The 288,358-nt window shown below is 39.5% G+C and overlaps 4 protein-coding genes across 8 annotated transcripts in view; all 4 read left to right on the top strand.

The window, feature by feature from the left end:
* Positions 1-22,103, top strand: part of SHROOM2 (shroom family member 2) — a 132,439-nt gene extending 110,336 nt beyond the window's left edge. For both annotated transcript variants that reach the window (XM_074907390.1, XM_074907381.1), the window contains 5 exons: positions 2,664-3,422; positions 7,064-7,615; positions 8,522-8,702; positions 13,045-13,317; positions 19,284-22,103. In XM_074907390.1, coding sequence (XP_074763491.1) covers positions 2,664-3,422; positions 7,064-7,615; positions 8,522-8,702; positions 13,045-13,317; positions 19,284-19,550 — 2,032 coding nt within the window. In that variant the 3' untranslated portion in view covers positions 19,551-22,103. The remainder of the gene's footprint in view (positions 1-2,663; positions 3,423-7,063; positions 7,616-8,521; positions 8,703-13,044; positions 13,318-19,283) is intronic.
* A 19,298-nt stretch (positions 22,104-41,401) lies between these two features.
* Positions 41,402-44,245, top strand: CLDN34 (claudin 34). Its single transcript, XM_074929989.1, has one exon. The coding sequence runs from the start codon at positions 41,505-41,507 to the stop codon at positions 42,147-42,149; it is 645 nt and encodes a 214-aa protein (XP_074786090.1). The 5' UTR covers positions 41,402-41,504; the 3' UTR covers positions 42,150-44,245.
* Positions 44,246-75,401: 31,156 nt separating this feature from the next.
* Positions 75,402-177,321, top strand: WWC3 (WWC family member 3). 4 transcript variants are annotated; one of them, XM_074907367.1, is made up of 23 exons: positions 75,402-75,909; positions 114,065-114,174; positions 118,889-119,092; positions 122,149-122,225; positions 124,597-124,676; positions 130,820-130,949; positions 136,095-136,244; positions 138,315-138,388; positions 147,477-147,719; positions 150,371-150,460; positions 151,571-152,145; positions 158,227-158,347; positions 159,120-159,194; positions 160,214-160,297; positions 162,928-163,120; positions 166,828-166,995; positions 167,665-167,816; positions 168,542-168,701; positions 169,845-170,009; positions 171,269-171,361; positions 172,374-172,604; positions 173,337-173,464; positions 174,867-177,321. In XM_074907367.1, exons 1-23 carry the CDS (start codon positions 75,701-75,703, stop codon positions 174,931-174,933), a joined length of 3,579 nt encoding a protein of 1,192 aa, XP_074763468.1. In that variant the 5' UTR covers positions 75,402-75,700; the 3' UTR covers positions 174,934-177,321. The 4 variants fall into 4 exon arrangements, with proteins under 4 accessions (XP_074763468.1, XP_074763459.1, XP_074763449.1 ...); XM_074907358.1 differs by having other exon boundaries at positions 75,624-75,909; positions 158,227-158,275; XM_074907348.1 differs by having other exon boundaries at positions 75,624-75,909; positions 166,828-166,977.
* A 3,450-nt stretch (positions 177,322-180,771) lies between these two features.
* On the top strand, positions 180,772-224,206 carry CLCN4 (chloride voltage-gated channel 4). Its single transcript, XM_074907326.1, has 12 exons — positions 180,772-180,862; positions 193,437-193,588; positions 193,926-194,025; positions 199,671-199,858; positions 205,204-205,326; positions 206,919-207,125; positions 207,218-207,298; positions 207,848-208,393; positions 210,667-210,853; positions 213,313-213,711; positions 218,197-218,413; positions 219,910-224,206. Exons 2-12 carry the CDS (start codon positions 193,445-193,447, stop codon positions 219,998-220,000), a joined length of 2,283 nt encoding a protein of 760 aa, XP_074763427.1. The 5' UTR covers positions 180,772-180,862; positions 193,437-193,444; the 3' UTR covers positions 220,001-224,206.
* Positions 224,207-288,358: the final 64,152 nt, after the last annotated feature.

Below are 288,358 nucleotides of genomic sequence, written 5' to 3'. Positions count from 1 at the left end.
ACTGAATGTAAACTAGCCTCAGCATTGAATGTAGCCACCTTCCCCCAGACCCATTTTCTGTTGCACTGCAAAATGTTTAATTTTGTGAAAGTGGTATAAAGTATGTAATTTCGGAATTTTATCTCCATGTTTGCAAATGTAGCATCTTTAAATTTCTCTGTGCTGCGATTCTTTATTTCCTTTTACTCTATTTTGGAAGGTGACAGGACTACTGAAGCATTCATTGCTTCTGAGCCAGGGTAATATTAAACAAATCTGGTTACATGCTTTGGATAGGTAAATGTGTCAGATCAGTGGTATACTCTGTCCTGTTTGCTTCTACCAGCACACCCAATCCTGATGTGCATGTGAAGTTCAGTGTATACTTTGCAAACTGGCTGAGGTAGTGCATGTAATTTATGTCTTTGTGACAATTTGTGCCATGCCCTTTAATCTTCCGTGCACCTAAGTGCAGCTGTTACACTGTCTTATGTTATGGCTTATGTATGTGAAGATAAATAGAGACCTGAAGAATTTTTTGGCACAGGTTAACTAGAAGAAAATTGTGCTCTACATGGGTTATCCAGACAATGAAAAACACTGATTTAAATACAGTATTTCATACTCAAGACCTGCAGTCTTCATTTGGTAAATATTTCCATTAAAATTAGTGGGAACTGTTTATAGGCCAGGTTCTGCTTACATTGAACTCACTAGGGAAAACCAGATGATTTTAGAGATGCCATGTAACCAAATCTGAATAGTGTTGGTCTTTCTGGCACTGCATCATTTTACTTAACAAAACTGTCCTTCCTCTAGCGTTAAAATAAGAGTCAATAAATACTGTTTTGTAAAACAGAACTGACAGAATTTATCAGATGACTTGAAGGTGTCTGAAACAGCTGCTCTTAGTTAAGAGCAATATGAGGAGATCTGAGTTTAAACAATATTCAGCTCCTCATTCATGTTAAATTGAAAATTTATCCATTAAAATTGTATTTTAAAATTTAACAGCTCACATAAGAGAGATTTTGTATGTGGCTTCAGGAATTAAATTGTGAAAAAGCCATCTTTCGGGAATGCAATGCTATTACTGACATGTAAAAATCAGTGTGAAGTACAATTATTAAAAATCCCATACATAATGCAGTTTAATGACAATGTCCAGATTTTTTTTAGAACTTTTTCTCTTTTTTTAGAACTTTTTTCCCTTAAGTGCTAAAATATCACAGATCCAAGGACTAAAAAATAATAGTTTTTAATGTAATTTGATTGTACAGGTGTCAAAGTAGAATACACATCTAATCCAGTTGTCTTCCCACAATACTTCATTTAAAATATTTGTTTTCATTAAAATACTCATGCAGTGTGTAATTGCTCCAATTTTTTTTCTTCTTTAATTTATAATGGACTTTATTACTTACATGTTTTTATCTCAAATTTAGTTTTCATACACACTGACGTTAACTGCCTATAGACTTATTCTCAAAACTGGTACAGTAATGTTAACCTGTTTATGTTGAAAGTTCAAGTTAACATCATTTTACAAATAGGCTGGGAAAGATGCCTCTTTCACAGTCCCCTCGAAAGAAAGCTTGGGCAGTGCATGTCTACAGGATTACTATTTCAAAATACAGAGACCAGTATTGTCAGTAGCATAAATTATATTAGCAGCTCTCTGAGGCCTTTTACTTCTCTGTTAATAGCTTCTTTTCTAAGCTTACAGTGTCTTTTCAGCCTCCTTTAAGCAGAGAGCAAATCTGTCTCCTCTCGGGGCTATAGAGGTACTTTTCTTTTTTTCCTGCCTGGTTTCTTTCCCAATTTGTCTTTATCTGGTGAGCAGAAATGAACTACATGTCTTTGTGGCAAGGCACAAGCTTGGAGCTGCGAAAGCCTGTTTCCTGACTAGAGAAAGAGAGAGTGTAAAATTGGAATAAATCCAAAAATATTTCTGTTTAAGATAAGGCCTTTTTGCCCATTGTTTGTCATATGTACTGACAGGGCAAAAGAAGTTCAAGTTTAAAATAAGCCCGACTGGAAAATACTATCCTTCCTACATTTCCTTTTCTGCCTTTTTTTCAGGAGGCACTCGTTTTCCCTTTCCCGTTTTTTCAGCTTTGGAAACATTTTGTTTGCACTCATTTCATTTTTCACCAGTTACAAAAAAATTCAACCTCCAGATTCATAATTAAAGTTCACAGTATTCAATTCACATTTAAAATGACACTGAAGTGTTAGTTTTGTACATAGAGAAGAAACTTGTTTTTCACACTTTGTTACTGACTCTGAAGGAAGAAGATAATTAAATTTTAGTATTAGGATTCCTCTTCTGGAAATGGTTTTTATTTTCCACGAACATTTGCACATTTGGCTGTGCCACATATATCATCACTTGAGGTGTGCTGTGCATTTAACTACGCCATGCACGCTGCAGCGCCTGGGGTTACCCGAAGGTTGTGCCGCATCCTGTGGTGCTCCATACCCTAATTTAGCCTGACATTATGCTTTGACTCATCATGTTAGATTAGGCACATTGTGTGTGCCCGTACAGTTACCATAGATTGGAGGAGTTGGTGTTAAATGTTGAATGTGATCTCGGTGTTCAAGCTTCCTGGATCAGTGCGGTGGCCTTGCACCGAAGGAGATAAATCAGCAGCGCACTAATGATGTGTTCTTCTCTCTAGGCAAGCTGACACAGGTCCCCTGAGGGAGAACCCGCAGGAGAAGAGGGATCAGCTGGACCAGAATTTAAGCCACAAGTGGAAGGCATCTGTCAGACCTTTGCATGCGCGAGAGCCTACGGTTCTGCCTCACGAGAGCCGTGGGAGGTCTGGGACATTGCCTAGTGATTACCGATACTCTCAGGAAAACGTGAAGGAGAAGAGCAAGGATCGCAGCCTGCCTCATCTCCCCTGCTCAGAGCCACAGACTTTGAATGAGAACCACTCCTGTCCTTCCCGGGGCAAAGGAGAGGAAAACCATAGGGTAGAGCCAGCACTGCTGAACAAGAAGCGTGGACCTGTTCCTCAGAGGCCGCCACCACCTAAAAGAGATAAATACAGGCGACCAGATAATTCTGCACCGTCACTCGGCAGCTCTTCTGAATCTCTGCAGGTAGCACCCAGCCGGCCCTTTTCATCCTCGTCCCCCAGCTCCACTGAAGTATTTGCCAGTCATTCCTCTCTCTGTCAGAGTCCTGCAGCCTTCAATGGAAAACTGAAGAGTGCTAATCCACAGCAGCTCCAGCAAGCATTATCCACAGAGAATGTTTGTCAGCACTTAGAAGAAAAAACACATCTTAGGTCTGAGTCTGTATTATCTTCCAAGTATCGATACCTTCAAAAACCTGGCATGGAGACATCAAGGTCCCCTTCTCCTCAGTTTGCACCACAGAAGCTCACTGATAAACCTCCTGTGTCCTTACAGGATGAGAACCCAGCCAGGTACTAGATGTAACCTCTTTACTATTTTATTAACACTTTTTGCCCTATTAGACCTTATTTATGTTTGAGTGTTCATTTTCTTTACTAAGAGCACATCCTTTGGTTTTATTAAGCATGAACCATCCCAGCACGTTCTGAAGAGACCTGACTTGTGTGAAATTCCAGTTGGTACCATTAAAGTCCTTCAGCTGATCTGTGGTTTCTTTTAGTTAACTGACGCTGCTCAGGTGTTACAGCTGGTAGTTAATAGAAAACGAAAGGGGTGGATTCAAATGGATTTTCCACTGTAAGTCTGAGTGAAATTAGAAGATCCCTGTTGTCATTTCCCCCACCCAAGTCTGTATATGAATATGAATCAGTGTGGGGACAAAGCAGTTGCAGGAAGGGAAGCTGTATCCTTTGTGAGAACATCTGTTTCGAAAGCGCACGCAGTAAGGTACACTACCAAATCATGGCTGTTTTCATGTTGCTTTTACGATGAAACGTGGCACTCCAGGGAGTCTGGGGGGGGGGGGCGGTCTGCAGCAGTGTTTGTATTGAGAGGGACTGAAGATTCAGCAGGAGAATGTCAGTCTTTTCCCAGGCTAGATAAACTAAGAATTAGACAAACCGACTGAAATTAATTGATTGCTGTATCTGTCATATGTTGCTAACATAATACAAGGTTATTCTCTCACAAGATAACAAACTCTTCCAGGAAGCTGAGGAATCATAATTTTCATAAATGTTTTAGCACTGTAATTCATGGTTAAATAATGAAAACAAAACCTCCGAGCTGAATGAATGTAGAAATTGCTTCTCTGAGCAAAAGTGTTTGTAATAGCTGTTCTCTACTGTAATGTAGATTGTTAAAATAGACTCAATCATGCCATTTTCCAATGTGCCTTAAGACACAGCAAACATGAATTTCTTTTTTTTCTAAATATGCCTTAATATTTTTCCTCTTGTAACCAGAGGAAAAAAAAATTACGTTTCATCATGCAGTGTTTGTAACATAAAGTGATAATACAGTTTACTATGAAAAGTGCAATATATCACATGAACCCTAGCATCTATGTGCAAAGGTAGATGACAATGACTTCCTTAATGTACTGCTTTCACTTCCTTAATGTATTGCTTTATAAATAGATACTGAGGATGTGTAGAAAGCTAATTGTATTTGTCCTTCCTTTTTACTCAGCTTTAATGTTGAAATGAGCACTGAGGTGTGCCTAATTATATGCTCATATCTAAATGATAATACACTTACCCTGCAAATCTTTTGTTAACATTCAAAATTCTTAAGCCCAGATAGCTCTTGTTTATGCACAATGTGTTGTCCTCGGTTAATAATTATATTACTTAATAAAACAGGTATGGCAAGAAAGGAAAGACATGTGAGCCATACCTCTGAACCTTCTATATGTTATTTATTTCATATAAGTACAATATCTTAATATGCAATTAATTAGATTTGGCTTATTACTTTTGTTGGCTCCCTGCATATGAGCTTTTGAACATGCCAGTTTGCATGCCGTGGGCAGCCAATGTTTGATGATATCAGCATCAACAGGATATCAACAGGATAAACTGAGTGAGTGCACAGGGTTTCCTGCAGTGTTTTAGGTAGAACAATGTAGTATGGGGAGATATTGGTGGTATGCAGGACCCAGCTATTTCCAAAGACGACTGTTCAGCAATAATAAAGATGAAAAGAGTGCATCAGTAGATAGCCAGTAAATATACACTCAGGTCAAGGAGTGACTGTGCTTATGGTTGGAGTAAAGCTTCATAATGGCCACAAGCAGAGTTGCTGCAGATCAAAATTTGATGCCACCGTTACACAAATGGAAAACCTTCCAAAATCAGGAGGATAGTGATTGCAGAAACAGAACTTCTGAAGCACCTGGTGTTGAACTGTCTTTGCTCTGATGGAAATCAGTTGACTTGATGATGCCCAAAGTATCTAGAAAATCCTTTACTAAGCTGAGAGGAATGTACTCAGAGTCTCAAAACAGATGCTGGGTATTTTAGGTGAAGAGTTGCAGTCATCTCACTTCTTCCAGTTGTCCTCCACACACTTACGCATGCTTCTTGTATTACACCAAATTCGAAAATGTGTACCTCTTCTCAGTCTGGAGGAGTGCAAAAGGTGTGGGCTTTATTTAAAAACAAACAAAAGAAAAGGTCAGTGGCAGGCCTCTGCCCATGTCTGCAGGCAGGGAGCTGGGGCTGAGTGGTGGACACAAGAGCAAGCTCTTTAAAATGACAGTTGCCTTGAATGAAAACACCCTGACCGAATGGGAGTAGTAGGAGTGTTCAGCATGGGCTGGAAAACCTGCCCCAGAAGTTGGATCAGTATGCCATAGCATGTCCACAAAGCACTTGGAAGTAAATACCTACTGGGAGGTTGCATATTTGTTCAGAAGCAAATATACCTTTAAAATATACGATACAACTTCTGAAAAATACAAAGTCAGATTTTGCTATTCCCTACAAAAGAAAAGTACAGCACAATAATGTTTATTTTTAAGGAAAGTGACACACCCACACTTAGAGGAAAAAGAGCTGTAGTATGTCTTGGTCACTTATCTGAAAGGCTGCAAGCTACCCAGCCAGATGAAAACAGATATTTTAGCTAGTAGGCAATGTTCCTTTCCTTGCTGTAGAGCTTCCAAACCCACATTATGACAATAATTTTAAATTTTCTGCAAACTCAAAACCACCAAACTAGACTTCAGTTTCTTACATGGTTTTACATACAGTACAGATGTTTCAGTAATGTTATTTAACATGTTATTGTCCAATTTAAAAATCTTAAATTAGCCTCCTCTTTAAATAGCTTGACTTAACTGAATGTCCAAGGTGGCCCTTTGTGCTATGCAGTACAGAATTTTTGCTATAAGCTTTCCTTAAAAGGAGCATCAGAATTGTGTGTTACCCTCTTCAGTGGCTACTTTTTCTTCTTTAAGAGCAAACTAGGATACTATGGTGAGATCTGTTTATTAAACTTCTGTATCTTGTGTGAAATTTTACAGATACAGATTATTCTTTTTTAAATCATGTACTCAAGTTTTGAATGATTTCCAGGTTTTCCATGTGTGATTATTTGTTATTCTTGTAGCTCAGCAAAGGCCTAGCCTGCAGGATGCTTCCATCTGGTTTGTTGTCTCTTCCCTTGGAAGACCTGGGAATTGATGTGAGGGCATCACAAACTCCCCAGGCATCTAAGCCGCCTGTCAGGCCAAAAACTGAGGCACTGTTGGATCTGTGTGAGGCAATGAGGTTGAGCTTGAGGCGTGTTTTCCTCCATATGTGTGGCAACAAAGGGATAAAAGACAGTTTGGCATCACTGTCTCAAATCTGGGGCCTGGCTGCTGAGATTGGACCCTCACATTCATGGAAACAAACAGAAGGCCTGTACCATCAGTATTGTGCAAGGCTGATATAGGATTACTTACAAATGACTAATACTATTTAAAATGTGTAGGCAGAAGAGAAAACATGTAGATTTAGGGTTTGAGATACAGTGCAAGGCACATTCCATTACCTAGATCTCTTATCTACTTTTTTTCATATTTGGGCTTCCCCTCTGATTTGCAGAAAAGCATTGAGATGTAGGGTTCATCCATTTCTAAAGATGAATTTTCCTTATTTTCCAGAATTGAAAGGGTTATAGACAACAATACTACAGTGAAAATGGTTCCCATCAAGATAGTTCATTCTGAGAGCAGCGCAGAGAAGGAGAGTCGGCAAAGTCTTGTCAGTACTATGGAGCCACCTGCTTTACCCAGTGGTTTGGAAAAGGACCAAATTAAAACACTCAGCACTTCTGAGCAATCCTATTCACGATTCTGTGCATACACCAGGCAAGGTATAGAGCCAGAGCCAGAAGCCAGAACCAAACCAGCTGACCCTCAACCAGCTGAAGAACCAGGGAGCAACTTGAAGGACAGCAGTGCTGCCACACCAGCAGTCAGCTATGTAAAGGCCAAAGAGAAGACCTTTGAAGACTGGAAGTCAGAGGAACTAGCCAGAGAGATTGTGGGAAGAGATAAATCTCTAGCAGACATACTAGATCCTAATGTGAAAATAAAAACAACAATGGATCTGATGGTTGGTATATTCCCTAAAGATGAACACCTCCTAGAAGAAGCTCAGCAACGCAGGAAGCTTCTGCCAAAAGTTCCTTCTCCAAAAATTTCAGAAGAGAAGTGAGTATTACTTTCTGTAGGCCAGTGGTTCGTTGTTCGCTGCTATCTCAAGTGTGTCAGTTTTCGGAGGGGACTGAAAGTGAGGCTCTTCCGACTGTTGAGGTTTGAGGCATTTCTAAGACTTTTCTGTTAGAATATTACTCAAGCATAATGCTGCCTCAATGCCATTAATGACAGAAAAAGAACAGTGTTACACAATACGAAAAGTTTCCCAAGACCTGTTTGAAAACTATTTGTGTGAGAACTTAAGGAATAATTAACTTCTCCCATTTCATAGTGGCTAAATATTTTATCCAGTCTAGTAACTGGATAGAGAAGGAACAATATTTTGGCCTTTTTTATGTAATGAAAATTTACAAAGACAACTTGAAGTGGGTATGAGATGTTTCCTGGAAGTGAATGAGAACAAAGATTTAAATTCCATTAAATTACATACATGTTGATGTTCTGTGGGTCTTTTATTTTCTTGTTATGAATTATCAAATTAAGTTTTAGCCTTCTTGAGAAGTTCGTGTGTAATTCCATAACCAAAAAGATAAATACTTACATTGTGGTATCTCACATTTGGTAGTCTGAAAGGATACCCTCAATGACACTGAGGTCTTTGTACTACGTAATAAAATGTAACTTTACATTTTGTTTCCAGATGAGGTATCTTAGGCCTGTTTTGCTCATTGTAATGGTGAGAGGTCTTCTGCACTATTTCAGCTTTAGCTTTTGGTGGGCATGTACTGAATTCATACAAATTTTTTTTACAACCAGTATTTATTTACCCTATTTATAAAGGTAATGGCTTTCTGTTGAACCCCCTGCTTACTTGGTGAAATGATGGCTCTAAAAGATTGTCCTTTCTTTTCAGTGATTAGGGTGTCAAGGCAGTTAATGAAAGTTTTGACTTTTTACTAGGAAAGAGGAGCAGAGCGTGCCGTCTGCCATCTCCCTGACAACCAATTCCACTTACTACAGCACATCTGCACCAAAGGCAGAGCTGCTGATTAAAATGAAGGACATGCAGGAGCAGCAGCAACAGCAGCAAAGCGAGGATGATTCTGAAGATGAGCTGGATCATGACTTGTCAGAAAAGAAGGTAAAAGACATTTCTGATAGTATAATGGAAGGATCTTGTTTGCATGCATTTCATTAACTGTGAATTTGCCAAGCAAACACTCCTAAATAAAAGGCCTTCTAGATGTAGGGGATCACTTGGAAAATCAGCTTGGGGTGTTTGGTTTCTTGGGGGGGGGGGGGCAGGGGGGGCAGGAGGGGCAGCATTAAGTGTCCAACTGTGAATTTAGAAATTTGATCTTAGGTGCTTTTTACAGCTCAATGAATGGTTTGGAAGGTCCAAAGGGAAGATGTTTTAGGGAGGTTATTTTCAAATACTATTTTCCATTTGAAAAATTATTTGGGAGATAGCTAATTGGCTTGGTGGATTCAGTGGAAGTTACTCATCACAAGGGAGGCAGTCTTCTCCAGTCTTGTTCATCCCCATCCTTCAGTGTTTTATTTCTGATCAGAGGTCAACATAATGGTATTAAATGGTATTAATAAATATCATTTATAAAGGTATTAAATTATAAAGATATTAAATTGGTGATATAATGACACTTCTGTGGTTTGAGAAAATGTCCTATGTTAAAATCATCACACTCATCTCATTAGCGATTTGGCACAAAATATTTTAATCATAGTTCCTAGTAGGTTAAGCTAGAGGAAATGGTCTGTTTGATCAATTAAAGTGATGTAGTTCAACTCTTTACCTAAGCCAGTAATGCAGAGGTACGCAAATCTTTTCTGTTAAAGTCAGCTCTCTGCTTAATAATCAGCTGCCAGAGTGCATTTGGTAATTCACTCCCAAATAAATGTCTTTTAGTTAAATATTAGGAATATATTTAGTCACTAAGATGCCACTGCATTTGAAGGAGCTGTAGTGTTTTCTGTTACCACTCTGGCCTTTTTTAATCTCCCTCAACCTTCCCTCCCTCCCTCTGCCCCCACTACATCACAGTGCAGTACAGCATGCACTGCCGGGGGTTTTGGGTCGTTGCAGCGCTAGAGTTACCCTTACCCTCTATCCAGATAGTCACTGAAACCAACAGCTGTACTACTTAGACAAATTAAGGATTTCACTGCATTTTGAGTAATTTGGTTTTATCTGGTGCCACACGTGATGGTCACATTCATCATTTTTGCTAGAATTAGTTTCCTTCTCATTAATTATGGATTATATGTACGGAGGGGGTGTTAAAATGAAACCTTCATTATTTGCGCACAAACTAAATACTAAAATTTTGATAAGCAAAATTGCCATTTATTTGTCTTGGTGTCTGTTAACAGGAAAGTCATGTTCACCCTTTATATACTCCTCCCTCCATTCCCCCAGCTCCAGCATACACCACTAATCATATGAGATAAGAAGTATTTCATGAAGAGCTTTTAGCAGAGATCCCCCATCTTCTTCTCAGAATATACATACTGTTGTAGCCACGCACACAGAGCTGCTTGCTTCTCTCCCTGCTCCTCCAGATGTGGTAGGATGCAAGCACTCAGTTCAGTGGGCTTTCATCTTGGATCTTGTCAGAAAACATATAAAACTCATAAGTGGGTCAAGGCGTCTTTATAAAACAGCCAGAATATATAACTTGGCCCAGCTTCACATATTTGGCAACAGTTTAACAAGGATCATTAAGGAACTGAACACTTTAATAGCACACTTTACGATGTCAATTATTTTAGAGGAGGCATACGCCCAGAACCTGTTCCTTGATTCCTAGAAAATGGTCAGTTCTGTTACGAGATATCTTAATTGCAGTCCACTGTGGAATGATTGTAATATTTGTCATTCACTGCTCTGCAAACCAGAAATGTGTGGTGCTTTTTAAATTTTGAAATAAGTATATGAAATTCCTATAGAGTCTTTTTTTTTTTTTTTTTTTTTTTTAATTTGAGACAATCCATGTATTCTCAGCTAGCAGGAATGGAATGTATGTGTCTTGTGTACTGAGTTTAATGAAGGTTTACCGCAATTATAAAATACCAAACTGATGTTGAAGATACTACAAGAGTGGTTTTGTAGTAAGGAAAAAATCTGTATGTGGCTGAATAGGAAGTGTCCCCTTTGCCTTTAGAAAAGTTTCAGCAGCTCCCCAAGAGTGTAAAAATAACGGAAGAACTCCAAGTTTCTTCTGCTTTTAGACCTGAACTTGATGTGAAATGGAGTGGTGAGCTGAGATCGGAGTAATTTATGCAAATCAAGCCAAGCAGTGAACCACCTGAGCAGCACTTTGCTGAGCTACTTGCTGTGTTGCTGGTCAGATCAGCAAGAATTGCTGGAGAAAGTTGAGGTTTTATTGGTTTCTTGTTTACTGGTATAGAATTCATAGCTATAAATTATTCATCTGCCTGTTTCAAGGTGTGATTGGAGCTCTTCTAGCTCAGTGGATACCAAACGTAATACAGATTTTCTGCTGGTTAACAAAAGCATGTAGTGAGCCCACAGTTGCTGCATTCGAAGGCTGCTTCATCGGGGTAGGAAGCAATCAGTAATCACAATCTAATTCTTAATAGATAGGGCAGTCTTAAAGAGAGACAAGTACTTAATGGCCTCCTCACCTGCAAAAGCAGCCTTTTAGAGACATCTAAATAGGATACCGGAGTGGTAAACGTTGTGCATACGTAAGGCTTTTTTTCATTAGAGGAAGTAGCAGCACAGCTGCAGAAGCTAAAAACTCAAGACTAACATAGAGCACAGCAGTATCCTGTTGTGTTTTGGATGGTAAAACAGCAGTGTTGTGCATGTGCATGTCATCTAAGAGAAATGAGAGCATAGCACTGTGACCTACATAATCCAAATCAAACTGCATTTATTTGCATTGAGAGAAGGGGAAAAAAAATCAAATCCTGCAGATTAATCAGTCAGTAAAGCAGGCATCTGTAGAACTGCTTACTACCTTAATCTTTTGGGCACCCAGACTAACAGATAACCCAAATCCAGATTAACCTGGCCTGAGTATATTAAATCAAAAAGGAGAAAACCAGCACGGGTAATCCATGTGTTGAATTTCTACTTTCAAAGAGGCTGTTAAATTTTCAGGGTGTAGTTGCTTTCTGTTAAGATGGGAGACTTTTTTCTTGTTCCCAAAATAAATTGGCAGTCACTGTTTGGTGGTATCTGAGAGCAGTAGCTGCTATCAGTGTCTTTCTCAGTAATCATGAAGGCTTGTAATCAGATTTGCATTTAGAAAGCAAAGTTTCTAGAGAATGTCATGAGTAATTAAAAAAAAAAAAAGGGAAGCAGTATTATGAAATAATGACTATTCTAGAGGATGTAATCTTCTTTCAGAAATTGCTCTGAGGTGTGTGTGTTTAGAGAATGCTTTGGGAATTTTTCATACCTGAAATTAGCTGAATACTAAATAGGCATCTGCATTTAAATGAATTAGGCATTTTTAGGGTGTGATTCATCTCATGTTAGGGTAAATGACTGACTAGCTGAACTGACTTCCACCCCTTGTGCACAACTGAAAGCTAATGGACACTTAAGAAACAAAACCTCTTGCCCAAACACAGGGAGGTAGCTGGGCAGCACAGATGGAACACAGGTCACTGAGGGAGGAGATCTGGGTCCTTGGTCTGTCTCTGCTGGTGATGCACCTGACATGCTTTTTCTAAACCAGGGCATGTGCATCTCAGTCAGTGGGGGATTATAAAGAAGCCCTGACAAACTGCAGATGAGGTGGTATCTTCTGCTGGCATAGGATGCTGGTTTGGTCCTTTGGCAGAGCTACTTCACACAGCTTCGCACAGAGCTGGTTTGTACAACATAGAAGTAGATTTTGTTCACTGTTCTGTGCCACAGGGATTGTGATTTCCCTACAGAAATGTTGTAAGGCACAGTTAATGTTAAGGTTTTCTGAGAGTGGAAAGAGTGCTATTGGAGGGATGCTAATATTATGCAGAAAGGAAGAAAAATCTAGACAGTGCCCTAGTTTTAACTGTGTCATGTGGAAAGCATGGGATTTTTTTCCTGGTACTAAGTGTAGCTCTTCAGAAAAGTAGTATGAACCTGATATTTAGAGAGAAAAGGATGCACTGTACTTTATGCCATTCCATAGCATGCTCTTAGGCTGTTCAAAGAAGAAGCAGGAATGCTTGCTGGGAGGGTGGAAGTCCTTCATCTTTTGCCACAAAGGCAAATTGCTTCAACACAGGTCTCAAGCAGAGCATCATAGACCTACATTCTAAACATTTGAATCCAGAGGTGTAGACCTTAGACACATATTTAGACATATATTTATTTGTAATGCACTCATTGTCAAAGCCACATGGGAGTTTCAACATAAAAAAATGCTGGATTTCCGACATGACTTTCAGAAGTGGGGGAAAATGCAGAAGTGCTAATAAGTTCTCATCCCCTTTACTTTCCACAGCAAGAACTTATTGACAGCATTAGTAGGAAGCTGCAGGTGCTGAGGGAAGCACGGGAGACACTTCTGGAAGACATCCAAGCAAACAATATACTGGGGGAGGAGGTAGAGGCCATTGTGAAAGAAGTCTGCAAACCAAATGAGTTCGACAAATTCAAGATGTTTATCGGCGACCTTGACAAAGTGGTGAACCTCCTGCTGTCCCTGTCAGGTCGTCTGGCCCGGGTAGAAAATGCTCTTAATAACCTGGATGAAAACACCTCTCCGGAAGAACGGGTGAGAAAGGCCATTAATCATATCATTGCATTTAGTACACCTGGTGTGGGGGTTTTTGCTTGGTTTTGTTTATCTAAATTGCATACCTCAAGATAAGGGATAGTGAGTGGATAAATCTCATAATGCCATTTTCTTTAGATTTCCTAAAACTTTTCTCTTTGCCTTGCTTTTGCTTGGAATACTAAAACTACAGTTGGCTTGCTGAGGAAAAAGTGGTGTTTTGGGGTACAACATACTAGAAAACAGACTTCTTAGCAAAAGTTTAGAGGAAGAGGGGAACTACTGATAAGAGCATAAAAAGGAGGCAAACAAAATTATTCTAACAATTCAGGATGGGAAGAGGAGTGTTACTTGGTGCTGTAATACAGAAAGTTTATCAACTTCTTTATACTCAGCAAGGATCTTGATAAAAATCTGTAAGGTTGTTACAAAGAAAATGTTTTTCTTTTACTACAGTTTCCTTCACAGTGCCCAGCAAGGAACAAGAGCAAGAAATGACAGAAGAACAAGTCTTAAAAAAAAAAAAAAAAAAAAAGGGTGGGGGGCAGAGGCAGGGGTGGCAGGAGGGGGAGGCATTGGAAAAAGAATTTTTCAATAGAAAAGATGTTTTACCCAAGCAGAATAGGCCAGTAGTGATGTGGAGGAATCCCAACAGATGTGGAAATTTCAGGAGTGTTCAAGGTGCTCTTTCCTTTTGGATCCCACCTCTGCTGCCAGCACTTTATTTCGCTTCAAATCCCATCAGGCTGGGAAAGAGATATGTAGTGATATAGATATGCACTGAAGGCGAGATGTAGACATGTACGAAATGTAAAGGCTAAAATAAATACAGAAAGTAGGGGTGCGGGGATGTGTCAAGTGAGTTTATCTTCTACAGTTAAACGAATGTGAAGTGGGATTTTTGGCTTGTAGCTGTGGACTGAAGTGCCAGCAGTCCACCTAAGTGTTGTAACAGAATTTTTTCCACAGGCTGTGGATTCATGTTGTGTTTCTTCAGCATGCTCCGATGTTTCACCATTAAGAACCAGTAAATGCTGGGACTAGTCTGAAGCTGTGTTTTTGGTGTTTGGCTCTAGCTGCTGCCAAACATACTTGTTTAATGGCTGTCCAGACCCCTCTCTGACTGGGGTGAAGGGAAGGTATTTGACAGCTTATTAGAGGGCAGATCAAAGCTTCTGAAATGTAAAGAAACTTAATACATCTTTAGACTTCTTTTTTCTAAATGTGGTTACAGTTGCCTAATGGGCTCAAAGGTGGAAGTGTGTGCTGGGAAAAGAAGCTACTGGATGATATGAGCATATAGGAAACACAGTTTGTGTGCTGTGATTAAAAATGCCTTATTGGCTAGGTGTGGAAAAGGAAGAAGGCGAGTAGGTGGTGTAGTAAGGCCAGTCAGAAATTGTCTGTGTGCTCTGCTGTCACTTAGTCTGACAGAAATCCAAACCCCTAGCATATTTTAATCCCCACTTATCTTCTCATGCACTGACACCAGTCTTGCCATAGTAACATCAGAAATAAATTATCAGATGGATCATCCCCAGGTACTTTGACTACAGATACAATGCATGTAGGGTTACACATGCATTTCTTTGAATTTAGATTGGTGTATGTGACTTTTGGTTGTCCTTTGGTATTTTGTAGGTCACATGATCATATTTGGTGTTCTGCTATGTACCATATAACCAAAACATGGGAGATTACTTCCATCCCTGGGGATCATATCCCTAGTGATCACTGATATTTTTTTTCTTTTTTTTTTTTTTTTTTTTGGTGAAGGTGATGTTGTCTAGGAAACATTACTCTCATAGTTTTCCACTTTCTAGGTACCACCAACAGCTCAGCAGACTTTCTAAACAAACAGTCTGTCAGCAGGCAAATAATCACTGCTGAATTAATATTCTGACTAATAGATGCTCTGTCATAGGTCTCTTTAGCCACAAGGAACACTATCAGTTATTTCAACTCTGGCTTCTGAAAGCGGCTTCATCTGAAATAGCTACCAGCCTCTTCATTCATAGATTCATAGAATGGTTTGGGTTAGAAGGGACATCTAGTTCCAACCCCCCTGCCATAGGCAGGGACACCTTCCACTAGACCAGGTTGCTCAAAGCCCCGTCCAACCTGGCCTTGAACACTTCCAGGGAGGAGACAGCCACAGCTTCTCTGGGCAACCCGTTCCAGTGCCTCATGACACTCACCATAAAAAATTCCTGAATTATATCTAATATAAATCTTCCTTCTTTCAGTTTAAAAACATTACCCCTCGTCCTGTCACTACATTCCCTGATAAAGAGTCCCTCTCCATCTTCTCTGTAGGCACCTTTAAGTACTGGAAGGCTGCTGTAAGGTCTCCCTGGAGAGGTGGCTTCTCTCCCTTCTCCAGGCTGAACAATGCCAACTTTCTCAGCCTGTCCTCACAGGGAAGGTGGTTCAGCCCTCTGATCATCTTCATTGCCCTTCTCTGGACTCTCCTGGGCAGGTCTGTGTCCTTATGTTGGGAGCCCCAGAGCTGGACACAGAACTCCAGGTGGGGTCTCAGGAAAGCAGAGTAGAGGGGAGGAATCACCTCCCTCAACCTGCTGGCCACACTTCTCTTGATCCAGCCAAGGATACAGTTGGCTTTCTGGGCTTCAAGTGCACATTGATGACTCACAGTCGGTTTTCCATCTACAAATACCTGCAAGTCCTTCTCCACAGGGCTGCTCTCAATCCACTCATCGTCCAGACTGTATTTGTGCTTGGGATTGCCTCGACCCACGTGCAGGACCTTGCACATGGCCTTGTTGAACTTTATGAAGATCACATGGGCCCACTTCTCAAGCCTGTCAAGGTCTCTCTGGATGTCATCCCTTCCCTCCAGCATTTTGACAGCACCACACATCTTGCTGTTGTTGGAAAACTTGCTGAGGGTGCACTCAGTCCCACTGTCCATGTCACCAACAGAGATGTTAAACAGGACTGGTCCCCATACTGACTCCTGAGGAACACCACTCATCAGTGCTCTCTACTCAGACATGAAGCCGTTGACCGCAACTCTTTGAGTGCAACCATCACCAGACTGCCACGACTTTTCAAATATGATGGGGAGTGGCTTAGCCACTTCATCTGCCAGTTCCCTCAGAATCCACAGATGCATCTCATCAGGTCGCATGGATTTGTGCACCTTCAGGTTCCTTAGATGGTTTTAAACCTGATCATCTCCTACACTGGCTGGTGCTTCCTTCTCCCAGTCTCTGCCTTTGCCATCTGCATCTTGGGCAGTGGTACTGGAGCACTTGCCAGGGAAGACTGAGGCAAAAAAGTCATCGAGTACCTTGGCCTTCTCAATATTTTGAGTAACCATGTGTCCCGTTTCCTTCCAGAGAGGGCCCATGTTTTCCCTAATATTTTTTTCACCAACATACCTTCAACACAGTGAGACCGGTGTCTTCTCATTACTTATCAATCAAAGCCAGAGTGTGTTGAGAAATCTAGAAACCTAAAGCACTGAACCAGTTGTCCACAGATGTGATCAGGTGCCTAGACCCACAAGACCTGTTATTGAAAGACTAGGGACAGGTAGCAGGGGTAGTAGCTTAGGAACTGAATTCTGGGAAGTCACATACATGGAGGAAGTTCCTTTTCATATGGCTGTGGTTCAAAACCGCAAAGAATTTTGGGAAAGACTCAATAGAAAGAGCCAAATATTGTTTGATCAGAGGAGTTTCAGATGGCCTGTGTTTGGCTGAGGCTTCAGAGGAATGCTAACTGCAAAAACCCCTTCTGCACTCTGCTTGGCTTTGGTTGGTTGAAGATAGTCAGATGAAACCATTTGACACCATTTATGCCTTTAGGCCTGGTGAGCCATTTACCCATTGCTCAAAGAACGTCCTCAAGAATGATATCTTGAGCCTGCTACAGTGTTTCACTTTGCCCTTCAAAATGGGCTTTTTGGTGTCAGTCATCTTTAACAGAGGTAAAAGCAAATTCAAGAGGTATCTCATTTGCATTCTTTCTTTCTGCATCCCACTTCTTTTAGGTATTCCCTGAGCCTCAACAAAGGCAGAGGTACTAAGGTGTCATGCAAATTTCATAACAAAAGTAGTGTTTACTTTCCTCAAACTGTCAGGTTACCCGTGTTCATCTGAAAGTCATGCCATAGGCTTTGGTAAGAAGAAATCATACAACTTAAATCCCAGAAATTGTTACGAAGGACTAAACATTTGATTTTCTTGTGTCTGTTGACAATGATAGCAAATTACTTGAAAAACAGCTTATTTCATCCCAAAGTTAGATGGGTAACTCTACAACTGAGCTGCCAGCTGGCTGATACATGCCCTCTTGTGTTCACCAAATTCTGTCTAATTCTGCTGCTGCTGTTCAGTGTACACACAAGCTGCAAGGCTGCCCTGGGGAGCAGTCTAGCTACACTCTTGAGTTTGGGCTTGGCTGCTAGTGAACTTGGTGAATTTAGGAGAACACTGCTTTCATCTCTTTGCAGCAGATAGTTCTGTTTGCAAGTTGCAGTGGGATTTTTTTTCTCTGGCATAAGCTCAAAGGAAGATTAAACCGTGATTTTTCTAATAATGTGTGATTTCTGTGACTTGTCTTCCATAGCTGTCTTGAATCCTGAGTTAATCTAGGCTGTGTATTTTAAGTACATTGAGAGCACAAATCTGAAAGCGTTTCACCCTCTGAGATTTGTGCTGTCTATAGAAAATGAGGCAGCACAGGATATGTGTGCAACTCCGACAGATTAAGTCTATTAAAGCTTGCTAGTCTGTATCCCCCTTTGTCTCATACTTCCATCTTGAAAAGACTCTATTTTGTAGTCTACAAAAACACTTCTCTGTAAATCCTTTAGACTTATTATAGCATGTGTGCTAACATACAGTCCAAATGAAAATGGGCACATTTACTTGAACAGACTGTGGTTTATTTGAAGAGACAGGTTCTCAAAGAAAATTAATCTCTGAAGCAAAGCTAAAAGTTATGGAGTGGTACTTCTTAGGGGTACTTTTTAATTAAGTTCAGGAGTCTGTACAAGAATTCTTGACAACAGTGTAGGCCAGCCATACTTTGTTGCTGGAAAAAGGCAATCACTCCCAGGCAGACATCTGAAATAGATCAGATTAATAATGCTCCTGTTTCTTTCAATATACTAGTGACGTAGTGTATAGCTGAGTGATTCAGGTGTGGCTGTCTACCATGTAGATGGATGAAGTTGGATGAGATGTACCTCACCCTTCATGCTTGTACATAGGTGTGAATGCAATATAGCTCCTGTCCTCTTTCTTTGTGTGTTTCTCCATTCAACCTCCCTTTTTCCTGTTTTGTCTCCTGTGAGGGCAGAAAGCTTAGAGCCCTTTTGGGAAGATAATGCTTTTTTTTTTTTTGCTTTTTTTTTTTTTTTTTTTTTTTTCTTCCCTCCTATTGTCCTACCCTAGCTCTTGCTCATGTCTTAAGACCACATGACTTCACATCTCATGGAGAAGCCACGAGGATTGCAGCAGAATTGCAAAATATCACAGTGTTGGGAGCTGCATAAGAACAAATCACTCTGTTAATTAGTCTATTTCTGGGTTCTCTAACCACAGCTGTTCCAGTATGGAAGTACAATGCAGTGTATTGAAGATGTAAGATGTTGCTGAGTGAAATCTTAATTTGGAGAACTTGGATGCTTCTCAAAGGCAACTGTATTTTATATAACTATTTTGAACTATTAAATAGTAGTCTTTGAAGCTCTTGCTATTGAGGCCAATAGAAATTAATGGTGCATCTTTCGTTGATTCACTACTTTTTTTCCCTTTATGTTAATGCATTTTATAAAAATAAACTTTAAGGAGCAATCTTATTCCACCTCTCCAAGTATTCAGAAAAGTCGTTGTCTTTGCAGATGAAACAGACTTAAGACTTAAACACTGAAGCTGTTGTCCCAACCTGGGGAACCCAGTGAATTTTTAACTGGTTTTTTTTTTCTTCCTAAGCGGACATTGGTAGAGAAGCAAAAGCTGTTGACCCAGCAACACGAAGATGCAAAGGAACTGAAGGAAAACCTGGATCGTCGAGAGCGCATTGTCTTTGACATTTTGGCAAACTACTTGAGCGAGGAGAACTTAGCAGACTATGAGCACTTTGTGAAAATGAAGTCAGCCCTCATCATTGAGCAGCGAGAACTTGAGGACAAGATCAAGCTGGGGGAAGAGCAACTGAAGTGTCTGACTGATAGCCTTCAACCTGAACGGCTCAAATAAGAGGACTGAGTTTGACCAAGGATGTGAAAAATGGGCAGGAAGGAAGGGATAGGGGAGTTTCCAAGTATACAAATGAGTACCTTGGCTTGTCTGAGTGTCCAGTAGAGAAATAAGTGCACAAGAGAAAAATAGCTCTCACAACAGCAATAATGCTCTCTTTCATTTTTTAGGATGATGTATTTAATTTTTTAGAACACATTTTTATTGTTGGACTCTACAGCTGTTTCTCATTGCTTAACTTACAGAAAACTCCACTGGAAAGGACAGACAACCTTTCTGCTCAGTAAGTTGGAAGTCTGTGGCAGTTGTGCATGCAAACACAATGTTTTTTAGCTTAGGTTGTATACTTTATGTTCAGATGCTGTACAGACTGCTGGGAAACCAACAGCAATTTATGAATGCACACAAATTTAGAAGCTCTAAATTTAGTGGCTTTTTATTTTTTTTAAGACACATTAAATAGGGGAAGCGTGCATCTTATAGCTAATATATTCAGATTGCTGAAATGTAGTGTCACTCTGATCCTGTGGCATCAGACACTTTTTTGTAATATTGTATATAGGATGGCACTTTCCCCTTGCAGAAAATAACTTTAAAATCAGCCTCAGTTAAACACTTCTTAAACCATCTTGCAAATCACCTAATGGCTACCTTGCTGAAGACTTTTTTGAAAATTATTTTGCAAGACATTTGTACACCCTCTTACTGCAATGCAAGTGATTTTCGTTACCAAGTTGTACTAGATTTAAGAAACAGTCTGGAAGTACTGTGCTGATTTTGTTCAAAACATTTCTCATTTAAATTATTTAGAAGGCTCATTTGCTGTTTCGTGTACTTTTTATGCATGTTTTTATTCTTCTTCCCCCAAACCCGCTACACTTTATGAAAATAAATGTAGGCTAAGGACACTGCTTCAATTTGTCTTCTGATTGCTCAACATTGTGATGTTAAGTTATACTGAAGTTGACCTACACAATGCTGTTCATTTTTTCCACTTTCTCAGACTACCAAATGCAATATAAACACTTTCTGCCATGTAAATACTATCCATTACTCGGAGCAACTCTTCTTTGTAACTGTGAGCGTAAGTGGGGTTGGTTTGTTTTTTCCATTGCACAATGATAAATGAGAGGATGCTAGTTCACAGTACCAGATTACTGGTTGTGTTCTCATAATACTGCCATCAAAACTTAAAACAGAGGATTTCCAGTACTTCTAAAAAGAGGCGCTAACTCATGTTTTAGCACAGCAATAGGTTACACTGACTTGCTCAGATGCCTACAGAGAAATTCTGTAGCATCTAAATGTCAAGTTCTATGTTAAGATAAAGTTCTGTGGACAAAGGAAAGTCTTGGATGACTTTGTGTATATGCCATTTACATTGTAGTAAGGAAAACATTTATCTCTCCATAGACAAACTGCCCAACAAGAATTCTTTTTCAAAGCTGATGTGAATGCCTCTCTGTAGCTCAGCAGGTTGAACATACAAGTACTTAAGTATTGAAAAGAGAGAGTAAAGAATTCTTTCCACTATTCCTGCAGTGGCAGCATTCACAAAAAGTCTTCTGTCTTTCTTACCTGAATCCTTTCTTATGCGAGGAGAGAACCGGAGAGGTGTTGATCAGCAGATTCCTTGCAAGTTGGGGAACTGGGGAGCAAAGATCTTCTGGAACCAGTTCCTTTACAGACAAGTGCAAACATTAAAAGGACTGTTCCCCCTCTTATAGTGCACTACTTTGTATACCTGGACCAAATCTTTAATGCAATTACGTTGTGTGTCAGTTGGGGTCGAATGGAGCTACCACTTTGAGACCTACAGCTGACCTTCGTTTCTTCCTCGTAGCTCAAAAATGTAGTCGTCTGGCATCTCACAGTTATATGCTGCTATGTTCCTAGGACAAGTGATCCCTTTGTCCTTAAAGTTCTCCCTTAACCGTAACAAACCCAAAACTAACCGATTCCCAAATAAATTATGCTTGTCTTTTAGCTTGGAGAAAAGTGTGCATTGTTTTATCTGTGGCATTTTAAAAAAATTACATATTGTGGTTACTCTGAAATGTGTATGTGAAATGTGAATAATAATATAATTACAATGTGTTTGTATACAGTACTTTGATTTAGATCTTTCTGATAAAAGGTAGCAATATTGTGAATGCTATATATATTATCCCTTTCACAGAACTGTTGTGTAGACACCATTCTCTCCTTTCCTTTTTTAAAACTGTTGAAAGTCTTTCATGCTGGAAACCTGAAGATGGTTGCCTCCCAATGTTATATGTAAATCTGTAAATAGCTATACTGTTGCTTTTTGAAAAAATCTGGTGCTACTGTTTTGCCTTTGGCATCCTGGGGATGGCTGTTTCTTCACCCTACGTTGTTCTCAATTTTAGATCTCTTTGTATAGTGAAAGATTTCCACTATGTTTCTCCAACTGTTTGGATCCTGCAGCCCAGAGTTAAAATGTACAGTTTTCCTGCCTGACACTTAACACTTACCTACTGACAAATGGTATTGCTTGACTTTGAGAAAATAAACTGTATATTTCAATGTAGAGTTAGTTTTTGTGTGCAGTTTTAACTGTCAAAGCCTACCGTTTTGCTGTGCAGTGTTAGCCACCTTGTGGTGCCCATGGTATGGTCTGAAGTAGCTTGCTGTCTTTTCACAGATTATTTAACATGTTGACTAATTGATCACTGTCAGGTTCCCAGTGTAAGTACCAGAAATGTGTTCATGTCTATGCAGTATTTTAAGTGTGTCAGTACCAGGGAACAGAAAGGGAGATGTGTTACGAGGTGGATACAATAAGTCCAGTCTCTCACAATTTAACAGAATATATACAAGAGGAGGAGTTAAGGTTTTTCTGCTTGGGCAATTACACTGTTTTGGCTTCATCCTGTGTTTAGAATGATACTTCATATGGAAATACCTAAAGTCAGTGGTTCTCAAGGGGTTTTGCAAGAACAGATCACTGAGAACTCTCCATCTCTAACAGACTTCCATAGAAACTGTTTCTTTTCAATTTAATGGGGGTTCTCAGATTAACTGCAGAATCTTCTGCCTTATTGGGAAACACTGTCAAGTCTGCACAGATTTGTAGTAGAGGTAACCAGAGATAATGTTTTATAGCTTCATAAATCATCCTGGAAATAATTACCTGGCAAGGTCTTTATCATAGAAACTGTCTGGGAAAAGGAAGTTAGAGAAGGGAAAATACTTGGGTATTTGTAGGATTTTTCTAAACTTCTAACAATGCTTTTCACCCTTCTCTCCCTCTGCATGTACATGGACCCACCTCTTTATGCCTGGTTTCCTGGGCACTTAGTATAATCCAGAGTGGCAGCTATAGGGGAATAACAGTCTAGTATTTGTGTATTGTTTGAACTGGAAAAAACCTGCTTTTCTTTAAACTGAAATTAGGCTCTTGATTTTCTGTTTTGGGGTATTTGAGACCCTCAGATTTCAAAGGAGTCACCATTTCAGTTTTAATTCCTAATCACATTATATTGGTTAATTTTGGTGTACTTAATTGTTTCAGTTTTTAAAGCTGAAGTAATCTGTTGGCAATCCAGTAGCTAGCAAGGCCTTATGATGGGTGCACATTAGAATAGTAACTCCTATTTTAATGGTGTCCAGTCATTCATTGCAGAAATTCATAGGTTTGTTCTAATTAAGGGCTTTTCAGTTGTAGGGTGGTTTTAGGGTATAAATTGTTTTTTCCACATACTTGGACGGAACCTGCCCACAAAGTAGATGTTATAACAAATAATAATTACAACTTTAAAGTACTGGACTATATATTGTCAGTTGTCAGCAGTGGTAAATCGGGCACCATATTCACTTACTGCAGTTCCAGTCTGTAACTTAACTAATCATAACAATCTACAAACTGTAGGATGGGTTACCCATGGCTCACCTCTGAAATCCTGGGTTTCATTCTCCCTACTTAACCTTTTAATAATGTTTCTGTGAGCAAAGTTGTTCCATTTGAAGTGGGTTGATTTAGTACATCTTGGGAGAAAATCTGAATTGAAATAAATTCAGTGCAGGTCAAATAGCAGAAGGTAATTTCTCTCAGACTACATTAGCACACCTATAAGCAGGGCAAATATCTTTTCAAGATGGGCTACACTTGGTACCTTTTTCTTGGTTGTAACCATGTGGGCAGATTGTTGTTTATCTTAGGCTGAGTTTTATTTTAGTCAAAGCAGTTGAGCCTTTCCTGAAAACAAGGCTAGTAAAATGCATATTTTTTAAAAAAATCCTTGCAACAGCTTCAGTTTGAGGTGCTTTGATATCTCTATCTTGGCAGTCTCCTAAATTTGGCTGGGGGAGATGGCCTTGCGACTAGGCCGTGCCTTCCGCTACTGCCAAACATGTCAGTGTTAATGAAGTCTGATATAAATCTAATTCTCACTTCCTCTAAACTCTTCTGGATGCAACAAACTGCTAACTGGTAAGGTTAACAAGAAATTTAGCTGCCAACTGTCCTTACCTATTGCCTGCTGCTGCTTTTGAAAACGTTGCCTGGTGCTGGCTGCTGCCATGGGTGGGATACTGAGAATATCTGGACTACTGATGCGGTGGTTTCTGGCACCACTTCTGAGATGAAGCAGGACAAGGAATTCTGTGTTACCTTCTGCTTGCCAGGTGTGAGTTGCAACCTAAAATATGATGATATCACTAGAGAACAATGACATTCCCACCACACATCAACTTTTTTTGAAATATTTTTATTTGGTATTTGTGATTGCCTGTCGTAACTTGGGAGAGATTTTAATTAAAGTAAGTAGATTTGTGACAGTGGAACTGAGGATGTACAAGGTGTTGAAAGGTACAGAAGAATAACCATACTTACTTTCAGTAACATAAATCTCCAGCAACATGGTGTCTAAATGAAGCCTGCATGCTACAAGTCACAGGTGAGAATACTCAAGAATTCTAGATCTGTATTCATATATTTTAATGAAGTTAGTGAAAGAGGCTTTTCTTAAGCACACACTATGTTGCAACTATGTCAACTAGACTTCCTTCATTCCAAGCAACTTCCGTAAGAGGAGCCAGTACTAGCTCTGAAAAAGCTGCGGTCTGACATGCGTTGCCAAGAGTAGTTAGTTTGCTGCTGTTGGTTGTGATAGCATCATTTGCCGGCCTTCTGATGGAGAGCATGTTCTGTAAACCAGGTAGCGGACGTATAGTTTCAAGAGTTTTACTGAGATTATTTTGGTAGAGCTGTGAGGTCTAAAAGCCTGAGAGGAATTAACAAAATCCTCCTGATGAAGATTGTTTCAAGCATTTAGTTTCAATATCTGTTTCACTTCTGTCTGCTCTTCATAAAGTGTTTGTTACTAATAAATTAGGCTTGTGTCTTTTCTAACAGCCTCAGAGAAAAATAAATACAATGAGCAATTGCAGACTAAGAATAAGCAATGGAAGATAAGATTATTTATCTCGGTATCTAAATATAAAAGCATGAGTCTTGCGAGTACCACTCTTAGCCACTCCCAAGAGTTAACAGCTTCAGCAGCTTTCACACACAGGCATGGTTCCTCCAAAGATAAAAAGAGAAATCAAGCTGTGATGATCGAAGTGGCCAACATTGACCTGAAAGGGGTGGAGCAGTCAAATTATTTTTATTAGCCATGGAATGATACAGATCTTAAGGAAGAGAAAACTAAGAAAGCCTGGAAGGATCAGTGCCCTGAAGGAAGAAAAACTAAACCAGCAGCAAAGTGCACCACGACTGTGAATTTCCTGCTTTTCTCTTCCTCCATATGTGATACAGCAAAACCATAATGTCTCTGTATGCTAGGGCAGGCATTTTCAATTACAGTAGTTTAAAGCAAACAAACAAAACACAAAGCATCTTTGAAATTTGTGGGGAACAACTCAATTTCAGAATCTCAGGTCTCACTGCGTGAGGAGATCATCATGCTGCTAAATACATTCAGTAATGCCCCTTTCTTGCCTCGGGAGACACTGGCACAGCTCTCTGCAACTAACAAGCACTCAGCATTGAGGAAGAAGACATCCTTTCTCTCTAGTCATCCTAAATTCTCTAAACAATGCAGCTAGCTAGGCATGCTGAGGTGCTTAAGTCACCCAGGCTGGGAGATGAGGGTGGCTTCTGTCCTGTACAGCACACTGCACATTCACCGAGTGGCTGACCTGGCTTGTTCTCTGGGGTTTTGCTTCCATACTTGCCACCTCTTAAGAGCTTGCTTTACCACGAGGCTTTTGGTTGCAGACAGAGCAATGTCCAGTTTCCGCTTAAACTGAATCAGCATGTGCTACCAGGAAAGCGCGGTTTGGAAAGCCAAAAGCAAAGCCCCAGCATCTGGGTATCAATAAGGAAAGGAGGATCTTGGGTTTCTGTTCCTAGGACTGCTTATATAGTGCATGGTAGACAATCAGGGACTTAGAAAACAGAAACAGTCCAGGGAGAAGGGTGACCAGAATCTGCCCCAGTGCCCTACCTACCCTCCAGATGCAGGTTCTAACATCAGGCTCTGAATCCAAGATTAAAGTGCTGGTTAATTGCAGTGTAAGTGCCAAAGGCTGTTGAGGATACAGCTACAGATGCGCCCTTTTCCTGTTTTTTTTCTAGTCTGAGATGCCTGGACAGTGATATTAATACAAGTATTGAAGTCCAGCTCTTCTTCCTCAGTGTGTATGGGGTGCTAGATCTGGATTACCATTTAGGTACACAGCTGGCAGCCTAAATTAGGAGCCTACTTGGCCTTCATTCCCTTTACAGGCAAGCTAAGGTTACTGAAATAGCTTCGTTCAACCCAGGTATCTCTCCCTTCCCCACCTCCTCCTCTTTCTCTAGGAAGACGAAGCTAATCTGGGCATTGAAATCAAAAGTGGGATTAATTCATGCCTTAGGTCTCTAAATCAGCATTAAATTCTAACAGCCTGGGTGTTGTGGTGCACGGCATTAATTGCAGGTCTGTTTGTTAAATGCCTGCACATATTGAATCTTGTTGATACAGATGATAATGTCTCTGGTGTTTGAGATCTAGTGATTCTTACAAAACTGTTCTCCAAATCCTCTGTGTGGTTGTATATATTTATAGTTTGAGAAGTAAACAAAATAGCTTTTCGGCCTATTTTTACTGCAGTGGGAAAAAAAAAGAACTAGGTGAGTGAACTCTGTTGTCACTGGTTTTGCAAAGGTGGAGTTATTTAGACCAGCATTTTTATGTGATGGGCAGTTCCACCACATGAATAAGAGAGATGATTACTAAAGAGGCACAGTGGTAATGGTCACCACTTGGCACATATATGTCAAACAATGAAGAGGAAAGTTATATAGAACAAGATTGGTAGTTTGGGTGTGTTCAAACATACTGTCATTTCATACGGTAACATGCAAAGCAATTAATCAAGGAGCAAGTGATGGAGATCACATAGCATATAGACCAGAAAACAATGACTCTCAAAAACTGTGTGCGGTCGTAGTGACTGAACAGCTCCTATAAACTCTGTGCTCCAGAGTTTTTAAAAAAGGCTGAAACAGTGCATTCGAAGGGAAGGGAAACATGTGGAAAGTAGTATCTTGCTATGCAATATTAATGAATTTTTTTAAAACTTCCTGAAATAGTGTATAATTCTACTATCTATACCCAATGCAAAGGCATTGAAAAACTGAAAAACATGAGAAAAGGCTCATCTGTATTATTAGAGAGTAGAAAGGCTAGCAACACTCAGATTTAAAGCTTCCTGTGTATATACTACCCAGCATCACATATAAAATTAGACTCATTTAGCGAAGAAAAGCCTATCAAAAAAACAGCAAACACAAGACAGACACATGAAAATAAAAATTAGGTGTAAATGTTCAAGGGTGGCAGGAGTACAGTACTGTTGTCATGAATGGTGGGGAAAGTGTGCAGTGTGAACATCAAGCGTTAGGTCTCTGGAAGTCAGGGATCTCAGAGTGAAAATTTTATGGTCACCGTAAATCCACCTTTCGTGTTTGAAGTTCTTGCATGGTCAGATACAAAGGTATGACTACTTCGGTAAATATTTAATTTGCCAACGGTTTTATAACTGGGGTCTTAAAAGAGCAGAAGTAATTATAAGATGTGGCTTTTTTAGACTGACAGGTTAGGAAAACAGGTGAGAGTTTGAAAGCCCTCAGCTTGCAAATGGGGCTTGAGTGCTCCAGGCAGCAGTTCTAGGACAATGTTTATTCTTCCGTTACAGACCTTCTCCACACAAGCACCTACAGGAATTGCTACAAACTTTTCTCCTTATACTAGTTTGATTAGTTACTAAGTTTGCTTTTGTTCTTCCTCATGTTTTCTGAGATAACGCATTGTATGTACACGACTTTCCTACCAGTGCTCCTCTACTGGCAAACTTAGCTGTCTGTAAAAGCATTTCCCTGGGTCAACATAAAGCTGATCTCTCTTCAACAGCTCCCTCCAGGTGGTTGCTTCCCTTTCTTGAAACTGTCCCCCACGTGTGCTGGAGCAGACACTGCAGGAGGATCAATGGCCTTTCATCTCCTTTGCCTTGTAATTTGTAAGGTGTCTGCGTAGGCTTTGAGGGCAAGCAGAAGCCGTTTCCCCCGGCACCCAGGTAAATGACAGACTAGCACAACAACAAAAAGTAGATCTGTCTTACCTTTGAGGCAGAGTTGCTGCAATAAAATGCTTTTGAAAAGCAGGTGCGCTTCACATATTTAAGGAATTTGTCCCGTCTGGAGCTTTTTACAGAACTGCATCCTTCTGCTCCCCACTGGCTCTCTGCTTGTTGTGAGAAGGTAGTTCATAAGAAATCTATTTTGCTTTCTGCATAATCCTATTTTATTTGGCTTCTGTCTCACCAGAACATTTGGATCTATTTCCAGCTGCATCAATTTTAGTAGGGTATTGGTCAGTTGAAAGATCACAGTCATTGTACAGCTATGATGATAACCAGGAAGGGGGGTAAAGACACAGAAACCCTTTTAGGGTGTCAGTAAAGATCCTGAAGATTTTTCTGTAGTAGAGGTCATAATCATGATCAGCTAATGAGCAACCAGTGATTCACATATTTCTCCCAAAGTAGTACTTTGATAGTGCCCCATGATTTGTGCAGTGAGTTGGTTTGTAAAGCTTTAAAACCCCCATGATATGCTACCAGCTAAAGGTTTCTATTGATCTTTTATTTTCATTCCCTTTAATGAAAATTTATATGAATTTGTTTTTCTTGTGACTTCTAACGACTGCTAAGAACAAGCTGCTATGGCAGTTCTAATGAAGTGAAAAAAGCCTAGTGTTCTAACACTGCGGTGCTCTCGCAGTGTAGAAATGCTGCCAAGGCGGAGCAAAACCTGAGTGTGACATGTTGATAACATCCTCCCATCAGGTGGTCTTTTCCACTAGCTCTAAAATGTCAAAGAGTCTAAGGAAAATGTCTTTGTTAAGCTCCGAATGACCTACTTTTGGGTATCTGGGAATAACCAGAAGCCAACCCAAACCACAAGAGTGCATCTAATTTTAGCAGCCCTTCATTTTGTGCATGTGAGCTTTTGTGTTCTGCATTTCCAGGGAAAAAAAAAAAAAACAACCAAAAACCAAAAAACAACTTATTTCATGCTGAGCCAAAGGCTTTTTTTTTTTTAAATCAGCCCCTTGTTGAGTCATGATCACAGTAAAATCATCCCTCTTGAAATTATTGAGCCCCTATAATTTTCATCTCAATTTTTCTTCAAAAACTAATACTGCGCCCATTCCAAAGGATCTACAGTTGCTGGTCTCTGAAGAAAGCATCTAAACAACCTATGCTGCTAATAATGTGGGCAGCTGTGTTTTGTGTGTTTCCATTTGCCCCTTGTTTTTAACTGACCAATAGTAAAAGGGTCAACTTCTTCATAAGAAGTTTCTGCAAATCTTCTACCTCAGTTATACGGGCAATCCAGGAACAGTTAAGGACAAAAAAGGAGTTGTCAGTGTGTCAGTGGAGTGTCTGAGGACACTACAGGTGATGTTGATGGTGGATAAAAGATCTTGGACATAATTTGCATAGAAGAAGCCCTAAACAAATATTTGACCGTTGATAGGGATATTAGTGCTGAGCAAGATTGTTTGGAAGGAGGCAAGTCCAGACATGGGTGAAGTACTGGCTCCCTAGCTCCCAATACCTAAATCAGACATTGAACACAGTCTCTCTTGCTAGGAGGGACAACATACAATGTTTCATGTATAATGTCAGAGTCCACTGGAGTGTTAGACTAAACCATGTGTTCAAATCTCACCCACGCTAGACAGAAAAAATACAAACAGAACTAAGACAGAGGATGGTAGGGACCAAGAATTTTGGACACTTATTTGGGACTTCACAAAATAAAAGAGAAATCATAGCCAGCAAAATGCAATGACATAATGGCAGTAGCACAACAAAACTATTACCAAGTTGTCTGTAGTCAAAGAACCTCCCAGCTGATGGGATCAACCATAAAAGTAAGCAGCACCCACTGGCAGCTATGAATGGGGTGAACGTAGTTTGGGATTGAGCTGAGTATCTGCTAATGTGTAGTGTTTCCCCATGTAGTCTGTTGAGCTTGGCAGCAGGTGCCTCTCTTTTGAGGTAAGCCTTGGGCAGTCTGACTGCTGCACCCTCTCAGCCTCAGCCAGGCTTGGCAGGACAAAGAGAGTGTTAACCACTCTAAAAGTAAAAGTCCAGCCCTTTGCCATGCTGTGACAAGAGCACTCCTGCCAAGTGCGCAGCACTTTGAGGGAAAGCACAGGCAGTTTCCCCCAGTGCCCAGGTAAATGACAGACTAGCACTAGGGTCGTGTTTAGGAACCCAGGGAGGATCCTGCTGTGGCCTGTCCATCCCACCCCTGCTGGCCAACTCCATCTGCAGAGTAACACGGAGCCTACCCACTGGGAGGGCTCCCAAACCACTTGCCTGGAAGCTTTCTTCCCCCTTCCTAAGGCATACAAAGTGAAGTGCAAAGGGTTTTAACCCTTTCAAAAGCCCATCTTGCTTTTTGATGTTTATTATTGTAACAGCTGTAGAGTTTATCTATGCAGGTGTTCAGTGAGCTGTTTATGGGACTAGCCTCAACAGTGGGGCAAAATTTGTGATGAGGTTATTGTGCACTCTCTGAAAATACATCCTTATCTCTTAAGTGTCCTGCCTTTCAATATCATTTAACATACTGTTGGCAATGTATCTGTGACCTATGTTTGAAGAGGCACAGGTAAAATGGGCAGTCACTGGGCTGTGAAGAACTTCGTCATGTGAGTTGTATTTTTTAGTAAAGTTGTTTGTCTCATCTCTGAATTTCCCAAGTTTCAATGTACAACTTAGTCTGGTCACAAAGGTATACAGTTAGGAAAGCTGTTTATGTAAATATTTTTCTCAGACTCAAGCTGTGGTTTTAAAGGCCCACACTTATGTTCAGTGTTGGATTTGGAGAGGTGTTGAACTGATGATCTGCTGAGGACAAATGGTGACAAAGAGTGAGGATGCAACTACTCTAATCCCCAGTTCACTCATCAGAGACTGGCAAGCTGCGTGCAAGGAGACTGCCGTGCCTCCTGGGAGAAGTAACCTTTGTCTCAAGACGAAAAGCAAGACAGTACTTGTACCCGAGCCTCTGAGCAGTTTACGGGGCTCTGTCTGTTGCCTATTTGGTACCACTTGTTGGTATCTTGCACAGCATCTTGATTTCAGGCTGGTTTTTTCAATGTGGCAAATGAAAGGAAAAATAACTTGAAACAAATATTTCCTGTTCTGTGGTATTTAACAATGAAATTGTAAACCACAGAAGGGACCGAGCTTGATCTAAAGGTCTTTGAAGTCAGCAGAACTATTCCAACTGATTTCAATGCACTTTGGGTCAAGGCCACAGGAGGAAGAAAGCAAATGTTTTCTGCCTGAAAAAGTATTAACCATTGGCATTCAAAGAACAATGTAGTCTGATGTGTAAAATATATTCCTTTAAATAAGGCATCAGAAACTTACTAATTTCCATCTGCTTCCTAATAATTTGTCACTAATACACTAAAAAGGAACATGTTTATAGAAGTCATAATCATATACAGAGCAGAAAAAACTCTTAATGCTGTCATTTGGTTCCTATCTTGCTTCCATTCCATTTTGTGTGTATTGTATTTCTCACTAATGTAACGCTGCTTATGCTGCTGATTACGTAAGCACTAAGCACTGTAGTTTTCCAGTTGAATTAAACTTCACTGCACTGATGGCGGTTGACAAAAATATCAAAATGATTATTTTTCTGTACAATTTAGTCTTTAAAACATGACAATTCTTTTTGTAAATGAGAAGAAATAGGTCAGAGATACAGAATTTGGGGGGGAAAGAAGAGTTGTTGTGGGAGTAGTGTAGGGGGTGCCACTCCTATCACACAGTCAGTCAAATAGACTGCATGCAGCAGCTTTGTAAGTAAAATCAGCAATAGGTTTGCCTGCAAATTTTGTCTCATGCAGTTATTAAATCCAAGAAAAGGAATTGATTGTCCAGCTGCCTACTGCCCAAGGATGTTGTCCTTCTGAATCAGCAGACCCATCATCATGTCAAAAGGTCATACTCAAGTCTAACACATGACAACAAGCCCATCAGGGTGAATACATGTCAGGGCCTTCTGGCACACAACAGCAAAGCCTGAGTAGCTGAGCTTGCCTGTGTGATAAACTAATACCATCTAATAGCTGTGACCAGCCAGAAAGGAGATCCCAGCCTGGTGAGCTGCCGAAGAAAGTAAGACTGAGTTGCCATAGCCAGACTGTATTTCCTGCACATGAAGCCAGTAAATCTGCGTCAGCTGGAAGATACAGCAAGAGAGGAGGGGAACTGGATTAAAGGTGACACAGAAAACTGAAGGATATGGATTAATGCCATTTTGCAGCCTTCTTTAGTGGTGGCAATGACCAGCCATACTGCATGTTACAGGTGAGAAAAATTGTTCAATGGGGGCTTCCAATTTCAGGATACTTCAGTGAAAGAAACTTCCTAATCTTTCAACATCAGACCTGGAAATGTCCTCCCACTGTAGGAGCCAGTGCATCATTTGGAGATTAGCAGAATTTATTCTAGGTTTCAAAGAGGAGTAACCAGAACAGAGTTAAGAACTCTCTTACCATTTGTAAGAACCATTGTTTACATTCACAGGAAAACCACAAAGCAAGGCAAACATAACATAATTTTAAAAAATGTGTTGGCTTTTTTTTAAAGCATCCAAGATAACAAACATGGTACTATTTGTACTAAAGTATGGGTACTGCCAACCACAGTACAACAAGAGACCAGTTCAGCTTGAGTTTAATCCTTGGAAAACCTCCTCCTTCTCCCCTATATTTCTTCCCACTGCAGAGCTGCACTAGTGGGAGTTGCCTAAACACAGGAGAAAAACTCTTACAAAGAAGAAAGAGTTATGAAATCACTTCATTCCCTTTCAGATGAGGATTCTGTGTCCTTCAGGCTGTCAAGCTGGGACATCGTTGTGGTCTCAGGCTGGAAAATCATGTAATCACAAAGGCAGGTATTCTGAAAGGGTGTCTTACAGAAAACTGAGTTTTCCATGGGAGTTATCTATAAACTTTGGTAAGTGTTTTAGAGCAATTAGAAAAAATGGCATATGGTAAAGCTTTCATATTTTTTATAATATGTTAATGATTAACTGCTCTGCAACTGATCCTAGATCTTTGTTGACTTAGTGGGAGAGTGACAAGGAACTGTGAGGTACCTATTTGGTAGCGTAACAAGTCTGACAATTTGCATGGGCATTTTTTTTCCACCTCCTTTCTGGAACTTGCTTCATCCAGCTGACACTGCTTCAAAGCCTTAGGCAACTCTCAGACTCACAGAAGTAAGTCTCCTTTTTTTTTAATATGACTTATTTTATGAAGTGCTGATAGAGAACAGATGGAGAAAGATTTAAATATTTATTTGTTTCCTATAAAGAATGTTTTCCCAACTGGGAATTGAAGAATTAGGTTTTCAAGCATTAAATCATAGGGCTATTGCTAAGAAGAGACCTTCTTAATTACTATGCTGTTGGGGTTTTTTGAACTCCCTTTCTGCTGCAAGACTTAGATTTGAACAAAGGATTTGGTTAGTAAACCACGTCCAGTATAGACCAATAAAGCTGCATCTAGGCAGGATTCAAATGTCAGTTTCAAAGTGCATGTGGTGCCTGGCAACATCTAAAGCAAAAATATTTGCTTAAAACATGAAATAAATGGAAATAAATTAATTCCTGCTTACACGAGCTGGGGAAATTAACTTTGTTCATATTTTATATAGGAAGAGCTTATCATGAACTTTCTCTTCAAGGTGGTTACAAGTTGCAGTAGAACTCCTAAAGCAAAGCTGTCTTGCAACAGGCAGACAGGCTGCACCTAGGGAGGCTCATACTTCGCTCTTCTATTGTTACATTTTTTAATGTATTTTATTTTAGCTGTACTATCATGTACAAAGAAACAAGCATTGTCTCTGATCCTTTCGGAAATCTCTCCTTTCAACCACCAAAGTCTATGCAGAAAATCTCAGCATCGGGTTGTGCTGGTCGTGTGCTCTCCAATTCCCTCTTCTGTAGGCAGCTCCTTATACGCTGTCAGCACAGGCAATGCTCACTCCTCTTGACCAGGTGCCTGTGCAGCATGTCCAGGCTGATGATCTGGGTGCTTCAGGTGTTCTTCATTCCTCCCACAGGCACCAGGCAGCATTGGCTCCTGTGGGAGGAATGCTGCCTTTTGGCTGGAAGGTGAATCCTTCTGGGCGACATCTTCTTGTGCTCCGAGACTGTATTCAGTGCCCCTCATCTTCCCAGTCATGCATGAGCTCTCTGGGACCTGGGTGTAGTTGCCTTAGTCAGACTTCTGACCCCTTAGCTCTCTTTTCTCTATGCCGGACACCCAGAGTAAGCAAGCCTTTGGGCTTCCCTCTGCTTTCTGAAGCTTCCTGAGAGAATCCTGTCTCAACACAGCCAATGTATCTGCCTTGGTTTTTCAGGGGCTGTCACTCCTGGCATGTCCCTAAACTGGCTCTAAATGGAGCTCACTTTAAGGCAGAGGCAAAACAATCTGTAGAAACTATGATAATATGGGGTCATTTGGGTTCTGGGTCAAGCTTACTGCCATCTCACTGCCTACAAGCCTGCAACATTTCCTTATTTAACAAGAGCTTAAGGTAGGCTCAAGCACAGAAAAATAAATGAGGACCTGAAAAGACAGTGAGAAATATACAGAAATTATCGGTTTCTCTTCACCCTAGAGCAAATCAAACAAAATCTTCTCCTGAAATAGGCAACACCTAATTTTACACACCTAAATTTCAATATATTCTTATTCGATAGAACAAAAGTGAAGATTGCTTTGGTTTACTTGTTTTCAAACACAATGAGAAAGTGGAAGCAGCAGAGTTCGTAACACTGGATATTGGCATTTGGGAGGAATGGGGCACATAAGGTGTGTTAAATCTGGAGATACTCTATAACGACTTTTAAGATTCTATGCCCTACATGTTTGTCTTTTCTAATTGAAAATGAGTGTGTTAGTGACAGCTGAAACCTAAACATGAGACATCGGTGTTCAAGCCCATGAATGACAGGCAGACTGTACTCAAGGAAGGGGTCACAAATGCAGCTAACTTTGTATCTAGGAAAACAGGAGCAAAAGAATTGCCACACTGTTTGTTTAAACATCTTTTGAAGAAGCTAGGAATAGACTGATTTAGCAGCCCCTGCTGGCAACTCCTGTGGCAGGGGCGACAGCAAGAAGATAACCTTAGAGAAAAAGCCACACTTCAACCAGAGCCGTGCTGAAACAGTGATTACAGAAGGATAGAAAACATTTCTGAAGTTCTCTTGTAGACACATCCGAATTCAAGGGTCTAGAGCATTAGTACAGTTGTTGACTATCATGTCAAGGACCATGCAATTTGTATAAGACTTCCACAATTTCACATTACAAGCCCCAGCCCCATTTCACACTTCCTTACAGCCTCTTTCTGTGTCTGAGATCTTAGGTTCCAGGTGCTGATTACTGGCCCAACCAGCTCTGCCTGGTGCCTCAGGTCCCAGAGGGGGAGAGATACTTCAGAGGAGATGCTCCTGCTGGGGAATGTATTACCTAGCACATACCAGCCTCTAAAGGACTTCTGTTAAATGGCAAGCTCCCTCCATGCTGCTGAAAGCCAGTGCTGTCTGGTCCTCAATCCGTTGTATGAAATGATTCATTTAAAGACAAGTCTTGTGGGTAATTGCATGGTTGGGGGCAATCTCTTATGCAACCCTACAAGTTGGACATCAGCCCCTGGCACAGGCTCTCACCCCATGAGGGAGTCAGACTCAGTAACCTGAAAGGCCCAATTATATTTAAATGCACTAATGAAGAAATTATGCCAGCCTTTTTTCCTTCATTTACTTGTAGGTTTTTTTAAATCTTTGTTTCAGGAGCTTAAGGCAGGTTGAGTTTTAGAAAGCAGATCTGAAACCCAGCTGATGCATACCGACTGCTGAATGTAATTAAAACAGCTTTTCAAAGGACCCAGTATTAATTCCAGAAGTGAAATGTATTTGGTGGCATTTAGGTTTCTCTGCTGTGAGTACGAATATCATAGCCACAGTCTTTTGTCACTAGCAACTACAGGAAGCAAAATAAGTGTTGACAAAATTTCAAGTGTAGCTCCATTTCTGTTTGCTCCTGCTGCTGAGAACTTCAGGAGGTGAGACTGTGGCCACAAAGAACTGACCTTTACCTCTTCAACTGCAGCATTTCATTTCAGTCTTTTTAAAGGTAGGCCTGATGCACAGATGACCCAAAAAACCCTCTACGAAGCCACTTGGCAGTTGAGAGAGCAGCTTGCTTCCATTTTTTCTCCTAGAAGCAAACTTGCATCTGTAGGAAAGTCAACACAGCTCCCAGGCATCCTCATCTGTTTCTTGTAACTAAGAGGGGGAAAGTCCTGTCTCATTCCATCCCTGAGGTATATGGCCAATGGCTCAACACGCTTTTCACAAACAGCTACTCACTGTGCAATGCTTGATTCGAATAAAAATAAGTAATAAAGACGAAAAGATCCTTCAAGTTTCTATATTTGGATGAATGCACTAGCATGTACCACCTTCTACCATTAGCGTCTGTCTTTTCTGTGCAAATCTCCAGAGTTTACATTTTGCTTTTACTCGGGTAGGGTGTCTAGCTAAAAATACATCCATGAGGGAAAGCCCTTCCAAATGAAAGAAATTAAAGATGTATAAAGAAAGAAAATGACAGTAAGGGACTATCATATGAGAAGCTTGTGGAAACAGGTCTCCTTTTTTAGCTAATGCTCCTAGACTTTGCAAAGACTGTGCCCAAAAGCTGCTAGAATGCTTGTTGGTATGGACTGAATCGATTTTAAATTAAAATATTAATGAAATCATGGGAGACCAAGAGATGGAACTGTAGCTTCCTCTTAACACATTTCTCTTGTTTCTTTGGGTGAAAAGGGTTTTTAGGCATGATTTTCATCCACTGGCGCACACACCAAATAGACCCAGCTTGTTCCTCATGGCAGGATTGCCTTTGTAGGCTACTTTCATCCCATGAAATAGCTGGCATGCAAACTTTGAGTGCTGAAATCTGCAGCCCTGTGTGAGCTTCTAAATCAAGAACTGCATGCCTGTAACACCAAATAATCATTCAGAACACAGCCTGTAGCTGACTGACTATGAGTTCATTTGCCATAGGAAATTTCATATAGTGATCATGTTACATCATTTTATTATTCAGACCATATAGGTAACCTTACTATACTGATTAAATTAATTCAAAATATTTTTATAAATACTAAAGCATGAAACCAGCCAATAGGTTATACCAATGCTGACTCCGCTAGCACAGACTGCCATATGAGCTGGGCTTTGAACTGTATTTAAAACAATATCGCTCTAAAAATGCAGGGACTGAACTTTCACATTTTTCTCTCGGAAAACTGGAAAGGACATTTGCACAGGGACCAACAGTTTTTATGAAAACAAATAATTTCTTCACTTTCTTATGTGATGGCAAGTTAGTGATGGATCAAATTCTTCCTTTCCAAAGGTGATGCCTCTCTCTTTGAAATCTACAGGAAAGGCCCTACTGGTCTCAGAGCCCAGTTGGGCACCTGCATCCCCTCCCACAGACGGAGCTTTGCACAGGGACCCCCAGCCCACAGGTGGCTCCCCGAGACCAGCTGCTGAGGCGGGAAGTCAGCCTCAGCTGTGGAAGGGGATTCTGAAGTCTGCCAGGGTGGTGGGGCCCTGCCATGCGCAGACCCCTGTCATTCATCTTGCTACGAGGTGTCTCAGTTTCTTAGTTCATCTCCCTTTCCCTTCCCCTCTCCCTCTCCCTCTCCCTCTCCCTTTCCCTTTCCCTTTCCCTCTCCCTCTCCCTCTCCCTTTCCCTTTCCCTTTCCCTTTCCCTTTCCCTTTCCCTTTCCCTTTCCCCTTCCCTTTCCCTCTCCCTCTTCTTCTCCCTCTCCCTCTCCCTCTCCCTCTCCCTCTCCCTCTCCCTCTCCCTCTCCCTCTCCCTTTCCCCTTCCCTTTCCCTCTCCCTCTTCTTCTCCCTCTCCCTCTCCCTCTCCCTCTCCCTCTCCCTCTCCCTCTCCCTCTCCCTCTCCCTCTCCCTTTCCCTTTCCCTTTCCCTTTCCCCTTCCCTCTCCCTCTCCCTCTTCTTCTCCCTCTCCCTCTCCCTCTCCCTCTCCCTCTCCCTCTCCCTCTCCCTCTCCCTTTCCCTTTCCCTTTCCCTTTCCCTTTCCCCCCGTCCTCGAGGTCTCACAGCAAGTGAGCCACCGAGATGGGCGAAATCCTGGAGGGAGACGCCCTCTGCAGCTCACTCATGGTGTTATTTGGCATCTGCAGGCGAAATGTCTCGGGTTTTTTGGAAATGCTTGCCACAGTAGTCCTGAAAAACGTTCTCTCGCTACATTTGGGGGAAAACGAGTTTCCCTGATGCCCTTTGCCCTTTGGCAAGCACACAGAGTGATCTTGGCTGGTGCCGCGGTGGGACCTCCTCGGTGGGACACCCGGTCCCACAGCGTGCCCAAGGTGCCAGGGATACTGTGACTTGTGTCAGAAAGCTCAGGCTTAAGGTTTGTGTCAGAAACCTGAGACAAATACAGTCTTATCCAAAGTCTTCCCTTGAAATCAGCGCCTCCGGCAAGGGATATGTATCTGTTCCCATTTGATAATACCATCAACACCTATAGTGTGTTTATTAAATATTCATAATGATAGAGACTGGAATCAGGAACTAGACCTTTGTTTTCACTTAGACATGTTTTCATATGGTAAGCAAATTCCTGTAACTGCTTCACCTTAATATCTTGTTCCTTATTTTCTTACTGAATATTAATACCAAGAGGTCATAAGTACAGGCTTCTGTCTATTCTTCCAAAACAGGCAAGTTTGAGAACTGTAATCCAGTTTCATAACTGATCTCAAAAGTACTTCTTTTCCACCTTGATTTTTCTCTAAGTCACTGATACAAGATTAGATCAAATAAGTTCCAGTGGGCAGGGTGTGGAGAAATGAGCCAAAATGAATCATTACCTACATAAGCAATTTTTTGTGTCTAGACACTTGGTCCCTCATGTAAAGCCCATGTTTGTTAGCTGGGTATTCTCCAATGTTTTCAGAATTTTTGTATAAGCCTTGAATTCTTTCATCCTGCATGTATGCTTGTTCTGTGTTTTTTGTGAATCTCATGGGAAAAAAACCCCAAACTTTTCCTATTTTTTAGTTTTATGATTCAATTCTGGACACCAATCTAAGTAGCTTAGCACAGGAAGGTTTGATAGAGGGCTCAGTAATCACAGGTACAATCTAATTTAATTCTGTGAGCAGATGAAGTGCATAAATGCAATCCATGCAGATATACACTGGTACCATAATCTGAACGGCTCTCAGTGACACAGATCGGCCTGCTTGCCTATCTTTTATGACCTTGATATCAGCAAGTTGTTTAAATGAATGTGTATGATGTATACAAAAAGTATTACAGAAATATGTGCTCTGCACAAAATGGTATTTTAATATGGTTCAGGCTTGGCCTCTGTGTGCTCAGCTGATTCAGACAGAAGCAGAAGGGGGTTAGCACAGGACTCCTTTGATTGTGCTCTTTTCTGTCTAGCATCTTCCCATCACTAGACATGTACAGAAACAACTTTATTTTGATATGGAACTGGGACAGAAGGAAAACCATTCATAATGTACTGTTGGGCTACTATGCTGTATGGCTAGTAACAACTGTTAATTAGTTAGGGAGTTTTATAATCAAATTGTAAACAAAGTAGCAGATTGAGAAAGCCTTTGTAAGTTGGTTTTGTTTTAAGTAGATAAAAACACAGTAGGAGTAGGCTATTCCAGAGCAATTTCCTCCACGCAGGAAAGGATTAAATGTACGTTTGCAATAATAGAAATTAATATGTCCCACAGGAAATCAGTCCTATCGGAGATACATAGATGAATTGGAAAGCCAAAATGATAAATTGCAGATGTTACTGTGTTTGGCTGGCATCATCAACCACTCTGTCCCATCCTCTTATCACTGCCATCAGCTTCAGGACTGAAGTAAATATATAGTAGGGACCAGTATAAAAAGATGGACGGTGTTTGCTTAAGACCACATTGTTACGAAGATATTTTTTATTTAAGATTTCCACAGATGGATTTTTGCAGCTAGGTTGTATCACCGATTGAATTTGTTAGTTTAAGATAAGTAAATAGAAATTTGCTTTAGTAACAAAACGTATTTGCAGATCTATCTTCTTATTATGCGAGTGGACTTGGTACAGTATTTCTTCAGTCTTGAATTCAATGGGAGCAAGATAAAAGATATTTTATATAACATATAAAGTACCCTAGAACCTCTCATATTTACATAATAAATTCAAGGCCACATCTTCTCTTATCACATATAATTCCTATAATTGTTCAGAAGGTTGTATGAAAGATGTGGGAAATTAACAGATTTTTTTAAAAAATTAGAATAAAGCCCTAATTTTCACTCAGAATGTACAGTCAACAAACAAACCTATAATCTTTTGCTAGGCTAAATGACTATAATCTTTTCCACCACAGTGTTAGGATGATTTGAACTGGAGAAGTTGGGCAGATTATGAACAAGTGTGATTTGTGAAGGTAAAACACTAAAGAAAACTTGGTTAAAGTTTGAGGGTGGGAAAGCAATGGCAGAACATCCAGACTCCAGCCCATGCACTAAGTGTTATATTTCTGATTAATTCAAGTATTTCTGCTAATGCATGCACGGTTAAATAATCTAAAAATGGTCAAAGTTCAGTGGTCATTATTAGACTTTATGGCCTGGATTTGTTCATGCCTCTAAACTACGGCATTTTCTAATGCTGGTCCCAGCAACTCTCAGTAAGGGCAGCACAAAAGCAGAATTCTGTTCAGGTTGGGCTGCTGCACTGAAAACACATCTGCTAGGGGAGAAGAACGTGACTTCTATGGCTGCTTCGTAGGATCTTTTGCAACAGCCAGGATCCCAAGGATTTTGTTAGGTTTAGTTGCTACTAGCTGGTAACACTAGGGCTCCTGATAACATGTAATGTATATAACAACATTTGAACATAACAGTTAATTACCAAGGAAGAAAATAACTTGGAAAAAGACATGAATTTTCCTTTTGTGAACGTAAAAAGGCTGTTGTAATAGGAGCTAATCAGAGACCCTTTCTTTTTCTTGTGATATAATGACATATACAGAACTAAAACCTAGATTTATCTATGAACATTAAACTTCAACAGTTCATTACATTTGGGGAAAGATGACTACCACCCTCCCTCTGTAAACATACTTTCTCCTGCTTTTTCTTTTTCACTACCTGGTTCGCCTATTCATTCAAATAATAATTGCCTTTGTAATCTTATACTGTTTTTCTTTCCAGTGCCTCTCTCTCTTCACACAGTAACCGTGTCTGCGACAGCATAGAAGACCTCCAGAGGATGAGTTCCCTGGTGAGCACCTCACACCTACAGCTAGCCGCCTTTGCTTTGGGTACGGTAGGCTGGATCCTCTGCACAATTTCAATGGGAATCGTGGAATGGAGAGTGTGGCATGTGGACAACACCACCATCATTTCCTCTGGCATTGCCTGGGTGGGGATTTGGAAAGTCTGCTTCATCAGTTATCTTCATGTCTCGCCTGGCTATGAAGAACAGTTCTGCCATAAATTCAGTGGCTATGACTCCTCCATCCCCAATGAAATTTATGCTGCCCAGGGTCTCCTGTTGGTTGCCATGTTCATGGGCTTGCTCGGATTGACTGCCACAATATTTGCTCTGAGAAATGTTTACATGGGGATCACTGACAAAACTCTCATTACGCGTTTCTTCCTGGTGGGTGGCTTCTTCTATGTATTTTCTAGTCTGTGCGTCCTGATTCCCGTGAGCTGGAATTTCTATTCTGTAACGCACAACCAGAGCATTGCTTTTCCTCCTTCTTACTACATGCCCTCCAGCCCAGCAGTGCAAGAAGCTGGTGCTGCCATTCCTATTGGGATTGTAGCTGTCATCCTCCTGCTGCTAAGTGGGACTTTTTCTCTCTCGTACAGATTTCCGGTGACTGTGAACACTATCATGAAATCCTGATAGGATAAATTCCTCCCATACTGTTTCAGAACAAGAGCAGTCAAGGGTTAAGGTCAGCAGCATGTGTGAGTTTATAATCAAGGAACTGCAGAATTTAGTCTATAGAACCACACTATTTTGTTATATGAACCAACTGAATTACCATCTTGTCACGTATGACCAGCAGTTCATCTTTGGCATAATTGCTGTTGAGCAGCAACTGTGATAGAAGTTTTGCTATTTGTCCTCTTTTGTAGATACAAACGTCACTGATTATTTTTTGTGTAAGATATTTACCACGCTCAAAGAGCTGGTGCTGAATGAACTGTTCTGTTAGAAAAAATGTGAAATAACACGTGTTAAATGTGAACTTGTTTCCTTGTTGGTACTAAACAATTTTATCCATTATTTAATTACATCTGTAACAAAGTATGTTTTGTGACAAGCCAAAACTTTTAATACCAATGGTATGAGTGTCATCATGGCTGTGTCAAATGAGTCTTCCCTGAATTGTCTTGCAAAGGTCTTGCCAGTTTCTCCTCTTCCTCTAGGGCACATAAAGAACTGTGTCTTTAATGCTTTTATTTTTCTTTCAAGCCATTTGCATTTTATGTTGCAACACATTTGCCTGCAGGCAAGGTGCGCTCCTAGTTTGTCAGGCACCCAAAATGTCTGCAAGTGTTTGATTCTTCATCAGATGATTCACCTGCTCCAAAAGTATTGCAAAAGATGGAAACAACTTCTAAAGTTATTACAAAACTGCTGTCAAAATCGGTGCTGTTAGTAACCAGGAATATTCAGTACAACGTTCAGGGTATGATTGATTTGACCTGATGTAGACAGCTATACCTAAACCAGTCACTTCAGGCTCCGTTTACAGTCAGTGTAGAGACAAAGACAGTCTTTTTCCAAAATAGATGCCTAGGATGGCTGGGAGATGTCATGCTCCCTAAAAACCTGTTTCTCTTAACCCACTGTAATGGCTGTAATAAATACAGTTGCTAACTCTGGTGTACACAAACAAACTTCACCTAAGCTAGATAAAGTTAGGTGAAATGAATCTGTCATTTAAATGGCATTTTGTATATCTGTGCTATTAAAAAAAAAAAAAAAAAGTCCCAAACACTGCAATAAGGGCAAATAAATAAATAAATAAATTAAGAGGTTGGGAAAAATGAGTAAACAGTGTTGACTAACTGTTTGCTCATTCAAAACAAAAGTCCTGAAAAGAAGTTCCTCAAAAAGTTATTACACTTTTAAAGAAATGCTGCAGGAATCTAAGTCATTTAGTTTTACTCTTTTAATTATCCTCCATTTTCTAAAATACTCATGGATTCAGAGAAAGAAGAAAAGAAAACGTAATGAAGATTTAATCATTCTTGAACATTACAAGAAAAGGTAAGATGCCAGCAAACCAGATCTTATTGCTTGTAGCTGCTATTACCTCAACTTGTCCTAGCAGTCCAATTTGTCCTCCACATCTTCCACAAGGTCTTGACTTTGCTGGACTGTCTATACAGCATGTCTACAGCACCTTCATTCCCTCTTCAGTCTTCCAGTCTCTTCTGAAAGAGCAGCTTGTAACATCATTGGTGGGCTTTTTTTGATCTGCTGCAAGGATTTATCTTTTGACTGTTTACAATGCTGTAAAGCACTTTCAAGTGGTGTTTCAATGAAGGCAAGTGATTTAATAGTTTGTTTATTATGTATTGTTTCTAGTTTGACTTCTACTATACATCCTTTACAAGGTTGGTAGGTTTCGTTTTAAAATGTACAAGTCAATAGAACTGTTACTGCTTCCCACAGGGCCTACAATGATAATAGATGTGATCTTATTGTAGTTGTAAAGAAAAAAAAAAATCTATCCATGTGTTTATGTCAGCATTTCCCCACTCTAATTAACCACCAATATTCCCTGGCAATGAATTTGAACTTTAACAGAAAATGACTGATTCTTCAACTTTTTTTGAGTTCATATATGAACACAGATATGTCAGTAACCCCAACTGTATTTGTTAGCTATATTCCCTAAATGATTGGGTTTGATTTACATTTATTCTTCTTGGCTAAAACAAAAAGGAACAAACCACATCAGACACATGTCAAGTTTCTGTGTTGCTGCCACAGCTATTTCCACCAGTGACTATGTTCATCTGTCCTGACGTGTGGCTAGGAAACACTGGTGGTCTGTCAAATGTAGGCTAGATGGTGAGGAAATTCCCCAGCTAAACACTGGAATAGATTACCTAAGGAGATGGGTGGGTTTTTAAAACAACATTTTATCAAAATCAAGTTTGGACAAATAGCGCCATGAAGACTATAGGTACGAGTGACCCTATCTGAGGACAGAGGGGTGGTCTAGATGGAGCTCTTGGCATCCTTCCCCACTGTACTTCTAGGTCTCTAATACAGGAGTCTATCGGTAGTCACATGGTCCAGATTATATGTTGATATACGATAAAACATAGTCTATGGTCAAATACCAGGCTATGTTAAAACTCCCAGACCTTCCCTGAAGAAAAGATAAGAGAAAAAAACTCTTAGCTCAAAACAAGAGACAGGCAAAGCTTCCACTGATTTCAATGGGATCGAGCCTGTCTAACCTTGATTCCTCAAGTCTGTGTGATTCATTAAATTTTAGTGAATGTTTGTGTTCATTAAGATTTTGGTATTGGTAGAAAATAAAGCTCCCATGTTTTTACTTCACCAGTGAGGAAACATAGTTTCTTTGTGCATATTTTCATGACATACTCGTTTTAGAATTTGAGAAGCTAAGTTACCTTTCAGTAAGACAGTTTGTTACCATGTCAGTTGTGCTTCTATAGCTATTTTTAGGGTTGTATGCAAAATCAGGCAGCTGAAATTATTTCAATTTAAAACCCAAAAATGCAAAACTTTTTTGGAAGGCTATTTTTAACTTAGATTGCTTTAGAGACCTACACTATAGCCTGGCTCCACAATCATTTGTAGTAGCACAGTTGAGGACAGGCAACAAGCTGTAATGCAGACAGGACCGAGTGGTCAGGACCTTGAGGTAGGGAGATAAGCAGCAAGAACCTCTTAAGCACATTTCCCCACTGAAGAGATCATATCGTGAAGCTCCATCTCCAGCTTCCGTGCAAACTGGGACCTGCTGCCTCCCCAGTGACAGCAGTGCTCGCCTTGTGGGCTCCACCCTGTCTAGGAATGTCTCCACACTGGGCTCCGTCTACACATAAACTAGCCTCACTTTATTTTTTCTGAGTTGATAATAAACAAGTATCTTGTGATTCACTCACATGTCTGAATTCACTGCTGGGGGAATGATCTGAATACCAAGACTCCCTTTGAGTTCTGCTGGGTATCTAGGCATAACGATAAAGCACACATCTTTGACCTCCATATAAAATGCTCTTTTGCATTAATCTATCACATGATGCATTTTGTTAGCCTTATTTACACATATCATCTACCTCACCTGTCCATTCATGGCCGCAGATCAAAATATGCATGAATATACATTCAGTATTCCTCTCAAATATGGATGCTCAAATAGTGGATGGAGCTAAAGAGTGCCTAATAGTAAAACAGGCCAGTAGTGCAAAGCCTACTGAGATTTTCTCCCTGGGTGAATATGCAATTTTGATCAGCATCATTTGTCTTCAGGTAAAGGAAGAGGGAGGAACTGCAGACATTGTACTGCAGAGTAGATCATCAAATTAGTCAGGTTAAGTCAGTAAACAGAATTTTTATTCAAGTCAGCAGTTTTAAATGAAGACAGCCTTAATTGCCAATTTAGCTGATTAAAAACAACACTAGGCTCAGAAAGAAATGTCTTTGTTGTCACATGGCTTATGGTATATTACAATGATGAGAGGGTGTTTTTCAGGAGAGAGCTATTTTTAGACCTTGGACCATTTTTCCCTTAGAATGGAAAAACTGAAATGTCACAGGCAATTTCCTGCTCTTTAGGCCATTAAAATACTTCAGGACAAAGAGTTTTTGCTTAAAAAATTTAAGTCTGGCTGGCATAGTGTTTAAAAGCAAATTGTTTTCTTAAAATAGGAAACCAGTGTACATTAAATTAAAGGTTCCCAGAAGAGACATGTTCTCTGTGAAAATATACCTTTTTCAAAATTGAACTGGGATTCCTTTCATTCTTACCAACATCTGTGTTGTCAGATCCAGTAATGGCTCATAAAAACATATTTTTCAACTGACACATTTCCTTTTCCACTACTCAAATAATTTACTCTATTTCCCTTGCTTGAGAGAGGTGAGATCGTTCAATAATCAGCACAGTGGTTTGGAGTGTATTGGCTCTCAGTTACTGTGTCAAAACCAACTATATACCGGTCAAGAAAATGTAAGTGAATCTCATCACAGAATTATAAAACCAATAAATACCAAGTCATAATTGGGAATGGGGTACAGTATGCAATGTTAAAACACAACTGACAGAACAACACATCACCCCCTTTCTCTTGGGATATATGTGGAAAAGACCAAGTACGAGGTTAATTCCAAGCATTATATTTTGAAGAAGCATATACACTCTGACTGTCCAGATTACTGCACAAGCAGGCTGATTTTCAGCAGCTGAATATGCAGACCCATTATGGTATAAATTGGGACAGATAAAAAAAACAGATCTCACTTTGAATTAACCTTGCCAAAATATTACCAGGTGCCTGAGATCAGCTGATGAGAACAATTTGTATCTGCCCACCCAGCCTGCCCGACATGGCCTCAGAAAAGACATTGCAAGTAGCAGAGAAAGCATAGGAGAAACTGAAAACTAGAGGCATTGCACCCACTATGCAGGTGTATCGCAGCTGTTGGCTGACTGAAATTGAGGGGGAAAAACCCCTAGTACGACAGAAGTGCTAAAAAACCCTGAAGGCTACAGAACTGGAAATGAAGCACCCACAGCATGGGGAAGAGATTGGAAATAACAGTGTTATTACTGAATAGCAGTTTGAAGGTATGGGAACAAAACTAGCCAATATGGAGATGTTCCATCTATCTCCAAAAGAACTGTGTAATATCCAGTAGCTAGGCATGGCCAATAAAAAGGACCAGATCTTGGGGTGACTTTGAAATAACTTAAAGCCAGATTTCTGGTGATTTGTCCATATAAAGTTGTGGCCATTCACTTATGGGACTTTCAAAAGTCCTGCTGAAAAGCTTAAGCTGTCCATATGCAACTTTCAGAATAATTGATTTCAGTGGACTTCACACCTGAGCTTTAGTATTCCAAATATATGTAAAAACTGATGCATAGTCTTTCTGTACGACAGCTTTCCATTTGTAAAATAAAGATAGTACAAACTCACAAAAAGATACAGTGATAAATACATTAAAGATTAATATGATGGGAGCCACAGAAGGCACTGAAATAGATCTGCTGAATCCCTGGGTTTTGTTTGTACTTGGAATCCGTACTCAGGGACACAGAAGTCCCTTGGGTGTGTGACACTGCCTTGCTGTTACTCACAGAGCTGAGGCAGAAGAGGAATGGTGTCACGCAAGGCGAAGGGGGGAAAAACTGGGACAGCAAGGAAAAAGGAAAAGAGAGAGAATGAAAAGGAAAAAGAGGAAGATTCTAGAATGCAGAGGGCCTGACTGACAAGTGATGCATCAAATGTGGAAAAAAAAGATAAACAAGAAAGCAGGAGTTCTATGCTTCAAAGGGAAGCCAAAATGAACGGAAGAAAGGCAGAAGAAAAGAGAAGTAGATGATACAGAAGGCAACAGTGCAAAAGAGCAAGGAAGGGGCCCACCATGTCCCCATCTAACCACGCCAGCTTCGGCTGAGTATTCCTTGGTGGCACTGACTCAGGTGGGAACCACATCCTTTTGCAGCACTGAGCACATCAGGGACCCAACAGAGAGCAGGCAGCAGCCACCTGTGCTGAACCCCGCTTGCCCAGGCCAAGCAGTAAAATAATTTGCTGTGCTTTTTTTCCCCCAGCATATCCATCCTGGCTGCATTTGCCTATGGCATGGCTGTGGCAGTTCACAGAGGTGTCTGGGCCATGTCCGGTTTGGTCCCACCTTCAGCTGGTCAGTATCAGGGATGCTGGGCTGGATGCTGGATGTCACCTCCTGTGCAGTGCCAAGAGTGGCTTTCCAGTGTCACCTCTGTCATCTCTTCCAGCACTGCTCAGGTGGGAACTGGGAAACTTGATCAGATGCTGCAGTCTCCAGGGACTTCTGAATAAAGGTCTGTTACAGAGTCAGACTCGGTGAAGACATTACCCCCTGGAAACCCTGGTTGCTCAGAAGGTTTTACTGGCTGCTATGGTTCTGGGAGCACTAAGAAAAACCTACAAGCTTTGCCCTAAGAAATATTTATAAGGGCTGTGCTCAAAATCTGTGTATCAGCTTTTTCTTAGCTGGGGGAATGTTGAAAATGTTCACTGGTGTATGTGTGTTAATCCCCGCGAGCTGCAATTTCTTTTCTGCAATGTGCAGCCACAGTGTCTCATTTCCCCTTCTCCCCACGCCAGCCCGGGGCACAGGAAGCTGGTGCTGCCGCTCCTACAGGGATTACAGCCCTTGTCCTGCTGCTTGTGAGTGAGACCCTTTCTCTTTAACATAAACACGCTATTATGCTGAATGCCAAGGCTCCTTCTGATAATACAGGCTTCAGATGCCTGCAAGAAATGTGTGGCAGGGCTACAAGATAAACATAGCAACCTAGTGACTTCATCTGCTCAAGGAGCTCTCAGCTGTGACTCTTCAGTGACATTCATAATTTGCTGTTTGAATTCAGGGGAACAGAAACAAACTATGTGACAAACGATTTTCACCAAAAGAATTATTTTTTATTAACTAACTCTAAAACACTCGCTCTTTCGGTCAGGTAGCTGAGTTCACTTCTGTGTTGCTGATGAGTGTTATTTCTAAAGTGACCTTCTGCACAGGTGGACTTTGTTTTTCAGAGGTATGTAAATTCAGTGTTCATTTAATTGAATTTTGCACATGTAACCAAATGATGCATCGATGGTGACTTTACCAAAAGACACCTAAATGATGCTTTTTTTTAATAACATCATTTCAGAACTGACCTACACACATAGATCATGCACAATATTTGCCCTGGTTAAGTGCAGCTTAGATATTATAACCTATGGTAGGAATAATATGGGATTGTTGGAATAACTGTACGTTTAATGTAAAGGTTTCAGACTAACTGTGTAATACCCCTCTGGCAGGAAGGTGCTCAGCACATGCCAGCTCATCCTATCTTTCTGTGAGCACAGACCACAAAAGCATCTCCCATGTACCTATCGATGTGACTAGTTGCAAGAGCATTAATACCTTACCTTCTTGCTGCTATTTCTCAGAAGTGTTTGTATCCACCTGGACATCTCTCTATAAGTAGCTTCATCTGCAGTGATAACCCAGGAATTCTGAGACTTAGATTTTGCAGCTATACATAGTAAATGTTGCTTGGTGTGCTAGTAGTCCAGAATTCCCAAATGGTCCTGGTGACATCCAAATCTGATGCAGTCACCAAAGTGGGTGGCAGTCTTCAATGCCTCCAGGGTCATTCTAGCTGCCATGCTCAGTCCAGGCCTCAGAAGCTGCTGCCAGGTACTGTTCTTTCTTTCAAAAGGCTGGTCGTCAACCCATTTGAAGAAAGCATCGACATCACCCATACTGTACGGCAGGAGTTTTGTCCACAAATTTCACAAGCTTTGACATGAACATTTAAACAGTAGTCATATGAAGATTGTTATTATCAGTCACAAAAACTTGCTTCTGACAAAAGCATTGCTTACTCCTCAGAGACCTAGCAGTGCTTCAGAAAAATCTGTTTCGCTAGTGAAACTTCATATTTACGGCAGCAAATACAAAGTACTCTGAAGTAGATATAACCAGAATAAAGCCTGAAAAGTGAGTCTTACAGGAGTCTGATCATGGTAGTCACAGGGACTTTAGAAAGTACTCCGCATCTTGCAGGATTGCTCTTTAATTTTAGTCTGAAAAGGCTAAGTTCTGATATGCAGTGTAACTGCTTGAGGCCATCCTGTCAAAACTTACTGGTTTAAACTGAAGAAAAACTAGATATTTTGAAGAAAACTAATAGAAGTCCGTATCACCTAAATTATCCCATTATTCTATTTGCAAAAGAATTTGTTGTTTCTAGAAAATCTGACAAGGAACTCCAATTCTTTTTAAATGATCTAAATTAAAACCGCCCTTATCATAATGGCCACTCCAGTGCCTTAAGAGATCTAAGATTGTTTCTTGTCTAAACAACCAGTGCAAACTGGAGATCAGGAGTGAGACAAAAGAGCACACAAACATAGAAGCAATGAAGGACAAACCATGGGAGGCATAGGAGAAGAGCAACACTGAACAGAAGAACTATTAAAAAAAGGTTGTGAGGGGTAAGGGAAAAGAAAGTTGAGTGAGTCACTGAGGACAAAACTGTAAGGCAGGAGATGCGAACAAAGAAGAGAGAAGCAATAATGGGAAGTGAGAGGAAGGTGATTTAACAAAGACAGGGAAGAGTAGGGGATAAAATCTGGTTGGAGGTTCAGAAAATACAGTTTTTGCCTGGGCAGAATTCAGCCTGAAATGGTCTTCCACTTCCGAATGAGAATGGACACTTTTACTTTAGGAATTGAGATTCAGAAAGAAAACAAGAAGAATAAATTACACAGAGAGATAATTTAGCTGGCCTGTAATTTCATGGTTAATTGAGGGTCTAGCACCCAAATCTGGAGAGTTTAGAGTACGTATGACAGATGTACTCTTGTTCTTGGAGAATGCAAATGACTGCAGATTTATATAACACATATAAAATAAATCTTGCAGCATACATGAGCCTTGGCAGCTCCTGTCCTTAGACTAATATTAATCTGCCTGAGCTTTCTTAGGAATTAACTTTTGGAGTTACGGGGGTTTGTAAATTGATGACCAACATCTTCATCCTGAGAAGGTATATCCATGTTAATCACTTCCATCTAATAGCTTTCTCCGTCCATTCACTGCAGTCTGATGAATTATGCTGCAACAGGAAGATTTAACCCCAAAACAAGTTTAATCCACTGTTTACACAAAATCTTAGAAATTGTGTTCAGTTACTGGAAAGCCAGCAGAGGAAGCCCACATTAATACAGCCTTTTACAAACACTCTCTGATGAATTCAGTGCTGGTGAATAAACAAAAAACGCAAAAAGTCCCAACGAAAAAGAGTTCTTTGTCTTTTAAAGCGGAAACAATTTACAACAGAGAGAATAGAAATGATAGGAGGAGCTTCTGCTTTCAAGCATTTACAAATCACAAACTTTTTTGTATCAGTCTGCTTTGGCAGATTGGTGTTGGTGACTGAAGTCTGGATTAGGAACCACAAAAATGCTGTTACCCAGCTCCTGTGGTAAATGATCTAATCTCTGTGCAATGCTAGACGCACAACTGTTGGGAGATGCATTCATGTCTGTGAAGTACTCAGAAAATTGTTTGCATTGCTCAGACAACACCTGGATAGCTAAACTAAGGATCAGTGATTTAATACCATTAAGAGTGAGTAGCAAGCAAGTAGCTACAGATACCAGCTTGGTTTTAGTTCAGGCTGCCTTTTTGCCAAATCATCACTGGAAAAAGATTATCAGCTGACATAAAAATGAAACCAATTATTATTAGTTGAGAAACTGTGTCTTGTCCTATAACAGACATACATGAATATTAAATATGCTTTAAAACTCTATTAACCTTAGTTCAGCCTTCTCAGAGTAACCAACTGGCAATACAATTATGAAAAAAAACCCATGTGATTTGTGATGACCGTGCTAGTTACTTGAATCCACTTTTCTGATCACTTGTCAAATAATACTTTTCTTATTTTGCATTAATTCTTTTTCTTCTTTTTCTATTATAGTTATTTCTGATGGCCTAAACGGTACTTCTTCAGAGTGAAAGGCTGGAAGGTTACTATTGAGAGAAATAACTGATTCAAGCCTGGGGACTCCTGCAGAAGGAAACTGTAAAACCTAAAAGGAGTTGATCTTGATTAGGAAACTCTCCACTCCCATGAAAGGCATGAAAACAAGTTTCCCTGTTATCAATATAAGCAAAATTCTTAAGAGAAAGATTCCTTTTAAAATAATTTGGTCAAGTGTTTTAAACCACAGATGCAATTGCATTGCTGTTGACCTGCAACATTCCCTTAATGGAATTCTACCTTCTTTAACAATTCCAATGTTGATTAAATAAGTTAGTTTAAAAGTTTCTGGTTAAATATCTAAATTAAAATCTTAGGACAGTAATTTGAGAACTTTTTATAGATGCAGCCCACAAGAGTGAAATCAAGCAATAATTCATCATTGCTACAAGGTCCTGAAATTACTCCTTTGGCTGAAGTGCTGGAGACCTGGGCTGGGATGAAGAATTAGTTGGTGCCAATTTCAGACAAAAGTTTGGATGCTCACATGTTAACATGCTCTAACATGTGAATTTTAGAAGCCCAGAAGCCTCAGTTTTTTTCAGCTTTGTTCCCAGTGTGGTAAATGAGAATAAAATTCAATATTTTTCTCCAATCGGATTTTAAAATAAAACCTACCTTCAATCCCTCTGCACAGAGAAAAATACCACACAGAGTTAAATGTCTGGAAACACCATTCCTCTGTTCCTTCTGCTGAAACTGGGTCACCCAGTGGCAAAAAAAAAAAAAAAAAAGCAAGCACAAGATTTTGGTCATACAGAAAAGTTTGGCTGCACAGCTAACCATAGAACCTGTCTTGTTGCTCAAGATAAGGAGGGCCTTGAACCCAGGTCACTCACTTTTAAAAGAAATGTGCTCTTATGATAGAAAACAGTGATTAATGTCCTTGCAGACATTTTTTGAAGTAGATGTCACTGCATGTTGTGAGGGGCTGGATCCACTTGATGAGTCAAATGTGCTCTGTCTGCAGCTGCTGGGTCCTAGGGTATTCCAGGGGTGTGGATGGATCATGTTTCTAGAGTCTAATGGAGCTTTAGCAGGAGTTACCTACCTGGCAGGGAAAGTCTTGGTCTCTTCCTCAATACAGAACTTCAGACATTATTAAAGTTTTGCAGGACACAAAAAGCACAACTTAGACTTCAGGTCATCCCAGAACTCAGGCCTTTCCCTCTGTAAATTCATACTCATCACATGCACTGGTTTTTTCAGGGAATGATTAGTTTTCTGTAAGGACAATATCACACCCAACAAAAATGTGACAACAGCTGATCACCTTCAGGTTAAAAATTTCCTGTCCGTGTCCATAATTTTTTATATAACGTAATTGGAATTGCTTTCCGTATGTTAGGGTGGCATTTGTGAATAGCATTAATACTTCCTATGGAATGGAAACTGTGGTATACTAAGGATGCTACTTTTAGCTCCTCTGTGGATGTTTTACGGTTCAGATTCTGGAAAGCCCCACATTATTTGAAAGAACTCTTCTAAAAGTTTTTGTCATTTGCTTTATAATTCTCCTGCCTACACAGAAATTAGTTCCAACCAAGACTGCTCTTACTGGCTGGTGCCATGGAGATAGCAATGATATGCTTGGGCCTCTTTGCTCTGTGGTATATCTCCAACAAAGAGTTTCAAAAATATATCTCATTTTATCTAGAGGGAGGAATCCTAAACACCATTCTTAGCAATGCTGGTTTAATGCCTGTAATCTTGAGTTCAATTAATAGTTAAAAATCAGGGCATTTCTTTTTCTCCTGAATTCAAATTCTCCAGACCAGGAGGTTTCCTCCTCAGGAAACTGCGGATGCTGTTTCTATTGATTTCACTTTTGCTGTTACGCCATTCTTAAATAGAGCCTTAAGGATCTTTGGCAGATTTTATAAGGTACATCCTACCAATAGAAAAAAAAATGTCTAAATTTGCACTCTTGCAAGCAACAAAAAAAGAAAATTCTTTCTGTCAACTCAGAACAACCCTGTCTTCCTTGCAGCTCTGGGTTATCAATTGATCCATGGTGACCAAAGAAAGTATTTGTCACCAGTAGTTGCTTTGGGACTGTTTGTGTGAAATATCTTGCAGTTTTAGAAGAACTTTTGCAAAAAAAACCTGAGACCAATGTCTCTCACATTGCTTGTTGGATATCTTCCATGGCAAAATTGTACATATGTAAGGGCTATCATGGGTCTTTCAGCAACTCCTGTAGAAATTTTTTATCTTTAGTTTGGCTAGCCAGTTTCAATTTGCATCTTTAAAACAGAAGTTTCATAAAATCTCTACAAATGGAATAACAAAGTGAAAGATAACTGTGCTTGCCATGGGATGTCACCTCATGTGTTATGAGGCTTTAAAAAGCTCTGGCCTCTTATCTGTTGCTTTCATTAAAGTTTTTTACATTACACACTTAAATATATCTACAGTGTGGGTAAGCAAATTTTGTCACTTGTAACACAGGTGTTGCACCTGTATAATTAGGAAGAGAAACCAGCTTTGGGTGTTCTCTATTGAGTGCTGTGTCTCCTATTGTCTCCTGTGGGATATTATCCTCTATCGAGACCACTCATTGCACTGACTTCACCAAATTCCAATCTGATACTTGTGGGCATGTTCTAACACTAAAAGACTGAGTGCCTTTACATCATTAAAGTTAATGGATGGTGATATTTTACAATTTAGACTCAGCATCTCATTAAATCGTCTTTGAAAATAATATATTGTTATTGACAGATATAAGCTATAGCGATGTGAGTTGTTTAGCTCTACAGTTGATATTTACTTTCAACTGCTGCCTTCTCGGTCAAATTATTCCTTTATTAAAATTTAAAAGGTCTTAAAAAGTGAAGGAAAGGGTAGGTGTTTGTTTTCTCGATAATGTTCATCAAGACTTTCTACCTCTTAATGTTCCACAGAGGGAAGCAAAACTTGCTGCATAAATTTATGGCACTGCATAAAAGTAAAACCTACATTTAAAAGTGCAAGAAATCAGTAGCAAGTGCTCTTTAAAAACAAGGACTGCAGATCTGAGAAATGTCATCAAGTGGACAAACTTGCCAAGACTGGGATGGAGAAATAGTCCACAACAGCCATGTCAAATATTTGCAGGTTTTTAGGCTAGCTTTACTTTCCATGGCTTAACTCATGTATATGTTCACAGCCACAACTTTGTGTTTATTTTCACCTTTCAGAATGTATGAGGATTAGAAAAAATGAATAATAATCTTTGTCTGTCTGGAAACGAATTGTCCTGGACTGGTTTTTTGCATTGCCACTAAGATGCTGCTGCTTCTTCAGGGCTGTCCCAAATGCATTGTGCAAGGGGACTGCAGAAGAGGGCACAAGGAACTGAATTAGGCTGCATGGCTGTGAGCCCATTGTACCTGCCTTACTTCTTCCTGCAGCTAAGTCACAACACTGGCCTTCATAGTAAGGGAAAAAAAGGTAGGTTTAGCACTCTGTTTTTGTGCCTTTAACTGAACTTGCAAGGGGAGATACACACCTGCCAATGATTTCCTAAGAAAACCGGCTGGTAGTCCAGCAGGTGGGCACCATGGTGCATGAATAATAACATACCCAGAACATGGCAAACATTATTGTAAACGTGCAGGTCAGTGCAAAGTCGCATAAGCTGCATATGACTAGCACCATTGTTTTGTATTGCAGAGAGGTTTTGGCAAGCGTGAACATGCTTCATTTTTGAGAAAGCTAAATGGGAAGTCACTCTAATATGCACCAAACAATACAGCCAATGTTTTCAGAAAGGCAGTGGGCATCGCCATTCTGTTGGTGAGGGCTGTTATGCCTTCAGAAGGGTTTCGTCCTCATGGGCAGCCATGGAAAGCAAAGATGTTGTGATCTCAACCGCATCTCCCACTCAGAGCACTTCAGAGCTCCCACGTAGCCCATCCACATCTGGTTCATGGACTGCGATGTTGTGGCTCCAGCTGATAGCCAGCCGGCGGTCTCAGCTGTGCCCTTCTGCATCTGGAAGTTTTGCACCTACTCCTGGTTATTTCACGTCCCAAGCGTAATGTGGTCCAAACATACTCTGGGGAAAAGCAGTTGTGATGACAAAGCTTGCCCATAGGTCATTACCTAGGCCTCCCTCCTCAGACAAAGGACTCCCAGAAGGGTCAGTTCATTTGCGATGTCCTTCCAGGACTGGAAGCTGATGGTGGCAGTAAATCCACAGTTCCTTCCTATGGCGCCTCTGTTTTGCCCAGTAACCAGACTGAGGGTCACAAAAAGGTGTGCACAGCCTGCATCATGCTTGTTTGTGAGCAAGCCGAAGCAGAAATCAGGCAGGAGTATCAGCAGCAACATAACTGAAGGTTGCTGTCACATACAAGCAATGATGGCAGGGGCAGCGAGCCGGTAACATCGCTTGTGAAGGACAGACCCATGGGGCATCCTAGGGTGGCCTGCTGAGGGGTCTACGGTGGAGAAAGCAAAGCTTTCCATCAAACAGCTTCAAATACAGTTAATAATTGGGATGTTCAGTCCAGGAAAAATGGACAGGTCTGAGAGAAAAGCCTATGGAAGGGATGTAGTGTAAATGCCAGGGGCTCTCAGGGTCCTCAGCACCCTTGGCTTCAATCAACTGCTCTCCTGCCGAGCGCTGTGCCTCGCTGCCGTGGGCTTGGCACTCCAACGCTGCACAGCGGTCTGGAGGCTTCTTGTGCCCTCCCTCCCCACTCAAAACAAAAGACACTGGAAACCGTCAGGCCGCTGCTGGAGAACCGGGGCAGCACAGACCCAAGGCAGCCGCGGGGGAGCCCCCCCGGGCCGCGCAGAGCCCTCGGGTGCGCAGCCGGCCGGCGGCAGGGGGCGCCCGAGCGCAGCGCCGGGCCCGGCCGCCCACGCCCAGGGCAGCCGCAGGCGGCAGCGGCCCCGCCCGCCGCCGGGCAGTCGGCAGGGGCAGACCCCGGCGCTTTACCCCAGCGCTCCTGCGAACGGGGCGGGAAGGTGATTTATGCGTTCTCAGCCACAGCCGTGGCAGGCATTTTACCAAAGCGCTGAACTTGGAGCACGCACCACGGAGGGCAAGTAAATGCCTTCGCCGTGGTCCCTCTCTGCCCGCTCGGGCCGGCAGCCCGGTATAGTCCGTCTGGGAAGGAAAACAGATCTTACCCCTGTACTCGGCACTGGTGAGGCCACACCTCGATTCCTGTGTTCAATTTTGGGCCCCTCACTACAAAAAGGACATTGAATGACTCGAGCGTGTCCAGAGAAGGGCAACGAAGCTGGTGCAGGCTCTGGAGCACAGGTCGTACGGGGAGCGGCTGAGGGAACTGGGGGTGTTTAGTCTGGAGAAGAGGAGGCTGAGGGGAGACCTCATCGCCCTCTACAGCTCCCTGAAAGGAGGCTGCAGAGAGCTGGGGATGAGCCTCTGTAACCAAGTAATAAGCAACAGAACAAGAGGGAATGGCCTCAAGTTGTGCCAGGGAAGGTTTAGACTGGATATTAGGAAGCATTTCTTTCCAGAATGGGTTGTTAAGTGTTGGAATGGGCTGCCCAGGGAGGTGGTGGAGTCCCCATCCCTGGAGGTGTTTAAGAGTAGAGTTGACATAGCGCTGAGGGATATGGTGTAGTTGGGAACTGTCAATGTTAGGTTAATGGTTGGACTGGATGATCTTCAAGGTCTTTTCCAACCTAGATCACTCTGTGATTCTGTGATTCTTCAGGCCAGCTGGAGAATGATCAAGGGAGACACAGGCCCAGGTAGGCACATGGACACACTCCCCACAGGCTTCAGCTGCCTGGACCACCCCTGGGTAACAAGAGGTCAAGCCTCTTCCCTCACAGTGAGAGCTTCATCTGGAAGTCCTACCCCAAACAATTCTCCTTGGAAGGCCACCTCTCTCCGCTGTCTAAAAACACAGCACTTCTCCAGACAGAGGACATTTCAAGGTGATTTATGGTAACCCCCTACCACACACCCTCGAAGAGGCGACGGTGAGGCAGCAGGTGAGCATGTGTCACTGGAGGGGACCAAGAGCAACTTTTTGAAATGTTTCTCAGGAGATGCATGGCCAAGGCACTGGAGAACTTGTTTTGATGCAACACAGATGTGATAAACCTTCTACAGCCTTTTAGCCCTTTTTTTCATAATTCAAATAATTTAATTAAGAACTTTTTTCCCATGTGCTGCTTCACTGAATTTTTGCAGCATATGGTGCCAGGTGTATTAGTTGTTTTCACTCAATAAAATGTTTTCTCAAAAATAATACATACTTTAACAAACTGTATTTTTTTCCCCTTTGAACACAGTGACATTTACACTCGATGCTCACAAAGTGTTTCTTGAGGCCAAATTTAGAATTTGCAGGGAGCGGATCTAAGATGCCCCTGCTTCCTTAATATTATTTTCTGACATATCAATACATTTTGTCCTATTTCACTGACTTTGAAGTCCTAGCACTTCTAGAAAATCAATTTCAGAAGTTCATCTGACTTCAGTTACACAGGACTGAGACCATGAAGCTTGTCGAACTGTGCAATACTGGCATGCTATACTGAGCTGGAGCCCTCCTAGGGTGCTTGCCTCTGTTCTCACACTGCATGATGCTGTGCTGGTGTAGTAGAAGGATGTTAGTGTTACTCGAAAAATGTATGTTCCCATATTACAAGAAAAGGTACTGCTAGATATATATCACAGGGCAGAATTAAATTTACATCTAATGTTTCCAAGGTTCTACTTTGTTACACTGAGAATGAAGCTTAGAGGCACAGGAACAGCACTGTACCATACTGCCAGTTCAGTTCTGGAAACTGCAGTTGAGTATGGCAGCATGATAGACCACTCTGCTGCAGCCTGGGCTGAGACAGTCACTTGCTTTATATTTTATTGATGTAGCCACAAAAGATATGTTTATTTTACAGCAACTCTCTTTTTTTAATGACTATACTACTGTGGCAAAAATAATTACAATTATTGTGAAAGACTTTCTTCTTTTTCAGTTTTTAAGGCAGAAAGACTATCTCTTTTTTTATGAAGACCTCTTCCTGCTGGAGAGGTTTTTCTCCTTTTTCTTTCATTTTCCTGGTGCTTAACATTGTTTGGTAAACTCCCTCCAGGGCACTGCCACATCTCTGACAGTTCAGGAAAGCATACATTACAAAAAACAGGTCCTGAGAAACACACTGTATATCACATGCCAAACTCTATCAAATGTTTCAGGTGGTTCACATTTTAATCTGGCCAATGAAGTCAATCTGGAGTACAGCCTGGACAGGCAGTGATGAGATGTCTGAATTCAGTTTCAAGGCAAACCATCAAATGACATTTCTTATGCCAGTAAAAGGAAACCAACCTGAGAAGCCTTCTGGTAAAGACTTCCTTCCTTTGGAGAATTTATAGAAAGGAAAAAAAAAAAAAAAAAAAAAAGAAGACCTTTTTATTTTAAAATAACTTGTGGTTTTCTCGCAGACATGACTAGAAAGAGCCTTGACCAGGTAGGAAACACCTGATTTTTTAATAATCCTCTCTACTTTTAAATCTATCATTAAGGTATGTGGGTAGCAGAATATGACACCCACTTTAAACTGTATGATAAACATTCAGAATGTGTCATGGTAGATGCCTCCCCCAACAAGAATGATTTATAGAAGTAAGTCTCACAGAACTAAGATAACACAATGGTGCAGAAATTTTATAACTATCAAAGACAGCTAGTAAGTTGCCCTTTGCTCTACTGTTGAAACATGCTACACGAGCTGGTGTCATTCCACAGTGACTTAAGGAAGCTGGGAGAGAAGGCTGTACACTGTACTCACACATTGGGCTGGGATTTTTCAAAAGATTTAAGGGGGATTGGTGCTCAACTGCTTTTGACCAGAAGCTTTTCTTTTCCTGTGACTAGAAGCTGGTATTGGACACCTAAATCTTTACGTTCCCTTCTATTCCAGCTTTCAGGTCTTTATCTAAATGAAAAACTGAAAATTCAGCTGGGGTGGAAAAGGGAAACTCCTTAGCAGGTAACATTGACAGGTAACGTAAGACAGAAGACAGAAGGCAAAAACTACCTATTCAAGAGTTATAATGCCAAAAAAATGAATAGTGCTACACCTGATTTAACTCAGATGCTATCATGACAGCTCTCATTTGGATAAGCTTTACCCATAAATCAACCTTCTAAAAAAGATCACGGAATCACAGAGTGATCTAGGTTGGAAAAGACCTTGAAGATCATCCAGTCCAACCATTAACCTAACACTGACAGTTCCCAACTACACCATATCCCTCAGTCCTATGTCAACTCTACTCTTAAACACCTCCAGGGATGGGGACTCCACCACCTCCCTGGGCAGCCCATTCCAACACTTAACAACCCATTCTGGAAAGAAATGCTTCCTAATATCCAGTCTAAACCTTCCCTGGAGCAACTTGAGGCCATTACCTCTTGTTCTATCACTTGTTACTTGGTTAAAGAGACTCATCCCCAGTTCTCTGCAGCCTCCTTTCAGGTAGCTGTAGAGGGCGATGAGGCCTTCTTTCAGCCTCCTTTTCTCTAGACTAAACAACCCCAGTTCCCTCAGCTGCTACTCAAGATCTACAAAGCTGGAAAGAAATTGCAATACTGTGCAGCAGGAGGGAGTGTTTGTACGTACATAGGTATGTGTTGTGCCCTGCCTAGTAGCATAAACATTTCTTCTGGCTCAAAATCTTCAGGCTTGGTCTGGTTCCTAAAATACATGGAGATGGAAAGAAGGAACTTAAAGTAACATGAATTCTGAGAAAAGTTTTTAGGCCTACATATAGGCATCTTTCACTAAATACAATGATACGAAAGATGACAAAACAGGTAATATGAAATACTGAATTAAAACAACAGACAGAACCACAAGACAGATAGAGCTTATATTTTTTCTCATAATTTTCAAATATGGTCGGTCACCAAAATGCATATGCCTTGTGAGTGAGCAGCTTCATGCATATGAACAAGTAAAGTTCCTGTTGAATAATTTGTAGGACTGTGACCAGTATGGCAAGCACATTCAAAAGATTGTATTGTCTTATAACCAGGAAATAAAAACCTACAATCAGTATTAGTAATGAAATTGGTTTGCTTTTAAATTGGCATGTGTATAATGCTAGTAATTAATGCATTTGTTTTTACTTCAGTGCTGCCATAAGAATCTGTTTGGCTATTTAGCTTTCATAAAGACTTCTGACTGTTTCCTTGTAATACAAGTGATTTCCTTTGAAAAGATAGCTGGTTTCTCTCATGGTTACTGTGCTGGCTTTTAATCTACAGTACTGGGAGCAGGCAAACTGGAGGCTGTGGTTTGTGAATCATACCTCTATCTCTGCCTCTGGCATCACTTGGGTAGGAATATGGAAAATCTGCTTCCCTCCAAAGAGATGTCTGTTGAATATAATGTAGTGTGCTGCCTTGATTTTCATGTCGGTTAAATATTCTTCCCTCTAGAAATGTATGTTGTTCAGATGCTCGTGTTCTGTGCACATTTTGTGGGAAGATTAGGAATACTTTTCCCCTTCTCCTCATGGAAGGTATTTATGGAAACATTTCTCAAAGACAAGTTGGAGGTGAACACGTGAGGCAGGAGGAATGTAATTACGTCTTTTTAGGCCTCTGCCTCTTGGTCTCTGTGAGCTGGAATTTCTATTCTGTTGTAAACAATGGAAGTATCTCCTTTCCTCCTCCTTTCCGCCTGCCCTCCATCCCAGCCAGGCAGGAAATCGGGTTTGCTCCTCCTCTAGGGACCCTGTATGGCTTCGCATTGCTTACATACAGGATCTTTCTCCTCTTTCTCCAATAACCTGTGAAGTCTTCTGTCAAGATAAATCCTGTGATTGCAACCATCTTAGCTATCAATCAATGAGGCACACTTGGTGCAGCAGGAAGCTCTTTGGCCTACGATCCTGTATGCCTAGGTAAAGTTTGAGTTAGCTGAGAACAAATAAAGCTGACGGTTGGAAGTCACAAACAGAAATCTGTTTTTTTTGCTAACTGGCTAACATTTGCAAGGATTTGGCAATGACTGCCAGCTGCTACAGCTTGCAATTGAGGTCACCTTCTCTTTGTATACAAACATTAGTCATTTACTAAAGAATGTAAAAAACAGGTGTTCAGTGTTCACTGGTAATCTGTTCTTTTAATGGGATGCTGTAAGATAGCACCTGACATAGAACAATTCCTTGTATGCTTGTTGTTATTAACATAAACACACTTGTACTGTTAGTTATGCAGTTCCATTGGTATGCATGGTACAGAAAAGATAAACAAAATGGCAGATGCCTATGCCAGATGAAATTACAATTAACTTAATGACAGACAAAAATAAAGGAAGTGTGGCAGGAAAATGTGAAAGAACATAAAAATCACTGCAAGCTACACTTGCTAACTTTATTTTTCTTTTTAAAGAGGCAGTTCTGCATTTTGCAGCTAATACGGGAAGTGAAGGTTGAAGCTACAAACTATTGAAGGGAAATCTGGCTTCCAGACATGGCTCTGAAAAGATTTTGAAATACAGGAGTGCTTTTCATACAGGATGAGAGAAGATACTGAAGACCAAGATATTTGCAGTGATTTGTGGAAAAAGGGAATTAAGCTATGTCCTGGAGGTGTGCCCTTCAGAAGAGCTTTAAATTTAACCTTCCTATCAGCTATATAACATAGCAGGACTTCTGATGCCATGGCCCTGTCTACACTCAAACCTGCACATTTGGTTGAACTGCCAGGAACAGATTTCATTAGATCATTTCAAATTTATGGATAGACAAGTCCAAAATTAAGAAAGCGTGTAAATAAAAGACATCTAAATGAGAATGTATTAATAAAAGGTATCCCTGCTTCTACAGTAACCTTTAAATTTCTCTAAATGGGGTACACAGAGACATTTGTGTTTAGCTGCTTTGGCAGAGCAAAGACTTACTAAATGAAAGTCAGGCCTCCCCGCTTTCAATGCACAGACCCGCCAAGTACCCACTGAGAGTGAGATTGACCGTCTGGTGCTGCCCCGCAGCTTGCAGCCCAGGTCCTGCTCTCACAGCCCTGGCAGAGCTGCCCTGTCTGGCTTTTGGTCCCCCACCTTGCTTGCGGGGCACAAGGCAAAGGGAGGGAAGGGAATCATGCAGAAGCGGGGAGTGTTGCCTTTCTGCGTGGTTCGGGTAGCAGGCTCTCACTAGTGGGTGCTTCATTCAGTGTGGCATCGCTGGAGGTGAGCCTGTTCACTTTGGTTAGGATATAACAGTTGTGTCAAGGAGTGATCTGTTCAAGTCGCATGTTTACATGATGTGAAACATGCACGCTTCACATATGTTGCCCATACCCTAACAACAGACTGTCCTTTCTCATGCTAATTGCAATGGGATGACGCAATTTATGTTGCCATTGAAAACTACAGCATAGCTCTAAACTAAAGATATCGGACTTTTTTTCTCACAGGTATAGTATAAGGGGGATGCTAAAAATGCGAATGAAGAAACTGCTAATTGTGTTAAATATAGGCTAGTATTTAAGAACGGTAGGATCCTCTTCTGAAGAAGGAGCTTGAAAAGTCAGTACAGACATGCATATGGGAAGTGTGGTACAGTATTAGTGTAATACGCAGTCAGCACACTGTCAGTCTAACTGCAGCCAGACTTTGTGCGAATATCATCAAATTGCGTTCTGAGGATCAGTAGCTTTGAAGATATTACTGAAGCACTTCTTCTCTTCAAGACAAATTACGCTGGGATGACATCCATTCAAAAAAACGATCATCCAAAGGAAAAGTAATCTCAATTTTCATTCACGTATGATAATCACAGCTACTACATTTTTAATATAGGACATAGACAACTACCTAAAAGTGGCAAATTTTTAAAAAGGTTAAGTTCTTCCAAAAGTGTGTGCAACGCTCAGCTGGGGGGTGAGCAACAAAGCAGCGCCTAACAAAGCTAAAACATTTTTCTATGCTTGTGACAGCATAATCTTCTTTTTGTCACAAATTGTCATAGCCTCCCAGCCAAAATTATTGGAATTTTTTCCATTGTGCATGAAGCATTTTTTCACAATAATTCCATCTATTCTTAGCAACATGTTCTTTGGTGTGAACTCTATCTATTGTTAGAAAGTGTTTTTGAGAAAATATGATTCTAATCTTGTGGCTTTTTGCCTTGATATCAAGAGAGTTACTACCAAATATGCAGTCATATCTTTTGTTAATAAAACCAAGTTACAGAATCTATTAATAGAACAGTAATAAATAATGGTGGTGTTGAGGGGAGGATTATATGTCATTTTACTTCTAATAAAATGATACTCCCAAAGGGTAATGATATTAGGAAAATTAGCTGCTATTAACCTAGTTCATATACAGTCTGTCTTGTAGAAAAAACCCCCATGCATTGGAATAACCTCTGTGGAAAGGAAAACGTCATTTATAAGTTTTTCCAGCCAAAAGGAAAATTCTACTATTTCAGCCCTAAAGCATACTCCTGACATATGCTTCAAAGGTCATATTTTGTACAGCATGGTCCTACAACTTCATCATAATGTTGACAGCCACAGCAAAGAAATAAACCAGTCAGAAATCTAACAAGAGAAAAGAGAATACCACCTGAAATGGTCACTGCTCATTTTCTAGACTTTCCTTTATTCTCACAGCAGAATATAGGACATCCTAAATACACTGACCAAAACTTGAGCAGACCTAGTGGTTATAGAAAAGTGCATATTAATAATGTATGCCAGCTGGATGGCAACAGGAATGTCCAATGGACTACCATAGCTTTCATGCACACAATTACACCATTCTGAATAGCACTGTAAATTAATGCGCTTTTTTCTTGGCTTTTTTTATTTATTTTTTTTTCCCCCTGTGGCCTCCCTATCGTTCTATCAGATCAGACAATGACATTAAATCAGTATAATCCATAATCTTCAATTCAGGCATAGATTAAAATTATGTCTCATCAGTCTTAAGGCACATCGCTCTACTGTTTGGTTTTGTGTTGGTTTGCTCTAGTTTAGTTTGGTTCGGTTTGGCTTTCGTGTTGATTCAATTCCATGAGACATCTAATGGCCTGAAGATTTGTTTTCTCCCAGTCATGTCAATGGTTGGCAGATGTGGTGCCTGAGACTAACAAACGAAGGAATAATTTAGTAGGCAGCTCGCCTCTTTAGGACAGCCAGGCCTGGAAGGTGGGCATTGCATCCCCCTTTCCATCTTTCAACTGGATGTCTGCAGGATGCTGGCAACTGCTGAAAGGAAAAAGCAGCAGTCCCTCAAGTTTCCCCCCCAGAAATTTCCCTCTGGCAATCCCAGTGTCAGAGCTTGTGAAGGAAACACACGTGGCCCTTGGACCTGCAGTTTCTAATGTCAGTGGCACCGGTCAATGCCATGGTGGTCATCCAGGAAGGTCTCTTCTGCTATATACTTGGTGTTGTTTTAAATCTTTTAACCTTGGTTTTGACAGAACTTTGCAGTTTTCACTTTTGCAACCCATAAGCTGGAAGTGTTTAGTGAATGAGGCAAGACATTATGCAAAGAGAAAAACCTGGTGATTAAATCAGCTGCCTCCTGCCCCAAAGAACTGAGTTGCAGCTCTGCCTTTGCCACAAAATTCTTCATTCTTTGTGACGATGGGCAGCCATTTGTAACAGATGTTACTAAAGGGCAGTAGCCTCATTATCTGCTTCAGGCGATTCGAAGTGTGTAACTTCGACATAAAACCCCAGAGCTTCCAAAGCAAGATGCCTACATTGCTGGTAGAGTCAACAGAGAGAAAAATACATTCACTTTTCTAGAGGGGAACAGAAGAGAAGCTCGCTACACTTGGAGCCAGACCAAATCTTCAGTGTTATATTGTCATGACACAAGGAGTAACTCAGCACGCATCTCCCCAGCAAACTGTTCTAGGAGCACTGACCTTGACAGAAGGATTCTTCTGTGCAGATGAGGCATGGGATCAAGTAATGAATAAAACCCTAGATTTTTAACTTTGTGCCAGGTTGCTGTGTTTAGTGACAGAAGCTCACTGCTGGGTACTGATTCAATATAGTGAGCTTAGCAGAGGCTTTGCCTTAGGCTGTATTATTGCTATACCAAGCATAGCAATATGTTTTTTACAATACTAGGCATTACAGAAACTTGCAGATTTTCCAATAGTAAAGGTAAAATAAAGGAAGAGGGGCTGATTTTTACAAGTTTAATTTTAAAGGACTGAGAGATCTTAGAATTAAATTTTAAAAGCCAGTTACAGGTTTTTGAACACTGGAAAAAAATCTAAGCAGCCAAAATGACCATTTAAACTTTCCTTAACATTATATGTGATCCATTGAGAATATTAATCCAGCTATATTTAAAAAATAATCTCTGGGGGTCAGTTTAAATGTAAACTAATGTAAACATAACAAGAACTTGAGGATATCTGAACTTTAAAAGTTCTCAGAGCACATAGGAGTCTTCTGCCTAGGTAGTTTTGGTGGGACGATGTTCACTAAGGGATAATGGAGGACAAAAAATACAAAGGGCAATTATCAAACTTATTCTGCCTATTTTTATTTTGTTGTTTTGAACATTAGAAAATAAAGAAATTAGAAATTCTTTGCATAAATCCTGCATCTAGCAATGATCTGTTACACCACTATAAAATACTGATTTCTGAGGGTGTTAACTGGCTTAAAAGAGCAATATCCATCCAGCTGGGTTGGCAGTGTCCAGAATAAATGAAAAAGAAAACAAAACAACAAAACAAAACAACAAAAAATACGTGAACAAATATCAATGGTTGCTATATATGAGGAACTATTCCTGTTATGAATGTAAGACTCCTATAACATTAATATAAGAGTACTATGTCTGTGTTTTTCTAATCTGGGCATACTGGGGAACTCTGTAAGGAAATCTGCTTTTCTGAACTGGTATAACCTTTGGGGCTTCTGAGATTCAGCACTTCAATGCACATCCACTGCACGTGAAACCACTGAATTGTATTTTTGCCTTCATTTCAAAAAGGACAGACTAGTGGGGACTATTATCCAACCCCGTTTTCTAATTTGTTGCTCACTCATCATGGTGAATGGGGGTTAATGATCACTTCAGCCCAATCTGAGTGAAATAAAGAAGACATTTCTTCCTCCATAAGGCTGGGAATATCTCACAAAACACGTCACAGCAAGGATGGAGGGGGGATATGATGCATCTGCATGGAGAAGACAGAATAATCACCGTTTCCTTTAGCACAACAGATAGGAAGCATCAACAGGTAATAGCACAAAGGTCCAAAACATAAGGTAATACTTCTCAAAGTGTATAGATAAAGATCTTTGCCATATATATTGTGGATGATAAAACAGTTAGCTTCATTCAGTAACAAAAATCCCTTGGGAGCTCTTGAATACAAGGATAACAGCTCTGGGCCAGAACATCCTGAGCTGGAAATCACTGGAGATTGGAAGATGGTTCTTGAAAAATGTCACTATGTGTGCGATTTGTCCTTATACTCAACTCCTCTGGGCAGCTGGTAGTGGTCACCGTTAGAAACACAGTGCTGGTGTGGATGGACTTTGGTTTGACTGGGTACAGTCATTCTCATGTTATAGAGGTTTTACAGCACATTTCCAGTATGCGAGTCACAACGCGCATTGCCAGTGTTATTCTCGTATTATTGAAATGGAGTGTATACTTACTGGAACACATGTGAACTGGTATGTTTCTTTAGATGGAAAAAAAAAAGGGGGTTGTGTTGTTTCTTTCCCTATGCAATACCACAGACAATATGTCTTTGGATGAAAATGAAAAATGAACTGTAATAACGTGCTTTTGTAAAACAAAATTGGACATACTCTGCACAGCAAACATCTTATGTTGGAATAAATATCTCTCCGGTGATGTCAATGTGAGAACAAGCACTACAGTCTTGTTGAAGTAATAGAGAGTGACTGAGCAAATGTGCTGGGGAATCCTGCAGAAAGCCTATATATGGTCATTTATCTAGAAAGTTCTCTATTTATGTTTTTCAGAAGCTTTATTCAGGAGAGTGAATACATTTGCCATCTTTCAAATGGACACAAGACACATACCAGTCTTCAGATTTTCCACCAAACACCCTGCCCAAGCGGTACGCCACACCAGCAGCAGGGAGGGGACTTCCTTGCCGTAGGGTGGCACAGGCCAGGAGGCAAAGAAACATGTCGTGCTGGGGGGCTGTTGTCACTGGGTGTACAAGAGCATGCTGGCATAAGAGGTTTCTTTGTAAAATCTAAGAGGACAAATGACTCTAAGTATCAAGGAAAAAGAAACTCAAAAGGTAGCTTTTTTCCTCCAAGTTTAATTTAACAAACATTTGAAAAATATCAAGCTAACTCCAACAAATGTTTTTTTGGAGAAGTTGCCTTACTGCAACTTGTTATGATGACACAAGTAACACAAAATTCTCATTGCAGTCACTGAAGTTGGTATAATATGGGGTAAATGTAGCACAATAAGCTTTAAATTGTAATCTCAGTCAGTTGAAATGCATTTTTGTATATTGGAGCTCATAGTTGTCTCTGCTCACATCTCCACAGGTTGTTCCTAGCACCCACCATCTCATCCTCCAGTCTTTGGGTCCTCTAGGTCAGCTCCACCCTCTCTTCCACCATCCAGTTTTATTTTGGGCACATGACAAGTCTGAGCTCAGTCTGAATCTGTTTCTCAACATTATTTTTTAATAAAAATTAATAGCAGCATGAATAATGAGGCAAAGGAATAATAACGTGCCAGTATACAATCACACTGCAAATGGTTTGAGCCATTAAAGGTTTCCAGGTCCTCTGGGGCCAATTGCAAAGACCTGGATGGAGGAGGAAAAAACAATTGTATTCTGCCAGGAGAAGCTGTTAAATTCCTGTGAGTGAATGTGGTCCTGACTTAATTACCACTTCCAAAAGCCTATTTATAGTTGTCTGGGAAAGCACTTAAGTGAAATAGGCTTAAGTTTGTAAATAGAATAAGTGGGTGAGTATTCACAGTAAAGACAGAGATGAGAGAAAGGGGACTGTGGAGTAACCACCCCCTACCCTCTCAAGCCCTGCAGTGGGATGTTAAGAGCAGAAGTTTTATAATGACTGAACTAGCTTGATGACTCATCGTATCCCTGCAGAGAATTTAAAAAACCTAAAATTTTAAATGTTGTGCAATTTATGCACAGCACTTCATGATAAGATTCAGACTTGAAAGTTGACTGGGACAGAATGTATCACAGGAAGGCACGTGAAAAATTTCTTGTGTCTCTGTGAGGAAAAAAAAAAAAAAAAAGTCATAATTATAAACACCCTAAATGTTTTTATAGATAAAATGCTGAATCTGGGTATTAAAATGGGTGACAAGCTGGGGTGTAGCATGAAGAATGGGATTTGTCTGGGGGAATATAGTCAGTGGGATTTCCTGAGTATGGGCACTTACACTGTTTGAAGCAAATACTACTGACAGCTGATAAATAAGTCAAGTGAAACGTTATGTTAGGAATGATAAAGAGAAATTCACATTGCCTTTATCCCAGGTCTTTCAGAGACAAATGAGTAGGTGCCATGAAATGAAGGATTAGAAAAGGATATGTAAACTGGACTTAAGCAGTCCCCTGCACACTCAGGGGAATCGATCTATATTTAAATCTATTGCTATAGTTATTTAATATCTAACTTCTCTATATTTCATAACTTTTCTGTTTGTAGCTAATATAGTCTTCTTAAGCTGTGAAGCCTAGAGGAGTATGATATCTTACTGTTTCTACATAATCTGGTTTCATTAAAATTTTCTATTCAATAATTCCACACATGTACTGTGTCTTAAATCAGTGTCATAAATGAAGAATTTTGGCATGCCACAGAATTTCAAATGTGCATTATAAAAGCGCATTATATACATATTTCAGTGTTTTATGGGCATAATGATATGAGAACAAATAGCTGTGTATACATTTCATTACAGTATCTAAGTGCTTGAATAACATTCATTCAAAAGGTAACCACAGCCTTAACACTTGAACTAAAAATACTGTAAGGTACTATTCTCTTCATGTGCCCAGATGTACTGTCCTCTTTGTCATCTTCCTTATGTGTCATCTATGCATACTATGTACTATAGCAATGCAATCCTTTATGATATTTCCCTACCAGGAAGTGAAGCACCAAACAATAGCTTGTTATTATTTATTTCCTTGGCTGATGTGGACTACTGACCCAAAGACAGTAACTACAGACCTTCCATGGTCCATTTAATTGGAATTACTATGAAGAAAAGAAGCAGGGGGAAAAAAATCAATGATTACAAAAGGCTTGTAGGATTACCTCTCCTTTTCTCAGATGGACTTGTTGCTGCAGAATGAGTAAATATTCCCCTATATAAATATGCCTCCTGATAAAACACTCTTGTTTGTGAAATCTTTCAGTTATTCTTCAGACTTATCCTCTGGTTTTTTTTTTTTTTCTCACTGATTTGGGATTTTCAGTCTATTTTCTGTGTGGAAATACCCTGCCTCAAGAAGAGTATTTTAGCAGATTTGCTTGGTGTGTAGAGAAAGACTTGCTCACTCCACGCGTACAGAGACACGGCTGGCTCCCACCCCGAAAGCCCTCGGGGTTTTACATTTCTTCTTTGCCTCCTGGCACCCTTTACACCTACAGCTGAGCCAGAGAATGATCATCAACAGATCCTCTATTCCTGGAGCCCTGCTCTTGGCTGCTGACAGCAAGCGTAGGTTGAACATTTGCTACTCTTCAGTTCCTCTGAAGTGGATGACTGTTGATCACCCTCCCTACTACATACCGTATCTCTCTGTCACCTATTATGCCACCCCTGAACCCCCCTGTAATCCATGGGGATTGGCACTTGTCCAGTTCCCCTTCCATACCACCTCAATTGCTACCCCTAAGGAAGGGAAAAAGTCCCACCTTATTCCACATACTTAAACCCAAGTGTCAGCTCTCTCCTTTGCCCAGTAACCCTCTGAAAGCACTTCAGATGCCACACCAGCCTGTGACTGCAAAAGCGGGGCAGCCAGCACGGTTTCCACCATGCTGGAGGATGCTTAAATCTCTGAACGGCAGCCCAAGGAGACCTTTCCCCTGAGTCAGATTTCTCAGCAGTAAAGCAATTCAACCAGATAACAGGTTTTCATATGCAGCGTGCAGATTTCTTTGGTGTGGAGGGATGAGCCTTACAAGATATCTTTCTGTGTGTATGTATGTGTACGTGTGTATGTACCTATGTCTGTGTCCTCCCTATCTTTACTCTCTAATTTACATTTATATTTATGTTTTTGCATACATGTGTATGTGTGGTGAACAGAAGAGACCTGAAGGGCAGAGTTAATGAGAAAATACAACCCAGTCTCTTAGGATTTTATTCTGTTGAGTATGGTAAAAGTAGCAAGCCCCGGTTTGCGGGACGAGCGTGACAGCTGGCCATCAGGACAGTGGTGGCAAAGGAGCCTTCACTCTGCCATTCCAAAAGACATCTGTGATCACAGAGAACTGACAATTCTTTGTGAGGTGTGAAGACAGTATAAATGGGAAATAAACTGCAAATCAGTGCTCACAACTAGAAGATGAGGATGGAGCTTTTATTATACACAATGATATAACAGTTCTAACTAGCTGCCACTTTCCAGCAACTGTGAGAAAGGAGTGCCAAAATGAGGTTGGGATTTTTATGCAGAATTAAGGGGTTTTCCTGTGGACAGTAGGAAAGTTGGAACTTGTTATCTACAACTTACAGTGGGAAATGTTATCTACATTTTCTATGGAAAATGTTGTGCTATCAGTTATGGACCTGGGTATAAAAGCATGTATAACAGAGAACATGTAGAATCCGTGATTACAGACACTGAAGATGGCAAGGGAGGGTACATGAAGAAAAGCTGCTTATGTAGTTTTGAGTTAATGGGAATAGGTGTGCCTGAGGAATGAGTGAATGTGTGAGCAATGTTTGTGGGTGGAAAAGAATGGAAGAAAAGGAAAGCAGGTGTGGAATGAAGGTGTGTGAAATACATGAGAATTGAGACGTGATTATGAATATATGTAGAAGATATGAGACAAGGGACTGATGTAAATTTATGTAGCTATACCTTTATATGAAATATGAGATATTGGCATTTGTGCGGACTGATTAAAATATATATACACTGCAAGCATTTAATTTCCTGTAGCAGACTTCTATCCCTTCTAAGTTGAAATCTTCCACGTTATTATCTGTTTCATACTATGCAGGGTGTCTGTGTTTGGTAGAGGGGTTTGCTTCTGCAACCCAAACCAGAGAGATGCTGTGTTGCACCAGTTTCTCCAACCCTCCCTTTCCCTTTATCCTCTTGAAGCATGACAGACATTGAAGAAGAAGGAAAATAAAAGGGAGGGAGCAGCAGGCTCAGGAGGGTTTCATTGCAGGGTGAGGATGGCACAAAATACATTGCAAATTAGTGCTTTGGCATGAAAACTACAGTGACCTTTTCAGGTTTTTCTTGCAACAACGTTTGTTACTCAAAAATAATCCTTGGCTCCTGAATGGTTCATTTCCTCCTGAGGAACAGGCAGAAGGATGAGGTAACATCCGAGGAAGGGTACCTTTCTGGCCTGAAAAATAATTGAGAGTTCCTGCCTGGCATCTTGGCATGAGCGTGCTGCAGACAGAGGGAGATTCTATTCTCATGAGGCAACTGCTAGCCCCATCATTTCCTACTGGTTACTGTAGGCAGATCCGTGCACTGGCTGGACTCTTGGAATCAGTTTTTTCAACAACTTTATACATGAGCATTCAATAAGCTTCAGCTCCTAACTGAAGCTAATGATTTTTCTAGATACAGCCAGCCTAAAACTTAGATCTGAAGTCTAGAATGTTGTTCAAGATTTAACCTGTCAGTTGCAGAAGCAGCTACAGTGCACCTGAAAATCTTGGACCTGTCCTTTACATAGTAACTGCATATGTATTCTCAACTGCATTTATAATGAATGCATGAGATCCAGGCCACACTGGACATACAGCTCACATTTTACATGGAACATATGCATCATAATTCTCTGAGAAACCACAGCCCAGCCAAGTCCTTTTCTGATTCTAACTTGGAGCAATTTGCCAAAGTTAAGACAAGAATTTATTCTAAGGCCTATGAGCTGAACAAGATGTACCACACTCAATCCCACTAACACTCAGTCTTGCCCACTGCTGTCCTGAGCTTTCTACCCCACCTTGAAATCTTTTAGCTGTCTCCATGGTCAGTCCCACACTGTTTCTGCAGCCTCCATCTACAGGTTCTTCACTGAAGCTTGGTCCTGTCTTGGGACTTCAGGGACTGATGAGGAGGAACCGGCACATGTTGGAGGGCGATGCTGCACGTATCATCAGCAGGGCTAATTAATCTTGGTGGATTATTATAGCAACCTGGCTCTACTGCTTCCAGGTATTATGAACTAGTCCGGTGTCTTGGCATGGTGCTGTGCTGTGCAGACACTGTGCTAAAGTAATTGCCGCAAGAACGTTAAAAGCAATGAAGGGAGAGTTGAGTTCTGGGGCACAGGACATCACAGTTTGGGTTTTTTAAACACAAAACAAGAGGACAGTTGTTTGGGTTTTTTTAAACAAGTAAATCCAATGTCCCAAAATATTGTTAATATAGACCTGGGCCATTTGAGAAGGCCTATCTCTGCTAAATAAAACCTCTGAAAATCTAGGAGACATACTCAAAATAACAGAAGCTGTCACCACTGAAAACTCTGCCCTCTTTGAAACATGCCTCAAAAACATCTGTAACACACAAGCAGCACCTTGCTCCCGGAGATACTGCTGAACTCTTGGGACCACATGAGACAGCCTAACACCCTGTGTTTGCTGAAGCGAACTCTCTGTTGAGATGAGCTGATACAAACACAAGCGTCGCGCTTTTGAAGATCAGATGAACAACCTCACATTTGCTAATTTTAAATTTTACACCTTTACCACATTTTTAACCTACACCACCATTATACTCAGAGCTTCATACACCACTTTGCTTTCATCACTAAACCCATGTATTCCTCTGCTATCTCACCTCACCGCTGACAATAGCTCTGGTAAGAAGAATCTAGTCTACACTACTATTGAAATAGCCTGTGAAACACAGGACGCTTGATCTGTCCTATTATCTATACTGCATCTCTTATGCATTGCTCTGTTCTTTGAGAACTAATAATTTGGGAAGGTGCAGGGAGAAAGAGAGAGGGAAGGGCCTAAGAAGTGGGAGCAAAAGTCCACTAATTTCCTGCATTTATAACCACATTGCAGCAATTAACATTCATAGAGCTGTAACTTAAAAAGGTGAATGCAAGTGGAACATAATTGGAATCGCAATATAATCCCTGGCAGGGTATTGCCAATTTTGGGGGCTGAGTTAAGGTTGCTTGAGAATATATTAACTCCTTTCCTAGTTTTTCTGAAGCTTAACTTGCAGTACCTTAACTCTTTGTTTTCTGATTTTCAAAGGTTTAGCTGAAGTCAGTGTTCCAGAAAGGCATGGAGTACCACAGGCCAACCTTAATTCTGTTCTAACGAAGTTTTGTGGAATTTAATTCTAGATGATAGCTGAAATGCTGTGTTGCTGTCTGAAGCAGGCTCAGGTCAAATCAGACACAGGTGCTTTCTGCTCTACAGGATGAGGTTAAGGGACCCAGTTGAGATGTCAAGGGATGTATAATCTTCCACCATCCATTATTTAAGCACTGGACGCTCGGTCGTGTGGTTTTCAACACCCTCTCCCCCATCATCTTTAGTGGCTCTGCAGCGGACTCACGTCCCTGTGCACATCCAGATTGCTCAGCACCCTCGAGGCTTTTCGGGTGGGCACCGCGGGACGCGTGACCCAGCGAGGGCCGGGCATGCCCCCCCTTCTCCTTCGCCACCCCGGTCCGTAACGGGCCGTGGGAGAGCCCGGGCCCCGGGGCGGGCCGAGCCGGGCCCCGGTGGGGCCTCAGCCACCCTCCTTCCCCCGGCCCGGGCGCAGGCCGGAGGGCTGCCAGCCTCTCTCCGCAGCCGACGTGTCTGTGTTTGGGCCTGGCTTTTCGCGGCGCGGGGTGCGGCCGCCCGGGCGGGCCCCGCCGCTTCCCTCCTGCCTCGCAAAGCCGAGCCGGGCCCGTCCGGGGGAAGGGGACGGGTCCTCCCGCCCCCGGCCCCGGCCCCGGCCTCGGCCTCTTCCCCCAGCTCGGCCCGGCCCGGCCCTCCGCGGCGTGGGAACAACCGGGCGGGGCGGAGGCGGGGGCCGGGCCCTGGCGGAGGGAGGGAAGATGGCCGGGGCAGGCGCCGGGCGGGAGCGGGGGGAGGCGGCGGCGGGGCGCTGCTGAGCGGCGGGGCGGGGGCGCTCGGGCCGGCCGGCCGAGCTCGGGGGCTGGGAGCCGCGGCGGCGCGGGGCAGGTCCCGGGCGGGGTTAGGAAGCGCGGCGGGGCTGGTCCCGGCGCGGAGCGGGGCTGGCGCGGGGGAGGATGAGCCCGGCGCGGCGCAGCCGGAGCCGCCCGCGTCCCGCTCCCTGCGGGGCCGCCTGTTAGTGCTGGAGGAGGAAGAGGAGGAGGAGGCGGCGGCGGCGGGCGGCCGCGGCCCGGGCGGGACGGGAGCTGCCCCGGCGGCGGGCGGGGAGCGGGTTTCGGCCGGAGCTGGGCGGCGGCGGCAGCAGCCCGGCGGCGGAGCGGCCATGCCGTGGTTGAGCGGCGGGCGGCGGCGGCGACAACAGCAAGTGGCGGCGGGACAGGGCGGCGGGCCGCCGGCGGGCGGGCAGCGGGGCCGGGAGAGCTCGGAGCTACCGCTGCCCGCCGGCTGGGAGGAAGCGAGGGACTTCGACGGGCGAGTCTTTTACATCGACCATAACACCCGGCAGACCTCGTGGATTGACCCCCGGGACAGGTAAGTGGCGGGAGTCGCCGGCGGACGAGGGGGGAAGGAGGGCCCGAGCCCGGTTCACCCCGCCGGGCGCCGGCCGCGCCAACGAGGGGGAGAGGGGCACGGGGAGGCCTCGGAGGGGCGATCCCCTCGGAGCGGGGAGGCCTCCCCGTCCCCCTCACCCCCTCGGCGGCGGGGCCGGGCCTGTCGGCGACATTTTTCTTCCCCCGTCCGTGGCCGCGGGGAGGGTGTGGGCGGCGGGGCCGCCGGTGCCCCTGTCGGCGGGGCGCTGAGCCTCGGCCCCCGGAGCGGGAAGGCGGGCCGGGGCAGGGGGCCCCGTCACACCGGCCCTCTCGGCCCACGCCTGCGGAGACCTGAGGGGCAGAGCCCCTACACCGGCGACTGACGCGATCGCCGTCAGCGTTAGTGCTAAATTAGGTCGAGAAAAAAAAAAAAGGAATTCCGGCTTTTTTGCCCGCGGTGGGTGCGCTGACCAAGTGTTGCTTTTGCGTGTGGGGAGATGGGGAAGCAGGAACGTAGTGCCTCTGTTTGTACTCCTCAAACACTGGACTAGCCCCGCTGTAACCGAGTGGCTTGGCCATCCTGATTTATTAGCCGGGCTGAACTAATTGGCAGCAGCAGGCTGGAGGCATGCTGAAGTAATTTGGTAGATTACCTCCTCATAAAAGATAACGCTGCGTGGAGGTAAGCAAACCGGTAAATTCCTGCAGTTAATTTGACAAATACGCGGTCTGTTGCAAATTACCCGTCTGCTGCGTTGTTTCGGGATAGCGTTTTCATGTCTCTCGGGCCTGGCGGAGCGTGGTGAGATTGAATTAGGCCTTTTCCTCTTAATTACGGTGAATAAATACGGCTGGGTTTTACGTTTTTTCAGTGGCATTGCATTATAAACAATATCTTAGCGTCATAACTTAAAACTGCTGGAAGTGTGGACTACCTGTGGTTGATACTGCCCGGTAAATACAACCTCGCTTGAAAGCGTTTGCCTAAAAATTTCCACGCGGAGTTAGTGAACACAAGTGTCAGTATTCTAGGTGTCTGCGAAATAAGAGACATATGTCTCTGTGTATACTTTTCTATATTAAACAATGTTTTTATAGTAAGTGAAAGTTGGACAAGGACAGTTTGAACCTCAGCCAGAGCTACCTTGCCAGAAGTATGCCTGGAATGTTAAGCAGGCCACAGAAACATTTAAGCGCAGTCTGGGTTAAAGACTGTAGTAGTTTGAGCGATTCCTGCCGTCTTGCACAGTGATACATAACTGTTTAAATAGCCTAAATATTTACCTACCAGGTAAAGGTCTTTTATCTCGTTATTTAGACATACTTATGCATGCACATAGTTTTTTGCTGAGGCATTAAATATCTGTTAATATGCTTTTAAATAGCAGATTTTTCTATGTTAAAACGCATATACACGTTGTTAGCTTACTTATGATGTTTTAAAGGTAACTGATGACTTCACAGAGTGTCTGTGGCTTCTCTGCATGTCATCCTTTCCATTCAATTTCAGAGGGTGTGCGGTTTTGTTTTTTTGAATATCTTTTATACAGACAATAACGAAAAAGAATTAATGTTTAAATTCAGTTACCATTCAACTTAAATAGTATTGCTAAAATGATGACTTCATGTTTTGAAGAAATACTTGAAATGCTACACGATGTTTGAAAATTTGTCTAAATATTTCACACCAGTGTTTAATCTTAGATTTACTTTTCACATTGGGTAAGAGCAGGCTGTAGAGTAGAGATTGAGACATTTACATTGGGGCAGATAGAAGAGACATGATGTTTTCATGAACACCACCTATCAGTAGTTTCTACAGAATTCAAGTAGCAGGAGCTAATTTTATGTTTTCAGAGTTAATCTCTGGTTGAGAATAAACTGCCGTTTTTACTTTAGTGAGATGTCTGTGTTCTGCACAGCGGAAGGTGACCAGCCTTTCTGATTTTCATTGCAGCTATTCTGATTCCCGTGGGCAGCAGCAAAGTAGGAAAGAATCAGGTTAGTTGTGTTCTGCTGGAAGTTTGGGAAAGAAAGGTCAGAGCAGCAGGGAAATGGTACCAAAGCTGTATTTTTGCAAAAAAGTTGAAAAAATGGAGGCTAGAATAGCCTACTTGTATCATATGTACCTCAGCATTTTGAGTTGGGTGTAGAGTGACGGGGATCAGCCCCCGTTTCTGTGCGTGAGTGGTTTTGTTTCTATCCAGGAGGAACTGGACAAAACTATGGGACCCTAGGCCATGCTGCACTTGATCAGGGTTCTGAGAGTTAGAACGTCCAAGCTTTCCTATGGGCAGTAATCTTTTAAGCATCCCCACAGGCTCCTCTTTTCCTGTAGCTGGCACTTAGTAGTTTGTTTTTCTTTTCAGCGTTCCCCCAGAGATTTCTCAGCCTTTTGTATAGTTTGGTTAGTGAATTTAATTTGAAGTGGTTAGTTGATTAAAAAAACCCCAAAAACCTCTCTCCCCTCAGCGTAAGTCAAAATAATGCAGCGTGAGAGGGGCTAAAGGACTCAGAAGTTGGGTACCTTATGATTTTCCATGATAAGAAAAAGTAGAATGAATGAAGAAGAAAGAGGAAGAATAGCAGAAGAGTGATAACATGAGCAGATTTGAGAAGCATCTTATCTTTGGTATCAAGTCAGTGGTTAGGTTGGGGAAGATACAGGGTTGATCTGTGTAGATTGTGTGTAAAGAATAGATTGCAGATGGTAGTTAGGCAGATCCTGTAGATCTCAGAATGGAGCCATTCAGTGCATGTTTTCATCTCGCAGTAGTAGTCATCTTTTGAAGAACTTAAAATCTATTAAGACAAGGCAGAAAACTGCCTTTTAGTCTTGTGTTTGCACAGTACTTACTATATTGAGATTCTGGTTAATAACTGGGGTTTGTAAATGATCTTGTAAAAGACTGACATTTGTGGTTGACATTGATAGTTCCTCATGGCACCAAGGATCTTACTACTGTTGCTGATTAGAGCTTAGCCAAAACTGTTTGAGTTTGGCAAAAGCTTTCCAAGCTGGTGAGTCTTGGTAGATTTGTTGTGTGTGTCAACTTCAGCTAAAATACAGTGTTAATTTTTTGGAACAATGCTAGGGGAGAGGGAGTGTTTCCTTCAGCTTCTTTATGTGAGTTGTTTGTTTGAAGATTTAAATCATCTTGTTTTGGAGTGACGATTTTAAAATTGTAGCAGTGTTTTTGCATGGAGAAATCATCCATTTGAGCCAGTTTAGGATGCATTGAAAAATCAGTGTGAGCTGGGTAATGCTTTGGATTTTAGAAGCTGTGTTTGCAGAAACTTCCTGCAAGCTGGACTGCTGGTACATGAATTGAAATGAGGGAGTTTTCCTGTCCTGTGTCCTCATCAGCATCTTGGTTCTGAGACCTAAAAGCTGCTTAATCTGACCACAGAAGAAAAATCCTGGCCTTATAGAGGAAGTGGGTTGGAACAAGGGGTATGGAAACAAGTGGGGTTGACCTTGGAGATTGACAGAGGGGGGAAAATTTCAGTAGACTGTGGAAAGCAAAACCATCAGGAGTTGGGGGTAGGGAGAAGGATGATGGCACCTGAAGCCTGGGAAAGAAGAAAGTAGGGAAACTGGACTGAAAACCAGTAGGGCAGGGAAAAACAGGTAAGGAGAAACCGGTCTGGTGAGGGTTCAGGGTGTGAGGGTGTCAGCTCTTTTCCTGGCTGTACAGGGAACCCCTAGGGAAAAGGAGCACTGAGTTTGGATGAGGAATCCTCAGAGTCAGAAAATACACATGCAAGGCAGCATGCAAAGTCTAGGTGAAGAAGGGAGGAGTTGGAAGGTGAAATATAAGAACTATGTGTGAAATACAAGGACAGCAGTCAGGAAGATGTGCTAGACAAGGAGACTGATGAAAAATCAGAATTGTAGAGGTTGGAATTAGGCAGGGGAGGCTGATGGGCTTGAAACAAGGAGTCAGCTTGAGAAAGTCACTGACACAGGTATGTGTTATTAGGGGTGCAGAGTAGAACTGCTCAAGTGAGTTATGGGCAGAAAAGTCCAGAAGTGCTGGCTGGTTTTTGCTAAACTATTTCAGGACTCCTCATTATCTATTTGCTTTTAACAAATGTCTATATTACCCAGTTTACCTCTTCTCTCTGTGGGGTAGGACAAAGACAGTTCTTTACTACTGTTGTTTCCTCTGTTATGGCAAGCAGCAAAGGGAGGTGTTCAAACCCACATGCCAGTGTGATGCTGCACGATGCAATTTCTCTTTCCCTGGTTTAGTAATGGAATAGGAGATTGCAAGTAAGAAGCTTAAATCGAGAGAATATTCATGTCAGATACTCAAAGCTAGAAATGCTAGAAATTCTAGGCTTAAGTTGCTTAACTACTACTTGTTTTGTATAAGAGAGCACTTTTAGTGACAAATTACTTACTTTTTCTTGCCTTATTTGACATGGAGAGGAGCAACTTTAAGGTCAGATCAGAGGGCTGTGAACTGAAGTAGTTGAGGAGGGAAAGGATCTTCTGGTGCACTAGTGTGTGAAATGGTTAGAAATGCAGTGGCCTCTTTGTCAAGGCAAGAGAATATCTCCTAGAGTATTGGAATGTATCTGTCCAGTTGACATTACTCGAGAAACCGAGGAGTCAGAAGAAGCATTTAAATAAAGATTTTTCACAAATAGCATTTTTCTGAGTCTGGCTTAAACCCCTGCACTGAGAGTCGTGACTGATGTTGTTGCAATTAGAATTTGAATGCGTCTATTCCAAAGCATCAGAAAGATGAAGGCAACAGAATAGTTAGTACCACTGCCATTTTTGAAAGTTTATTTCACGTTTGTTTGTGTTTTCAGACTTCTCGCATCTACTTTCTTTTTGTTGTATTTTGATTATCAACAGTGTTAACACACGGTTTTGTTTTGAACTAACGCTGTTTGTGGAATGGGAAGAAAGCAAAGTGATTGTTGATCGTTATTTTGATATTCCCTCTGAAAACACTGGGATGACTGGACAGATTTAAACCACATATTTTATTTGATTGTGATGCAGACTGTTAATGTAAAACATAAAATGTAACCTATAGGGTGCAGAAATGTATTTTTTGGAAGTGATGCTTTGAAAATTTTTAAAGGGGAGCAGAACTACTGAAATACTAATTTGGTTGTGATTTTATAAATTGGCTCTCTAGGCTGTCAATGCTAAGCTTGCAAGAGATGAAGATGGTTGTGAAGGAAAAAAATAAATTGGATGAGTGCAGATCTGGAAAATATGCTTGCCCATGAGAGCTAAAGAACTGAATTTATACAGTTGAAGAGGTGTTTTAAGAAGTGGTCTGAGTACTGTTTAAGAAGTGGTTTGAGCACTGTTCATAAAAATAGATGATACTGGAGACTTTAGAGCTCTTTTGTTTAGCAGATTTATTATAATATCTGATAGTCAGACATTGAAACTGGAAAATGATACGGTTTTAATCGTAAGAGATATTTATTAAATGTCTGAGTAGTTCTTCCACTCCTGTAGCTCTCTAGATGAAATTATCGAATTAATTTTTTTTTGGCCTGATTGAAGTCAGCTATCATTTGAATTCCTATTGTCTATGACTGTGTATTTTTACTGGCTCCATTGCACGATACATTTTGACCTATATATTTAATATATACATAGCTAAATATATCTCGTGAAGATTGGCAGAGCAGCCATCTTTTCATTAGAAAGTGGAGAGCTTCTCTGTGTGGTGGTTTCTCTTAACACATCAAGGAAGAAGTCCAATTTATACCCATCACTTGAGGCATCTGGGTCACTGCAGTTGCATAATTTGATTACCTCAAGTTAGCTGTAAATACAGTGGACTTGATAGAATTTATGTTAAAAGCATTGCATATAAAGTAGTACTTGAGATCCATATGTTTTGAATTTTCTGTACAAATGTCAAGCCTGGATGCAGCCGCAGCCTGGATGGGAAAGCGATGCAACTGTGCGCCTGCTCTCCTGGTATGTGACTGGGAATACATGCTGCAGCACATGGTGTTGAGAAAGGGCTGCAGTGCCCTAAGACTCCCTGGGCAATCTGTACGTATTTGTACTTTAGTTCTTGTTCAGAATAATTCGGTAACATTTTTAAAGGCATGCCGTAGCTGACATCTGTTTTTGAAAGTTTCACATATATATATGCCATGATAAAACCGCTTCTTTGCCTTTCAGGAGCGAGATACATTCATATTTCTTTTTTCATCCTGACTGGTAGGTCTTCAAACAGGCAGATCCTTGATATTGTGAGTGGGTTCCATGAAAATGTTTATAGTTAAAAATTAATGTAGGCGCAAGTGTCCTAGAATTAATATTACTTTGTATTAGGTGTGTTTTTCAAGCTGAGTCTTTAATTTAATTGATAGATTCTGATAATAAGTAAATGCTATTCCGCTGGTTCATGGGAAATAATTTTAAACTATTGCTTTGGGTTTTTTTTCCCTCCTTGATCTCAGCTCTCTGATTTAAATGCTTAAAAAAGTAGCTTTCATTTTTGTGAGATTTATGTTGCTTGGGAAAAAGCAATGCCCCAATCAAGCGAGCATTCCCATTTTCTTGTAATTCAGCATTGCTAAAAATGAGTGCTATGTTTCCAGTTCTTGAGGATTATGTTTTTAGTAGTTTTTCAGTGTCATCAAGAGGTGGGAGATATCCACTGTTTCTTCCTAAAGATGAAAGGTTTTCCTTATAGTACAATAGTAGTGATTTATGGTTTATTTAATTGATATTTACTGGTTAAAATACATATACTTTGGAAATCTAGCTTAGGTAGCATAAAACTGCAATACCTCATGCATGTGTGCTAAAACATCAAAACAGCTATCGAGCCGTGGTAACCTCATTAACCAAAAAACGCTGTTAAGCTTCTTAACGTTTTGTAAAGGGTTTTTTTGTGTGTTTGTATATAGTTTTTACCCCTAAATAGAAGTATTTTCAGCAATTAAATAAGGAATGCAGGCACCTGCCGTATTGTATTTGTGTGCATGCAAGAAAGGACTAAATTATCACTTGTGACTTCAGTGTGTTACAGCAATGTGATGGCAGATGTTCTGAGGGCTTTTTCCTGCAGGGTTCTGTGAGATGGTCTTGACTGCCTCACATACAAGTTGGATCTTACAAACTGAGACACCGTGATTGGTGGATGTTGTCAGTGCACAAAACTGTCAGAGTAGGTGCTTTCCAATTTCTTGTATGTATAAATCGATGTAATATATCTAAGTCAGTGTAGGTGTTAACAGTTGTATTGGCATTAAACAGCACCAAGCATTGCTAAAAGAAAATTAGGTGTTTGCATTAACATATCTTCTAAAGGGTGTGGGGGAGGAAGTGTCTGCTTTTCAGGATCTAATATCTGCACATGTGAGAATGCCAGATTTGAAATGTCACAAGGCTAGGGCTGGGTTTTAAGTTCTATTATCTGGAGAAAAAATTCCTATTTAGGCTTGGATTCTAGTGATAAAGTTTAATTTGAGAGATAACAACTTAGTGTTTTTAGTGAATGTAAATATAGTGACAGCACTGTGCAAACATAAGAACAAATGACTTGTATGCAATAAAAAAAAAATTAGAAACTTATCTATGGCAAAACCTTGTTAACAGGGTTCACAGAGGTGCCTGTTAAATGTAATCTTGATTTATAATTTTGTGTTGTTTATCAGAAGGTAGACTTTGTAAAGTTGTGTGGAAGGCCAAACAGAAGTATTCAGTTGATATTTTGGTGAAACAAAGTAAAACTAAGACTTTTTCTGCCTACAGTTAAAAATAGAACTTCCTGAATATGTTATCTGCTGCAGATGTGACAGTTCACATTCACCAGCAAAGCCAGCCAGTATTGCAGCTTTTAAGTAATCTTCGGCTTGTTTCTGGTTGAAAGAAGCTAGCTACAGAAAACGTGCTCTAGGTACTTTTCCTACCTCTCTGCCTGCTGTGGCAAGGCAGTGTGCTCACCCAGCAAGGTTTTGCAATACAGCACCCTTAAGCTACTGGTTAGCTGCTTCCAAAAGCAGCAGTGTCCTCCCTGCCAGCCACACGGTCTCACCCCTCTCTTGCACTGGTACTGGTGCTTATCTGACCTGACAGTAAGACAAATTAGCAAAAAAAACCCCTATACAGTATTTTATTTGTCTCTCTTTGGGGAGGGTAGCTTTCAGCCGGTTTAGTTCCCTAAGCTGACTTAACCTTCAGGGCAGATGGGTATTTAAGTGGCTTATGTCAATTAAGTTTAATTCAATAAGGAATTGGATTAGGCAAAAGTGATGAGTCAGTTCAAAACCTTCTTTGAATAAATCCTCTTTGTGAACGGCCGTCCTGACTACTGATTTTTAAAATACCCCCATAGTAAACCAACACATCTCTAAACAAGCTTCGAGTTACATTTAAAAAGGAAGGATTCATTTTTTGGACATAAGATGGATTTATAAAAGCCAACAGAAGTCAATTAAATGGGTGTCAGAGCCAGTTTTTCAGTCAGGTAGCAGCACTGAAGTGGTTGTTAAGAAGTGAGAGGGATACAAAGCAGCAGAACCGATTTGGGGACTGAATTTGGGGTATCAGCAGCAGCTTGGAAACACTCATGAAAGATTTGGTGAGGTCATTGGTGAGTGTTGCCGTTGCTAGCTAAGTTGGTGTGTACGAGAATTGGATCTAGGACTAGATGTGTGTCTGAGGAGGATATCAGCAGTGTGCTACCTTTGAGGTGTGTGTGAGAGGGAACTGTGTAAGATCAGCTAGATGTGGGGAGGATCTTGACAGTGGAGCCACCACCAAGGAGGATCTCAGTTGAGTGTAGAAGCATGGGGTGTAACTGGAAGAGTGGAGTGTAAAAAGGCATGTTGAGGCAGTAACAAAAACCTCAGCAACTATTGGGAGGGGACATGGAAGGTGGCTTTGTTACCAGTGTTTGGAGTTATAACTCATCAAAAGATTATAACAGTGCTACTGGGGAATTTAAGGGTCAAGGTTAAAATTGCCAGGTCATAGAGGAAGTGGTTTTAATATTTGAGTTAGATGAACAAGATTTTTGTCTCTCTGTGGCGAGGAGCAGGGATTCCGATGTTGTATTTTTTGCCTTGCTACCAATACCAAGCCTATTTCATGGAGATAAATCCCTCAGTTCTTAACTGGTCATTAATGGCAAGGGAGTGGAGATGTAGGCTTTATTCTGCCATGCTACAAGGGTCTTGATCGTTTCTTGATTCTGTTCCAGATAGGAAAATTAATTTGGATTTAGTACAATTAGGGTGTGCTAAAAGCATGGCGAGACACGCTCTGTCACTTTTAATGGCCTATTGAATTGTTTGAGTCAGCCATTTAATACAGCTAGCCTCCTGGCGAGGCTTGCTCTAGATATATGTTGCATGATCAAATAAGCTGGAGTATTTCTTTGCCTGGTTGTGGATGTTTGCTGGAGTAGGAAAGGCTCTTGCATCCAGTGATGAGCTTGGTGGTCTCCCCATGGTTTGCAGGAGGGAGGCAGTTCTGTTAGCTCTTTTGGTTGAAGGAACTGGTTGCCATCAAGGACTGAATTAGTGAATATAAAACGAAGCAACTAGTTTCTTTCATTTTTGTTTTCAAAGACTTTTCTATTTCAGTATATTTAATTGGCAATGGGACAAAAATAAAGTACAGTGATATCAACACCCTTGAACCAGCAACAGAGAATCAAAGGCTATCTTTCATAGCTTTCTCAAAGAGTTATTTTCAAAATGAAGTATCTATGGAGAATCTTGTTGAAACTGTTTTGATTTATATTGTACTTACGTTAAAGCTCTTTCACACACACAGTGATTAGGATTCTTTATGGCAAAATGTAAAGTTCAGTATCAAAGCTGAAAATGTGTAATATTTCAAAATTGATTTATTTAGTCTTGGATTACAGTTTAAACGGCTTAAAAACAAGACTTTTTAAAAAACCTTAAAGACGGTGCATTCTTAGAAAGAGCGGCTTATCCATGTTTGGGAAGGCAGCCGAAGTGCTGCATAATTATTTAATTCTATAGCATAAACAAATTGTGGCACACTTCTCAAATGAAGATACAGTCCAAAGTTACTTGACTTGAACAACAATTCTGTGCATGCTTAAAAGAGAATTTCAGAATAAAAAGTAAACTACCATTGGGATGATATTTTTGGCAATACAGGGATAATTAGTAGCTGGAGAAAGTATTGCATGTGTTTCAAAATCGCTGTTTAAATATTTGTGTGTCTTCTGCTTTCCCCAGATTGTATCTTGTGGATAACACTAAGACTCATAGTATTAAAGATACAATATGGCACATAGGTAAAAATCCCTAAACCCCAAACTTAAGAATAAGTTAACCACAGAACCCAAGAAAAACTGATTTAATGACCATCATGGCTGTTGGATCATAGATCAATTCTAGCAGTATCTAAAGAGTCTCTAACACTGTAACTGCTGACTAACACAAATGAATATGATTATCCATTATGAGCTAGAGAAAGCATAATTGACCTCTCCTTTATGTAACAAAAAAAAATGGAAATGCATGTAAAGACGAGAAATGCAATAGCTATTTGTAAAAATTCAGTTAAAGAACATGTATATTTCTATTGTATATTCATATGCTTTTTTCTGACTGTATGCCATGTACTGAGTGGTGACGTTTAAAAAAAAAAGGTGTACTCTACTTTGTTGGTTTGGATTGTCTTATCTTTGCTTTTCTGCCAACTCACAGTTTATTCAAGGAAAAATTTAGCAATGCTCTTTATGGGTGTACTGAGATTTGTGTTAAGTAGACACCATGTGTTCAAGACTGCACAGGCATTTGAATTCCACTTCTGTGTTTAATGTAGCTGCTCAGTTGGGCCAATTAAATTATAGAATTATTTGTTCAGAAAAAAAGCTTACTAGTACCAGCTTGCAGAAAGATGGCTAAAAATGCTCTCCTTTGAAATGATGGTCTAATTTCTTGTGTCTTTAGATTCCTCTCGTGTAATCAAATACAGTCCTTCGCTAAATACACATACTTGTTTGAGCTTCCAGTTTCTTCATTTGATAATGCTTGAGACTGAGTTCTTTTAGAAGTCCTTTGATAATCCATTGTAGACTATTTCTTAATCACAGTTTGGGTTTGAAGCTTCTATCTTGTCTGTATGGTAGAAGACATCACTTTGTGAAACATGGAGATTTAGTCAGAGATTTAGAAAAATTATTTTCCCCAAAAGGAAAGCAAAATGTTTTAATTAAAAATGGTCTGGTATTTTTGAAACAGTTGGATTTTGCATCTGGACTGGTTAGCTATAAATTTGTCTTGGTTCTAGGGGAACTTTGGGAGTAGATCTCATGTCATCAAGAGGAAGATCTGTTCTGAAAACTTCTTTTTGATTTCACTCAGTTCTCAACCCTTGGAAACTGCAGCTTAGTGCACACATGGTCCAGTATTTTAATCTACTTTTTTATAGCCAGGACTTCAGAAAGAAGTGACTCTCCTGTTACCTGTATTACTCAAAAGTAGCTACAGCATACTTATGTAGGAGTCCAAGAAATAGCCTATTTCTTAAGCTTAAGTCAAGGGGAGCATGCACGAGACAGAATAAGAGATCCTGGGTCTTGGCCTGATCCTTCGTTTCGTGGTATTTAATAGTTTTCTGCACTTTGAGAGTCTTGTGTACTGTTTCAGCTAAACTTCTTGATTTCTCGTAACACCAGTAATGCACTGAATTTAAGAAGTATTTTCTTTGATCTTAATGAATAGCTAGTTTCAGCTAAGTCTCTTTGAACTGATCTGCAGTGTGGAGCATGCAGTCTGTTAGTTAAGTGCCTTCTATTCAGGAAGATGGTGGTGTTGGGGGAAAAAATTAACTGCTGAACCCTGCATACTTGTCTTAAGCAGTGTTAAAGTGGTAGTTTGGGATTTTTTTGTTTTGTTTTCTATTTTTTTAATAAGGTATAGCTACAATTTTTTTCCAAGAAACTGAAATAAACCCTTTAATTTTTGCTTTATTTTTTTTTTCTCAATAAACATTAATTTTTTCTTTAAAAAATATTTTTCCCTTTAGCCCGTTTTTGGAGTAAAATGTCAAGATGCTTATGCTCAGGCTGACTCTTGGATTCTCATTGGTTGATGGTACTGTAAAGATACTGTATTTCCAGTTGCAGGAATTATTTTCTTACTGTAAAATAAGACGTTTTGCAAACTCCTGGTTGTCGTCCTTAGTAGTTTTCTGTATGTGCTTATATGAAGTTTTAGAGAAGTGTTACAAGTTTCTTTAGTTAAACATGATAGAAGGCTTTCAGAGCAAAAAGCCCTTTTAGTCCATGAGCAGGTATCCCAACACAAGTGTGTAGGAAGGAGTATGTGAATGTTTTCTGCAATGTCATTTAATCATCTGAAATCTCAGCAATTTACTATCTACAAGATTTCTTACAGCTGGTAGCCTCATTGCTTCTGTTGGTAAACATTATTCTGACTACAATCTGGAAAGTTGGAGTTGAGAAATGTTTGTGGGAAATGATCTGTGGAAGATTTGCTGAGGTCATTAATGGTCAGTTCTATTGGATTTTTTTGTTTGTTTTTTTTGGTTTTTGTTGTTTTTAAAAACAGCACAGTAGTGTTTCCTATCATGGGCTGTGAATGTCACTCAGAACCTCCTAATTCTTTGTACTGAATTTGTTCTTAGGGATTCAAGGGCACCTTACGGAATTATCAACTACTTTAATTTTTAATACATTTTCAGAAGCAGCTTGTGAGAATTTTGGCACAAATTTTGATATCCCAGCTTTTTTTCTTCTAGGAGTGTGTTATTGCTTAGAAAAAAAAAAAAAAGTCTTAAGTTTTCCCAGAAGGGCCTCTAAAATGAACGTTTCATTGAATTTACATGTAAACCTGTTTTCATGTTAAACTAGATTATATGATGTTTTTCTATTACTTAATAAAAGGCAAAACACCAGATAGTTCATATGCATGAAGATATCTATCTATCTATCTATCTATCTATCTGTCTTTTAAACAAAAATTCATAAAACTTATCACAATAATCTGGAAATCTGACAGACTAGATAAAGCTCCAGTTATTATGGAGAATAGTTTATTTTTGCAAACTTCTACTGAAGTATCAAACTCATTGTATGTAGTAGAGCTAGAGCTTGTTACAGGTAGGGAGTGAACTCTTTTGTACCGGAGTATGCTGTAATATCGTTAGGCAAATTACTTCTGGGAGTAATCTTGTAGATCTGTCCGTGCCTGTTCAGGACTTCTGTTTGGTAACAGTGATGATGTACGTGATCTTGTTCTCTGGACATCTGCCTGCTAAGAGTGAGCCGTGTCCTCCGTTCTCTTCCACAATATCTGCCAAACAACTGTAAGGCGATAATACACTTTCGTTACTGTTGACCAGGATTCACCTTGTATCCTTGTGTTAAAGACGTTCTCTCTTACACTGGTTTCTGACTTGTATGAAGCTTTTTGGCCATTACCCAATTCTTTTGGGAATAGTATCTGAAAGAGAATATGGATAATGTTTTTTAATGCCTTACATGTAAGGGGTTCAGAATTTTTAAAAAGTTTTGCTGTTTTAAAATACAGCTGCATCATTTTATCGTTAAAACTTACTATAATGATTTTCTGGAATATCTCCTTTGTGTAATTATGTATGTTATGTGAACATCTGGGTTTTTTGAAGTTTTGCACATATGACCATTTGGCCACACTGTTCCTCAGATACATTTTATTCTTTCTGAAGTCAGTTGATAAAGAAAATCATGTTTATTTTTTACCTCAATCACAACAGTACCTTTCTTTTCCTTACATTTAGAATCTATGGAACATTTATATAAGGTTTTTCTGTCGTCGTCTTCTTCTTCAAAAAAAAATTACCCTGTGTCCAAAACTCTGGTTCCATTAGGAACACCCCAAAAATATGGATAGAGTCCTGGCTGGGGAAATCTTCTCCCCACCCTCCAGTCAATAAATAGCGTTCTTTAAAATGCAAGTCTTTTGAGATCATATGGCCTTTAATGTATGTGCCCTGAAGCTTATTTTTCAAGGTGGATGAAGATTTTAATGCCTGTATCCAGATATTTTTAGGTTATATCTCCTGTAAGGTTATATCTCCTGAGATGTTATACAGATTAATAGACTCTTAATGTAATTTTAGTACATTACGTTCAAAGTGAAATAGTTCCCCTTTACTGTGATTTCTGTCTCAAATTAGGAATATATTGCTTTTTAATACCCATTAGTGAAGATCATCAGATGTCTAGACTTTTACGAGAATAATTTCCAAATAGTTGTCAGAGCACTTTGGTTAAAGAATTTCTGAGTGTTTTAAGATACTACACCTGGTAACATTTAAAATACATGAGTTTTGGTGGGGTTTGGGGAGTTTAGGTTTTGGGAGCATTTTGTTTGTCTGCTTGTTTTTTGTTTTGGGGTTTTTTTGTGTGGGATTTTTTTTAGTTTTGGGGGTGTGTTTGGTTTTTTTTGAGTGGGAAATCTGCACTATGAATAGAATGCTAATACAGGACACTTTCCTCTAGTCCACGTTTTATTCATTTTATATATTCTCTCTATGCTAGCAGGCATGCTTTTAAAATGTTAGATTTAAAATTTTTTTTCACGGTAAAAATAGCTTGCAGCTTATTGAAAAACAAGGCAGACCTGTGCCTCAAAATCCAAATGAAACTGCTGCTTAGATGAGGCTCTAAAGAGGGCATTTATATGTTGTGGAATGAATGGCATGCCTGCGCTAACTCCCGCAGGCCGGATATTTCCAAGGTATCAGACAGAGCTGTATGTACTGCGCTCTTCCCCCTTCAGGGCTGAAGGTTTCTCCCTTGGCAAGGTCCGAAGGACCCCTGGCTCCGGTGGGGAGTGGTGGGGGGAAAGAAAAAATGAGCAAGGTGACTGTATATGTGTGTGTTTTGTTTTTATTTTTTTTTATTTTCCACCCGAACTGTCCTGGGATAGTTTGTAGGCTTCTTGTACTTCGTGAGCTAGTGTTGTTTTTCTAATCATTGTTCTTTGAACGGTGTAGTTCGGAATTTCCTGTTCACGTTTTACTACAATGGTTTGTTTAAAAGGATAGACCACAGTCTTTTTCCTGACTTAAAACTAGATTAGCCTTGAATGTTGAAGAGAAGTCAGACAAATAAAGAGGATAGACTGTATTTGCTTATGTCATAGAGGCCTTTTAACCACAGGCTCAGTTATATGAAATACCACAAGTCATGTTTCTTAAATATTTATTAAGACAAATAAACATTGTATGAACTGGCATGTCTCCACATTTCTGTCTCTTTGATTCTCATGGGTGGGTCACTTTTAATCAGGAGATATATTTTTAATCAGGACTCCAGTATCTACTGGATTATTGAATCCAGCGTTACCTCACTTCTCAACTCTCCCTCAACCTTGTTAAATTTATAAAATGCAAAAAAATAAACCTCAGCAAAGTCCGGGTTATAAAATGTGGCAACAAACTGTCAGGAAATGTTCAAATTGGGAATGAACCTGCCTTTTCTCAATAGATCTGGTGCCTCTGGCAAGGGAAAAGTAGTGTAGTCTTTGTATGCTTTCAAATTTGGAGGAAAAAAAAAATCTTCCAAACCCAGCAGTGTTAGATGCACAAGGAATTGCAGCATCCTTATTATACAATTTGTTTGTAAGGACCAGTTCCTTGTATAACACTGCTAATCTTTATAACTAGCGCACATCTGTATAGATAGAACAGTACAGGTCATAAGACAGTTAATTTTTATCTGGAAAGAGATAAAATTTCAGTGCTAAAAACAATATATGACCCTCCACTTTGGGTTTTTATTTTACAGAAAAATTACTGTAACATAAATTGTATTGAGACGTGGCACAAAAGTTCTATCCAGTTTTGGAGGGATGGTGTATTGACCTGTCCGAGTTGGCTACTGATCATTACTGACAAGTGTCAAACTCATGAATATACACTTCATACAATGCTCTTGGATATTTTTAATGCAAAAATTCTGTGAACATGTGCATGTGAAATTCTGATAAACCTGCTAATTTAATTTTTCGAGCTGGGAGATGTCAGATTTGTGAGGTTACAGAGTCTGTAGCTGATATGACACACAGGCATGTCATTACAAGGGTGTTGCCAGTTAAAATACTCAGCTGTTATGGTATTTCCAGCTTAGCATCTAACTTTGTTCCACCCAGCAAATAGTCACATAAATAGGACTAGCTGTGGACTTTTAAAGGAAATATTTAATGTATTTTTAAAGAAAATAACATTTGGAAGGGAAAATATTTGGGTAGCTTGCACGTGAGTGTCTAGGGTAGGACAGGGAGATGCCTTGCAGGGTACTGAGCTTGATGTGCTAAAGAAGCTTGCAGTAGATGATATGTGGAAAATGTTACCATTTATAGAAATCAGGTATTTCCGTGAGTACCGGAACTAATGAAGTCTGGTTTCCTGTGGGTTTCTGTTTTACAGCTGATTGGCTTTGATGTCTGGGAAGGTGAAAGTTCTGCTGGATGCTTTTTGCATTGTATTTGGAGTATTTGCATCCACTTGTTCCTGAGCAGATTTTCTGACACCTCATGAGGTGCTTCTTGCTTTCTACTAGGCCTCCTACTTTCATGAACTTTCACAGGTATTTGAATTATCTAGGGGGTTTCCCTAAAATTTGAAATTCATCAATGGAGTAAAACCCAAACAGACTCAGGTCTATTAATCAATGTTGTTATTAATAAAAATCACATAGCTGTATTTTTATAGGAGATGATGGGACTACAACCCCCCCCTTTTTTTTTATGCCCCTGTTGTCTGCTAGCTTCTAGTAGCAAGTTCATTGAAACAGAAGCAAAATCCTAAAAAACAGGTGATGTTTTTACCTAGTAAGTAATAGAAATACATTCTGAGATCAGTGTGCCAGGTTTTATGCAACACGCTTGGAGTAGAATCATTGTGGTGTGTGTGCAATGCATGCACTATTCCCCCCCCCCCCCCCCCCCCCCCAATGAAACAAAGCATTAGACAGATTTAAGCTTCCAGTGTAGCTGTTAGGCTGTATTGCCTGTGATACACTGCCTGGCTTTTAGGTTTGGTTTCCTGGATGCATGAACAAACAGTGCAGTCTTGAGTAGAGATCCAGAGTCCTGCAGAAGGCTTATCAGTGAGGTACCTGCTATTAATGTACCTCCTGGAGCTGTTAGCAGTCAGTTTTGTTCATAAAGATCAGAGATGTATTGTCTGAAATACTGTCAAGGGTAGTGGATGCCATTGGTTTTGCTGTCAGTGAAGATTGTTTGCTTTGATTTTGACCTTCATTAAGAACTGATTTTTCTACCTGGAAAAGCTGTAGTTCAGTAAGCTTGGTTGTGAATAAACAGGGCCCTCAATCTTCCACGTGAATGCTTTTCATGTAGCAATACGGGTGAGTAGTTTATTCCACTAGATGAAGTAAGTGAGGTGAATAAGGTGAGTAAGCAATTTCATTATGAGACGCTCTCAGTTGTGTCTAAATGCTATGTTGCAAATTCGGCTCATGCTTTGAGCTGGTCAGGAGCCAGGTAGTTGTGGTTAATTCGTCATTGAACCTGAGCTAACAAGCCCTGTGTAGGCTAGGTTATATTAGACGGAGCTCCATACCACACTGAAGTATCTGGAAACTGTACACGTGTGAGCCAGGACAGAGTTGCTTTGGGTCTGCTGGAAACATTCTGTGTAGACAAACTCTAGAAGTATTTGTGTGGAGTAATTAATTTGCTATATGAATCACGTTCCAGTATTTAAAGAGTGGCTACAAAGAAGATGGAGACTCCCTTTTTAAAAGGAGTCACATGGAAAAGATGAGGGGTGATGGGTACAAGTTACTCTGGGGAGATTCCGATTGGACACAAGAGGAAAATTTTTCACAATGAGAACAATCAGCCATTGGAATAATGTCCCCAGGGGAGTGGTGGATTCCCCAACATTGGTCACTTTTAAGGTTTGACTAGACAGGGTGCTGGGCCATCTTGTCTAGACTGTGCTTTTGCCAAGAAAGGTTGAACCAGGTGATCCTTGAGGTCCCTTCCAACCAGGTATTCTGTGATTTACAGTACCTTTACTGTAATGTTACTTTCTTTCCAGAGAGCCGTTAACATTCTTTTTGTGCTAGTTGCAGGCATTAGTTATTTCTTGTTGGGTTGTATTTATAAAGCATACATAAAATATGTATTATCATAGGATATATCACCAGTGTTAGTTAAGTGGATTCATAACATTCTTACCTGTTGTTTTGCAGTAGTATAGTGTTTTGTAGATAATAAAGTTATCTTAAGGAAAAATCTTTGAAATAAAGCCATGACTTCAGGAAGATTTCTCATATAATCCGGTCACAATAGCTACTTGGAAGGATTAGTTGAATCTTCAAAGTAGACAATTAAATCACTCTCTTAAAATACTTGATAGAAACAGAAAAGCACATTTTTTCTTCCCAGTCTTCTGAAATTTTGCTTTAAATTCATTGCCCTGTATCCCAGCTGTGTTACTGCGATACCTTTTTTGACCTCCTCTTTTAATATTGTCAAATACCAGTCCTAAAATGTTGTTTGCCTATTTTAATCATGCCTCCAAAGCAACAGAGAGTATGGTTCACTGGTACTAGTTTGGGATTTGGGAGATTGGGGTTCGGTTCTTTTCTCTGCCACATGTTCTTTCAGTGCAGTATACTGTTACTTTTAAACTCCTTGTATCTGGTGTTCAGGTGGGTACTAATTATGGTATTTCTTAACCTTACAGTGATGTTCTGATTATAAATGGATAATGTGATTGTGTGAATACAAATAAATGAGTAATGTAAAGATTCAGTTCTCTTAACTTTGCTAATGTTCATGCTTTTCCTTTGTAAAGCACTTCTTAAAATCAGTGATACTTAAACACTTTTCAGTTATAGCCTTCCAAAGGAAGAAGACCTCAGTTCTCGAGTCTTGTATTACTTCGCCTAGATATTTTAAAGTTTTCCTGATGACACCAGGAGGAAATGTATCAGTGAGCAAGCTTGAATTGAGGGTGGAATGGTATAATCTCTCTCTCCTTCTTTCCCCCCCTCCTTTCCACCTTGCTATCAAAGGCAGTAAGTAAAATGTTTTTTAAGGAGCATTAAAAATCATTGGGGTTTATCGATCTCTGTATTCATATTGCAGTTGTGCTTGCCAAGCACAGTACAGTAAATTTAGATGTTTCTCATTTTTTGTAAGTGTACTTCCTCTCTTGTCTTTTGGTGGTGTCGTTTAAGTTTTTTTTGTATTAGGTTGATGCAGGCGAGTAGTAAGTCCACCATAGTGCAGAATGGTTGGTAGCTTAGCCTGTAGCAGTTTTGTTTGGGGAAAGCAGTAGCCATAAGGTCATCAGAATAGTTTGGAAATTAATAAGATGTGTGTAACCATTGGCACTGTACTATAGGAAAAACTGGATTTGTAATAATGAGTGTCAATTAACCCTCCAGTTTCTCTTCTGTGACACTGCATCTTGAAGCTGTCAGCATGTGCTGCTGCCGAGATAGGAGCTGCATCCCCTCTTGCACGCTGCAAAGAGCTTGAGCACCTGCTGTAAAGGCAGAGCAGTGACAGTGGCGTGGTGCTTGCAGGGCCACTGCTAGGGCTGGCCATCCTTCCATAAGAACCGGCTGTCCTTGGCTCCAGAGGGCTGGGGTGGCTCCCAGTGCTGCGAGAAGGCTTTTGTGTGCTTCCAGGGAAGAAATATTGAGACAGTACTAAGAAAGTACTTCTGTAATTGCTTGGATAGCTATATATTTTGTACCATAAAAATTTATTTACAAAAGCTTGTGATTGACAGTAATGTGATAGTAATTTGTGCTATTAATACGTGTGTGTGTATGGGGAAGCACATGTGTGATCTGAAAGCTGTGTTTTGAGAGTGCTTTTGTATTTCTTTTGTTTTGGAAATTTGAGATCAAAGCATTGTAGGTTCAAAACAATGGAAGAATGTGCTGGGTTTAGTTGTACAAAATACCCGAGGATGAGCTGTTTACTGAGGACAAGGTGCGTTCATTTTCATGGTTACTTTTGAAGGAAGCAAGAAAAAAGTGAAATTAATTTTGGATCTTTGAAGACAATTATTTTTTTTTTTCTTTTCAGCATTAAATTTTGATGGATGTTGAAAGTTGCCAGAACTTTTCCATACTTACAATACCTTACAGTATCTTTAAAACCTGTTAAATTAAACCATGTGTTGGACAAACTGCCATTGAAAATGTCATTTGTGTAATTTATTTTCCGTTTAAAAGCATTTGGAGTCCATATATACAAGAGGTCTTTAAACATTTTTTTGTTTACTTTTATACTGTTGTTGGATCACATAAAGTATTACATTGTGAAATTATTTTGGCTTGGTTGTCAATAAATTGTGTGTTATCCTTTTAAGTATTCTCAGTTTATATTATGGCAACAGCAATGCCATCCCATCCTTTGCCTCTGTCAGCATTCATTTTCTAGGAAGAAGTAAATGCTGAATAGTGTCTCTTTTTTAATGCTGGTATTTTGAGAAGTACAGATTATTCAATCAGTAGAAATGTGTCTGCATCCATGTCCACCCTTAGAATAGCTGTAGTGCCACCTCAGAAAACAGCGTGGTTGAGAGATGTCTGGGATAGTTGATATGCTGTCTTACATGTTGCTCTGTGTTTTAGAAAGTTTTGGGTTTGGTTTTTGGTTTTTTTTTGAGAGTGTGTGGGATCAGTGTTCTTCCCTAAATCAGCATTCCACTTGAGACTTGGCTGGTGTCTTAAATTAGTGTATTTATTATGGCTGCTTTGTTGAGAGGACTTGGGGGAAATTAGTTGTCTCCATAAAACTAACTTTTGCAGGGGTTAGAAGCATTAACTCATTGTGACTAAGATACATTGCTCAATATATGGCCAGAAGGAAAGAGGGAGGTCTAGACCAGTCATATCTGTAAAATTCAGGCTTCCATTAAAATATAGCACAGCAACTGAGTTTAAATGGGCATGCATTGACGCTCCTTGCATCAGATGTCTGTTCTGAAAAGAGTTTGTAAGATGATCAGGTAGATTGAAAAGCAGTGCTGCTGAGTGGTGATTAGAAATAGCTTGTTAGTTGGTGGGGGGGGGAATAGATTTAATGCAATATGGTAGTTTATTTAACTGGTACTATCTTCATTGTACTCTAATTAGAATTTGAGGGCAAAATTGTCAAGGAAGTTAACTTCTTGAGGATGTTAAAAATTTAGGATCAGACTTTCAACTGTGATGGTGAGTAGGAAGGGGATGGACTGAAGGCCTTTGTTCTTTTGACAACTTCCATTTTCAGTAATTCTTTGTTGTTGTGCTGCGGCAGTATGAAATCAGAAAGTCCAAATCCTGTGAGTAAGAATCCCATGGATTTAATGCTGGGGAGAGCTGAGAGTGGTAATATATGTAAACATCTGAGTTTATTTATGGGGAAGTAAGACCTGCAAAAGGGAGCAAGACTAAGGGTGATGGCAGAAGACAGTCTTTCCTGGCAGCAGCAGCGGTCTGGGAAATGGTGAGAAAATCTCTTCTTCACATTAGTTGTTCAGTTGTGGCATAATATGAGATGGGGGAGGAAAGAGGGAGTACTGGGTTTTTTTACAAAGCTGTCATATGAGAGGCTGTCGTCTTGCTTAATGGGTAATAGTAAAAGGGTTTTAGAAAACAATACAACATGAAAATGTGTGGAACAGAGTAAGTTCCTAAGAGTCATTACCACATTTTTCTGGGAATTTCCAGTCATGCTTGTATGCTTTCCTGCCATCCCGTGCACCATAGTTTCCCTTTCAGTTCACTTGGATTTCCTAATAGCCTTTGAGGAGCTGGTGGCAATTTTTTGAAGTCCTGGTCTCTTAAACAGACTTTAATCACAAAATTCTCAGCACACATTAGGCATCTGCTGGCTGGAATAGTAACCGTGGTTCAGTCTGTTTCATATCCTCCTTTTACTGATCTCCTGAAGCATTGCTCATCAACCCAACTAAGCAAGCAGGCTTACAACACTTCTGAAAACTGTGGGTTTTTTTCTCTTTCAAGCTACTTGGAGATTGAATCAGTAGATCTTTCAGTAATTGGAAATATTTGATGGTCAACTCCTAAGTCCAGGAGACAGTTGTACCTACCATATTCACCTCAAAAACTGAGAGGGTCCCACTGATGGTTAGGTCTTGCCCATAAAGAATTTTGAAGAAAGTAGGTAAATTGGAGTTAAATTAAAGTTAGATGCTCGTTCTGCTAGTAACACAGGGTGCTGTGAAATGCAGGGAACAGTCTGACAAGGCTTCATAGCATTTCTGTGGGCGGGTAATTTTCTGTATTTTAAGTAAAATAAGCCTTATGTCCCTTCTGTTAGCACTGAGAAGAACCTAGATTTGTAATATGTCAGACTTAAACCTCCACTTCCGTCCAACCTGCTTGTTACTTGGTATCAGACAGACCTCTTGGAGATAAAATTTTTTTCTCCTTCATCCCCCACTTTTGCAACTGCAGTTCATTTACTCTGCATATTTGATGTGTTTGTGGCTTTTCTGTTGTTGCATGTGAGTGCTCTCTGCATTAAAGATAGACTTGATCTTCTTTGAGGAAAAGAAGAGAAACTGGTCGGCGATTTTAATTGCAGTTACTGTGAAAAAACAGTTTTTAATGAGCATATTGTTGAGGATATGTCTTGAAATGCAGTAGCTGTCTCCCTTTGCACACCTTTCTTTTAATGGTTGTTTGTTCAATCAATTATTTCATTAGTTTTAGTAGTTAATTTCCTTCATGGATATCTTAATTATTTCCTGAGTAGCTCCCAATGTGTGGTGTTTTGTTGTTTGTTTTTTTTTAAAAAAAAAACAATCTTAGATAAATGGATTAATTAGGTGGTTTCTAAACATGTTACTCATGTCAAGTTCATATGTTGTTAAGTATTAACCTTTCATGAGGAGTGAAGGAAGTGTTCGTATTGGGGATTACTGTTCCTGGGGGCAACAGTGCCATTGCCTAGCAGTGGATATTCAGACTTTGGTTTTTCATTTGCTGTATGCTTGTCTTTCTCAGAAAAGAATCAGCCTTTTTAAACAAGGTTTGTTCTTTTCTTCCCTCAAAATTTAGAATGCTCTTTAAGATACGGATCCTGGTGCCTAAATGTACTCTTCCTAACTGAGATACTTTTATAGTGCATATGTAAGGTTTTTTCATGTTTATTAAACTTACATAGCCAAACATGGACACATTCTAAAATGCCAGAGTTAAGGTCTGCATTGCCATTATTGGGAAATCATCTTTATTTATGGGGCTGCATTCTGGTTTTGTTTGGGTGGGGTTTTTCTGTCCCATCCTTCATATATAGTCCCCGTCCCCCCATTCTCTCCAAGGAGTGAGGCTTAGTGTACCTATAGTAAGCTGCAAGTAGTAGGAGATCTTGCTCAACTCCCACCTCTTCTGCATTGTGGTTTTTGCTTATCTGATAGCAAAGTAAACTTTTTCCATTCAGTAATCATCGGAGAACACCCAGATTACTAATTCCTCCTTCTCCATTACTTTTTCTGCAGTTGTGGTGAGTTGAAGCACACCTACTACTAGCTTACTTTACGATAAGATGAGTGTCAGAAGTACTATGAAATGATAAACTGTGCAGTTTAGGGCACTAGAGTGGGACACATCTGAAGACAGCTGGGGTCTCTCAGTTTGATAGTACCAACTTCTGTACAAAACTGTAGGTGGAGTTTATGGTATAGTTGAAGTGGAGTGCACAGGATAGAACAGAGCCATGTTCAAAGTCTCAGAGCTGAGGGACGTAAAGGGCAGCATCACTGTCTAATTCCGTCTTTCCCTATCCTCCTGCTTAGGCTGTGGCCTGTTCACACTGCTCCCAGCCAGTCCCTTCTGCACCAGCTCTGCTGTTAGTCCTTCTCCCTGTGCTTATTGTCCTCTGTCTGCCTCCCTGCACCATGGTTTGCTTTCTAGTTGCTACCTACTCTTCTTCCAGCAGCTGGTTCCCATGCTCCTCATCCTTCTGTATCACAGTGTGCCTGTTTCCTTTCTTCTGTGGTGTTCAGGTGCTAACAGGGCTTGCATTGAGACTGGAAGGAGAAACTGGCTTCTTAGTCTCTTTTCCCAGAATACAAGGAGCAAGGTTGTTTTTCTGAAGCTGCTCCGTGCAGCTGGAACAAGCCTTGCAATGTCCTGGCACACTGGGGTTGGGTGGGTGTGTAGCCAGGAGAGGTCTTGAGAAGCTGATGCGTGTTCAGTGGAGACTAAATCTGCAAAGAACAGGTCTTCCGTACTTAAGAGTTATGTTGAGCATGTGCAGCAATATTCTCTGGCCTCCACTCCTCCGTGCCTTGGCCAAACTCGAATGTTTTTCCATGGGGACAGTAGGAGACCTGAAAAATTCAGGTCCTGGAGTTAGTAGCACTGAGACTATCTGGGAGATTGCTGTAGGAATTCTAGCACGGGGGTGGGGAGGGACAGCATTTTTTCCTCTACTCCATTGTTTCAAATGGCTGATCTGTTTTAATTGAAATTTCTCATAAGAGATGAGAATGAGGCACACCCTCAGGAGGGAGAACTTCAGCCAGAACAACTTCAGTCTAGCAGAATTAGAAGCAATCAAAAAATTGCCTTATGAGGCAATGCCTGACGAAGCACACCAGACTTCCTAATGAAGGGATGGCACTGCGTTACAGTATGTTAGTAAGGAGATGATACAACTTTATAATACAGCAGTATTTGGATACCTGCTACTTTTTGTTTGTTTATATGCAATATTTCCAGATAAACAGTTGAGATTCTACGATGTACATCTTTTTCAGTATAAACAAACACTGCTCTTGCCACTATGGAAAATATGCTCTAGGTCAACCACGAGATGTTAGGCTAGATACAAGAATTACCAGCTAAGGTTTTGTGGCCTGTATTATGCAGGAGGTCAATTAGATGATGACTGTGATTCTTTCTGACCTTAAAATATGGACCTGGACAGCTGGGGCCACTCTGTGCTGACATGGTGGAAGTTAGAGGCTTCCTGTGGCTCTGACTTCCTCGAAGGCTCAGGGCCGGGAGGGAGGGACCTGAAGCTGGCTTTCTGCAGCTCTTAAGCTCTCCTTCCTAGTGCTGGATATGCTTGTGGATACGGGAATTGAACACTGTACACTGAAAATATCTGCATTTACTAACTGCAAAGGCATGCATAAATGTAGAACAATATGCAAGTACAGATTACCCCCAAAATATGTTACTGTGTGGTGCAAGGGGCCTTTGGGTGAGCAATATCCAAAGGGGAACTTTGGAAGAAACACCTACAACTTCTAGAGGGACTTGTCATTTACAAATGATGATAATAATGCACACCACAGAAGTCTGTTTCCTGAGTTGCTGTAAATGGAAGTGTGTTTTTAACATTCCTTCTTTTCTAACACAAATGTAGGAAGCTGGCAAAGTAGCTAATTTCAGTGCTCTAGAAAAGTTTAAAGTGAAATAATCTAAGGAAACGGAAGCCTCTATTTTTAACCTTCTTGATCATGGGAGATGGGAAGGAAGAAGAGGAGGCCATCTACTGCTGAAGTCTAGTATGCTGCTGTAAATTTAATGTATTTTCCACTGCAGTTTTAGTGAAGAGGTACTTGTTACCTGTGGATGTTCTGTTACGTTTGAATTAAGATCAGTGTAGGTTTGATGGCATGGTGTTTTCTATAATTGTGCTTTATCTATTCTGTAATTGTGCATTTATTATGATTGTTTTTTACTTTCCCATGTTTTTTGGTAGATCTGAAATTTTATACCGTAAAGAAAATATATTACTTGTGCTGTCTTACTCTTTTAGTTGCTTATACTGAAAGTGAATTTTTCTAAGAGTTCTAAATATTTTTTATATTGGGTTTGAGAGGGTTGTCTTAAGATTTTTTTTTTCTTACTGCACTGCTACTATTCATAAAAAGTACATTACCTGGCTGGTTTTCTCTGGATTTTTCACAAAATATTTTTTAGTCCTGTATTAGCAAAAACGTGACAGTGAAATTATGAGTAATTTCTCGTATTAGTTACTTGGAAGTACTTTACTGGTCTCACTTGAAGCTTAAATATAATATATGGCGCAACTACTGGCAACCATAGAACTAATAGCACCAAACTTCATAACCTCAATCTCTTAAAAAGTTTCAGATGAACATAAATCTGTAAAACTGTCTTTTTCTTTAGGATATATTACTAATATTGGTTGGGGAATACACTGTTCATTTGCAAGATCTGCATTAAGGAGGACTGTGGGAGACAAGTGTATTTGAGAAATTATAATAATACTGGAATAATTAAATTTTGGGAAAACAGGCGCTAAATTCTATAAAAGCTTGAAAATTGACAAGGGTGTCAGTTTGGAGTGTGGGAAGCAATTGTAAGAGTTTAACTACAAATTTTAGCGAATCTTCTCCATACCTGTATTAACATTATATATTTGTAGTTTACGTGAGTTCATATTCATGATTGGTAGGCTGAGAATGTTGAGGATCAAAAGCTTAGAAATTATATGAACTAGCATGTCATAAAGTGGAAATAATCTGGCAGCTGTATCTGTAATTTTAAAGTAAACATGAAGAGTGAGCTGTAGAGAAGAAAATGTAGCAAGGCTGCATATCATTGCAGAACCATTGCTTTTTTCCTTAGGTAGTTACACTGGGCTTTAAAGAAGTCATTTTACTTAGCAGGGGGCGTGGTTGCTCCAGTGGTATAAAAGCAGCAAAGATTTTGGGCTGATACAATTTCTTTAGATCTCCTGATACGTTTGGAAAATAAATGACACATTTTAAGCATGGTTTTCTTTAATGGGTTTATTTTTAGACCATTTTTAATACCTGAGAGAGAACCATTAAATGTTTCTGTAATACCAGTTAAAACATGGAGCTTTTAAATAAATAGATTGAGGATGTCTGTGTGTGTATGCTAATGTATACACTATTCACTATGACTTGTCCATTGTCTAGGCAGCTGAAACATGCACCCAAATGTGCTCAACCAAGGGTCTTTAACTCCTGAAAGAGCGGAAAAACCTTAAATAATGAGGTGGCTGCCATCGATCACTTCTTGAAAGAAATTAAGTCTGAAACCAAAAGCATCAAAGATCTGTCAACATATTTCCACTTCAGTTGCTTAGAGCTAAGTTGAGCTTAGACTTGCTCTTTAGGCAGGTGATTGAAACGGTGCCCTTGGATCATGTGTGTCTCTGTGTGTGTGTGTGTGACATTAGTTTTACTCTCACTCCCACATAAAGTATTGCTTTATTAACGTCGTTCGGAAACTTAAGAAGAAAAGCAGTCTGGAAAGCCTGCCTTACAGATCTGCAGCATAGTTTGGGTAGGAGTCTGGTGAACCGCAGTGTAATGCCTTCTCTGGTCTCAGGTTTCCCTCTGTGCCCATGGGCACCCACCCACACCACTGAGGGGAGCTTGGCCTTTTACAAAGCAAGATGTCTCTGCTGTGCAGGCGTAGTCAGTGCATGACAGTGCAGTAGCACCTTAGAAGACATTACATAGAAATGGTACAAGAATCAATAAAACTTCCAGGAATTTGTAAATTGAACATGTTTGAGAAATGCCATGCATAGTACTTTTAGGAAAAATACAGCACAAGTATAACACTGTTTTCAAGTGGGCTGGATAAGGAGGAGCAAAGCTGTTCTGAAAGTTTAAGTGAGAAATTCTTGTCTTGAATTTCTAGTATTAGCTGATATTGTGGACTTTTCTGGGTGTGAGGTATTTGTTTACTGTTTTACCTCACAATTTTTTTTTTTAATAGGATGTATGTGAAGTCATGGTATGCATATTCTTTTGGCACTTATCTACACATCACTTTGTTCTGAGACTTGAAAAGAATGGTCTTTTGAATATATATTTTTCTAACCATTGTTTTGTACTCAGTCCAGTTGCATTTACTTTTTCCTCCCATTGTTTGTCACTTTATGCTTGATTTCTCTAGAAACAGTTTCTGGTAACTTTTAATATGTGTTTTCTCTTTTATTACTATCATTAAGTAATACTAATTAGTAGAAATAGTTTGTGTAAATTAATTTCAGTAAAATTTAATTTAATATGCGCCAAGTATAGTAAGATTTTGGAGGACTTGGGTTTAAAATATTTTAAAATATCAAATTAATTAAATTTTCACTTGTGCTGAACTTATTTCTGCACATAGACATGACAGATGTCTGTTTCTAATCTCATTAAACTTTAATTTATATCTAGGGAAACACTAGTAATTAAGTATTGTTTGGCTATAGGGTATTCTAAAAAACTTTCTCCTAGACTACAGAAGTATAAAATCCCTTTAGCATCACGTTCATTGGCATGTTTTCTAGAACAATGGGCCCTCTCAGTGTACAAAAAAGGTTTTCTTTGGTTAATAAGCAGTTGTAGACCATATCAGGACATAACTGTATATACCTCAAGATTCTGGTGTTAACCTCTGTGTGTCTTCAACTAATTGCCTTCTAGTCAGCCCAAAGATTACCAGTTAACCTAAGATTCTCAGTTTTGCTGACTGAGACTTGTCTAAAGTGATTTAAAGCTATAATATGCTCACAGGAGTGTTTTACAGTGCTTTTTTATTGGAGAATGTTTAAGTTAGCGTCTGTCATTTGACACTTTAACGGTGTTTGTACAAATCAATAAATCGTGCTGTGTGTGTATATTGTATGTACACACATGCTTGTATATATTTAGTTATTTCCAATCTGGCTAGTTGGTAAGGAAGAATGATAAATTTAAGGGTGGAGGGAAGCCTTCAGCAGTGCAGAGCCAACCATTACAAATGTACAGAAACTTGAATTACAAATAGTTGTTAGAACATTTTAGAAAAATCTGTGCCATAATGTTAGGGATAATCACATAGACCTCAAAATTTTATAGAGTTTAGTCTAGCAAGGTCAGACTTAAGTGTAACAAACTAGTCTGCAAATGATGGCATAATCTTTCTGGATATAGGATGTGAGAACATAGTAGATGGGAAGAGAGTTTTGAAGAACTTTACCCCTTTGTTTCTGTACTACTCAAGAGACAGCCAAGATACATTGCCTCCTTTGTTTCTAGTTTATTACAATGAGAGTGAGGGTGTGCTAACCTTTTTTTTGCTATCAACTTGAAGTGATCCCACAAGATTTGCAGGAAGTATTCCAGTGCATGACAGTGTCTTGCAGCATTCAAGACCATTTTAGCTACTTGTTGTTGAGATGTAAAGCTTCCTTTGATGCCTTATTTTTTTCTAACACATGGAAATTAATGGGCTTGAATTTGGAGTTTTATGTCCCATGTTTTGTTCCTCCTTGTCTGCTGAGGGACCTCCCTTTTCCTGTCTGCTCAATTTTCTTCCTGCTTTAAACTCCTCCTATTACTCTTGTTCATGTGCAAAGAACTTAATACTAAGAGTTTGCTGGTAAGATCTCACAGATGCACCTTTTCATCCTTGCTCAGCTGACTGCCATTAGGAAAGTACAGATGTTTCCTCCTCATTTCCTAGTTGCATACAGAAGTTGTGACCAGCGGTCAGAAGAGAACAATTTTGGTGTTCATGCATATGCTTACACACAAGCACATATGCAGTCCTCTGTGTAAGGGTGTAGCGACTCATCACCTCTTCCAGTGACTCTTCTGTGATGGTTTCGGTAACTGCTGGGCAGGATTGTGGCCAAGTAAGCTAGTCAGAAATTTGAGTTCTTAAACCAGAAGAGTCATTGCAAAATGAAGGATACAACTGCCAAGCAATTTGTTAGACTGAACTGAACATAGAAATAGGCTTTAATGTGTACTGTGGACATAGAAATCTGGCAGCTGTGTGACTTGCTGTTCTGCAGCAGAAGGTTGCAGCATTGTGGTTTGCAGTATGGAAGAAATAAACAGGTAACTGCAGGGCTTGTCTTTACTAACTACAACCTTAATTACCAATATCATGAAGTTGGCAAAGACTGTTTTCACAGAAATTGATGAAAATGTTATAAATGCTGATTTAGAATCAGTGAAAGTAGAACACTGCTTCACTTTTTGCTCTAAAGCTGTGCTGTGTCTGGACAGGTGTAGTGTCATGTTAGACTTCTTACATAAGTGGAAAAATTCAGCTTGTTTCTCAGATTCTGGAGGTTCTCCATTAAATTTTCCTTATCTTTTAGTTTAGGCTTTTGATTTTTATCTGTTTGGGGTTATTTTAAGTCTCTCCCAATGTACAGGTCCTTGAGAAGCTCTTGTAAATATTTAGAGATTGTGAGTAACAGAGAGAGCTTTATTAGGATTGCCAAAAGTCATAAATACCTTGCATGTTACTGTTTCTAGCTAATAATATACTCAATACAAAGGTCCAGTTTGACATCGGTTAGTAGAACTGTAGTCTACTAATTTCCTCCACTTAATTGTCCTAGCCGCTGCATATTCCTGATGTCCTCCTCTTGGTTATTCACAGCTGCCATATGTAATTTTGTCTGTTTTCTGGTCTAGATGTCAGGTCACCCGCTGCCCAAAAAGCCTTCGCTCAGCCAGCGCCTCCAGCAGTTGCCTCTGCCCTGTTGCTCATCGTAGGTTCTAGCTGGTGGCTTTGTACAAGTTGCCTTTAACTTTAGGCTATCTGTGTGTACACAAATAAAACATGTTTTAAAGCGCTCATGGACAGTTTTACTTAACCACTCTGCCCCCATTTTTTTTTATTGTTTATCCTCTGTAAAAAACTAATAGTAGATACAAAAGGATTTTTCTTAAAAGTACTGGCTTTTAACCCGGCTATGGTTTTTGAAGGAGGAATTTCAGTCATCTTGATGAAATGTGGGTATATTTTCAGCAAGAATTTCCCATAATATTTGTGTTCTGAATTTGGGTATGGATCATAGCTGCTGTTAAGAAATGGATAGCTGCTTGGGAGACTTGGCTACTTGTGTGGAACTGTTTCAGCAATTTCTGAGCAGCCAGACAAGTTATGTGTGAACTGCAATTGGACATAGCATTTTATTTTATGCTTCAATATTCTAAGCCAGTATTTCTTAGCTGTTTTGGGGAGTATGGTAAAGGATAAAACCCAAAGTATATTATTTCTCTGTTGTTGCTTATTAGTCAATGTTTCTTGTTTCTAGAATAGTAAAAGGAGATTTGGGGGTGTCTTCAGGCACATTTCTTGTAAGCATTTTTAGGCAATATAACCTCTGTTGCTTCTTCTAAGTCAGCAAATTGTATAGGTTCTCTCTCACTCATGCATGTTGCTTCACATACATTTTGCATCACAAAATCTAGTTGTTCAGGGTTTTCATGGACACCCGCTCTATTAGTATTACATGTAGCAGCGAATATGTTGCATATGATGAACAGTTTTCATATAATACATGTATAATACCCTGGCCATCAGTAAAGTGTTAGTGAGATTTAAGAAAATGTAAAGGGACTGCCTAGTATGAAAAAGGGCATTCTTTTTGGTTTGGAATCAATTGATTCAGTGTAGTGCACAATACAGGATGTGATGATCTGAAACACTGTAGGAAACAAAATAATTCCATTCAGGTTTTGGGTGCCAAAATGGAGTGCTCATGTTTTCTGGTCACTCCACTGAGTTTTTACAGCATTATTTCTGTTTTTCCTGAATGTTTTTCTTCAGCATGAGGTCACAAGACAGATAGATAGCTGATGCTTCTTACTTTTCTTGACCCACATAAGCTCAGGTGGCTGTAAAACAAGGACAGTTATGGACTGAGGAGTAGGATGGCCAGTGAAGTTACTGTGTATGCTGCCCTGTTGTACAGATGTTAGAGCTGCTTCGTAGCTTACAGAGTAAGATTAAAAGGAACTGCCACCATTTTATTTGTCATGCTGTAAACAGTGGCAAGCCATGGCTCAGGAGGTGGTGATCAACAAATAATTCAAATATTTGTGAGAGTGACATACTTGTCAGCTGTCTTAGCATAGGTTGTTCAGGTTTGTAATACCGTCTGTTAAAGGCGGTTAGCACTTGTCTCCATGTAAAAAAAAAAAAAAAAAAAAAAAGTCTGATAATGAACACACATTTTTCTCCGCACTTGCAAGATGGTTGATTCATTACTGTAGCTGGCTAATTCCATCTTGTGCCTTCTGTTTTATACATTGATGTATGCTGTGTTGACTTATGTTACTGTAAAATTAATAGAAGCAAAGACACGGATTTGACGTTATTAGCACTTTTTCAAGTGCTTATTTGTAGCTGTTTAAAAAAAAAAAAAACCAACTTCAAAATACAGTATGGTCTTAAAAAGACTGAATTTCAAGTGACCTTTAGAAGAGATGGTGCTGTTACTTCCTTGCTGTAGGGTAGCATTTTATTTCTAAGGGAAGCGTATCCCAGCGATGACTCTGAATGCTTAGTTACCTTCTTTGAGTCTTTGTCCAGAGTACAGAATCTCATTTGTGCAAGTTTCTGTTTGGCCATCAGTATTGTGGATTTTTTTTTAATGAAGGATTGAATAGATGTTTGATAAGTTACTTTATTCGGAACCCGGGGTTAAATCATGCAGTAAAATGAAGATAAATCATTTGGATTAAGAAAAAAGTTATAAGGTATTTTTATTTTGAAAATATACACATAGCGTGGTGAACTTTGTTGTACTTTTGACTAAGCCATCAGTATGTAGTTTGCCAAACCTTATTTCAAAATTCAGCTCATTTTTATGACTTGGCTACTTGAGAAGAGCTGAGTCAATAACAGAGGACAGACGGTGAGGAAAGCCATGGTGTACTGCGGAGTGCTGTATTTAACAGGGGGTACAGAGTTCATGATGGCATTTGCTGCAAACCACCCATGCCTGGCTGGCGTGTGCTGCCATGGCATGAAGACTGTGTGGGTCTAGCTGGTGTGCAGCTGTTTCTGAACCATGGAGGATGCTCCTTGCTTCAGCAGCTGGGCAGAGTGTGCCTGATGCATTCATGCTTTGCATGGTGGGGTGGGAGGCAGTGACCACTGAGGAGGAGCAGGGTGTTCTCTTCAGGGCAGCCTGCTTGAAGGAGCTGGGTGGGTTGGGGCTGCTGGGGGTCTTGGCACAGTTGGGTGGCTACAGACTGTCTCTGTGTCTCGCAGAGAAGGTCCTGCAGGCCCGAAGTGCACTGCTGCCCAGGTCTGAGCTATGGTAGTAGAAGGTGTCCATGTAGAACCTCCAGGACTGCAATGGGACTTCTAAAAACAAAATAGCAACAATCCCCCACCTGCCCTCTCAGTGTAAACAGTTTGTTGCCTGTGTCTGTGAAAGACAAAAAAAAAAAATCATCTTCTATTCCCGCTTGATTTCTTGGGTTTTTTTGCTGTGCGTTTGGAGGGGGTAAGAGCTGTGGTACAAGAGGATTAGTTGAATTTTATAACAATGGCTATAACTTAAATTAATGTTTGAAAGGAGGTAAGAAAAAAAGTCTGGCTGAAAGGTTTTCAATGTGTGCATGATTACACATTTTGCCTTCTCTATTTCTTGCCTTGTGACACTTCAGTAATATATTCAGCATAGTACTTTGGATAAACTATTGCTAGATTTATCAGAATGTTTAATTCTCTTCTAGTTATACTGTTACTCATTTTTAAGTTGCCTGGTATTTTTCAGATCGGTAATGTGAATTAATACATTTTTCTAGCTTGTATTCCCATTTGTCAGACAAAACCATCTATCCCATTAGATTGCTATTCAGGCTGGGATCAGATTTAAAGGAATGTTTCTCCTAGTTTTCTGTTGAGGAGTATCATAGTAGACACCTTCTGCCTCTGCTGTTGCACCTGACCGAAATCAGGAACAAAACCAAAAAGTACTTGTTGGCAGTTGCTGTTCTTGCATCCTTCTCTCTGTTTCCCCTACACCTGGTGGCTTTTTTTCAGAACTTGGTGGGTCTTTTTAATAATTAGCCCTCATGGTTAGTGCTTGTCTCTTTATCCAGGCCTACTTTGGAAGATAAAGTGACTCTGGGTGTAATTTAGGCACCTAGATGTTGTCTGAGAAATGGCAGCTAGTTTGCAAACACTTTTGAAACACCTTTTCGATTTCCTGTTCAAGACCTTGCAAAAACAGGCTCTGTTTGTCTTAATTTAGTTCCTCCCAGGGGAAGTTTTGCTCAATTAGACATAGGGATTTTAAGCAGCCAGGGCCCTCTGATGTGGCATCAGGGTGGTGGGAAGACTGAGGATCTTATCTAGTATTTTCTGATGCCTTGTGGTTTGGTGATCTGGTTCTGTTTTTGAAAGTCCATGACAGTGAAATTGCTGCCCCATGCTACCAGTCAAACTGTGTTTTAGAGAGTTGTATGCTAGAACTGTTCATTTATTATTTAAAGGTTGAGGTTTTCTGTGGTTTTTCAGGGGGTTGAAATCAGATTCTGTTAACGAAGTATGCTAAAGCTGAGGGCAGTTTTGCAGTTTTGTTTAAAATGGTATTTAGCTATTGCCTTCTACTGTCTTCTTTCCTTCTCACCTACTCTCCACCATGAACTGATGCATTCAAGAAATATCTTTCGTTGCTGCATATTCGGAAGGCTGTAGTAGCTGGAATCCTTCTGTGTATAGTTAATGGATAAAAATATGAAATAAGTACACAAGGAGCAGGAAAAATGCCTCTGTCAGAAACAGTTTTATTCAACTGCTCAGTTTTATTTTTTAGTTTGATTTCTGTATTCTGTTTAACTTGATAATTGATGCAGAGAACGTGTTAACAAAACTTGGGGTTTCAGATATGTCTGACTGCATGCAAATACCAGACTTCTGTTTCTTCTTAATGACAATATTTAATTGGGGCAGATCCAAGTCACATGACAACGCTTAAAGATTTTTCTCTCAGCTTGGTGTTCAGGATTTGGGTTATGGAAGCTTTCTTACATGTTTCTGTATTTGCTTTTGAAAGGTTTCAGACTCATAAAAAATTGGGTGCCTAATGACTGAAGAGAATAATTACTTTTCGGAAAGATAAACGTTTAAAGATAATGAAGAATCAGCAAATCAGTTAATCTGAAGTTATGGTTGGCTCTGATATATGCAAAATTGCCCCCTGTGGACCACACTTACTTTTACCTGGGCTGTAGATCCAGTGGCCACAACCAGTTGTTGTTGTAAACTGGTCCTGGAGGAATTCTATCTTCAGCTGGAAGTTCTGAACCTTCTTATAAGTGTTTACCAGTTGCCATGGGTGGGATAGATGATCACTGGTGACAGATTAAAATGCCTTAGTAGTTCTTTACTACTGTGAATAGCATACTTCAGGGCAGTCCTGTTTTTTATTTAATTAAAGATGGCAGCATTTTTATTCTGTCTTTGTCTTTATAATGTTTTGAAAAGTTGTTTTGTCTTTATTGTAATACTTTGAAATATTGCAACAGGTGTACCTTGTACAGTTGTTTATATAGAAGCAGAAAAGACTTGTCCTATTTTATAGTGTTTGAGCTAATTAAAAAAACCTAGAGAGTAAAGCAATATTTCCAGAAGACACTTAATTTTAGCAGTGTAGTGCTGTAATTTGTGGCTGACCTCCAATATATATATCTGCATCAGTTCCATTTTGTCTTTGTTATTCTGGAAACCCTTAGTTTCCCTAACTGGAAAAAAAATAATCTTGTTCTCAGAGTTGTGTGTGTTAAATCAGAAATATATTTTTCAGCCAACTTAGTTAAGCCAGTGCAAGACACAGGGAGAAACTTCAAGTTCTTAGTTTAAGCTTTGCATGTTTTGACCTAGATGAATTGAATAAAGGAGGTTCAGAGGCTGCATAGATAAAACCGTGACTGAATTGAGAATCAGTGTGATGTTATGCTTTGTCTGAAGGGAATCCATTTTGGGACAACTTTGAATATAGTTTAAAATAAGCAACATCAAGTTGTTAATGGTCTGAATATCTGGAAGACAGGTTTTTATGTATTCTTTTTCCTACAAGGTTTCCTTCAAACCCATTAATTAAACTGTTCATGCATGCTTTTATAACATTGGAATGAAAACCGGTTAGGCCAGATGCATTGGCTTTCTTCAGTCTCCCTTTTCCAGAAAGTGAGCGTTGTCCTTGTCCTGGAAGCCTGAGCCATGGTGGGATCACAGAGAGCATTGAATTAAAGTTCTTGTAAGGTTAGAGTATCATGTGCAGGTTTTATGTACGAATAAAGGGCAAGGGTGTGTTTGTATAACAGGCAAGCATGTCTCATAACTCATTCCAAAGAAAATCTTGTCTATAGTGTGGTAATTTAGGAGCTGATGTCTAGACTACTTTGAGAAATTGTAAACATGGTGTCTTCAGAACAAAGCCATAAGAGTTTAAGAAAAAATTCTGCATGTTATATTTTTAATATTTGACTGAATTCCAGAGAGATCAGAAGTATCTTGGTAATAATTGTTCTGCCTGACTGTTAGATGAATTACTGAAATAATACATATGCCAGTCCATATTAACATTTTCTTTCTTGAATACAGCAGCTTTAGATTTGTATGATTACATGATGTAAACTATGTATTTGTCAGTAATGGAAAGTTTTGACTTTAGTGGTGTACAAATTTATGTACATCTTCATCTTATTAAACTGTTTACACATGTTTGAGAATCCATAGCATATGATCAAGCTCTTTATTATTTGACCTAAATAGCTTGATCTTTGTGCTGTTATACTGAGCTGTTAAAAAATTTTAAGCTTGTGATGATATTTTTTTTTATTCTACTACAGTTAATTTTGAATACGTTTATCTCAAAAATACTTAAATGTTTTCAGGAAGCAAGTAAATATATTTTCTCTCTGCTGTGTGTGCCGTTAGTGCTTTTTGTTAACTGTTGAATGGTGTGATTACTGGACCACTGGAGTAGCTAGAATGTGACCATAGTAGTATTTCCATCATTTGAAGTGTTTACCATTGGATTCTTCTGGTTGATTTTGTTTTGGGGTGGGGAAGGACTTATAGTAAAAAGACAGACATGATTTAGTTCAGACTGAGTTACTGTTTATACAGGTGTTATCAGATGAAGTGCAGTTACCAGTCCCAATGATCTTCCTATTCTGCAGTGTATTTGTAAGCATAGTCCAAATCTAGCGTCAGGAAACCTTAACTGGGTATTATACCATATGAACATAATTTCCAGTTTATGCCAAACAGTATTAGGCCATAGGTTATGCAGAGCTTAAGTCAGTCCCTAAATTAATGCATGTATTTAATCTTTGCAAAGCTGTCATCATTCTAGGTATTAGAAATGCCTCCACAAATAAACACTGAAGGTTTTGAAACTATGTCCAATGTATAATTGAAATGACTACATTAATAGCTTTTCCATAAAGGAATTTTATGGCAGCTTTCAGAGGAGAACATTATCTTAGTGGTTAAGATATGATTAAAATGATGATTTGGGAAATAGATGTGATTCAGCTGAATGTTAACAATTTATTTATTTGTATAATTTGTTCTTCCTGTTGGGTTTTTTTGATTTTTTTTTTTTTTTTTTTTTTTTTTAATTTACCTTGATGTTCTAGAACAGTGTTAGTGTAGAGTCTTCTCACAGAATTTGTAACCTAGTATTTTCAACATTCCTGTCAATACTGACATAGCTGTTTTGGTTTTCTATTACCCACTGGTCTACAAAGAGTTTGCCTAGCAAGGGGTGTGATATTTTAAGCTTCTAGATAGTAATGCTATTACTTATTATTTACTATTTCTGCTCTAATAGCTTCAGAATTCTTTGGAGACATTTTTTGTGTCCCTTCTTTTTGAGGGAGAGGAAGCAATTGGGATGGGTCTGGACCAAGAGAATATCATTAAACAGTTGGAAATGTGTAACTAAAAAGAGAAGAAATACATTACATAGTGCTTTCTTAAATTTTATTTCATTTTTTAAGGGACAAACAATTACACTGCTTTGACACCTTAAAGAAATTAAAGCCTATTAAAGCTTCTAGTAATTTTTAGCAGTGGTGAACTCCAGCTTCACATTTGTGTTCTTTGCAATATGTGAGAAAAACTGGCAGGACTACATGCCATTGTAATTAAACTGTTAAACATAGAAACTTGAAGGGAGAGGCTTGTCTTACCTGTTCAGGGAGTATCTGTCAGCATATTTAAATGAAATTTTATTTTGAAACTGTATGCTTGTAATTATTAGCACATTCCTAAGCAGCATAACTAGTTTGTGATCAAATGATGGAGGTATCTTCAAAACATGTAATAACATTCATTGCACTGTAAACTCTATACCTTTTGTATTTATTTGCATTATTTTTATTTTTACAGGATTACAAAGCCATTGACATTTGCTGACTGTGTCGGTGATGAGCTTCCTTTAGGATGGGAAACTGTTTATGATCAACAGATTGGAGTTTATTATATGGACCACATAAATCGTGAGTAGATCTGTGATTATTTTGAGGAACCATAGCAAGCTGATGTTAGCTTTGTTTCTGATACCATTTAGGCACCTCATGATACAATGAGAAAATGTATGCACGTAATTTCTTGCAGTGTCTGTTTTCTCATCTGTCAAATAAGGGCACAGTCCTTCCATTTGTAAAGAATTTTACAACCTATGATTGAGTTATAATGTATGAAACTATTTTGTTTTGCTTTGTTGTACTGTGGAGTATCAGTAATTTTGTTGGGTTTTTTTTCATATATCAGTTATAAAGTTCGTTATGTTATACCCTTGTATTTTCTAAGTCATCTGAGGTTCACTTCTCTATTGAAAACCAAAATACGTTCTGAGATTGTGCTGATCTCAGCACTTGTGCTGAAGTGCTGATTTTTAATTGGAAGCACTATGAAATACAATAATCTCATCCTCTCTTAAACAATGCTTTAATACAGCACGAAGTGCTATCAAAAAGACAATGAATCTCCCTTTTGGAAACCAAGAGGGAGAAATTTCCAACATTTTCTCTTTTGGGCTATTGTTGAGCTTTGTATCGCCACTGACTGGCACATTTGCCAGTTCTACTTTTTAAAAAAAGTCTTATCTTTATAGCTTTGTACTACTGTTGCTGTTACTGTTGTGCTTCTTATCACCAACGAGTGAATGCTTTCAATATTGTGGGAATTGACGGTAGGGAGATAGAAAAAAAGTAAGTAATGTGGGCTATCACAGCAATGGTAAATAGTACAATCTGCAAAATCAATCTCAATACTATCTACTTGAAATCTAGTCAATTAAAAAATAAAAAAGTAGAAATAGTTTTTGGCTTCCTGCCATCATTGGAATTACTTGTGTATTGTGGTTTCACAATTACTTATTTAAAAAAAACAAAAACCAACAGAATAACAAATGTTCCCATGATATTGTTTGACCCACGCACTTATTTGTTGTGAAATTAACAAAGATCACAAATCAAATAATAAACTTTCAAGAGCTGTTCATGCACTGATCACAAGGATAGATGGCTGAGACAATTGAAAGGCAATAAATACAGACTGTTAGGTAGTTCTTACAATAACTGTTTAAAAGTAGTAGTAGCTTAATGATAGCTGTTTAAACTGTCGTGGTAACTTTAGTTAGTGTTGAAGTTTAATGAAAAGTGAGGTTTACACCGGAGTACGGTAATGGAATGCATTTGCACCAAATTATATACACCGGTGTGAATGCGCTTATTAAAAAAAAATACAATAGAGTATATTGGCAACTCTTCTTTTTTTTTTTTTTTTTTCTTGAACTTTGTAAAAGGCTTTAGGAGGCCCTAAAGATAATGAATAGAACATGAACTCCCATTGCAATGCTGTGATTAAAAAAATCTTCTGAAGCTTCTTCCGTATAGGCATCTTTGATAGGAATAACAATCACCATTGCATGCAAAAGGAATCACTACTTTTTGATTTTCAGACTTTGTAATTAGCTGCTTTACCGTAGACATCAAGTTTGAACTTACAGAAAGGATGTTAATTATTTTAGGTATGTCAGATCTGGCTTGCATTTTTTTCTGTGCAATTGAGAGCAAAACCTGTAGAAGAGAGTTTTTGCAGAGAGAAATTGAGTTCCCCAATGCTCAATGGGAAGGCACAGAAAGAGGAGATTAGTATAAATGGATCTGGGAAAGTAAAGCTAATCATATTAGCAATTAAAAAAAGGTAATATATGAACAGAGGGATAGAAACTTCATAGGGCCCATGCTAAACTGAGTGAAAGGAATCATTCTGCAATTAACAAGGTTGCAAAATTTGTCTCTTTCATGATAACTAATTACTTGCAGCCCACAGATATTATCCTAAATGGTAATTCAACTGTCACAGCAAAATGAGTTTGTCACCCTTAGGCTAATACAGTGCTTGCATATACAAGCAAGATTTATATTCAGAGAGAAGACAGAGTTGATATTATAGCTGGGTAATTATTATTCAAAAATTAGTAGGATACTTGGTCCAATTGTAAATGGTAGATAACAAAGGTACCAATCAAGACTGCATTAACCTCCTTTGTAGAAGTGAGAACTAATGAGAAGACAATCATGTGCATCATGATGTGGTGTCAGGCAAGTGGCAGAGATGGTGTAGGAACTGAAGAAATGTTTGTCTGAAGTGAGTCCCTTACATTGTATTCTGAACTATGTCTAAGATACTTGGAATGGCAACTTCCACAGGAAAACATTCGGACTGCCTTTTGTGGCTGACCGGGTTAAACGCTTTACACAGCGTTGGAGTTCTGTGTTAATTGACAAAACAGGAGTGCTTTGGTTTCAAGAAATACTGTGAGAAAATGCAAGGAATAATGCAAAGAGTCTTTCAAAAGGGACCTCTTACACTTTGTGCACTGTCTCAAACTTTTTGCCCTTGCACTTTTTAAAAGAAAACAGTAATGCATCTGATTTTTCCAAGCCTCTTGCTATGTTTGTTTACCCAGAAAACAAACATAACATAAAAAGATTTCTAGGCAATAACCTTCCATTTATATTGAAAAACCCCAGGAACAGAGGAATCTTCTGTAAATCTCAATGGTGCTTCCAACCCTGATCGCCATCGTGTTCTGTAAATTCAGTACTTTGTTGACACCCTTACTAAGCTGCTTTTGGCTCTTGTCCAACCATTGCTTAAAAACTTTGGCGGCTGCCAGCCGCAGAATTCCTTTCCCTCCTCCTCAGAGTCTTGGGAGCCTTTGAAGTCTCCTTTAACCAGTTGGGCATTCCCCAGTGAGGGAATAATATATTCTCTGCATTTGTCTGGAGCTGTTCTTGAATTACTGTAGTATTTTATTTTTATTTTTTTCAGTGAGATATAACGAAATGAAGGAAGTTTAATTTTATCATACAATGTAGCTTTAGTTTTGTTGTTACATGGCAAACTTGTGTAGAAATCCAGGGCAAAGTGAAGCCTCTGTACTTTATAAAACAGAAGAGAACGTCACTGCTTTACTGAAGAAGTTTTCTGCCTCAGAAAAATGCTGCTAGCTTTTGAGATGGCTTCTGAAATTATTTGATAAGGGATGCAGTGTCTGGTAGTATAGGACCTCAGAAGTTTAATGTATGATACAGTGTAACATTTTAGGCATGGCTGTTTATTGAGGTTAGAACTATTAATTTCCTATTCAAAAAGTGACACTTACTAGGATCCATCTTTTCTGTCTCCTATGTATTTATTAATTTCTACATTAGCAGTTTCAGGAATATTAAATTTGTACAGATTTCAGGAATACTTAAGGACAGATGAGTGTTGCAAATTTTCGTGCCCTCAGTAAAGGATGGGCTGCAGTGTGAACTCTGTTTTCTTAAGCTTGCCCTGCACGCAGAAGAGGATTTATGGAGACTGCAACAAGCCATAGCACGTCCTCTCCTGGGCCTCATAGGTAGCTTGGAGGCGTTGGAGCCTGAAGGTGCTCCAGGGAATCAAGGGTCCCTGGGATGGGGGGAGAGATTGCAAAACTGTACGTACAAGTGTTGCAGTGCGAGGACTTGTGGGGAGAGAAAAGTTACAGCTGTCGAGAGAAAAGGTTATTCAGAACCTGATACACAATCTGTTGGAAGTACTGTTCCTTGATGAGCTTCATGTTTTTGTTTATGTACTGTTCAGATAGTTCAGGTGGTAGAGCTGCTATCATGACCCTTGACAGCCTTAGAGTTCTTAAAGTGTTGGGCTCAATCTTTTCTTGTTTCATCACTGGCACCAATATACTAAATTATGTATGCAAGATTAATAAAAAACAACTGGCTTTCATCTCTTGTGAGAAACAAAGTTTGGAAGAATCACTAGATGCTTACCTCCTGACTGTGCTGCCGGTTATACCACTACTTTGAACATACAGTAACTTCTTGCTGGTAGAGCCTCAATCATCGGAAATTAACATTCACTTAAACATGAGATTTTACATGGACATCGTCATGTGAAACATATTTGCTAGCTTGAGCATCACAAAAAGAAAAGAAATGAACCAGTAATCTTTTAGGATTTTAATGCATGTGTCCTCCTCAAATGTCTTTTGTCAGTCCAAAAAGAGATTGCTGAATGGTAGTAACTTTGAAAATCAGTATATAGGGGAAAGATTTTATACTGGAAACCTATCTTTGATTTATGTTTGAATACGAACTGTTGAACACTCTGGAAAAGGATAGAATGAGAGTGCTATAAGACAATAAAAATAAAGCAATTTAAATGCTTTTATGGACTTGAGATTAAAATGCTAACTTTTCTGTGAAATGATCGTATTCTTAATTACGCAGGTAATCCTGACCTTTCAGGATGTTATACTTGTGCAATTGTATGTAGTATCCTGAGGTTGTTCCAACCATTTCTAGAGTTATGGGCTAAGTATTGAGATACCTTTAATTCACCTACGTGGTTCTGGGGTTTTAGGTAGTTCTCAGAATTTTCAAGTTGACTACAAGGGAAGGTTAGAGCCAAAACACTGTTTTCTTTGGGTTTGCTGTAGTTTGTAAAGAAAAGAATCTAATTTAAATGCCTTTTGTATTTGAAAGGGCTTTTCCTGTTCTTCCACTCTGCATTCTTTCTTCTTTTCATCCAGGCTGTAGTGATTTTTGAGCACTGTAGTGCTGGATGTGCTAGTTGAGAACAGACCTTATCAAAATGATTTGTACTTTGTGGGATAAAGTGTCTTACGATTTTTTTTTATGCTTTTCTTCTTAGAGCTCACACAAATTGAGGACCCAAGGGAGCAATGGAGAAGGGAGCAGGAACGCATGCTAAAAGAATATTTAATAGTTGCCCAGGAGGCACTCAATGCCAAGAAGGAGATTTACCAAATAAAACAGCAGCGTTTTGAACTAGCCCAAGAAGAATATCAACAATTGCACAAAATGTGTGAGGATGACAGCCGTTCTTATGCCAGCTGTGAGTTTACTAGTCTTTTCTTGATTTACCCACTTGCCTCTCACAACATGGTGTAAGAAATAATGGGAAGTGTTTCCATCGCCTGTTTCTCCTCTGAATTAAGATTCTGACTACAGAAGTGAGGTGATATCCTTTGACTGCTATTCAGGGCCTTCCATTTCCTGTTAGGTCTATCTATTAGAATATGCCTTTTTAACATTAAACAGGCATATATCCCAGCTAGCATCTCTAGCCATCTCAAAGCCAGCCGTAGTGATGCTTCACGTAAGGCAACAAAGATTTAATGTTGGTGGACCAGCCACCTACTTGCACTCTTAAATTCATAGATTATTCCACTATCAACATGGGGGGGAACCATCAGTTTATCAGAAGCCTTCTGCAGATCCATGGTTGGTTTATTGACTTCTTTATAAAGAGTTAGGGACAAGATGGGGTGGTCAAGAGTTCCTCTGACTGTGACGTAGGAAGCGGTGTTTCATTAGTGCACCTCATTCTTGAATGCCAGCCTCTGATCCTGATACTGGTGGTGAAGGTTGTAGAGCTTTGGTATCTTGCCCTTTTCACTCTACAGATGTTTCTGGTAACTTGGAGTAGATTATACACTTTTTCTGAAATCTGAAGTTGTTGCACTGCTGTTACGGCTGTTGGGTGATGCAACAGGAAAAGGTTTCTTTGCCTGAAGAGTCAAAGCAGTCTAGTTGAAAGTGGTATATCAAATGGATATATGTACCAGCCACATGGAAACAAAGTGGAGTTTGTACTGGTGGCTGCTGTGTGTACAGCCGTTGTTCAAACTGCAGGATTTTCTGGTAAATGCCAAGTACTTGATAAGTATGGGAAGCTCTGCTTAGAACTTCCTGAAAACGTTCAAGAAACCTGACTGTGGAGGAGCAGTTAAAGCAGGCATCTGGATAGAAGTGTTTAGCTACTAATCCAGTGGTATTTATTAATCAAGGTAATTAATATTATACCACAATCCTTAATAAAAGATGTTTTCTAGGACTGAGGTGTCATAGATGGTCTTGATCAAGTGTTCTTTTACTGTTGAACTTGGATTCTCATCTTTTTGTTTATTTTTAAATATATGTATTCTGTGATTTAATTTGTGACATAACTGAAGAGTTATGACTAATCTTATTTCTCCCTGTTATGTTCAAGTTTCTTAAGAATTATTACAAAACATGATTTTTTTTCTTATTATGAAAGAAATTTTTAAAAAGAAATTATTGTTTAAAGAGTGTTAAACTATAGGTTAAAGACTTGGAATAGGGTAAAAGGTAGTGTCATCAGTTTTTTTAGATTGTAATCTATATATTTACTACAATACTTTTTTAGGAGCTTGTTTTTTTTTTTTAATTTGCAATAGTTCTGTGGGAAGTTTTGTTGAATTACTTCAAGTTAATATATAGAAAGAAGCTTCTGTTCAAATGATAGTATACTAGAAAAAATATAAGCTGTTTTTCATATTTTCAAAGCTTTTGTTTTTCCAAGTTGCTTGAAACAGCAAAAAAAGGACTGGAAATGACAAAATTGTAGGTCATTTGTAGCATGAATACAAATGCTATGTCAGTCGACTTTTATGTTTTTTAGGCTTCTGATGGTTTGTTTTTTTAGGTATACCTATGGAATTGATAATGAGATACTGTCAAATAATTTAAATAATTCCACTTGTTTTGAATTATAAAAATATTTTGATTTTCTACACATGTGTTAATATATTTTATATTTGTTTAAGGTCACATGCATCTGTTTTGAGAAAATGGGCTGGGCTAATTAGATGATATATTTAAAAAAAAAAATAAAAAATCCCTTTAGGGATTAATCGTGCTATTAACTCAAGATTCCCCAAGACTTCTTCAGTTGTTTTTCTTAATTTGACTCTATTCTGGGATGCTAGTTTCTCCATTTACTGTACAGAAATCTAGGCTCCTAATTCAAGTGCAATTAGATGGCCAAAGATGAGTGCTTATATTGTGAATATTCCTGCCTCCACCACTGCTTGTTTCAATCTGTTGCATTAAAAGAACTAAAACTTCACAAACTGTTTTCCTCCTCTTTGCTTGAGGGTGCTGCCATTGATTCAGTGTCGTGTGCTCATGAGTGGGAGGTGGTGTGAGCTCAGCAGTTGTGGGTTGGCAGGGAGGTGCCCATGCAGCAGTTTTGTGACTCAGTTGTGATCAGCACTGTTTCTTTTTTTAAAAAAAAAAAAAAAATTCCATAGAAAATCCTGGATTTAGAGAATTAGTCCAAGCATGACTACTCGTTTTGGCAAATTCCTGCATGCTTGACATGACCTTGGTGTTGCAGTATTCTTTCGAGAGTTGAAAGGCTCAGTGCAATGCAGACATGGATATGGGTCTCAAAGCAGCAGCCTTCAGCTCTACAAAAGGATGGTAGGTCTAACAGCACAACCCCATCTGCTCGCATAACGGGCATTTTTCAGTGAGTGCTGCCGTGAATGGCTCACTCAATAAATCATGGTTGGTCTTGCCCAGCCTATCCTCTAGGACCTTTACTTCATCTGTTTTAGGCTTTAGCTTGTAATGGCGCAGCTTGAAATCATTGCCTGACTAGATAACGCCGCGTTACAAGCTCACTTGCCAGAGGTTGAGCTGTGTGTCGGTTCCATGCACTGTTGCTTTAGAAGGCAACTCCTCCCCGTAGCTGACTGAATTTTGTTCTGACAAGAGTTTTGTTCCTTTAGTCCCTATCATACTGTTATGTCAACATACCTGGGAAGCAATTAGCAGTTGTTAATGTTACACAAATTGCTTGCATCAGTAAATGTCACCATCCTGTCATGGAAGCCAGTTGCTTTTAGGCAATATGTGTATAGTGCTGCTATCTACATTTTTTGTTGTTGTTCAGGACAAAAAAAAATTCAATAGGCCGAAGATAATTCTTCAGTTGTACTTTAGCACAGAGGATTATTTTTAAACCTAGTGACTTGTAACACAAAGAATGAATGCAATGGTCTATTAAATAGCGCCACATCTTAACAAGTGTATTAAAGAAGAAAAAAAAATAACATAAAATACTGTTTTCCATCTGTTTAGCATTCTCTGGATTTTCAACTAATACCAAGTATGACCCATATCAGATTAAAGCAGAAATAGCCAGTCGTCGTGACAGAGTGAGTAATTTTTTTTCATTTTGTAAAAATATGAGTTAGGCATGGGGAAGGGAGGGGGAACTTGTGTTTTTCTTTAACCTTAGCATTTACACTGGGTGTCCCAAACATTTTTTGAAATACAATATTTAAAAACGCCTTTCTGTTCTGACCTATTGTTCTATTAAAATGAGTCTATATTGTGAGTGACTTGCAAAGTAATGCTTTTTCCATGTTACAAGCATAAAGATTTTTGTCACGGGTGTCAGAGGCAAACTGAGCCAGGCTTTCAGAAATTGCTTTCTCTCTGCGAACTGCCACAAGTACTAAATACTCTGCAGCCAAATTCTTTCTTGATTGACTGCAGTTCAAACCCGTTGTCTTCATATTTTCCCATTTACCCATTTTCAGTGGGGTTCCATGGATGTCACTGAACTCTAGATTTAGCCATTTATTTGAGAATCTGTTCACAATTCAGTAGATATGTTGACCAAACAGAACTTTTTAGCTGATGTGGCTACAACTCCTGTATGAGGGGAGGGGAATACAAACATTCTGGCAGTGATAGGCAGTTCTGTAGTAAAAATGTTCCGTTTTAATATTTTGGGTTTTTTTAAACTAGAATTATGCTTTTAATACAGTCTTTGCTGAAGGAAGAATAGTTGACTTCTTGATTTTTCTCCCATGCTGCTTTAGCAGAGAGTTAAAGTCTGCACCTTGGTTTCAAGCAAATTGATATAGCAGTCATAAACAATTATAAAAAGCAGTTTATAATATTAAGCTCTAGAATCTATTTCTAAATTGTATGTTTCTTTTTATTAATGGATAAAATAGGATTTAGTATACCAGGCACTCAGCTCACAAAATAAAAAAACAACAACTTATCTTTGCAGGATAGTGTTCCGTTTTTGTTGTAGTGACCACTTTTCACATGAGTGCCTCTGAAAATAAATCCCGTTCAACACCCTTCAAAGGCATTTATTCTATCTGTATATGTTTACTACGTGCTGACTAGTGTTTGCTTGTTTTACATACTCTAAATGTCAGCATATTCTAAACAAGAAAATAAGCCATATTTATTTAAATAATATTTAAAGAAAATAAACAAGGTCTTCACTTACATGACTGTTTCTCTCTGTTTCTGCCTCTTAAAGCAAAACGATCTCGTAAGTGCATAGGATAACCTGTTCAACTGAATGTGTGCATAGGCTTTGAGTTGTTTCAGGTAACAGAACAAAATATGCACTAGAATGTGTTCGTGTACATGACATTAGTGATACAGTGAGTGGTGAAAGAGTTGATGAGGGTATAGGAGTGTTTTGGGGGCTGGTGCAATGAGTTTTGAGGAAAGGTCAAGAACACATGGGGAAGGGAGGGTCATGCAGGATGGTGTAACTGTTGCAAAGCCCCTCACTGTTAGAGTGGACAAAATCAATCTGTGCCTGGATATGTGGCAATTTTTTTTTATTTTTACTCTCTTTTTTACTAATGTTTTTGTCATTTATTAACGTATGTGTGAAAATCAAGAACGTTCTGGGTAAATTTTAGAGAAGGTACCAAGTTCAATAGCTTGAGCTTCTTCCATCCCTTCTTCTCTTTGGGCTCTCAGTTCAGTCTTACACCTCACCACCACAGAGCTCTCTTCCCCCCATTTGTCTCTAGTCCCTTGCATCCTCCTCCCTGCGTTGCCCTCAGTTATCTTATCAGCTTTGGAGGATAAGAAACTATTTCTTTGCAAATCATTTTTGGTGCTGATAGCACTCTTCCAAAGTCTGACCAACCTACTCAGGTAACTTTTCATAAAACCACAAAAATATGTTTTTGGAGATATCTCTGTCACTTTTGATTTATATTTGCTAGTTGGATCAAGGTAATTGGCAGGGGGATTGAGAGGGCAGGACAATATGAAAATAACTGTAGAACATCAGGCTGCCATTTCTGGGACAGAAGCCAATTCTGTTGCCAGTGATTTTGTTTTCCCAGATTGAAAGATTAACAGTGTTGAATGTTCAGGGTTTGTTTTTTTTTTTTTAAAGTCGACTAAAGAGTTGAAGACAGTTGAGAGGTGACTGCTACAAGGGTAGAAGAAAAAACATATGAATTTAAACTTGCTAGCTGTTAGCATAAGCTATTAGAAATAGAAAACCAATAAAATAGATGAGAAAATTGATGCTTTGAAAGCTGAAATGTTGTGATCACTGTTTGAATGGGTCTGATGGTATATCAGAAAGTCTTCTGTTGTTTTAATGTAAATTTTAAAGCAAAGAAGAGAACTTACATTATCACTTCCAATTTTTTTAAAGTGACTTAAGATTTTTATATTTGAAAAACAATTATTTTTATTATGAAAGTTTCTGTTCCATATTATTGCTTTAAATTATTTTCTTATATTCAGCTTTCTAGGCTAAAACGGGAATTGGCACAGATGAAGCAGGAGCTGCAATATAAAGAAAAAGGAGTGGAAACTCTGCAAGAGTAAGTTAAGAGTTTGTGGGAGGATCTTTTTTTTTTTTCTTTATTCGCCTTGGAATGAATTTCTTAGAAAAGCAATGCCAGAAAAAACCCCTATGTTGAAACCTCCTAATTGCTTTGCTTCAGAGTTTCTGCTGTGATGCAGGTTGAGAACAGTGTGAAATGATGGAAGAAGGGTTAGACAGAATTGGTTGGAATGGTGATTTCATAGATCCATGTGCAAAAACAGTTTTATACGCCTTGTTTTTTAACTCTTCCTGAAGATGTTGTTGAGGTGGAATTAGGTTTTTAAAATATTTTCCAAACAGTTTCTGGAGATATCTACTGCTTGGAGCACAGCCCGAAGCACCATGCGGTAGAGTAGTTTTCCTGTCAATAGTACCGAGGCTTTCTGGCTGGGCACAGGACTTCTAGGGGAGAGGCTGTACACCACAACACTGCTTCTTCCTTTTACCTGATGGTCAGGCCATCTCATTCTGCACAGGATAGCTGATTTGTGTGTGTACTGTAAATCTGATGGTCTGTGAGACCTTGGATTTTGTTGTATATGTGCAGAATGAGTGTGTGTAAGTGGGACTCCTTGTTTCTTCCCTTTGAGGGGAAAGGTAGCTCTGGGCAATTTGACACTGCTCCCAGGGCTATTGGACAGCCTGTGCTCTGTTTCACTTGTGCTTAGTGGTGGCAAAGGTTGTGAACTGCTGTGGTGACCCTCCCCCTGACACTCTTCCTGCAGGGCATCAGATGGGGACTGGGTGACTTCCATCTGTGTGCTGCTTAGTCACCTACACAAGTCGCACGTACGTGAGTTGCCCAGTGGGATAGGGAGAGGTTGCCAGGCCATGGAAAAGATGGCAGGTAAACACAGGTTGTTGTGACTTCCAGATCTGTTCCACAATGCCAAGGGCTAGACCATGTGTTGAACAGCTCTTGGATTTGCCTTGGACATGTGGCCATGCCTTTAGAAATTTTGGACTTTTTTTCCAGCATGCATGTGAATGAACTGCCTAATGCAGGCACTTCCTGAAAATGTTGGAACTGTTGCCTGGCTAATGTCTTTTGCAGCATAAGAAGAGTATCTGTGGAAATATTTTGAAGCTTTGGATTTATTGCGTTGGTGCTACAAAGCATGGGCGCACACTTTCGCTTCAGGAATTCTGGCAAAGTTCCAGGGATCCTGGAGCAATTAGGTTACTTATTTTCCAACTTTGATTTGGTTGGTATTAAGTTAACAAAACCATATAAAGGGAGGTACTCAAGATTTTACTTTTAAAGGAGAGGGAGTAGCCCAGCACTTCATATTGGTGTGGTTTTTGTTTTTCAGTTGGTTTTTTTTAAGCTTACAAGGTTCTTTTGTTTTATAATGCATTTTAAGAGCTTCAGAGAACAAAACTTGTTCAACCAAAATCCTTCACTGGCATGTATAATGTAGTAATTTTCAGGCATAAATATATTTTTATTGACTACACAAAGCCTTTTCAGGTAGTTAGGGGAATTATTAATGTATGATATTAGCTGACAATTAGTAAAATAAAGCACTCAGTATATTGAAACAGCAAATACTTTAAGTAGTATTTTAAGTATAGTCAGCATTGTAGGATGATGGCCTAGATACATAAACAGTAACAGAACAAAAGCAATTTTGTCTTAAGATTCTTAATCATCTTTTAAGTGAGTAAGAATTGCCTTGACTTTTCTACTTTATTTGTTTTTCTTTTCCTGGTTATTGGGTTATAATATGGGTATAGGTTCAATTATTTTATATAAAGGACTAACCACTTGACTAGGATGATGAAAGTATTTGAAGGCCATTTGAAACTCAAGATTGTTTTAATTACTATAATTCATTTAAGATAGTCCAGCAACTTTTTGAAAAGTAAAAGTCTGCGAATGATTAAGAATACAAATGTTAGTCTTGGATTTTAGCCTAAATGAAGTTGCCCGTACTCCCGGATGAGGGTATAGGAGTGACATTTGAGAGGAATTCTTTTAAAGCATATCTGATTAGTCAGTGGTCACTCTAATAATCTAGTTTAAAAGTCCAAGTGTGGCAACTCAGTGCTCTGGTGCTGCTCATTGCTACTATTGCTACAGTCAGTCTGCCCTGCTGGTGCGCTGGGTGGCATTTGTTGTTGCTTGCTGAAGCTGGGGGGAATGTTTTGCTCGTGCACTACCTGGGATCGCAGTGAATTTCTGTCAGTGTTTGTGCCTTGCTGAGCTCTGCTCTCCTGCAGTGACTTCTTCACTTGTAAACCAGAAGCTTGTGGGTTGGTGTTTGGTTTGTGTTTTTGAGTAATTTTTTAATTGCCTTTCTGGTGAGGTATGTGCTTTCTTTTGAGTATGTTGCTTCTAGTAGGAAGTGTGCCAGTTTGGAGAGCACTCGCACTAACAGCTGAAGAGAGAAACTTCTCTAGCCTCCTTGTGTAGTCGGCAGACAAATCAGGCTAAAAACCTGTGTTCTAGGTTGTCCCTGGGCGATCTCTCCCCTACCCCTTGTGTTTGTTGGGAGACAAGGGTCACTCAAGTCAAGTACCAAAGCTGAAGTATTTTAGTTTTTGCATATCCACAGTGTATTGTCTAAAAAGAAACTCATTGCTCCTTCTTTAAAACAGAAATGCTGATTTCCCTCCCCCCCTTTTTCTTTCCCATAAGTTTCTTACATCTCAGATGTTTCCCTCTTTTGTTACTTTTCTAGATTTTTGACCTGTGTAATTTTTCTTCTTTCTTGTGCTAGGTCAAATCTTCAAATAACTGCCAACTGAGAATGGCATACATCCTATTCAGCTGTTTTAAAGCCATGTTCTTTGTTTTATTTCAAGTATAAGCCAAGAACAGTATTAGGAGCTGTTACACTTTGGGCTTTACATCTGGCTGAATGTTTGCTTTGAAAGTCTGACCACAATGGCATTATGAGCAGGTATCAGAACCTGCTGCCATGTGACTCCCTGTGCAACCTCTGCTGCGTATAACTCTCAGAGAAGAGACAGATTTTATGGTGAGAGTGGTTAGGTTGCTCAGTATTTCCATCATTTTATATTGCTGTCTGATTCAGATGTGTTTGTTAAATGCAAATATCTTGCACTGATGTTTTCCACATACAGTGTCTGCCTTGGACCATATTTCATTTTCTGTTCTTAATTTTAGTGAAATGTCTTAGCCATCTTTGAGGAGAATAAAAAAACCCCAAGCGAACCCACAAAACAACGAGAGAAAACTGGGTGTTTGTGGGGAGAGAGAGGATTTAGGGTCTTTTTTAATACCTTTACAACTCCAATACAGTCAGAATTTCAAACTTTGTAGTGTTGCAGCTCTTTATTAGGGCTGTATCTTCTACAGTTTCATCCAAAGTTGCGTTTCATTATCAAGTTGTGGATAAGCCTTTGGACATCACAGTCTGCCTTTGCCCACTTGGCGATTTTCTGGAGCTCACTGTTTAAAGCATGCGAAGACCCCACCCTGCATGATGGTGTTCCTCAGCTTCCACAGGCACCTTTGCCCTGAGGTGCAGCTGATACCCTCGCAGTCCGGATAATGTACAGGGTTAAAGAGGAGCCTTTCCTGGAAAAAAACTTCTTCCTCTGACCTGTTGACAGGGACTGAGAAGGAGCAGTTCCACTGCCCCTGTGTTTTCAGTGACCCTTCCGCTTGCTGGCAAGAGTTTTGGAGGAAGAAGGCATTTAGCAACAAGGGAAATGAAGACTTGGCGAGTTGGCTGTGAGAGTGGAGCGAATGCTGAGAGAGGTTGGGAGAGACAGGGAATTAGGACTGACTAAACAATTTGTAGCTAGTTTAGAGGATATGAGACCTGACAAAAGTTTTAAAATCAGATTTTTAACTCTACTGCAGACTTGTGCTTTGGTGAGGATGGGGGGAGCCTTACGCATTTGAAAGCATGTGAAGGAAAATAGAGGCACTTGGAAACTACCCTATAGGACTAAAACTATTGTCTGTGAATACTAGAAACATCTTCCTCAAAACATGTATACTTTTATTCATAGTTTTGTGTTTTAGTTGAGTGATTTTTCTGTTCATGCAAATGTCTAATCTGTATTTGTATCATGCTATTTTCCTTTAATAAAATGGAAGTTTCCTGTTAACTTCGTGGCTTTCAAAGCTAGAGTTTTATGAATGGAGGAAAAAAAAATAACAGACAATAAATAACTAGTGATTTTGTAAGATACTTAAGTTGGTTTGGGTTGACAACAATACTGATTTAAGCTCAAATACTTCTGACAGAGGAACTTTTCTGATTCTTTCCTTAAATAAATATCAATTCATAAGTTGGGCTCCAAAGTGATGTCCAGGAACATGAGTATGTGGGTAACTGGACAAAAATCTGGTTGAAATTAAATAATTTCCTTTTCCTGAAATGTCACATTGGACCTGGCAAACAGTATAATAAGCAGTTGTGTAGGAGGCATTTTCGGGTCTCATATTTGTATGGAATTTATGTTCTTAATATTAAGGTAACTTTCAGATAAAACCATATGTTATCTTTTTCATGTAACTTTCAGTGAATTGGATTAGTTGTTTTACCATGGTTTTATCTAATTTTTTCAGGATTTTAACTAAAAATTAGTGAAGACTCAAGTAAACATCTTAAAAGGAAAACAAAACCAAGCAAACACAAAATCCCAACTTTAATCAGCGTGACATTTAAGTAATTTCTTATTCTTGAACCAAAAATCATAAAGGCTTACATATTTTCTTATGCAACATGGGGAAAATTGTACTTAAGTAGAAAGTTTGAGGTTCAGACTTATTTTGTGTTGTCTCCAAAAGCAGGAACTGTCAGAAAAGAACCCAAACAAACCAAAAACGTCGAAACCCAGCCTGCAGTTTTTTCCTAAATATTGTGAACTACACAATCAATGACAGGATTTTCATTCAAGCCTTTTGATTTTTAATTTTAATATTTTAATTTTAAAGCAAGTATTCTGCTGCAAGTGGAATTTCACTGATTTTTTAACAGGCAGAACATGCTGAGTGAGTGTTGTTGACACTCTTAGCTTAATATAATCCCTACCTTGAAAATTCTAGTTATTCGCAATATTTTAAATAAGAGTTTGAGTATTCTTGTCATATATGTATAACATACCTGCTTGTACTACAACTTTTTATAAACTGGTATCCTGTGTAATGACCAACATATGTTTTATCTTTAATTCTGTTAACCAGAGGCGCCTTCTCCTGGAGGTGTTCATTCTTAGCATTGGCTTAGGGGCCATTACTCATACCACCTTTCTTCTATATACACACTTTCTATGGTAGATTAACAGGTAGACTGAGGTTTTCATATTTAAACAGGAATTCAACACAATTTTTACTAATTGCTGTAGGTAACCTGTTAAAATCCCATAGCCATTTTTTTATAAATTCAAGACCAAATGGTGGTTCTAGCAACTTCTGCAGGTCTCTGGTCTTGTTCTTTATCTGTAAATCAAAGCAAATTATCCAGATAATACACTGGACTAGGCTTCTGCATCCTGATCTGTTGTCCTTTACTATTGTGAACTGTTGGAAAAAAAAATTGAAAACTCAGACAGTGGATGTCCCAGTTAAGAGACTTCTATGTCAAGATGGAAACATTAGGAGTACTTCAACCTGATGTAGTGAGTGACTCTTGCTTCTTGCTGAGTTTGCATTTGAAATCATCTGGGATGGTCCCATGTGATGTTCCTTAGTGTGGGATGATGATGTCTTCTAGAAAAGATACTCAAAGATGTCCATAATGGCAGGAAAACATTTGCAAATAAAATTTTAGAAGTCCTGGAAGAGATGTTGCAATGTGTAGTGCTGCATGGAAAATGTGAGAGCAAATATCTTTGTCTCTGAGTTACTACTACGTAGGTTAGTTTTAGGTTGGGTTTAACTTTTGTTGTGTGAAATAGCCCACAGACATTGCCTGTAAGTAAGTTCTGTATTAGGATATTAAAACCGGGAAAGTTGTTGGTTCCGCAGAACCTGGATAATCACATTGCTTTGTCTTTAGAGTGTACTTGGCACTGAATGCATTGTTAATTTCAAGTGTAATATCATTTTATTCCTGGAAATAAAGTGGTATATGAATAATCAAGAAGTCTTAAAACTTATCTATGCACTTTCTAGTTATGTTAAAATTCCTGAATTTGTCTTAATCTTTTCAACAGGATTGATCGTAAGATGTCAAGTGCTCACACAAATTACAGACTGGATGAAGCACAAGCTATAATGAGTGAGCTTCGAACCATAAAGAAAGCTATATGCACAGGTGAAAAAGAAAGGCAGGACCTTATGCAGGTAAAAAATACGCTACTGAACAAATAGCCGCTACAAATTAATAACCTACCTCTATTTTTGTGTTTGTGATTGCATTGGAATTACCAAGTTTATATAAGGATGTGGCGTAGCCTAAACTGATTTTTCTGTTTGATAATTGCTAATAGCAGTCAGCTTGAAAAGAGGTAAGTAGTCATTGTGTAAGCTGTGAACACAAGACTTTATATGCATTTCCTATTTTTGTCTTTATGTTCTGCCCTTACATTTAGATCAATTTCTATTGAATTATAGCTTTCCATTGCTGCTGACTATATCAAAGAGTGCTATGGAGTAATTATGCTGCATTTTCAAAAAAAAATCTTTGGTATTTGTTTTTCATTTTGTTTAATGTGTCTTTATTACCTATAATGAAGTAGGACTGAGAATTCACGTGCTAAAATGTTTACCATGTCTACCATGTTTTTCCTTTTATAAGCATTTCACAAAACTGTATCTCTGTGTCACTATGGCACAGATTGGTAGTTCTCCTTCTTTTGCTCCAAACTCTCCTCTTAAGTACCTGTATCAGGACACAATTTCAAGTGTTCTCACAAACGCCTCCAAGACTATGATTAAATACAATGTATACAGAAACCATCATGCAAGCTTTAAACTCTTTTATGAATCCAAGCATGAGGATTGAGGGGAGATACGTTCCTGAGTAATGATCTAACTTTTGAATGGATGCTGCATCCTGCCCCAAGCTCTCAGTTGCTGTGTCTGCTTTATTAACGTGATGGGAGCTTGATCAAAGAGCCACAAGCCTCTGCCACCACAGGGACTTCAGTATAGACTTGCCCAAATAGGCTGCACTTACAGAGGGGTGACAACAATGATTCTCTTCACCCAATCTTCAAACTGCTATATGGAAAAAGGCTTCCTTGTTACCTAGATTTTTGGGACTGTACTAAATTACTATGGCCATTCAAACTACTTCTTTCAGTTTTCTCTGCAGTAATGTTTCACTGGTTTGGGGTTTTTTTAATTGGTAAATTATATGGGTAGCTTGTAATCTACATATAATGAGTTTCCATAGTTATACAATTATTCAGTCTCCAAAGCATTACCCAAAGGTCAGCTGATGGACCACAAATCCTTGTTCAAGCAGACAGAATGCTTAAGTTGCTACGAAAAGTTTCTGCCTTGGCAACTTTTAACACATATTTGATATTTTGTGTTGGCCAAGTTTTAAAGTGATTCTCAGTCTTCCACATGCTTGGCTAGCAAGAAACGATTAGAAAGGCAGTTCTTCATGGATGCAGTGACGCACGTTTTTAGGAAACTAACTGTTAAAGACTTGTGTGTGAGATCTTGGTGCAGCTTAACTACTGGCCTTGTTTTTGGCTTCCCTACTAGACTCTCTCCCCTCCTTTTCCTTACATTTTCCGTCCTCAGTGGCACTAAATCTAGCTGTAAACATTGAGATGTCTTAAAAATCATATCTGTTAAACCAAATTTAAGTGCACTTGCAGTTTCTTTAAATACACTGTTGAGAGAGTTAGAAGTCTAAGATCAAGCTTATCGTCAAGGGTTGGGCAATGCTGACAACACCAGAATGTAAAGGTTGCACAAGAGAGAAGCAAAAATAAAAGTGTTACCATCCTTCTTCATAGGTCTACATTACATACAGGAACTCTCAGTCTAGGAGGTATCATTTTTGTAATTAATGACAATCTGTTGCAATAGCATCCAGTAATAGACATATAATCTGAGAAAATCTAGAAAATAGTTGTTCCACACAAGCCTAGTGAGCAAAAGAGTTCTGCATGTTTTGTTGCAATTGTAATAAGGGATTAAATGCTACAGTTTACAAGATCTATGGGTGTAAAAATTGTGTTATTTCTGCCAACTTAATGTGCTTGATATTTTTTAAAATTTTGACCCCCAAAAAATTATTTTTGTTGTCACCAAACTTTTCTGTGCTTTGCCTTTTTATAATCGGTTGAAGATTATTGTTATGGATTTATTTAGCTTTGTCAAGGAAGTGCAAGTCTATTTTAAGTATCTTCCTAATGAGTTCAGAATTTGGTTTTTAATTTCCTATCAGTTTTGATACTGTTTTGTCCTTTAAAATGCTACATTTTAAAGCTATTGTTGGTAGAACAAGCTTTCTGATGAAAAACTTTGTTTTTAAAGCTCTTTATAGAGGAGTCCAAAGTATTGTGTAAACAGATGGGGATTTATTTCAGAGAAAGGAAATAGACAATTTCTTACTATTTCTTAATTTAAATCTGGCCAGTGTAAGCAACAGAACTAAACATAGTAGAAGTGACTCAGTCTTGTGTAGGTGCTTGGAAAATTGTAGCTGTCATAAAAATACAGTAATTGAATTGAGTTGTGTGGGAGAGAAGGCTGGTGAGGGAGGGAGAGGGTGGTCAGATTTAAACTGGGTGCTGTGGTTACAAATAAAGCCAAATATGCAATGTCACTGCTCCAAAAAAGTGGGTGAACTTTTTATATAAGATTGAGTAATCAAGGTGCGTGCTTAGGTTCCTGAAAGCAGTGTGTGTGTGTGTGTGTCTCTCTCCTGACAGCCCTCCATCCCGTTCATACTTTTGTTTCTGTTCCAGTATGTGCAAATGAGATGAGATGTTTGGGGATATGGTGTAGGGGAGGACTTTGCAGAGTAGGACTGATGGTTGGACTCAATGATCCCAAGGGTCTTTTCCAACCTGAATGACTCTATGATTCTATGCTTTTAAAATGTTGTCCTTCATCCTTAGGAAGTATTGGAGTTTGGGTTTTGTGGGGTTTTTCTAGCCCTTCTAGCCCGCCCTTCTAGCCCGCCCTTCTAGCCCGCCCTTCTAGCCCGCCCTTCTAGCCCGCCCTTCTAGCCAATAAATAGGTTAGATAGGAACTGCACTGAAATTGTATGTGGCCGAGAGCTCCCAAACCAAATAGTAGCAGACAATGCTGAAATGACAGTGCTCATTTTTCTCTTTCTGGATAGGTCTGGACTGGTGTGCCTACAACTTCACATCCATACAATAGGCTGGTCTGGCAGTTTCTGTGGGATTGCCATAAACAGTCCATAAACCCCAGATGAAAGATGGATTCCTCCGTATAGCTGGGGAGGATATTACTCTTAGCAGTTTATGAAAATTGTAACTGTCTCTGATGTGCTGGAAAGAGGACATGTTAGGTGTTTGATGTTTGTGTAGCTATGATTTGAAATTACTATCCTATTTCCTAACCATTTCCTAACACATTAGGTATCCATCTTGATCCTCCATACAGTGGGAGTCAGACAGGACTGGATGATTTCCAGTGATTTTTGAAGAAAAGAATTAGACAGGAGTCTGCAATTTTCAATTGCATGAAGTGGAAGACACTCTGGTTTTCTTTTTGCCATGCCGTGGAGCAGTTCACTTTGGAGGATAAAGGGACACTATCTAGGGACTTCTCAGCAGTGTAACGTAAAATTGATTTTTGCTGTCTCAGGGATGAGAAGAAACTATTTTGTTTATCTTTCATACTAACATGGCACAGTTCAATTCAGAGGTGGCAGAAGAACTGGCTTTTTGGGGGAACCCAAGAAAATTTGAGCTTTTGGAGGCAAGTAGTAGTAGCCTTGTCCTGCTGATGGCAGGTCTGGCATTGCTCTGTGATCTGGAGGAGCACAGGCCCCCCACTCTTATGAAAAGGGAGCTCACTCATTTGTTTGTCCTGCACCACGCTGGGTATTTTCCCTCTTTTTCATCTCTAGTGGACGTAGGTCTGAGGGAGAGACTGGTATATAATGAGAACAAAGGGATGGACCATGTATGACAGAACTGGAGGACACTTAGAAAAAGCTGCTTTTTCTGGCTAGTTTCAGGCCTGCTGCAAGGGATGCTTTCTAGGCTCCAAAACTGGACGCCTTTGTCTTCAAGGTAGCCTTGCTGTTCCTGTGAGCAGCAACCAGTTGCTGTTGCATAGGTTTGCTTCCTGACTCCATTAGTTGAATTTGTTGTAAGAAAAGGCAGCATTTGTATATTATCCCTTTTAAACTGCACTTTGAAGACTGAAAAATCTCCTGATAATTGGAAATAGACAGTAACTGGGGCTTGTTGCAAATCACCAGTTGTCAAGAGTCACTGAGATTCCTGAGGGCCAGCCTTTTCCCAATGCAGTGCTTGAGATTTGTCTGATTCGGTAGTTTAGACACTGGAGTAGCAGGTTTTAGAGTTTTTATGTATATTTGCAGAACCAAATAGTTTGATTATGTTATGACTTATAAATTGATAATGCTCTTCAAATTTATGATAATTTTTTTCATATAATTTGATTGTTCTTTATCTTCTGGTGAGGGGACAGAATTCTTTTAATCTCTTTTTTTAATGTTCTTTTGATACGTAATACTTAGAGTCTCTGTTATAAATGATAGCCTTCACAGTGATTTTGTTATTGATACTAATGTTATCTGTAATTTTTGAAAAAGAGAGAATGTACAATCAGAAAATAAGTGATATTGACAATTTTCCTTTTTTTAAAGGAAATTTAAGAGCCTGCCAACCAAGCTTGTACTATCAAATGAGTTATTAATTTGTGTGATTCTGTCTTACTCCCCTTTCCCCTTAAAGATTGCTTGAGGTCTCTGCTTTACCTTCACAGTTTGTCTCCTTGTCTAGACATCTCAGACATGTCCCATGCCTAACTCAAATTATAACATATCTCTTAACTATGTGAACCTTGGGTAAGAGAGCACAAGAGTGAAATCAACTGTCATAAAACTACAATCAGTAAAAGGTATTCATCAAGTTGGATGTGATAGTAGTATCAGCTAAGGAATGTAACATGCACAGAAGATGGCAAAAGGGCAGGTGAATCACATTTGTCTTCCCTATCAGCTACCCTGAAAGATGACAGCTGATAGATTTAAACATCTATAAGCCATACAAAAGCTAAAACATTCATAGATTTAAAACAAATAATTTAAAATTTCTTTAATGTTAGATACATCTTTTTTAAAAGAGAGATTTATTTCAAAGCAAAGCTTCCGCATGTTAGTAACACTAACGAATTTTACTTTCTGTAAATACCTCTTTATAGGCAACCTATGTGTCATATTTATAAAATACAATTTTTCTTTGATTTCTATTAATAAAATAATTATAAAAATCAGTTTTAAAATCTCTTCTCCTATAGAGCCTGGCCAAGTTAACAGATGGATTCAGGAATAGCTGCTGTATTACAGATTCCCTGCAGGATCTCCAGCACAATTCTGGTTCTCTCAGTGACTCCTGTTTACCTCAACAACACTGTGATGCTTGTTCTCAGACTGACATCACTGGAGAGGTATGTGTTCCTATTCGAGACATTTGCTGTAGAGAATAAGCTGCTTTTGTATGATAGTGATACATCGTTATTTCCTGTTTTGATTTAAGAGGTGTTTGCTATAGCAGAACAAAAGCCCCAAAGCAGTATTGGTGGCAAGGGAGTTGCGTTTGCTTATTGTTTCCAAAGTGTGTGAGCAGTGCTCATGTGTGCTGGGCATTGCGGTTCTGCTACTTGAACATGGCACAGGGGTGTAGCAACATGCTCGCAGGTCAGTGACAGCTAAAATCAGCTCCCAGACTCAGCCAGCCTGGCAGAGCACTTCTCATGTCACCACTTTGGTGACCGCAGGTTCATCTCTGAATAACAGCTCTTGTGGAGGTGTCTATGGACCTCTTCTCTTTATGTCACCAGCTCTGATTTACTGATACTTGTAATGATGCAGGAATGAGGAAAACACTTTAGCCAGCTTGAAGTTGCAGTAGAGATTTGATTGTGCCGTAGTGTGAGATGTTAATATTCTGCTAGTAGTAATTATTAAAAAAAAAAAAAATCTTGGTTTTATCATGCTTGTCATCATTGTTCATATACATCAAAGATGTAGGGTAGACTTCTGTTCCTTTCTTCTGTCTGAGACAACAGAAGTATTTGTTAGAGTCTCAGAATGTTTTTCTTTAAAACTAACAAAACCGATCTAGTCTGTCATACCTTCATGTTCAAATATGGTATTTGAGAAGAACATATTAACACTCCTTGGGAATAGTTCTGTGTGAATGAAATTATGTATTCCAAATAATAAAAATTTGGCCTGTGCTAGTACTATGGCAGCCTAGCTATTCTTGAGCAGTAAAACATTAGCTTCTGTGGATGAGAGTGATGAGAAAGCAAGATGACAACCTGTTTGTAGTTTGTTAGTACTATAGTTTGGATGTTACCCCACATTTGGTTAGAAGTTTTTATTGAACAATGTCACTCTAATCGTAGGCTTTTATCATCCCATTTCTCCTCTATTGTATTCTTTCACTGCTGATAGTTGCCAAGTTGGATGTCTCTACAGGAGAGGAAATCTGTGTTTTTAAGAAGATAGACTTATAAAGCATCTAAGAAAACTTAGCTAACGCTAGGCTGTCTCTCAGTGCATTAGGTAGATGGTACCTTTGGCAGGTCATTTTTTTGGACTGGTGGTGGATATGATTATTGAATTCCAAAACAAATTACAAGGAAGAACATAGGATTTTCCCATTCACACAATACACATTGAGCGCCATCCAAGCCAAATACAGTCTGAAAATTGTGTTTACCGGGTGTAGTTTTTTTGTTAGGAAAATAAAATTATGCAATTTTGTTAATTGTTTTTCTGAATTACTAGTGGTGGAATGTGAGTAAAAGAGATGGATTTTTTTACACGTGTGATGATGAAGAGAGCAAAAGCAGCAGTTAGATGAGAAATCCAGATGTGCAGCAATGCACTTAAATAGGTTGACTTGGGTTTTAAATATTAGACTGTATGCAGATTTCTGAAGAAGGGAACTGCTGATGCCTCAAGATGGAGAGAAGTTGCTGTAGAAGCTGGGCTGTATACAGTAGGAGTTGTAGCATAAATACACATTCTACAACTGGTTCAAGGATCAGGTGATGTTTTTGTAATAGTGTTTAAAATGCACTAATGATTAAAGTGCTGGGGAACACATCACAGTATGGGGAATGTGATCTGAACTACTTCTACTTAAACTATCCATAAAATAACTGTATCAAGTAGTAAAATATTTCAGTTAAAAATACTCTTTGTGTGTTAGGCTTGGATAAAGATGAAAAGCTTTGACCATTCATCAACGATTCTGTTTGCTAACCCTTGATTTCCAGGATTATAATTTATTGAAAGACCTTATTTATCTACTGTACTTTTATCAATAAACCAGTTTTGTATTTCTAAAGCATGAAATTGATTTTTCTTATGTTCTTAAAGCACTGAAGTTTTTTAGTGAGTCCAGTAAGTGAGACTAATTTACCTCTTTATTGTGAAATGATTTCAAAATCTCATTTCTTCCTCTGTTTTTTTCCCCCTCTCCTTGTTCTTCAACTCTACAAAAGTTTGGGTTTGATGACAAAACAAGACTTGTAGACAAAGTAAGACTGAACTGGCAATATGAAGAGGCCAAGAAAAGGTAATTAAAAATAAATTTGTTGGGTTTTATTTTTACTCTCCTGACTATGGTTTTCAGAGTAGAACTGGAACCACCCTCCTAGCTGAAAGGTCTTTAGGAAGACTAATTTGCTTACTATTTAGTAGTTCACAGATAATAAAAGCTTAGGTGAACCTAAGACTTTATCATAAGATTATTATATTTGTTTGCAGAGATAAAACTAAATGTCAGCCCTGTCTCTAACACTTGTATAAACACAAAATTGCAGTAGTTTAATTGAACTGGTTTATATTTTTTTTCCCCCCTCTTCTCAAACCTCAATATAAACAGTCTTTAGATTTACACTTATCAGCCTGGTCTGTCAGTACATTCAGAGCTTTGCATAACTGTGTTCTAAGTTCAGTGTGCTGAAGTCATGAACAGAGTGTGAAGAAAGAATGCAGAACTTCCTGTGAGATAAATGAAGATGTTCAGATGTTCAGACCTGAACAAAAGGGTACATAAAAATCAATTGGGGGGTGGGGTGGGTGGGGGGGGGTGTTGGAAATCTGGTATAAAAAATTTTAAAAGTAATTCTTGAAATAGATTAATTCTTCACTGAGTCCTTTAGACTTAATTGCTTATCATAAGTATTTGTTTTGTGAAGGTCTGTCTTGCAGCGTTTCTTCATGGCTTTGTAAAAATAATATATTCTTATTTAATACTATTTTAAAAATACTATCTATGAGTATAGTTTAATGGGTCCTCGTTTAATCTCATTGTTTTCAAACTATTTACACATATTCAGGACAACAGTGTAGGTATAGATGATGGCTTGAACACAGTAATTTTATGCACTTATGATTTTAATTTGTGCTGATAGAACATTCTTTTATTAAAATTGACACTTAAAAGATTCTGTATAGTTAACTTAAACCTTAGGGTTTTAATTTTTTTTAAGTTAGAATTTTTCTTTTTTCTTTTCAACTTTGTTTTGCCTTTTTTTTTACATCTCTCGGAACAAGAGTTTAAAAAAAATCAGTACTTTTGCCTCATTTTTTTCACATTATGGTGGCTTTTTTGCAGGGGAAACCATAATGCTGGCATATGTCTTGGCAGGGATTGGAAGGCGATTCCCCATTTTGTTGTTCTTGGAAGATTCACCCACATTTGGATGCAATACAGGCTTAAAAATTTTAATTGGTGCAAGCATGTTAGAGATACATAGCTAAATCTTCAGGATTTGAAACTGGAATGAAGGTCTGCATTGTAAAATAATGCATGTGAATACCAGTGACTGTTACCTAATAAAGGTTAGCAAAACAAAAAACTGTCAGTGTCCTGTTTGGTCACAGGCTTAACCCTTAGCATTTAATAGTCTAGTGATAGTTTAGGGGTTCATGGCAGTTGCTGAAAGAAGGAGGATAGAATATAGTTTTATATTGTTTAGTTTAGCAGAGCCACTGGTGCTGTGAAGATTATGTTAAATGCTTTTAGTTCAGTTTTCTGTCATACCTTTTCTATGTGTTTTTCAAAACAATTCTATTCTTGTATATTACTGCAGGGAAGGATAGAGTGGTGGGATTTTTTTCTTGTTTTTTTTTTTTTTAGTAGCAGAAGCATGTTTCAGCTGGAAATACCAAACATTTGTTTATGCATGGAATGCAGTATTTCTGAACATCAGAAGTAAGCTGAATTTTGATGTTAATTAAGTGTAGAAAACCTGGGTAACTAATCTTCCAACTAGAGAATAGAATTGCAGTAAAGGGTAGTTTTGCTGTCCCGGGATAGCAGCTCTGACAATGGTCCGTTATTTAGCAAAAGCATGTTAGTTGCTTTAAAATAGTAGCCTTATTCTGCCCAGTATGTTGTACGGAAGTAATCAGCTTTCAGCTTTTGAGTGGAACTGCACAAAGCTCATTGCCCCTACCAGTTATCTCTGTGGTTGCATTCTTCATTTATCATGCATTCCTTCCCCTTAGCTTGCTGGCATTTCTGTAGGGCTTTTGTCTCTACTAAATATCTTTGTGTTCGTTCTCCCTTGGCTGCCGAAATATCTACTGTTACTGCACAGTGTGGGTGACGGAATGTGCTGCGATGGATTAAAATCTACAAAGTAGAAAATTAAAATGCTACAGTATGTCACAACTGTAAAGCTGTATATTATGACTACTTGCTTGTCAAACAGGGTGTGGAAACATATAGCATATAAGTAGAACAGACAAACTGTCTGATTTCTAAGTTTTAATGGGAGACTTTTAAAATACACTGTAAGAGAAAATTATGTCTTCCCTTAAAGGAAAGCAGGAAAAAAGCCCCACAAACTGAAAAGCAGTATGTTGCATTTTAGTCACTCCTGTGAATTTAGTCAGAAGATCGTACAGCGCTAGATATGAGCAGAATATTTGCCATGTTTAGTAAAGAAGATTTTAAAAATAAAAATATGTTCTCTGTATATGGTGTCTGAGCACAGAAATGCAGTGTTGGGATTTCTGAATGAACTGTCATGAGAAATTCCGGATATGACACCCAGTGATAGTAGAAAAGTTGGCTTATACTCCCAAAATAGCTCTCTTCCCTCATAAAAGATAATTTGATTTTAATTCCTCCTTTAAAAATCTTTCTAACTACTGAGTGGTTTGACCTTTGCATAAATTAAGACATTCGCATAGCTTTTTCCCTTCAGTTTCCCACTGGAAGGAAGTTGGATAATTTGCAATTTAATTTTTCCCATGAGTATTTCAGATGTTGTGAGTTGTGGGTTCTGACATCGTCAGGATGCTGGGGAAGAGGTCTTCTGTGTCTGATTCAGGCTCTGGGTGGAGGCGTGTAAATTCTACTTCTTAACTTGCCAGTCATACTGAAGAGAGGTGCAATCACTTCTGCTTTTTACTCTTTCCCCCCGTTATTTTAAAATAAATTTTACCTTATTTCCATGAAATTTCTTCTCTCAGATCTGTCAGTGTGGCCCTCCAGAGAAGCAGGAGGAAGGGAGGATGGTTGTTTTGAACAGACAGCCCCAAGCTGCCTGGATAAATACTGTTTTTAGTTTCACTTGCTATTTCAGTGAGACCACCTCTCATGAAAGCATTTGCACACTGGAAAGGGTACCCCTCGAGCACTTTTCTGAATAGACTGATTCATCGAAAGAGAAATCAAAAGCAAATTGTTTTTCTTTGATAACTCTTTAAGTTGTGCAGTTCAGTATAATGACTACATGAAGTATATTAGCAAATTATAACGAGATGTTATTTCTGCAGTGCCTCATATCCTGTGAAGTGTATTAATCAACATTTGAAAAATGATCTCTCCAATAAGAAGCACTAAAATTCTTACCTGTGATTATTTTTTTTTTTATAATGCAGTTTTATGGTAGCTGATTTTAATGAACTAATATATCCAAGCAATATATCTTCAACCAGTTTATCTAATTTGGGTGCAAATGCAGTAATTTGTGTATTTTGTTCTGTAAATTTGAATTCAAAGATGTTACTTTTTCAATTGTTTAAATCATACAGTGGTTGTCAACAGGTTTATTTTAGCCTTGAAAAAGCTGCCTCCTCAGCTATGCTTATGTTCCCTTTAAGAATGTTACTTCTTTCTTTGCAGTATAGTTGCTGAATAGTTACCTTGTTGCTATCTTGTCTCATTACCGAAATTAATTTTCAGTTGGGCTTTTAAAAGCACTAGCAGAATTCTTAGTGCAATTTGTGCTTGTACTGACAAAATACATGTTGGTTGGATATTGATATCAACATTCCAGTACCGATACAATAATACAGTCAAGTATTTTCCTGTTAAAATTTATCTTGTGTAGGCAGGTTTCAAGGTGTAATTACCTAATTTCTAGTGAAATTCAGTGGATTTGTATGCTTTATTTTGCTAAACTAATCTGAAAATCTGATTTAGAGATGAAGTAATTTGTCTGATACCAGATCAATATCTGGCTTGGGCATGTCAGCTAAACCTGAATCTCCTAGTGTCAGTTTTTAAATATAAAACTTTCTCTGGGTTATGAAGGGAGATGAGCTATGCACTTGAACTGTCTTTAAAGTTTTCATTATACCAGTTTACCTGTGAATTGGGGAAAATACTAATTCCTCTCTTCCACTGGTTTTAGCAAGCTTTGCAGTTTTCCTAAAGGTGAATACCTAATTTTATATGCAAAATGCTAGTGGACTGTAAAGGTTTCATGGCTGTCTTAAGCCAATTTAAGACCTCCTTGTTACTGAATCAGGCTGCCTGGAAGGCTGGATATTCTACAGAGCATACTCGTGTTGTCCGCCAAAGCCACAGTGGCACATACTTGCAGGAACAGCCAAAGGAGACACAGTGGAGAAATTTTGTGAGCATTTGGCTGAGTTCCCCAGCTTCTTGTTCTTTCCATTTCTTTCTTCCCCTTTCTCTAGCCTTCCCCTTTTTGGACACAAATCATAATCCACTCTCAACAGGGTCTGTAAATACAAGAAATCACCAAGTTCTAACATCCTTCATTATGTGTCTTCAGTCCCACAACCACCTCCTTTGGCTATTGCACGTGGAAGAAGTTCCCTGTCACCTGAAGTGGCAGAGAACTGGGTCCAGTTGTAAGCCTAAGGAAAGGAATAAGATGAGCTGATTTATGTTGATTGTCTCCGCATAGTTGTGTGATCTTAAGCCATCGTTCTCCTCCAAATCATAACTGGAATTTTTTCTTTATCCCCACTGATCTTCCCATTTCTCATGTCACAGAGGCCTTAGCTGTAGACTAGTCTGATATGTTACCCAGAAGTCTAGGCATTTAAATGTAGGGTAGTATTTGGGTTTTTTCCTTGGAAAATTCAAAGTAAGTTCAAAGAACTTTTTTAAGCTGGAAAGACGAGAGTTTGTAGCTTCGGAAGTGCCAGATGCGGGATAACCATAATTTGTCTGTTTTATGAGCATGTGTTAGGACCTTTGTATTGCTTCAGAATATTTCCCTCCCCAAGACACCTGTCTTGTTCATAATCTGAGTAATGCTCTAAATGTGGGCTTAACTGTAATTGTAAATCAGACCCTTTCTCAAAAAGTAATTTTTACTTCAATCTCGCTTCTTATACTATATTTTAATAAATAACCTCTTCTAAACAGAAATGTTCTTGAGATCAGCAGTATAATTTCATTAGTGTTGAGATCAGATAGCAGTCTTGAAAATAAGGTTCTAGTCACTAAAAAAATTTTAGGTTCCCTAGATATTTCCAATGATGAAAGGGTTGACCTACTTTGTCTAGGGAGGGTCTGTGTAGATATATAATGATTCAGACATGCTGTAAATTACGAAAATATATGGGGTTTTGCCCCCATGATGTAGTTTGTGTAGTAAACTACTGGCTTAGTGATCTCCACCTTCATGCTATTGTCTACATTATCTTGGGCTAGGCATCATTCTAGCTACACTGGTATGGCCTTTCAGGGCAAATTTGCTATTTTGAATCAGTGTTTACTTAAGATCACCAGGTTAAACCTTTGTCATCCCATCTGTGCCCCTCCTGCTTTTCTGCTTAACAGGAGCTGTTATATTCATCTCCATTTGAAATTTTTAAATACTGAAATAAGCAGCAAGTCAGTCTGCCTACCTAGGAAACCAGTCATTTGATACCACCTACTCGAGCATGGAATGCAAGCTCCTCAGCACTTGTTATGCAAGGATGGGAATGGGCAAAATGCCTGGAATGTTGATGGCTCAAAATTAACTGTTTTTTCCCCAGGAATATGTTAAATTGCTATATCAGTAGAAACCTCAGTATCTGGCATTAGGCCAGATAAAAATTACTGTTTTACAGTAACTTATACTGAAGAAGTAGTATCTTAAATACCCAGTAGGAAGGAAAAATGTGTTTAAAAAACAGAGGCTTCATAAAGGATCCTAAATTTTTTTTCCTTTAAATTGCAATTTATGTCAAATAACTGATTTATTTAAGTGGGTGTTTAAGGCAGGTGAATATGTGCACTGAATCTGAAAATACCAAACAGCTGCTTTTTTGTAACATACTAGCAGTGAGAATGGCTAGCGTAGTATAGGTACAAAATCTGGTATGGACAAGCACAGTGAAATTGCTTATTTATGCATTTATTGTCACTGGGAAGAAAAGCTTGTGTTGGGAGAAAACAAATTGCAATTATGGAACATGCTTAAGAGGATTTTTTTATTATGTTTTTATCGAATTAAACATGACTTCTCAGGTATTTTCTTAGGTTTGAGTAAGTGAGACTGCAAAAGCCTTAGGGATGTTTTCTAGCCAAGAAGATCAGCTTTAAAAAGTTTATCACTGGTAGCTTTTTGGAAAAACTTGCTATATAGAGGGAGTCCTCAGCTGAAAGCGAGCAACAGAATTCCCCAGAAACTTCAGTTCATTTGCAGGTAATACAGGTTGCAGAAAACTGGGTTATTGGTGCTGAAGTTACTCTCCCAACAGATTCTTGCATTATGTAGTGTTTTTCAAATTCTTTTTCTTTCCTTAAAGGGCAAATGTAGGGACAAGAAGTGCCAACTGAAATGCTAAGAGTTTCAAGGGAGTCAAAGTAAATATAGGTATTTTTTGATTTTGGAACTCTTCAGTGATACAAACCTTGTCCACAGCAGTCCCTTTCCTTTTAATAACAGTATAATTAAGTTACTACACTACAACTTCCCACTTTTAAAGCATCATCATAACAAAAATTGAGGGGAAAAACTAAACTTTAAACTGGAATGTCATTCACAAAGCGAGTTACATGCTCTCAGCAAGCCCAAGAGTCCATATTAAAACCTCTTGTATTGCAGATGTGTTATACTCTACAGCCAAGCAGATTCAGTGGTTAACTGGTGCTGAAAGGGGGGGACCTTACATTCCCCTCTTACCTGCTGGTACTCCTCTCTTCCTTGTTGTCTGCATTAGAATTTATTTGCTGTTATGGTGAGCTTCTTAACCAGCTCACCCTGCATTAGAAAAATAACTAGCAAAACAATTGTGAGTGTTAAAATGAAGGAGAGGGTCAGTCCTTCAGCTATCTTACAGAACAAGCCAGAGGCTTCTTCACCAGATACATCTTACCTTCTTTCATCCACAAGCTGTGTAAGAGTTTATGAACATGGTTACTCTAATACATTGACAGGGCTCATCTCACGCTCGCTTATCAAGCTGTGATAACTCGACTGTACCTGAATTCTGTAATTCTTTTGAAAGGACCTGAGTCCTCATTTGTTTCATTTGGCACTGAACACTTGAAAATCAAGCTGTATGTGCCTTCAGGAGTGTTTACTGAATCTTTAACAGCATAGCAGCTGGGGTGGGGGAGAGGAGGGGTTCTGACTCTGCTCGCCCTTCTGGCCCAGACATTTGGTCAATGGGGCGAGGTGTTCTTCAGGAAGCTGCATCTGGAATTCATGCACAATAGCTGAAGCATAAAATCTGTAGACTATATGTACCAATTCACAATGGTGCTTTCAGTAGCTATTGGCTGGAAGTTGGTTATTAATGCAAGGAGGAAGAAATGGTATTGAAGAGCTTGAATAAAGTATTCTCCTTTAGACTAAAATGTAACATAATACCCAAGTTCTTTACTTGCTGTAAATGAATCTAAGGGGAGGAAAAAACATTTGACAAAATTCAACGTAAAATTCCTATTCATATATGAATGCTGTCATTGCAAAATGACTTCTATTGATACTTTATTTCCCTTTCCCTGATAATAGATGTCCAGATACATTCCAGATGTCAGTATGAAATAAACATTGCATGAGGTTTTGTTTTCAGATGGAGAAAACCTTACCTGTGTCATGTCTGTGTCTTTTATTCTTAAACACATGTTATTACACTGTGGATCTTCTGTTTCCTTGTTATGTGCTTTTACCTTGCTTTGTTTGTTATCTTTTCTTTCTTACCTTTCTTACCAAGATATCTTGGAAAAAAACCCAAACAACTTCAACTAACTTACCAGAAGAATGAATTCATATCCCACTTTTATAGCCGGTTTTAAATGTGCTTTTTTTTAAAGGGTGATAATATTTTATGGTGCACTGAACTTTGAATGCTACTGTTTCAAATTTAAGATGAAACTGAGGTGTGCAACTGCATAAAGGTTGTACAGTTCTTTACTTTCAAATGTTCAAAAACCAGAAAGCTAGATTTTTCTCTTATTTACTCTTCATTTTAACTGTAACAAAGTGTCTAAATTGCCCATTGTAAGACAAGCATAAGTACCTATCGGTAAGAGGGTGTTCTCCCTGTTATGCTTATGTACCTATTGATTTTGCCAAAGGAAACATTTGTGACATTTCTAGCATTAGAGTTGTTTGTAGTATTTATAAGAGTTCAAAATTCAGTTTTAGCAGAACATTTTCTTAAAATGTCAACTGTGGAATTATTCTTACAACTGTTGAGTAGTTGTTCAGCATATTGAGAATGGGGGACACTACTTTTGACTATAAAGCCTGCTGCAAAACCCCCCCAAGTTAGCTTATGTAATTGCTTGATTTGATGATGGATCAATCTAAAGCCAGCTGTGTTTTGTAACCAGTAAATCTTTTTTTCCAGGCCTTTGTTTTTGTTTTACTGACAGCTTATTTATTCTTAAAATTTTGTTGTCAGTCAGGACTGCGTAATATTTTCAGCCCCTTGAACCATTTCTCTAATAGGTGGGACGTGAATATATGGCCCTGTTGTCACTAGATAAGCATCTCCCCTTCATTCCCTTCCAACTTCTCACTGCACTTTTGAAATTCTGAGTTAAGATCTGATAGTGGAAGAACGAGGAATGAAAGGATGTTCATCAGCTGTACAGGCAGCAAACTCAAGAGCTCTAAAATATTAATTGATTCATAACAAAATGAGAAATCTGTGAATACAGATAATGTCCATGTGATAATAAATGCACAGTAGTTCTTCTACAACTACACACTTAGGAGTACTTGCATTACTTTAGTGTTTAAAAATATACAAAACAAAAGAAGACCACCCCAAAAACCAGAAAAAAAAAAAATCCTTTCAACCCCCTCCAAATTTTCTTATTTTGAAATTTAGAAGAAAAATGTCCCAGAAGTCAGCAGGCTTCACCTTTTGGTATTTTTCCTCTTAACTGTCTTCATCTTTGTCTCTTCTGTGTTTTGAAACATATTTATCCTCTTTTAAAGAGTTTCAAATATACAACAGCAGCTGGCCTTGCTAGACAATGAATCTTGGCCAGGAATGGCTGAAGCGGACAGGGACCGTCTTCAGCTCATCAAAGAGAAGGAGGCTCTTCTTCAGGAGTTGCAGCTCATCAGTCAGCAGAGGCGATCCCCGGAAGACATTGCACGTTTGGAGGAAGAGAAAAGACGCTTGGAGGATGAAATTCAGCGGGCTCGAGCAACATCTGCTCATGGGGCCACTGAAAGGTTTGAGAAGATAAATTGTTTTCTCATGTACTCTAATCCATATAGGTAGCTTCAAAAGGAAGGGTAGGGAATTTCACTGTGTTAGAGAAACAACAAACAAACAAAAAAATTGGTAATTTGCCTTCAAAAAAGAGACTGCTCCTGACTGCCATTATTTAATGCTGTCTGTCTTGAAGCTTTCTGAATGAGAGTTAAGAGTACTGGCAACTGGTTGGTTCTCTTTTCATTCATCTAAAAAGTCTGAATAGGAAGGAGTGATCGGAATAGTGTCACAAAAGATGTTTGGAAGAAGTCTTGATTGATATTCTCTGATAATACCGACCTGAGTAACAGCACCTGGATAGTGAAAGATTTTTCTGTTATTTTGCAGTGGAGTAATATTCAACTCCAAAAGCATAAGAACAAAAGATCCTTTCCTATATTTGGTTTCTGCCTTGTAACAGGAAAGTGAAATGCTGATGTTTTTACTGCCTTTTGTATGCAATTTTTCCTTTTAATTTGCAATCTCAGCAGTGGGAGCACATCCCAGCTCTGACATTCAGAGAACATAGTAATCAGTGTCATTCTTGAAAACTTAAATTAAATATCAAGTTATATGTAAAAACAAACAACCCCCAAAACATATTAATGGAATTACTGTGGTTATTTCAAAGGTGCCCAGTTTTTCCTGTAGCCAAAGAAACAGACAAAACCTCTTCTTGTCACCATAGACTGCTTCCAGTGAAAGCGAGAAAGTATTCTTGTTGCCCAGACTTACTTCTCTTAAATAGGTAAAAACTACCATTTTGACATTTGAGGAAAACTACATGAACCAGTTTTAGTGTGATATGTGTAATAGTTAATATTCACATAATTAGACACTTTAAAAATATTTGGAAGTGACATCCATATGCAAATTTTGAGAACTTCAGTTCCTTTGAAAAGACTTCAGACAGTAAATTCAGGCAATAAATAGAAAATTCACAGCCAGCCTACAGTTCAGTGTTATATATTTTGTCATTTTTGCGATATTGTTACATTGGCTTTCCAGCTTAAATTGACAGAAAAGGGAGTTCACTTTACACTGCAGTGTAGTAAGTTTTATTTGTTGTTTTTGGGCTCTCATGTTAGGTAGTGCATAGTATGTTGGCAAGAAGGCCAAGCTATTTTTCCATGTAGTTCATGCTGTGGAAACCAGCGTTCCAGTGTGATACTTGATATTTCAAATGCTAGCAAAAAGTTGAGTAGAAGTTAGAATAATATTGAAGGGCACTCTATTTTTGTATAACAAATTGGAGGAAAGATTAACTATTAGTAGCCCTAATTTATTTGTTTGTTTCAGGCTCAGGAATAACCAAAACAATTCCTAGCTCTGCTTTTCTATTGCCACTTTCTCCTAATCAAGCAATACAAAAACGTTTCCTCTTTAAATAATTACCAGTTCTGTTCTGTTACTGAGTTTTAAAGGCAGTGAGTTATGCGCAGATCAGAACTAACTTTTAAAATCTGTATGACAGAGGTGGGTTTTTTTGTTATTTTTTTATTGTTTATTGAAACCAGTGCTGCCAGTTTGTTTTATCCAGAAGGACTCCCTTTATGTTGATATCTTTTTTTCATCTTGCCCATTAACATGCTGAATTGTAGTACCTGTCTTTATAGTTGAGGAAGGTCTGAAGCACTCAAATAGTTTTGGTCTGCTTTCTTCAAACTGTCTATCAGAATCCCAATTTGTGAATGCAGAGCTGGAGCAGTAACTTTCCTGAACGTACGAATGCACAACGCGAAACAGATCACCACCCTGATTTTAAGTTCAGAGATTGGGCTTGGAAAAACAGACCACCAGGAATACTTACAATTCTGGCTTCAGGAAAAGAATAAATGTGGTATCAATAGATAAAATCTGTTCTTTGAAGTTTTAATAATGTCAGAATACAGAATTTAAAATATCTTGTAGGTGTGTGAGACTGGCAGCATTATAGGTACGTTCCCTATGTGTTGTGGCAGTAGTACTGAGTAGTTCAGCTGCTTGTTATTAGAATGGGCAAAAGATAAGTTGCAGCAAAAGATTTTTGTCACAGCTTAGTATTCAAAATGCTGTATCAGTTGCTTAAATATGATACATAAATGTACTTGAAACACCTAGAATTAGAGCTTAAAGTTCAGTTTTATGGTTACTGCTTAACAGAAGTCCACCAAAATTTTGTTTTGATCTTTGAAATTTGACACTAATTAGCTTGGATAATAGGGCTATTTGGAATATTTTTTTTTTCCTGCCAAGGCAATGAAAGTCATAGTAGTTCTCTGTATTTTACTGGCACAATCAGGTTGATGTAAGGGAAAAAAAATACTTTGTACAGTCTGATGTTTTTACCTAGGACTTTTTATGACTTTGCTAATTGCTGCAATGTATTTTCAGCATCATGACTCTTACATTGTGCCTCAATTACTTTTCTTGTCTGGGAATTCTGCTGGAGTCTTGGTTCTTGTGTTCTTGCTGGTATTACCATCATTGCATATGAGCTGCGTAACTTAAAACATTTCATTAAACAGTGAAACTTCTTTTTATATTCCAGGCTGCGATGCAATATTTTTCTGTACTGGCAGAGCTCCTAGCACTTCTTGAGCACTACTGTAATGAAGAAAAATAGTAATATGTATCTGTTTAATTATAGGATACTGTTACAGGAAAAGAGAAATTGTTTGCTTATGCAACTAGAGGAAGCTACACGTTTAACCTCGTATTTACACTCCCAGTTAAAAAGGTGAGTTAGGTAAAACCAGCAGGTTTTGAAGTTTAGCTGCAGCAGAGAAGAATATTAATAATCCCTAAAGTTTACCTTTTAATACTTTTATGTATGTGTGCCAAGTAAATCAATTTTTTACTAAATTTATACAGTTTGGTCTATGGAATGTGATGATTTGGGTGGTTTTATAAATAGTGTTAGTGATGGCTACCTGGGCTAGATTATTATGTATATTTGGGAATTTTATCTATTATCTTATTTTTTTAAAAGAAGATGTGCACTTAAAACCCATTGTAATATTGTTACAATTTTACTACTTTGAAGATAGCATTCTTTTGAGTTCTGTGAGGTTTTAATATTTTAATACCTTTTCCAAAGGAGAGGTTTTTGATCCCTGGTGAGATGACAAAATTTTGCCATTTAAATATGAGAATGTGCTAAGACCCACACAGAAGCCCAGAATGTTTTACATATTCACACTCGCAGCTGCCTTTTTAGATGCAGCTCTTGGGGATTCCTCAGCTCAACACCACGCCAACATCAAAAGCTCACTTCCTGCTGTCTCTCACTTCATCTCTCTCCCATCACTTACATTCTTCTCTCCCTGACTATCTGAGAGTGGTAAAACGAACTGGAATAGAATTAATCTTAAAATCTTTTTATTTTGCACTGGAAAAACCTGTGAGGGTGAGGCTTACACAGCAGTTTGTTAGGACTTTCCAAATCGCTTTGCACTTCTTATCCCTGATATGTTTATGACCCATCATTAACATAAATTCAAACTGGATCATGGTAATCTACCCTTCCTAGGTTTACATCGAGTCCAGTGATCCAGATCCTGCTCTGGCCTAAAGTGTGGCTGCTTACATGTTGGAGGAAAGGGTAGGCTTGTCTTGTTGGACCATTTGTCTTCAGGAACTTGGTCCTGACTTGGTTGCCACTTGCACTGTTCCAGTAATGTTTTTGAGACCAGGGCAAGAGACATGAGCTAGATCTTAAAATGCCAAATCATCTCTCTATGTCAACTGTACTGTGTGTAATCTGGATGGAGGTTTTTATGTCTGCGCTGGTGTTCCTGATTATGTTTGAATGGGCCTTCTTTGTTTTCTCTTTCTTTGCCTGCTGTAGTCTGTCGGCTAGCACTCTCACAATGTCGTCTGGCAGCAGCAGGGGATCCTTGGCCTCCAGTCGAGGATCCTTGGCCTCCAGCAGAGGCTCCCTCAGCTCAGTCAGCTTTACGGACATCTATGGCCTTCCGCAGTATGACAAATCAGACAGCATTACAGACTACGGGCAGCATTTACGCTTTGACATCATTCCTTTTGAGTCTCTCACAAAGGATGTGCCATATGCTGATCCCACTGGACATTCGAATTTCAATAAGCAGCGGAGGTCTCTGGATACTCCACAGTCCCTGGCATCCCTGTCATCACGGTCCTCCTTGTCATCATTATCCCCTCCAAGCTCGCCCCTGGATACCCCATTTCTCTCTGCATCTCGAGATTCTCCCTTGGCTCAGATGTCAGAAGGCTTTGAGGAGATGGCAAGCATAGGAGCCCTGGAAATGCTCAGGCCTCAGACCGCAGCACTGGGTGACGATGATACACAAGGAACAAGCTCATCTCAGACATCCAGTTACCCTGTGGACAATGAAGGACTGCGAGAAATGGGACCACAGTTGGCTGCTGTCCAGACGGGTGGAGGTGAGTTTCTGGACGTTATTGTTTCGTCACGTTATTACAGAAAATGTCACGCAGACCTAAGTATACTAGCACAGCAGAGATTGTTCCTCAGTTTGGCTTATTTTACTTCCATCAGTTAAAAATTACATGGTGGGTGTTAACTGAAAAAAAAGCAAGCAACCCAAAAACACCCCAACAAAATCCCAAACTTTAGATTCAGATCATAGAGGTGAAAGGATAGAGAAATCCTTGTAAATAGATGTTAAAATAGTGGTGAATTGGGTGGAAGAAAGGGAATGAAATACAGACATTCTTTGGAGGGTAGTGCACAAAGGAATAAATATTTTGGCTTAGATTGGTAATTAGAAAAAAAAAGCATGGTTTAGTTACTTCTGAGGCCCCCAGGTGTGCCCATGTTGCCATTATTCTAATAATACAGAGCAACACAAACCCAGGGGACGTAGGAAAAAACCCCCAAACCACCTACACCCCTCCCCCACCAACCACAACACCAGGCATGAGGTGATGCTGCCAGCAGTGCTTGAAGGCTGACTGATTCCATGCTGAATTCATACACACCCCAGACCAGGTTCCCATGTCTGAGTTCTGCAATGGAGCAGAAGCCACAGTGCATGGCAGTCATGAGTGCATGGTGCACTGTGCTTGTGAGTAGAGTGCTTCATCAGCCAAGGAGAGTCTTTTGTAGGGGGTGTGTGAGAAGTTAAGGATCCTCGTGAGTGGTTGTCTAGGAGAATGTGTGCTCTCTGATTGCAGAGGAGCAATGTGTGCGGTTACCACGGCACAAATACTGTTGACTTTTCCTGCTTGACTATGAAGTTTATGGACTTCCTTTAGCTTTCCTTGGTGGAAGCTTTTGAGGCACTACAGGTGAGAAACATAAATTAGAAAGATCAAAAGAGGAAACAGAATCCTTTGTAAAGAACAAAAGAAATTTAAAAACCTGAGCATACAGGCACATGAGAAATTTCTTTTCCTGTTTTCATCAATCAAATGAAGAACTGCTGTCAAAATTAAAGAGAGTATTCTACTTCATGATGATGTTGGCTTGCTTGTATTTCTAATAAAACCGTACCAGTAAAGAAGGGCTTTTGGATAATATTTTTAATATTAAAAATTGTAAATCCCATCCCATTTCTGTATCAAGAATTTTATGTTACCAATTGCATGGAATGTTGCATTCAGGACTTACAACATCAGGAGTAATGTGAAATATAACTAAAGAGTGTATAATGTTATCCTACCAAAATCTTATTTGTCAAGTGATAATGCGAAGGAACATTGACAGTGTCAAGGAAAAGCTTTCAGCTTTTTATTTTTGAAGAGAAAATGTCACCACTGTGCTAAAAAAACAGTATTGCTGAAACAGCATTTGAGTCTAGACTCACCTATTTTTCTTAATGCAGCTAGCATTGCCTGAAGATACTGCTGCAGAATTTACATTTACTAGATGTAAACATTTCTAGTGCCCATATTGCAGCCTTCAGACCAAAATAAACAGAATTCCAGAGACCAACATGTAAGCTTGTGCTTAAATTAGTGCCATGAAGAGGCTTCCTGAGGCTTTCTTTAAACCTCAGATCAGACCGCAGTATGTCTTCACCCATTGTGGTAGGTGAAACTATGTTAGTAGTTCATTTTTAGCTCATATGTGTTTCCTAGAAGTGAAGGCCTGGTCTGAGGGCCTAGGGAGAAATAGGATGAGGGTCAAATAACTGCTCTGGTTTTCTCGTTCTCTGTCATGTTTCCACACATTTCATGTTTCTCTGAAAATGTCTGGCAGAACATGCCTGTGCTACATGTCACTGCTGTGATATCCAGCTCCTGATCCTGATCCAGGGGTTACAACTTTTTCTCTGTGTACAACAGAGTGCTTTGTGATGCCTTTTAAGGAAGAATGTATAATTAAAAGGTATCCATGCTGTCTTTTTTTTGAGTAGTTGGGGTTTTTTTTAAATATTCGAATTTGAAAACAATTGCTCAAGGGAAATTTGTTTAACCTTTCCGATTTTGGCTGGAGTTATGAGTACTTTGAACCCCATACTCACTAGCTGGTCTGTTTGCAATTGTAATACCGTTGTTTGCAAGTACAGTTGGAAGTTTCGAAGTTATTTTGGTTTTGTACTCTTTTCTTGAAGAATTTGATGGACCATCAGGCATAGTATATAACTCAGTGTGGGAACCCCCAGATGTGGGGGGGGGGGGGGGGGGGAGGGTGTTTGGTTTTCACTGTGCAGTGTGCTTTGCTGCTGCCACCCAATGGTCTGGTAGCATAATGCGACGCTGGAAAACCTGGAAGTCTCAACGCGGGACAAATCTTTTGCCTGTTCCTTCACTAGACAAAACATAAGGTAATTTTTGCAAAATCTGGGGGCCGGGAGAGTTAACACTGAATAAATTTACACATACTTTGCACTGAAGCAGCACTTGAGCAAGTTCAAGGAGTTCTTCAGGAACTGCAATTTTGATCATCAGTTGCTGATGGGCGGTTACTGTTCTGCATCTGTCTTGGGGACATACTGAAAAATACCTTAGCATGTGTGAATGGAGGGAATATGCCTGACAGATTAAATCCACCGTATTTATAAAGCTGAGAGTGGGAGGAAACATGATAATAAAATACTGGGCTTTAATATTTTATCTACCTCTCCCTCTCTGTCCTAAAATAATTCTTCAAATGCTAAGTTTCTTTTAATGCCTACATAATCTCTTGTTTGCAAAATATTGTTATAGATCTAAAAGATGATTTATCATTGTGTGCTTTTCATTTTGTCTTGTTTCTCATGCGGCACAACAGAAAAATTCACTGTAAGTGAACCTGAATTACTTACTGTGCTGTTTTTGCCTGTAATTCCCAGTGTGTTTTTCTGTGTGAAATGTTAGCTGTGGTTGTTTTGGGGTTTGGATTTATTTTTTTTGAGTTGCATGTGAAGAAACGGGAGATTTTTGCTACATTTGGGTTTGTTTGATGGGTGTGTTTGATATTGTGCTGTACCTGTTTAATCATTATGGCATACTTAAGTTTTGTTATGTCAACTAAATGGCTCAATTCATGGCTGTAGTTAAATTCCTGGAAGAAGTGTTCTGCAAGCCTTAGCTTTATTATATCGTAGTAATGCCTGGCAGCGTCACGGTAGGTAAAGTTTGTGTCTGTGATTTAGTTTTTATGAGATTGTTCGACTCTTATTAGTGCATTTTGAGCTGATGTGCAGTATTTGTGGTCTCCTAAGCTTGTGAAAAATGCTTTAGATTTATTTATGTATTTTTTTAGCTAATGAAATCTTGGACATCAAAATTTCCTTTGAAGTTCACTTTTTCAAGTAACGAGACCTGAGAATATTATTTTAATCAGGACAGTCATGTTTATCAAGCTTTGGCACCCAGTAGTTCTGGAAATTCATAGCTATTGTTAACTGATTTTGTTATTTAATTAAGATAATGAAAGACAATTGTGTCTATCTTAGAAACTTTATTTTTAAACATTTTTTTAGCTTCCAGTATTGGAAGGTCTGTAACCTGTGCTAAACCTTGGATGTGTCTGTTGTCTTGACCATTTTTTCCTGCTGTCTTTTTTTCCTAGTCAAGGGCATATTTTAGTGTTTGCATTTCTCCCAGATTTGCTGGGATTGACCAGATGTTATCAGATGCTTCCATGGCCTGCAGGCAGTGAGCAGATCATTGTCAAGTTACAACATTGTTTTAACATGTCAGTTTTTCATGACATTATATTGGTGCTTCAGACCAATTTTTCCTTCCAGACAAATTGAGAACGTGACCCCTCTGGAGGTTCTTTCGTCCATTACATCTAACAGTGTTCACATACAGGGTTGAGCCAAAGGCTTATTTACAAAAAATAGTCATCCTAGTGTAGCTTGTTGAAGTAAGTACATAAATTACAGAAGCACTTTCACACAAAATATATACACTTTTGTGCAGTTCAGCCTCTTCCCAGTGAGGTAAAATTATTGGGGAACTTTCATATTAAAAGATGTCTCTACAGAGTGACAGTTTTGATTCTGCATAGATACCAGTGACAGAACTCAGAGATGGGCTCACCAAATAAAAAATTAAAAAAAAAAAAACAACAAACCAACCCAACCAAGACAAACGAAAAACAACCACCAGAAGAACAAACTTCCCACTTTGTACAAGTAATATGGAGGAGAGTATGGTTCAAATACAACTTCCTTGCTTTCTGTGAACTACCTTGAATTTAGCTCTCATTTGTGGTGAGGATGACAGGAGTAACACTGTATGACATGTGATGTACAGTAAGGGTGGGATGCTGTAATTGGAGGTGTGGGGGAAGGGTGGCTCTTTGTCCAGGCACAGAGAGAAATGCAGATTGGGCTGTTCCTCATCAGCAGATAAATTTCCTGCATAGTTGAAGATAACAAAATCCTACATTGAATTTGGAGGGGGGGTCTGTAGGGCTACTTATGGAGTACAGAGAACTGTACTGCTGATAAACAGAAATCTTAGCTCCAAACAGGACCCTGTGGTTTTTGGAACATCTGTTTGGATTTTGTACTGTTGATGGCCTGATAACAGGAATGTACCTCGTGCTGGCACAGGACTGCTGGGCTCAGTGCATCCTGTCTGCCAGTCCCACGTGGGTTAAAGCTAACCTTAGTCAGACACTTCTGTTGACAACAGTGGTGTGGTTGTGTTAATCTGGGGGACTTTCATCAAGCTTCTTGATGTCCTGTCTTGGTGGTGCTTGGGTGGGAGGTGAGATGGGTCCGGTGCTCCCTGTCTGTACCTCAGCTGGGCTCTGCAGGTGCAGCTCAGGCCACGGGCTGGCGTTGTTCTGCTGAAGGAAACTTAAACTGATCGAGTACCAGAATTTTATATTTGATGCCTTAAGATAATGTGTAACAGAGGTACTTAACAAGTTGTTACTTTGAGTAAGACATGTTTCGTCCTTAGTTGGGGACAGTAAGCTGTAAATGTCAGCTGGCGCTCGTCTCCCCTGCAGTGTGCATTGTGCCGCTGTTACTCCAAATGCTGTCTGCTGAAACTTTTGATACTTCCATGCTGTCTACGTTTCTGAGCATGAGTAGAAGCAAATAAGATGCTTTCTCTACTTCCAAAGTGGCATCTTTTTGCCATTGATTTTCTGCTTTGAGAACAGTCATTGAGCCTTAAGCAAAAGAGAGGAAAGTTGGTAGAAGTTCTTCACTACACAGTGAAGAAACCGCACTTCCACAAGTCTGGTTCTCTCTAGGACTTGAAATTCAACAACCTCAATTAGGAGCTATCGCTGAAGTGTTCAAACCTTACCTATGTAATTCTTGAGCATTACCACTTGTGCATGCACTTCAAAGGATTGGTAGCTGCTATACCTACTTGTCTGTGCAAAACGTGATATATGAGGTTTTTTTCTGATACACTTACAACATGAAAGTGCTTGCTGAGTTATTTACGGTGTTGCTGGTGATTCAGGGAAGGGTGGAATGAGGGGGTTGAATATTGCTTCCTCCTCCCAGTCAGTTTTTAGAGTAATTCTTCAAGAATTTGAAAAAACAGTGGTCTGAGTGACTTGGAAAGTGCTGGTTCTTTTTGATAATGCCTCTCAGACTGTAAATAAAAGCTGCTATTATGCGATGGTATAAACAGTCTGCTTTGAGACTTTGTATTAGGAAACAAAGGAGAACAAAACCTTACATTGTGTTATCAGATAACTTTTTAAAAGAATTAGTCTCTGCGTTTGTTTTCAACCTATTGTATATTCAGTAGGTAAATCTTAAAAGTTTAGGATATCATGTGTACATATGTTGAATTAATGTAACTCTTCCTCCAGGAGGGATTATTCTACCAGAAAAACATTTAATAACAATGCAATTGATTTATGCTTAGTCTTGTTAGAGAGAAATTAGCCACAAACTTCCTTCCTTAATTCTCCCACAGTTCATCTCTGGTCAATTGTGTTCTAGGTTTTTAACTTAAAGTTAGATGAAAAAGCAGTGAACTGTGTTTGTGCCGTTTTGCTGCTAGTTTTGATACAATAAATATTTCTTGTTTAATTTTTAAGAGATTGCCTTGAGCTGATGTTGTCTTTACTTTTTTTTTTTTCTGTGACAGCTGTAACTCTGCGCGGTGACAGTGGTAGAAGATTGGAGAGGAGAGCCAGGCGAGTTTCAGCATGTCTCTCAGATCATTCACTGGCTAGTGACAGTGGCGTGTTTGAAGCTTTAAGCAAAAGGTCAGGTGTATAAATTCATAGTAAGCTGGAAATATTCCTGTTTTACCACATGGTCCAAAAGAATTTGTTGTAAATTTCTGAATATGCTTTTGAAATTGGTAGTTCTTAATAACATAAAAATACTAGGTTGCATGTTTTAAAGGAAAGAAGCTTTTTACATCCAGTTCCACTGTCATCTTTGCAAGTGCCAAGTCCCTTTTGCTTTATTGTCTCTTAACATCTTAACACCATATACTTCTCCCTTGAAAGATAGTTTCCTCGGCTTATTAGTCATAAGTCAGTAGCTTTATTTAAGTTGTCTGTAGCAAAATAAAATTATACAGTGTGACTTACAATTCTGTGTAGCATGTGATGGAAGCATAACTGCAGGGAAGAAATACATCAACTGCTGAATACTTAAAAATGTGCAGTTTGACCAAGTGATGGAAGGCTGCGTAAAGACATGTTACTTTATACAATTGTTTTAACACAATAGGCAGTAACTGAAAAGGCAATAAGGTTTTGAGGATGGTAAAGAGAAATGGGAGACAGAATAAATATTAAAATAATCTATATACCTTGAAAGAGATATTCTAATAACTCAATTTTTAAAATTGTAAATTGCTACTACTGTTATGTTACTAAATAAATACCTCAGTTCCTTCTATATTACTAGTCCCTTCTGTATTACAAACAATTGCTTATATCCACAAATCACAAAATAAATGTTCATTTCATTATGTTTTAACAGTTTAGATCAGTATGTAGTTTACAGTACTTTCTGTTCCTGCAGGAACGAAGATCTGGAAGAGCCTGTTTATGGTGATGCTGCCAGTAATGAAGAACCACAAATACATGTTGGATTTCTGTGAGTAGTTACTCCTCTTTCTCCCTGTCAACTCAGCAGGAATTGCTTGCTACTTTCCTGGGTTTTGGAGTTTAGGTTTTTAATAAACTAAATTGCAGTGGATGTTATTAAGAAGTTCTGAACTGACAGCCAAAGTTTAGTGGATGTACAGATTAGGCAGTCGCATGCCACTTTGTGCTGTGGATGTGCCTTAACAACAGTTTATTTAGTGTCCTTTCAATGCTGGCTGACAAAAGGGCCTTCATTACTTCTTTCAGTAGCATTTATTTTCATTGTCTCATTGGTGTGAGTATGGGTACAGGGATATGTCTATGAGTGACATCTTTTTATGCCATGTAAAGGAGGATTACCTTAGGAACGTCACAGGTGAAGAGACACAAATACAAATACAGTTGCCAAATACAGCTTTGAAATCCTGTGCTTAGAGCATGCTATTTTTAGTAGTGGGACTAGTGTGGGAAAGGGCAGATTATAGCAGTGCAAGGCAGGGTGTCTTACCTTAGACAGCCCTCCGGAATTGTCTCTACCCCTTGGAAAATTAATTCCCAATCTCAACCAGGTTTGTTAGCTCCATTTCAAAATTCATGCTGATGCGGAAGAGTAGATTTTTTTATTATTATTATTTTCATTAACTCACGAAAATAATGCACAACGATCTGTCTAATGTAACTGATACGTTGTTACACATGTGTGTACCCACATATGCATGTGGTGTAACTGTTTAAACCAAGGAATATATTTTTTAAAACCTGTTCACTATCAAGAGTCACAGTAAGGAATGTTACTCTTTTCAAACTGAATAAATGTTTCATTCTCTTAGTTCTGATAACTTTCTTACTGTAGCTAACATTATTAATAATGTTCTGTTACCAGAGTGTGATATCTGCAATTGCTTTTGATTCAAACTGATTTGTGTAAGACATTTGTTTTACAGCACATTCTTTAAATCTTTTTAGTCTTTCATCTCTATCTCTTAAGTATTGATGCTTGGTGACTAACACAAAAAATTTGTTTTCCAGGCATGACAGTGGAAACGAGTGTCTATTAGTCCATGTATTACAGCTGAAGAACTTTACTAGTCTAGTTAAAGAAAACTGCAAAATGTAAGCTTAAATTTCACCCAAAGTCTGATCATTGCTTGATTTGTGCCACAGTTGTAAATACTATAGATTTGTTTACTTTCATGCAAAATTTAGCCATTTCTGGAGAAGGTGGTATCACTTAATTTACGTAAGGAAAGGGTCAATTTTATAGATACTAAGTGTCCCTTTTATAGAACATCTGTCGTAATGGTCAAGTAACAAGTGTAGTCTCTAATGACCCATGTTCTTATGTGTTTATGATGTACAGGAAAGTTTGCTCAAAAATATCAGTCATGCTTCCATCACCCCATGCCTTCTGACCAAAAAAGTGTCTACATTATTTGCAGTATTCCGGAAATATTATTTCTTGTACAACTTCTCTACAGCTTATCTGTGATGTATCCCAGAGTAAGCTTAGTGTAATTTTTTCAAATTCCTACAGCAGCATCTTATTAATCAGTAAGAGAGATATGTTACACGTTATCTTAAAAAAAAAACTACAACAAAACCAAAACCTAAAACAACACACAACAACAAAAAAGCCCTAGGACATCTGCAGACTTCTGTGGCCATTACAGCTCTGCTTGAATATCTGTGAAACACCTTCCAAAGATAATTTTAACACAAATACTAGCTGAGAATCAGTACAAACTATTTAATTTCTTAACCTCTGTTGACCTGTGCTACTTTTTCAAATTCCGTATTGCGTTATATAGAACATTGCTTAGTGTATTGTAACAAATGTTTATTTAAAAATGACAGTGTTGCCGTAAAACACTGTTTTATTTAGTGATGTGTATCTTTTAAAATATTTGAAAGGAGTTTGATATGTGAAAACTGTTGATCTTTATCTCTGGGAGAAGTTGTTTGAAAGCTGGAAAATAGAGGTGTGATAACATTGTTCTGTTGTAAAATAAGTCATTCTGTAGGAGATGTTAAATTGACATACAACTCACTGAATGAGTTGATCTTTTTTGAGATCTTGCTAACCCTGCAAACCTCTAGTGGAAATTTCTTCATATGTGTCAGTGCATGAGTGTTGGTCATTTGCTTTGTTTTCAGTGTGAGTGCAAGGACACACAGGAGGGAAAAAATATAATACTCAGCCATGTTGTCTTATGAAATAAGCATGATCTGAAGAAAGTAGAGTAACCAAAGAAAAAAATTACTCCAGATGGTTTGTTGGACATTGTCATCAAGGCAGTCAGGCATCTAAACAGCTCTCAAAAAGGCAGTTCTATTCCCCATCCTTCCCAATTATCTATCTGGGCTGGAATCAAGAAATTTCATGGCTGCAGGATAAATCAATTGGTATGACTGGTCAAAAAAGTTTGTCTTACCAAAACCAGAAGCTTTTAGCCAGTTTAACGAACTTCTCTATGCAACTGTACATGCCTTGGATCAGTTGCTGGGGGCAGTGGGGAGGAGGTTGCCTGCAGCAGTAGCCAGTGAGCAGAGTTGGATTGCTCCCTTTTTACAGCATGTGAAGCTGTTTATCTAGCTGATGCTTCACACTGCAGACCTGCAGTTCCACCATAGTGAGCTCTTCTAAATGTCCTCTAAACGGTTATTGGCCTGTTAGTGTCAACCCCTCTCTGATGGTGGCATAAGAGTTCATGCAGCCTTGTAGTCAACTTGAGTGAGCCTCTGAGCAGATTTTTTTTTAATCCTTGAGCCATTTACCCTCTCCCCCCCTCTCCCCCCCTCTCCCCCCCTCTCCCCCCCTCTCCCCCCCTCTCCCCCCCTCTCCCCCCCTCTCCCCCCCTCTCCCCCCCTCTCCCCCCCTCTCCCCCCCTCTCCCCCCCTCTCCCCCCCTCTCCCCCCCTCTCCCCCCCTCTCCCCCCCTCTCCCCCCCTCTCCCCCCCTCTCCCCCCCTCTCCCCCCCTCTCCCCCCCTGATAAGTTTTGTGATCTAGTTCACAACACAGTTACATGAAGCTGTTTGCTGTCACAAGGGAAGGTATGGCAAAAAATAGGATATTGCAGGGACTGGATAAGCAGTCAGGAGAGGGAGAACACAAAACCATTCCTCTAAGTAGCATTGCTGCCTTCTGTAAAATTAAAATTGTTGTGGATTTTGGGTCTGGCTTGGAGTCTCAAATAGAGATGGTGCCAGATACTTAAATTTGTGTTTTTTTAGGATGGCAGATAGATGCAATGATTGCAGGTTTCTTTTGCCATCCTTTTGTGCTGAGTTTCTTAAGGGGGAAAAAAAGGTATGCTTAGCAGTTGGAAGAAAGAAATGGGTAAGAGACACTTCTGGGGCAATTCATTTGCCTAAGCGCAGGCATGTGTTTCCATTTGAAATATCACAGCATAGCGCCTAGCCTCCAGCTGCTGCTGCTCCGGGGAAAGCCTGTACCTCTCCCCAGAGATCCTGTGTCATATTGGCTGGCCCCATGTAGATGCCTTGGATACCTCAGGGCATCTCAAGTACTACTTGAGTTAAAAAATAAATCAGTTAGTGTTTCCAAATTAGCTTTCCAGTTCTTCCGTGTTAAGAATACAAAGTAAATTCCTGTAATGAGGAGATCCCAGAGCAGATTCTTCATGTAGAAGTTACGCTGATGTTTTTGCTTTGCTTCATTTTGAGAAATGCAAAATAGCTTTCTTTGTCTGAATTGTGCTATTTGTCTATTTTGCTGTTCCCAGTCATGTGAGAGTTTATTTGCCACCACTTGAGTCAGGCACACCAACCACTTACTGCTCTAGAGCTTTGGAATTCCAAACACCATTAATATTTAATGAAGTTTTCCGAATCCCTATGCATTCAAGTGTTTTGAAATTAAAATCACTGCAGCTGTATATCTGTTCTGTTGACCATCAGCAACAAGAAGAACTATTGGTAAGTTGTCCTTTTTTTTTTTTTTTTTTTAAAAAGCTATGTGATATGGGAAACTAAAGTTACTTGAGGAATAACTTTTAAGATTCAAAAGAGAAAGCGAAGAATTTATTTTTCCATAAGAAGTGCTGATGGAGTTACATTTTAATGTGTCAGTTTGTTCACAGTTCACATACATAAGTATAGTTCTGTTAATAAAAAAGGTGAGATTTTTAAAAACTTGAATTATGTGCATTTTAGATTACATAAACTCTTGGAAATGATTAGCAAAATGAATAGAGGTTGAGAATTGGAGCATTTTAGGTAGTGTTGAAAGTAATGTTATCTGTACTACAGTTTACTGTTACACTGCAGAGGCATGCTGAAAATTGATTCATTGCTAGGGGATTTAGTAGATAAGGAGTTAATTTTTTATTCATTTAAAGCTTTCTTATAAATGTCTGGGGAAAGTTGAAAAATCATTGCTACATTTTAGTGCTAGAAGAACTGTAGAAAAAAAAAATAATCTAAACTTCCCCAAAGAATTAATCTGACAGTTTTTAGACTACAGTGGGCTCCAGGGTTCTGTTTCTGCATCACGTTGTAGCACGTGCATGATGAATTAGTATCATTAAAATAGTTTCCTAATAAAAAGATAACAAATAAAAACTCCTTGTTGCTATATAAGCCTGTCAAAGTAGTAGTATGCTGGACTGTGGATAGGAGGTGTTTATTTGAGCACACTGGCTCAAGAATGCATGTTTGTTAGTCCACCCTTAAAACTAGGTAGCATCTTCTATAAACAGTGGTCTTAACGTTGACAGAAGTGGACCCAAGGTCTTGTCTGCAGTAGGAAATCTTGTCATTTTTGTACTACAACATAATGAAAGAGAAAGCTTCTCAAGAAGGGTCTGGATATATTGGTGTAAAGCGCTTTATATTGATATAGCCTCTTCCTCTAGGAAGCTAAATAGCTATTTCAGTGTAAAGCATCTTTATGTTGATGCAAATGCATCTAAATTGAGGGTGCTTTTATTTTTAACTGCTATTACTGAACTAGCAAAAAAAGATAGGTCGTCATGTTATGTTGGTAGGAATTTTTTCTCTTTCATAGTCTTGGTGTAGTTTTGTCAGAAATATCTTTATCTACAGTAGTTGATAACATACTTTAGGGTAAGTTGACTGCTACTCGAAAAGAGAGAAACAATGACACATTTTCTTAAAGTAAATGCATTGAAGTATGTATTTAAACATGATCATTGCCCTCTTTTACTGTAAATTGAAAATAAGCATTTTATAAAACTGAGAAACCATTTGCTACCTCTCTTTGGAACTGCTGTGATGGCTTCTATCAACAAGGCTTCTGTCTTTTGAAATCTCCCCCACTGAGATTACAGTTTTTTCCATATATTTAATCATCCATATATTTCTGCAGTTCTTGATGACTGATTTCTTTTCAATTAGATTATGCCAGTTTAATGCTTTCCTAAATGCAGAAGCCAGGCTGGAGTTTATCCTAATTTATACAAATATTTGTACGTAACAAAGAAGGGGGGGATGGGAAATAAATAAAGAAATATTCTGGTAAATAGTTCTAAACTTCACTTACGTAGAGAAGTAAATCTGCTAAATTTGTGGGATGGTCTTTGCATTCCCTCAACCTTTTATTCATATGTCCTGCCTTGCTGAAAGATCTTTTTCTGTTTTCCTACAGCTTTCTGAAACTGTGCTTCCTTAAGTTGGCTTATTTCTTCCCTTATGGCCTCATCAATGTTGAGATAAGGGAGCTGTTATTTTCCATTATTAGCATATATAGCTCATGTTAAAACATCAAAGAAATGCTATTGCCTTTCTTGCAATCACATGGCATTGCTGTTTCACTCCCAGTTTCTGATCTTTTACAGCCCTGACCAATTATTCCCTGGGTCTTAATTTATTTGAAATCTTCTTGAGTGTAACATTTGTCTTTTTGCATTTCATGTATTTATTTCAGAAGACCTGCCCAATTTTTTAACAGAATTCAAAATTCTGATCCTTTTCTCTTAAATTTTATAATCCTTCTGTTTGACATCACCAAAAGATTCATAAGTACTTTTACTCTTCCACCATGCAAGTTGTTAACAAATGCATCAGAGCAGGCACATGACAGACTGCTAGCAGACCCTCCTTCTTCATCCTTTTGAGCGAGCTCCACAGCTTGAGGTGGAGGTGAAATATTCATTAGTCCTTTCAGTACTGATAAGTATTAATTGGGTTTGGTGATTTTTCTAACCAGTTAGTCATTCACTTTGTAGTAACGGCTTCTTTGACATATGCTTTCTTAGCTGCTTAATGCAGTGTGTTAGGGCAGTGTCAGACATCTTAAGAGTCAATGTATGTTTTTTCCCATGTTGATGACAGGAAAACAGCTTTACCCTCTACCTCTAAAACCAAACCCAGCATGTCTTAAACATTTTCCAACTCTGATGCAAAAGTGTGAGTATTTGATACATGTTTATTTCTTTTACTGCATCAGAGCAAGTAGATAATTATAAGACATTTCTTTTATATATAAAAGGCATCTCTGTTTATAGCTTCCAATATACCGACATCAAGTGATGTTCTCGGTAACCCTGTATTCCGATATGACATTATTTCATTAGTCTCAAAAACTTTTCTCCATCATCTTTTATACACCTGTTTAAACAGAGCTTCAGGGAACATTTATCTTGGTAAAACACAGTGATTTTTTAATTATTAATATTTTCTAATTAATTGTTTCTTTACCTGCTTAAAGTTGAATGCAGTGTCTGTATACATTTCCTGCTGCCTTTACAATTAGAATCACTGCATCCAGCCATTTGTTTTGTGAGAGCTGAAAGCAATTTTTACATAATTTTTCCAGTGATACAAATGAAAACATTTTTACCATGTGGTCCATTAGGCTGGAAATTAACAGATTGTAGAGACAGCCAGATAAAGCTAAAAGCAGTAATTAAAGACTAGCTAGTATAAAATCATTACTCAGTCCAACTAGTGAACTGATTGAAAACAAAAAGCATGGATTTGCTCACAGCTGTTTTTCATTTAGGTCAGTGCTACTCAGAAATTTCTTTCTGTCTGATGGAGTAGGGCTGCTTGAAAGTTGGGAATACTTCTAGTGGGAAGCCTCCATTAAGCCTGTTTTCACCTGAATCTGGGAGATGTAAAGATGGCTTAAAAAGTGAAAAAATGGCTTCATGATCCATTTGACTACCTTATGATATAGATAGGCAAAAAAAAAAAATAATTGTTTTACACAACCTTTTTTTTTCCCTTTTGGAAGATACCTCGGAGGATCAGAGAATGGAAGGAATATAGTTCTCTCGAAAGAAAACAGATTAAAATAATATTGTTAAAGTAATATTAATTTAAGATAATGTGGAACTCAGTTACATAATTAAGAGGTTTTCTTAATAAAATATTAAGAGCTGTCAGCTGGAACAATCATATCTACATCAGTCACAGAAATTTATTTTTCAGCTTAGAAAAATTGAGTATCTACACTGATCCTTCCTGTTAATAAGCAAGAGGCAAGAAATTCAGTATCTTAGACATGGTAACACAACAGAACAAAACTATCTAAGAGACACTATCAGTATTTGATAAAGTGGAATTTTTACATTATAAGTAAAATACTCTTTAAATGAAAAGGTATCTGTCCTGCGGTGTATGTTTCTCTTATTGTGGTCAGTGCTTTTTGTTGTTTACAGGGCATTGCTCAGATAAACCTGACTGATGCAGAGAGTTCTGGTGAGATGCAGCTTCACTGGTATACCATTCAGATCTTCGCTGGTTCAGACCCCCAAAAAGCAAAGAACAAAAACCAGTGTGAAGAAAGTATTCCCCGGTCTTCTGGAAATGTAACTACAGTTAAAACAGTATGGTTCTGAAAAAGTGATTTTTTTTTTTTTTTTTTAATTTATTTTAGTTGACCTGCTAGGTGGTTGATTGTGATCTTATCTTGGGTGCAGTTTGATTTTGAGGTGTACCAAAGTTGATACCTTAATTTAGCTCTTGTGGCAAGAGCTAGACTTTAAAAAGAATAATTAAAAGTTAAATCATGTCTGGACAGGTGCTTGCAATAGTACTCTGTGTATGTTTGTATGTACACTTCCAGTCCAACTATCTAAAATGCATGAAAAACTTCTGCTGCTGTACTTCAAGAGGTTGTCAAGAAAGGTGGCGCGGTTTCCATCCTTGGAGATTTTTCAGCCCTTGACTGGGTCCTGGGCAACCTGATGTGGCTGTGAAGCTGTCCCTGCTTTGGGCAGGACATCAGACTAGGTGACCTCTAGAGGTCTTTTCTGACCTAACTTGCTGGATGATGCTCCACAGTGAGATAAAGACGGCCCCATTTCTGTGAGAAGTTGCATTCATGGATCACCACGTACTTTTTTGATCATTTTGGCTTAGGACAGATTTTTTAATTTTTTTTTTTTTAAGGAACATACAATGGCTAAGTTTTTATTTTGTTTTCTCTGAATAATATTCATTAAATACATTGGCTTGTTCAAACGGTTTTATTTGAAGTCTAGTTTATCTTTCAGGATGCAGTGACAGCCCTGTTAGCTAGGACCACCGCCCAGCTGGAAGCAGTTGAGAGAGAGTTGGCAGAAGAGAGAGTGAAACTGGAGTACACAGAGGAGGAAATCCTGGAGATGGAAAGAAAGGAAGATCAGGCAGAAGCCATATCAGAAAGGTAAAAATAGTAGTTTAAACACCTCATCAAACAGCCGAATGATATTTACACTATGGGTATATCCTGAAATACAGCAGGGGAAACAGCAGGTCCTTGTTCCAAGATCTCCCTGTTGGTGTTATGGGTATAAAATTCCATTATTATGAGATGATGTGCAAAGAGGAGAAAACCTTATTTGAATATCTATCTGAGTTTAGTGGACTTGGAATTTGGGAGTGGAAAAACATTGTATCAAACAAACTTTGCTACGAAGGCAACTGTAATGGGTTGGCAATAACTGTACTAAAAAAAAAAATAATTTTGTGGCAACATGGGAAAATGTCAGATACGCTCTGCAATGCTTAGGGAGTGCTTACTATTTCAGGGTTTATTACAATGCTGTTTCATCATTAATAGTACTCATACATGAGTTGTACTACTCTTACATGAGTTGCATTGGGGTTTTTTGTATTGTTTTCTCAGTATTGTTATAAAGATCAGAACATATACTTTAAGAAAATTAGGGAAGATGATTTGGGGGGGGGAGGGCATGAAATATATTTGCTTGTCAACATCTGCAGAAATGCAAGTGGGATATATACTCCCTTTGAAGATTCTGTATTTTTATTGGAGAAATAATACTCTAAAATGATAAACTGACCTGGATAATGAAATATATGAACATGACGCATAATTGCATAGTTTTTTTTAATACCCACAAAATTCTTGTGATGTTCTGCCTTTAGGAGTTGGCAAGCAGAATCTGTTGACAGTGGATGCAGTAACTGCACCCAGACTAGTCCTCCTTATCCAGAGCCATTTTGCGGGGATTCATTAGCTGGACACATGTTTGCAACTCAAGCAGGCCAGTACAGTTCTGGAAAAATGCAGCCTCCGCCACTAAAGGTAATGAGAGAAGACACTGCAGTACAGAAACTACCACACTGCCTGGCGCACACAGAGTGTGTTGCTGCTGCTCCTTGAGTTTGAGTCCGAATTGATCAGGAGAGAAAAGAATCAGAAATTATATTAACAACTCTGCATGAGCACTGCCTTCATGACAGCGGTGTGCTTTGAGTTGTTAAAAATGCCTTCTTTAGGGATGGTGGTTTTGTTTGCTTACTAGTTATTTCTGGATGGAAGTAGGGTTTTTATATTCGAAGACAAGCTATGGCCTTCACCTAATCTGTAAATACATGGTCGTATCAGTGTCTGTGTTGACCTGAAATTGTAACAGGAAAGATCATGATCAAATTCCAGTGCTCTTAGAAATAAGAATTTTTGAAGGAATTGTGAAGAAAGAAGCTTAATATTTTAAGACTTGCATTGCTGTTTCAGTGTTACAATAAATACAGTTAAAATTTTCAGAACCATCATGCTGAAACCAATGTATTTAAAGTCTTTTATATAATCTGAAGAAGCCAAAATCAGCACACTGCTGTTGAAGTGAAGGAACATAAGCCCGTTTGTGTTGCCTTTAGGGAAGATCATACCTCCTGCTGAGGAATGAGTTAACTTAGGGTTTGGAAGCTTTGCTAGAGTAGCATGTTTTCTGTATTTCTGAATATTTTAGTTTTGTTGTATCATTGTTTCAACAGTTTTTCAGTTCTCTTGTTGAGTTTCTTCTCTTCATTTGACTTCCAGTTTTAAGGTTTTTTTTTAACTTGTTTCAGAGTCACCTTATTGAAAGGTGACTCAGTTTTCTTCTGTTGAGGCTGGAGATCAGGTGGTAGCTTGGTTAATGCCCAATTGCCAATGCTGAATGCAGTCCTTGTGCTCTGCAGCTATGATTCATGTTATAACTGCATCTCATAATTGTTACTGCTCCAGCAAAGGCTTCTGAAAGGTAATCTTACATTTTTGAATGACCTAGTTTTAAAACTTTTTAAAAAATGAGATGATTTATCCTCTGTTGTCAGTGCTCATTAAAACTTGAACCTAGGTAGCAGGGCCAATTGTTTACTTTTGATATTGTTGAAATGCCTGGTTGGTTTTGGTGAGAGAGAAAATAAGGAAAAAATAAAAAATTTTCCTTCATTGAAATTTTAGGTGGATAAGGAAACTAACACTGAGGATCTGTTTCCTGAAGAAGTTGCTACTCTTCCAAAAGAGAGAACTAGCCGCAGGCCACGGGGTTCTGCTTTTGTTCGCAGTAGCACTATTGTTCGTTCCCAGACCTTCTCTCCTGGAGCACGAAGTCAATATGTTTGCAGAGTGAGTAAGGTTCAAAAAGAAGCAGGGGAAGGGGCCTCCACACAAGTACTTTGTATGTTTTTGATAATTTCTTCTTAAGACTTAAGTATATTTATAAGAAACATACACTACTTCTTCATACTAATGAATAATCTTTCATTGAATTTAAACATTGCAGTGGGGAAGAGGTCCCCTGGTTCTTTTAAGAGTTTAAACCTGAATTTATTTCATTTAAAATGTAAGAATCTGTGACAAATTAGATATTTAGCTCTTTTCCCTGGTAACCTTAGCTGTTAGGCTAGGGTGATTGATTTTGCAGAGGTACAGTGCTCTCTAATGAGGTACATAAACAGCTTAGAAGCCATGTTTAACTTTCAGGTACCTAAGAGTTTGGGAAAGGGGACTGAATGCATGATCTCAGAATTACTGCATAAATATTATTACAACTCTGGTTTCTGTCGTGCATGTCAGTCATAGGATGCTTGTTACAGTGGGACCTAGGATGCCTGGGTGCCCTGGTGCAAGTAGTTGAGGATTAGCACAACAGTTTTCAAGCTCACAATAAGAAGATTGTGATGTTCATTGGTATTGATTTTGTGATGTGGGTGGAATGCACATAGCTTTAATTGTACTCTTTCATAAGCTTTTGAGAGCTTGAGTTTGAAAAGGATTTTTAACTTCTATGATTTTTCCTAAACTGAGGATCTTCTGGGTTTTGCTGTCTTATTTACACTGCATGCAGTGCATCTGTGGACCCCTTGAAATTCTTCAGTTTGATTTCTGGATTCCGTATCTGTTTCTGGTATAGGGAATGTGAGTAAAACACTCACACACCAGAACAAAGACAGTGCAAAAAGGAAGATTGTTAAACACCCTCACTTAATATGTATTTACATAAAATCAGAGGGAGGAAAAACGTGGGAGACTTTATTGTTTGTGCCCATGACAGGGAATGCTTTAGGAAGAAATATTATTGCCTTTAACTCCCCCCTCCCCCTTTTTTAGGTTATATTGTCTTGGATATTTAGTAGAATTCTTGGTAAAACAGCTATAAAATATGGGTGGTTTTGAAGTTTTCTTGCATTATTGTAACTATACAGTATAAGCACTATTATGTGTGCATTTTTATAAATAACTAAAGCTGAAAAAAATCAGTTGCTTAAAACAAGACCGTTTCAGTGCGTTTCTTAAAATAAATTGCAAAAGAAAAAAAAATTCTAATCTCTTAATGTAGATGGCCTTTGTAAACAACCTGTATTTTCAATACCTTTTCTAATCAGCTGTATCGCAGTGACAGTGACAGTTCAACTCTGCCAAGGAAGTCCCCTTTTGTCCGGAATACATTGGAGAGGCGTACTCTACGGTATAAGCAGGTACACCTAAGAAATTGGATTTTACTTTTCACTAAGTTACTGGAACAGTGGTACTTTTATGCTTAAGTTTTAGATATCTACAGGTACATTCTAATATTTTTAGGGAATGTATAAGGCTTCTGTAAGGTAATCAGAGGATGGGTGTTTGTTTTGGGTTTGGAGTTTTTTAAGCTAAAAGGTAGACATAGAGAGGTGAAATATAGTTGTAAACAATTATTTGAGGAGGAAAAAAAAGTGGGGCAGAGAAAAATGAGTTTAATGGGGTCTGGATTTGTATTTGGATGTAAACTTTAAGTCTTTAAAATCTAGTTTATGATACAGTGTGCAGCCCCAGAGAAGTGTGTGTGAATGTGACAGTAAAACACCCAGCTCCCCTCCCATGCAGTGTAATAAACCATAGTATTTGAGACCCAAGTATTCAGGAATTTTTCCCCATGCCACCCTGCATGTTGCAGGACAAGTGGGCAGAGAAGGGCAGGTAAGGCGTTAATGCCTTGTATATGAATTGCATATAGTTTAGCCCGGTCAGCGGAAATTTAATTTCTTGCTGGTGTAGGCAAGTAGAGAGCTATGCCTCCCATTTTGATTCAGAATGTATCTTAAAACCAATATTGAATAAAGCCCTTTAAGGGGAATCTTGCTCAGTACAGTATTTTCCAACACCGTGACTCTGTTCTGAGTTTTTCATATTACATTGCTTTTATTATCATCATAACATGAAAGCTTAGTCCATAACCTTAAATTAGTTAAACATTTATAAGCCAGAAGGAGACTGTAAATGGAGGTAGTAGAAAGCATTAATTGAGAAGTTTATGTATGTTACAGAAAACCCCTACAGCTAGTTAGCCTTTCACTGTGGAATATTAAATAATCTCTCCAAAACTTTGTGTCAGGAAAGACTTTGTGTGTGAAGTAAATACAGGAAATTTATGATTTATATAGCTAAAGGTAGGCCAGTATACCATGTTAAGAGTAATCTATTGTGCGTTTTGTTTGAATCCTAATAACTCAGCAGTCCTGCAGATCATCTTTGGCTGAGCTTATGGCAAGGACATCCTTAGACCTGGAGCTGGATCTCCAGGCATCCAGAACTAGACAGAGACAGCTGAACGAGGAGATATGTGTTTTAAGAGAGTTGAGACAGCGTCTGGAAGATGCCAAACTCAGAGGACAGACAGATCTACCCCACTGGGTCCTTCGGGATGAGCGATTCCGGAACTTGTTGAAGGAAGCAGAAAGGCAGGTATGGTAACACAAGAGGAGCACTCAACATGTTTAGAACTAAATTCTGGTTTCAAAACTTCCTGATTGTGACAAGATGTCTAAAGAGCTGTTTTTACAGAACTTCAGACAATGAATGTTGCTTCTATATTCTTAAAGTTAGCACAGTAAAAATTATTGCATTGATTATTACCAAACTGTATATTTATTTGAGGACAGTTACTGGAGAATTACACTATTTGTCAGTGGCATTTTTTGTTTTGGTTTGGATTTTTGTTTGTTTGTTTTATTTAGTATTGGAATTTTAATAATTTTCTTTTGATCTTTGAAAGAAATCTTGCTGATTTGATGTTTTGTTTTTGACAGTTTATTTGGAGTGTTCCCTAAGTATGTGACTTCTTTCCTGTTCTTGGAGAAGGAAGTTATAGGCAAAAAGTGGCAAAAGCTGCACAACAAAATTGTCATTGGATTATCAGAGACCAAGAGTGACCCTAAATTTGTTTTAAGGTCTTGTTTGGCAGATTTATGTGCAATAAATTTCATTAATTTAATACGTGTCTGTCTGAAGAGTATTAAGAATTGAAACAACACTGTCAGTCTTTTGAATTTATAGTTCTTAGATGATCAGCTATTTCAGATAAAGTACTTGTGTGGTTTTACTGTGGTGGGAGGGGGAATCCATTATTTTAACCTGGGTATTCTTGTGTTTTATTTATTCACGTGACCATGTTAAGCGTTATATTCTTGTTTTCAGACCAGACAGACCAAATTTGAACATCACCAAGAGCAAGCAGCTGAAAAGATGCTAAAGAAAGCATCAAAAGAAATATACCAGTTGCGTGGGCAAAATCAGAAGGAGCCTATTCAGGTGCAGACTTTTAGGTAAGTGGTAATGTGTACTGAAATAGCATAGCAACAGTCCAATAGAGAGATTAAAGTTCTGTGAAGCATTTAGCTTAAATTCTGTGTGTCTTCTATATAGACAGTGATTTTTTAACTGTATATTGATTTGGACACTTGCATTTCCTTTGAATTATTTGTCGTGTAAAGCGCCAAAGCTAAGGTAAAATTGCAGTGTTACAATTCTAAAACACATGAAATAATAAAGTAGTCTTCAAGTGCAAACATAGCTAAGGTGATTCTTTCAGCTTAGCCTAGTCACTCTTAAGTTCAAATGATTTGTCAATTCTTCAATGCAAGCCTGTGGGCATGAATAGTTTAGTGTAATACATGTACATTACTAGTAACACTCTCTCCCTAAAAATTATTCCATAATATTCAAGCTTTCTCTCAAGAAGCCTTTTCTTTGGTGGGTTTTTTTTTCCCCCCTATTTCATTTGTGTTCACATGGTAAGTGTCCTATCCTAGCTTTATTTATGGCTGTTTATTTTGTGTACAAGCGTGCATTTCGCAGGAAGACTTTATTACTTCAGTATTAAAATGTCTTTAATTTTTATTTCAAGAGTAACAGTAAGAAAATGTTAAGTGCAGTATAGATGTGGAGGACAGCTCAGCCACAGTGTTACATTATACTGGTTTATCTGGTGTTTAGATTTTTAGAACTTTTTTTCAGGGAATACTTAAGTGAAATAAAAAAGCTGTCTGTCCTTTAAAGTCACTTTTTGCTTGAATTACATTAAAAAGATCTTTCTCACAAAGGTGGGGAGAAAGTAAGAGGAATAGAAATTTTAGCATTGTTTAACATCTTATGCTTCTGGCAATAAGAGAGGGGGGTTTATGCTTTGTCTACCAAGATGTAAAAAGATATGGGGAATTGAATACAATGAGATGCAGAAAATGAAGCAAAAGCTGTCTTCCTTGTTTAAGTTCTTGCCCTTTTCATGCACACGGCCATTTTTTATGACACTTACTTTACAGCATGTACTGTTTTCTCAATAAAGAAGCAAACAGATGACTCTGCCATCTTTTTTTTTTTTCTTTCCTTTTTTCTTGGTAGACTTTACTGCAGAATGTACAAGGGTGAATTTGCATTGCAGAAGGGCTTATGGAGGGCTTGTTCTGTGAAACCTTTTTACAGTCAACTCTGATGTTCAATGAGTTGTAGAAAGCTTCACCTTAATCTTCAAAAGTAGTAATTGTGTTCAATGGAATGTTGCCAAAAGTATACAGCGAGGTTTAGTAGTTTTTGAAAGTTTCTTGTACTCTAAACCATCAGTTCAGTATGTAAATAACAAATACTAACTAACTGGAGTATGAAGGGGAAAAAAAAACAACTGTAGGCATGTATTTAATTGACTTCCTTTTCATCTTATTTTGATCACAGAGAGAAGATAGCTTTTTTCACAAGACCAAGGATTAACATACCTCCTCTGCCAGCTGATGATGTATGACATGTTGCTTTGTAAACATGAAGTATTTATCGCTTTTATTTTAATGAAGTTATTAGATTAGCCATTTCTTTAAAAAAAAATTGTGCAAAAGCTAATATACACGTTTTGTAAAAAATAAAAAAAGTAAAAAAAGTAAAAGTAAACAAAAACATATATATAAATATATATACATATATATTTTATAATAGCGACTGCAACAAGGCTTGGTTTTTCCTTGTTGTGAAACTGACATCTCTGAAGACAACTTATTTTATAAAAGATCGACTATCCTGTTAAGAGCGTGTACAGTTTTTATGCTGTTTTATTTGACTTAAAGGCTGGAAGACAGAAACAAAGTGAGTTCAGGCAAATTCACTGTAGTGTAATTTATTTATAGTGCCTTTTTTCCTTGAAGGAAAATACCTACTTTAAGATGTATTTTAAGACTGAAATTTTGTTCTTCAGTATTTGTCATACAGTAGAATGGAACTATTGAGCTGGTTTTGTTTCTGATACCTGAAATGAAAATACTGTGTTCTAAAATTGTCACTTTTTTCAGCTTTATTATCTGTAGCTTATTATGTACATTGTATCCTTTAGCACTGTCTGTGTTATAGCAAAATATTATCACCTGCAATGTGTTTAACACTGATTAGAAGTGATGTTAAACATTGCAGAATTCATTTGCATGTTCTTACTGTGCACTAATAGATTGTTTTCATTTCGGTTGTGTCTAAAGTATCTTTATATTCTTAACTAGATTCTCAGTTTAAACGGAGGAAGGAAAAGGGTGACAGGTCTTTGTTTTGCTGTTTAAAAAAAAAAAAAGGGAGTTAAAAGAGTAATGTGAGCTAGCTGTGTGGAAAGACTGCTAAAGGAATGTTACATTAATTCCTACAGTTTCAAAGATTCTGATCTGATTCAGGAAAGTACATATGTGCTGATTTTGGAGAGCAGCTGCATTAAGTAAGGGTGCTTAAACACAAGTTCATCCTAAAGGATGTGTTTTGAGGTTACTGCATGCAAGTTCTGTTGAAGAGTGACACTTTTCAGGAGGAAGGTATATAATTCTGGAAGGTACAGCTCACTTGATTGCTAGTTGGACCATCTAAAATCTGGTAAGAAATAATTTTACTTGTGACCATTTGTTTTAATGAAAGACTGTCACCCTAAATTCCCGAGAATGCCAGTTTTGTGTCCTTGCATCCTGCAAGTATGTAAAAATACTTCTTTACTAAGCTACTATAATAGAGTTTCTCATATTTTTCTAATTATACATTACCTACAGAGAGAGGTGCCCAACACAAGACTGACTTTGCAAATTGCTGAAATCTCCTAGAAGGAAGATCATGTTGTCTCTTAATTTAAAGGACAAATTGGTTCCAGATTTTTGTATGCCAGGAAATGAAAACAACAGTAGCCAAAAATTAAAGGGACTTAACAGAACCAATCCAAATATTTTCAAATATTTTTTAAATTAAGTGTTCTCTGTGAGTTTCAAGAACTTATACTCTGTTACCTTGTCAAGTGTCAGGAAAACCTGAAAGTGAAACTGAATTACTTGTCCAAGCTGAGGCAAAAAGTAATGAGGGAAAAAGATTGTGAACCTAAATCATCAATCAGTGGGGGTGATTAATGCAGACATTTAATTTTAAGGTAGTGTTCCCTGTTTCCTAGTATGGCCTTATAATCATTACAGGCATCAAGTGATTAGATCAAGTAGGAATATATGTGAAATTGGAGTATATTTAGTATTTATCATGCTAACCAGCCTGAAATCTGTTTTTGCCGGTAAGCTTCAGTGGGTATATATTGGGTTCCTTGGGCACAACTAGACGTATTCAGAAACTATGCAGATAAAAACCAAATCATGTAAGAAATTTTCAGTGTTTGGGTAAAAAAGTCTAGGGACAGCAAGCTTTTCAGTGCTCATTACTTGAAAAGACCAGTTAGTCGGAATTTTGTGTCTAGTTTTCAGCGGAGGCCCTTACATAGTCGTGTTGATCAAATGTTACCGTGCAGTGACACTAGAACTAGTTGCTGTAAACCAAGAACAGACACCACCGGAGCATCCTGATTGCAGTAGGACCCGCTTTGAACAGGGGTTGGGGTGGGGACCTCCCTTCCACCCTAAATGAATCTGTGACTGTATAACGAAGGGGCAATGTCTGGTGGCCTTTCTGTCAGTTGGTGTTTTTAAACAGTGACCGTTGTGAGATGTCATCAGCGTATCTTGTGGGTCTGAGATTCTGACTGCTGTTAATGAGTTCTGTCTTGATGTGGTAAGGAGTTATCATATTCAGTATTCATCTCTCTTGTTTTTGTCACAGTTCTGTATGATTGTGTCATTTTTGTATTATTTGAAAGTATTTCTTCTACAAAATAAAATAATTTGCAATAAACAGCAGTAGGACTTTGTTATATGTCAAATAAGACAGTTTTTGAATTATTTATATCTGCCACTTTCAGGGTGCTTTTATAGAGAAATTTTGTATTTTGAGTAACACTGTAATTTAGGTGAATGTAATAAATTTTCAAATAAAATTAAGAGAGGAAATCTGTGAAATCAGGTATACTAGAGAGGTTACGCTGAAGACCTGAAAGGGATGAAGAGTGTAAGGAGTGGCAGGTATGTTCTCCCATGTGCTTATCACTCACAATAAGCTGACAGCTGCGTTAGAGGCTCATAGTGGAATGTTCCTGGAATTCATGGGTAGCTCCACTGACAACACATTGAACTGACTTTTTTCCCTAACAAAACTTTGTAGATCTATATTGGACATAAGTTGACATTGCTAGTTCTGTAATATCGTACTTATGACTAAGTCCAAGGTGGAAGCCACTCAGAAGAATACTGGTTAACTTTTTTAGGCTGAACTTTACTGCTGCTTTCACAAAGGAAACACTAAACCTGCATAATTGCAGAAAGGATATTTCTCAGTTTCTCTCTGCAACCCTAAGCTGCAGGACCGCAGGCAAAATCATAGTACTGACATATGACTCCTGTCTCTGTCCAATATTTGCACGGTGTTAAGGGTATGACAGAGTTTAGGTTATTTTTAAACAGTCTGCTAGAAATAGTCATTTGGAATACCAGCCGTCTCTGTCTCACAACTGTTAGGATCAACAGCAAAATAAATAATGGGTATGTCGGCATGGGTTTTCTGTTGTAAGAATGACGTTTTATATGTATTTCTTGCCGCAGTTCTTGTAAGCACTTCAGAAGACTTAAAGGTAAGTGATGTATAAAAAGATCAAACTATATTTATTTTTTTTTAGGAATTAGATGAACTACCTCTTTTGTTTTCAGCAGATGTAAAACTGATGGTTGAATTTTTAGGGAAGAGGGCACTTTACAGCTTGTTTTGACTTCAGTCTCCTTTTTAACTATAGTCATATATCTTTGAGAGGAGGAAAAATGTATTTACAAATGTATTGCTTGAGAAACTGCAGGCTAGCAAAAGCAAAAACAATCTTTTCCAAAACATTATGTGAAACGGATATTCTTTTTCCCAAGACCACACAATTGAATGAGTATCACTGGAAGAAAATACCAACGAGTAAAGTTGATTTGGTTTTGGAATCTCTAAATGTCATTTAAGTGATTTCTTGCACTTTGGAAAATCTCAGTATTCTTAGAGTTAAAAGCTTCTTAGGAGCTGTTTCTGCTTTCTTATAATTTCTAATAATCTCGTAAATTTGAACATATCTAGGTTATAGAATCACATTTTTATAGAGAATAAGGGTGTTCTATCCTTTTAGTTTGCTTGCAGTTAGACCATCCAACTAAAAATACACATTCAGCAGGAGACATGATGAGTTCAGCTGTGACAATAGACAAGGAAAAATTAGCAAGTGAATTTAGGAAAGTTTATCCAGGAAAAAAAAAGGGATTTGAACCCTTGTGCTCATTTGGTTACTGCACAAAATTACTATTCTGTGTCTAGGGCACAGTGCTTGTGTTACAGGGTGTGTCTTGGGGCACAGTTCCCAGGTATAGATGTTTGTCTGAGCAACTAAATGCTGCTTGCGGTTTTCTGTGTTTCCCTCTCATAAACTGATTAAGGAAAATTACAGCTACATTATCCGGAAAATAAATTAGATGCTCAGTGTTTGTTTTAACTTCCTTCACAGAATTCAATTGGCCTATTAATACTGATTTTAATAGGTGCAAAGAACAGACACTGGCAGGAAGTTAGGACTGCTATCACTTTTCCACACTTCACAGACACAGTTGTAATAGGCCTGGAGCTGTTACTGAGCTGTGAGTGGTAGAGAACTATCATCTGTGGTGCTGTCTGAAAGGCATAATCGCATCTCTGCTCTGCTCATGCTCCTTGCTCCAGAAAGCTGTGAGAACTTCAGGTGAAGCAAGCTAAGTGTTCAAATTTCACAATAAAATCCAACATGTGGCTTCTATATCAGAGTCAGTATCAGAAATAAGTAGTACAGGAACTTTCTTCAGCTTATAGACAAGATTTGGAGAAGTGGTGTAGCCATTCTGAAAAAAGTTTTTGTATGCCCTGTATCAACCAGCCTGCTTTGCTGGGCCAGGCTGCCTGCTTATCGCATCCATAAATACCTGCTCAAACATGGCGGGACAAAAAGGTCTTCCAGAGCTGCGTTCCTTAGCCTTTGAAGTGTGGGGAAGTCATGCGTGCACTTTCAGACACCTGTGAATATTTTCATGTGTGCCTGTGCAAGATCTCCCTATACCTAGATGTTGCATCTGCTTGGTAATACAAAGCACACCCCTGGATACCCTTAAGGGTAAAACCAGTCTGCCTAATATTCAAATACAGGAAAATGAGCAATAAGGTGAATGTCCTGAAATAAAACACGCTGCACATGTACAAACACGTACATGATCTTCACAAAGAACAGTTACAGCCTCTGCCTTGCACAACATGATTCTGATGGCTTGTACAAAATCTCAGCAAGCAGAATTTTGGAAAGTATTATTTTGTAGAACTTAAATACATTGTAGAGCATAATAAAATTATTTAAGAAAAAAACAACAAACAAACCAAAACCAACACCCCCACCCCCCAATCCCTCAAAAATATGGTTGTGAGATATAATGCCCAATTACCCAAAATGTGAAAGTGAGGGTAATTGAGGAGGTTTGTTGGTGTGTGTTTGTTTTTTAAATAAAACATTTTAGGATGTTCTAGTTTTTAAGTATTTGATGAGAAAAGTTAAGCAGAAGGTTTGAAAAGGAAAAGTAAGCTGGCACACAGGGAAGAGGGTCTTTCAAGCAGTGACAGTTGCATTGAAGAAAAGACAGAAGGCAGCAAGTGTAGCAGTTCATGGATGGTGGGGAAAACGAAGTGACAGTAACAGGGACAAAACCTTTGATGTAAGCCTGCAGAGTTTAAATATGACAGAGAAGATAGAGGCAAGTCAGTCAGGATAAGCTTGAAATGGAGCACTGGGAGAAGGAAAAATGCAAGGGATGGTGGAGTTGTGGTTTGTCTCGCTTCCAAGCTGCTGTGATTACGTATTTCATAAAGATGAAAGAAAATGTGACACCTGGGCGTTGCCACAGAGTCAACAGGAATACTTCTTGGTGTGCAATCAGCATACTTAGTGTGTTTTTTCCCCATGAAAAAATGTGATCGTTACTGCTGTTGCAAAAAAAAAAAATCCACAAACCCTTTAAAAAAAAATAATTAGCTCAGGTTGGAGTGGGGAAAAAAGCAGCACATGTTGTAATGGTGACTGAATAGGTAGGGCAGGGTAAAGAAGCTTACAATTTAATCCTGTGGGATTACAGACTGGTGCATCTCCCTCTGGCCCCGTGTCCTATCAGATATCCTATAGACGGAGGATGCAGTCACATGATTGTTACGGCTTCCTCCCCATGACATCACTGCTTTTGCAGCCATACCACCCAAGGAAGGATGCTATTAAAATCTTTGGGACGGGGCTAAATGATGTTGCATTGCAGGTAAGCAACAGAATTCTTCGCAAAACGGATTTGCTGGTTGCTCTCGTGCTGCCGTCCTGCAGCTCCAGCTTTGTCGGGCAGAGTTTCTGCTGGAAAATAAAGCGTCACGGTTCCTCTGCAAGCAGAGGGTTTGCAGGTGCAGAGGCTGCCTGCTGGCTCTGTGCTGATCTCCCGGCTGACATCTCCCGTGGAAATGCTGCCAGATGGAGCTTTAAAGCTGAAGAAGGCCCTTTGTCCCTGTGTTTTGCTATGGCTCCTTCGGGTGTCTGCTGAATTCTGTATTTACGTGAGCAGCCATCCAGCCGTGCGGAGAGAGAGCAGCAATGCTGTTTTGCTTGCATTCCCTGCTTTTTATTTTCCTGGATGACTAAAGGAAGTCTCTGTACAGATAGATGTGTCTAAGCTTATAAAGTCTTGAGGATTAACTTGCTTATGGGGCCAGTAGATGTATTTGGGGAAAGAGGTTTTTCTTATTAGTTTTTGCTGACATGGTTTGAAAGTACCTAGTCCGACAGGTTTCCTGCGTAATTTGCTGTAGTGTAAGGTAGGGTGGGTTTTGCTTGTCATCCAGTATAAGCATGGAAAATGCTTTTCCAGAAGGAACATATGAGATAAGCAGATTTTTACTTCTTACATAAAATGCCAGTCACCAAAAAGTGAAAAATCCATGCTAAACTGCTTTTTAGGACTGTTGGTGTTTATATAACCAAAGCCCAGAGTCTGTTTTCTTTTCCTGGTCTAGGTGTTTAATTATGCACTCTATACAAATACATGAAGACATGTATTTGTGGAGAAAAAAATGGTGACGATGGTTTTCTTCTGCATTGCTTTTTAAATATATTTTAGGGGGGGTTTAATATTTTACTACTTTTAAAAATTAATAGAAATGTTAGAATGTAAGAAACTAAATTAATTTTTGAGCTTATAGTAGTTAGAAAAAACAAATATACCTTCTTTTTTTTCTTCTTAAAAAATTCTGATAAATATTTCTGTGCCTCTGCCAGAGAACAGAGGATGACTCAGCTGCAGCTTCATCAGGCAGAGAGTCAGGTGACTTTTCACTCCTAGTCTGCAGGAAGTTTTCTTACTCTTGAAAATCCCATTCTTTGTTCAAATAAATTTTTCCCACTATTGGAAAAATCTGAAAATTTTGCAGGCCTGGTGTCTCTGTGTGCTCACCTATACACTCGTGGAGGAGATTTTGGATCTCCTGTGCTGAAGAAGAAGGTTGTACATGCTAGTGAAAGGTGATTTCTGGTTTCCAGTGATCAGGTATGCAGTAGTGTCAGGATCAGAAGATAAGGGGGAAAGAAAGGAAGTATATAATGAATTATTGAAATGAATTAAAAAAGGACAATGGTTCTTCGAAACTGAAGAAAAAAATAAATTCAATTTTGTTTTTCTTCAGCAGAACTTCTTGGTTTTTTTGCCAAGACAGCCTCAAAAGTGATAGAAGTACAAACCTGTCACTGTATGAGGTGGTATGGAGCAGGGCTGCCACACGAGGGTTTTAAAAGTGCAAGGGGTTCCTTCCCCCCAACCCCCAGATCTGCCCTATGGAAATATATATGGGGCAGTTGTTCTCCTGGTCTCCTGATTTGAGTAGGGCATCTTTTCTGCACCAAAAGACCAGGTGTCCGCCTTAAATGTATGCTGGGGCAACTCAGAAATTAAGGGCAAGTTCTTTAACACTTACTTAGTATGAAAGGGTGACCCTGGAAACATCCCCACCAGGAGGGCTCTCTGTCCAGCAGCACTGGGGTGCCATGCCCTGGCTCCAGCACATGGCTGCGTGAGTGCTCAGCCCCTGCATGCATCGGGTCTGCCTTGTAAAGGTGGTACCTCTTCAGAGGTGGTGGCTGGTGGCTTGTAATCGAGGACTGGAGGAGAAGGAGGAGATGGTGTTGGAGGAGAGCATTTGCCCTGGGGTTACGTCTTTCCCACTTGCCTGGAGTGAACGGGATCTCTGGAGGATAGCCGTAATGTCCCCGGTCTGGGAGCTGCTTCATTGTGAAGCTGTTGTTTGTTGGGCTGGAGGGGAGAGTAGCCCAGTGCTTGTTCAAGGGGAAGGGGGAAGTTCCCACCCTTCTGCCTCTCCTATGCTTCAGGGCCATCTCGTGTGTGTTGGTGGTCAGTGTTGTTGCATGAGCCTGTCTCAGGTCTGACCGGCTCTTAGCTCAGTGTGGCGCCCATAGGTACCAGTGCTTTTCCAGTTTGCTGTTGCCATCAGGCTGCGGCTTTCAGGGTGCCCAAGAGGTGGGGGTGTTAATTTTTCCATTTAGTGAAATGAAATCAGGTTGTAGAGTAGGAGCCTAATTCACTTGTGTGTGTGTGCGCGTGTGCACATATGTACACACCAGATATTGAGTTGTCTCAAATTTCTTCGTTTCTAGTCCAGCAGAACCAAAAAAATCGCATACAATTGTTAATGCCAAAAGAGAACTCTGGCAGGATTATGGTAGGCTGCTATTGCTAAAACAGTTTTAACATGTTGCTCTCAAGCATCACCCCAAATAAAAGGTTTCCCCATCTTGCAGGTGGGGGAGCTTTCTCTTGGCAGTATGAAGTAACTCGTCTGTAACTGCGCAGCCCATTGGCGTCAAATACAGCAGCAGTAAAAAACAGCGTCCTGCAAACAGGAAAACGTTGCTCTCCATCTGTGTGAAAATGAGTCACTGCCTGCACTCGTATCATGAGAAGTGATGTGGTAGAACAGATGAATGGCTTTTCTAACTGCAGGTTTATCGGCTTTATTTCAAGCTGAAGGCTCAAAAAGGTTTTCAGTGAGAGGGGTATTTAATGCCATTAAACACCCCATTCAAGGGGAGACCTTTCTAGGAGTAACTACACACCAGGGCACTTCCCTTCTGATAGTGCAACTCTGTTCTCTCTGGATGTATTTGCCTTTTTTGCAGTCCAAGAACTGTTTTTTCCCCCCCCTTAACCCTATCATTTTCTGAGTGAGGAGACAACAGCACTGGAAACCCAAACCTGGTGCTGCAAAGCTTGGCTGTGTGTGGTGTGAGGAGGAAAACTGTACAGCCCCCTCTGGCCCTTCAACCCTGGCTTGGAGCTCTGTGGCAGTAAAACCACCTGCTCCAGAAGGGAAATTCCCTCTTTTTTTTTGTGATGAAGGGGACTAGAGGAAAATCAAGCATACACTGGTAGCCTGAAGTTTAGTTGCTTACCCCAGATGCTGAAGCCTGTCTGAGTTTTATCTGATCAAATTGCTGACTGTGAGCCAGGAATATGTGCTTGCAGCTCAGAAAGCCAACTGTATCCTGGGCTGCATCAAGGGAAGTGTGGCCAGCAGGTTGATGGTAGTGATTGTCCCCCTCTACTTGCTCTTGTGAGACCCCACTTGGAGTTACTGCATCCAGCTCTCTCGAGCCCCCAACATATGAAGGACATGGACCTGCACAAGCAGGTACAGAGGAGGCCACAAAGATGATCAGGGGGCTGGAGCACTTCCCCTGTGAGGACAGGCTGAGAGAGTTGGGGTTGTTCAGCTCAGAGAAGAGAAAGCTCCGGGGAGACCTTACAGCAGCCTTCCAGTACTTAAAGGGGGCCTGCAGGAGAGATGGGGAGGGACTCTTTATCAGGGAGTGTAGTGACAGGATGAGGGGTAACAGTTTTATACTGAAAGAGAGTGGATTTAGATTAGATATAATCTAAAGTTATAGCAGGAGTGGCTGCCCCCTCCCTGTCAGTGTTCAAGGCCAGGTTGGACGGGGCTTTGAGCAACCTGGTCTAGTGGAAGGTGTCCCTGCCCATGGCAGGGGGTTGGAACTAGATGATTTTTAAGGTCCCTTCCAATCCAAACCATCCTATGATTCTATGAAATTTTGTTTTTTTCAAGAAGCAAGAGTGTGTGGGGTTGATGCAGGCCCATGAGGCTCATCTTCCCAAGCTGATGGGCTGTTATCAGAGAGGCATCCTTTAATAGAGATGTTTCAGCTCAGTTTGAAAAATGAAGATGGATGTTCCAGAGCCAGTAATGTTTTCCTCCTGCATTTTCCACAGCCCTGACATCTATGCTAGTAACTAAATTTATTGGAGGGACCTTTAAGACTCACTGGAAGCACAGACATGAGTTTAGCATTTTTTTTTTTATACAGAGCAGATTTTGAGTTATGTGAGAGCAAAAATTCCACTTGGAGCTTGTGGGGAAAGAGCTGGGATATTTTTTTTCCCTTTCTGACATAACTCAGCAGCTGAACTAATTTTGCTCAGACTTTCCAAGAAAACTCAGAGACCAGACACATGATATTTCATACTTAAAGGAATTGGTTTCTAAAGGGAGAGTCGTCCTGGGAAGGAGTGGTGAGCAGGACACTGGTGTAACGTTCACCCCTTGGAGGATGAGAAGTGTGGTAATCCAGGAGGAGAAAAAGAGAAGAGAGAGTCTGGCTGTTGCTGAAGGGTTGGAAAGCCCTGACAGTCTGTTACCAGCTCTCAGGGTGCACTGGTGCACCCCGTGTCCCCCCTTGCCCCCTTTGCCTGCACTCCCAAGGAGCTGTATTATCTCCTCTGCACTAACCCCCATGACCACGTGTGGTGTTTGAGCAGGGACAGTTGGAGGCTGTGGTTTGGTCTGGAGGAGCCTTTTGTGCCTCAATTTTCCATCATTTATCCCAAATGTTCCCTCCTGCTTTCCCCTTCTCTCCCAGGCCCTCTCCCCTGTGATCTGGTGCCCTGTGTTTTTTGAGCTCTGCTGTGGCTTCATAATTTTTTCCATAGAGGTTACTCAGGGTAAAACTGCACATCAAAGATGTGACTGTATTTAGCTTGCCCACATTATCATAGCAGGAAACTCCTTAATAATGTGGTGGTGGGGCCCATACAGTAAAATGCTGCAATATTTTACAGTAATGTTTCCGATACTGCAGCCTGCCCACACTTGCATGGTGGGAAACTGAGGGTTTGCAGTGCTATTTACTCAAATACAGAGGCTGTGCAATTAGTCCTTGAATTGTAGGAAAGATATTTGCCAATTTTAATATCCAGTTTTCCCTCTGTATTTTCCCAATTTAACTATTCTCTGCTTTTTATGTGCCATATTATGTTTCTTGGTAACTTGGTTCAGCATTTTCTTATTTTTCCAGGAGTCTGAACCTTGCTGTGATCCAAGACCATTTTAACATTTTTTTTTTTCTTTAAACACCATCATTAACACAGAAGATCAATAAATCAGTTGGCTTGTTCAGTCTGAGGCTTCTAAGGTGAATAGACTTAAATTGCCCATGGATATTTTTCAACCTGCAGAAAACTGCCTGTTTAACTTGCTGGTGATTCAGCCTGCTTGCTTTTGCTGAAGAGAAAAATGTAAAATCCCCATCCAACAGCATCTTACTTCTTGTTTAGAAGACTCTTTCATAACCATTTATCTGCCTCCTATATCCTGTAGGGTGTGATGTCACATCACCATTTCTAGATCATCTCCTACGTGGTGGATGGTGCAAGGGGAATTACATCCACTGCCCTTGGCCTTCCTGGTTCTGGGCTTAACAGACCTCATTCTCTGACACCTCCCTAAAAGACATACACCCCTAATCATTTCTCTGTACTTTTCATTCATGTCTTTCAAGATCACCCCATTAATAATCTTGCTTGCTGACTTCCTGAGCTATCAGGCCCAGTTTTTCTGGCAAGGTGGTACTGAAGATGTGTGGGACAACAGTGCTCAGCTCTAGGAACTTTCTCCTTCAACCTTATCCTCTTATGGCACTTTCTGAATGCTGACTTCAGCTCACTCTGCGGGCAGCACTGACCTCTGAATTGCCTGAATTCAAGGCCTGGGTAGAGGGTGTTCTGCATCCACCTCTGCGACTAGGTCGAAATCTCTTGGGACTGGGGGTAGATGGATGCAGGTGGAACACCCAGTTCTCAAGACAAGGTGCCTTTGCTTGATAGGTCATGTTGAGCAGTTAATGGCCATAAGGCTGGGGCATCATGCTTGGCTCTTCTGAGAATATGGTACTATATGCTCCATACAAGCATTAAGGGCATAGAAAGTGACAACTCATCTGCCATCACAAAGGGGTCTTTTGATGACTGCCAGTTAGTAAACCAGCAAGACTGCATTGTTCATTATTAGGTACTATGGAAAAGAAATCCCAGGGATTTTCAGTCCCCATGCTCCTCAGTTTTTGCAGTACCTGCTGTCATGAGCACAGCTAATCTGACCAACCAGATCAACGGCATGCTCAACTCTGGTGGAATCATAATTGAAATGACCATGAATCACTTCAAAAGCATTGTGTCTGGAGTAGCATCTGCCCTGTTTTACCGTTATGTTGGTACCAGAGCATAGAAAAGCCCTGAGACACGCTATATTCCGCTTTTGTGTGTTGGCTAACTCATGCCACATTTGGAAGAGGTGGAACAGATGATGCTTTTGGATGCCCTGGAAAAGTCACTCCAAACAGATGTGAGTTGAGGAACATGCAATTGGCCTTTAGGCTTCTCCTTTCTTCCCCCAGACTTGTGCCAGGTTCACCTCTTCCTTATGCTACAGCAGAAGAGTCACTGAAGATGTGTGCGTTGCTGTCTGTGTACTGTTCTGCTTCACACAGCAACCACCCCACTACTGTCCTCAAGGAAAAAAAGCATACAGATGAAAGTGTGTAGGTGAATGTTCATTTAAAGTGTTGAAGTAATTCAGTAACTGTGATCTGTTGAAAGTAACTTGAGACTTGTTGGAACTGCATTAAAAAATGTACTGCCTGCCTCAGCGCAATGCGTCCAATTAAAACAGAAAACAGGATGAGGAGAACGTAGCATGGAACTAGCATGTCTAGTAGCAATAGGCCAGGGCCAAGACTTTTCCTTTGATGACTGTTCAGCTAGTTGTTTCCCATCAGTATACTTTTCAGCTTCTTTGAACCATGGGATGTTTTGGTCTGTGCTTGCCATGTCAAATACCTTTCAGATCTGATCAGTCAGTCAGCGTAATACCTAGAATGTTAGTTCACCAATTGAGCTCTTCTAGCTGTGGCTCTTAGATTTGCACATGCTGTAGTGCAAACAGTGCTGTAAAGCTGAGAGGTTGTCAGCATTTCCATTGTAAGTGTAATTCACTGCTTGTCTATAAAACTTAGTTCCAAGCTGCGGTGTATCATACAGCTGGCCCCAGTCACATGAAAAGTTTACTCACTGTGAGACCTGCAGAAAAACGTGACCTTAAATATGGTAATACCTTTTAGTTCTTTAAAAAAATAACAAAAAGTGAGTAAATGCAACAGAAGAGACCTATAGTCCATGCAGTACCTCCTATGCTTGTTGGCATGTCCCAGCCTGTTGGGCAGCAAACTGTGTTCGCACTCGGGCTTCTGTAGGTTGTTTGCATTAATCTCTTCTTTGCTTTCTTTACATAGGAGGCTTCAGTGAATACTTGAAAGTTATCTGGCTTCCTACAGTCACCAAGATTCATGGGCTAATATTTGTACTTGCTCTTTTGACCCTTACCTCCAGCTGCTCTCATGCCACATCTCCAATGTTTGTAAGGCAATGTCTCTTGCTCGCTTGCTTCAGAATATTGTACATGAAGCATGGGTAGCTGGGAGATCAGGGACTGAACACCAGGTTGGCCTGGCACAAGGTTTCTGGAAGATATCTAGGGTTATGTGGCAGCCAGGAAAGCTTCCATCAAGAGGCACAATTGCCAGTCTAGCACTGTGACCTGTCTGGATTTGTGAATTGATCTCTGCCAGGACCTTGCTTCATCTACAGGATCACAGTAGTCTGGCATGCGTCTAAATCCAGGGAAATTTGCTGACCAGAACCCTCTGAGTTCAGGAGATAATGTAGTTCAGTTAGATTTCTTTGTTTCCTTATTCGGTTTTTAGCAAGAAGCTGTTCATGATTATTAAAGCAGCGTGTTGATAAAAATGTTCACTTGTAGATATACTAAGCTAGTCAGTAAAAAAGAGAGCTCACTGTTAAGAGCTGAAGAAGGCTCTCTACTGCAGGGAATAAAACGGCAGATGTAATTCAGTGCTGATAAAGGCAAAGCAACGGGGAAAATGTCCTTAAGAGACCACGGGATGATGGGCTCCAAACTGGCTGCAGCCTCTCATGGAGCATAGCCTGGAGTCATAGGAGGCTGCTCAGTGAAAATGTTGGATGTCTGCCCTAGGAAAAACTGGTGGCATTCCAGGAATTATTAGGAAAAGAATAGGGGACTAAATGTTTGCCCTTGCACAAATTACATTGCATCAGCATCTGCAAAAGTAGTGGAAAGGACAGCAAGGCTGTCTAAGATCCAGAACGGCAAAGGGACAAAATACATATGTCAAAACATTTATTCAGCAAGTTTCAACACCTTTCAGTGTATAAACTCGGTCAGAGTATCCAAATCTCTTAGATGTCTAGGTGTTAAGAGTGACCACGAGTTGCATTTGTTACTAATTCTGCATGTAATGGTATTGCAGTGTTTTCCTTTTGAATTGGTAGTGGGCTCATTGGATGAGATATGGATGTCTACCTCTGATGCCTCTTTGTAAACAAGAATTAGCACTTCTGGAAAACAATCTGTCTCATTCTAATGTAAATATCTAGAATACATCAGATACACTGCATCTGAATAGAATTTACTTCCTCTCAACAGCTATGAAAGGAGTCTAGATTTAGTGCCCAGAGTCTAGAGCAGATTTTTCATGCTGGATGAGACAACTCACACCACAAATGCTTCTAATTTTGCCATCATCAGAGTGGATTGCTGTAGTACACCTGGCTACAATTCATGTTTAGATGAGATTAATTTGCCCTTAAGTTACGTCTATTGAATTATAATATCTAGATCTGAGTTATTTGTGTAAGGCTCCAGCTCTGCTGGCAGAACTGCCTTCCAAGAGGGCAAGTTGGCTTATCCTGAAATAAATTTTGGAGATAATTATTTCAGATGCCGAAGTAAGGCGAGATAAATAAATGCAAAATAAAGACAAAATGATACTTAAGGTGCTTAGTGCTAGGACATAAGATGGGAACTCTGTAGTACTCAGTTCAAAAGTGCTGTAGCTAAGTTTTATTTACTAAAATTGTTTTTTGTATAATCTGATTTCACATCTCTGCTTTCAAAAGAGTAGTAACCGAAGTGAACTTTAAGGCTGATAATCATCCAGGTAGGTGTAATTTCCAGGTATTGGTTTGCTACCTAGAGTTCAAAGTTTGTTTGTTTTCTTAGTCTTCTGTGGCCCTGCGGTTTCTAGCACATTTTTCTCTCCCTGGACGTATTGTGTAGCATGCATTTTTGGAGTAGATCCAGGCTGAGATTGTAATTATCCTACATACTTGTGGTCTGGACTGGTATTATCCATCACAATACTGTCATGTGCTGGGCACTGACAACATACTTAAAAAGCTATTTTTTATGTGATATAACTAGCATGTTGGGTAGTTTTCTTGTATTAAGAAAAACTCGCCATGCTTTCAGCTCAAGAGTTCCCAGAAGTTTGTTTATGTAGCAGGGGGGGCTGCTTCATGCAGGCAAGCAGTCTGAACTGCATGTTCCTTACAGGTCCTTCTTCACTGTGTGGGAAGAACAGAGTGATGTAAATGATCTGCAAAATATCACAGCATTACAAAATAATAGCATGGTCTAACCCTTTAACCTCATTTTTTCCCATTCCAGCCCTGGGTCATGCTTCACAAGCCACTGAACTCAAGGTGCGCTTGCAACTTCAGCTCCCTGGTGTCAGTCACAGGATCTCACCGTCAGATTCTAATTTCCCTTAGCACCTGTAGGAGTGTGCTCTCTTCTGTCTGGCGAAGTATTGCTCTTCTCAATTGTCACTCCTCTTACCTGCTGCTTCTTAAATTGCCTCAATCCTGCGGCAGCTTGTTTGTGCTCAGCAGTGCCATGTGGGACACCTGCTCTGCATTTGATTTCCTTCCTCAGGCTGCAACTGCCTTGCTTGATTCTCTTTCAGACAAACGTGCCACGGTGCTTGGAGATTGCTTGATTTCTGCACTTAAAAGGGCTTCTATAGCATTATAATGGTGACCTGCTGGTTGCCTGTAAGATAATGCTTTTCTCAGCTGCTTGTGCTGAGCACATTGTCTGTGTCGTCCAAAAAGTCCTACCCCGTGGAGTGCAAAGAGCAGACACTGACAAAGCTGAGTATTCACGCTTGTTACATCCCTAAAGTCCCCACCAGGGAAAAAAAATTAAATTGAGAGGTTTGAAGTAAAACGGTTGAAAATAGAGAGAGGGGGGGAAAAACGCAGTAAATAAAGGGGGCCAGGGGAAAAAAAAGGCAGTAAATAAAGAGGGCCGAGCGGAACAGCAGGGTGTATGAACAGTTGATTAAAAGCTTATCTGCCATATTTGTGCCTGTTCCAGTTACAGAATTGGGAAACTTTCTCACGGATTCAAAGATCTAAATTCTTTACTCATCAAAGCCCCATTTTGCTACTTGATGGAGGAAAGTGGGTGGCAGTCGTTAGTACCGTGCTAGGCTTACCAGTGATTTGCAAAAGTTGTCTTGTGTCTGTCAAGGAGCTACAGGCTCTGCACGGGCGGTTCTATAAAACCCTGAAAGTCTGTATCTGTCCCCACTTATGTGTTTTTGCGTGTTTTTTTTTCTTGTAACCCCCTGTTAGCTGTTTTTTTCTAAGATTGCCTTTTCAGATTACAGACCCTAGGTACTCTCTGGAAGACCCTGTTTCCCAGGACATCTATTTTAGTATGGATGGGAATAATCACTCTTTAGAGCAATGCATCAAGTGATGTAGAAGTACACAGCTGCCTCCTCCAGCCACCCTGTCCCAGGACTGTCCTGCCCAGCTTCTGGAGCCCATCCCGCAGACCTGAGGTCTCTGTCCACGCCGGGGGACGTGGCTGTCACTCTCCCATGTGCAGGTTCAACCAATAGCAAAGCTGAGCATGTACCCCAGAGATACACACACACACAATTAATAGCTCTTCAATTAGTGTGAGTGGTGAGATTTGTTTCTTGTCGTGGTCTCCATGTTTGCTTTGTCACGTCTGTGTCTCTGTGTATTTTGTTTCAGGTTTCCCCTCTTTTTCCCATAGTTTCCCAAATGACAAGGTCCGCCATCAGACAACCTCACTGGAATAGACATTTTCGCACTCTCACATGCCCTCATCAGTGACTGTGACTGACCAGGTTTGGTTCCCATCACGACTCCCTTATAATTTGCATCAGGTTTGTGTCCCTCTATGTTCTTGTTCATGGCTTTCTCCTTTTCTTACTATCACTTGTTGCCTTGAAAAAGGACCGAATACCTTTAAAGGAGCAGGCACCTCCCTGCCACCACCCTTACACCATCTTTCTCTGTCTCTAGAGGCAGCCTAGATGGTTCTTACAGTCCAGACACCAAGCTTTCGGATGTCTGAAGTTAAGTTGGATGAATCCAACCCTGTGTGTCTGAACTACTTCATTTAATATATTCTCATGCTACTAAATACTCCTCTCATTGGGAATGATATCAGCCATTTCTGGAGCTTGTCATATTCGCGACTACTTTGGGACCTGACCTTTAAAGGAGGTTACATTCATTTTTGCACCTAGTCAGATGTTGCTGAGCTCCCTGTAGGAAAGAGAGGTATGGTGGTTATGAGTAAACTTCTTCATGCTTTGCTTATGTGCATTGCATGAACACGGTGTAAGTTCCAGGGCTTCAGAGCAATGGGCATGGATGTTTCTCTGCTTTCATATCTGTTGTCTGTAAATCCAGAGAACATGCCTCCAAAACCTTCTGGGCTGAAAATGTCCACTCAGCCTGTGCACCGTACTCTAAAGTGTATATTATTTCACTGTCTACTTTGATCTCCTTTTTAACCATCAAATGCATCTGGTAACTGCTTGTTATAGATTTGGGATAGGCATCTTTACATTTCCTCTTGTGCTCTAGCAGGAAATGTAGTGACTGTTTCTCCCCTTGCTTTCTTAAAAGCAAATTTGGAAAGTTTATATATGGGACAGAAGGTAACCACTCATATTCTCCCAAGAATAGTCTTGCTCCTGCCCTTAAACTTCAAGAAGATACTGCATTTCCAGACTTGACACAGAGCAGACGTACTGTGATCTTGAGCTTTGCCTTCTGAGCAGTGGGAGGAAAAAAGACTAAAGCAGAGAGCTTTGAGTATGCAAAACTAGACAACACTGCAGTGTTATGACTAATGGTACTATGTAAGATCTGCAGTTCATGATGGATGGTAAATTGTAGTGTATTCTCATTTGTTTTCTGAGCTGGTGACTTTGTCCACTTGATGACCTCACTGCAGGCAGGGAACTTCTTCCAACATGTGATTGGGATATATCATTGCAGAAATGTCCAGAAACATCCTGGGTTCTCAGGCTGTTTTCAGGAAAGGTGGTATTTATGCATTTTGACACTGTGCCTTTTGTATGTGCTTTTTCACATGAAGTAGTCTTCAGCAAAACACTTTTTCTAGTGTCAATGCATAGATTTCAGTAAGTGCCCATGAGGCTACTGACTCATGCTCTCTTGACTGTGGTTTGTGGAGGTATTTTGGAAAACTTGATTCTGAAATGTCTGGCAAAGCTGCATGAATTCATTGACATACTGGTTTTTCTTTTACATGCAGACCCTAATATGGTCAATGCAGGAGACATGAACGGTTCTGGCAACCTGATGGATTTTCTGGATGAGCCTTTCCCCGACGTTGGGACTTACGAAGATTTCCACACCATTGACTGGTTGAGGGAGAAATCACGTGACACTGACCGCCATAGAAAGGTAAAGGCATCGGCTTTGATACATCGTAGTCCCTGGGTTACGGCCGTCCTGGTGGTGAGAGAAACAAGCAGTTTCCAAAGGTATAGCTTCCTAATTTGCTCTATGACGTGAGGAGGACTTCTTAAAATATGGATGTGGTATATCTTGAGTTTGTAAATATGAAAGGGCTTCCAGCAGCTTAATCAGCAGAGCATCTCTAAAAACTGATTGGGACTGGGGGAAGCAGAGTAATTGTATATACCTTCTAGGAGGTTAAAAGTTTTTTGATTTAAACATTATACACTAAAACTGTGTCAGCCTGAATTAACAACATATCTCTATATTTGTTTAACTTCAGATTACAAGCAAAAGTAAGGAATCCATATGGGAGTTCATCAAAAGCTTGCTGGATGCCTGGTCAGGATGGGTTGTAATGCTTCTCATAGGACTATTGGCAGGTATGTGTGTGTTAGCATTACAGTTATGCCCGAAACCATCTCATCCAAGTTTGCTGCAGTGCCATCTGCTTCTCTTCTTACTTCATTGTCTCTCCGCTGATGTTTCAAGGTAAAAAGACGGCTATGCATTCATGCAGTTATATTATGCTTCATAAAAATAGCCACTTGCAAAGTCTCCTGCTGAGTGCTGACCTAGAAAAAATGTTATTCACTAGTGAGGATTCTTCTACTGCTTTTGGAAATATGCATCTGAGTGCTTTACACTCAATGGGCTACTTTGACCTTCTGAATATTTAATTCACAGAAGTCAATTTTATTGGTAGGAATTCTTTTTCTTGTCTTCAGTTACTTTAATTCTGCAAGTAGGCACTATGATGTGGGGAAAATGTTAGTTGTGGACACTCAAAGGGGAGCTTTGTCAATTGCTATATCCACTGGGTTATCTTCTTTATATATGCATGAAGGGAAAATACAGTTTCAGACTCAGTTTCAGATCTGCTTCCAGGCCAGACAGACATTACATATTTAACAGCCTGCTCAAACTCATATGGCAAATTCATTAATTTCCCAAATTGCTCCTGTCTTCTGCTCAGTTTAGCACATCTTCCAACTTGGAAAGCTACACTTCTCTTACCAAGTTGAAACAGCTGCCATTTTTTAATGCTTTTTCAGTGATGTCAGGGTGCTGTTGTATCATGCTGCTTGGTAAAAGCATGATGTAAAGTTTCACAATTTCCAAATGGTGTGAATTTCCAGCTTACCAACTGTCAAGTTAATATGTTTATTACAGTTGCTCAGGAGCCTCAGAAGTACTGAGAAGGTTCTTGAGAAAACATTGCTGAAGTGACATTTTTGGCAAATTATGTTATTTTGTAGAGATACACTTATTTCCACAAAAGGTTTGATGGGAAGGTGAGATGAAAAGAGAGTCTTACAGGCTGCCAGGGCTGCTGGACTCTGCCTGAAGACCAAGGTTGGCCTCATTTGGGATGGAGAATTCTGTTTGCAAATAAAGTTAGAGCAAGCCCATGCGAGCTCTAATGACCTCCCACAAGCTGATTAGTAATCCCCTCACTTATACAGGGAATGGTATACACTCACACACTCCCATTTCAGTAAAAATATCCAGGAAGGTTTGTTTCGGTTCCAGTTTGCAATGAAACATCATTCTGAAATCCTCAAGGTTGTTGAAAGCCAGAGCTGCTGACCTCTGATAAACTCTAATGCTGTTACATCCAGCTTGGATACAGAGGTCAAGGATAAGCTGCAGCTGAGATGTGTTAGCTTTTGCAACATTTTCAGTGACACGGGTGCAGAGCATCATATTTTACCTCAGAGAGTTAAATCAAATTAGTCTGCTTTTAAACTGGGGCAAGGACATGTGAATCAACTAGAGAACAAAAATTACCTACATGGTTATGATCTGGGCTGAGCCCTGTAGACTTTTTCTGTCTGCTGTTGAAATGACACGTGTTCTGTGCCTTCAGCATTTCTGGGACAGCCACCATCTCAACCTCAGCGAGGGGTCAACACCCCTTTGATGAATGGGGAGATTATTGATGAGGTTTCTTCATGAGGTTTGGGGAGGGAAGATTTGAGGTTGGTGGTGCAGTCAAGAGGTACTTCACATAACTTCCCTCTCTATTTGAAATATTGCCTGCTCACAGAAGCTGGCCTGCCACGAGGGCATCTGCATGATCACACAGGTTTGTGTGGACTAGTCTAGCTCCTTCATGGTCCCTCTTTCCCTGCTGAACAGGCAGAAGCTACCACTGCTCCAAGCAGAGCAGCCTGCCTCAGCCACAAGGACACTGGGTGAGCTCCTAGGCAGCTGAGCCCAGGCGTTGCCAGGGGCAAGGAGAGGGGGTGGCAAGGAGTGGGAGAGGAGGAGGGAAGCAGCAGCAGTAGTACCAAGGGTGTGAGGGTCTTGCAGAGCACCTTGCCCCTCCTGCCCCTGTGCTGGGGATGGAGGGCAGCAAGGTGGGACTACTGGGGAAGGGGATGGCAGGGCTTCCATGTGTTTTGAAAGGAAGAGTTACTTAAGCCCAGGATTTTAAAGTGAGCTTAACTGATCTAGAAGCCTAAATCCCACCCATCTAGTCAACTGAATCTTTCAGGTTTTGCAACACTGAAAAAGCTGCACCTCCACAGCCAGTGCAAGGTGATGTGGTCAAAAGTAGTAATTCCTGCCCTCCGGTGTCCCTGTCACCAGGCCCTGTTGTCTTGTGCATGTGCAGCTGCACAGGGGAGTTGGATATAGGATCAACCTGACAGAAAAAGTGGGGTTTGACCAGATTAGTTTTGACTTGATCAGTGGGCTCATCAGGGTTGGTCACCATAGGGCCGCAAGCAATCAGAGTATTGTTGACAGAAAAGAATTGATGGAGGGAGGAAGGAAAGGACCATCCTGTTTGGCAGTAGCCCTCACTCATACCATTTTTGGAGTGTCGTTGGACACACATCTATCATTAGTGCCAGAAAAAGCATAGGTGGGGATGAGACCTCTTGAGAGGGTCTTCTCTGTCTTCCTGCTCACAGCTAAGTCAGCTTCAGAGTTAGAGCTGTATGTAGAGTAATGCTGAAGTGTATTAAGAATGTAACAGCAGCCGTATGAGATCAGACTAAAGTTTCACAAGTGAATGTGCACATGTAAATTAGCCTGAGCAGAGCCCCTCACTGTTGCCACAGTCCAACATGTAACACCCATGAATGGTGCTTGGTGTGAAAATCAGATGGAAACTGCTCACAGGATGCTCCAGACAAAGATACTACCCGGGCCTGTCTCAGTCAGAAAGTTTGTACACTTTCTTGAGAAATACAAAACAATGTATGGGGAAATGACCCTAAAAATTTTGGGTGCAAGTGCCAAATTTTTAAGCACTCATTTTTAAGGAATTCTGAGTTTTTACTTTGCCCATCCTGCCTGCAAACCAGTGGCCATCCCACAACCTAACCATTATGAGCCAGCTGAAGGTGGATGCTATTTATCAGCAAAAGAGTCTGTGTTTTCTAAAGCTATGTGACAAAAAGTACTATTGTACTAACACTGAAACACTCCAGTACTGAAGCTGCATGTGTAAAAGTCTCTGTAATTCAGTGCCATGCCACTTAGGTGATGCACTTTTCTGGCACAAGTGGATTGGGAAAAATATGTTTTCAAAGCAAAGCAAATTTTCAGCATTCTCATTAGGGCATTGTAAATAATGAGTATTGGCCATCATCAACCAAAGAAAAAGGAGAGAGGTAAAAGGCTAATATCTAAAATGAAGTTCAGCATTTCTTGGCTTTGAGTACTTCATTATTTTTCAGTCCAGGCAGGAGGTTACATAGAAGAAGGAACAAATTCAGTTCCTTTGATGAAGAGAGATGTAGGGAAATAAACTTATGCTATATTGCAGAGGTGCAGTGATGTGTCTAGACAGCTGTGATAAGCACCAGAAATTAGAGGCTTGACTTTCTGAGATGCTGAACACTCTGCAGCTTCCATTAATTTAACTTAAATTTGCAGAGATTCAGAACTTGGAAAAATACTAGCCCTGGTCACTTGACTTGTGAAGCATTAGCTATTGCACTCTTATTCTGCAAGATTTTTTTCTCTGTAAAGCGTGTAGCATTTTCCTCTTTATGTGGACCCCAAAGCATTTGTCAAAAGGGATTTTTTAATTTTATTTTTTTTTTTTTCTCGAGGCACTGTGGTGCACGTGAGCTGGTTGTATTAGAGAACTGAGTATTTGTTCCTCACTCTATTTATTAACTTTATTGGGGAAAAACATTCAAAAATCTGCCTTCCTTTGCACCTTCTGCTCGGTATCATTAATATTCAGTTGGCTGATTAACTGTGATTTGAGCTTTGAAGACTGGGGTAACTGCAGAGGGTGATAAAGGTCCATCAAGAGATGCAAGAGGCACAGCATTTGGTGCTAATGGCCAAGGGCTAAGAATTCTCTGTACTATTTCCTAAGTGAAACTATAAAGTTTCATTTCAGAAAATTGGAGGAGGATTTAGAGTTTACTGCAAAACTCAGTACACTACGCATGCTGACGTTAGTAGCAACACAGTGATTTATCATCATCTAAGAATATGATTCACTGTTTCCATAGAAACTTGGGAAAATGGAAAAGAGTAAGCAAGAGAAAGCCAACATCTTAATAAAAGAAAATAATTGGCACAGACATAATTACTCCCTTCTGCAGCCTTTTTTTTTTTTTGTCTAGTCTATCTGTGTAGTTCTTCAGATTATTCCTATACAACAAAAATTTGTCCCTGCAAAACAAGTCACATCACTTGTCAGTGTGGTGACAAGTATTTTTCTTGAACTCTTGTAGGGTTTTTCTGTTCTGTGGAATTAAAAAAACAGGTTACATATGCCTGAATTATTTGAAATGTTGGGGTTTTTTCCTTCTTTCACAGGAATGAAAAGCAGAAAACTTTATTTCCACATCAAATACACTGGCTCTTGAACCCACCTGTCTGCCCCAGCTGCTCAGGGAAAGGGGAGCAGCCCCCATCCCTGCTTCATGTAATTGCATTTTTAGCAGGACCCACAAAGCTACAAGTTTCGGAAGAAAAGAAAACCAAACCATTTTGCATTTTCCACAACATTTTTCCAGTGTTTTAGTTCTACTGAAATGTACCGATGAATTCTGTTCAAACTCATTAACAGTTTCCTGAAACTGTATTAACGATTACCAGTAAAAGTGTTGTTGACTTCTACTTTCCATTGTCTGTGAGAGGGGTTTAGAAAACACTACATGACTTTTTTTCCTATCAGCTGGTGGTTTAACGCTTTCCAGAAACAATGCCCTGAGGGACAGGAGGAAGGTCTGCCTTTTGGTGGCCTGGCTGCCCCCAGCCTCCCCGTCCTGCTGGTGCTGCGTCCGTCAGGGCACATCTGCTCTGAGGGTGCTGGTCCTGGGGCAGGTTGTTATCCCTGCAGAGCAAATGCCCTAGAAAAGTGGGATTTTCTTTCCTTGGGATCTGGCCACATCTATTTTACCAGTGTCTGTGGCTGGTGGCCACCGGGTGTCGCTGTAGCTCTGTGTAATTACTGGGGAAAAACTGAAACAAGGGTCCTTTTGGTACAGACAGGACTAGAAGGATAATTTTATTCTGCATGTTTGGATCGCTGATGAATGTGCAGATCGAGAGCCCCATTCCGTTAAGTTCGTAAGTCAGAATTTGGCATCCATATTATTTCTGTACTGAAATCTTCCTTCTAAAAGGTTGCTGCGTTGGGACCAGTAAGGCTGTAGGAAAACATACGGTACCTTCCTCCTCCCCTACCCCTGAAATACACAGTGTGGCTTGAGACCTGCAGCTCAGTGTGTGCATAGAGGCCCTGCATGAAGTTCTCCTTAGCTCAGCCAAACGGTGCACCTGCCTGGGACAGGCGACAGGATTACGCCTTCCCTATTTGTCAATCAGTCAGTATGAAAATGATAATATTTAAAATAAAAGTTTATGAGAGAGCACTGAAGGTCAGACAGAAAGTTGGTGTGGCTGTTGCTTTGCAAACTCATTGTTGTCCCCAGTTCTTCAGTATATTCATGCTTACACTGCAGCTGCTTCCCCAAATCATGGTTTTCTCCTTGCAGCTTGATATTTTTTAATGTCACGGTTTCTTTTTCTGCATTTCTTTTCCCAGGCACATTAGCTGGAGTGATAGATTTAGCTGTGGATTGGATGACAGACCTGAAAGAGGGTGTCTGCCTGTCTGCCTTCTGGTACAGCCATGAGCAGTGCTGCTGGACATCTAATGAAACTACCTTCGATGACAGGGACAAATGTCCCCAGTGGCAGAAATGGTCTGAACTTCTTGTAAGCCAGTCTGAGGTATGGGAGACCTGATTAGGTTGGGGTCACAGAAGGCTGGGGAATGCCCTTTTTTTCATGCTTGCTGATGTTCCCTCTAGAGAGTTTCTCTGAAAGAGAAAGTAATGAACTGGGCACGCTGCAAAAGAAGACATTTCCACAAGCTATATCTGCTTAACTTGGAAGAGGTCCTCTTGTTTCAGTGGCATGTGTGATGGAAATTGGAAAGCTGTGAGATCGCTCTCTCTTTTATCAGTACTAGACCAAAAGTGTTTCATAGGACTCATGACATAATCACTGGGGGACCTGAGCTGCTATCCGATTTTTTTCTTTTAAACACAGTTTTATGGGACAAAAAAGATGATCTCTGACAAATACATTTAAGAGGAAATTTTTTAGGATTGCAGATGGTTTTTATGTATTCAAATACTGTGAGTAGTAGTGCGAGCTGCATAAGAACTGCTTGTTATACTCTTGCAATCAGTTTCTCTATCAGATAGCAAAATATTTAGCTAGCGCAGAAAGCTGGGGAAATAATGGGCTCCCTGGGAGATGGCCAAAGTGAAAAATTTGCAGGGGGAGAGGACAGGAAGGGAAAAAGCTTTTCTGGACTGACAGGAAACATATTTTAAGATTTTTTTTCTATACCTTCTTTTTTTTTTTTTTCCAAAATTGTAGTAATTTTAAATACAAAGAATGCTGTTTCAAAGCAAAGCAGGTCAAAGTTTCATTTTGAAGACAATCAAAAGAAGCCTTTTTGTTCTTCTTAGCAGATAATACTTTTATAAAAAATACAAAAAAGGATGGTTTATTTTCAACCTGAGCTGTTCAATATATTGATCTCTTCACAACTCAGATTTTTGGGCAGAATTATTGTCTTGAATCCCCTCTCCTCCCCAGTTCTGCAGGTGGCTTGAATATGACAAAAATTAAATATGACATGGAGGTGGGATAAATGTGGCTTTGAAGAGAACTGGCTTAAGTAAAAAAAATAATCTGGTAATGCAGTTTGTTCAATAATAGCAGAAGAAAATACATACTTCCATGAGACAAATCATCTCCAGCCAGGCAATTAAAAAATGGTTGACAATCTCTCTGCTTTAGGTTTACAGTACAAGTAGTAACAGATGAGAGTGCCTGTGAATATGTGTAGCCCAATTTTCCATAGTTCTGATTAACCGTAGTGAAAGTAGTGGGGTGTTCTCTCTTCCTGAATATTCCCGCCATTTAATCACAGACAAAATCTCTCTGTGCAGTTGCCAGTCCATGGTTCCAAGCTTCCCACTGGCAGAGCTTTGCTAGGTTTGCACCTGTCTTCATCAAGAGATGGTCTGGGTGGTTGTGTCTCTGTAACAGTGAAGAAATACTACCCTCGTATAAAGTTGCAGGGCTGGTGGCAATGTTGGAATTTAAGAGAACAAAAAAATGTGGGAAGGGAAAAAAAGAGGAGACTGTTACAATTGTTACGGGATTTGGAAATCCTGTGCATGTGTTTGACATGCTGTTACTCTGAAAAGCTGGAATATATAAATGGAACATATCCTTGGGAAAATTTATTGCTTTTGCTTGCTACTCAAAATCAGCAGACATGACTTGTATGCTGTGGCCTATAAGAAAGGTATCAGCTAGGTGGGCACTGTGAAACTTTACTCAGTCTGCATTTGAATTGTGCTTCTCGCCTCCTAGTGTACTGACACAGTGGGGAAAAAAAAGGTTAGTCTTGGCTTAGTTTTAGGCTCTTTTTCAAAACAAAAGGGCCTCTAAGATATGTGGGTTTCTGGCTGCCATGGCCCAATGAATGCTGTAAATATTAATAATATAGTTGTCTATTATTGTTACATTAAAATCCCAGGCAAACCCCAACAAAAATGTGAATATGGAAAGTAATGATTCTGTTTGGTAGCAAAAGGCTTATGATATGGGCAAGTTTTGCATGATTGCTGTAGCTGTAGAGGACTCTAGGAGGGATCAAATTATACTGAATTTGACTGAGTTTCAGGATAATTTTGCCCTTTTTTTTTTTTTTTTTTTTTTTGTATGTTGCTTCACTTTGTGCCCAACATTTGCATAACAGCCCTCCAAAACAGCAGAGCGCAGAAGTACTAGTCTGGAGCACGTTTTAGACAAAAAGTATTGGGAACAGTTTCCCTAAAGGTACTCTGGTCAGACATGTCTTCTTTTTTAAAGCATGACTGTGACACTCTCTCATCACAGCCAACTAAATTTGACATTTTGAGGACTAAGATTTATATCAGTTCTTCCTTGAGGTTTTTTCAGTTTATGGCTGTGATACACCCTGTACATATGTTCTCCCTGAGAATTGTGACATATCCTATGGCATTTCTTGAAAAATATTTTCATTCTAGTCCTCCTACAAAATAAGCCCAAAGCAGATCTTGATGTAAATTATTATGGAAAACATAATAGCACAGCAGACACATACCAGGCTATGTTTTCTTCCCTAATCACTGTTTTGTAGGCCAGTTAGGTTCTTCATCCCTCTGGTCCTGAACTGCTTTCAAAGAGCAGGTGAAGAGATTTTTGATGAGAGAGGGTTTCAAAACTTCAAATTCACTGGAGGAGTGGATGTGTTAAAGCACATCGGATGACACCCACTTCAGCTAGATCTCTAGCCAATATCTGGTGACCTGGAGCTTCCCTTTTCTGCAGATCCAGCTTGGTCCCAACCTCAACTTCACTGGAGCTGAGAACCCCATTTCTGGTGCCTTACACCTATTGAGGTTAGAGGAAAGGACCCTGTGTCTTCCATGGTTTGTGACACTGGATCCAGCAAAGGACTGGATTCCCATCCCAGGGCTTCTGGATCTCCTGTCATGAAGCGGAGACCTGCAAGACAAGGAAGGGCCTCTGTACCCGGAACCCACTTCTCAATTTTGCAGCCTTGAATCTATCAGTCTTGAGGGCCTTGAGGATACCCATTGCTGTACCATCCACAGGAGGGAGTCTGCAAGCTGTGAGATCCCCATGGCATCCCAAGGGGTGGGGTTTATTTCAGTATTCTGAGTTTGTGAGGGTTGTTTTCAGTTGTTTCTGTTTGTACCTAAACAGGACTGACACCAGATCCAAAATACTGCTTGGTCTTGCAAACTAAAATACAAAATTTTACTCAGTTCCCCTACTTGCTTCATTACTACTGCTGCCAGGGTGAGTCCTTTGAGCCAGTAATGGAAGAGGTTTTAGCAGGATCATCTCTGCTGATGAGTTTTTTTGATCTCTGATTCCAGTGTACATGCTTCAGACTTCTACTGATTCAGGGCCTTCATTATGGCATGTAATGAATGAGAAATGAGCCATTTGCTATACTGAGTAACTACTACTTCATTCCCAAAGGTTTTCTTATTATTAATGATTAGAAACTTCTGCAACTGAACCTGCAGAATGCCAGATATCTGGAAAATGTAACAGTGAGAGTTGTCCCAAGAGATAAGACTGAACTGGCCATATAGACTCATGTGGGGTCCTGCCACAGTGCTGTAGGTGTATATGTGATTGCAGTAACCATCTGATGTAGTTTTCATATGACTTCTGAGATGTGAAAGAAGAATTAAAAAGAAACAAAGTTAATCTGACACCAGTGAATTTAGAAGCAAAACTACAGCTTTTGCTCAGCTTTGTAGGGCCAAATTATGGTAATGGCATTGGTTGGTCGTCTTTGGAGTTACTCCAGGTTCACACTGACAGGAGAATTTTGCCCTGGGCAACATATCCAGAGGTTTCTCTAGAGGAAGAGTAAATATTGTCATAGCTGTTTGTAATTGAAAGCACTAGGAGAAGACATTCATGGGACTGTCTTCAGCTGTAGCAACAAAGATCCATGGTTACTACAGATGAATGTCAATCATTGTAAGTGCGGGTGGGATCCATGACTGCTTAGTCTCAGGGCACTGGGGATGGCATCATATTACTCTTCTGCTCTTATCAGCAAAGTCAACTGCTAACTTCAGCAAGCACAAGAGGACCTTAACAAATTGCCCTTCTTTCAAATATATCCATAAAGATAAGGGCAGTGGTTCCTCTACTGTCTTTTCAGTTGGGCAGAGTGGAAAATGAGGCTAGCAAGCATTGGTACCGTTAAAGGTTGATTCCTTGCAGGCTTGCAAACAGGGAGACTTTTCAGCTCTAGGTTTTTTACGACTGGAAACTGGGCTTGGCCAGCTCTGTTAACTGAAGACACACTACAACTGATTAATGCCTGCTTTCCTACTTGATTTATCATAATGTTGATATCCAGGCTGCTGTCCTGCAGAGCAAAGACAGGGGCCCTGATGTTCTTGAGCAGCTGGGATTGCATCCAGTAGGAAGAGTTCACTTAAAGGTGAAGGATTCATACCAATTCATGCACTGAGGTTCATCTCTTTTTTTTATTCTGTAGTGTCATGTTGCTAGAGGAAATCGTTTGAAGGCTTAAGCTCCCTTGTGTCAGTTTGTTGCCTCTGACTAGATTCTCTTTTGCCTGTGTGGGTGGGGTTTTTGAAATTAACCATAAAAAATAATGCTTGTGAAGAGGGAATGGTATTCTAAGGCAGATTTTAACAACAGTTTTGACTTGACCATTGGAGACAGGTGGAAAGCTTGAAAGTCACTACTGACTGTGTTTTCATTATGGTGCTGCACAGTCAGCTGTTGCTAATGATCATTAGCATTTCCATTCTGTCAGTAAAGCCAAGCTGGTCAGTTTAAAGACAAGTTTTATTATTGACTGGAATGCTTTTAAAATATGAGGGTGAAAATGACTGAGATGTGTCTGAGTGAGATCTGCTAAGCTATTGTGTTTTCAAATGAGTCTCAACCCTATCATAGATAGCATCATATAGAAAGAATTTATTTATGGTTTTACCCTTCCCATTTGTGAATTGAACTAGCTACTTACGTATACAGCGATGTCATTTGAAAAGATCAGCATCTGCATGGAGAGTTGAGCTTTGAATACCAGCCCCCAGACAGAGATGTATCAGGGTCTCATCCCCATGGTATGATCACAGCAGATTCCTCATCGGGTGCTTTTTAATCACCATATACTTTTGCCCTTATGACAGATTTGTTTGATGTTTTGGAATTTTTTGTGGTTGGCTTAATTCAGTGCTTGAAAGATGCTCTGTTTAAGGTGTTTGGGTCCCTTGCAGACAGAGTATAGAGACTGGGCTAGGTATATGTTAGTATGCTGCTTCTTCCTATGAGTAATAAAATTGTTGGAGTATGTAAAATCATTAGTCTTTCCTGAGGAAAAGCAGCAGCTAGCGTGTAAAGGAGAAGACCAGGCTCCATGCCATCATGATCCCTAGTAGAAGCATGAGATTTACCAACCTTTATTTGTCTAACAATGTTTGTTACTGTTATTTTTCTAGGGTGCAAGTGCTTACATTCTAAACTATTTTCTATACATTATGTGGGCTCTATGTTTTGCTTTCCTGGCAGTCTCCCTGGTCAGAGTGTTTGCTCCCTATGCCTGTGGCTCTGGAATCCCAGAGGTGAGTTTCTCTTTGTGGGTGAATATCCAAATACCAAACAAAACAAATAAATTATAATTAGCCACATTTTCCCATTCCAGAACTGTACTATGAGATAGCATAGGAACAACAAGATTGTCTTTGTATCTCATCTTCCTTCATTCCTTTGTCTAACATGCCTTTATGGTGCCCATCTAATTTTTTCATAGCAGCAAATGCCACTGTGACAGGTTATGTACATAGTTCTTCATTGTCAAAGTTTGAATTAAAAATCAACATCTCCCAGTTATCCCTTAACTTTTTGTGGCTGAGACACATAGTCATTAGAAGATTATATAGAATTTTCCTTGGATGAAATTACTTGGGCCAATTACAAATCCAGTCATTTTCTAGCCTAGGCTTTAAATAAAATGAAAATAAAATGAAGAGGGAGGGCACAAAGCAAAGGTTTCCTAAGCTACTGAAGATGTGAGATGTCCATTATTTGGAATGTCTGAAAAGTGTCTGGCATCCATCTTCTGCAAACCGTGTCCTTGTTCACAACGCCATCCTGGTGTGACAGCATTATGACAGCCAAAATCTCTACGTGGTTTTCAGTATTTTACATATGGAGCCTCAGTCCCTATTTAAGCTGTTAAAATGGGAAACCCTGTAATTCAAGCAGCATAGGTACTCAAAAATGTTTAAATCAGGGCAGTCTTTTGTTAAAAATGCTATAGAACCACTGCAATTATTACTTAGGAATCTAGCAGACAGTGTCAACAGTTCAAATTTTAGAAATCTTGGCATTCTTCTTTTCTTCATCTCTAGGAGAAGCATCCAAATGTTTCATAGCCAATTAGGACACCCCTCACCCACCCCCCCCCACCCCCAATAATTTGAAATATTTAAATAATTTCCATAATTTTAAAGTAGTCACATGTGTGTGTTTGTTACATATTTGATGTATCTCTAAGTGGTTTTTAAAAGTTTTCATATTTAACTGTAAATCTAGTTTTCCAGTGGTAAATCTCTCATGTGAGGTGGTGCTCAGCTCCAGCCCATTTCCAGGGCTAGAGTCCAAACCCAAATCCCACCCTGCAGCCTGTGTGTCATGCACGTGCTTTGTGCTCTATTCTAGTCATTCACATGCAAAATTTAGAAGAAATGTGTAAAAATAAGATCTCTTGGACTTCCGCATTTCATAATACTTGTATGCTTTTATGACATGGCCACTCCAAATATTTAGAACATTTTTTTTTCTTGTTTTAACTGGGAAAGATCTGTGGTTGTTTATTTGCTTTTTTTCTGCTTTGTTAACGTTGGGTCTAGTTTAACTCTGATCCTGTAAGCCAAGGAGATATGTAAGCGTTTTGTATTTCTGTTGATCTCTGTGAGACTCCTTATCGATGGAGGGGACCACCCATAAGAACAGTAAAAGTGTGGTCTGCTTAACCCCTGCTCAGCTATCACTGTGGGAAACTTGCCCTACCTGTGGTTTCTTTCTCTCCGTCACTGTCTCTTTGCGAGCAGTCTGCAATTTTTTAAAACTCTGCTAGGGTTTTAACTCCATTTGCAAGTTCAGTGTAGGAAAGGTTTCTTCAGCTCTTCAACATGTTCTTCCTGCTTTCCAGATAAAAACCATCTTGAGTGGGTTCATTATTAGGGGCTACCTGGGAAAGTGGACACTTTTAATCAAAACAGTCACCTTGGTTCTGGTGGTATCTTCAGGCCTCAGCCTTGGGAAAGAGGGGCCATTAGTCCACGTGGCCTGTTGCTGCGGAAACTTCTTCAGCAGCCTTTTTTCAAAGTACAGCAAGAACGAAGGAAAGAGGAGAGAGGTGAGATTGACTCAAATCATCTCTAATTTCCCTGTCCTGATACTCAGTGTTTCAAAGGACTTATGTCCTGTATGCAAATATTTGCTTTGTAGGTGCTCTCAGCGGCAGCTGCCGCAGGAGTTTCTGTTGCCTTTGGGGCTCCAATTGGAGGTGTGCTTTTTAGTCTGGAAGAGGTAAGACCTGGCACTTCACTTGCTTCAATAAATATACTTTTACTGGATGCCTCTTTCTAATATTTTTCTTTATTTTTCAAATATTTCTATGCTTATTTTTCTTCTAAAACAAAATTAGTCTTTGTTTTATAGTAATAAGAAATAACCAGGTATTTTGCGTAAAAGAGCACTGGATTTCTGGAAGCAAACAAATTTACTTAATCTTGAAATGTATCACTGTGCTGAGCTTTCTCCAGCTTTCCGCTTGTGCTGCATGGGTTGAGCTGCTGAGTATCCATCTTACTGTCTCTAGTCAGCAACTTTGGATTTAGATTTATCAATTTTTCACTGGTTGCTGCTCCCTATCTGAAATATGAAAATGCCTTTTCTGATACCTCAGTGAACACATTTTGGCTGTGGTAAGGACCGATGTTCCCAGTAAAACCAGACATGGAGTCACAGATGAAACACATAGCAGTGGCTTACTGTGAGCAGTGCTCTAGTGACTAATTAAAGCAAACACCTTCTGTCACACTCAGTGAAGTGTTCATGGTCTCTGCTTGGTTTTAGGTAAGCTACTACTTTCCTCTGAAAACCCTCTGGAGGTCATTTTTTGCTGCTCTTGTGGCTGCCTTCACACTGAGGTCCATCAATCCTTTTGGAAACAGCCGGCTGGTCCTGTTCTATGTGGAGTACCACACCCCCTGGTACATGGCTGAGCTCTTCCCCTTCATCCTTCTTGGTGTCTTTGGTGGCCTGTGGGGGACCCTCTTTATCCGATGCAACATTGCCTGGTGCAGGAGGCGAAAAACCACCAGGCTGGGGAAATACCCAGTCCTTGAGGTCATAGTAATAACGGCTATCACTGCCATCATTGCCTACCCCAACCCCTACACCCGGAGGAGCACCAGCGAGCTGATCTCGGAGCTCTTCAACGACTGTGGTGCCCTGGAGTCCTCACAGCTCTGCGACTATATCAATGACCCAAACATGACCCGGCCAGTGGATGACATTCCTGACAGACCTGCTGGTCCTGGAGTCTACACTGCCATGTGGCAGCTCGCCTTGGCTTTGGTGTTTAAAATTGTCATCACGATATTCACTTTCGGCATGAAGGTAAATCGGGGACAGGCGCAGAGGCTGTCGCGAGCACGAGGCATGGATGGGTTGCTGTCAGCAGCTGCAGTCTATCTGGCAGAGCTTGTGTGCCTCTGACCTACACCTAGCCACGCAGATGTCATTGAGATGCCTGCTGGTTCACTGGCCCACCAGCACCTTGTTCTATGGGCCCCTGTCGCAGCAGAGGGATGAACCCTGCTTTTCCACCTTCTAGTCATCTGGGTTTTATTAAGTGAAAAAGAAATCTAGGTGGGAGTTTAAATTGTTGCCAATAAGCATTTTCAGGATGATTCCCACTGCAGCTGTCTTTCAGCGCTCTCAGGGATATGGACTATGTTGTTGTTTGTCTTGGATTAATGTCTTACTGTGCCTCCAGGTAGCTATGCTCAGGGAAGTAATAGCTTTAAATGCACCGATTTACACATTTAAAACCTCACAAAAATATAGAGGTAGATGAAAAGTTCTATTTTTTAATATTTTTAAGCACCGTAGCTTGGAAAAAAGAGGGAGTGAGTGGGAGGACTGACAGATGCATAATTAGATTATTCTGGATTTGCAACTTCTTCCTTCCACTCCTTCTCCCCATAAATGGGTGATGAAAGGTCCAAGAACAATTTATCCAAGCTTTCAATATATACAAAGCTGTTTGTGGTGAGTTTTATATATCTGATTGCGAGAGCCCATATAAAACACATATCTGTCTGTCTACAGCTCTCATTATCTGAGCATTTAGTTCTGGATCTGATTGCAGCAGACAATGGGAAGTTTTTCTGAGTTATAGACTATATACCACACTCAAAGCTAAAGCATCTCATCTTTCCCTTGTACCCTCAGTTGAAGCACAGTGTTTATCTTTTAGAAGGCCTTTTATCCAAAATATAGGAGGAAGTTGGGAGTTTTGCTTTTCTTTCATGTATTCTGCATCTGATGACAAGAACTACTAAATGGTAGAAGGCTACTCAGGACCAGTGACTGAGTCCTGCTGATTTCCTGAGCAGGGAAAACAAATGGGAGATTAAGAGCACTGGGATGTCGCAGGTGTAATATTTCTGGAGGAGGACATGAAATGAGATGCCCTCACTGCAGAAATTGGCAGCCAGTTTTATGCTTGTTCATTTGTTTAAAAACTTCTGAGTTTGGTTCTTTATTTGCTATGTGGTTCTTCATATATTTTATATATTTAAAATCTGTTAGAAGCAATTGACAATTTCAACTATCCCGTAAAAGAACAGACAAAATAGCTTTACCCACCAAATCTAGAAGACTTAATCCAACTGTATCAGCAAAATTAACACTATATGCTGGGGAAGACAGTGCCTGCTGTTACCAGCCCTAACACCCCGGGGCCATGCTGAGGTTGTTAGTTTAGCTGTCTAGGAAGCCCAAGGTATATTTTCAGAATTAAAAAAATATAACAACCTTTCATTTCTAAAAAACAATGAAAGCTCCATGCAAGCCCTTGCAACAGATCTGAGTTGCCTTCTCCACCAGAAAATTTGTCAACAACTTGACAGGTGCACTTGTCACCTAGGAGGAAGCGCACTCAGCCATGGCAAAATGAATTTTAATTTTTTTCTCTCCTTTTTTTTTTTTTTTCCTCATTTCATTTCTGTTTTTTAATGATTTGTGACTTGTCTGTGCAGCAGACAACAACTCACAGACCTTTCTGGAAAATATAAAACAAACTGACATGAAGATGTAACTGCCTCTGAGCAGTCAGCATGCTTTTTCTAAAATTTTATTCTGTGTTTGACATTTAATTTAAAATCTGGTCTGATTTAGCCTGAAAGACTAGTAATAAAACTGTAAAGTACTCTGTGTGATAGAGGGTGAAACCAAGATGTTATTTGCAGTTAAGCTTATTCTCAAGCCCATGACAGAACCATCAGCAGCTCCTGACTTCCTGCTGAGGAAGCAATAAAGGCAAAATCAGGAGCATCTTGTCTTTAAAAGTAGACTGTGATTCAGAAACACTGTTTGTCTATCAAATTCAGTGTGATGCAGCAGGTAGGATTCAAAATTACTTTTTAAAAGGGCATTAACGTTTTATAAAACTATTAATACACATATAGTCACACAAACTCAGTCACTGTAGAAACCTATCTCAGACCACAGGAACATCACTGTAGGCTGACAAAAGGCTATTGCCTCTGAGCTAGCATTTAATAAGGAAACTGGATTCTCTTGCCACTAATAATTAATTGGTTGATCAATAATTTCATTACTGGTCATTTTTGTCAAGGCGCTCATGTGTCTATATTTTATTCAAGATTCCTTCAGGCCTCTTCATTCCCAGCATGGCTGTTGGAGCCATGGCTGGGAGGATGGTTGGGATTGGAGTAGAGCAGCTGGCGTATCACCATCATGACTGGATCATCTTCAGGAACTGGTGCAGGCCTGGGGCAGACTGTGTCACGCCGGGACTTTATGCTATGGTGGGAGCGGCAGCTTGTTTGGGTACAGTACCTGCTGCTCATTACTTCATACATGGACAACACTGATATTTGGGTACCTACAAATTGTTTGAGAGGGCTTTGTGTTTGGTGCTATGGTGGCATTTCTGGACATAATAGATGTGATGGGTTAAAGCATGGGCAGCTTCTTCAAATGAAGTGGTCTCTCCAGTGATCTGCCAAGTATTCAACAAAACAGAGGCTTGTAGTCACTAATGCCTACTCCTTGCAATCGGCCAAAAACCACATAGAAGGAAATCAAAGTTAGACTACAGGTTTCCAAGAAGGAGTCTTTTTGCTTGTTTTGGTTTGGTTTGGTTTTTTTTCCATGTAATGAAATTCACTATAGCTGTACTATAGCTACTGCCTTGTTTAGATTCTGGTCTCTTTCAGTGCAGGGAACAAAATATCCAGCTCTGGCCAAATTTTAAGCTTCACAGAGGTAGATATTCTGGGTCTTATTTTGTCTGTGTGTCACACTATGATCAACTGGGCTGTCTTTTGTTTTTTGTTTTGTTTTGTGTTGTGTTTTGACCATAGGTCGATTTCTGATAACATTCAATCAGTAGGCTTTATTGTATATAGCAGGAATGATCTGTTAATTATTAAAGCAAGATCATTGAATAATACCTCACACATAAAATTTCTAGTCATAGATGCAACAGGAATGTTACAAGCATACCAACTGAACACGTTTTTGCCTTATCATATCTTTCCCATTCTGCACTTGTATGTTCTCCCTCCTTTTGTTGTTGTCGTTGATACCATCATTAGGTGATGAAATAATAGCGGGGAAGCATAACACATGATTAGTTAAATTGGGTAGATTTGAAATGGAAGATGTACTCAGGGAAGAGCTGGAACAGTTTCTGTTTTGGAGTGTCTTGTTAGAAAAGTAGGATCATTTGTGCGATTGGTTATAGAGAAAGGAAGGGTGGGATTTGTCTGTCTAAGTTTAGTGTCTGTAATGTAGACAACAACATCTGAGCTAGCTGTATTAATACACTTCACAGTCAATACAGAAAAATGAGATACTGGAAAGATCAGTCTCATCTGGCAATAGATCTCTAAAACCTAGCAGATGTATTTGGCATCAAAGGTGACTGTTTTTCTCCAGAGATCATAAAGGCAGTCTGGATGCTCCTTTGGATGTGAACACCTACAGCACTGTAGACATGCTAAAGTAACTACGATGAATCTTACTGACAAAAAGGATAAAGCATTTATCTTGTCTATAAATGATCTTAATGTTCAGAAAAGAAATGACACACAAAATTTTTGCTCTGATATTCCGAGTGATCTGCTGGTCAGCAATCACTTCCTCTTTCAAAAGGTCCAAATCAGGGTGCAGTGATTTTAGTAATATGGTGAGACATACAGCAAAATGGTCACTGCTCATTCTTAAGCCCAAAATCTGTCTCCCTTAGAGTAAAATGTAGAGCAAGTATTAAATGATCCTTACTCTGGTATCTGCTCTCAGCTTTTCGGAGTCAGAAGTTTAAGGCATTCCTCAGATGAAAGTCATATCCGGATCATTGTGTTGAATAATCAACAATTTAATTTTCCTGTATGCTGCTAGATTAAAAGCATCTGTTAATGACCTGTTTGCTGATTTCTCTCATCTAAAATGGTGCTGTATTTTTAGGCCTAAAAATAGCAGACTTACTACATTTACCTTTTGAACAAAGGCAAAGAAATGTTACCTAATAATTTAGTGAGACATACACACTTGTCTACAGTTATATGATTATTTTTATCCTTTAATGTAAACTGAAGGAGTAAAGAGCTTGCTTATGAAATTAATACATCAAGACTAGATTCAAAAATATAGCTATGGCTTGTTTACAGCTGCATGCCTAGATGGCCTCAAACCAAGTTGTATACAGTTCAAACTGCATGTTATACTGGTATCAAAAGCTAGACTTTAAGCTGTAATGTAGCTCTTGCAGTGGCCCTAAACTATCCTTATGCAGGATTTTATAACCGTGTCATGCCCAAAGATAATGCTTAGCTTTCTCTTCAGTATGAACATGACAGGTAAACCAGTGTGAAGGGCAGCTCTCAATTCTCCTGCCTGCCCCAACCACGGGACCTAGCTGATCCTTGGAGCCGTTTAGAGGGCTAATGGCAGGATTCTGTTCTAGTTTCTCAGGTATCCAGTATAGCTGATTTTTTGGCATGCTTTCTGGTTTGATAGCTTAGTCTTTTAGCATTCATTATTTACTTTCCAATTTTAGCATCTTTGGCTTGAGCAAGTTCACTCAATCTTTCTGATGCAGTAGATGAAAAATCTCTTTCTTCAGTAAAATAAGACCAAAAATACTTCACAAAGTGTAAGGGCTAAGTAGTCAGCATGAATACTCTCATGCCTTTTTGAGTGTAAGGCTCCAAAATATAAATTAGTGCTTAGTATGCATACTTCAAGAGCACTGAGTGAAACTTGACTGCTTTCCGTGTTGGCAGGTGGTGTTACCCGAATGACGGTCTCTCTGGTGGTGATTATGTTTGAGCTGACTGGAGGCCTGGAGTACATCGTACCTCTTATGGCTGCAGCTGTCACAAGCAAGTGGGTAGCAGATGCCTTTGGGAAAGAAGGGATCTATGAAGCTCACATTCATCTGAATGGTTACCCATTTCTGGATGTGAAGGATGAATTCACCCACCGAACCCTGGCAACCGACGTCATGAGACCAAGGCGTGGTGAAGCTCCTCTCTCTGTTCTGACACAGGACAGCATGACAGTGGAGGATGTCGAGACATTAATCAAGGAGACTGACTACAATGGCTTTCCAGTAGTGGTTTCGAAAGACTCGGAGAGACTTATTGGATTTGCTCAGAGACGAGAACTCATTCTTGCAATAAGTGAGTATCAGTGTACATACAAGTTTGATTTTGATAGGGTAGGATGTTACTAATGTTATCGACATTGGAGAATGGATAAATAAGAACTAAACCTAACTCTTTTCCCCAAGTCTGGCTTTTACTAGTTGCTAGGACCCATAGCTGGAAGCTCTTCTATTGCAACAGAACACCTACTAGACTTCTGTGGGCTTGACTTCTGTGGGCTTAGTTTTTCTGTCACTTACGACAGTACGATACAATTCTGCTAGAGACAACAGAGATAAACCTGACTCATATGGCCAGAATTTTTGTAAGAACCAGATCAAAAGCCACTGCAGTGCTGAGCTTCCTGCAGTCACCATGGGCTGCCAGCAACAACTGGAGCAGTCATGAACTCTTGTCACCCTGTGATGAAGTACAAGTCCTTGTGCTTCTTTCTTTGGCACTATCTCAGATTTTCTCACAGGCAGGCCCTTTTATGGTAGGGGTGGGAAGCTTTTCAGTGGAGGGTGTTGTTTGGTAAAGATGGCTGAGTTTTGTCAAGCACCCAGTGGACAGATGGCTGGTTACCTGGGAGCCCAATCCAGGTCATTACAGGTTTTGACCTATCAGGTCCTTTCCTGGTTGGCCTGATGGCTAGGTGGGGATTGAAAAGACAGGTATATTGGATGTTCCCTCCTTTCCTGTACCCAGGGCATCCAGAGCTGCAACAGTCTGTGAGCCAGTCACATCAGCCTCCCAGTCCACTCCCAATTCTGGCAGTCCTGTGCTGTTGAGGGCCAGCTGAGCAGGCAGGTAGGCTGCTGGCTGGGCATGGTTGCCTTATACTTTGCAGGGAAGTGGAATTTCTGGCATATCCAAATCTCCTTGACATGGAATTATTCCTCTCTGTGTGGGCCTGTCTCATCCCTCTGCTTCAGGCACCTTTAAAAAGCTGTTGTCTCAGATGGAAAGTCACATATTCCCTGGAAAAGGAACCCATCCAGGGTTATTTTAGAGGGCTAGTTTCCTGCTCACTTCTCACAAAACTAAAATAAAATTTGAAACAACAGTGCTCTTCAAAGCACACTTTTTAAAATGCATATTTATTTTTGTCTCCTGGATGTAAAAAGACTCAGTCTGATTAGACCTAAAATTTATATTCATTTGTTTAAGGACACTCAGCTATTACTTTATTCCCTTCTTCTCATCCCATAGTGGTAAGTCATCAGTGCTGCATCAATACTACATGCAGAAGAAGAAAAGAAATTACAGAGCCCACTTTTCTCCCCTTAAAATGTAGATCAGAATTCAGTAAGAAATTATTTTCTTATTTTTTCCCTTCTGTGGTGTAAGTTACCTTTTCAGTTACAGAAAATAGCTCATGAACTGAATTCATTTTACATTTAGTTACATCACTTACTAATTTCTCAAAACAGGAAAGCAGAACAGGCCTTAACTGCCAGTTCTACAGCTCCTGTAATTGTACAATTGTAATTTAACTTTCCAGGGGTGTGGGAATCTAACTTTTTCATTAAAAGCCCACTATCACTAGTTGCTTCTTTCTCCCACCTCCAAAAAGAAGAAAAAAAGTCTCCATGAAGTTATAATCCTTTGTGTACCAATCTCAGTATAAGAGGATTTTAAAGACACCAAAATGAAGTCCAAGGCTGCTAGCTGCAATACTCCCTTCAAACAACTGATTTTCTCAGAGGGCTAATCTTCCCTTTGGCAGTAACAAAAGATGCCTTGTATGGCCAAGCTAGGAAAGTAAATATGTGTCTGAAGTTTCACCAAATGTGTAAATGACAAGAGCTGATACCATTTAAAAGTATTTTATCCTGCTTTTGCTAATGATTTTGGATGTCTTCTGCATTCCCCTGTGAGAAGTAAAAAAACCTCAATAAGATGTATTTAGCCTACCCTGTGTCTGGCTTTTACATTGTCCATGCCATGTAAATGGCTGTAATACTTGCTGCCATCCTAAATTCCTAGACTTTTGCATCTCCCTTGCAGGGAGCTATGTCAGTGGAAAAATTGCAGAGCCTTCACTTTAAAAGCAGAAAAATCAGATATGTCTGAAGCGAGTCAGAGAAGTTTGAGGAACTGAGTCTTTTGATTCAGGTCATAAATGCAACATGGCTGAATGGGCTTGCTAGAAGATATGTGAAATACGTGTTCACACACAGCTCTGCCTTGTGAGTTATCCCTATGTAATTTCTTTCTTACTAAGTGGAGCACTAAGCATGCTCTAGAAATTCATCCAGTCCCTGTAAAGTGAATGGCAGTGCCACTTCCAATTGCTCAGAAGCACATTCAGGATTGCATCCTTCCACTGGTCCTTGTTGAGCTGGTAGGCAGGTCAGGTGGACAGTTACCCTCTGGGAATAGGTGTCCACATTTTAGATGGCACCTACTTTACAGTCTTATGGAGGGCTATATTTGACCCTGTAAACCTCTTCTTAAATTTGGCCAGCTTGAGAGGCATCGTACAAAAGGCAGAGTCTTGGACACAAGCCAGGTGGCCTGTATAATGTACTTCTTCCAGCGTGGAGTTGAGAAAGCAATGTAGTTAACGTAGGCTGTGAACTGCAAAATTCTGAATATGAGAGGCCATTTCACATTTGGGAGAAGTAATTCACACTCTAGCTATGACAAGAGCCTTCTGCATAGATTAGTCTGTTAAAACCAGACACTGCCATCCGTTTGCTTTGCTCTTTCTGTTAAGGTATATCTGTTTTTCTTACCCACTGACTGCAAAAATAATCTGTTCTTCTGTTTTACCTTTATTCTAACTCCTCCATCCAGTGAGACTGCATACAAAGTCCCCCATTTTTCTGATGCCAATGAATTTGCTCAATAGTACTACATCATTCAAATTTCTCCAGAGGGATGTTTGACTTTGAAGAGTGAAGTCATGGCTTTGGCTAATCATTGTTGTCCAAGGTTGTTGCTGTCTTGGGAACAGCAATGTGGTAACTGAAATGCTTGGGCCTGTTACTTTGGGTGCAGCTTTGGGAAGGAAATACCTAGCTGTCAAGGTTTTTTATCAAAGGGTGGGAGTTACCTTCAGTTTGATTAATGTTACCTCTTAGCACAGATCATATATCAAAGAGCTATGCAGGCATATTCACACTTGAAATCAGATGTATGAATCAAAACAAGATGAGACAAAGTTAGCATTCCTATAAATAGCAATAGGGCTTGTAATATGTGGGGTGAGAAGGTTGAAAAATCATATACTGTACTGATAATAGGTTTGAGCCAGCACTGCTCCAGTTCCAGAAATATTACAAGACAATGATCGTTAAAGGGAAAAAATGCAGCTGGAACATGTTGAAAACCATTACTGTCTATATATTAGAAGTCACAGGAGCAGGTTTCTGCACTTTGATTAATGGCAATGAGCTCCAAGAATATATACATATGCTTTGAGTATGTCTGATTTGCTGTACCTCTCAAGAACAGAAGCAACCTATATTAATCAAAGATAATAATTCTGACCATTTCCAAGAATTTATACAAAAAAGAAAGAAGAGTTAAACCCTCAGAGCCAAACTCATGATATGCTTATTCTGGGGAGAGAGAAGTTGTCTATCATTTGGAAAACCATGTCATATATTGTTTGTGCCCTGTAGGGTCAAGTAGAAATGAGGTAAACACTACAAAGAAAATAAAATACTTCAGTGCTAAGAATTCTCCTTGAAGCATACTTTAAAGTTAAAGGCTTATTGATCATGTAAACTCCAGATGTAGTGTGAAGTTCCCTTCCTAGTTTGATCAAAGCATGAATGATAGCTTTTGAACTTTTGAAAGTGGTCAAATATGTACTGTTAAGAAAAATGTATCAAACTCATTTACTGCTATATATTGTTTCTCCCTTTAATATTTAAGTAGGATGCTAATTTTTTCTGCCCTTTTAAAATCTAAATATGCAAACTCTATTTAAGGAATGAAGCGCAAAACCACAAAAGTCACCCTGTATGGCAGAGAGGTGTGCTGGTCTAGAACAACATCCTGGATGCCTGGGATGTGAGTTTGTCTTTCCCTAGCTTTGTGTTCTTACATCCATTCACTATGCCCAGATTTCCCCAGCTCCACTGACAAGTCTGGGAACAAGTATACTGCTCCAAGCCAGCTGGGACTGTGCACAGCTGTTGACTCCATTCCTTCAGGCATATTATGGAAGTTTCTGTTGTGATTCTTACAATGGAGGAAATGACATAAAATCCTTTGAATTTGACAGACGTCGGTTTACCAATGTTTGTGAATGCAATGAGCTGTATATTTATTCAGAAAAACATTATCCTAACAAGCAAAAGTATGTTTGTTAAAAGATCACTTACATTTGCTTCAAGGGAACAATGTCGTGAGGAAATTCAAGTTTGCTCAGTAACCCCAACTTCTGGGACTCAGTACATTAAAGACAAAAAGCAACTACTACCTTTGCTTTCCAAAGGAGGATATTTTTTTTTGTTTTGTTACCAAGCCTAACTCACTGCCTACCTTGATCTTTCTGTCATACAGAGAATGCAAGACAGCGTCAGGATGGGGTGGTGAGCAACTCCATCGTGTACTTCACCGAAGACCCCCCAGAACTGCCACCCAACAGTCCCCATCCACTGAAGCTGCGGCGCATTCTCAACCTGAGCCCTTTCACCGTCACTGACCACACACCAATGGAGACTGTGGTAGATATTTTCCGGAAACTCGGACTCCGGCAGTGTCTTGTCACTCGCAGTGGGTAAGTAGAGGCTGGGTCAAGCACACTTAGGAGTTTTTTTTCGGCATTAACATAAACACTGTTTTTCCGGTTTAAAGCCAAGTATAGATAGTAACTAATTAATTAGCACATCTGAAATAGTCAAGGGAGTATTTTGATTTTGTCTATTTTGTGAATGGAAGAATTAAGGGAAGTACACCCAGTGTCTCTCCAGGACAGCAAAAGAAATTAGACTTGGAATGAAAATGACATTTGCCAGGTGTCATGTTTCATTCTGTTGTCTCAAATCCTTAGTGTATCATCATTTAGATAAGGTAAATACAAAAGAAACCGTTCTGATTCCCACTATTGTTCAGGTTTCAACAGAGGCAGATCTGTCAAGTAGTATTGTTTGCAAAAGATATGCCTGTTTCTAGACATCTAGATTAGATGCTTGTGAAGAATGTGAAAAAGATGCCAGTGGAAGAAAATTAATCTGTTCAGCTTTAATGGAAAATAAAAAGGTGTATAAACCAAAAGTCTACAAAAAATATCTTAAGAAGTACAGTATACATGAAATTAGAAGAGTAAAAAGTGCACTGTGTGCACTAGAAGCAACACCCCATCATTCCAATGGGATTTAAGCTATTTTAGGATCATTGCTCATCCTGGGATCTAGCAGTAAGAAGAAACTTTACACCAGGATAGCAAAACCAGAGCCATCATTTTCAAATGCAGAAGACAAAAATTTAGTTTTCTGTAAAAAGCCTTTTTGTTATTCAAAAATACTGCATATCAACTGTTACTATAGATGCAGTGTCCTCAGCATTAAGAAAATAAGGACCATTATCGGGACACAGAATTAGGTCCTGATTTTAGGTTCCTGGATTTAGAAATTTTGATCTTGAGTTCTAGCACTTACAGGAAATGGAAGGTGGAAAAACTGTAACAATGACATAGTTTCAAAATTCAGTGCCTGGTGTACTTCAAAGACTGGAAATAAAAGCCCTTGAATCTGAGGATTAGGAAATTTTTGACTCTTTGGGCCAGATGTCCCATAGACCTTATCTTTCCTGACAGATATAATTCATCTAGGATCATATAAATGAGAAATTATCACTCAAAGGTGAAGAAATTATGCTGTCGAACAGTGAGAGTTTCAGAAAGTCCATTCTTTAGCTTAGTTCATGTATTAATAAGCCCCATGCCCTAGCTCAGGGGGCTAGTTCCTTGGTTTTGAGCTGTTGGTCCTCTGCAGCTTGAGCCTAAGGAAACTTGTTACTTTGTCATACAAAGTGTCAGTAGTTGTAGCTCCTCCCTCAGTCATGTTCCCAACAAAAAGAGATAACAACCCAAAGTATTTAACTTAATGAAGTGAGAATGCTTTTAATGAAAGATAATCATTAAGGAATGGATGGGATGGACAGTGCTATATGGAAGCACTCACAAAATGTCCCTGCAGCTGAACAGGAGAAAAAAATGCATGATATATGAGATGATTGTTGACCTTTCCTTTCCCCTTTCCTTTTCTCCTCTAGGAGGCTGCTGGGTATCATAACTAAAAAGGATGTATTAAGACATATGGCTCAAATGGCAAACCAGGACCCTGAATCTATCATGTTTAACTAGACTGGTAAAGGAAGAAGAAAGTAACCCCAAAGGAATCCCTTCTAGATTATCACAAAGGCTGTGTTCGGTGTTTCATTTTGTTTAAAGAGAAAATGTAATGTGTATGAGGAATGGCCCAATATGCCTCTGACAGAGGGAGTGGATGCAGGATGGCACTTACTTAATGAGGAAGGCAGTTTAGAAGCTCTGAGCAGCTGCAGACATCAAGCTGTGTTTCCTTAATAAGATTCCCAACAGCTCAGTTGGAGTGTTGGTGGATGTAAGTGATGTGGTGCTTAGAGACAAAGAGCCAGGAGCACCAGTGGGATACATCAAGGTGCACAGTAACTCTCAAGGCAGGTGTGAAGACTAGCAGACACTGTTTATCTACAAGCTGTTAGAGACAAAGATTTGTGTTCCAAACTAGAGAGTGTGTATGAGTAACATCAGTTGGTTTTGTTACTAAAGTCATGGCTATTTATTTGCTACTGAATTATACTGTTTTCATGAGGGAAAAAATCGTCATACTTTAAAATGAAAAATTTTGTCATCTTCATTTATTTTTGTACAAGTTAAGTGAATCAGGACTGGAGTTAAAGGAGCAAGAACACACTTCAACTCACTTTAAAACATAGTGTCTCCTGCTCCCTGCTGTAGTCTTCTGAATTTTATACAGTTTAGCATTTCTGTCAATCAGCTTCCCTTTATTAATGTTGAAATGTGACTTATTTGTAAGGATTTATTATTTCTCTATGCAATTTCGCATACAGGTACTGTAATATTTAGTATTACATGGTTTGCTGTGACAACAGAAAAAAACATAGAAGCTCATGGAGGAATTTTCAAATATACTAAAGTGAGACAGGTATCCAGCTCTCATCAATATTAGTGACAAGAGATTGAATCCCTCACCTGTCTCCCATTGTGTACATCATCATTTTCAAAAACTAATGAAGTTCTGCATTGATTCCTGATTCTCCATTTAGTTCCTTTTCGTCATTGCTATTTCTTGGCATTTGCACCTGCCAAGAGATTGCTGAAGTTAATTTAACAGTCTCAGATGTTTATTCTGTAGCAGATCTACTCCTTATGCAGATGTCAGTCTTAGGACTGTGGAATCCATTCCCACAACACTGTGGCTGGATAAGATCAAAGGGACTGAGAATGCAAACAATAGCAAACCTTTAATTATTGATCTGTTTGCAGCAAGAACGTAAGATTTAACAGCCCCTGGTAGGGGCCTCCAATCTGCTCAGGTAAAAATGCTAAGTTTTCCTAAACCCCTGTCCTGGTCCTATGCGAGATGCACAGAGTCATTATCTGTGTTAATATACTAGCACTTTAGTGGTACTGATGTTAGTAACAGAAGACCAAATTCTACTCACAGTAACACATAATCCACACTGCCTAGTGTTTGATTTATAACTATAGGCTTGAAGACTGGAGAGATGTTGCACCCTGACTTAGATGTCTTGAATCTCATTCAGACCATCCAAGAGTCTGGTCCCTTCATATAGGCATCTGGGACCTCTGGTATTTTTGTTCAGATTCGTACAGATACCAGTAGCTCCAGTCCATTGCATCCAGATGGTCTTCATGGACAGAGATGGGGGGAGTCCTTTTATGACAGAAGAGTCTGTTGCTTACTCCAGACAAAAGCTAGATTGTTGATCCAACTTACAGGCAATGTGTGTGATTATTGTGTCCTGAACTGAGAAAACTAGCCAGGTGCACTGCCAGTTAGATGCCCAAAGTTACATGTCACAAATTCCTCCTCTTATCTCAGGTCACCCTGCTTCCTTCTGGCAAGTATCCCAATGCCTTCACACAACGTATGGCCCAAATTGTTGAAGTAATAAATGGAAGTAAAGGGATAATTTTAATCGGCTAAATACTCCATTTAACAATAGTGTTTGCAACAGACTGACATAAATATATGTAGCTCTGGCCAAAGCCCATAAATATTTCAGTGTATACTTTTGTTAACTGAACATCTGCAGTACAATGTATTATTAAAGGGATATTGTTAAAACTATGTAAACTATAAAACTGAGCAATCCTTTCCTTCTGAAAATAGGAAATATGACATAATTTGTTGTTTCTTATGTTTTTCTGTGAAGCTGTCATCAGCCAAACTCGTAAAAAACCAACCAAGTCAACAATCAAGCTCATAAACATTGGATTCCCTCATGTGAACAGAGATGCCATCATAAAATAAGACCAGTTCATTCCCACAACTAAACCCAAGCAGAGCTTAGTACAAGTGTCAGTTTCTACCCCAAACTACTAGAATCTAAGGGATTTGGACTAAGATAAATACTTTTGAGGGCAATCTTGTTCTGAAATTAAAATTGAAGGATTGTGTTCTACTTTTAACTTTTACAGCTCTTACTGTTAATACATGTTTGATGAACACTTTCTCCATCTTTCTTTATGTTTACATAGGAAACAAGAGTGCATACTCTCTTGAACACTTCTAAATACCTCTTTTGCTCATAAACCAAGAGAAATAAATTGGGAAGTGAATTAATCTGCTATTTGAAAACAAACTCAAGGCTTCATGTATGTCAGGGAAAATGACAAGTCTAAAGCCTTCTCTGTTAGTGAAGAAAATTTCAGTCCATTTTGCCTTCTAATGTAGTCCATGGCAGAGCTAAGTCTGAAGAGCGTTCATAGTACTGAAGGCAGTGTTTGCTAACTGCAACCAGGATGGTATATCAACACTGAAAAAAATTGTCATTTCCTGAGAAAAAGAAACAGAGTCACCTAACTGAGGTTAAACTGGCCATGAATACAAACTCACTTGGGTATTGACTTGGGTTATCAGCTTAAACTCAGTCTGTGGCTATGCATAGGCATAAACTTGTGTGGCTAATTTCCATTAATACCCAGAGGCCTGATCCACTAAAACCAAGTCAGCCCTGTGATAGCTTGTCACTTTGTCTTATTATACTGTATAAGAGGAGCATTAAGGACTTAAGAAGACGATCCATAAAACTAGCATGGTGGTTTGTAAGAAAAAACAACAGAAGGAATTGAGATGTATACACTTAGTGTAGGTGCAGTTTGACCGTGGGACTGCCCTTCAAGCAGAAGACAGGTAAATGGGTGTACAGCTCTTTTCTATCAAACACATTCCTCTTTAGATGGAGTGGTTTAAATATCTAAGGGGTCAAGGAAAAAAGCTTTGGAAGTATAACTGTACATGGGTGGTTAGACTGCTGCTCCTTCTTCCAGTGTTTGTTCAAAGTATGTTAAACCCCTTAGAAGAGACTGATATCTAGCTCTCCAGAAATGGCATAGTCACAGCTAGCTTCAGCTGCTTGGCATTTTCAAGGCTGAGGTGATGCTAGAATGACAAGAAAGGTTCTGAAACTGGACAGGCTTTGCTAATTAGAAAACTTAGCACTTCAGACACTTCCAGAGATGATAATTGGCTGTAAGTCTTTCTGCTGAACTTCCTCCATGCTACAGTCTTCATTGCTCTTTTAGCCTGAGTGGCTGAATGGGGAACACTATTAATACAAATAAATAGCATGCTTTTCTCAAAAAATGAAGTTCTGATGTAATGATTTAATGTATTTCCCCATAACAAGCCCATTATCCGTTGCTGCCATCTGTAATCCCAAATACATCTCAGAAGTTACTGAATAGAATCCAAGAGGCATAGATCTCAGCCTTAAGTATTCATTTGAATTTTTAGGGCTCAAGATAGTCACGTAGCCTGATCAATCTGAGTGTTACATAAGTACTTTAGTATATAGTGCTCACTTTATGCAACCTCAGTTCAATCTTCACGTTCAAGCAGTTGGACTTCGAATATGTCAAACTAAACAAGAGAACAGAAATTTTTGGATGATGCAAAATCAGTATTGTACCTTTGTTTTGCATGAACTGTGTTCAGTTACATTCAGCTGCTGATGTGTACTTGAAGCAATCTGTACCAGAAAGTTTATTATTAGAGAACATGGATGACATTAGCCAGACCCTTTGGCTGTAACAGTGATACTAATTCTTAATTCTTATGCTTTGATGGAGCAGAAAAAGAATGTTTAAGAGTTACAAGAGACCCACTGATTCTGTGTTGGAATGACACTATAGTTATGAATATTGTTTTGCTTTGTCTTTGTTTTTGTTTTTTTATTGTAGAAAAATGGTATATATGTTGCACCTTATCAAAAACAACGTTTGGACTCTATTTTTTAAATAAAACTGACTTACAGTACCGGAAGCATTTCTTGAACCTCTTACTAACTGGAGAAGTGTTTCACTTAATGTCTCTGTATGATTTTGATGTTACTTTTCCCACCTATAGGGATAACTCAAGCCGGATGAATGATTTAGGATATCTAATTCAGTTGCAGGTTAGCTAATATTAAGTAGGGAGTTCACACAGTGGACTTCACAGAATCAGCCTTGACTGTTGGCTGTTTTATTTTCAAAGAGAGCTGGTTTTTACTTCAGCATTATAAATCCTTTGCTAAAGAAATCTAAAAAGAGAAGAAAAAAGATTGCTCCTACCAGGGTGTTCTGTTTACAATAATCATGAAACTTCTTTAAAGCTAGACTTGCAAAGCCCTTATGATTTCAGTTTTTGTTTATATTTTTCAGTTGCATTTTAATCCAAAAATAAGCTCAAAGACTGAAAATAGCAGGTTCAGTCATGCCTATTTAATTGGATGAGACATCCCTTAAATCTTTGTCAGAGGCTAACTTTTAGGTAGTAGCAAAGAATATGGGCTTCATCCTGATTAATGTACTAATCAAGCAAGTAGAAAGGCACTATAGCTTTGTGCAAATGAGACTTTAATCAATGGTTTATCCAAAAGGAGCATTACATATTTCAAGACGTGCTCCAGAGAACAAGTTTGATAAAACTGATATATCCGCAATATCCTAGTTTAAGTTAAATTACTCATTTCAGAAGCTGGTGCTAGAGTCTCAGCAGCTCCAGCTTCTTCTATGGATTGCTGTGGCCCTAATGTGGCCTAATGCACACACTGAAAAGCCAGGAGGCATCAGATGTGCAGCAACTTAAGTAGTAATAGTTCCTGTAGTTTGTAGTTGGTCATTAGGGATTAAGCCTTAGACCTACCTGTCATCACTTGTGATGGGAAATGGAAGAGAAAATGTTGAGATTAATTCAGCGCTGCCGTGTTACATCTGTGCATCATGTATCCTGACCTAGGTGCTGATTTTGTCTAAACCAAATAGCCTATTGCCATCTCTGTGCCTTTTTGCTCTTGTGGAAGGCCCTCTCTCTTCATATATTTCCTACAAGCAACACTATTCCTGATCCTCTACTCCATACATGATCTTGCTTCCAACTCTTCTCCACTGTGGTGGCCTGGATGCCCACCAAGCATGGTCCTACAGATGCTGTATCCCACACAAGAAATGTGCACCTGTGGTGGATGGGCCCCTCTTACGGCATACGTGATTTTATATTGCTGCCTGCTAGAGGACACAGCAAACATGGTGTTACTGGTCCTCTGCACTGAGTCTTTTGATTGGTTTTTGACTTGCTATCATAATGCAGTACAAGAAAGATGGACTTTTCAGAAAAATACTTGCGGCATTTGCATAGATCAATATGTACATGTTCACCTCTCAACAAGTAACTAGTGACTTCACAGTGAAGGCAATCAGGAGGTGGGACATGACTGTGAGAACTGTATCCTGAAGCATTTATGAGCTCTTAGGCAGAATTGCTGACCAGTAGCTGCAGCATTTGGTCAACTCTGCATCCTTCCTTTAATCTTTCTTCATTCTGAGCATAATTAATATGCTCAGTGTAAGTACAGTTTATGATTTCAACCCTGGCTCTCCTGAGAATTATATAGTCAGGTTCAAAACAATCTGAGTTTTCCTACAGTTACAGTGCTTTCCTCAGTCACAGCAGTTAACTGGTTAGGAAGACACTATCATATGTAACAGCCAGATTGGTGAGAGTACGTATTTGGCACTCCAGCTGTGGTTCAACTGAGAAATGATTCTGCAGCCTGAACAATCAGCGAATGGCTCTTTGTGGGGATTTGCAAAGCCTCTGTGGTCCATTCCTGGCTTGCACAACATTTAGAGCAATGTTTGCATGGGCCTGCCATCATTATAAAGCACGTACATATCCTACAGATTACCCAGCCTTTCTTAATCCACAAGATTCAGTAAAGGGCACCGAAAAAAATGTGCAGATTTCTTAGGAAACTAGATAGTCAACTATATTAGCTAGGGAGAGTCACTTCATTTTGTCAATGTCCACATAGTCATCTCTCAGGAGAACCATCCTGTGAAGCGTTCACTAGCTAGTTTCATCACTAGGAAGGAGTAATACCTAAAATAAAGCTAAAATTGTATCTTTCTACTGAGTACAGCAAGTGTTACTGTTTTTCTTTCCTAATATATTCTAAATGGAAACTTTTTCCCCCTTTGAAGTAAGCTTGCTCTTTCAATGGTTACTTATGAGAACTGGACTGTGACTGCGTTGCACACAATTTGATGAGGAGTGCTGCAGGGCTGATATGTCACATGCTGCTGAACATTTCTGCTTTGATAAATGCAGCAGAAACGAGGGGCTGCAATAATTGTGCCGTGGGAAAGGACCATTCCAAATAATTAAAAAGTGAGACAAACTGTAGTTTTCTCCTAAAGTTTCCCACCAGATAACATGGAAAGGTGTTTCCTTATTTTGTAGCCTTACGATTTATAAAGTATATTTATGTTTATCATTCACAAAGTTATATTTTACCTAGAGACAAATTTCACTCTCCTAACTCTCAGATTAGATGACCATTAGTCACCAAAATTTCTGAATTAATTAGAGGGGGCAACCAGACTCCTGAAGTCTCCAAACCTGGGAGGACAGACACCTAAACTCTGCCATAATTCAGGGATGAGGGGAAGGCCACAAACTCTACCAAAGGCCACAAAAGGGCCCCAGTCACCATGAAGTTCCAGAAAAAAAAAAAGCACAAAAGGTGCCATCACCAGCCCTTTCCTTTTATGTAGTAGCCTCATAGTTAGAGACTCTTGAGATCTGGTAGGGCTGGGATCCAGTTATAATGTTAGGTAAATGTCCTAATCCCCATAATACAAGTCTTCTAGGTGTTAAGTGGCACCTCACCTCCTGATGTAAGCACAGCTCACTTACCCCAGTGCAGCTCCTTCTTTGCTAACTGCTGCTCTGGTTGGCTTTCTGGCAAGAGGAGCACTGTCCTAAAAACATTTGTAGACTTCTCCTTAGAGATGTCTCAGCTGACTATTCTCAGTGATGTTGAGATGCAGACTCTGTATCTTGATTTTTACCGAGATTTTAGGCTCCTGCTTATACTCTCATAGTTACCATATGGGTGGGCCCATCACATTCTTAGGCCTTGCTGTAGCCTGAACACAGTAGTTGGCTTCATTTAAGTCCAGTTACAAGAATGGAATGGACAGTCTGAGTCTGCCTTTGTTAAATTCCTCAGTTTTGAGAATCCAGGTTTCCAGACTGCTAAACAGTTGGTTCACAATTTCTGATTCCTTACAGCATTTCACTGGCACAGAGCATTAAAATGCTGAAATGGTTGAAGAAAACCCAACAAAGTAAAAAAACAGAACACCTAATATCCATTAGTCATTGATCAAAATATTAATATTTTTCTATGAAGTCATTGCTTGAGATTAATCATCATTTGGATTATTGTAGTAATTAATATTTAATCTCTGTTCTACATTTAGGCACCTGTTTCATCACTAATTCAAGTGGTACTATAATTAGATGTAGAACAAAGATATAAACACAGTCTGGCTGAAGATTTTCCATATCACAGATAATCAGCATTGAATCTGAATTATGTTTTGACCACATCTCAGCTTTTAAGGAACACTACCACAAAGCACTAGTCACAGGAGCACAAGGAATAAGTCATGGTCTCCACTGCACCTCTCCTTTCCAAGCCTGAAGGAACATACACAAAACTCTTCCCTTTCTCTCTTCCTAGGTGGGTTCAGGCAACAGAAATCCCTGTGCTTTCAACAGCTACAGCAACTTCTGTTCAGTAAATCTTGCCATGCAAGGCTGCCTCCTTCCAGATACACAGGCCCCATTCCAAGTGTACCAGTTTTCCTTCTGTGTTAGGGTAACCAAGTAGGGCAGGTAACTAACAAGCACCCTCATCCCCCTCCTCCTTTTCTTACTTCCCTGCTCTGCTTCAAACACTTCTGCCTTTCTCCTTGTTCAGCCTCCACTCCCAGCGCACTCTGCCTCCCCACTGTAGCTTTTCTGTAATAACCCCAAACAAATCAACACATCTGCTCTTTCTGTTGAAGTGGGACTACTGTGCAGAATGCAAATTTGTCAGGAGCAAAGTCATTAGCTAAGAAATAGTCTGGTTCCCAGCATTATTTCCACTGAATAAACATTCAGGGCTGGTGAATTGTAAAAGACAAGCTCTTGAGGGACTAGGACCAGAAGCCAGCTTTCTCACCTAAGGGCCTTGTACATACAGACAACAGTAACACATACTTTCTCGTTTGCTCTTCATCTCGCTCCATGTTCTAATTCTGGTTTCTTGGTGTTCAATCTTCAACAATATGGGGGGAAAGGGGGAATTATTCCCTTGCCAAGATCCCTTTTTCTCGGGAGAATTCCCCATTTGTGAGGCTATGAAGTATTTTGCCTTTCTTACTGAAGCTGTTTCATTCTCCATGAACATATCCATCATGTCAGGAAAGAAAACAGCCTTCTTAGCAGTGGTTACATTTGCTCACTGGATGCAGAGGCAAGAACTGAACCCAAGGCTTCTGCCTCCCATCTGCCTCCCAGCCGAAACCATCAAGATGTTTGTGTTAGAGAGGTAAGTCCGTGTGTGCAGGGAAACAATGGAACTGTGAGAAGTGGCTGGTGTAAGTGCCAAGCTTAGATGTTGTGATATCCAGCTGGACATTCAGGCAAAAAAACCTGTGAAGAGGCAAGGTTGCATACACATCTATCCTCCATGTTTCCAGCAGGCAGCACTCCACCAACGTGACCAGCTCCTGCAGTTTCTCTTGTAGGTGCCCCGAGTTTCACCAGCCATTGTATGGGATGTGTGAGCTTCTCACATCAGCCTGTTAGCACTGACCATGCCCTCCAGCGTAAAAACCTGCAACAGCTGTGATTGATTGATAGACATAGAGGGAGTGAGGGGCAAGACTAAAATGTTTTCCTTATGGCAAAGGGCCATGCTGGAGCACATGCAGCTGCCTGGTGGCCTGCCCCTCACAGACAAGTACGGGACCTTCTCTTCTGTGGATCAGCGTGGCTCCACAAAAGGGTAAGCCTTCTTTTCCGATCCCCTTACAGAAGTTTACTCTTTCTTATTTGCAGAATTGCAATTCACTATTGACACAAGGTAAGGGACAAGAAAAAAAGCGGTTGTCCCTTTCCAGTCCTGTCCCTACCAAGGTAGTGTCTTCATTCTGTCTGCTAACTCAGCAATACATTTATGTATCCATTCACATCGGTCCCCACACAAAGACCCTCCAGCAAAGCCTGATCTGCACCACTTTTTTTGCCTCAAACCACTGGCACACCAAGCCCCACGCACAGAAAGAGCAGGTGCTCTTTTCTACCTAGAGCAACGTTGTCATGCAAACAGCAGTGAGAGCAGCAGTGTGGACACCTCCTCCCCAGCACAGCCCGAGGCCAGCCACTCCCACCACCTCCTCTCATCTCCATTGTCCTGGCGCCGTAGGGCTCTGGCAACAGAAATGCACAGAGGAAAAAGGTGGCTGAGGATCCTCCCTGTTGGGACTGACCTTTCAGCTGGTTCTCAGAAGGTCTGGCCGGCCATTTCCTTCCCACGGCTCCTTCCTGCTAAGCTCACAGCTTGCCAGGGGAGGAGTATTCAGTGAGTAACTGCATCGCACTACAGAGCCACACCAGGAATTGTGGTTAGCTTATTTTCTTACAGATGCACACAGTCTGCCTTTCTCAGATCAATCCAAAAGCCAAATCCATCGTTACATCTACCACAGCTCCCCCTGCACTGAGCACAACGGGCTGGCAGTTGAGCAGAGCAGCCAGGCACCATCTAGCCTCATGCCTTTCCTACAGAGCCAAGAGGGCCTCACAATTGTCTTCGCATTTAGATTTTCCGAGCTTCGCGAAGATCTGATCAGTTACCAGCGTATTCACGTACCAGAGGACACTTGAGAGAGGCGAGTATCTTTGTGAGCCTGAGGAGAACTAGCAGCGGTGCCCGGGTGCCCCGCGCTGCCCCCGAACCGGCAGGCGACATTTCAGACACCCCTGCAGCGCGCCGGGGCAGGCCGTCCCCTCCCTGCTCCTGCTCCTGCTCCTGCTGCATGGATCGCCCCGGGGTATTTTGTGATCTACTGCTCCAGGCTCTACATTCAGCTGCAATATTTATTAATCAGCGTCAGGGTAATGAGCGGGGATTTAATTTAACGGCTGCAGCGGGTTCGGGTGGCCGAGGCCCCCACTAGGTGGCATTCAAATCCCTGCCATGGCAGCGCCGGTGCCACACGCCATGCACCGCCTGACAAAGGCCGTTGGGGTGCCCTTGGTGCCCGCTGACTTCTGAATCTTTCAGGAATCAAAGCTGTTTAATTGTTTGCTCTACATGTGTAGTTTTTCTCATTAATTTTCTTAGATATGACAATTAAAAGCTTTTTTTTTGCCTTTTTTTTTTTAAAAAAAAAATTAGCTTGATACACTCTAGAGGAAAAGGGAGAGGAAAGAAAGAAACCTTTTTCTTTGTTTGGACTATTTGGCAAGGCTAAAGCACAACTGTCTGCTTTGGCTTCTTAAACCGCATATCACATCTGTAAAAACATAGTGGCAAAAGGAGGAAAAAATAATCTGCAATGCTTTCCTGGTGGTTTCTGCGAGGCTTTCATGTAACCAATACATTTTCATCAATTATGCATTTAGGTCACAGGAAGAGTTGGAAGAAGGAATTCCTTTGCCATTTCAAAGTTGCTGTCAGGAAGAAAATATAGCCAAGCTGGTGGAGCTAAAAGAAATGCAGTTTTGTTCTTCTGTCCTGACATTTTTCTTCTCCACTTTCTTTACCATCATTCCTATTTGCATAAGCATTTCCCCTGGCATAGCAAAATCTGTGTAGGGAATGCACAGAGGCCCTCAGAGCATGGAAATCTCTTCTTTTGCAATGGCAACTCAAACACAGTAAACACCATTAGAGAATTGAGTAAAAGGCCTTCCCCTTAAACCATTTGGTCAGATCTAGGAAACAGCATAGGCTCCTTGGTGGGCAGCATTACCAGATGTAGCCTTTAGCTTTCTGTGCAATTTACAACCCCAAGTTAGGTGGCTAAATACCCCTTTAAAAGTATAATGAGAATTAAGTGCTAAGGAACGGGTTTCACTGCAACCACTGCACAGAACAGGCAAAAGTTGATGTCAGCTACTGAAAAATACCAGAGGAGACCTTAAAATCTCACCTCTTCCCTATATTGGAGATCACAGGAGTGTCCTGTCCCTCTGGATCATATGCCTGAGCAAAGTCTCAGCACACTTGCTTGCTTTTTTTCTTGTGAAAAATGTCTGAGAACTTGTGGAAATGCTTCTGGTGCTGTGGCCGACGCGCTTAGAGCATTAAGGAGGAAGAAGAAAATGAGGGCTCAGGGCTTCCCCCCCCCCCCCCCTTCTTTTCAGGAGGCTGACACCACTCCGCAGCCCCCAGCAAAATTAACATTGGAAAGGCAGGAGGGAGGAGAAATATTACTGCAGTTAGTAGAAGAAAGCTTTGCATTCCCACCCCTTCTTCCAACTCTGTTTATATATTTTACTTACTTTTTTTAAGTGTACAATATATTACCAGGCTTAGGAACAAGGGCAGAACTGAAGTCTCTCACCTGTGATGTAAATGCCACAGCAATTAGGCTAGAGATTTTCCCTTTGCGCTCTGTGGCCCAGCATCATGCATTCCTGTGGCCCAGCTTCAGCAGGGAAGGCAAAGACTGATTTCCTCTCTGCTCCTTCCTAGCCTGAAGGTCAGGGCAGCCCCTTGAGAGATGAGGCGTGGCTGCTGATAGCTCCAGTCTGAGGACGGTCTTAGGGCCAAGTGACGCTCTTCTGGTGCATCGCTTCTTCCTTGTGTCATGTACCTGGAAGTAGGTTGTGACATTCAGCAATGCAGAGCACCAGCAGAGGCTGGGGAGAGGCCAGATTTGTGAGCCCAAAAAGGCGGGAGGTAGGTGCCAGAAGTCTGACTTGGCTTAGACAGACTGAGTTCTCCCAAAGCTTAGGGAGTCATGGCAAAGTGCAGCACACTTGTTTGGAGATCTGTAGCTGGCTCTGAAAGATGTGGATCCTGAACAGGAGGCAACACAACTTGTTGCTTGGGCTAGCAACAACCCTCTCTCCTAGGAAGCTTGGAGAAAAGATTAGTGGACAGTAAGTGTTGTACCCACAGAGCTAGAATACCCCAGGACCAGGGTTAGTGTCTTGGCATAAACACGTATTGCCCTGTACCAGCTTGTTTGGATCAGCATGGCGGGCAATGAATGGATTCCTACTGACTCTGAGGGATCTGAAAGAGGTGATGGAGATTTTGTGAAGCCTCATTTGAAGTTGTTAGGGACCAAAACTGCTTAGGTACTTTACAGCCCTGGACTGAGGTCTCTTTGTCTTCATAGCAAAATACATAGTATGCCTCTTTAATCCGGAGCAATTCTTATTCAGTGGATTTAATTTTGGAAGCAAAAGAGCTAAGAACTACTTCAAAGGTTAAAATTAGCATATTTGTACTATATATACACAATCATTTAGGATATTTAAATTGCTTCTTAAAATAGTCTCCCCAGTAAGCAGAAAAATCTCCTAACTGACTTAAAAGAAAGAAAATGTTGAATTCTGCTGTAATTAAGTTTACACATGCAAAAGTTAGTAGTTTGCTTATCTTTATGAAATAAATCTGTCCTGTGAGATAGGGCATTCAAAGGGAGGACTCTTTCATGCCTTCCTCTCGGAGGTGTCCTACTTTCCATGAATACTAAATATGCATTTCACAGGATGAGAGTGACTTTCTGGAACAACCTCTAGAACTTTTACCTAAGGCCTGTGGTTCTGCTGCTCCTTAGCTTTCTCTAGTAAATTGTTAATTATTTAGTCAGTGTTGACCATTATGAATAGAAAAAAATAAAGTTCTCTCTGATATCATCTGGTAGTCCTGGTATTCTCCTGAGGATGACTCCTAAATCACTGGGCTGCTGACTAGTATTATAAAGCAAAAATGGCATTTCCGAAAGTAAAAGTCTTCATTTCCTTTACTTTCCTTGCAAATACAATGAAGTGGATCATGCTGAATGAAAGCAAATCCTTTTGTGACATTTTTGTGAGGAAAAAGCACTCAAAAATATTGCGGTCTCCCCCCACCCAAGAATTCACTTTTATTGCTTAGACAAAAGCATTAGTCATTTCCACAGCCTCTCTTAACCCCTTGTGGGCACGTAGACTCAGATCTTACCTTTTCTTCCAAGGCTGTATCTTACTAAATTGAGGGAATAAAATCTTGTCCTTTGTTAGGGTAAGTACTAAACCGTCTATTTACTTTGTGGGGCCTAAGATTTACAGCCTGTTTATGAAAGATAAGAAAAATCAGGCTTTGAAATTCTGACTGACAAATTTTGCCGTAATGGAAATATTAGCTTTGCTCTTCTAGTCAATTACTAATTGAAATAGTTCTGGCTTGCTTTGCTCTAAACCTTGTTTACTTTCTGTTTTCCAGCATGGTTATCAGCAAGAAGCTACCTTTCACCCTAGAACTGTATTTTTTCTATTTCCGTGAAATATTATATGTTCAAGTGTGCTAAGTGCTTTTAAGCCATAGACTGGCAGGTGCTATATAAATATTTATCTTTGTTATGATTGCTTAAAGCGGAAGGCTTAGAAGTATATAAAAGAAAAAAATAAGTAGCCCCACCTTCTGCCCTTGGTTTTCACATCTATTTCATAATCAATTCAGTGAGAGAAATCCCTCACAAAAGGAAAACATTCAAACTGCCTGGCAGCACAAAACAAGGATAATTTTAATTCATGTTAAGTTCCCAGGTTTATAGTCACAGTTGATTCAGTTTTGAAATGACCCACAAAACTGTTTATCCCAGACAAATGTAACTGAATAGTTTAATATAAAAAACCTCCCTTTTATAGTCTCATCTTTGCCATCAGCCCAGATTCTTTTTTGCTTTAATTGAAGTGGAATTTATTCAGAATAGTTCAGCTAATGGGATGATGGAAATGGGAAGGATGTCTTTCTTTGGGGAAAAAGACTATGTGGCACTCAGCAGAATGTGTGTTTGCTGCACTGTTCTTGTGCTATTGTTCTAGGACCACTAAAGTTTACTTTAAAAACCCCAAAGTTTCAGAGAGTCCAGGTGCCTTATATTATATGCTCGAGTGTTCCTTCCTGACCGAGTTGCTTTTCCCATTAGAATTTTGTCTCATTCTCCATTTGAGGTTTGTTTCCTGTTCCTTTTCATTTCACCTTAGCTTTTCACACGATGACATCCAAATAGAAAGAGACAGTCATTGCCATGGTTTTTCAGTTTCTAAAACTGAACTTCCTGGCTTTTATGGCTTATAATCAATCCCGTAATGTCCCGTGATTTCTATGTATGAGTGGCAAGAAGTAAAAGGGAGTTTATTTTGCCTGTATGCAGACAGGCCAACTTTCACACATTAGGAGTGGCAACTAATCACCCACAACATTTCCTAAAGTTTATGGTGCTGGCAGACAGCTGTTTTCATTCCGATATGATGGTTTCTTTGCAGACTCCTGCTGCCAACAGCGTCTCAACCACTTTACTAGCACTTTACGAACCACACATCCTGAGCTACTGCCTTTAAAACTCCTACTTTACACAAAGGCAAACTAGACTGCCAACAAATACTAAGGTGACAGACATATTGTTGCTATACCCATCTGCTGTACCAAAGGGAAATTTCAGTTACCAACACGTAGAGCTAAAAGAAGAAAATGATAACATGTAGACATGCCTCTCAGGTCCCTCAATAAAAGCTTTTAACGTTAATTTTTGGGTTGATTTTTTTTCTTCCTCTTTTAAATCTTGGGCCCTGAAGCAGTAAAAATGCATTAACTCTACTGTTTATGATATAGGGTTTAAAAAGAAAAGTTACCTGTGTTCTCTGAGAGTTAACCAGTGTTACTGTAATTACATATATCCCACATATGCTGTAAATGTATAGAAGTATTGCATAATACTTCTAATTGCATATAGAAGCCTTGCATAAGTATTCATTGATACCAATATTTAGCAGGTCATTAATATTTTTTATTAATGTGGAGTTTAAGAGATTGGGGAAAGCGTTCATTTCAGCTCTTTGATGTTGACTACACAGCTTTGTCTGTAATCTCCTATCTGCAAACTTGTTCCACTGCTTCTTGTCTTCAAAGACTTCAAGAGTATGTTCTTGAAGCCAAGAATATACCCCATTGCCAACCAACAGTACAAGTATCTGTCTTTAAACAGAACTAGTTCTGGAAGACCGACATCTCATGCCATGGGTATCATGAAGCTGAGTTCACAGTTACAGGTGGTAAGTGCCCAGAAATGTCCCCTTTAACCGGTTCAGCCTGATGATTGGCAGACTGAAGATAAAACCTTCTAGGAATAAAACATGGGAAAACCTCAACAAATTCTTCAGATCTCTGAACCACCATCAATTGTTAAATATGGGAGATGAAACAAGTGGATTGGGGGAAGGGGAAGAGTTCCCTTTAATCCATCCCTTAAATGAACATTTATGATCTCTGAGTAATGAGGTATTAAAATCTAAACATTTTAAGTATATTCACATTCCTTTGCTCCCACTGATACAGACACATTTTTACTTATGCATATTTGTTCAGTACAGTCATGCTGGTTTTAGCTTCTATCTAATTATTGTTTATATGATCGTAGTTCTTAGGAGCCCAGTCACAGACCAGAAGGCTACTGTGCTAAATGTAAAAGATGTGAAAAAGTGTCTTGAACCCTAAAGATTATAGGAAACCCACCCATTAACTTCAATGTTGTTTTTTGCAGTTGGTTTTATCATGCTTCTAATTAATCTGCTACACACAAAGACAGTAGCAAGCAAGCATAATTTACTAAAAATCAACACAAAGAACAGATCTTAAACATGGCAAGATTTGTCATCTATATCTCTATATTGCTCTGGCAGTAAAATGCAAGTCACATTTTAAAATTAATTTAAAAGCTTCAAGTATTTTGTTAAAAATCTTACCAACGCAGATTCAGTAAGCAATAGGTGAAGGCACTGTTTTATTTGTGTTTTATGTGAGCGATTTTGCTTCTATGAAAAAAAGAGCAAGTCCTTAATGCAGGAATTAGAGTGAAATTCTGTGGGGCCTCCATTATACAAGAGCTCAAACCTGTAAGTTGTAACGGCCCTATCTTGTGTTACATCTGAGGCACGCAGATTTTAGGAAGCTGAAATAAATGAATAAACAATACTTCTTTTTGAAAGTAGCTAATGCACAAAAGAAAACATTGTCCTAAAAGACACCAAAGAACACTTTTCTCAAGCAACAAAGACTTGCTTGGTTCTTGCAGAGCTGCTGGCAAGGATTGTCAGAGCCTACTTAATTAGATGTCAAGAGATACTCTCTCTTCAGGTGACTTCTCCAATGACTCAAAGGCACTGCCATAGCTTCTGCCATGCTCCCTTCCACAGTAACAATGCAGTTTTCATGACTGAGGAATATCCACCACCTCAACTGGAGAACAGTCTATGGTCTCAGCAACATCTAGTGCAATGTAATGTTATTGTGGGAATGGGTTTGATAATCAGATTATCAAACCCATTATCAGGGAGAGAGGAACAAAAGTATGTTATAGCCATGTTTTAACTGCTAATCGCAGGGTACAGTGTGGCCATACTTGTAGGTGCAAGCCTGCTAAGTACAGACATGCACTGGTAATCAATTTGGTATCAGCTAGATCCCTGTTTAAATGGTTAAGTGTATGCATATTGGGAATGATGCCTGGCGACTTGTTTTAGGACTCAGGCCATATTAGGCAGAGCATCACTCCAGCCCCCAGTGAGATACAGACCCTCCAGTGAGCCCAGAGAGCACAGCCCTGGCAAAGCTCTGCTGAGCATGATCCACCCCTGCTTCCCTCCCGCACTTCACTTTCAACCAGCAGACAGATTTCCCCTTGCCCTGAGCAAGGTCAGCATCTCTAATAGTGCACCTTCCAAAGTCTTAGGGGGCTGCTGCTGTTAACTGTCTACCCAAAGAAGGTCACTGTGGCCAGTGCCCCAGCAGTAGGAATGTGAGCTCAGAATTAAAGGCAAGAAGCAGTCACAGATGAAGCCCTCCTATGGGGCATAACATAACAGCGTGTGTCCTATCGATCAGCACAAAGCAGGAGAGATAACCCTTCAGAGGCAAGTATTTGCACCCTTCATGACAGGCACCTAACCTGGGCACCTGCGCTCCTGGGACCCTCTTGCAATCAAAGAGACAGCAAGCCTGTCCTCTGAACTAACTGCTGGATACACATGCTGTTTCTGCACTGGCTATCTGGGGAGCCAACATCCCTTGCTTGGAAACATAAAGGTCTCAAATAGTAGATGATACGAGCAACTCCCTCCTCTGCTCCACCTCATCAGTGGATTGGCAATTGGTGGCAATGCAATCAGGTGAGAACAAAGGAAATCACCTTTATTTCTGGAAGAAGAAAAAAAATGTTCTATTTTTTCTTTTAAAGTACGCAGGATTACTGATTCATTTATTCATAGTACTTGGTTTTTAATCTGTCAGGGAATAATGACCCATTATTTTATACTTATGGGAAATGACACTTTCTAGTACCTGGTATTTGCAGCTGTCAAATTATATATGTCAGCATCTGTCATTCTGCAATGGTGCTTAACGAATGAGTTTTGCATATCCCAATGAGCTTCTACTAGAATGGAGAAAAATATTAACACCTTTTCTGGCAACTGTAAGGGCTGACTGCTTTTTTGGCATATTCACTTCTGCTCCATATAGTCCTACTATATACAGCCTGGACTGCACAATCTCAGCGGTTGTGATAGGCCCAATTAAATACACTAGCATACAGATTTCTGCCCATAAACTGCAGAATGCAATATCTTCCTTTCCTAATTTAAATCACTTAATGAAAAATAAAAATAACAGCATTAAAATGAAAGTATGGAATCTCTAACAGCATAAACTGTCAATACAAATTTAAAACATTTAGGGATTTGTCCAGTTAGATTGGAATAAAGACAGTCCTCTGTGGCTCTTAGTCCCTCTGTGAGTCTGTCTTCTCCAACTTGCATGCAAAACTTACCAAAGGAAAAAGCAATGAGTCACTCAACATATCACAAAGATGAGGGGGAAAGCAGTAGACGATCACATATTTACATTTTATAATTTTTTATTCTAATAAACTAAGAAGTTATTCATTTATCACAAAGAAACCACCAAAATCCTATCCCAGATAAGCGTGGCAATGCAGTTTCCAGAGCATCAAATGTCTCTACAGACTTTGTGTCTCTAACTCTGAACAGCTTCATCACTTTCAAGAGTATCATGTCCAACTTACAGCTGACCCACACACAGAGATAAGACTCTTTCTTGGTGGATATTCTTTATACAAGCTCACATAAAGAGCCTTTTCCTTCTTTGTCACAAATTCCTCACCTTTTTCTACATTGCAAATTGGTATCTATTTTATTACAAATTATCTGCTGCAAAATACAACAGGCATTATTTAATAATGTCAAGTGGGCAAGCACATCATTTGCACCAAGGAACAACTTTGCTTATAAGGCTCATTGCATCACTGTGATTTTCACAGAATGAAAAGGACAGAAGGCAGGCAAGTCAGACAGCAAGGAATAGGTGATGCTGCTCCAGTGAAGAAGTATATTGTTCCCTGACTCAAAGACTTATTAATCTTTTTTTTTTTTGTTTTGTTTTTAATATAAGAAAGGGTCCCATGGCAACTCATATTCTTTACTAATGAGCTTTCCAGGATTGCTAGGGCTTCTAGGCTCTTCATGCAATCCATGGGCAGGACCCTGAACCTGTCTTAGAGACACAAATCCATCCTCAGGCTAGAAACTTTGGGAAGGGGCAACATATGGGACTTTGGTCTAGGCCCTTTGCTGCAGGATGGGCCATAACCTGACCCCCTGATTTTAGAGAGGACAACAGTGGTATATTAAAGCAGATGCATATTTCAGTATTGGGTTCTGTGTGCTCTAACACAGTGTGTTAACTTCTCTCACTGGACATTCAATGGGGAAGTGTTATTTCCTCAAGTGAGTCATGCAGAGGAAAATTCATGCGGAACTTATATGATCAGACACAGCTGCTCTTTGTATCAGGTATAAAACCAAAGTATTTCAGAATCAGAGTATATTTTAAAGATGATCCTGTTTGCTGGGATTCCCTACCTCTGAAGCGTGGTAGTTGCCAAATCCCTGTACACTATAGGTACTTAACAAGTCTGTAAGCCTATGTGTTTCCCATGGCTGAATGAGGAGTTAGCAAGAAGTAGGATCTGCTGGGAGCCTATTTCCACCTTGTTTCCTGCTTAGACATACTTTTCTACAGTTCAAATATGCACCACAAAGGAATGCAAGTTACTGAATCTTTGCTTACACTGAACAGAAGCTGGTATCAGCACAGTAGACATACACACCCTACAGACCCTATGTACAGACAGTTGGGACCTGAAGGATGAGGGCAGTGAGACTTACTGTCCTGCATAAAGTCCTAGAAACTAGATCTGACTCCTAGGTCCAACTTGCTCATACTTACAAATATCTGTAGTGTTACACAATACATTTAATCACAAAAATCATTTAAGCTGTTAACTCAGTTATACCATTTCAATAACTGAGGAGAAAATCAGCCCAAATATCTTTCTTTCCCCATAGTATTACGTATGAAACAATATATGTCAATGAGCTAATAGTCAAAGTGGAAAGCCAAGCTGAAGATATAGCAATACTACAAAGGAAAATAAATCAGTGATGTCATGAGTTCACCCAGCACTGCTGTTATAAAAGAAAAATGATTTTCTGAAATTCTCCTTCTGTACTTCCTCTGGCCAAAATTTGTTATCAGATTCAAACTGGATATATGAAATTAATTTATTTCCTGAAAGTCAAGTTTTCAGCAAAATTGCTATTCTTAAATACCACTTCTTGGTCTACTTAAAGCTTCCTAGAATTGTCTCATACACCCTAATAATAGTGATTCTGGTTATTTGTTTTGGAAGTTGATTTAGAAAAAGTTTTATCCCAAGCCCTTCGTTTATGCTTGTATTGACAATAAAAAGTATCAATATTCACTGTCACTGGAACATATCTTAGCACTGTTTCAGATATTAGCCATGAGATTTATCTGACTAAACAGGTTTCTGCACTGTAGTCTTCTACATTTGAACTAATCACCTTTGGCTTCTTCTATACGGAAAGGAATAGAGGCATTACAGCACAACTCATCTCATGCTAAAATCAGCATCCAAAATATATATCCAGTGAATTTCACCACATATCTAATTCTCTCTCTTAATGAAGGAAGAAAACATGGAGTAATGAGATAAGCTATAAGCATCTATGGGACAGAAATCTAAAATTAAGTGAGAGGAATTCCATCATCAGAAAATGTTAACATGAATCAGGTTGTATTCAGATTTACGGTGATCAGCTCAGTACTTACATGGAAACCTCAGTACTTGCCGCTCCTTTCTGTCAAATAATGCATGCAGTAGGGACTATTGGAGCTGCATGTTCAATGGGGAATAACAGAGTTTGCTAGATCGATAAAATTAAGTAACAAGAAAGCTCAACAACAAAAATGAGGGAGTGGAAAGTTGAGCTCAGTTGGCAAAGGCTCAAATTAAAGTCCTTCAGTGAAATCACTGGTAGTAACCCATGAAATTAGAGCCACTGACCTGAAGCACAGGCTAGACCTAGCATACTGCTCTAAAATGCTTAAAGATAGTATTTCCTGTTTTAAGTATTTGGACACTAATTCACCTTTTTTAGTGCACTCAGAAAACGTTTTTCAGTTGGACAAATCACCAAAGTAGAATATAAACCAGCAGTGAACTAATGTAGTTCATGTGGCATTAAAGAACATGCATGATAAATTTTGGGTTTTAAATACAATAAATCAGTCATTTAAATTTAATATAAGCTGAATAATTTCATTCTGCTTCATTAGCCTATATAAACACAATAAAATCTGTCAAATGCAAACAAAGAGCCTCCTAGAGGTGATATTTAATTGTAATAAAACTGTCATCTAGATTAAGAGGCCAGCTGAACAATTCATTTCTTCATAGAAGTTAATGTTATTCTAGAAAATGAGCATTAGGTTTAATTTCTCCTGATGCGCTGGTGCTCAGGAAACAAGAACTTTGTTTTTGCTCTGTACTGCAAGCAGTGTGCTCCATGGCCCTAGTATCGCATCAGAAGAAAAAGGGGGAAAAAAAAAGGGGGCTGGGTTGCAACTCCAAGCCCTGCCTCTGCTGCCTACTTCAAACTATTACCTTTAACACCAGTGGGGTTCAGGGGAAGGTCGCTTAAGCTAGTCAAACATCCTCCAACATGCTTTCATCAGGTAGGAAGAGGGGGTTTTCCTTGATGCCCCCTGAATGGACCAGGACACCACAGATGCACACCGACCCTCCCCTGGCATGCTGCCTCTCACAGGAGTCCCTAAGCCATTCCCTCAGCTAGGGGATGGGGGGAAATTACCACTCAGCAATACACACTCGCTGACAAAATTGTACCTGCGTTTTCAGCCTGTTGCCAATAGGAAGAAATATATTGGGTTTCCCCTTAAATGAAAATACTCATGGCTTATTTTAGCTGGCTGAGAAGCAAAATACTCAGATCTTCCACTGATTGGCTTTAATTGCTTGACTAGATGTCTTTCAGCTGGTAACCATGAAATATTCACAAGTGACATAATCTAATTCCAGCTGGGACAGTCGACTATCAGAAGCTAATTTTGCTGGCTTTATCTCCCCCTCCCCTCTCTCCTCCATATACACTAGTGCTGCTCTTCCATAATTTATTACTTCACCTGAGACCCTGTGTAGCCTTGCACAGGAAAAAGCAGCAAGGGCCTCTTTCATCAGCTTGTTGTGAAAACACCAAACTGCACTGAAGGGAAAAATCGTCTTTTGCAGTAAAGAGTTATGTGCAATTGCTTACCTTATCCTTTGAATTTTAATCCATAAAACCATTTCCTTCCTAAAAAGAGAGCTCCATACTTTCTAAGACAGCCATTTAACAGTCAGATAGAAAAGCCACCAACGTGCCTTTGACTCTGATTTCTTAATATCGCATTTTAAAAAGAAACATCTCAGCAGCTCCTTTAAGTGACAGAAACAATTTAAAGCTTTAACAGGAGACAAGCGGCATCTTAATTTCTTCAACAAAGAAGAAGATCTGACAGGGTTTTTATGGATGCATTTACATTTCTTTATGAACTGCTTCTTAGAACTGTGTCTGTTCCTCAGATTTCTTCATCCCTGGTCTGGGTATCTTTGCTGTATGCAGGGGCCAGCAGCCGCTCTTTCCTTTGACTAATTGGGCACCTGCTCCTGCCAAAGAGCTGAGAAGGAACAGTTACAGCTTTAATTTTTGAAGGCTGTGATTTCTCACACTGAAAGAGTCCCAGCATTTCTGATGAGTCTCTCCTGCATTCCCCCCAGAGTCTGCACACTTGCTCCCCAGCTGCAGGGGGGGCTTGGGGCAAAAATACCTCCTGCAGGACCCATGGCTGCCCTGAAGCCAGTGCCACTCCCTTTTTGGTGAGCTGGGAGGGGTCTTTGCAAAATTGCTGGTGGAGCAGGTCAGACACATCCTGATGATGGCTGCTGTCCCCCAGCATTTTCCCTCCCTCATGCAGCTCAGAGCCCTTCCTGAATGGTATTGGGTCTTGGAACAGAGAGATCATCCATCTTTCTATGACTGGGGTGGACATTTTTAACAGGAGAAATGTCTTGGATCAAACCCAGTTCCAGAATACAATGTGCTGCATTGGCTTTACTAGCAAAACTAGTAAAGAAGTCTTTCACACATGTAAGATATTTAATGAATCCAAACCAAAACATTTCCACGTCCCTTTGAATTTCACTGTTAAGGTTTTCTTGGCCCCCAGAGAACGCTCTAATCTTCAGAAGTGAAAGGCCAGTATATTAAAATAAATATCTTGAGGGGTTACCAGATCATTGGATATCACCCTTGTTTTGTAGATGAAGGTAGAGTAAACACAGTTTGTTTGTGCAAAGAAAAAAAAAACAAAACAAAAAAGAAAAAAGCCATAAGAGACGAGGACAATTTTAACGAGTTCAAGATGACACGTATTTGTTCCTGAGGAGTGCAGGCCAGCAGCCGGCATGCACGGTGGGAGGGAGAGGAGGACAGCTGCCCATCACACGAGCTGTGCCCTGGCCCCCCCAGCCCGCCCTGGGCTCATCCCCTGGGCTCACCTCCTGATAACCTGCCTGTGCTCAGTTCTTCACTCAGCGGCAGTTCAGTGCCTGCTGGGCTGGGAGGGTGGAATGGGGGGCTTGGGCGTTCCTCCCACCTGCAGGGCCCTGCTCTGCCCCCACCACCACGGCCTCGGCCCCCACCATTTGCAAATGTTTAAGTGTTTACAGAACCCAGGCTAAGCCTGTAAGCCATTGCAGATAATTTCAGCCTCCAGTGAAGACATAAAGGCCGTCTCTAAACTGGCTGCACCCCAGCTCCAGCTGGGAGTGGGGCGCAGGAGCACACACTGGCTCGTGCCCCTTCCTCCTCTGCCTGTCTGTCTGCCTGCAGACACAAAACCCCAGAGCCAGGATGCCTCCAAACAGCTCTCTGTGCAGCCCTGGGGTGCATCTGCATAGAGAAGTCGAGTGAAGCTGAGGAGTCCCCTGTTTTGACTCAGCTGAGTCCCTGAAATCAGCCCGGATCCAAAAAGCCTATGGAGTGCTTTGTGTGACATAGTCCACCCACCCATCATCCTTCCATGCTAGCATGATCATGTAGCTTTAGGAAGGGAGTTTGTTTTTAGCTAGCCACTTCAGACAGGAACCTGTATAAACACAGCCCTGGACAAATATATATTGCTTGTGCAAATATTAGGATATTATGCATGCAAACAACTATCATTTATTTATCTTCAAAGCCAAAGTTCCCTGGAGCTAACGTTGATAACTGCCTATGTGAGAGTATGATGTCATTTCACCAGTTTAATTTAAAGGCAGTAATGAGCAGTTGTATAACTTAGCTTCCAAAGATTTGGTTTCAAAACGTATCATCACAGAGGCTGTCAAACTGTGGTCATTTTATGTGGAGCTGGAAGTGGTCTGCTACAATAGAATAAAGATCAATACAATCAGCTAATGTCTTTGGACTTTACAAAGGTACTATCAGCTGAAATCTATTGTTTTAAGTCATTCGTAAAAAGACTCTGACTGGAAAACATTATTCCCTTTCTTTGTGCTGCCTTTTGTTTTCCTGGAGTTTAAAATTAGCCTGTTTTTTGGGTCTTTCATACAGTGAGAGAGATATTAAATAATTTCTGCACCTTTTTATAGCAGGAGGTAGTACTGAAAATAAATGCAGTTATAAATCCATCATAAGGGTTTTAAGTTTGTCGCAGCAAGTTCTTCCTAAAATAGCCGTGAGTCATTCATGCTCCCTTTGGCATATTACAACTTTTACCCATTGGGAATCTTCAAACACTCACTCACATACCTTATGATTTAATGCTAGAATCCAACCAAAACAGCAGGGCAGCAACCAGGCATTTCCAAACGGTTGAAATTCAGCAAGTTTTTACTCTGATCACTTAACATAACTGCAAGTCACTTGAGGCACCTGTATAATTAATAGTATGCTTGGCACTGGTAGGTAGAGTACCAGAAATGATACCTTTAAGCACTGACTCTGGTATTCATATCTTCATTGGCTTTAGAAGTATAACAAGGTCTATAAAATGTATAATGAAATTCATTCAGCTGCATACAAACCCATGTAGCTCTGCAGTTTAGCAGCATCAAGGACACTGGGTTTGTTCTGCAGTTCAGAAGAAATATCCCTGGCTGTAACACACTGGCTGTTACATATCTAACAGAGAAGAGATTTTTCCTGTTGTAGGACCTCCAGATAAAGTTAGAATAGTGATACCTAGAGCAATACTATTGAGACTAATGAGTAGTCTTGCTTATCTTTTGACAGAGAATTGTATTTTTGGCTACTCAGTGGATGTAAGATATCATGTAAGAAAGCTCTCGGTAAAATAAATCGAAATTTTTTGTACAGATATCATCGGATCAAGATTTCGCCAATATGTCAAATATAACTGTTAGCAACAGAACTGAGAAGGAAAGTCTTTCCCAATCTTCTGACCATTTGTGAAGTTTTAAATCATTTTTCATCCAAAAAGGAATTGGAGAATCACATTTTTAAAATTTCCATTGTCCAGTAGCCCGAATTATTTTTCTTCAAGCAGGGAGGGAAAAAGAAAAGGGGGGAAAAAGGAAGGTTGATAAAATGGAAATAAACTGGAACCAGGATACTGGCACAAATGTAAAAAGGTAAGGGATGTTTTCATGGAGTCATAGAATGGTTTGGGTTGGAAGGGACCTTTAACAGTCATCTTGAAAAAGGCAGGGACATCTTTCACTAAATCAGGTTGCTCAAAGCCCCATCCAACCTGACCTTCCAATGATAGGGCATCCACAGCTTCTCTGGGCAATCTGTTCCAGTGAAGAATGAAGAATTCTTCCAGGAAGAATGAAGAATTTCTTCCTTATATCTAATCTAAATCTACCCTCTTTTAGTTTAAAACCATTGCCCCTTGTCCTATTGCAGCAGGCCCTGCTAAAATGTTTGTCCCCATCTTTCTTATAAACCCTCTTCAAGTATCAAAAGGCTGCAATAACATCTCCCCAGAGCCTTCTCTTCTGCAGTCTGAACAACCCCAGCTCAGCCTTACTTCAGAGGAGAGGTGTACCAGCCCTCTGACTATTTTTGTGGCCCTCCTCTGGACCCACTCTTAACAAGTCCATGTCTGTCTTGTGCTGGAGGCCCCAGAGCTGGAAGCAGCTTTGCTTTCTGACAAAACATCTTGTTATTAGTTAACTGCATGAGAGTGCACCTATATAGAATGAATCTGGGAATAATGGAAGGTAGAGCTAATGGCAAGGCCAACATTTATTCCTTGGGCTCTTTCTAACCTTTCCCAGCATCATGTATGTGATAAAGGGTGTATTAGGTTTTCTCAGCAGAATTGGTTCTGTCTATAGATGCTTAAAAGACAGGTTTTAACTTTGTATATATTCATAGAGATATTTCAGTTTTGTCTGACCAGTATGGTTCACTGACTGCATGCAAGAAAGAATGGAATTTAATGATGAAACTTTTGTATATACAATGGAATACAAGAAGGCAATGTAGGACAAAGCCAACAAAACCTAGCTAAGGTTTCTCCTGTTTTGTTTCACCCCCAACTTTTTATGGCATAGTGCACAGGAAAACTCCTGGACTCAAACCAACCCTCATCCATCATCTAGGAAATGCAGAAGCAGAAGTGTTGTGGGAAAATTTAAAGGCCTGTTTTTTTCAGTTGTACTTGAATTTAACAACAGCAGGCATTCTCCTCACAGATAAGCTAGTGGGAAAAAAATATACAGGGGAAATATGGGACAGATACACTGGAAAAAAAGATTAAAGATCACAGCTCTATCAAATATTGGGTATGCTTATATTAAAGGGCAATGCAGTTTTACAGCTTGAGAGCTGGGAATTTAATTATTTCTGTAGAAGTCAGTTAAACTAACTTAAATATATTTTTAATGAATTCATCTATTTTATCACAGAAGAGTTAGAAAATCCTTAAAAACTTTTTAAAAAAATATTCAGAGATTTCCAGTTGTTCTCAAAATTTTCTTCTGAATCCAGAACTGGACACCACATACTTTATAAAAAAAGCGAACTGAAGGCCATTTGTTTGTATTTTGTGCTCTACAGTAGTCAAATATCTGTCCAAAAGAAAAAAAAAAAAAAAAGTACTTGAAGAAGAAATACCTTTCTACTGAAGAAAATTAAAGTTCATATGTCATTGAAGATTATTAAAGCTGGGCTCAGTGCCATGTTTCGCCTTGATCCTCCAGATTCCAGTAAAAGATTGATTTGTTTTTTTCTCAACAATTAGACACCCCTGCTTTCTTACAATCATGCAGTTGGACTAGTAATAAATTGCTTGCATTTTTCTGAGCATGAGGTCTGTTGATTTTGTAACACTAAGCATTTTCCTTCTTTTCTCTGTCATGTATTTTTGGCTATGATAAACCATACGGAGCATGTCGTGTATTTGCTATATGACAAATTTGCTATTCTTAAGGAAAACCATGCTGGCTATGTTGGAGGTAGAATATGTGGACAGGGGCCACCATTCTGTGGCTTTATGTTCAATTTTTTCTGGTCATTGCTCACAAAGACAAAAAATTTTGCAGACAAAGCTATTTCTCTGAAAACCTGAAGTATTTTCCTTTGGATGGAGGATTGAAAAAAGCCCCCAGCAGCAAAATCAGCAGCACTGTGTAGGAGGCTGTTGTATGTGACTAAACGAATGGATGCAGTTTATTTTTCCACCTCTGAAGCACTACATGCCGTAACACTTTTACTCTTTAACTTTATGCCCACTGTTCTTGTCTTCCTCTTCCACACCTCTTTGTGCCAATTTTCCCTGAGAAGTTCAGTGAAGTCCTTGAAGAAGGTGCCTCTTCTGGGCTGGCTCCCTGGGAGCTGCCTGTGGTCAATGCAAGAGGGAGAGAGAAGCTGCAACTCAAGAGGGCAGTTCAGCAGGTCTTGATACAGGTGTCCAAGAGAGGTGGCTGAACTGACCTCTAAAGGCTCCAGCATTTATTTATTTAAACAGAGCCTGAAAGGTTAAACCAGCCCATCTTTTAGGCAAGCGAAGATGGCTCCAACTTGGAGTAAGCAGTATGGTCATAAATAACCTGTCCTGAATTGGTGAAGCCTGCTACAGTAATTCATCTGGGCTTCAGACAGACTGAGTTATAGAGATCTGGTTGTCATAGCACATGAGGTTGAGAAGAGCTTCAAAGCAGCTATTTTCCACTTTGACTTTAGCACAAATTCAGCCAAAGTATGAAGGCTTGCAAATTAATAATTCCCATATGGCATGAGAGGAGCTGCTAACAAATTTTTTTTTCTTCCTTCACCTCTGCAGTTATAAGTAGAGCATGGATGACCAGCTCAGACTGTGCATCTACCCTTTAAACTGATACAGTTACTTCCTTTTTTTCATCCATATTTCTAGCTGCAAGAAAGCCTGTGAGCTGATTTGGTGAGTCTGATATGCAGAGTGACTGTCATATCAGATCTGATTATATCTCTCTCAGACAAAGCCCATAACGGTCCAAGAGAACTGTGGTGGGAGTCAAAGACCAACTGTGTGGAAAATTCATTGTTCTTTCAACATTTGTTGCCAGTCATTAGTGTAGTAGAAGTTTTTTAGGTTCTGTTCCACACATCCCTGACATCAGTAGCTGCTGGATGTGTCTGCCCTCCTCTCCTGCTATTCTGTGTGGCACCTTACACATGCTGAGAAGTGTGGCTGTACATTGGGAAAGCACTGCTGTTCATGCAGCTTGGTCCCTGGCTGCTTTCTTTCTCTTAGTGTAGCTGTAAATGGCTTCATTATCTATATACATATATAGAAACTCCAATAAAGAAATTTCTTCACAGACAAAGTAGTGAGGCATCATGGCTGAAAGAATGAGCTGCTTTTTTTCATGTTTTCTCAGAGATGGAGGTACTTGAACTGTGGGAGCTTGAGCTGGAGAAAGCCTCCTGGAGATAAACTTGTGATCTTGCACAAGTCAGGATTGCTGGCTGAGAGACAACAGATGTCTCTGGGTGGAAATTGCTCTCCTAAAGACTATTTCAGCACCTCAGGTCATTGCATACCTTCCACTCATATTCCCTGGCTACAGAGTCTCCCATATGAAACTAAGCTTTGCATTAGTAAAGCAGACCTGTGTACAGACTGGGTACTCAGATTTGCATCCAGGATCTGCTTTGTCCTGTGTATTTTTTTTAATAACCTATTTACCGAAAAAGGTGGGGATAGCAGCTGAATTCCTGTTTTTCCTCTTTATTGCACAATTCAGGTGACTCTAAGACAACTAAAAGAAGGTAGACGGGAAACACCAAGGATGAACATTGCTGCAAATGCTAATACAGTCTTAAGTGAGTTGAACCATAAGCCTCCTCTGGGCTCATGCATATTCCTTTTTTTAAAATGCGTGTGTGAAAATGTGTATGTATTCTCTCCCTCCTTACCCGAAATATTAATAGCCTTGCTGCTTGCATTAAAAATTCTCTTCCTTCGACCATTTTTTTGACATAGTCTCCATGAAGCAAAGAAATGAGAAAAAAAATGATGGAAAGAATTTTGGTAAGGGCTCCTCTTCTGTCATCTGGGGATTATTAGTTTACATACCCTCAACCTTTGACCTGGTATTTTTGCTGAAGTCTGAGTGAAGAACAAGCTCCCTTTGAAGCTCTCCACATCGTGTACAGAGGAATGCAGGATCACCAGCACTTTGACTGTTTAAAGCCTGGATGAATTATTGTAACAGGTCTCACTGGCTCAGGATGGGGGCAGGGCTCTTTCCCCTCGTGATCAATCAGGAGGGATCCCTCTCATCTAATTTTTCTTCCTCTGTAAAAGCTGTCTATCTATTCTCAGTATTCACCAAGGCACCCTCTGTGGACACACGTAGGCACCCAGAGAGGGCATTTCAGCTGACATGATAGGATCTGCCTGGAGGTGGTTATTTCTCTCCACTGATTGCAGAGGGAGACCAGGCAGATAAAGTCTGATCAGACAAAATCAGCTGAGCAAAGACTCCAGTTTATAGACACCATTCAAAAGAAGGCCCAAACCTCATTTCTTCAGTGTTTGCAAAAACTCTCTTACCCAGCACTGCAATACTCAGCCATCCAGAGAAAGGATTTGGGAATAAAGAGTACTGCTTCCAAAGAAATATCTTTAAACATTTTTAGACAAGATCAGTCTTTAACAACCATTAAAAAGAAAATCTTGGGGTTTTTTACTTCTTCTTGTTCCAAATAAACAAAGAAGGCCGGGGGAGTCTTATTTCTTATCATTTGCAAAAAACTGGTCAAATCTTGGTACTCTAAACAGCATTGCCAACTTTCACAATTTCTGACAGATCTCATGATAATTCACACTACTTATAAATGCCTTGAAATCATGCAAGACTTTTTTTTAAAATAAATAAATATTTTAGCCATTATGATTGCAGAGAAAACCTAAAATGTGTATGACTGAAGTGCACTTCAAAAAGTAATAAATGCTAAAATATCCTATATTAATTATATTGATATGTTCATTCTGTTCTATTCTATTTTGTTCTGTTTGGCTTTATTCTATCCTACTTTGTTCTGTTCAGCTTTTTTCTATTCTACATATTCAAATTAAGACTCAGCCAGGTGGTAATGACTACATGTTTTTTGAACAGGGAATAAATTAATTAAAACAAAATCAAGATCATAAGCAGTGCATATAAAAGCAATCGTGCATGAAGAAGTAAATGTATTCCAGAGGAGATATGCAAGGGTAACAGAAGTTTCCCGGTTGCTTCACTGTGTATTCTAAAGTTACTATTTCAAGGACCTATATTTTCCCACTAGTACATATGTCAGTAAGCATATTTTTCAGAGATATGAGCTTCATTCCTATGAGTTAGTGCAGAAGGAAAAAAATATTGGTTGAAAAGAATTAGAGCAGTTGTTTGGAGCAGCATTATCTATATAGCCACTTTACTGTACTGGAAAATTAAGAATTTGTACTTGGATTATTCATTTCTGCTTTGAAAAAGGACAAAATACTTACCCTCTAACAAGGACCTAGCAAGTTGTCCTGGTTCATCTAGGATAGGGTTAAGTTTCCCCAGCAGAGAGGGGGAAGGGATCTCCAGGTGGGTTATTCATACCATGCTGAGGCCGGGTCCTGCGCAGCAGCGCAGGAACTTTTTCCTTTGTGGCTTTGGTGACGGGGAGCACGCGAGTGAGCTGTCTGTAACTATTGCGGTATTTCTCTGTATATCTTTTGTCTTGTTTACTGTTATTACTGTTTATTGTTGTTATCATTGCTACTGTTGTTGTTCAGATTGCTTATTACACTGTTGTATTAAATTTCCTCTTATTTTAACCCGGGGTTTGTGCCCTACTTGTGCCCGAGGGTGGGGGAGGGACAACGGCAACGTGGTCTCCGGTCCCATCAGGGCTTAAACCAACACACAAGTGAATCATACTCTTAAAAATTTGGGACTGACTGAGTTTGAAAGAAGAGAGCCTTTCTGGAAAAAAACCAGCCCAGAGTACTTCCCACTTCTCCCTGACTTGTTCGAAAGGGAATTCTAGTTCAATGCATTACAATACGTGAAGTTAAAGGGCACAGGTGCGGTGGGCACAGGAGCCTTGTGTGATGGTACTGCCACAACCCTGGAGTGGCCTGGAGTGGTGTGTGGCCGTGGGTGCCCTACCAGCCCCTGGTTGCTGCCACCAGCACAAGCCAACCTTGGAGGGACACGGGACAGCTCTTCCCCCCTCACAGCTGCCCTTGTCAACAGCTGTCAGTGATAATAAGGCTTCCAATTTGCAGCACAACCTGAATGACAAATCATCATAGGTTTTACCCAGCAAATACCACAAAACCAGACAGAAATTCACTGTGTTGCACAAGACAACCTCACTAATGCACTGAGGCTGAAATAGAGACAGTGCTGTCAAATGTGGTAAAAGAGGGAAAAACTTTAAAAGGTAGCATGTTGGGGAATACTAACAGAATAACAGAAAGGATGCAGACATGACAATGAGTGCAGCTGAACACCTTTTAACCAAGGGGGAGCTGGGAATAGTAGCGATGTCACAGAAGGCAAAAATATCCCTTATCTACTAGGTTTTATTTGATACTAACATATCTTTAATATAAATGACAAACAAAAAGTGAACAAAATGGTGGCCTGTTATATTTGAGCTTTTTTGGTCAAATTTGCAGTTCTTGTCAGAAAGGGAGAAAATAAGGACCACAGCTTCAAAGACAGAAGGCTTGATAGTAGTTAACTATAATGTATTGATTTTTCTTGCCCGTGGCCCTGTGACACAGTAGGTAGGAAAACTCGAGAGTCAAGAAGACTTTTCTATTTGAAAATAACACTGCTTTTATCCTCCATCCTGAAAAACTGTATGTGTTTTGTTTGAATGAGGTTTGTTGGCTGGGGTATGCAATCTGTCATGGCATCACCACTGTTGCTTTAGAATGATGGGGATGAAATACATCCGTCTTTCTTTTAGCAGCAAATGAAGACTGATTGTGGCATTTTGGTGTGATATGGTTAATGTGGATGTGTTGTCTGGAAATGACTCTCAGACTGGGATTCATCCTACCTGACTTGCGATGTCTACCATAAAAACATTTATACCTGGGTTGCTCATCCATACCTCTTTTCACTCACAGAAAAGAAAGAGGCACTCTTAGGATTTGGCTATTGTAGCATGCATAGCAACATACCTTATGAAGGGAGGTACCTATTTCCAGATGAATTTCACCTGTTAAGTCCCTTGTAGGTAATACAGCCAGATGACCAACTCAGATGTAAACATCTACATCTGGTCAGATAAATCAGATCTGAGTGTCCTGTTGACTGAATTCCTAGTATAGTGTGGAAAAAAGGCATTGATGTCTGCAAAAAGATGAAAGGGTTTAGAAAGTAACTGGAATTTAAAAATACACCTACCTCATTTAGGAGTACAAAATCAAGTTACCGGAAACAAATCCTCCTTCACTTCAACATTTTTCTAAATGTCCTATTTTATCTGTGGTATTGATTACATATGTAAACATGTCGCCATTTACTGGAAGCCCTTAGAAAGAAATCTGTTGTTGAAGTGAAAATGGATCATGGCAAGAAGAAATAAATCAGTGGCTATTGTGCTTCTGAATTGTTTATGCAATTTTTCTTTTCAAAAGTATACCTACTCTTCTACAAGTTTGTCTTGTTCCTGACTTGTTGCTTGATAACCTTATTTTGTGATTATGGTCTCATTTTAAAACCCATAATCTGAATGCGGTAGACAAATGACTAGTGTAACTGATAGGTCAGTGTTGCATACATAGGATATGGTCTCTGAGTGTGAAACATTTATTCTGATATTTAGAATGCAGTTTTACTGCTGTGCCTGCCCTGAAACTATTGGAAGCAAATCCTGATGTCCTTATTCTCTTTTATCATGCTTGTTACTGATCCACTTCGGTCCTACAATGAGACTTCTTGCTACAGCAATGCACTGCTTCAGAATGTAACACTCATTACTAAAAAGTACATGTACCTTACATGTTTCTAAAGCAAGTCTCCAGAGATTTAGGCTACTTTTTCTTCTCATCTCAAAATGGTTTTGTTCATGTCTTCCCAATAAATTTTTTATACTACTTCTTTCTTTATATGACTGTATTAAGAAGCAGGGAAAAATCAATATGGACTGGTTAGAGCATAACATTTAAAATATTAATATTAAAGAGTTAAAAGCTAAGTACAGAGAGGAGAGCATTCAAATGAAACAGACCAGGTGAAAAAGAAACACAGTGCATCACACACAGAGAATGTGTTTATTGGAGTAGTCCCAGTTCCAGATCAAAGGTATTGCAGTCGTGGCTGGAATCCATAAAATGTTTTCAGTGCCAGTAAATGTTTCACAGAACCATGCAGGGAAGTCTAGGACGTTCTTTTTCAGTATCATATTAAAAGAGGAAAAAAAACCCCAAACAACAAAAACCAACCCAGACCAGGAGTTGTTAAAACTCTGATCAGGATTTCCTCTATCCTTTAATGTACTAGAAGTCAGTTCTTTCAAACAGAAATTCTGATGTGAAAGAAAAAAAAAAAAAAAAAAAAAAAAGAATAAATGCTGTCTGCTGAACGGCAGCCAAAAACTGCAGCAGGAGACTCAGTATTAGAACCACGAGCAATCTCATATTGGAGCCCAGCAAGTCAAGGAAATGGCTTTGAAGCAAAACCTTGTGGCCTGGAGTTCAATTTGGCAGAGAGGAGAATGGAGTCTAATGAGACCTGGGCATGCTGTAAAGGTGTCTAGAACAGGGCATAAATAAGGCCTTATCATCTCATTTCTGTGTGTGTATGTGATAGGTAGAACTTACAAACCTGTAAAAGGGTTTTTTGGGTAAAAACCCAAAAGAAAGGATGTGGAAGACAAACCGAGAAAGTCTGGTGCTGGGGCTTCTAATAAGCTGCCAAGGTCACTTTAGGCTAGGAAATGGAGATTTGTTTCTCAAATATTTATTCTTTGGCAATGGGCAAAATATGGACAAAAAACCCAGATGTGTGGAAATTACATGATTTATCACAGCAAAGCATGAGAACCTGTATATATAGGAGATTGTCCCTATTCAGCTATACCTCATCCTGCTCCCTGGTACCACCAGCATGGCCATAGCTTAGAGCAGTGCTATAGAAACTAATTTTTTCTCCTGTCTTGCAAATCATCATGTTAAATGTCACTTTTACCAGCTGGACATCAGGCACTGACAAACTGAAGGAACGTAAGCATAGATATTGTACTTTTAGTATATTTTTGGAAGGTAGCTTTCCCATTTCTCCTACTCTCCTGTCTTTGATCAGTTGCTCTTGTTCTTGATATCAGAATCAAAATATCTTGGGAATTTTATCAATTTATGGTCCCAAAATTTCTTCTTGGAACAAAGCTCTCTATGGCACTTGGTGTCTACTGAAAGACAGAGATTAATGTGACTGAAATAAGGAGAGTGAAGTCAAGGCTAGATAAATTATTGCACACTATTGGATTTAATTAGATCAAATGGATCATTCTGAGCTTGCAATCTATTAATATGTGGTATTTTAGATTTTAAATCATCTCACCTAATTTAAAAGTGAGAGAGACTTCCAGGGGCAGTTTGTCACTTCCAGAAAGAGATATTTAATACAGGTAGGACAGCTTTGGAATGAGAAGACAGTCTTGCATAGCTCATCAATGGAATATAGAGTAAGCATAGTAAACAATGTCCAACACTGATTTTTTATTCAATTGACCTAGGGTGAAATGTGTCAACTGAATAAAAAAATCAGTGTTGGACCTTGTTTACACAGATACATCTCTCATGGAAATTTTTCAACAGTTGCTTCCGGTTGCTCTTTGGAGGTGAGAAATTCTGTGTGCTGAACTATTTGGAAACATTCACATTAAAAAAAAAAAAATGAAAATGCAGTATTTGAGGTCAACATCTTTCATCTGTAAGTCTTTGGATTTGATGAATATTTGAAAACAAATACAAGGTATGATTTCTGAGGTAGTTTGGTCTGGACTTCTAACTAGTCAGCCATAAAAAGCTGCATTGTTCAGACCAGGCACCCTCTGCACGTATGGTATTGCTATTACTAATTAGGCTGGGATTGTTTATTTTGCAGGAAGTTTAGAAAAACCCAAAATTTTCCATGAAAGATCTCTTCAGTTTCTGGCCAGCACCAGCAGTATGAGCTATATCACCGGTTATCATAAAGCTCTTCTGCCAAATAGTCTCCTGGCTCATTTCAATATTTGACCTCATCTCCATTTTCTACAAATGTAGGCCAGTAGTTAGATGTTTGGTATCACCCATGTCTTATATCTCTTTGCTTACAGCTTTAGTCCAGTTATAAAGAACATGCACATATAAAAATTGTTTTGACCTGTCACTAGTCATCTTTGCATTTATTTTCTCATGTTCACACATAATGTTACCTGCACCAGCCTGAGCAAGTGGAAGCTGAGCATGGTCGCTAAGAAAACATCTCAGCAGAGACCATGGAGGTTTGACAAGCTGTTCAGCCACCTAAAGAAGCCAAGCCCTTGTTTTGGGAATTAAATATTTACATTCAGTAAGAATCCTCAAAATGTGATTTTTTTAAAGCTGAAAATTATCTCACTCAGCTCTGCTGATTTCAACAGTTAGGAGTGGACTGAGATCAGAGGCAGTAATACCAAAACTCCACAAGAAAAAAACATTTGCACATGAAATTCAGAGACAACTAATGTCAGGAAATCTTACAGGAAAGTTTGTCCCATGAAATTACATAACAAGACTCTCCAGTCAAAGAAGAAAGAGGAGTGGAAAGAAAAAGGAAGAAGGAGAAGAAGGAGAAGAAGGAGAAAAAGAAGAAGAAAAAGGAAGAAGGAGAAGAAGGAGAAGGAGAAGAAGGAGAAGAAGAAGAAGAAGAAGAAGAAGAAGAAGAAGAAGAAGAAGAAGAAGAAGAAGAAGAAGAAGAAGAAGAAGAAGAAGAAGAAGGAGGAGGAGGAGGAGGAGAAGGAGAAGGAGAAAGAGAAGGAGGAGAAGAAGGAGAAGAAGGAGAAGAAGAAAGTGGTAGAGTCCCCATCCCTGGAGGTGTTTAAGAGTTGGGTCGACATAGCACTGAGGGATATGGTGTAGCTGGGAATCGTCAGTGTTAGGTTAACGGTTGGACTAGATGGTCTTCAAGGTCCTTTCCAACCAAGTTGATTCTGTGATTCTGTGAAAGAATTAGTATCATGAAAACGATCCAAGCAAAACTGTACCTTGTGCCCTTTGGAAATTCTTCTATCACTTCTGCATCTCCTAGCCTTAAAAAGAAGGTGATACATAGTTTACTTTTTATACTGGTTTTGTGATTCTGCTAATAATTAACACTATCTCATTAAAATAAATTCTTATTTGCATTATTATTTGTTAGTTACCCATGTAGATCTCAGCTTGCTAAGATTCAGCCTGAAGATGCAGGTCTCTGAAAAAGAGCCATTTGGGTAATAATATAAATGAAAAATATTTTTGTCCTCTATTTTTTCTATTTTTTGCTCTTGGGCAGGCAAGCATTTTGGCTGAAACAAACCTCACAGGCTTGTCGCTGATCTCTCCAGATTCAACCAGCTCTTTTCTATGGAGCTTGTGCAAAAAGCTGGTGTTCAGAAATGCTGTTTTTTTTCTCCAACAGCTTTGTCTATTTCCGGCAGAGGCCTGTGACTGGGGAAGCACATTAGGACCCGGGTTTACCTCATGTGGTGTTTATACAGACCGTCAGGTTTGGCTAGAAATTAATGTCTTTAATACAAGAACACACTCCTTGAGTCTGTGTCTTTCCATTAATAAAAGCAGAGCATCTTCACAAGTACAGTACTTTTCAGTGAGATTCATCTCTCCTGACTCCGAATTATAACAGTGAAGATACCTGCACCTGAGATTATTGAATCATCTTGAGCTTCATTTGCAGTCAACAGAGTAAACCTCTAGAGTGTGATTCATCAGGCTTATTTGAGATTTTACAAAATGATGAATTGCACTTAGAAGAACATCTTTCTCTCTATTGACTGCAAAATGAGCCTGGGATGTTTACCTGAGATGTAATTACCCAGTGCTACAGCTTGTATCATAAAAAGAGAGGAAGAAGAAATTCTTGTTGGAAGAATGCCTGATAATATAAAGGCCAGTACTGGTATTTGAGGCCTTTTAACTAGTACTTCTGACTATCATCTTTATATATAGGACTCATTATTTTTGCAGCCTCCTTGTAACTTGTTTATTAGGTCACTTGTAAGAACTTATAAATTGCACTCCCTCTTCTTCTGAAAACTGTTGGCCCAATTGTCCAAAACTAGTAGGATCTGATTCATAACCTTTCTTGACCCCTCATTAGGATTGTATCTGGGCTCCAGTTTATCAGCAACAGTCTGAAGCAATTTTAATCAGTGTTGACCCCCATAGTCAAGCAAGCAACTCTATTAAAATTAATGAGATGGGAACCCTGTAAGTGCAGAGCAGGCAAGACTGACTGATAGGGAAGTTACCTGATGGTAGCAGAGTCTCTTGACAAATCAGACACACTCAGGTGTCTTGTCAACTTTGCACTCACTTTATTTTCCAACATGAGACACCAGAAATAGACACTTTTGCTTCATTCCACCTAACAGTCACTTCCTTAGGGTGAACAACTGCCCCAAGCAATCCAATCCTATTACTCTCAAAGGATCATATAGGAATTATGCAGCTGCACTGTGGCAATGTAATTCTGACAACCTGAAGGAACAATCTGTAGGAGTGTGAGATGAAAAAAATGCTACAATAGCAGGTGGAAGTTTCCCTAAAAAAGCTATTATTCTACAAGAAATAAAGATTAACAACATTTTAAATATTTAATTGTTTATTTATTAATTAATTTTAATTTAATATTAAAAATAGTATACCAAAGAATGTTTGCAAAAAACTGAAGTAGAAGTGGTGTCTCTAGTGAATTACATTTGGGCACTGCATGTTCCTCTACTCTTCAGTTGGTTGAGGTCATCTTTCTTCAAAGCACATCATAACAAGGGATTCCTTTTCTACTGAGAAGAAAGAAAATGAAGGATCATGGAAATTATGTCTGATAAAGAAGAAAAATTAGAGTGAATGTTGTTCAGATTCTCACAGGTGCTGTTCTGAATTAAAGTTGTTTGGTTTTTTTTATTATTTAATTGAAAGGTGGTTTTTTTTTTTCTTCCCATGAAAAGGGAAGCTCTGTCCTTACATAGCTCTGTTTGACAATCATTCGGAAGCATTACAGAATGGCCTACAGATCCCATGCACATACAACCCTGATTTACCATTCTCTCTCATGTCTTCCATGGCTTGGTATCCCATCTCATGAGGTATCACGCCAGACAAAATAGGTCATTTTCAAAGGAGCATGCTAAAGACTTGAGTCCTTTAACTCTTAGATTAAGGTTGGATTAACTCCACTGAAACTAGTAGAAAATGCTTCACATGTTAATGGGATCTAATTCAGAGCCCCCAATATATAAGACCTCAGCACATATTGGAACTTCATGTTTCCTGGCTGAAGATAAGTGCCGCTGATTGGAGAATTCCTCTGGTTAACATCAGAGACGAAGCTAGTGGTCTCTGGTTTTCTTCAGCTTTAATCCTTTTGCTGGTCAGGAAAGCTATTTCAGAGAGCATCAGGAAAGAATACATGGAAAGAGGACAGAGGCCTCTGTGCTAGGCAGCTTTCAAATCCTGAGGGAACAAACAGGTAGGCTGCAGGGGACCTCTGAAAGGGTGCATTTTATAGCGAAATTGTCAAAGCTTTCATGTAGGGGGTTTGACTCCATGGTAAACTGGTGGAGAGCTGGAGAAGTAGCTTAGAGCAAAAGCATGTTACGTTTCTTATCAAACACTCCAAGGTTATCATAAACTGACTCACACATTTGTGCTGTGGGGCTCCAGTAAGTGAGATTCCACAACAACCCACACTGCCTACAAGTTTCTCTCAACAGCTTTTTGTCTGACCTTCCAGGTAACTGCACATGACCTATAATTGCAGTTCTTTTTTTCTTTCTTTTAACTCAGTGAACAAAAGTGTTTGCCTTATGTTTTTGAGACTTGGAATCTTATTTTCAGGGGCTGACATTGATATTTAAATATTCTGTGGATTGGATTATCTTTATGTTTTGTACATAGGTAACCTAAAATAAAAGGTGAGGGAAAAGGCAAAAAACCATCAACTATGGGATTGTTTTCAATTTTTTAAATAAGCTAGAGCACATTTAGACATTAGTACTATTTAAAGTTGTTTTAAAAAGAAACTTTACTAGATATTGTATCAAGTTGTACATTATTTTTGCAAACTGTGAAGAAAAATACCCAAGAATTCTGATGGATGTCGTGACCGTGCAATTCCCCATACAACTATAACACGGGCAGCTTTACCAGCAGAGAAATAATATCCTTCACTATTTCAGACTGAATACTTATGAAGGCTCAATAGAGTGTCACATTAGATATTCTGCAGTTCCATTTGTTAACGATCCATGGAGCCAGTTCGAGCAACCAAACTCAACCTTGATTACAGAAAGAAGGTCAGGATGGTAGAAGTCGCTTCTGAGCACAGCAGCCTGGGAAATTCTTTACAAGCAGCCAGGAAAGAGACAGAATCATGTTTCTGCAACCAGGAGAGATAACAGGACAACTAAAGATAAACACAAAGGACCCGGGCAGTGGTCTGCAGCATCTAATAATAGTTTGTTCCCTGTACCTGGAGACAAAAGGACTGTGTTCTAGGGGGACAAAGCATGGAAGGGATGGAAGGCAAATGGTGACTAAAGGCAGATTGTTTTGTTTTCTAAAATCTCTTTCTTCCAAATCTGAGGCATGGAACTTTCCTTCCTTCAGACCATGTGAAACAATCTCCCCATCACCCACACATTCTCCTTCTCAAAACGAAGCAAGGAAACTAAAAGACAGGAGCAAATACCCTGATCACTGGGGATGGCAAAGAGGAGTGAGATCCTCTTCTCTACAATGGGTCTTGACTTTGCGCAGGACCTTTTTCCAGTTATCTCAAGACTGAGGTATTGACATGATCTAGAAGCATGAGTTCTCAGCTGTTGGAGACTGAGCCAAGCTGCTTTGGGGAGCGAAGTCTGAAAACAGCACTGGTGACTGCTGTCATGAACATGAGCATGGAAGTGGATAGTATTGTTGCAGTGTAGGTGGGACAAGAGACTATGAGTGGCTACCAAGTCACATGGCCGTAGCACATCCCTCCTATGTCCCTTTTTCTCCTTCATTCAGTAAAGCCATCTCTCTGGTGTAAATAAGAGACATTGCCATGAAGAGTCAAGAAAGAAAGCAGGAAAGTAAGAGAAAAGAGCATACAAAATATACTTGTCTATTTTAAATTAGTTGTGAGCCAGAAAAATCAGTGAAGCAACTCATGCCTAGTTATTATGTTTCTTCAGCAAAACCCTGCAATAACATGTCTTTTAACCAGCAGAACTCATGGCACAGCTGACACTGAAAGAAAATACATATGAATTTGACAGGGTGTGCTCCAAGACCTGTGGGAGCTGGGTTACTTATGACAAGCTCCTTTCCGATAGCCCCTAAATTTCAGCCCTGCAGCTCCTAGACACTTGCTTTGACACAGAGAGAGAAGCAGAGTCCCATGATCACCCCATTAGTGCCACGGCCAGGGGAAGACATCTGAGATGCTCTCAGCATCAGCTGCACTGACACTATGAGAGATTGCAGTGGTAATAATTAAAGCTAATAGGGATTTGCCTGAAATAAAATGATTTTCATTTCCATCAGGGTCCAGTGTGAGACAAGGATCCCTTAGGATACAGGAAAAGGAGAAGGAAACCACAAAGCATTTTAAAATCTTAACATCAGTTTGTCCACTTGATTCTCAACTAATATGTGGGTGTATGCTAATCAACACTCTGCTGCGAGTAGTTGTTAATAGAGAAAAAACAGACTACTGGCATTGATTTTTATGATCAACTCTTACTCTTTTCTAGGAGTCACCGATGTCCTGGGGATTTAATGTTTCTGAAGCCTGGGATAATTCACTCTGATCTTTTAGAGTGGGATTAGGAATGGAGGGAATGCATAAAACCAGTTTATGTTGGTTTATAATGTCATGCAGTCTTACTGCCTTTCAGCGTCTCAGGAAAAAAATCAGTGCAGAATATTAAAAGTAATTTGCCTGGGTTTGGATGAAGGTTGGGGTTTTTAAACCCACCATTTTTAAGAGCACCAAGTTAAATTGTACCATGTATCTCACTGAATTTTAGTTCTGCTTTATGGTGCCAGTGATTTTGAAGGCTCTGCAGTTACCTGGATTACAGTCTCAGCTATAAACAGAGTTTAAACTTTTAAGTCCGAACTCAAACTAAACATTTTCCATTAGGAAATATTTTTAATGTTTACTTTTATGTCAGCATTTTGGCCTGACCATGGGTGTTGGATATTTATTCAGAATATTTTTCCCTGGGTATTTCTTGTTTCCTCTCCCTCTTACACACATATACACTCTGCAGACTTTCTAAGCAGGTTTTAAGTCACCAAAGGTAGCTACTCATTCAGCTAAGACAGAGAGCTCTTTGTAATGATTTTTTAAAACAGTTAACTATTAACTAGTTGAATGCCTGATGAAGTCATGCATTCTGCTTTAGATGCTTGAACTCAAGGAGTGAAATTTTTTATTTATTTAGAAAAAAAATCAGAAAAGTGATACTAACCTGTTTACAAGAAAGCCAGGGATTTTACTTAAGTACCAAAAGCCTGGCTCTCTATTTAGCCAACTACACTCTGTGGCTCTGTTTAAACTTTAGGCAACATGTAAATGATCAGCATTTTGGAGAAAAACCTACCAGCAAAACCAAAGTAACTTATTTATCTGCTTGCTTGACCAAAAAACTACTAGCCTGACTTTAAACAGTGCTTGTCAGTGCATACATGAATCTTATTATCTTCCATTTTTCTCTCTCACCCTTGTTTACCTTCCAGATTTGTTTCTTTCTGCCTCCCTTATTTCTTCCCTTTTTTACTGTACATCCCTTTATCTGATTAGTGTGGGAATACAGTAACTACTTGATATGCTTCCTTACAAGTATATGCATTTATATCTATCTGGATTTAATTCTTTTCTCCACTTTCTGACACTCTATTTAATTTCAGACTGCACATTTCAAACAGCTTCCAACAAGCTATAAGGGCTCTCTGAACAGCTTTGCTTAGGATTTTCTCTACTTCCTCTTCATGGGACTGCCCAACAGATAACACGTAAAAAGCCCATCCCAATGACCTGTAGGCACCCTGCACAATGCAAACAAACCCACCGTGCCTACTCAGACAGATGGGTTCTCACATATCACTCAAGGTATTTCTCAACTATTCCGTGACCACATTTGCTCATTTGTTACCTGCACAGACGCCTTCAGCAGACAAGAGAGACACACTCAGTATTATCTTCTCTCTAGCCTCCTAAAGGGTGATCTAATTGTAGAAGGATAATTAGGTGCCCACCCAGAGCTGCAGCGTTACATTACTTCTTCACCTGAGATTGGCATCTATTGGCCCAAGATCTCCTCTTTTACTGAAGTCCTGATATAAAATTCAGACTCCAAAAGCTTCTTTTTCACATCATTGAAGCATTCATTTCTTTTTGCTTCTTTAGAATTTAGCTTCTTTAAGGTATTTGGTTTTCCTCTTTTTTTGTCACCTACTATATCATTCAGCAGAGAAAACATTTTTTTCCATGAAACAGTAGGGAGAAGGATTCTTTCCTCTTCCTTTCTCAACACCCTTAAACCTGTCATAAGCTGTGGCCTGTTACCTCTTGTACAGGACTTGAGACTAACATGTCCCACAACCTGGAAAGGCCCAAAGCTGTACAAGTTTGAGAAGACAGTGACCTTGAGGATCACTCTTCACTGACAAGCGAGTGATAGCATTAGAAAAGGAAGGAGTGCTTGTAAAGACTCTCTGAGCTTATTATCTGTGTATAGCTTTGTGGAAGGCATTTTTTATAAGCAGCTGTTCTGCTGATTAAGGATACCAATTAAACTCAGACACCAGAGTGAAAAGAGCAGGCGTATTTTACTAGTGATAACAGTGTAATACAGACAACATGCAGTAAGAAAAAGCAGAATAGTGCACTTAAAGCAGCAAACAGCAAAAAACAGGGTAATGCATTAAATCATTACTACACGAGAGAGAGAATGGAGATTAAGAAAAATACATCACCACTTGCATATATTATCATCATCCAGACCCGCAGTGGCTGGGCAGCCCCGGTCACAGCGAGGAGTTGGAGAGCCTGTCCCGGCAAGTGGGAAATCCTACGCGGTGCGTCCACCCATAGGTGAGGCTTCCAAAGTCGCTGCAAGTGGGCCCAGCTTTATATACCAGAGATCGACAAGCCAGAATAGCTGGCACCTTTGTTTTGAATGGAATATTTCTGTTTTAATTCTCCTGTTGGATTCCACCCAAAGCCTGGCCAGGGCTCAGGGGGGGAGACCAAGGGAGTTTCTAACAAGGCCAGATACGTGGGTTCTCAGCCTTGAACAAGGCTAAACAAGGGAAGTTGGATACATTCTCTCCTCACTCCTGATTATATTTTGTCTAAGCTGCATCTTTCACTAGTGAGTTTACATACTTTGTTAATGATTACACACTAAACAGCTTTGGCTTGGGGCCTGTTGTTCAGGTTTCAGTACTTCAATGCTTCAGCACTTTTTACATCAGCATAAGTGCGTTGTTATAACTTAGTACAATACCTACTAGCACAATGGATTTCAGTTATAAAATATACAGGATTCATCTGTAGGTCAACTCTGGCTTGGGCCAGTTGTCCAAGCCTTAGCACTTCAGCAGCACATCCAAAAGTTATTTTTATTTCTTTGGATGGAGGGATATGCAGAGAGATTTCCACCCAGCAGGTCATGAATAAGTTCCTCCCCTGTGATGGCTATGCATTTCTGTATGTGATCATAACAGGGATCCTCCACCCATCCAGTGTGGTGGGACAGCTTCCTGAGGAGCCATGGGAGTGCATCATGCCTACACTCACACTGTATTCAAAACTCTTAATCAAAGCAGAATTTCTCTTTATTAAAAACAAGTGTTATGAATCACAGACAGTTTCAAACAACTAAAACTCTGTGTTTGAGGCTTGGAGCTAAAATGACCTGGGGAAAAGAAAAAATAAAAAAGGGTCTATGGACACTTGCACTCGTTCTTTTATTATTCAGCTATTTGGTTTAAAAAAAAAAAAAAAACAAAAACAACATATTTTTTCTTAAAGAGAAAGGATTTTAGCATATGATAACAATATTTACTCTGAGTATACAGAGACTTTTATGAAAGACTTAGCTGCATTTCTCTGATGACTGAAGAAAACATGAGGTTTAAAAGCAATCTGAACAGGAGTAATGCACCAAAGTTTTTTCAGTCTTCTTTATTTTTCTATGCCAGGTCATTAATTAAATTCACTTGTTCACTTTCAAAACAAAAGTTTCTCATAGTTTAAGACAATTTGACACTCTTCAATAACAATTTAGTGCTATATACAGTTGAATTCAGAGACAAATAAGTTTTTAATACCAATGAACTCACATTCTGAAAAGATATGATCTGAAAAGTGATCTACTTCGAAACAATGGGTCTTTAATAGTAATGACTGACAATCATGCATATTTTATACATATAGAGAGCTGTACAACATATTACATAAATAACCTTATCCCTGTGAGATTGGTTGGGATTATTGTCCCTAGTTTGATAGGTGAGACAACTATAGCATAGGGATGATAAATGACTCATTCATTATGATATACTATACAAATATAAAACCTGCCAATAGATTTTGCAATGCTCTAAGCATGAGGGATAAGCAGTGCTAAAGGTATGTAAATACTTAACATTTAAATTCACTTTAAAAATATCTAAGAAGCTGGGCCCACTATCCATTAAAAAATTAAAGAGTGTTTGTACATAAATTATTAAATCAAACTGTAAAAACCTAAAACCCAATAGTGTGGACAACAGAACAGTAAGAATGGAAGAGGGAAAGATTCATGTGGCATAAAATACTCAGTGACGCAAAATTCCACCTAAGACTTTAGTAGAAAATGCTCATGAGATGCATCAGAGAGATTCAGTCCAGAAAACTCCCTCTGTCAAGTAGGAGTCTTAGGTCTGAACATGTTTTTTGAGTAAAGTATTGCATCGTTCCTGATTCTTGCAGTCAGCCACAAAAAACTTCCTGCCAAACACCCGCAATGTTTACAACTATCTATTCTGAGAATTATTTCATAGCCATAATTGAAACAGTAGGTGAGATAAACTCTTGGAAAACATGTTCTTTAAAATGTTCCACATATGTATATCTAAAATAATAAAATAGAATCATTATCAGTCTAGCAGCACATTCAATATATTCATATTAAAAATGCCACAAAAATATTTCACATTAAGCTATATAGGCAATGGTACAAGTACTGGAAAAAGTACAAACTCAATGTCCCCAATGAACTAAAGTTTTCCAGATGTTGACAGTGTGTCTCAGAAGACTAGACAAATGCTAATTCCAGCACAAATGGCCAACCAATGAAAGAATACAGAAGCCATCCTATTACATTCAGCCAAACCATAGATGCAGTGCTGACAAGAACATATTTGCTCAGGGAGAATAAGAAAGCCACAGAGGAAGAGCCAGGAGTTATGTCTCCCATGTGGTAGGCACTGTATACCCTTGTAATAAGAAGACTGTCTGCAACTCAGTGGGCTTACGTTTCATGCAGTTTGGCTGTAGATGTGAAAAATTGGTTACTTCAACCTTGTGAGGTTCCAATATTTTATAATTCTTGGAGATTTTATAAAAAATCACTGTGTATTTAACTGTTCAATTTAAGAGTTCTGAAGAAGGAACCAAAAAATTATTTCTCTTAATTTTTAAGTCTTGAAGACAGTTCATGTGGATACCTTCTCAAATAAGATACTTATCTGTAAGGGTAGAAAAGCACTGTAATGTACAGAGTTAATGTTACATGAAAAGTCTAGTCTGAACACACCTCCATTTTGCCAAGGCCAAAAATCTTAAGAGCAAAACAGTTACCTCACTCAGCAGTTAATAAGAAAAGTAAAACTCATTGCTGCAGGATGTTGTAGAAACCTGAAACAAATATGACCAAAGAGACTGAATAAATCAATGAAGGAAAAGACCATTGGTGACCATGAACCCAGAGTAGGTCAAGATGGAAAGAAGGTATATAATGGTTCAGGCCACTTCTGAGAAGATGATTTTAGATGGCCTACCTTACACATGATTCAGAGTACTTTACATTGAAGCATACGTTCCTGTTTAATTCCTGGAGAGCGCTAGGTGTCTTCTGAAGGTTGTTCAAGTGCCTGAAGGAAAACTGCAAAGCCATTGGGACAGATTTCATTACCACAGAAGATCAATGTTTTTAATACTCTGTGCCCATGTGGCTAAATGGAGAAGCAACGATTGAAAGGCCTTAATAATAAAAATCCTTTCAATTCTTTGCTTCACCCACCATGTACCTTACTCTCTAATAAGAAAGTGATATGAAGATAGCCTTTATCTTGTTTCACAAAGTGCATGTGCTAGTGTTTTCATTAAGTAGCCTAATAAGCAGCCTTTCTTGCTCTGCAAAAATCAACATCTCTAAAAATCCTGGTCACAGTATACACATGCACACAGAGATATTTTTCCCATACAATTTCAAATGTAACTGCACCACACTCTTTTGCTAAGAGATGACCTGTCATATCCAGTGTAGGAAAATGCAGTGATAACAATGTTTTCTGTAATAATTACTCCTTTAGGCCAAGAGTGACATTGCCATGTGTTTCAGTTTACACTATTCTTGCTTCACCTTTCTTTTTCTGTAACATATTAAGAATTGTTTATTCTTTCTGTGAGTCATCAGAGTTTATAGCTAGGTTTTAAGAATGTTCCCACTTTTAAGATAAACACCTGCTTTTTCATTTAAAGAGCTCAAACTGTAGTGCAAATTAATCAGCATATAGTTTTGGACTTCCAAATGTAGGACACGTTAAATCACTGCATTTTTTTAATAGACAGGATATCCTTTTGCAAACGATTAGTGCATATTGAACTTTTGGAGTTGTTCAAGTCCGTTTTCCTCCTTCTTCTTTCCTCCCTCCTAAACTTCCTCCTATGCTTTTTATTTGTATTTTATATGCCCTTTGGATGACAATGCCATGGACCTTTGAAGGCCACTAAGTTACCTAAATGCAGGCACACAGTTCTGTGTCAGATGACATAGTTTATCCAAGATACAAGCATGGAAACAGCAGACATGACATCAGCCAGCTGGGAAACTCACGTCTTGCTAGAATAACAAGAAATAGGTGAGACACCCAACAGCGCCTAGAGCAACACTGCATGCCTGTGTTCAGGCAGCTGAATCCTGCTGTAAACGTTGGCAACATACCACAGCGTACATCGACCTCTGAGCTGGGTGTCTAACCTCATGTTACAGTCAGTGCTCAGAATTAGACAGGACTCTATCCATGCTAAATCTTGCCTCTAAAATGCTGCGAGTCATGCCCAGATCTGTTTTTCTCTGTTGACTATGAACACCAAAAGCTAGGTGAGATGAGATACACCTTAATGTCCACATAAACTGATGCAATCTGTGAAACTTCTGGCCAAATCAAGTGCTACTTTGCATGAACATGGAAAAATTTGTCACTGTATTACCTCATTTTTCATTTTAAATTTTCTGTGATTAATTGCGGTCATTAAATTCCTTTACTTCCCCTTAATGAAGGGAAATTAAGGGTTTTCCCCTCTTCCACTCACATTTTCATTTGACTAAATGCATTTTTAAAGAGTGAGCAAGTCGTCCATTCTAATTTGTGAATTATATAAATATTCAGGATTATTTAACTGCTCAGGCTCTCACAACTGGCATTAAATTAATTCTAGGTTCCCACTACTAGAATTTTCAGTTTATTAATATGTTTATGTGCCATGATGTGAATAGGATGCTACCTGCTCTTTGCTGGGGAGTATATACTGCAGTTCATATGGTACAAGTACTTGTACAAACACTATAGTTCTTGCAAATGTTTCACAGACTGAATTTATATGAGATCATAGAGTAACTCATTATATCAAAGAAGCTTTAATATACCACAGTCTTCAGTGTTGCTATGTGAAATATGACACACACTTTATATACTGTATATGAAACATATGTCTGTCCCATATAAGAACTAAGGGTGCAATGCTTTCACGATAAACACCTGTTGCCAGTCTATCTAAAATATGACTATTGTTATCACAGGATCTGAAACCCTTTACCCTCATGGTGACTCTGTGACATGCAGCTACCCCCATTTTAGTTAATCTGGGGACAGCACAGCAAAGGTTGGCAAAGTGACATCCCAAGGCCATAGGGGAAATTTAAGCTAATATGGACACCGAAAACTTTATCACTCACCTTAGCCTGCAGCATCTATGCTCTTCAATTTCCACAAATATGCATTGTTAACCTGTATCTCTTACTTTTGTGGGTTATGGGGTGATTTCTTTATCAAGAGTTTTATTAGTCATTCTTCTAAAACCTTGTTATAATGTAATAATCTTTGGTGTGTGCATTACATGCAATATAATGCTTACTACTTACATTTGATGATCATAATAATATATTCACATAAAGGAGAAATTCAAAACTACTTATTTTTTAAAAAAGTTTTCTTTGCATTAGTAGCTCATATGGGATGAATATAAGAGGATATTGAAGTCGATTAATAATGGTAACAAAAGAATGCATTGTTTTGCACTAATCTGGACAAATTTAGGCAGGAAATCAGCAATGCTGCAGTGGGCTCCCTTTAGGAGTGAAGGGACAAAAAGCTCAACTGCTTTAGGAGCGGTTGCTCAATTTACCAGGAAGGTTGTCTGAAATGATCAAACTGGTCAATCTCAGTGACCCAGGAAGTGTTTTCCAAGCCTTTACTCCTCATTTGATTTTTCATATTTCCTGCTGTTTGATTCCTTTCATTTTTAAAACTCTTACAGGAGGCATCCAGCATTTTCCTTTCTAGCTTTTTATTTTTGTTTAAAGAGGGAAAGAATAATTTTAAAGACTGAAGGTGGGCTTTACTGAACTGTATTGTCTTGATTCCCTGCCTCACTCTCTTGTAGTCCTTTTCTTTGTGTTGATGTTTGTCTATTTCTCATTAATTCACTCAGTTCCACAGGGTAGCTTTTCTGTTCAACTCACTTAATTACTCATTCTTTCAGGGCATTATGTATCTGGAGGAGATGAAATATAATGCAGCATCAGTGAAGCACTGTAGTTTTCCTTCCTGTCGTCTTCTACTCATCCACCTGATGTATGTGCATGGGGCACCAGCAAGAGATTTGAGGAGGAGTTTGCAAAACCAGGAGAGTCACCTCCATAAAGAAAATCTATGAGAAGATAAGTCATCTTTATTAAAACCAAACCTCTGGAATTACTTTTTTTTTTTTTTTTTTTTTTTTAAATTTAAATCAAAGAGAGAGGAGGATTCCTGGTAAAAATCAGAAGTCAAAGGCTATGATTAATTCATCTTTGTAAGGTCAGAAGTAAACAAAACTCTCCCAGAGACAATCTGAAGTATTAGGATCTTATCCATCCGTGTAGCTGCTCAGCCCGGAGTGCTATGAAATCAATCAGAGGCTCCAGAGCAGGAGGTCCTACAACAATCTGCAACACTCCTATTCTTGCTGAAGGAGTAGGATGGGGGATCTGAATAGTTTGAATGAGGCTGTTCCAGATTCTGCTTCTCATTTACTATTCACTGGTGCAAACTGGGAGAGATCTTCTTAATACGGTGCAACATATGACAGTTTGGAAGACTTTTTCAGATCATTCTCCAGAATCAATGAACAACAACCCCTTTTCTAATGTGAACTAAAGGCAAGAGGCCAGCTGTGATAAAAACATGGTCCAGGTGCAGGCTGAAAAGCATCAGCTGGATCATCATGCGCTACTCAAATCTTGGAAACTGCCCTTCTCACACCAGTTACGAGTTGTGCTAATTCTCTGATCACAGCACAGATCTGGCCCATGATGTTGCAGAATTTCCACAGAAAATGTGTGAAGGCCTGATGCAACAGAGTACTGAACAAAAACCATTGCTCATGACACCTATTCAACAAGAGTGCAAATAGGGCCCATTATGTATCTGGGAGCAATTCAAAAAGAAATAATGAGAAACCTATGTGTTAGACTTAAGGAAAATTGTAAGTTACTGTATGAGAATGGAAAATAAAACCTTCATATTTGGCAGCTTTCACACGGGTTTTTTTAAGAAAAAAAAAAAAGTGGTTTTAATAAAGCATTATCTAAACAAAAACAAATATTTCATGTAGATCGTGTATTAGAAGTAATCACATAAATGCTTAGAAACCCAGCCCAACTGGCCTTGTTCAGGCAAAAGCCCATCTGCCAATGGACTAGTTCTTGCCTGAATAAAGCATGCTGGATTGACTCCTCTTATATAACATAAGGCAGCATTCAGTTCAAGATTAGGACATCTGAAAAAAGATAATATTAGCAACATGTTTGCAGTTGCCTGGTGGTAGATGTTCAAGCATCATTTTTAGATGCTATAGGGCCTTCTGCTTGGACCTGTTTCTCCAGATCTCCTATGACTTCTCTGTCATGACTAACAGTCCTTTATGGATATGCTGGATGTCCTGACATGTCTCAGCTGACGTGAGGCACCTGCCATCAGGCTGTTTAGCAACTGATTTTCCCCTGTAGTTCAAACACAGACACCTCAATTCACATGTCAATCCCAGACTGAATCTCCAGTACATCGCATGAGTAGAGCCATGGTTATATTACCTGTGGGGTTCTAACAAAGTAATAAAACAAGCAGAGAACAGAAGCATTACTTAATAACTGCAGTAATGATTTACAATAATTCTGTTGGAGCAATCACACTGACCTGCAAGAAAAGAAGTGATGAAGGGACAGTAAGACAGAAGAAATATGAAGCAGAAAGAGCATTTTGTTGACTTTTACCCCTAAATTACAAAATTTTACCAGAAAAGCCTTATTTGAAAGTATAAAATACATGAGCAGGAGTTGTATTTTTGGTGTTTGGTATATCATATCTGTCATTCAGGTATGTGGACAACTCTGAAGACCAGGTGGCACTAGTGTAATAAAGTTTCACACAGCACAAAGTCCCTAGTTATTCATAAAAGAAAGGTCATAGAAACAAAGATAGGTTGACTGAAGGAAAGTAATAGAGATGTCCACATAAGAAAGTGTGCGGGACAGATGCATGAATATTAGAAAAATTCACAATGAGTCCCCATGGTGAAATGAGCAGCAGGTGCTGGGCTGCTGCAGGGGAAATTGAGCAGGCAGTTTGAAAGGGCAGATAGATACCATAGCCCTGGGACACATTAATTATAGCAGAGGAGATGTGAATGCTCCCTTAGCATATGTAATTACACTCTGCTGATTTGAAAACAACTGATTTTATTGTGAAAAATAAAGTAATGAGTGGCCAAAAAGCCAAAACAACTCTGGATATTTTCTGAGGGCAACAACTTTTCTGTGAAATTGAAGCACCAGACAAGTCTGGAGCTATTAAAGAAGGGCTTCAGACAAGGCATTATTCTCAGATTGCAGGACAGGAGCAGTGAAGAGTGCTGGTGAGACAAAATTCTCAAACCCCAGAGGAAAGGGGTTTTTTTCTTCATAGAAGACAGTCAGTGGAAAGGAATAAGATGATTTTAATAACACTGGTATCTTCACAGAATGAATACTTCAGTTTAGATTTTTCTTAAATGTCTCCAACACATTTCTTTTATAAGGTGGCAAATTAAATCCTATTCTAGTGTAGGCCAAATACCGCTCCCCAAGAGATAAATTGACAATAAATTCACGGACCTCAGTGGAGCTAGTGTGGATTATACTATCGTGTCATGAAATGAAAGTACAGTTTGGCTCTTGCTCTGCTAACTAAGGGAACTGTCAACTTTATAAATGAAACCAGCCACATAGCAACAGCCTGGTTTCCCTCATCCAATACATACTCTGCTTTTAATTTCCATTTGTATTAAGCAAGCTTTATTTGGATCATTAAGTGTTTCTGTATTAGTACATCTGTCTTTGACTATAGAAACCAGTGATATGGCTTCCAAAAGGTGCAGGCATGTCAGCAGTCAAGGAAGAAAAGGGAAGATCCAGGAGAACAGCTTTAAAACATTGTAAAGCTTGTTAGTTATAACTAATTATTTTAATCTATATATTAACTGGCTGAAAATACAAGATGAGTTGCAAGATTTTATAAATACATCAAAGACTTCTGGTTACATCAAAGGACATTCACATTCTTTATCTGTTATGCTTAGGGCTTAGGGTTTCCTATTCAAACCAGTTATCATTTTTTTCCTTTGAAGAGCAGATGCTCTAAAAAGGCATTGATAGTTCAAAAGAATGTACCTTGTACATAGGGTAGCACTTAGTAAAAATTTTGTCTTATGCTCCTCTCTCTCCAGCTTGCAGAAGAGAAACATAAAACCAGTTAATACTTATTGTCAAAAACTCTATCACCCTTATGTTAAAAACAAAATTCCTCATATTTTGCCCCCCTCCAGCCTGTTCTATACTTGTTTGAGAAAGAGGAAAGGCCTGGATTTACATGTACTTGGACAGAGCGGTGAAGTCATTACCCTTACACTAGTTTGCTAAGCCTCATGCTATATGTGGGGAACCTTAATACTGTGCAGTCTTACTGCATTTTACTCCTAAAATGGTCAATTTCAGCTCATCTGAAGCTGAAATCAAATCAGCATTTTTGAGACCTTTCCCATAAGATTTCAGTGAACTTTGAGTTGGTCCCTCAAATGCTTCATAAGCAGAACTGAGAATTACATCATAGAAACATCACAAGGTAAGGGGAAATGTGATGCTTTTCCCCATGAGGATTACTAAAATGGCCATAGAATTTGGAATATAGTGGTGTCAAGAAATGTAACTAATAAGGTGGGAGGCAGTAAAAAAGTAGAGAAAGTTGTATGACTTTAGGTAAAGAGAAAAACCGAGTCAAAACTTGTCAAAGGGGCAATCCTGCTAGGGAAATATTGCTACAAAGATGATGGATCCAAGCCCTCTGAATTTAAGGTAAAGCAGAGGGCAATGCCCACAGAGTTGGAGTTCAGTCTGGAGGTTAGGTAACTCTGGAAGTCACAATGTATGATAAGCGTAGGAGGGCAGTGCAGTGCTAGAACAGATGCCCAGAGACATCGTGGGATCTCCCTCTCCAGAGGATTTCAAGATGTGGCAAAACAGTGTCAGGGCGATGACTAGCAGTAGCCCAGCTTTTTGAGCTAGATGCCTCCAGAGGCTTCCTCCAAAGAGAATTTCTACTGTATGTTTTGGTGACTGAAGGGCAGCATCTGGTTAGTATCACCATGTATTTTCTTGGAATGGATCTTCCTTACAATGTGGTAATATTTTGTTCATGCTGAACATGGAAGAGCAGGTCTGGTGTACTGCTGCATGTCTGTACTCAGTATAAACTTGTCACATTATTGGCATTTTGTCTGAAATTTGTGTAGTAGAAAGCTTCCAGTCAGCTTCTCCCAGTGTCCTTGACACCTTTGGAGAGGTTTCACAAGGATTTTCAACTCCAGGAATTGCTCCTTTAAGCACAAACAGGAGCTGGCATGGCAAGTTTTATTGGTTCCCCTAGCCACCCATAACAGTGAATACCTCACCTATTGTATTCATTATTCCAGAGAACTTGCTAACCTTAGCAGGAAACAGTCATTAAAAGGAACCATAATTATTTCATATTTGTGTATAAGCTTTTTTTGCTGCCACTTCAACTTCTTATTAGAGTAAGTAGCTACCAGCTTCACCTCTGTGCAGTGGAGTTACCTCATTTTTTACAGCTCTAGCCTAGAGCAGTTTGAATAATCCTACAATACAGCCAGTAATTTTAAACAAATTGGTTTTATTGACAGACAGGATTACTATGAACACCTAGTGCAACCTAAATACTTCACTAATTTCTTCTCTAAGATAATACATACATTTTAGAAAATCATACATTTTAAAAAAGCATGCAGTCTTGATTTTATAATAGATGCTGCTCTAAAAACTCTCATTATTCTAAATAGCTGGTTCCAAATTTCACCTATTCTAGCTATTGTGATTTTGTATTGTACTTCTAATTTGATTTTATTTCATTTCCACTTCCATTCACTGTATTATGTTATATCAGATGTTGTCTCTGTGTAAAAGATGTCTAAACAGTGCCACTTAGGTTAGTTTTCAAAGAATTTATAAAAGCACCCATTAATAATATGATATTGTCTCTTATGTGCTTGAAATTATACAAAAACACTTTAAACACTGAATAGGAAAACCAGTTCAGGTTTCTCTTTCCTCTATTATTACAAGTAAATGAAGATCAAACAAACCAGAATGAGAAAAGAAATCAATGAGAGAAAGTACAGTACATGTATAAAAGCTCATTCCCATGAGTTTATAATGACAGTAACATTGGCTGGCTCATTTTTAATTTATATCAAAGACAACATTTAGGCATCTAGTGCAGTTCAGTCAATTGGAAATAAGAGTTTTGTCTGAACTATTTAACTCTTCTACCAGTTTAGAAAGGGAGGATCCCAGTGGTGCTTCTATTCTGAGTGATGAGCAGAGGCTTAACCCTCTGACACGTATCAAGCTTAATGCAGATTGTGTCCCCAGATTCCTGTCTTTCCCTCCCCCACTCCCACTTGTAAGGATAGCATGTGTAAATAATAAGAAAGCAACCAACTTGGTTTGTTTAGGTTCCCATTAATGTCTGAAAAGGGCTATGGCTGGTCTTTATAAATAAATTAACAAAGGAAATCCCATGGTGGATAAAGTGTTATTTAGGTTAAGGAACTAATATAACCTGTCCATAAAGAAGCTTATTCTGATAATTAGAAGACTTTTAGACATTATTACAATGAAGATCTGGAATAGCTTTCTACTTGGAGGCATTAAGGAAAAAAAAAAATCTAATTAGCTGTAAAATAGAGCTTGATCAGTTAGAAACCTGTGGGGTTACATAATGTGACTGTCAGAAATGACAGGGGACTGAACTCATCAAAGTCCCTCTACTGTTTTGATTCTTACTGGAGTATTTCAACCCCTCTCAGTTGTTCTCCTGCTTGGCTAGAATTCCTTGTGTGGGACACTAGCTGTATTCACAGTATGAGAGAGAAGAAACAAACTGATGATTTCATGAGACATTCCAGTTCATTACATCACATTCCTCTCTGACCCAAGACCTCTAGAGTGGTAGCCTCATCATCCTTTTTCACAGCAAATTGTGCACTTCTCCAACACTGGTGTGTCTCTCTAGAAGTGTGTTCACTAGGTAGGTGTAAATCTGTAGATACATTTCTACTCTGCCTGACCTCTTCTGCTAATGACATAACCAGCTCAAGACTTGCACAGCTTTCTTTCAGTGATGTTTTTCTCCACACTTTCCTGAGAAAAAGGGAAGTTTCCTCTGTCTTATTCCGCCATGGGTACACATACCTCATTTTAGTATGCTCAGAGTATGACATCCCATCACCTGCACCTCTTACCTGAGACATCAGGGCCAGCTGACCGTTTGCACGCTCATTGGCTCATGTGTCCTCTTGCAGTGCAGAACACCTCTGAAACTCAAGGATCCCTTGTTGTGACCATGTGTTTTTGTTATATTGTCCCGCACAGGGCTTATCAAGCATGTTAATGGTAATTCCAAAGACAGCTCTTCAGCTGCATCTGTGTGTGTCCAGCTGCAGACAAAGTCGGCACATGTTTTATGTGACTGCCACCATGTAGGTACTTTGGGACATTCCAAAGAACATAAAGCTTCCCAGAGAGACACAAAAGATCCTGTTCCTCTTCTAAGTTCACACACATAAAAAGACAACCTATAGCACGTTTAATAGTTTATATTTACTCTCAATCTCCTACTTTATTATATGGAGTCCTACCCATTAATCTTCATGAAAATATGTCTGTGCTATAAAGGAATGGCTGGCAAGAAGTTTCATCCTTCATACTTTTCTTAATTTGAATACACTTTGCATATCAGCAATTTTGAAAGAGGACAGAACGAGAATTTTGTCTTATTATATCTTAATGTATTTTAGATTTGAATGGATACAATTACCCTGGAAAGTGCTTTGGGCATGGTATCCTTCAAACCTGCTATAAACAGGATTGGATAACCAGGTCAAAAAAATTACCTGCATTTTACAAAGCCTTCTCTGTAGGCACTTATCATATTCTACCCTATGATATAATGAGGCAGATCACCACAAAGGTAGACCAGATAGATAAAATAAAATAGCAATTTATCTTTAGTTATTTGTGCTTTCCTTTACAACACACGTCTTTGTTTTCTGTTAGCCAGCTCTAATTTCCTCATCCCAGCTTGCAGAATCCATTCATTTTTAGCAGGACATAAGCCACCCTAGAGCCATGAAGTTGAAGAGGTTACAGAATTTAATCAGGTTGTTTACATTATTAATCCTTTTAATTTTTAGCAGCCTACATTTCGTCCGTCATTCTCCCAGGCATTATGGCAGCAGCAAAGCTTTTCCAGACAAAGCTGCCAAGCCTGAGCCTTCACAGCTCAGGATGAATACCACTGTGGTCTTACTGGAGGAGACTTCAGATTAAAACAAGAACTCTTTCAGGCTATAAGATCTGTGATGGAAAAAAGGTTGAACTCACTGTGGAATTAGGATCTCTCCTTGTTTTCTGGTCGGTCTGCATGGGACATATCCCAGGCGCTTCCCTCCTGGTGCTTAGAGCTCCACTTTTGCAGAGGCCCTTGCCTCCCATGGAGGCTCTCCCCAGAGCCCACATGCCTTTCCTATCTGTCCTGCTGCAGCTCTCCTGAACAAGCAGTGACTTACTGCCCTACAGGATTTACCCTGTAGTCAAGGGACTCAGAAGATACTGTTATTCTTTATCCTCCACTTGTAACATAGCCAACTGCCATGGCAGAGAAGTTTTTGGGAGGACAGGCACAGGAGAGACCGTACTCAAAAGTGTGGCATGTAGGAAGCTCATGGGAGGCGATAAAGAGCCCCTTTTTGGCTCCAAAAAGTATAACAAGAAACTAAGCAAAACAAAACAAGAAAGTGTTGGAGAAAGTCAGAAGAATTATTCTCCAAAAGAAGAATTCCAATCTCTGATGCAGAGATTTGGGATTTTGCAGTGCATAGCCCATGACTGTCAAAACCACAACTGTTTATGAAGTAACGACCATCTGAGGAGCAACCTTCTAGCGCTTCAAGCTATAAAAGCTGCAGATGTCAGGAGTATCTTAAAGGGAAATAGCTTTAGCAATGAAGTGTTTGAAGAAATCTTGTTGAGACATACCACACTGAAGATAAATCAATGCAATCATTCCTGGAAAGCCTCTGGCTGACAAATTTCCCTGTCGCACAGTTTGTGGGGATAGCATAAAATGTTTCCTGCCTTACTCATGCAAACATTCCTGGTAATTTCAATAAGACCCAGACTCAATCTCAGAAAAAGGAAAGTAGGATTCAGCCAAGAGTTTTCTAGTGCTCATCAAAATTCCCCAGGAGTCAGAAGGAAAATTATAGCTATTTTAAGGTGGCCTAGAATATAAGAGGTAATACTTGCTATGGACTTTTCAGAGGAATTTCAAATTTGATAGAAAAGGTGTTATTCTGATCAGATTCACTAGCTGTAGAGTGCAATTTCTACAAAACTGCAGTGATTTCAGTTAGATAGGTTTTCCACCATATTATGAAAACAGCTTTCTAGAAGACAAAAAAGACACATACAAGAATATGGTATATATTGAAAAAATGAAAAATAAATTGAAAAATTATGTGTCAGTCTCACATGCATTAAATTGATATAACTAAACTCCTATTTACAAACTATTTAAGATCTTCAGCAAGAGGTGATGCAGTTGCATATCACAGACAGTAAATACATATATTGGGGAGGAGGTTAGGTTCAGCTGTGAAACTATTACATTACTACATGGTTCTTCTGTGAAGTTTCTGCTCCTTCCAACCATTGGTGAATCAAAGCAATAATTGGGCAAATGGGCCAGCAGCCATTTATCCCACTTATGGAACATGACTACCCGAGTATATTGAAAGTGTATTTTTACTGCTAAAAGTATCATTCTTTCAGGACAAAGAAAGTTCAGTTCAGAAAGAGTTATCTGTTCTGTAGCAGGCTAGTGCCTCTAAAACGCAAGTTGCCAGCAGTTCCTGGCAGTGAGCTGGATACAGAAGACAGTGGAGGGGAATGCTGGGAGAATCCGGGCTCTGAAGAGGCAGCATGGAGAGAGAGCATCTGGCAGTGGGGAACTGTGACCCCAGCCACTGGAAACCACACACAGGGAGATGCTTCCCAGCACTTACAGTCACATCCTTTCCAAGAAGATCAGCAATTCTTGTTATAGACTTCCTTTAGGATTTCAGTAAGCACCAAGATTTTTCTTGGTTGAATTAACTGCAGAAACAGAAAATGTCTCAGGACCCCTTGGGAATGTCTGTTAGCTATCTAAGCAAAGACACGGTATTATATAGCTATGGGTATTGAGTCCTTTCTTGGATAAGTTTTATTTTATTAGTCGTGTGTAAAGTTGTATCATGCTGGTCCTTTGCCCTAAGCCACACAGTAAGAATTAAAAAAGGAAAGAAAAAAAAGTGACATTCAAGGTACAATTTCCAGAGGTAATTATTTTTGTCCAGTGAAAACTTTACCTTTTTTTCTAACATATGAGGATGAAAAAAGACAACAGATTTCTCCATGTCATCTTTCTATGCTTCCTGCAACAATTAAGTTAACATGTCACATCTGTAATACATCCTAATGAGGGAAGATAGTCAGGATCCCAATGCAATTCCTCCAAGAGCAAGAGTTCTGAGATGCTTGTTTCTAGAACTGTAGAAGCAAAGTCATTATTATGACTAAGGTATGTGACTGGTATTTACATCCTAGACCTTTTTTCTATACCTACAAGCAGTTCACATAATTTAATTTTCTTGTTTTCCCATTCCAACATCTATAATAATCTCTTTCATAGGATTGCTAACATGGTAACCAACAAATAATATGTACTACACAGGCATGTGTATATAATATACATCTATGGCACCATCAAGTAAGAAAGTAGAAGGGGAACCAGAAATTAGTCCATTAAATGAAAAAAGGTCTCAAGTTGCCAGAACTGTTTCTAATAAGTGATAATAGTTTGAATTTTTAGACTTTCAAACTAATAGCTTTGGCTTTTGAAAAAAAAGAATTTATCCCACCAAATAGTTTAAACCTAAGTGGAAAAAGCAAGTTTGGGCTCAGTCCTGATCACAACTTCTAGATCGTTCAGTCTGAACCAGTCTTCAGGGAGAACTAAAATTGTGATGCCAAATTTCTGTTTCTAGCCCAAATTGTTATATATAGCATGCCAAAAATGTGTCTAGAAGAATTAACCTGCCTGAGGTTAAAATGTTTTCCCTGATTTACAATGTTTGGTAAAAATTGTATTTAGGCCGATGACAAGCAAAGCAGGGTGTAATTTAATTTGAAAAGAAATTACTCTAATGGTGTAAAACTCACTGAGAAAAGATGGATTCATAAAAGGTAAAGGGAAATGCTGACAAACCATAACTATCACAGTGCTAGAGAGTAAAATGGCATTAAATAATGTGCATATTTTGTGAGGTATTCTTTTATAACTGACAGTAAAAACATGTATACTTTGCAAATTTTAATCATGGCAATCACTGCCAGATCAGCAGAGGTTTATATATAACTTCATCTGCATAAAGCAACTGCAGTGAGATACATCCCATCTAAAATTAATTAATTTAAAGATTGAGACTAATATTCAGACCCCTGTACTTGGGCGTCTACCCTACCCTCTGGGTGCAAGTAAGATGTTACAGCAAATTGAGCCCAGTGTCTAGAAATACTTTTCATCAGCTGAATAGCTCTTTAGAGCCAGGGAGAGGGAAAATTCAGTTGCCTGAACTCGCCTTTTGGGATGGTAAATGCATTCTCTGTTCAGACATTTTTAATTATTCAACACTGTTGCAGCCAGCCCTGAGCAACGAAGGCCTTGGGTGCCCTGTGGCATCTCATTGGGCACTAGCTGCCCAAGTTTAGGTAACTGAATCTCACCTTTTGTTTACTGTGGTTACTGGAGGCTCAATTCAGTTGCCTGAATAAGGGTGGCCTAAAAATGGGCCATTTCAGAGGACTCGAGATGTCAGGAAAATCTTCTCAGGTATGATAAATATGGGTCAGGCCTTAATGAGTGGCCCACGCTATGATGGGCAGGTAGCCAGCAGGCAGAAATATATCTTACCTAGGGCATCTTAAAAGGCACTAGGTGCTAAACTGGGGCAACCACATAGAGCTGTCAGTATTCATTAATTGTGACAGGAACACAATAGTCTGAATCTGAAACTGAATTTCTGGCTGAGTCCTGTGTTTAAGCTGGTTGTGTCAACTCCTCCCATAGTCTGCAGAGAGAGATGCTTCCAGGGTTCCTTGTCTTAGACATTTATTTCAGTGTAGAATGAATCTTTCTTCAGAAAATCCTCACCCACTCTGCATTGATTAGAGGGGAACCTGTATGAAAATCTTACAAGAAAACAACAAAGACGAGATGAGAAAAATGCCACCTATACTGTGTATTATTTCCTTTTGTATTGGTTCGGGTAAGATATACTGAATTCAAAGGTATATCTTTAAATTTTCATGAGTAAAAATGTAGGTCCAAAGAGGCTTCAACTCACTGAACTTAAAAGGAGTTTTGTGTAGTAATATGCCAGGCTGCTCTGCTTTTGTAGCCCACCTGTAATGAACGAGTAAAATGCTTGGTGGACTTGTATTGGCAATGTATTGAATTTCTGGGCAGTTGTAACAGAACCACGTTTTGGTGCTGAATCCTTTTGCCTTTATATTCTTATACAGGCTACCTAGTGATTAAATGGGCCAGTCATGTTACAGTGTCTCATTGTCATTTTCAGAAAATCTCTGCAGGGAGATGTAAACTGTCCTGCATGAGCAAGTCTCACTCCAGAAGCCACACAGAGGTCCAGAGTCAGAGTCCTACCTCTGGTTATTGCTGTTGCCAAGCTATAATAATATATTTTTAAAGCAAGGGTGGTTCTACCCTTTAAAGCAATTTCAAGACAGGAACTGTTCTTCCTCCTTCTGAAAACTGAGGCTGGAGAATGTTGCTATTTTTTTTTCTTTTTTAAACACAGACACGCAATGTAATTTTGTGACTGCTTTCCTTAGAAGTAAGAACCATAGCAGAAAACTGAAAGGGTTGTCTTTGTTTAGTTGTGTAAGAAAACCCATGAAACAAAGAAAAAAATCTGCTTGATGCAGCAAATACTGTCTCTGCCTCTCTCCCTAAGACACAGATTTAAAAAAAATTATTCTAACTCTCTGGTACTTGAGTAGCTGGACAGTTTAGACTGAATAGTGTGACTTTACTGACCTAAAATATACAGTTTCTAGGTACCAGAAAGCAAATAAAAGAAATAAGCATCTACTGCTGTACTAAATTAAATTGCTGTGCTAATTAATTTTACTCTGTACTCCACATCAGATTTCTATGTATTTTACTGTAAAAATACTGAATTTCATCTGTATTTTACAGACTCATCCTCACTCAGTTGTGAAGTATTTTTCTGTCAGGAAGATCTCACACAGTTTGACTAAGGATGTTCTCAAAAAAGCAGTTCTTCAAGTGGTTTCTAACCATGCTGTGGTCATACCAGGTAAGAAGCATGCATGGTTGATATCAGATATATACATTTTTAATGCTGTCATTAGAAAGGCGTATGACATCAGAGCATGGGGTAAGGACTTTCAATGGTGTTTAATAAGATCAGCAGTACATTTTGCTCTGAAATTGAAATGGTTTCATGCTGAGGGCATAATCCATATGAGAATAAGTTTGAGATTTGCTAAAATATGAGCTTGAGGGAATAAAATGTAAAGGGAATTAGCAGTAGGATTTGGCTATGAATAGGCATCTTAGCTTTAGCTTTTAGGAAAAGGAGAATACCTGATTTTGATTCAGAGCAGATTCATGATTCAGCTAAAACTTCAGACTGAAAATCTCCTTTTGATCCATTCAGTTATGACAAAGGACTTCAATGGGGTGAGATAGCAGCTGAAATCAAAATTTCCTTATTATTTACTTTCCCACAGTGATCATGCAGTAATGAGAGAAAGTACCCTTGCAGGCTGTACCACATGCCAGAAGGACAGGGCAAGCCCCCTCCGTGACTGTCCTCCAGGGGAGCAGAACATCTTACGCTGAGGGGAAGCTGGTGAGATGCCTTTCAGCTCAGTTGCAGCATTCCTCTCTGAAACAGGTTTCACAGCTGAGCAAGGACCTGATAACATCTAATGGGCATCTAAAGGCAGATGTGGACAAAACCAGCAGCAGTGTACTTGTACTCAGTCATATTCCCTTTTTCTCTATTAGATGTTCCTGTATTGGTTCAGTTCTGAAAACTCTCAGTCTGACATTCTGATGTGGAAACAGAAATCAAACTAAGTTGTGCAATGCCGTGAGGAAGAGCCACAGTGCGCCAGTTTGTCAGACTGCTGTGTACTACTTCAGCTTTTCACCCAGAAAGGGCAATTTCATTCTTCTTATAAAAATATCCTCTAAACTGGTTTTAAACCTATACTTTTGAAAACTTTTGAAAACATTGCCATTATGTAATTCTGTGCATTTTGAAAAATATCTGTAACTGTGTTAAAGGCCCAAAAGCTACATTTTGGTCCCCGAAGGTTTGATTACCAACACTTGAAGCAGTTAAGCCCCACCTCCATACCCCATGCATTTCAGTTCTATCCCTTCGTTTTTCACTTGCCAATGCATACAAATGAAGACCTAGGTAAACCTTTTCAAGATGCTAATGGCAAACTCTCTGGTTCCCACGACAGTGCTAGCAGGGTGCAAGGCTACAAGGAGAAAAGGAGGAAATTAGCCTGTCACTCTGGGAAAGCAATGCCTACTGATACAAGGAACAGTCTAATCTCAGTAGCCTTTCTAAACAGTTTACATGAAAAAACAACAAACAGAGGGAAGGAAGGAAGAAAAGGATTTCTGTTGTAAATTGACAGGAATGGCTGTATTGGGTTTCCGCTGATGAAATCTCTCCGCAGTAAAATGTTAGAAGGAATAAAGGAGGCTTTATGCCTTATTTGGGTGAGAGAAAACAAGACATAATGATGAAGCTGAACATGTAAGCAGGCTTCTCAAAACTTATGTGAATATTTGGGGATTTACACTTTATGTTTCTGGATAAGCAACACATCCACCAATTTCTGGTTTTGGTAATTTTGTGGAATTTTTTTCTGTACATGGCTCATCTATTTATGAGTGTCCAAAACAGAGATTATACACTATAGTCAGCGGTAATAGCAACTCACTAGACTGTTTTAAATGCAAATTAAAATTATTGAAAGCAGACTGGATTCTGATAACCATACCAGCAGTGTGCTAGTAAGAGCATGTTATTTTAACATAGGCCATACAAATCACATTTATATATAAAATCCAAACATTGGGTCATTACTGTATTAACAGTGTGCAAAATGGAATGCATTTGAGAAATCCTTGGAATAAAGAACAATATATTTAGTACCAACAGACTGCACAGAAATGAAATAAAATTCTAGATGACTTTTTGGATATGAGATTATTATTCAATGGGGAGATGGTAAAAACCTGAAGTTTTAAAAAATACACATGGAAAATTCCTTACATCATTCCACAACCATGCAGTTCAGAGATACACTAAAATGTCAGTATTGAAGCACTGGCACTTATGGAAATAACTAGGTCAATGAGGAAGTGGATCTGATTTGATGAACTGGGTAACTGGTAACACACAAAATTTAAGAGCTTAATTCTTAATTACTATTTTCTAAAGCAGCGAGAATGCCAGAGTATGAGGAGAAGACTTAAAGCTTTTGGTAAGGAACATAATGACCCAGGGTATGTCAATTAGATGTTCTGCCCCCAGTAACATGCACCACCTGTGGTTCCACAATGTGAAGTCTCTAACAGCAATATTGGCTGCAGGCATTCCCATTACTATCTTTTCCTGAGTTCACCTGCACAGTTTCTTGAATGGATAGACTGAACTCTATCAGGGAGTCAATTAGTTTAATATAATTTCTGGCAGGTTTTTAGGGTTTGGTTGTTTTTTTAGTTTTGTTAGTTCAGAACAGCTGCACAAAGACTCGTGCTAGAGCACGATGTGGGATTTTTCTCCAGCCGCTACTACTGATTCACCCTTTTTATCATGAAATCTGTTAGACTGTATGTAAAAGCTTAATATAGCAAAACTGCTATCTTGCTGATGAGAACAAAGGCATTGAATCAAATAAATGCATTAAAATAATTAAAAGATATTTACCCAAAAGCATTCTAAATGTTTGAATTTCATCTTTGTTTCTTACATTTCATCTTTGTTTCTTACCCTCATTCAATCACCTCACATCCTTAAATACATCATTTCAGTCAGTGCTTGCTCATCCTTCACTGATTATAGTTCTGACTGAGTTTAACCAGCCAAATTAATTTTAAAAGGTAAGTTTTACATTCTTTATAACTCCCAGGATTAGTGTGGGAACTTCAAAAGCTAATTTTATAATTTCAGAAACTTTACATTATATAGGCATTCTCCTTGCATACCAGACATATTTCACTCATCAGAAATGCTTTCTCTAGGCTGCTACCCTGCATAACCAAACTGTCCCCCTGTGTCTCAGAGCTTGTTGCTGCCCCGTTTTTCTGGGGGTTCTGGACATGACAAGAATGGACCAACAACCTGTTTAGAAACTCTCCTTTGGAGAACAGATTTTCTCAGGTATAGCCAGCCATCCTAAAGTCATATTTAACATGAGAAAAGGGTAACACAAATAATTTTATAATAATTGCAAGGATTAAAAAAAAATATTATGTTTAAAGACAGATGCACAGAGACGGATAAAAACCATTCTTGTTGACTCTGGATTTTGGTAAACTCTGTAAAGGTTTCCTACTGATATTTCAACTAAAAAGCTCTTGGCTGTCAGTGGGGATGCTTTTCTTCTAAATAGGATAATGCACAGAGGCAGAAGTCCTCTCATATATTTGGTTCCATACAGAGTGATCCATTACTAAGGAACTCTTCCCAGATGGTGCTTCTTATGATAATAAACTTTATCAATGTGTCAGTTTTACCACATCTTGCAACTGCTGGCTGACCACTGGAGTCTAAATTCTCTTCTGCACTGAGTTATTTTTAAAATTTATTGGGTCAAAGCCAAGCAGAGGTCCTCCCTGTAAACACAGCTATTTACTGAAAATAAATAAAACGTCCTTCTAATGACCTAGTACTTCCTAATGCTACTCACAATTTTCAGCTTTCTAGCTGAAAGACTAGCTTTCTAGCAGTAAGTTGAGTACTAACTTGTCTGTACTATTTTGCAATAAACAAATGGATGTTTATATACCTTCCAAGACTCTTTATATTTGTCATACCTATGTATCAGTGCTACCCTACGTGTCTTTAGTTATTGTCAACTTTCAAGTACCCATTGTCTTTGGAACACTGTTAAGGACAGGAATAGCTTTGTGCAAAGTGTTTCAAATATGAGTTTAGGGGTACACTGAAATGTATAGAAAAGTGCCTAATGCATCTTGATGAACTATTTATTATTTATTACAATAATTAACTCAGACAAGTGGAAGAGACCATCTGAAAATGCAGAAATTATGATAAATAGGCGGTACAGCAAATAAGAGGTACTAATTCAAACCCTCTGAATCACAATGTGATGCAGATGCGAAATAAAACAGAGCCAACGTATAGGAAGGAACAGATGGAATTCCTGCATCACAGAACAAATTGCCATAGGAAACATCTGGAAATTATCAGGAAAAAACAAACAAACAAAGAGGTCCCCTTAAACCGTAGAGCTTTCTAATCACAAGCCAATGTTTAAAAGAAGTTGGAACACAGAAGTACAGCAGGTATTGTGAGCAGAAATTAATATAACTTAAAAAAAAAAAAAAGAAGGATACGATGACATTTGATAGTTGCTATATTTTGGATGGGATATAGTGTCCTTAAGGGGAGGCTGGGCAATGTCAAGATAGCATTGCATCTCCAAGGCATATGTGAAAATGGCAGAACACTGGTCTTCGTAAGGGTTAATTAAACATATTCTAAAACCTTTAAAACACATATGGCAGACAAGGCAGTGCAGATTTCAAAAAGGGTTGAACAGTTCTAGTTGGATATCTGGGCATCATAAACACCTGTACACAGCAAACTAAACCTGTGTAGGTGTGTGTCTAGTGCACATGCAATGCAAGAAACACACCCACTCCTGTTTAGGTTCTTTGCAGGAGCAGGGTGCTATGCCAGCCAAGGAATGTCCTCTGACAATCCTCTGCTTCAAGGCTCTGCTGCTCAGTGGGCTGTGCCCTTTATGGTGCTGCTTGTATGGGCACCTAGTCAAGGTGATCCGCTTCACAAAGACCTGTTGTGTAAATGAAATCCCTGTTTCTGCTAGACTGGAGGAGAATATTCAGCTTGCTTAGTGACAAGTCAAAGCACCTTTTCACTCGGTGCATGGATTTATCTGAAAAACTCCTCTGGAGTATCTTACTTGACCCATGCACTGAGAAGAGACTTTAAGTCCTCACTCTACAGTTCAGACCATGGTCTGAAAGCCAAGAATCTAACATATACACAACACCTTACACAACTTGTATATGCTTTAGGTCTTTACTGGTATTGGCCCTACATCACCTGTGGTTCTGATATAAAGATTTTCTGAATGGTCCTGGAATGCAGACATACCATGCTTCCCCCCCCTTCAGTTACACCTTATATTATTTTGGAATTCTGGGTGTTTTTAGGATCTGCCACTGTCTAGACCAAAAATGCTAAAGGAATATATCCAACACAAGATATTTTACATGAGTAAAGAAAGGTAGCTTTGAGTAACAACTTTGAATAGCATTCAAGATGAGGAAAATGTAGTTCTCATTTATATGGTCAAGTCAAATAAAAAAATTAGGTCTCAGTCCTTAATTTCTTTACAAAATTTATAGTTCCCATATGTCAGATTTGTCAGTCTTATGAGAATGGCCAAACTAGCCCTAACTACCTCTGGTTTAACTTGAATTTAAATACTCTTATGTGCCTATTTTTATAGAAATAAAATCTCTTCAGGGTTAGCTGATTATTTCTCTAACTTGACATTTTTTATATGTGTAATGCTTTAGACCATATACTTCAGATTTCTTTTTCTAATTTAGCTTTAGTAAAATGGAATTTAGCTTTAATAAAGTGGCAAGAATTACTCTATAAAACTTTGTTGGAGGAAAAAAAGCCTAAGAAAAATATTATCAGAAGCAAAGAAATGTGAGAAGTTTGAGATATGAACCACAGTCTGGGCCATACATGGTTCTCTTTAGCAAAAATTTGTTGTAATAGGAATAGTGGCAATGACAATTTAGATTACATCAATATTCATGTGACCAGAATATATTTCAGTTTGCTTTCTATGTTTATTGTGGTACTCAGAGTTATATATCTGCCAGTGATGCATTACCATATAATGAAGGTACTAAAAATGCAATGAAGAATACTGTTCTGTCTTCGGCAGTTTGTTACAAGGATCTTGTGCTGGATTATCCTTTACAACCCCGTAAGAACCATGTTTGTTAGCACTGAGCATTGAGAGGAATATGTGTTTTTACATTTTCTATTGGATTGTTGTTCAAAACCACGAGCTGTTTGGAGCAGACAGGGTAGCTGTACGTAGTTAATATGGAAAGCAAAGGATGTATA

The sequence above is a fragment of the Athene noctua genome, chromosome 1, assembly GCF_965140245.1.
Source record: "Athene noctua chromosome 1, bAthNoc1.hap1.1, whole genome shotgun sequence".
NCBI lineage: Eukaryota > Metazoa > Chordata > Aves > Strigiformes > Strigidae > Athene > Athene noctua.
This window is presented reverse-complemented; position numbering and strand designations above follow the sequence as displayed.

Excerpts from the sequence above, each read along its gene's own strand:
- CLDN34 (XM_074929989.1), top strand. The coding sequence starts at position 41,505 with ATGAGTTCCCTGGTGAGCACCTCACACCTACAGCTAGCCGCCTTTGCT.
- CLCN4 (XM_074907326.1), top strand. The coding sequence starts at position 193,445 with ATGGTCAATGCAGGAGACATGAACGGTTCTGGCAACCTGATGGATTTT. Across the intron at positions 194,026-199,670 it reads TCTCATAGGACTATTGGCAG|GCACATTAGCTGGAGTGATA; the intron begins GTATGTGTGTGT and ends TTCTTTTCCCAG. Across the intron at positions 207,126-207,217 it reads ACGAAGGAAAGAGGAGAGAG|GTGCTCTCAGCGGCAGCTGC; the intron begins GTGAGATTGACT and ends TTTGCTTTGTAG.
- WWC3 (XM_074907367.1), top strand. The coding sequence starts at position 75,701 with ATGCCGTGGTTGAGCGGCGGGCGGCGGCGGCGACAACAGCAAGTGGCG. Across the intron at positions 167,817-168,541 it reads GCAGAAGCCATATCAGAAAG|GAGTTGGCAAGCAGAATCTG; the intron begins GTAAAAATAGTA and ends TTCTGCCTTTAG. Across the intron at positions 171,362-172,373 it reads GTACTCTACGGTATAAGCAG|CAGTCCTGCAGATCATCTTT; the intron begins GTACACCTAAGA and ends CTAATAACTCAG.